General features: G+C 40.5%; 3 protein-coding genes and 1 long non-coding RNA gene across 34 annotated transcripts; 2 read left to right on the forward strand and 2 right to left on the reverse strand.

Moving 5' to 3' along the window:
- Positions 1-5,154: 5,154 nt before the first annotated feature.
- On the reverse strand, positions 5,155-76,163 carry GTF2I (general transcription factor IIi). 25 transcript variants are annotated; one of them, XM_087972962.1, is made up of 35 exons: positions 70,592-70,636; positions 67,397-67,439; positions 61,963-62,069; positions 59,756-59,894; positions 58,576-58,710; positions 56,019-56,202; positions 55,350-55,378; positions 53,002-53,047; positions 52,544-52,587; positions 50,964-51,029; positions 46,471-46,527; positions 45,780-45,836; positions 41,779-41,841; positions 39,002-39,103; positions 36,204-36,269; positions 32,578-32,761; positions 28,550-28,608; positions 27,536-27,607; positions 26,493-26,676; positions 25,753-25,811; positions 24,720-24,791; positions 23,679-23,862; positions 22,821-22,879; positions 21,698-21,784; positions 20,731-20,829; positions 20,008-20,073; positions 17,542-17,725; positions 15,991-16,049; positions 14,455-14,565; positions 11,793-11,873; positions 9,724-9,907; positions 7,912-7,940; positions 7,239-7,307; positions 6,832-6,876; positions 5,155-6,414 (listed from the first exon to the last, which is right to left on the reverse strand). In XM_087972962.1, the coding sequence occupies exons 1-35, from the start codon at positions 70,619-70,621 to the stop codon at positions 6,356-6,358; spliced, it is 3,114 nt and encodes a 1,037-aa protein (XP_087829088.1). In that variant the 5' UTR covers positions 70,622-70,636; the 3' UTR covers positions 5,155-6,355. The 25 variants fall into 25 exon arrangements, with proteins under 25 accessions (XP_087829088.1, XP_087828963.1, XP_087829017.1 ...); XM_087972837.1 differs by having other exon boundaries at positions 21,698-21,799; XM_087972891.1 differs by having other exon boundaries at positions 46,471-46,530.
- A 6,285-nt stretch (positions 76,164-82,448) lies between these two features.
- On the reverse strand, positions 82,449-232,014 carry GTF2IRD1 (GTF2I repeat domain containing 1). 7 transcript variants are annotated; one of them, XM_087943291.1, is made up of 29 exons: positions 231,800-231,976; positions 224,199-224,256; positions 223,766-223,896; positions 168,843-168,971; positions 161,643-161,784; positions 156,840-156,986; positions 154,846-155,029; positions 149,225-149,535; positions 144,172-144,261; positions 140,131-140,214; positions 137,684-137,867; positions 136,179-136,204; positions 133,956-134,076; positions 132,473-132,510; positions 130,743-130,823; positions 125,674-125,727; positions 118,312-118,377; positions 116,818-117,001; positions 115,614-115,672; positions 113,897-113,956; positions 112,381-112,464; positions 110,875-111,058; positions 107,896-107,924; positions 104,303-104,350; positions 93,410-93,487; positions 91,752-91,944; positions 89,238-89,275; positions 86,455-86,594; positions 82,458-82,732 (listed from the first exon to the last, which is right to left on the reverse strand). In XM_087943291.1, exons 1-29 carry the CDS (start codon positions 231,959-231,961, stop codon positions 82,664-82,666), a joined length of 3,174 nt encoding a protein of 1,057 aa, XP_087799417.1. In that variant the 5' UTR covers positions 231,962-231,976; the 3' UTR covers positions 82,458-82,663. The 7 variants fall into 7 exon arrangements, with proteins under 7 accessions (XP_087799474.1, XP_087799590.1, XP_087799704.1 ...); XM_087943348.1 differs by lacking the exon at positions 104,303-104,350 and having other exon boundaries at positions 82,449-82,732; XM_087943410.1 differs by lacking the exons at positions 223,766-223,896; positions 224,199-224,256.
- On the forward strand, positions 169,608-214,637 carry LOC113415103 (uncharacterized). The gene is made up of 3 exons (XM_087954651.1): positions 169,608-169,687; positions 207,305-207,978; positions 214,549-214,637. The coding sequence occupies exons 1-3, from the start codon at positions 169,608-169,610 to the stop codon at positions 214,635-214,637; spliced, it is 843 nt and encodes a 280-aa protein (XP_087810777.1).
- A 2,432-nt stretch (positions 232,015-234,446) lies between the features above and the next one.
- Positions 234,447-238,607, forward strand: LOC113415122 (uncharacterized). Its single transcript, XR_015745371.1, has 3 exons — positions 234,447-234,642; positions 236,514-236,578; positions 238,451-238,607. It is a non-coding gene; the product is annotated as an uncharacterized LOC113415122 (long non-coding RNA).
- The last annotated feature ends 12,724 nt before the right edge of the window (positions 238,608-251,331 follow it).

A 251,331-nucleotide genomic window follows, 5' to 3' on the forward strand; every position in this document is an offset into this window, starting at 1 on the left:
AAGTGGTATATAAGTCTAAGTGCTATTGTTATTTAAATCGTAACATTTCTTCAAGCTTTCGTGAACCCTCTGTGACATCGTGGGGCCCCCAGAGGCCCTCAGACCATAGGCTGAGAACCACTAGTCTAGAGTTTTTTTTTATCTATGGGAATAATCTGTTATGGTTCATAATTTAATTAATCGCACATATAGTGTGTTTTTTAAAATAATTCACTGCTCTACTGTTTTGATACACATTTTATATGTTGTTTCTGTGAATGGTATATGCTGCATTTTGCTATGCCATATGAAATAAAATACTTTTTTCTCTTTCTTACTGAAACCATTTATCAGAAACACTATATAGTATAGATAAATTCTAGGTAAAACATTTTACGTCAATTTAAATGTCCCTGTTGTGATTGATTGGGTAATGGGTTTTGTGAATCATAACTGGAGAACAATAACTTTTGCCCATTTTTGGGTAATTTACTCAGGTTTAGCAAGCACTGTGTAAAGTGCTGACCTCATTCTACCTTCTACTACAGCCTCAAACTCTACATGAGTTTTAAGATCAATTTCCTAGCATAAGCCCTGTATATTAAGATCACATGAATTATTGGTATCACTTCATACAGGACTGGTAAGACCGCACTTGGAATACTGCGTCCAGTTTTTGGTCACCAAGATTCAAAAAAGATGTGGAGATTCTAGAAAAAGTGCAGAGAAGAGCAACAAAGATGATTAGGGGACTGGAGATTAAAACCAAAATGGGTTGAAGGAACTTGGAATGTCTCATCTTAATGAAGAGAAGGTCTAGGGTTGATATGATAGTAGTATTCCAATATTTGAGGGGCTTTCACAGAGAAGGGGTTGACCTATTCTCAAAGCACCTGAGAGCAGGACAAGAAGTAACAGATGGAAGATTATCAGAGAGGTCCAATTTATGATCAAAGAGAAATTTCCTAACAGTGAGAACAACTAATCAGTTGAATGACTTGTCTCCAGAAGTTGTGGGTGCTCCAACACTGGAGGATTTTAGGAAGAGATTGAACAACCGTTTGTCTGAAATGTAGGGTTTCCTGCTTGAGCAGGGGCTTGGACTAGAAGACTGCCAGTGTTTATTTGTTTATTTATTGATTTATTTAGATTTGTCAATCGCTTACAAGATAATAGGTATAAGTATATACATAGTTATGAATACATGAATTGGGTACATATAAGAAAAATAAAAGAAACAATAGGATGGGATGGTAGGCACATTGGTGCTATAGACCTCTTAGAAAAGGGGTGAGGTCAATAGTAGACAGTCTAAGGTTTTGGGGGTAACTCTGTTAGTGTCACACTTCTGTTTGTCTACTTTTCTCGTACTTGGGTTCTACACATTCCCAAACACACAAGCCGGTGGACAGGATTCCACAAAACATCTCATGCCTACGTGCCTGCAGAAGTTCTGCTTCTGGTGACCTAGGTGTGGTTATTGTAACAGGATGGAATAAATTATTGCACCACAACTGAGACACTATTGTTGCATAAGGTTTTGCGGATTGCTTGCTTTGAAACAAGCTTCTGTGAAAATGGTTGAGTAAAGTAACCTTTCTTCAGGAGATGAGACTGACCTTGGTGAGACACAAGAAGTCAAAAAGTGATGGCTGCAGCGTCTTCCTTATTGATCTGCATCAGTGGTGGGATTCAAACGTTTTTACTACTGGTTCTGTGGGCGTGGCTTGGTGGGCGTGGCAGGGGAAGGATACTGTAAAATCCCCATTCCCTCCCCACCCCACTAACCTGCTTTCCAGCTCCATTCTCCTGTGCAGGGCAACAAAAGAAGACCCAGCCGATCAGCTGCGACTCGGGAGGCAGATGGGGGTGGGGCCAGTCAGAGGTGGGATTTGCCAGTTCTCTGAACTACTTAAAATTTCCGCTACCGGTAATCCAGAACTGGTCAGAACCTGCTGAATACCTCCTCTGCTCTGCAAGTTGCCAAATCAAGCTGCTGTCACTATTCCTCACTTACAGGCAACACAAAGGTGTGTTCTGCTTTGATTTCTTGCAGCTGAAACAACCTGGACCGAGTGTTAATTCAGACTTAACATCTGATAATTTTGTTTTTATAAACAAGACAGATTGCATGAAGAAGCACTATCTTTCCTTAGAAAACCACATATTCTCACGTCAAGGTGACAAAACATTCCTTCTGCTTCCTGACATGCAGAGATTGCGATATGGTGTATTTAGCTTAAATATTAATGGACAATTATTAATGTATATTAGTATATATTTAATACCAATTTTCTTTTAGATTTTAACTTGGTGTGCCTGTTTGGCCTGTGTATGTAACATCTAGAACACATTTCTTCAGCCTGTCAGCTAATACTGTAGTGACAATCTTATAATCTACATTCAACAAGGAAATTGGTCTATATGAGAACAATTGTACTATATGAGATTCTCATAGGACTAGACAGCAAGAATATCAGATCAAAGTTTTTTGTTGTTGTTGTTAGTTGCGAAGTTGTGTCCGACCCATCGCGACCCCATGGACGTTCCTCCAGGGCTTCCTGTCCTCTACCATCTTCTGGAGTCCATTTAAGCTCACGCCTACTGCTTCAGTGACTCCATCTAGCCACCTCATTCTTTGTCGTCCCCTTCTTCTATTCCCCTCAATCTTTCCCAGCCTTGAGTCCTTCCTTCTCATTAGGCAGCCAAAGTATGAGAGTTTCAGCTTTCTTTTTCTCACTCTTGCTTCTGAATAGCCTTCAGGTCTTTCCAAAATCTTCTATTGTGACTCCCACCAACACCTGGCTTTAAGAGTGAAACTGAGAAAAGGAAAAACATTTTAGCGCAGCCACTTCCCCTTCTTGGTATAATTTTGGAAAGTGGCGGCTAACAAAACTTTAAATCTTTTTACCTTTTTGTGCTTCATTATTTTTTATTAGACACACAAAGGGAAAAAAAAAAAGCAGCTCTGACCACAAACGACAAACATGCAAAGATGTGACTTGCCAAATGCATGTGAGGAAATTCTAGGCTTAATTAACATACAGCCTCTCAAGAGGCCAGGTGTGAAACCAGAAAAGATCTTATTTTGGCTCCATTAAAGAGGAAAAAGTCAGAATGAAATGCTTGAGGAAAGAAAATGCTCGCCAGCCTGGAGAATAAGAAAAGCAGCCATGTTGCTGTACACTTTTAGCTATGGGAAGTCCTTGACTTAGAGTCATTGTTTGGTGAGCAAAGTTACAACAGCTCTGAACAAAGTGATTTATGACCAGTTCCTTGCACTTACGCCCACTGAAGCATCCCTATAATCATATGATCAATATGGGGTGCTTGGTAACTGGCATATATTTACAATGATTGCAGCATCCCAAGATCCTGTGATTGCCATTTCCAACCTTCCCAGCCGACTCCTGGGGGAAGCCAGATTTGCTTAATGATTGCAGAATTCATTTAACAACTGCAGGGATTTGTTTTAACTGTGACAAAGGGGTTATAAAATTAGATACTACTCATTGAATTGCTTGGCAATGGAAATTATGCTCCCCAATTGTGGTTGTAAGTCGAGGATTACCTATATAACAAATGCTCCACAATTGCAAAGAATGAACTGAAAAAAGCAATGTGCTATATAGCAGGGGTCTCCAACCGTGGCAACTTTAAGACTTGTGGACTTCAACTCCCAGAATTCTGCAGCCAGCAAAGCTGCAGTTGAAGTCCCTGCTATACAGCATCAGCCATCAGGATTAGGAAGCGAGTGGTCTGTTGTGATCCCAGCCGTCTGAATATCACAGGGCTCCTTCCATGAAGAAGTTTCAAAAGTCTTTGAAAATCTGTTCTCCCCTGAGTTGTGGTAGGGTGGAGGGTAAGCCCTCAGGTGCATTTGTTGTTGTTATATTGTACACTTTTTCTGAACGTATATGGTTCTTTTTCTCCAATTAATGGGGATTTGTCCTTAGTTTTTAAAATGTAAAAGGGTGATCTCAAGTCAGAGATCCTCTAAATTTTAACGAAGTGATACAGTTATACCAAAGTTCATTAATCACAACATGCTGATCCCAATGAGTGTGTTTGGGTAAGAATAGGAGAGAAACAAAAACAGTATTTGTTGTGGGACGGTTTTAATAGATCGCCTGGAAGAGTGGAAGATACGGATGAGGTCTTTCTCGTTTTCAAAGAGGCGCGTGATACTGACAATGGGAGATTTCAATTACCCCTGGATTTGCAGGAAATCTGACTCAGGCAGGAGTCAAATAACTAACAGTTTTCTGCCCTTTCCTGCCATAACTTCAGAGCCTCGGTGGTGCAGTGGTTAAGAGTGCAGTATTGCAGGCTACTTTTGCTGATCACCGGCCGCCAGCAGTTTGGCAGTTCGGATCTCACCAGGTTCAAGGTTAACTCAACCTTCCATCTGAGGTTGGTAAAATGAGGACCCAGGTTGTTGGGGGCCATATGCTGACTCTGTAAACCACTTAGAGAGGGCTGTGAAGCACTGTGAAGAGGTATATAAGTAACTGCTACTGCTATTGTTATTGGTCAGAAGATGGAAGAAACATAACGCGAGCAACCATCTCCGACTCAGTCCTATTGAGACCCAATGTCTGTGGGTGTTGCCCAGATACGGGTGTATTCCATCTTTGACCTTGTATGTAATAATAGTACAATGATGTGTGCAATTTGGGTTAGGGTTAGGGTTTTCTCGTGCTTGATGAGCAGGTAGCAGCTGTGGCTTTTGTACAGCTTCCTGTAAGTCTAATGAATCAATTGTGCAACTTCCAAGATCAGAAGCCTTCAGTCAGTCATGCCTTGGTCACCTTGTGGCTAGATCACTGCAATATTGCAGAATTTTCAGGGTAGGAAAGTTTGCCATGTCTCTTGCCACCTGTGTTGGCTAAAGAAGAATCGGTGCTGGCTGAAGAGGGGCTTGAAAAGGTTATTGGATTGGATTGGGTGGCTGTTGAAATCATGAGACCTGATGAAACCTGTTCCTACTACTGTACAAAAGCCACAGGACTTCCTTCCTTGGGGTGAATCTGTGGGACGGAGGGCAGGACAGGTCACAACCACTGGCCTTATTATCCCTGTAAGAAGCCCAGCCTCAAGCTTCCCGACATATTATGATATGGATTCCCACCATCATACTCTTTGTACGTTCAAACGAAATCGCAGCTCAGGAAATCAGTTTTTATTTATTTATTAAAAACATATGAGTTGAGAGATATAGGAAAAAATTATTTCAAATATACAGATACTATTATCCAATTAGCCATTAAAGGAGAAAGAGATATTAAAATCAGACAAATTTCAACTCCCCCCACCTAGTTTAAATTAATCTGAACTATGGTGGACATCCTTCTTCAAGGAAAAAAAAAAAAGGCAAAATGCATCTAGGGGCTTATTCACCTAGGAGGCAGATTTATTTATTTGCTAATCCCTGCTGATTTTTATGAGCAAAAGCAAAAAAGTAACCATCATGAGCTCTTCTCAATTAGGCCTGGGATTTAAAATGTTTTGTAACAAGTCCCAGGACCTTTGACCCAAGTAGAGATTTCTGTCTAGGAAGAAAGAAAGGGAGGAATGGGGTAGGTTAGGACAGGACATCCCAGAAGTGCTTTTCAAAAGGCAACTGGACTTTGTCTTTTCATTGAAAACGTTTCATTTCTCACCCAAGAAGCTTTTTCAGATGAGAAGCAAAACGTTTTCAAAGAAAACCCAGTTGCCTTTTGAAAAGCACCTCTGGGGCAGCCATGACCTGGATGATTGAGAGTCTCCATAGACTTCAGGACAGGACAGAAAGAAGGTACTTCTCTCATACAATTATATTACACAGGCCAGAGTCATCCCCACAAACTCTTCTCAAGCCTTGATGTTTTTGCTTTTGATTGGAGATTGAGGAGGAAAAAACAAAATGGCAGAGACTGAAGTTAAATAAACTGCTACTAGAAGCCCTATGAAAATAATGGCTATTTTTGCATACTGTACATATTTCATTCACTTTAACTTGGTTCCTGTTAGGTATCTTAAGCCCTCCAGACAGGGACTGCAACACCCATCAGCCCCAGCCAGCAAAGCCAATGGGCAGAGACGATGTCATCCAAAACATACAGAGGGCATTGGGGTGTGGAAGATTGCTCTAAAGTTTCAGGAGGACTAGCAAGTGGCCCAAGGACAAAAGGAGCACAACTTAAAGACGATAAGAGGGACTCCGCCAAGTTAAGTGATCTACATAGTTACAGGACCAATATAAATGGAAGTCAGATCATAGATTCTGCATTCACAGCAACAGTGGGGAGTCCATCTCCTACCTAGAAAAGTATCTGAATACCACCCACCACTCTGCTTTGTGTATGACTGTCCTTTACCCTAATGCAAGTCAGGTCTACCACGTTGGATCTGGCTCCTGCTTTATTTGAGTGTGTTCTTCAGTCTGTACTGAGTCTGTGGAGACAAAGAATATTTGGCTGCTTTTAGACAACACGAAGGACATTGAAGAACAAGAGATACAGAGATCTTATATCTGTCCAAAGATTAACAAAACAGATGGGCTGCTAAGTTTCCCTGATGCTCATACTGTTATCGTAATAAACTCCAAAAAAGTAGTTTAAAAAAAGAAAGAAAAGCAACGAATGGGATATGATTCACAAAACCCACTGAACCTAAGACACATTGCAATTTAAGAATAGGATACCACCCAACCCACGTATGATTATATGGTCACTGATTCATAATTAGAAAAGCTAGCAAGATTCTTTACAAAGGGTGTAAAAGTGATTTAACTTTATTTTTAGCTTCATGGACATGACACACTTATCCAAATAGCAAGTGTTTTCTTCTCATTAGATCACAGATCCTTACCTTCCTCCACAGATACTTGTACTATTTGGTCTGCTTCAACTGGCTCTAGAAGAAAATACATGCAGATATTTGTATTAATTCTATACTGGTAGCCAACTTTTATCAACCTGCTTTGTCAATGACTGTAGCCTTTGAATGACTGTTTCCACTCTATACAGAAGTCTTTAAAGCCTTTTTTTTTTTTTTGGAGAAGAACATCTAAAACTACATCATTCTACTTCTACCACAATGCTGCAATGGAGGGTTGGGCCATCTCCTCCAAACATAAATAAAAATTAGAATGCATTGTATTAACATAACATAATAATACAATTATTAGCACATGAAACTTGAAACGTGATGAGCACAAGCTTCCTTGGAAATCCTGCTGGTAATTACTGAGCCATGAACATAATTGTAACATTTACCTTGTATCACCTGTTCAGGAGCTGGCACAGTGACTGCTGGGACTTCTGCTTCTGCCTTTTCAGTAATTTCTAGAACAAACAGGACCAGAATCAAACTTTTAATCAAGCAATGCTCCTCAGAAGTACCTGAGGGTCATTCATAGAGATATAGTATTTTATTCAGTTTCAGTGTGCAAACTGTTAAAATGTTTTGGCAGTTCAGATAAGAAAAAACACCAGAACAATGTTGCTGTCTGTATAAAATCTGAGCTTATTAAAATCACTTCCCTTTTCTGCAATAACATTTTGGGGTATATTTGAACCACCTACAATTTAGAAGCCTGTTTGCAGAGGATTAGAGATTTTACTAAAATAAAATAATATGTAGGGTTGAACTGTGGATGCTGATGCAGCCAAACCAAAATGACAATCAACTACAGGTAAAGAATTGTTGAGAAATTTATCCTTCAGCATATTGCTGAATGGCTATGTGACGTACTGTATTGTATCTGGGCAATGATGGATTATTTTTAAAATGGGTAAGCCAGCAGGAAAAAAACCTCTAAACTCACTGTAGAAATGACAGGAATGCATAGTTGTTTCTACACTGCCCAGAGCAGTGTACAACAATGAGATGAGTTAATGCAATTAATAAAATGTTTATAAAGATTTATTTTGTTAATGAAATACTCACGGTTGTTCATTACAAGTCCAGGGAATGGTCTGTTGGAAAAACAATGCAACATTTCAATTCTCAGAAATAAATTTTTTAATCCAAATTTCCACTGATGACTTCCAAGAAACATTTTAAGTGTTTGATTTTAGAACCAATATAAACCCACTTAATCTTCAAAAACCGTGCAATTTTCTTCTTGTGTTACTTTAATGCAGGCTTCCTCAACCTGATACCCTCCAAATGTGTCTGACTGTAACTTCTTTCATTCCCAGCCACCAATCACAGTGTGGAATAGTGGTTAGTGTGTTGGATTAGGAATGTGGAGACCCAGGTTCATATCTCTACTCCGGCATAAAATACCCTGGGTGACTTTTAGCCTAACATACCTTACAGGGTTGTTGCAAGTATAAAATTGAAGGGGGATAATGTAGACAGCCTTGAGCTCCTGGAGGAAAGGCGGAATATAAATGCAACAAATAGTTGAATTAATGGAATCTAGAAACTTCAACTGTGCTCTACCAATACTGTAAGTCCTAAACCATTCAGCAAGTCCAATAAGAAATATTCAACATAAAAAATACACAGCCCTATCTTCACGCCCAGTTCAAACTAGTAATAATTTCCTGTTTTATTGAATTGTTTAATTCTTTCAGTTTTGCATGTTCTTTTCAACACCTAATACCATACCTATATTTATCCCCCTCCCCCTTTTTTTTTACCATACTTGAATTCCAGAACTTGGCTAACTCCATCCTTGATTGCAAGCATTCCAAAAATTCTATTTCTGTCTCTACCCAGGGCAAACCTCAAGGACAACACTTATCTCTGATACTGAAAATATCTCCTCAAATCAGTTCTCCTTTGTCTTAAGTGGGGATGAGAGAAGAAGCTGTCAGCCAAACCCTTCTTCAAGATGGATTATACAAAGCCTGATAGCTATAAAGCATTCTAACCATTGTACCAAAGAAGAGTTGATCTTCCCATTCTGCACTACTTAAAGTGGTTAGAAATTATAGACCATCCTCAATTTATGACCACAATTGGGATTGGGATTTCTACTGCTAAACAAGGCAGTTTTTAATGTGCCCAACTTTATGATCTTTTTGCCACGGTTGCTAAGCTAAACACTGTACTTGTTAAATGAATCATATGGTCATCAAGAGAATCTGGTTCACACACACACACACACACACACACACACACCCCACACGCACTGACTTGCTTGTCAGAAGCCTTCTGGGAAGGTCAAAAATGGCTGTAGGTTGTAATCCTGGGACACTGCACTTGTCCTAAATACGTGCCAAGCCTCTGAATTTTGATCAGGTCTCTGTAGGGATGCTGCAACAGTCATAAGTGTAAGTCACTTTTATCAGTGCCGTTATAACCTCAAATGGTCACTCAATTAATGGTTGTAAGTCAAGGACCACCTGTACAGCCTAAGAATGTGAAGAGATGTCTACAGGTCAGAGGCAGAAACAGAATTGTTCGTCTCCAGGCCAAGCCTCAATTTAGAGAACTTCCCTCCTGATCTTTCAAAATTCCTTAGAACTGTTTGACTGTGATCCGTTCCCTAGGTCAATTGCCAATGCTGTCACCACATCTTCTTTTAAGAGTTCTGCAGAAGGCTGGGCTGCTGAGGACAACAGAGGCTAGAAGACGACAAGATGGGCTCTCTTAAGACCCTGCCTGCCACTGGGAAGACTGCTGGCTTTTCCCAGCCCTGAGCATGCTGTGGGCCCAGTCCAACATCCTGATCTACAACAGCTTCTTTCAACATACAATTAAAATACGTAGGTTACACTAAATACTATACTGCTGAAAGTCACATACCTAATAACAGTAAATTTAATAAACTCCGCGGAATCCAGAATCTTCCTCATGGAACTGATTTCAAGATAGCTGGGAGCTTTAAAAGATACACCAGGGGGCATTCCATCCACCACCACACAGCCAGGGTTGACAGTGATTTTTCGGTATGGGACTTTCACAGGGTATCCCATACCAATGGCTTCCCCTACAGAAGAGGAAAGGGAGCTTATCAAAGATGGCGAGTGAACGGTTCTGGGTTCAGAGATACATATTCCTTGGGAAAAAGATGATGAAAATGCACGAGGAACAAACAACCTATTTGGAATATAACTGCATAGTACTTATGAGAAAGAATAGTATTGTGAGAAAAAACTTCAAATGACTATTTTTTTTACATATAACAAGGAACCAAATATTTAATTACATGTTGATTTGTTCATTCAAGGTAGTAATAGTAATAGTGTGGCGTTAAGAAAACCTCAAATGACCTATTCATAATTTAAAAAAAATTAAATCCTGATAAGATCTATCATGCACACATCAATTTTATCATAATAATCAAATAGATGTAGTCAAATAGATGGTTGATGTTTTTGAACTTCACGACTAGGAAATGAAAGCAATAACTTCTGCCTATTATTTGCTTCTCAGCAATTATTATTTTTGTTTAGAGGAACAGTTGCTTTTAAAAATGTAGTTATCAAAGCTTACCATTATGAAAGATCAAAATCTCAAAATGCACACTTTGTGTCAAACAACGCTGTATCTTACACTGAAGGATTTTCTTCTCCTGTGCCAGATATGACTGTCAGATGGAGGTCCTGCTCTGTTTGGTATGGCCAATGGCTGCTAGGGAAACAGTTCCCTATCTTTAGCATATCCTCTCCAAAGTGCTTTTTACCTGGTGCTTTTTTCTTAATCCCAGGTCTATTCCTTTTTATTCCCTAAAGCCTTTAATCTTCATTTTCTATTTGTGTTGTGATAATATTTCTGCTGGAGATGTGTGGCTGTTTTCTCTGTTATTCTATGCAGCCTGGGATAGGATAGGATTTCTTTTAAAAACTTAGCTACATTCTTAAAATTATTTTGATACTAGTGCTTCAGCTTTACTTTTGATTTCAAAAGTGTTAAAAGTAACCAAGTTAATAATAGAAAAAATTGGGATGGGGAAATCATTGCAAAAGAGAGCAAGAACCCTGAGCTGCCACAGTAGCAGCAGGTGCTTCCTGGTGGGTAGCTCTGACTCTGGAGGTAGGATTCATTGTAGTGGGGAGTCATGAGCAAGTGGGGTTTAAATGGTTGGGCCTTGAACTAGAAGGCAGCTGGCTGTGAGCACCAGTTTTGTGAGGGGAAGGGAAGAAAGTGTGACCCTGTTCTAAGTAAATTCTCCTTTTAAACCATGTGTTTGCTCTTACTTATTCTAACATTAAGTTAAAAACTTAGTGCTAGAATTTCTCATGTAGCAGCTCATTTTACCACTGCATACAGTTCCTCATAGATGCATCAAGCAATCCTGAATGCCTCTCATTCTAGTCAATGTTTCATCTGTAGTTTCATTGTCATCCTCCATTTTATCAGTAAATGTCTATAGAGATTCTCAGTCATCCAGGTCATGGTTGTCCCAAAGGTGCTTTTCCAAGAGGCACTGGGACTTTCTGGGTTTTTTTTTGAAGATGTTTTGCTTCTCATCCAAGAAGCTGAAGAAGCTTCTTGGACGAGAAGTAAAGTATCTTCAAAGAAAAAACCAGAAAGTCCCAGTGCCTCTTGGAAAAGCACCTTTGGGACATTTCCTCAGTAGTTTCAAGCACAGACCCACCTGCCATTTTGTGCAGTGATTCTGATAAGAAATACACCTGATCCCACATAAATCCGCCTAACCCACTCTAAAACCAATTGCTACTATAACTAGGACATGGATCCACAGCTGCTTAAAACAAAACACAAGAATTAAATTCTTGTTTGTTTATAGATCTCCCCTTTGTTTGAACTTCAAAAATGGTGAAGATTGTTTTCTGTTTCAGCGAAACGATGGATTCAAAGGCCGAGAAGACAATTGTTTTGACTTTCTGAAGAGGAAACGCACAAATTACCAAATTTTCGACTGAAGAGATCATTCACTTGCTCTCTCAGCTGCCGGGCCTTCTCTACTTTGGAAGTTCTCTCATCATCATCTGCAAAATGTAAAGACGCAATTACTGTATTTATTTGTATGGTTGTTTTTTTAAATGACTTTTAAAGATTTAAGACAACCTAATGATCAGTTTAAGGGGAACTATTTGGGGTTGTTCTATCTCCTGGAAGTGGATGGTGCTTTAATCCTGGCCCAGCTGATTTGTTCTTTGGGGCTTGAAGAAATATAGAGAAGGAAGACCAGAAGCACAGAACATATCCTCTTCACTGCTCAACTATGCTACATTACTAAGGTAGTGACTGATTTCTTGCTCATGGCTGCTGGTTTGTAGGCCCTTAAAAAGATATCCCAAAAGAAACAAGGGAAAAATTAATTATGGAGATTATACGTGTCTTTAAGGAAGTATGATATTTAATTGAAAAGAAATGTTAAAGATGTTAAGATTTTAATGATTATTAATGATAGAACTGAATTGGAATGGAATCAGGGTTTATAATTACATATATTTATAATCCTTTTTTTAAAAAGAATATAGTGTGTATTATAAGAATGTACCAAGCAGAATTCGATTGGAAGTTATGTATTATATTGAAAGTCATAACCTTATATTGAAGTTTAAATAAGAGTTGAATGGATGTAATTAAAAGATATAAAGGTGTCATACTCCAATTAGTAACTACAGGAGAAAATTTGTTTAATGAGAAAAGATAATATGAAATTGAAACAGAACAGACAAAAGTATAAATATAATGATTTGAATTGAGATGAGATAATCAAAATAAAATTGAGAAAAATAAAAGAGGGGAAAAACTATATAGAAAATGTAGAATAGTATAAGATATGGAATAGAACACAAAAAGGAGCATGAAATTGAGTTTTGTGTCTGTATAAAGAAGTTCAACCCGGGACCATGCTATTTTCAAAAAAGATGTTTTACTTGTATTTTGTATGTGTGAAAACCCAAATAAAACTTTATTAAAAAAAAAAAAAGATATCCCAAAAGGAATTCATTTTTTGTTTGATTATTTCATATGACTGGATTCCAAATCAATTCCTGAAGATATTGCAACTGAGTAAATCTTTAGCTGCAGACAACAGCAAACTGTGGATAAGTAAAATGAGAAGAAAAGCTTTGGAATTTCTATTAGTTACATAGGAAGAGAGGAGGCGGAATTCTTGAGCCCAAGGCAATTCTTGTACAGGCATAACTGCTAAATTCTGGTTTAGAGAACAGTAACTTGTAATCCCCCAAGAATCCCCAAGCTTTGCAAAGATCCAGTTGGAAAGCACTGAAAATTACTGACAGATGCCTTGCAGTTTTGCAATGGAAATCAGAGCAAACAGGTAAGCTTAAGTCTTAAGTGTCCTTATAACAATGAAAACACAAAGATGCCCTCAAACGAAACATCTCAACTTTAATTTCCAACCAATCCCTGACATACATATACCAACACCCAAAACAAAAAATAAAAATAATTTGTCCCTCTCCTAAAGTTTGCCTGCAGACAGAGTGTTCCAATGAACATTGAACCGGGCATCTAAACAGGAGCGGTTATTTCTCTCCCAGTTTCCTACATCAATTGTTCGCCTTTTGCACCCAGCAAGACGAAAAATAGAAGCACACCACTCCAGTTCCCCACACCAGCCTTTCACCTTTTGCATCCAGCTGCGCCAAAGCAGAAGTGGATCCCTGGCTGTGCTGTCACCTTTTTGGACCCAGATTCTGCCACAAATGTTTCCTATGAGAGGCAGCTCTCTAACCCAGCACAGCTTTAGACACGTGTAGGGAACATTTGCTGGGAGAACGTGGGCTCGAAAAGGAGTCAGCAAAGGTAATGTAAACCTTTGTAACCCGGCACAGCTTTAGTCACACATATAGGAAATGTTTGTAGATGAAGGTGGGTCTGAAAAGGAAACAGTGGGTAGTGAACCACTTCTGCTTTGGCTGCAGCCAGCTCCAAAAGGTAAAAGATTAATGTGGGGGACAGGAAGAGAAGACAGCTGAGTGAGTGAATGAATGCTTGCTGGGGCAGGCTCAGGACTGAACAAAATGCTTACTGGTTGCTTGCCAGTGGGGGATTGGGACAATAAGGCAATTGGGTGAATGAATGCTTGCTGGCACTTGCTGGGGAATGGCAAGTGTGTTTCTGGGATTGCTTGCCCTCCCACAAGTCAGGATGCAGGCAACCAAAAGGGCATAGACTCTGTGTGTGGGGGGGTGTCTTTTTTTTGGGGGGGGGGGGGATAAGCAGCTGGGGAGTTGGTGCATCAAATTTTAATCACATGCCCATGGGGGCATTGCAATGGCTGTAATTTCGGCCATCTGTTGTAAGTCCATTTTTTTTTAGTACCAATGTAAAAAAGGAGACCCAAGTTAAACTGTTGCTAGTAGCTGATTCTGTTGAGTGCCCATTGGGTAGAACCTTTATTCATCGTTAGCCTAAAGCACACGAGTCTATTTTATGTCCAAAGGAAAATAATGTTCTAAATACTATTAATTGCCCTTACCTCTTTTTTTAAAAGTGTTGGTGCTTTTGAGTTAGAACAAAAATGTAAAATGAATTTAAAAAGTGTTACTCAACAGCTTTAAATACCTCTGTTATAGGAAGTGGACAGAGTACCTGGTATTGTCACCTGAATGATGTTAAGGTCTTCTACTCCAGCAGCTGTGTTCACCACTGGATCAGGCACACTTACAGCATTTATCACAGTATTACATAAGCTGGTTCTTCCTTAGAAAAGATGCAGAGGTAAAATGTTAGCTCGAAACCTCTCAAATAAACGCTATTCTCATTTTTAATAATGAAACTGCACAGTGAAAAGAATAAACCAGAGAACGACTGACTACGCAAGAGTTAGATTGCACAGATGAAAGATGACAGCTGTAACTAGAACTAGATTAAAACTTGTTTCCTACTACAAAAGGGTGAAAGTGCTGCAGAGATCTGCACTTTTTGATTGTTAAAAGCACTAGAACGGAAATACAGACCAGCATACAGATTGACAGCTGGAGATCTGGATAAATAATTAATGAAGCAAAATGTCAGTAAACCACAGCTGATGTTGAAACTATTCCCCTGCAGCTGCAGATCCATTTTGGATCAAGAATCTAACTGAAATGTTACTAGTTGGCTCAGATATGCAGTGCCCACTCCCAGTTTTCATGCTGATCTACTGAAATTTTGCAGAGAGAACACCACGGTACACAGGAAACGGAGATATTACTTAATGGATGCGGAGATCAGTATCAAATCTGGGGGCCTCTCACATGATATAGAAGTAGTCCTCACTTAACCATCATTCATTTGATGACCATTCAAAATTACAGAAGTGCTGAACTGCTGTAGTTCAGCAGTGCTGAACAAATGGTAGTGATGTCCCAAAGTCACATAATCAAAACTCAAGTGCTTGGCATCCCACTTGTATTTACAAATGGAGGGGCACTTCCTCTAGTCTATACTGTGCCATCTCTATGGTCTTGGGCTCTGGTGGACCTGCTACCTTCCAGCTGACCGTTGCCATCTTCTTCCTTCCATTGCTAATAAGGCATGTCCAGCTGGACTCTTCAAGAGGCAGCTCCTGGCCATGCCAAGCCTTCTTCCCAAGACCATGTGCAAGCTTGTCCAAATCACATGCAGTCTCTCAAAGCTTCATGAGAAAGCTACATACGATTTGGACAAGACCACGGGGCCTTGGGAAGAAGGCTGGATATAGGCAGCAGCTACCTCGGCAGAGATGGAGGGAGACAGGTGGGGGTGGGGGGGTGGAGTTGAAGGCAGTCCCTTACTTTACCAAGAGTCATGGCTGGGAGAGACCAAACCGGGAGAGGCTTAGATTGGGGCGATTGCTTGCCTTGGTTAATGATGACAATAGGGACTGCTGGATTGTTCTTACCAAGTGATGTGGTCACCTAATATCATGCTCTGACCAATCGCTTAGCAACAGAAATTCTGGTTCCAATTACCATTCTAACTCATGCACCACCTGGGATTGGAAATAAGATTGGCCCAAAGTCTCTAACAAATTCTAGGGACTCTTCCAAAAACTGTAGATTTATCTGTATCACTCTTTAAGAACACCCAGTTCCTGAGAAGAAACAACATAGCTGTGAATTTTTGATGCAAAAGAATTACTGCCAAAGCAGAAGTGAAACTCACTTTGAGGACATGGAATAGCAGTAGCATTTTCTTTAATTGCTGCCTCAAACATTTCTGGCCTGCCAAGAAACACAGTTAAGATTTGGCATAAGAAAATAAAGAAATAAAATCAACAAGCAAGGGCAAAGAAATTACAAGCAGCTCAATGTAAGTGTCACAAGAGTGGAATATTAAATTTGATCACAGGGTAGCAAGGATAATTATTGCCTCATTCCCATTTCCTTTTAAACCCTGTCCCATTCGTTGAAGCTCAGAAATGTCAGGTAACCCTTGAGCCAAAGACTAAAGCAAAACACAGGGAATATTTCAACTGCTCTATGGGCATCCTAAACAGAGACTTTCATTGTAATTTCACCCAAATGCTATGCATAGAGGCGTTTTTTGTGGTGTTTCAAAAACAGAGATTGAATTCTAATTATATTATAGCAAGAAGTAACCAGAAAGGGGTTATTCCTCTCTCTCTCTCTCAAAAAAAGGGGGGAGAATGACATGCTGAAGAAATAAAGACAGATTAGACAAAAAAAATTTCATGTCATCTAGTGTTCTCCAATGTGAAGCCCATCATCAGAGTTGGGACTCCCCCAACTGAAACCCTACAGACAATTGTATTGTGGATTGGAATCCAACACATTTGGGATTACCAGGATGTGGAGGAATGCACAAAGCCAATGTTTTTATTTAATTTTAATGAAACTAAGAGTATCCCCTGGAGCCAGACCATTTCTGAATTCAGAAACAAATGAAAATTGCATGATTCCATAAAGAAGGGAGAGATGGAATTATTATTATTATTTGCTTACTTCCCTTTGCATTAAAGCACAAAAGCCAAATGAATAATATCCAGGAAAACAATTGGCAGGGACTACTCAAAGATCCTAACTCCAGGCCTGGAAAAAGAGTCCCATGGGAGTTCCAGAAGATCTAACTGGTTGCAAGAATGGCCAAAGAGACTGGTTCTAGTCACCATCACCATCCAACAAGATTACAGTATCAGTAACGTGACACTCAATTTGCAGCCTGCTGTCAATTTACTATCCTCCCTTTTTAAAACCCTCAAATCCCTTAATTCAGAGTAGAGTCAGAGAGACTGGTTGGAGCCGAGCATTTACTAGTCGGACGCCCTTCCTGACACCACATAGAGTTCATAGCAGATAGTTTTTTTGTGTTTCTTAGGAAAGAAATGTGTCTGCTACCTAAAACTGAACTCTCAACCTTCTGAGTAGGAGGCAAGCATGCCACTCAGTCAATTTACTATATTGCTAATTATATACAGCATGTATTAACCGGAGAAAAATAATTAATAATTAATTAAATAATCAACTATTTCTAATAAAAAATAAGGAAGTAAATGTTCACATACTTGTAAAATTGAATTTCTTCGAGGAGTATAATTCAATATTACTTGATTATTTGGACAGTTCTGCTCTCTTAGGAAGGCCTAAGGTTCAATCCTTCATATATTAAAATACAACTTTTAAGAAATCCTGTAACTGACTTATCTGAATCCCATCTTTATTTAACTTTTATAGAAAGGCCACTCATCTGGCTTACTTTTTAATGATAAATTTTATCTTAGCTTTGTTTCGGAGGATTTTTTCCAATCTTGGAATGCCAAAAGTGGATGGGCGACGGAATGGCACTCCCTCAGGAAGGCCTTCAACGTAAAAATCTTCAGGATAAGATTCAAAAAGCGCAAAAGGAACTTTAACAGGTTCTGTCAGTCCAAGAGCTTCCCCTAGAATAGAATAATATGTGTGAGTGATTTGTTTTTCATTTAATAGGGTTTTCACATCTGTTTGGTAGGTTTGAGTCAAAATGGGTGAATTAAGGAATGTTTCATCAAGCAATTTCAGAATTATTTCAACTAAGAGCAGAATAATAATGCTCGAATTAAAGATATGATTCATCCACCACAAAGTACCGTATTTGCCGGCGTATAAGACGACTTTTTGCCCTGAAAAACATGCCTCCAAGTGGGGGTCGTCTTATACGCCGGGAGGACTTCGACTCCCACTTCGAGCTTGAGTTGCAGCCGGGAGGGAGGCTGGGGGAGCGGTGTGTGTGTGTGTGTGTGTGTGGCGGGTGTCACTCGCCACGCGCTCTGCGCAACCTTCCCCCTCTTCCTTCCTTAGCAGTGTGGGGAGGAGAGGATTCGAAGATCCTCACGTGCGGCGTACTTTTCTTTTTCTTTTTTTCTTTTGCACGCAGGTTTTGCATGCGGGCGGCTGTAGGTTAAGGATGGGGAGCCCCGGGTGGGTTATCAGGTTTTACGGTGCTTCCAACATGTGCGAACGGTGGGAGAGCGGAGAAGAGAGCGGCGAGCACCCCGCTGTGTGAAATCCTGCTGTCAAAGCAACACTGGGGGAGGCAGGGTATAAATTTACCAGGTTAATGTAGCAATGGTGATTAATGCCCAGAACATTGTTTGCGGGTATTGGGGTGTGTGTGTGTGTGTGGTGGTGGTGAGGAGAGGTTGTCCTTTGAATGCGGAAAAGTAGGTGTGACCTTGTGTAGGAAAATAAAGAGATCCTTTTAGCGTGTTTGGCTTCTTTGCCTCCCTCGTTCGTTTTGACGTGGAGATAATGGCCTTCGGGCGGGAGGAAGAAAACGGTAGCTGGATCATTTCAAATTTCACTTACTCTCCTGCCTCACTTCAATATGTCTGAGCGACTCCAGATACTGGAAGACTTTTTGAATGAAAGTGTTACCTCCATTTTTTTTTTTTAAAGAGGGCCACTTGGGGAAAAAAAAAGATTCTAAGGAATTCCTTGTTTCTTGATTAAAGAGAAGGCATTGAATATACTGTTCCTTGGCAGCCTTTTCAGTGTCCGGGTTTTTGGTGTGTGTGTGTGTGTGTGAGAGAGAGAGAGAGAGAGAGAGATCAGCTGTATTGAGAAGAGAACGTTTCCTGTGTTCTCATTTTATTTACAACATATTTTACGCTTAATGGTAAGCAATGAAAAATATTTTAAAACTCATTTCTAAACTCCATAGCTATTTGCATATTCTTGGTTCAAAATTGGATTAGCTCATTTCAAAATTGTCCAAAGCAGAAAAGTGCATCAAAAAAAAAAAAAGTGCAAAAGTGGAAGGTGTGTGGAAGAGGGGTAGTCTTATACGGCTAGTATATAACAAACTCTATATTTTGAGTGGAAATGTTGGGGGGTCGTCTTATACGCCCAGTCGTCTTATACACCGGCAAATACGGTATTTCTATGCCAAACTCAAGGTAGGCACATTGCACACAGGCAAAATATATTTACTTTTTAAAACTTCAGCTATTATTTTGAAATAAGACAATTTGCAGCAATAGGCATTCTTGGAATCAAAATGTCTTTTTTTAATTTCAGAAGATTGGTAATATTATTCTGTTATTAAGGAATTAAATATTCTTTATGGATTATAGTCAGTGGACTCTTATATTACACTAAAGTCAGGAAGTTTTAAAGTGCTGTAACACAAACTGTTGTAGAGTTTCTGCATATATGCTGCAGTGTATGGGCTCTGTTTCAAGACTGAGCCATCTAAGTATGTTTTGGTCTGTTGTCCCTTTTTTTCTGAACATTTTTGGTTTTTTTTCTTCTATTTATTTAAGCATATAATTTTTTTATAACAGTAATGTTTTAAGTAGTAAATGTAAGTGGAAAGAAATGATTTGCGGATATTATCTAATGAGAATTCTTATCTGCAATGTGAAGTGACATAGCCAAATACAGATTTAATTCTTTGAGAATCAGGCTGCAGAATTATGAATGCATATAACCATTGTGTGGTTAGACTCGATGGAATAAGAGACAGAGCATTCTTAGCAATAGAGAACTCCTTCCATAAGGAATATTTGGGGCGTGTTCAATTTTGTTTTCTACATCATTAAGTCCATTTTATTCAGGCAAACATTTCAGAAAATGGGAATTCAATTGCTTACCTAGTTGATGCTTTACTGAATTTAATTATTTTCCTAATAAAATTTTCTAAAATGCTAAGCATATTATATTTAATGAGATAAAAAGCACTTACCACATTTTTCATTAAAAAGATTTTCAACTTTCTGTTTCAAATCAGTAATCTTGGCATTCCAGGCCTCTGTCAAAATATAATGGAAATTATTTTATTCCTGTGATGGCGAATCTATGGCACGTGTGCCAGAGGTGGCACACAGAGCACTCTTTGTGGACACGCGCACTGTTGCCAGTTGGTCTTCTGGTTTCCGGCATGCATGCGCCAGCTGGTTTTCAGGTTTCTGGCGCTCCAGCACACGCAAAGACCAGCTGGCTAGGTGGGCATGTGCACCGGCCAGCTGATTTTCAGCTTCCAGCACTCTGGCACGCGTGCATGCGCACACGTTCCAGTTTGACCACTTCGTGGCGAAAAGGTTCGCCATCACTATTCAATCCTATTATATTTTTGTTTTCCTCATTACTCAGTTGGATTTCTTCAGAACAAGTTTCTGACAGATTTCAGAACACATAATATGCAATAAAATTACACTGCTTATTAGTGTTGTTCTCTCACTGATTTAACATTTTGGCTACAAACCTTGAAATGTCAAAGGTTTTTTACTATCGAGAAACAACCAACATCGGATTTACTGAGCAGCAAACTAGAATGGATAGCTGAAGATATATAGAATGTATTAATGCAAAAACTATAGACATGTAAATATCCCATCTTCTAATTACTAATTCTAATAAAATTAAGAAGCTTAATTTAACGTAAAAGAAAATTTCCTTATGAACTTACCAAAAGAAAACTCTCTTCCTCTTGGCTTAAAGCCTGTATTGGATCCATTAGTTTGAGGATTAGTTCTAACATCTGAGGTTGATACCCTATTAGCAGGACCTATACGGTATATAGGAACATAACAAATACATTCCATTTTAGAAGTAGCTTTAAGTTTCAATTTCATATGAAATTGAAATCCTGAATATGCAGTCAAAATTTCCAGTGTGTTTCTAAAAGCCTAGTCTGCATAACATACCTTCATCTGAGAATGTAAAAGATACATCACAAGAGGCAATCTACCTTAAATTATTCTCACAGTGGTTGCAATTAAATAATAAGACACATATTTAAAAAGCAAAAACAGCTATTTAAGTAACTCCTTTTAAGGCTGCAATGCCCCATCAACTGCAAGCTAATTACATGATAGGAAAAGAAAATACCTGTTTTGGTTCCTTAACCTTTTTTAAGGCTTTCTCCAAAGCTCACTGCCCAAGAATCCAGAAATACAATTCCCAATTTAAAAATATTTCAGTAAGCCACTATTCCAATATACATATGGGAAATTAAGAACTATATAAGAAAACTCTCTTGGTATGGTAAGATTCAGCAAGATTTGGAAACTGCTCTCCAAGAGAAGGCAAAACATGTCAATCTTCTAGCAAACTTTTGGTTTTCAAAATTTACAGTAACGAACACGCATTCTATGAATTCTGAGCCTCCGTTGAAACAAAGTTATTTGTTTTAAGCAGTGATATTCAGAATGTTTGATTGTTAAAATGTGAAGTTTCACAATTGAAATGGATCATTTTAAATTCTCCAAGATCATCACAGAACACTGGTTCCAAGAATGATTTTTTTTTTCAAAGTTTCAACAAAATACCCAGGCAATTTTGAGCTGTGTTCTGATAAAAATTTCCAAGTGGACTTATTTCCTACATAATCCCAAAGTTATCCCTAAGGGGAAATAATTGGGTGAATTCCATACCTTCATCTACAGTAACTTCAATCTCTGGAACTTTAGAGTTGCTTACAGGACTTCGTGTAGAGTTTGAGCTGCTGGGACTCTGAGATCCTACAGAGACATTTACTATTTGTATACATTAAAAACCATTAATTATTGCATGATTTAGGCAGTTATACATGAAAACTTTAACATCATTAATAAAATATGAATATATTACATTTCTGCCAACAGATTTAATAGGTGGAGAAATATTCCTCTGTTTGACTGTATGGCTTTTTGACTAAATGGCTTTTGTCCTTTCTAACGAAGTTGCATTGTTGCATTTTATGATGACCTAGATAAGGGGCACATGGGGAGATATAGCAGTGAGATAAATGGAAGCAAAGCATTACTCAAGGGGGCCTTAAATAAAATGAAGATTCTTTAAGTCTACTGGAAAAAAAGAAGTAACTTGTTTTTTATTTCTAACCAATTATTTTTTGCCACTATTATTTTGATGAAACAAAACATTCTTTCCTAACCAAGCTAAAACTCCCATCTGTTATACTAACTATCTATCTAAAACCTGATAAGCTTTTGTATTCAGGTTGTTTTCTTGATCATAGGAAAAAACGGTGTGGGTTGGCCCCTTACATTTTCCAGAATGGCCCCGTGGGCCGGATCAGACCACATCGCGGGCAAGATGCGGCCCGCAGGCCTTTTGTTTGACACCCCTGTACTAGAACAAGAGGGACACACTTTGGAAAACATTTCTTCCATGGAGCTTCCCTCAATGGATGCATCTCAGTTAACCAGCATCCCAAACCCACAGAAAGAAATGGTACTATTACAAAACAGTGGGGTTCTTGATGATCTCCAAACTTGGTTGTTTTCGTGCAAATGTTTCATTGCCAAATTAAATAACATCATCAAATCAATGCTAACCCAAAATCTGAATTTAAATAGGAAACTATGTAGGAAAGAAAATGTGATTCAATAGCCACCACAAATTTCAGCAGTACTGCTTTCAAAAGTTCAACATATGATGCAATATATTAAGACAATGAAAACCTCTTTTTTTTTAATTTATTTTTCAAACGCATGTATCCTTCTTTCAACACCAGATTTTTCCATTTTGTAGTATTACAGCTTCTTAGTCACTTACCTGAAGTGTTCACTTTACAAGCCAATTCTGGAGGCAAGTATGAGGTAACAAGCTCTGGCCTACAAATCAGACAGTTTATTTTTACTAAAGCATTCTCACAAACACTCAAGTTATATAAGGTATCTTTCTATGGCACTGCAAACTCGCCGCATCATTTGATGTTTCGCATCATTTTTCCCATTTGCGGAGCTGAGGGGGTGTGTGTGGCCTGCACATGATTGCATCTGGTCTGTGGGCTGTCAGTTTGACACCCCTGGTCTATGGGGTTACTGTAGTGAATTATGTTTGGGGAGATTTTGCAGGGAAAATGGATTCTAGAAGGAAGTGATCTCTTTTGTTAGGATTAAGAAGCAATTTGTCAATACTTCGTAAGCATCACCTACTGTACCCATTTTAAATAGCAGAAATGTACACAGTGCCACCGCAGAGCCAGAGCTAAATAACTGAGCCAGATAATTGAGAATTTGTCTAATTCTATTTGTTGAAATTAGAACATAACCATTACTCCTCTTGATCCTATTATGATTGTATTATGTCCTTCAATCTTATTCACACATTTGAAATGAATAATTGATAATAATAAAAGTGTTTTTGGTATCTATTGTGGTAATGGGAAAGCTTTCTAAAGATTATCCGCACCTCATTCAAAATGCAAGTTTTAATGTGCCCAACTGTCTTAGCTTCGAAGATTCAGCAAACCATTTAAAAATCGTATTAACTACCTCTATTGATACATGGGCTAAGATCACAATTAAACAGATGTCTTGTTAAATTAAGAAACCTACCAGAGACAGCACAATAAAAATGAAATCCAAGAAATAATACAAATAACAAGCTCATTAAAAAGTACCCACGTACTTCTTTACAATGAATTTAATTTTTCCACTGCCCCGCACAATTCTTTCCAGGCGTGGGATTCCAAACCAGGTTGGGCTTCGAAAGGGGATCCCTTCAGGCAAACCTTCTACATATAGATGGTCAGGATTTGACTCAAAGACAGGATAAGGAACTTTCACTGCTTCACTGAGACCCAGAGCTTGTGCTGCAAAGGAGGCAAGAATTTGATTTGGATCAAACTCATATAGAAATGGCATTCAAAGATAAAACTCACCCACCAGATATTTACTCAATCTTTCTAAGACTACTTAATTAAGTTCAGGTTTTGTTTGTTATTGTATTGGTAATACCATTCCAAGTATACAAAATCTTGAAAACACTAAACTTTCCTTTAGTCAAATGAAAGGACCTTTTAAAAACTTTGTTGAACCTCTCAATAAAAAAAAAAAAACATTTTCTGGTCAGTCATCCTTTAAAAACAGTGAATTGGAGTGATAATTCCAATCCCAAGAGTATCTTTTCAGAATTCTTACACAGACATTAATCCAATATAAATTTCATTTTAGCATAGCAAGACAACTAAATTCTGAATCTCCTCCTCTGCTAGCAAGACTAATTTCCTTGCCACTGCCTCAGAGAGAGTAAGAAAGGCAGGCATAAAGACATAGTTCTCCAGCATTTATACTGCTCTATTTGTATCTCCCTGAATAAATACAATTATTTGCTGTCTTTTCCCACTTTTTTCATGTGAAAATCAGATCAAGCTATGCAAAAGTCTACTGGGATTAATAGTGATCTACATCCAAAAATAGATCAAAGCAAGGCATCACAATTGTTCCAGAGATACAGTAATGTGCAATACTCTTTATATACTATATTTCTTACTAAATAATCTGTTAACATTCATAGAAGTTCTAGAAACTTTGGCATGTACAGTTTCACTCACGCCCAAAGCAATTAATCAGAATGCAAGAATTATGAATACAGTTTATACGGTAGTTTATTCTGCATGTTTACGTGAAACATCAGTACTACCTAGCAAACAAATAACGCTTCACCTACCAAATTTCATATTAAATATTTCTTCTACTTGTTTCCTCAATTTTGTGATTCTGACATTCCAATCTTCTTTGACTGGAATGAAAATAAAAACAAAAAATACAGATTGCACCTTAATAAGATACAATGATATTTAATAGATGTACATTCTATTTCCATCAAACCTTAATTACAAAAAAGTAGCTGTCATTTACTGATTATTAGATTTTACTGTCTCATAAATATTATTTTCCCATCTATAATTATCTTATCATTATAATGATCAGGCAGTCATTCAAATCAGATTTGAAGTACTATAATTTATAGTCAATTTTTAGATGATGTTGTTGTTGCAGAGAACAAAAAGCAATAAGTGTGCTTGAAAATTCAGGCAAAGGTCTACGTTATGTTAGACCCAATCATTCCTTGGCATGCCATCTAATTAATCCTACATATACAGCAATATATCTGGATTGATTTAACTTTATCAGGAGTTCTCAAATTCTATCAAAAATAATGAATAGCCTGTCTTAGAATCTGCATTAGACCTTCTCTTTTTAAGTTGAAGAGTAAAATGAGAGCAACTGTCACTTCAGCCCATAAGAGGTTACTAACTGAATTTATTCTTGGTTTCATTTTTCTTCCCACCATGATAAATGTGCCAACAGATTCAGAAACCAGTTAGTAACATTGCTTCAAATTACAAGAACAAAGAGCCAGAGGTGAAGAAGCTATGGTAGAGGAGGGGAATCCATGGCTCGCTAGATCTCACTTATAATTAAGTCAAAGTAGCCCCCCATGACGAATGATGAGGAATACTGGGAATTGTAACATTTGGAAGATTGCAAACATTATATGGTAAGCACTATGAAACCCTTTTCTTTCAAATCACAGTAGGTAAGTAAAAACAAAGGAGAATATCAAGCTATCTCAGAAAGAAAAGAAATGAAGTTCCATACTTTATCTTTAAATATAAAATGGGAAGAGAAACAAGAAAGGGACCTCTACCTGAAGTGGGAAAAGGTGTTCTTATCATCTTAAGAAACACTTATCTTACCTGGCATGTTTGTTCTTGGCTGAGTAACTTCTGTGGAACTGATTGTGAGTAGTTCTGGCCTAGAATTTAAAATATAGATAATGATTCTATGGTCCTTATCCTTCAAATATTTAGGGTCTCTTTTCTGAATTATACATTATGAAAATTATTTTAAAACTACTCTATTAGGTTGTAGCAGCTCAAAATGCAAAATAGGACAGTGTCTACTCATTAATTTGAAATGCATTTAAAACATATAAACCCCATTTGTTTTACTCATCGTTAAGACTACACAAAAAATGTTTTATAATTTTACAATGTTACAATCCATAGACTGATTTTCAACGGGTGTCCCCAACTTTCACACAAGGGATGCACATGTATTTAGCAGAAAGTCAACAAGATAGGGGTTCTCTTTTAGCTCTGAAATATGCTGTCATTTTTATCTTGTTAGGCAACACCTACATAAAATTTTATTTTCTAAAAACATTTCTGGGATGTACATAAGACCTATAAGCTTGGTTGGAATAAAGGTTAGTTCTGATGCTTGTATATATTTTGGAAACCATTATTTAAACAGCATAACACAGAAAAAAAAAGCCTTGAGAATGGCATCATTCATTGTAATTTTAACACATACAATAAATCCCTTGCAATTATTTTATTCCCTTAATATATATTATATTGCTTAAACTTGGATTGTTTTTTTATCTTGCAAATGTAATAAGAACATATTGAAATGCACAGGTAATTGGTCTTACTTTTTTATTACAAACTTTATCCTATTCCCCACTTGAAGAATTTTCTCCAGCCGAGGGATTCCATACCAAGAGGGACTCCGAAATGGAATATTCTCTGGTAAACCTTCCACATACAGATCAGTGGGATGCGCTTCAAATTTCTGGTAAGGTACGGCCTTTGGTTCAGTGCTTCCCAAGGCCTCAGCTATTAAAAAACATAGCAACACAAAGCACTCAGATTCCATGCAAGAACAAGATCTAAACTACAAATGTCCTGATTTATAAAATAGCATCTCAGAAACAGGTTAAACTTATACAGTGGTACCTTAGTACTTATCTTTAATTGGTTCAGAGAGGCAACAAGTACTAAAAAGGACAAGTACCAAACAAACTATGTGATTTACCATGTAACCGTTTGTTTCGGCCAGGAAGGATTTCCTATTTGTCCCTTTTCCTATGTCAGCGACCTTCCCAGCATGGCTGACTTCTTCTCTGCTGTCTGCCTTTGTCACCTGCTTCCTTTTGCAGCGACCTTCCCAGCATGGCCTATTTCCTGTCCACCCTCTGCAGCTGTCCCCCACTTCCTTTTGCAGTGAATTGAGTACTAAATAAGCAATGAGTACTGGGACGACATTTTTGGGTCAAAATGCGTCGAGTATCAAATTTGACAAGTTTTAAAGCAATCGGATACTGAGGTACCACTGTACTTGATGCTAATTTTTTTACACCCCTTCTCTTATAAAAATGATCTTTCCTTTCTTCTTACAAGGCAGAATTTTCATAGTAAAGTAATACATTAATTTATTATTTTTAATAATTAATTGATCTATAATTATAATTAGATTTAGAGATCACCTGATTCAAAGACTCTGATTCAAAGACTCTGGATGCTTTATAGTACACAAAATCAAGTAGATGGAATAGCTGTCCACCTCTTTCAGAAATAATTATAAGAGACTAGCATCCCAGTACAGAAAGAAGAGTCTTGCCCAAACTGGTAGAATTTTTTTCAAGTATTATAAAGAGGTTACCAACGCACATGAATTGCTACCAAGTGTACTTACCAAATTTTCTGCAGAATAACTGATCTACCATTTTCCTTAGTTTTGTAATTCTGGCATACCATTCTTCTTTCACTATAATCAATGGTGAAAACAAAGATTTTACTAAAATAGTTAACATTCCAAAGGCAACTCTCAGAAAATTCCATTTCACTTTGCCAGCCTTTCCATCTTGAAGGATGAATCATTTTGGTAGAGGAAAAGGCCAGATGAAGATGCTTTTGATAAGTGAATTTGTAAGTAATAGCTATCAAGGATAGTGCAACTATAATAAGGGACAAAACAATGAATAAGGGCAGATATTGCAGCTTTTCTAAGTGCCAGAGAGATAGCTAGTCATGTGACAAGTACCAAAAAGGGTAAGTAGGGCAAAAGGACAACCAGAAAATAGACCTCTGATCTCAGAGTACCTATTACAGTCTAAATATCTAATTCAGCAGGAAACAAGTCAATTTACATTTCAGCTCGTTTAATATTTACACCATATTGGTAGCATAGATATCCACAATGTACATGGAGATATTAATATCGGTATGTATGTACATGTGAGAAAAAAAGAGAATGCATACACACACTGCAAACTTGGCATATGTACAAAGGGTGGAGCACGTGTCATGGTATCATGATACAAGTTGTCATTTTTGCAGCACTGGGTTAGGAAGAGATGCCCATGACTGATAGAAACACAGCCTTAAACTTATTCAGACTATTGATCCAAGTACTCCATTTTTTTAGTTGGTACAATTTCAGTTTCACTACTTGCAAATGCTAGAAATAAAACGATACTGTGTGCAATAATTCATTTATGCTTATTTATGAAAAGGTCTCTAAAAACAGGATATAGATCTTTCAAAGCAATGAAATTAATTTGGGCTGATTTTTGGTGGGCAGAGTCAATCCACTAGAAATAAGTCAGATTGTATAACTGTTTCTGCTCAGCTAAGCATAGTTAAATAATATAATTGTTAATAGATAATCTACATCAAATGTAGCCACAACTGAGGTGCACACACTTACCTCCTGTAACTGGTTTGTCTAATGGTAAATCTTCTCGTGTTGAATTTAGCAGCTCATGCCTGCAAACATTCAAACAAAGTATGTATTTCAGCAATCAACATTCCACTTTGATTGCTAACTTTAGCCCATAGTAAACACATTGTTTGTTATATACCTCACCTCATTTCCACAGAGAAATTAAACAAGAACATGTTTTATAATGTGAGAAGACCAAATTATAGCAGACATTTATAAACCTAAATTAAAAACACCATCATTCAACAGGAAAATACACTATGCAGGAATGTGATAAGCCAAGTTTGTCTTGAGAAGATGGTACACTGAACTTACCATAAAAGTTAATTTTCTAAGCAGAGAGAGGGTATCTGGTAGTGGGCATCTTCTCCCACACATCTTGGAGGCAGGGCTTAGATTTCTTCTAATCCTACTTTCCAGTGGGAAAGGATAAGCTATTTCCCAGTTTCAGAATAAGCCAGAAAAAGACGCAAAGATAAAATACTTGAGAAAATTAGGAATACAGAGGCAGATATAGATTGAGGGGTGGAGGCTGAAACTTTTCTGCCGTAATTATTAGGTGCGAGCTGGAGGCCTTGTCTCTGCTACAAACTACAGGCTTTCACAGTAAATACAAGGACTGTTTGCCTACAAAGGCAGGGCATCCAATAGAACGGTGGTTTTCAGTATGTAGCAGGAGTGCTTTATGTTTACTTTCAATTTCAACACATAAAGCAGTGGTCCCCAACCTTTGCAGCTTGACGGTCCAGCTGAGCGGGGGAAGAGAGGTACTGGGCCACGGGAGTAGTAGGCCAGCATGCACACACGCAGCTCAACTTGTGCAAACAGTGGGTCCTAGTTTGACTACTACATGTTTGGAGGTATTTCCACTATCTTTATTCTTTAGGGTCCCAAGACTAGTGCCACCAGAAAGGTATCCAGTAAAGGAATGGACTTGAAAACTTAATAGCATGGCAGGAGTGCCACTTACTCCCCCAGAGACCTTCCACTCCAATTTTAAGAGTTTATTAAATATCTCAGGAAATAGAAAACACATGATGGGGATGCAAGCCATCAGGAACCCCTCTGCTATCAGTGGGTTCACAAGAATATCTCCAGCAGGGGTGTCAAACTCGCAACGACACGTTGTCGTCATGTGATGTGTCACAACTTTTCCTACCTTTGCTAAACTGAGGGTGGGCATGGCCAGTGCACGACGCATCTGGCCCACACGTCTGACACCCCGATCTACAAGAACAGAGAGCTGTTTTCTACAGGCAAGACTCCTGCAGACTTTCCTGAATACTTGTAGAAAATTTGCTTTCAAAAAATCCTGATGGACTCAGGGACTGGCTTTAAGTTCTCCTTCTTACCTAGGGACAATTCTTCCTCCTCTTCTCTATATGACTGAGTCAGATGCCAAAAAATGTAAGCTAGAACTCTCTCTCTCTCTCTCTCTGGTGCTTGCCCTTTCTAATGAGAATCTAATGAGGACAAATCTGAGGAAAAGAAGGACTCAGGGATGGGCAATGCTTTCTGCATCTTCCTCTTTGTGCCTTCCCTGCAGACAAGAGTTCCCTCCTTCTTCCTGGGGTGGGTAGATTCATTCCAGTGAAATCATGCCTGGTTGGAAATCTCAATCCCATATTCTGGAGCCCCAGATGTAATATAAGATGCATAGAACCTGCAGAGAGGGATAGTGCCTGGCAGAGCCATTGAAAATGGTCCAATAATGGAGGGGAAGAGGGGCCTTGGGGTGTTGAGTATCCAGGACCCCATCTTCCACCCCATGTAGCATCTGGGTGAACAAACTCTAAAGAGAACCAATGACAACTCCACTGGCAGTTGTAAGCAACACGTGGCTTGGTAACTGTAATACTGGTCATGTTGGTCATGACCAATACTGGTCATGCCACATTACTGAAGGTAATGTGGCAATGGGTTGAAGGGCAATCCCTTCTTTGGCTGCATCATCAGAGAAATTTCTCTACTGTCCATGGATAGGAATTTCCATTTGTGAGTTATTAAGTCATGAGAGCCAACTAGGCTTTTTAAACAAAGAAAAATAGAGAGGAAAGTAAAGGGGGAAAAAAGAAATGATTATCTAGAACAATATATCTCAACCTCAACAACTTTTAAAATGTGTAGGCTTCAACTCCCCAAATTCCCCAGACAGAATGTCCATTTATTTTAAAGTTGCTGAGGTTTAGAAACACTGGTCTATGTTAACATGTGGTTAGCTGTCAGAACCCTTGTATAGATCTATTCCCCAAAGCAAGGCAAGGCTAGAACTGGGGAAGGGAGCTATTCCCCTCCCATAGGAAGAAGGATTAAGAGAAACCTATGCCCTGCCTCTAGGATGAGTGGAAGCAGATACTCACTATCGGGTGCCCTGGCTCCACTGTTGCAAAATGGTCAAAATTCCTCACTGACAAACAAAGATGCAAATAGTTTTAGGAATCCTTTAATAAGCTCAGCATAATTCGATATTATCGATAGTGACATTAAATGGATGTTAAGAACCATCAACAACTCAAACGCACAGTTATGGAATTTTGAAACTTAAAATATTCCAGCATAATCAGCAGGTATAGTTGAGCCAAAATCACATGCACACAAGCTCCTTTCTCTGAAAGTTTACTGTTCAAAGTGGTTGTGTTAAGAATCATGTTAAATGTGCTTGTACTTATGCTCATTTTGTGCATAGGACCTCCTCCATCATTCAAATCCTCCTTTCGATTTCCAAATTGCACAACCAGTTCCCCCTGGTTATCTACCAGCCCGCCCCCCACCCCTTCAGGATCAAACCTAATTTTTCTAGATTTCTTAAAAGCAAATTTCATTTTTCTGTCTGTCTTTGATTTAAAGGTAAAGATTAACAACATGATCTATAATTAAACTGTTCAAGCATGAGACAGCTGTTTTTGGATGTGTGCCTCAAGTAAAATATATGTTTCAGATGTTTTGGTTTGTGTACAAATTTGTTTCTAATCAGAAGAGGGCATGGGAGGTAGAAGGGAGGGGGAACTTATAGACTTGATTGATGGTTTGATGGTTGAGGAAAGGGAAGAAATGGCTGAAGCACATCACTCCCTCTCCCCTCTCAGCAGCTCCCAGTATAGTGTATCCCATCAGCCTACCTATGCCCTGATCTTCCCAGTGCCTATGCCTCTTCTCCCTCCCTTCAATCATTTCCAGTGTTCAGTGTGGAATATTTCAGAGATTGCTCTCCTCAGTTTTCTCAACATCTATCTTCCCTTTCCATGAATAGCTATGGAGTTTCTCAGTCATCCACATCATGGTTGTCTCACAGGTGCTTTTTCAACAGGCAACTGGACTTTCTGGTTTTCCTTTGAAGACATTTTGCTTCTCATCCAAGAAGCTTCTTCAGCTAAGAAGAAGCTTCTTGGATGAGAAGCGAAACATTTTTGGATGGCCATGAATAGTGACTGCATTCTGGAATATGAGATGGTGTTGTGGAGAGGGTTGGGTGATGTTGCCATGAGTCACCAGTGGCAACTGAAGGAGGGGAAAGTACTGGGAAGACTGAGGATCAGGCTAGCAGTGTATGTTGCACTGATGCATACATGGGGACAGCAAAAGGGATGGAGGAAAGAGAAGACTCTAGGATGAAGGGGGAACAGGCTTGAAGGATAGGACATGTCAGCACTTGCTGAGAAAAAGGGAAGAGAAAGAGGAATACATAAGCAGCTTCCTCTATTGCCCTTTCCAATTATGTTTTATCCAAAATTTAGAATCATTAAAACGTTGTGGGTATGGTGTTTGCCAAATGGTAACTAGAATGGTTTCCCAGAACTGGTAGAAAGTAGGGATTTGTTCCAAGATTAAAACAGAACTTTTTTTAAAATTTTGTGTACCTTCCTGTTTATAGGTAAATTTTAGTGCGCGGTTGACTCAATTCCAGTTCTTGTAGAAGGGGAAGAGAAATGGAGATCATCCCAACTCAGCAATTCTTTTGGGGAAAAAGAAAAGGCTGATGTATTTGTCCACAAAATTAAATCCAACTTACTTACTTCTTAATCACAAATCGGATCCGTTCCCTTGCCAGTAAAATCCGTTCAAGACGTGGGATCCCATAAGTGGAGGGTCTACGAAAAGGAATTCCTTCTGGTAATCCTTCCACATACAGATCTTCAACATGAGATTGGAAGAGTGGATACGGGATAGATACAGGCCCTTTTGCATTAATAGCTTCAGCTTTAATGTAAACAAGGAAAAATTATATTACAGTTTAAATAAAGAATACCCAACTATTTGCTCCCAAAGGATGCTGAATGTAACCAACGTAACAATATGTTTCAATGGAGCCTACTTTAAATAAAAGGAGGGACCCCCAAGGTTCCAGACCTGAAACCGATGCCAAGCAGCATCAATTATCAATAGTAATTTTAATTAACAATATATTAGCACCCTGGTTTTGAGCTCTAACACATACAACATAGTCAAACTATGATTCAGAATTAACTAATTTTATTTTTTCTAATCTTTAACATTGTAATCTCTCAGTGCAAGTCCTCTATAGATATAAGTATAATCATAAATCTGGATTGCTGGTGCAGCTATTCCATCAAGCTATAAATGGTACAGATCCAGATCAATTCATATTTTATTTTCTGATTCATTTTACAGATGGTCAGAAATATCACATTAGTTCACACAGATAGCAAACCTCAACTATAAATCTATGCCATGTCCATATTAACCCAGAAGTTTTTACTTGCTATTCACAAATATGTTCTGTAGGCCTGCAGTTCACACCTACAAAAGGATGCTTTCATCTAGAGTCAGGATGTAAAAATGTAATAGGACCATCTTACGTCTCCCTCTTTCTGTATTCTCATCATTTCTCAGGGGGAAAGGAGGTGGGAGCAAATAACCCATTGAACAGAGCAACACCTGCATTTGGCAGGAAGTAAAAAGAGAGAAGAAAGAAGGAGTTTCAGTTCTTATTCTTAAGGTGACTCAAAATAAAGAGAGCTTTGTCTCCCAATCTTCTGCATAGGGAAGGGAAGACACTGTACTACAGTTCACTTCAGAATCCTCAATATCTAACGGATTCTGCCAATGCATAGAGATTGGACTGATTCAAAAATTAAGGAAGAATTGTAGATTCAAAATTAATAGGACAAGTAATTTGTGATTTCAGGGTCCTCTAAAATTTCAAGAATCTTTGAATTGTGCAGTGGCTTATCACTGCTAGAAAACTGACTTTTAATGTTTTTAATCTCGCAATTGTTCTCTTTTATCAAAAAAGAAATCAGCCTCATACTATGATCTCAGCTACCCCAAAGTAAAATAATAACAGAATAGCAAAATATTTGCCAGTCCTAAATACTGTAAAGTCTTCTAGGATTTGAGGAATGTGGCACATCTGGTCCATTGTACTACAGTCTGAAATAGTATCTGTGAGCCAGGAAATGTTGCTGAACTATGTGATATGCAGATTGGGGAGATAGGTTAGGAGTAAATAAGGTCTACCCAAAGGAAAAGATGTCTATACAGCCAATATAAAAACATCCTAATTTTATACATTTTTCACATCCCCTTCCTTTACCTCTAGACTCCACTTTTTAAATGTTAGGCAGCTACATAGGAGTATACAAAACCTGCACATCAACACCTTCAAAATGTCAGATACACTTGGCTCTGAGTGGAAACTCACCAGGGACTTTCTATTTTGTTAATTTATTGTTTTGTTATTTTTCCTTGTTTTGTTTTTACTTTAAGGTAAAGGTGGTGTTTGTTTTGTGGTGTTGGCTGGAGTACTGAAAGACTGGAGCTGGCATTCTGCTTTAGGAGTGGCAGCTTGACAAAACTGCTCCTACATGACCTCTTTCTGACAGAAGATCTTGGTTTATATTAAGGGTCTTCAGGAGATGATGTGGCAGAAATTACACCTGGAGCACCAGTAAGCTAAAAGTGAACTTGACTGAGCACAAAAGCTCATGCTTCAATCTACAACGTAATAATAAGTGCCATTTATACTTAAATTTGCCAAAATCTACGTCTCTTCCTAAGGTGGGATGTGGAAGAACTTGTTTTATTATCTGGGATTCATTCCAGCTGGTAGATTTGGATGAAGTGGAAAAGAGCTTGGAATACTTGCCCTTCCTGGCTCTTTTGAGCAGTTAGCACATATTTGTTGGTAATCAATTTCAGAAAGCTGGCAGAACCTTTTTGATACCAGGGGTTGTCTCAATGTATTTAAGTAGGGATTGCATATCCCGTTCGGAAGATGCCTTCCTTGGATCCAGCAACCTTGGATAATTATTTTCCAAGAAAAAAGCACTCTGGCTCCAGCAGTAAAATATCTTAGACAAAAGTCCTTTTGCCTTTTTTTTCAGCCTTAATCTGATACTTGGTAGATTTTTTACTTATACTATTATAACTAAAAAACAGAAAATTTTGAAAAAGTGTGCAAAACAAAAAAATGTAAGAGAAATAAAAGTATGAACAGAATTGAGCTGCAGTAGAATATGAAAACTTTTTGAGAAGCCTAAATTGAGTCAAGTGGGAAACAGAATTGAAGGAAGAGATTAAGAGTATCATCATTAACACTAGCTTTGCTTATCATGAGATTCCTGCCTTCCAAGCAGTGCAGGAGATTAATTCATATATAGATGCCTTTTCAAACCGCACAGGAGAAAAATAAATTGCCACAAAATATACAATATTAATACTCTTTTTATTTTGTGCAGGTCCCAGGGTACAGCTTTTCTTGGCAGTGTATTTAAATTCCATGCAGAAGATTTGCATTCTTAGGAAGCCAAGTCTAAAAAAAACTTCTAACAGCAGGCCCTTCAGTAAAGCAGAAAATACTAAAACCCATTGCAATCTGCAGAACCAATCAGTTATAAACACCCTTTGGCACTGGCAGCTCTTGGACAATGGCAGCACAAGACTCTATGGCAGGGGTCCCCAAACCTGCAACTTTAAGACTTGTGGACTTCAACTATGCTGGCTGGAGAATTCTGGGAGTTGAAACAGGGGTGGGATTCTACCAGTTTGCACCTATTCGCTAGAACCAGTTGTTAACATTCTAAGCAGTTTGGAGAACTAGTTGTTAGAAGAAATTACTGGCCTAATCCTGTAAGGAAGGCAGGAAGAAAACATTCTGGTGTTGCTTACAGAAACTGCCTCTCCGTTAACCCTTATTACATTCTCGGCAGGACTAGACTTCCTGTCTCAGGAACTTCTCTGGAGTTTTTCCCCCCTCCTTTGCTGGTACTTTGTTTGTGTGGAGTGACCATTCAAAGTTACAATGGCATTGAAAAAGTGACTTATAACCTTTTTTCACACTTACGACTGTTGCAGCATCCCCACAGTCACGAGAGGCCAGGCGAGGAGATGCGTGCCTCGATGTGATATTGAGTTGGCCACGCCCAGCCAATAACATGACCACCAAGCCATGTCCACCCAGTCACATGACCACCAAGCCATGCCCACCACCTAAGCCATGCCCACAGAACCGGTTGTTAAAAACTTTGAATCCCACCCCTGAGTTGAAGTTCACAAGTCTTAAAGTTGCCAAGTTTGGAGACCTCTGCTCTATGGCATAAAGAAATCAAACTTTTTAAAAGTTATTAGAAGTACTCAAATATAACTGGATAACTGGGGAATGGGGGAGGAAGACACATACCATATTTTCTTTCAAATAATTCTTCAACTTGCTTTCTCAAGTCTGTAATTCGGGCATTCCATTTCTCTGAAAGGAAAAAAGCACATGTTAGCCATAGAGGATATATGAAACCTTTTAACTTATTTCATTCTAAGTATTAATTCTATCTAATGCTAATGTGTGAATACAGAAAGTAAAGCCTGCAATAAATAAATAAATAAACCTATATCCATTTATCCATCCATCTCCCAGACAATCAGTTTTTTAAAAACAAAAATTATTTCTCTTTAGCAAGTGAGTCAGTAGCCTATTTCCATTAAAGTTAAGGAGACCTAAATTATGGAAGTATTTACATACAAAACTTGTATTTTGAATGTTAAGACACAAATAAAATTCTAACTTGGTTTAGAATCAATCCATCTCCATATCAGGATTAAGGCATTTCATTATATAATAAAGATGAAACAAGCCCAAGACCACTTAGCTTAACTCCACACTACCGATCACATTAAAGCATTCTATAAAAGGCTAGCTTACTGGTTTATATATGTCAAATCACTACCTCCTTGTCCTTCTTCTACCATACTTTTCAATATTTAAATTCAAAGAAGCCTGATGAAGAGCTTGATTACATCTATCATAACATCTACTCTCACATGAACATTTTGAATCTTCAAAATATATGTCTAGGCAATACATTTAGTTCTACAAAATATATACTTTTCCTCCATGGCCAGTATGACTGTCTTGGATTTTACATGTGAGAGAACTTCAAGGTATTTCAGTCGTTCTTGTAGGATTTAATTTATCTTCATTTCTTCTTTGTCTTATCAAGAGTTCTTCAAAGCCTTAACAAGCTTTTTTTGTAAATCCAATAGGAAAGAATTATCCAGATCACTTTTTTGGTTACTCATTTGTATTTCCTTTTTAAATTTTAAAGTTTCAGCCAGTTTCTTTTGTAGATCCAGTGAAGCATCTTTTTCTAATTCATTCTCTTTGCCTATCTGATATTGTGACTACTATTTTTGGATTCCATTCTTCAAAAATCTTCTGAGGTGTTTTTGTTGTCTCAAGGTTTTGCATCATCTTGCAGACATGTACATGTAGTCCTCAACATACAACCATTCAGTCACATTTGCAACCTTCCCTCCCAGTTTTCCTAGAAAGTCAATGGGGAAGCCAGCAGAGAAGATTAAACATTGCTGGCATAAGACTCCCACACCCCCTGACTTATATGCCTGTAACTTGTGCACCACTACATACCTTCCCTGATCAGTACACTCACCACCCCCACAAACTCTCCCCAGCCCACACAGTGCCTCTCACACACACTCTCTCATATCTGCATAGCACCCTCACTCCCTTACAAACATGGCATCTCTCACACATATTTTGCCCAACCCTCCATTGCACATCCTGCCTGCATTGCACCTCGGGTGCCCCCTCCCTGACAATCATACCTGCTCCCTCTCCGTGGGCGTGATCTCTTGGCATTGGCTCTGCTTTCATGGAGCCTTCTTCAGTTCACCTTACCTTCCCCAGAACTCTGGCATTCCCATTTTTCTAAGCATATTCCACAGCTTTGTATGATTGACAAGTAAGGATCCTTCTATAAACAATGCACATGTTCACTTCTTTTTGCTATTCTTTGGCTTTCTGAATAATCCAGTATGTATCAGCAATGTCTCATGTTCCTCTGTCTTTTCCAAATCCATACTGAATATTTGGTACCACTTTTTCTATATCTAATTCCTAAATAATTATAGATATACTCTGACTTTCTAGGGAAAGTCTGACTTTGCTCTCTCCTGACCCATTCCAAACTCTGCTGTCTTTTTCCTCTCCCTCCTAACTCTGGTTTTACCACCCAGCTTGGTTTATCATTGCCTTCTCTTGTGTACTTTGAAACTATCCCTTTACCATTGTCACTAAGTCATATTTCACCTCTAGCATCTTCCTATATCAAAACTGCACAATACACGTGCCTGCTTGCTTTAGCTGGAGAATTGAGATGACATTTATGCCTTGTGTGACTCTGCTTATACAAGTAGTCCTCGACTTACAAGTTCGCTTAGTAACCGTTCAAAGTTACAACAGCACTGAAAAAAGTAACTTATAACTTTTTTTCACTTACGACCTTTCCAGCATCTCCGTGCTCATGTGATCTAAGTTAAGAAGCTTGGCAACTGGTTCATATTTATGACTGTTGCTGTGTCCCAAGATCACGTGATCATCTTTTGCAACCTGCTTACAGGCAAAGTCAATGGGGAAGCCAGATTCACTAACAACCGGGTTACTAACTTATCAACTGCAGTGATTCCCTTAACAGGCAAGAAAGGATGTAAAATGGGGCAAAATTCACTTAACAAATGTCCCACTTGACAGAAATTTTGGGCTCAATTGTGGTCCAAAGTCAAGAACTACCTGTATTATAGTCATCCCTTTGGGGTAGACCAGAACAGGAACCACATTCAACAGGAAAAGCAGAAATCTATTGAGATAGACTATAATACAATCTTGCAAATCCTATTGTACTTCTCCTCCCTTTCCTCTTATACCTCAGTGAAACAAGAATAAGGAACGTGACAGCCTCATCTCTTATTAATATTATCTTACTTGCCAGAACTTCTTAACATATATACCCTTGGCATATGCTCGTACCTTTATTTGCTCACCTCTCCCAGGCATACCATTCTGCCACAATGATCTAGCAAAATAGGTTTTGTGAAAGACAGTCTTAATTAGCCTTGTTTGAACTTTCCCAGTGAATGGGTCTAAACTAGAACTGCTTCAAAAAGATAATTTAATCTAAAACTTACCAAAATTGAACTCTCTAGCTTTTCTTCTCCCCACAGTGGAAGTATCATTAACTGGTTCTATGCTCTTTGTCTTCTTATGTGGTGGTAAATAGTCATCATCATCTTCAGAGAGACAAACATATGCATCACAGCTGTTACTTGACATTATCACATTGTCTTTAAAAATCATGACAAATAATCTGCTGTTGAACTATTCCAAAATAAGGATTCGCTTTCCTATTTGATACTCAAATTATGTCAGTAGGGTTAGAATTTGCACCCTGGCTTTTCCCATCTTAGTTTCAACACGGCCCTATCCTACCCCATTCTGTTTGGAGTTCCAACCAAATATAAAGATTCTACATTAGATTAAATGACTTGAAAATAAAAATATCACAAAGTTATTGGATATAAATCTCTCTCAGAATATCAAATAAATATATTCTTAGATGGTGGGACAAGAGATACCGTATATTTTGGACTATAAGAAACTCCAAAGTATAAGACGCACCTAGTTTTTGGGGAGGAAAAAAAGAAAAAAAATCTGCCTCTGCCTCCCAGCAATTTGCCCCCTTGCAGCAAACAGTAAACAGCCCGGTCAGCTTCAGCACAGCCTGATTAAGCAAAAAGCAGATGATTGTCAGCCTTCTGATGATCAGCTGTTTCAGGCTGCAGGGATCGCCATTGCCTATTGCCACTTCTGCGAGCCCCATTTTCCGCCCATTCCAGGCAGTAGGGATCGGAACGGGCAGAAAATGGGGTGTACAGAGGCCAAAAGCCTGGTCAGCTTCAGCACAGCCTGATTGAGCACAAGCAGCTGATTGTCAGTTGGAATTGCTTCCTGACAATCAGCTGTTTCAGGCTGCGGGAATCGCCATCGCCTATTGCCACCTCCGTGTGCCCCATTTTTGGCCTCCGCATACTGTTTTCTGCCTCTGCACGCCCCATTTTCTGTCTGTTCCAGGCAGCAGAGATCGGAACGGCCAGAAAATGGGGTGCGCGGAGGACAAAAACAGGATGTGGAGGCCGAAAATGAGGCACGCGGAAGTGGCAATAGGCAATGGCAATCTCTGCAGCTGGAAACAGCTGATCATCAGGAGGCAATTCCAACTGACAATCAGCTGCTTTTTCTTAATCAGGCTGTGCTGAAGCTGACCAGGCTGTTTGCTGTAAGGAGGCAAATTGCTGGGAGGCAGAGGCTGAAGGGTGGGGGCTGGCAGGTGGGCGGGGCTTCAGCAACATTCGCTATATAAGACGCACAATTTGGTTGTAATTCCAGCAATAAATGAATAAACACTAAATAAATTAACAGGAATAGATGTGTAAAATGTTACTAGTGCTCTAATAAATGTGAATAAGCTTGCATTTTAAACAGAGAGAAACCAATGTCTGCCAAAACATTAAGAAAGAAAAACTTATTTTTGATAAGAAGTATGTTAAACTATATATTCAAGGATGCAATTATCAACTAAAAAGTTATGAGGCAAGAGAAAAGAAGATGTCTGATGCAAACATACACATGCATAAACAGGAATGTCCCTTTTAGTTTTGTTTCCACCCTTCCCCCCCCAATAACCTACATTAGCCTGCCAGGTTAATCCAACAGCTGCTCAAAGTAAAATAAACAGATGTTCCAGTGTGAGTCCGTTGTTAGCAAATAGAGACTAGCATTCTTGAACACTTTTTGAAAAATTAATAGACTGACATTTGCCAGTACTAGAAATGAAACAGAGAGAGATGAAGAAAAAATGCATTGTAACTATGTTCTGAGATTATATTTCTATGTCACACCCTTCAAATTCATGACAAAGTAAGTAAAATAATACAATTTAACACTGAAAGGACTTACTCTTATTAACTTTATTTACAAAATCTGACACTACATTACAGAACATGGTGCTTTTATTTTTCAAGCAGGAAAAGCTATCAATATTATACTTTTCTTCACATGCAGAAATAACTTATTTTCCTATTTCTCATCAAAGAATATCCAAATAACTAGGCATGAACAAGTCATACATCATCTAAACAGTCTTATCAGAATTCAACCAACCTTGTTTACTAAATTCACAGTTCTTAGCACAATAGTTACTAGTGTGGAACTGCAAAATCTGAACGCCCTTTCAGTTCTTCAACTTCTTTCATCTCACTTTTCTTTCTTTTATGAGATTCGTGTAGTTTTTGAAATAGCAATTTATTACAGGCAATAGGTGGGTGGAGAGGAGATAAGTGCAGGAAGAAACAGATTTAAGATGATTTTACTTAAGGTAGATTACCAGACCTTAACATTAGGCGGTCAACTTCACAAGGTATTTTCTACTTCTCAAATCTACCATTTGAATTTCTCAAGTGAACACTTTGTTTAATCTGCCTCAAATCTTACAAAACTTCAGCAAGACCAAAATGATGTGGGGAGATTACAGACAAACAGGTCTTTTGGTTTTACTAGATTACCAAATGAATGGATCTTTCTTGAATACTCTGGAGAACTTCCATAGCTTTAATCATTGCCCAATGAAACATCCTCAACTGAAACAGAACCTGCTTCCTTCTGGTAAGCAGTAATATCAAATTGAATATCCCCCCCCCCTTTTTTTTTTTGCATTTTTGACATCAACTGCTCTAAAAAACATGATTCAAATTCTGCATTTACAAAAGACTAGCTTGCCCAACACAAGTTATCTTATGGAATGGGAAGGGTTTGGGAGGAAGGATAGAAGTGATGTACACAATGCCACATGACTGAGATTCTTCTGAAACAAGTGAGCAAAATAAAATTAGTTGAGAAAATGGCCAACCTTCAATGGTCACTTCCACTTCAGGATCCTCACTTGTTTCAGAAGTGGCATGCTGAGAAGAATCTGAAAAAAGCAGAACAAAAAAACCAAATCTGAACGGCGCAGACACACTGTAAGACTGATTTTACTCGACAGGGGCACGTCAACATATATCTTGTACACTATGGATAAAACAGACCCATAACATATAAGCCAAAATAGTTTATCACAAGCTTTAAAATCTATGAAATGAAAATAGAAACATGTGGATGTTTAAGTAACAAGATTAATAGCTTTTTTCTAGATTCACTTGAATCTTTGCTGTCAAACATTTTCAAAATGATGAATATAGGAAATACACAAATTCTCACACGAGACAATTACCATGATGCAAACAAATGAGAATGATTGTAGTAATATTTCTAAAAATGTATGTTAACACAACTGTTATCTAAAGATTAGAACTGTAACTGCAAGTAGTATTTTCTCCAGTTCATTTGTATTCTACAGCTGTCCAAACCTACTGAGTGGTTCACCTTTTTTCCCCACGTTGAAGTCATCAATTATCAGCAGAAACATTTTATATAATGGAAGTATCATAAAGCACTGATACAGCATTGTATGTCAACATGAGACATTCTGAAAAGACACTGTTCTTATTTTCTTTCCTATTCCCAGTGCCAAGGTCAGAATACATATCAAATCCAAATGAACAGCTCTTTCTAACAGTCAAAAGACTCAGAGAAGAGGGTTATAACAAGGATAATGGACTCCACTACTTCCATTATTAAATTGATTTGTTTCCACTCAGCTCTTCAAGGCAGACCAGGTGGAGAAACAAGCATGTATCAATAACACAGCAAGAAATTCCAGCATTTCTTGACCTAGTCTGCTTCAAAGAGCTAATATTTCCAAACTACAATTGCTGAATCCATGCACTGGACCAGTTTTTCAATAATTATAGTTTCATCACTGTCATGTGATCATCCTTTGCTATCCTCCCAGGTAGTTTTCAACAAAGACAGATTCGCTTAATAACAGTGAAATTTGCTTAATCATCACAATAAAAAAAAATCATAAAATCAGGCCCATGACTCAGTTAATGATCACCTTGCTTAGCAATGTACGTTCCAGTTCCAACTGTGGTCTTAAGTTGAGGACCACCTGCATATAACGTTAAAGCGTCCATTTAGGAAATGTAAATTGCAATATATATGAAAAAAGGGTAGAAAATAAAATTCATGTCCGAGTCAACCAGAAGTTAGGTACTAAATTATTATGGTAATATCTTCAAACAGAATTGTTTCCATCATTTTAGTCATTTATTTTAAATATCTAAAATAAGGGAAAAATTAATTCAAACACATGTTTAACCATGCTCTTTGTCCTTTGGCAGAAATGAAAAAATATCAAAATTGTAGTGCAAAAAAACCTGCTCTTTAGAAAGAGGTTACATATAATTTGTTAGATTATTCTCTGAAGGAGATTTCTAACAATAGAATTTAATACTTTTATACTGTCTTTAGTCAGTTAGAAATATGCATATAGAAATGTAACAATTGTGTTAATGAAAATCTGGGTGAGCAAAGCAAGCTAAATTCCAGGCATATAAGCATGAAAATACATTTTGAATTAGGTAACTCACTCAGTTTATCAATTTAATATAATATCTAGGATTAGCCCATGTGAGTAGGAAGACTACTTAGTAAAGGGTTATGCAATTCTCAAGGCTGTATTAGAGGATGACTTTTTTTCATTGTCATAGCAAACCAAACCTTACTAAACCATATAAATGCATAATGTTCTAGTAAGTCACTAGTTTTAAGGAAACAGAAAGCAGCATATAAATAACAGTTGCATGGTAGACGGTAGAAGTATTTGAATTCAGCTTTCCATTCCAATTTAGGAATTGCTGAACCTTAGTTAATGCTTTAAGGTTGTATGGTCCTTATCAAGTCTTCTTTTGAAGTTAAGACTTCCCATTCTTGCCTACCAGCAAGGCATGTCAGGAAACATGTTGTGCAGGATTTCCACTTTGGGAATACATGTCGCAATGTCAGACAATATAAATATATATATTGACATAATAGTGAACAACAGTTTAGACATGGCAATAAAACATAATTGGCATTCTCTTTTATATAGCCACACAATCTAGAACAAGTTTTTCCAATTTTAAACTCAACAACTTGAGAGCCATGGTGGCACAGTGGTTAGAATGCAAAATTGCAGACTACTCTGCCCACTGCCAGCAGTACGATTCTCACCAGCTCAAGGTTGACTCAGGCTTCCATCCTTCTGAGTTCAGTAAAATGAGGACCCAGATTGTTGGGGACAATATGCTGACTCTGTAAACCACTTAGAGAGGGCTGTAAAGCACTGAAGCGGTATAAAATTCTACATGCTATTTCTATTAGACATGTTGAACCAAGCCAACATTACAGAACAAAGGTTGAAATTCATCCCTTTCAAATAACCATAGTGTAGATTAATCAGTACAGATAATAGATCTATCTCTGTTTAATGAAAAACAAAAACAAACTTCTCAATTCCTCTTTTATCTGAATCAAAGAAAGAAGGGACAGCAAGTGATCCATTTTAAAAATGAAGCATGTTCGAAACAGATTCAAAATTTTACATTGACAAAGAAGTGATCTACACAGCATAAAAGGTGACCAACAAAAGAAGACATAGAAAAGATTCTATGTCCAAACAATAATATGCCATTTTACACTGTACAGAACTGAGGATCCTTTAACACCCTATACATATCCACAAAGGCTTTCGAAGAAATTTCTTTTAAGCTACTTCCACTGTTAACTTAAGGTCTACTATTTTTAATACAAATGTTGATTGTTAGCCTTTTACACCCGCTGAATTTTCCTCTTTAGATTCTAATAAAAAAAAAATTCAATTTTTCAGAATCACTCCATCAAAATAAGCAACACGACCCTAAAGGAACAGGGAAGTCTCCTTCAACGTTTAAAATAAATACATTAATATATATAAATACTGGCTTGTTCAGTAACGTAACCTTGGGGTCAGTCCAAAACAGTTTTATTTTCAGATTCTATGTTACAATGCACAAAAAAAGCTCAGGAACCAGAGTAATTTGACAATATGATCTTAAAATTTGAACAGGGAGTTAAACCTAATGACACACTATTGCTAAATTAATGTTTCATAAAACTGTTCGCCAGTATGTTGATTCAAAAATAGTTCCATAATAGAATTGTTCCTATGAACTACAATTTGTAAGCCTACCAATTCAGCTTTTATTAAACAAGAATCCTTAATATTATGGCACTGAAATCAACTGAAAAGTTAATATATACTTTGGCAAGCACCAGTCACATTCTCTGTAGTAACAGCAGCAATCCCGTTTCAGAAATAAGCTCTTTAAATTTGAAAGAGATAATCTGTTCAATAAAATTCATATTAGCAAGATCATACAACTAAATAACTTCTTATACTTTTCTTCACATCCCATTGCACCAAATCTTGCACTGCTAGTTTTAAATATTGAAATAATTGAAATAGGCAGCAAGACAGATCTATCATAAAATTTAATTATAATTGTAAATTACAAACACATATATTTCATTGCCACCTTTAAAAAAAAATCACACATGCTGCCTTCATACATTCAAGATCTGTTATGTAGCAGCACTATTGCCCACTCAGTAGGAAAAGGATAAATAAAATCCACCAAACTTGATGGAAAAGACAAATTGGATGGAGGAAATCAACTATCAACTCTTTCCAAATATTGGTAACTTTTATACTTTACTAGAAGATGGAAGAAGGGAGAAAGGGAAAGGAGATTATATTGAAAATATTTCTCAATAGTTTTCCACAATAAACATGCAGGATCACAATTCAAGGGGAGAAAAATAAATACACAACCATGTGGAATATGAAAAAAGAATGCAAGACACAGACACAATGGATGTTTGCACTGTGCTCTTTTAATTTTTTAAATACCTTAACAGTTTATTTTTTAAAATTTACATATATCTAACCTTCTACTGGCAATTCCACATCTGTTCCTTCACTGCAATCGGAACCCTGGTTGCTCCCTTTAGACAAATATAAACATACCATCATAAAAAAGTGAAGGATGAAATTTCAGAATTAGTTTCTTAAATAGGCTGAGTTTTATGGCACATTGGCACCCAGCCTCCATCAGGATCACTGCAAACAGAAATCTATGGGAAAAGTCAATCCAAAACAAAAATCCAAAAGTACAGTATTTAGGTAATTGATAATTTGGAAGAGTTCTCTTCGCATAATCCAGATAGCATAGATTTTAAAAAGTACTGGGGAATGGATGACAGCAAGTAGCTGGGAAAATATACACATTTTCCCATTATATTCAACAGATTTCCTTTGTATTACTGAATTGCTAACCCTTCTAATTTGCCAATATAAAGGGTTAGAAAATATGGAAAACAGAAAAGTGTGCAAAAAGGTATCTTTATTCCCCACAAATGGAAAAAGGAGGAATACAGCAGCTGTAAACAGAAACAAAGTTTCTGAATGACTCCAAAATAGAAAAGTAATGAGGGCAAGAAATCACTGGTCAATGTAATTCAGGCCATGGATCTGAAATCAAATTTAGACGAACAGTGTTCCTGGCAAGCAGGACATGATACTGTGGCATTAATGTTGTGAGAAATAGTACCATGATAATGAACAAGTGAATTGCTATACCTGTATAAGACTTTGCCATGGCGATTTTCTCATCAATCGCCGAAGTTTCTGAAGGACCTGCTTTGTAAATAAAGACAGCCATAAAAAAATCACTAAGATTTTTCCATTTCCATTATGAGAGCATGCTGAGCTGAATCAAGCAATTACAGAGCAAAGAATTCTTATAACGGGGAGAGGTGTTGAACAATAGTTAAAACCGCTATTAATGCTTAGAATGAACAAGTTCCAAATGCATCTACAGCCTTCTCCCTCTGTCATTTGTATAAAACACATACCACCCCATGTGTTTTGTGATGTACTTTCAAATTCCAATGAATTGCACGGTTTAACATGAGAAGTCGTGAGTTTTGTGTAATCCAGAAGGTTCCAGATTTTCCTTTGAACAATCCATAGGTAGATGAGCCACTTTCTATATGGATTACTGCAGCACTCTCTAAATGGGGCTCTCTGGAATACAGATGGCAGCTTCATTGGTCCAGAAGGCAGTAGTGCACCAAGATTCACCCATGTAACCCCACTGCTGAGCAAGCTGCATTGGCTTCCAGTAGTCATTCAAGTTGTTGGTTATCAACTATTAAAGCTCAATAAAGCAGAGGTTGTTTTGTGGAACCGCCTGTCTCCAGTAACTTCTACCCATCCCACCAGATCTTGCTCAGGTCACCTCAATGAAACAATGCAATCCTGTTCGATCCAGGAGATACACTTTCCTTATCATGGCGTCCACTCTAAAGAACAACCTTACTTCTGAGATCCGAATGGCTCTGATTCTGCTGGCCTTCCAGAGGGCTATGAAAACCTGGCGAAATCTTAGACATTAGGACCGAGTTATTGGCAGAAGCTGAAGCACATTTGGGAATCCCAGTTTTTTTTTTTGAGATATTTCAGCTTATATCTATTATATTTGCTATTAATTATATTTTTCATTCAGTCTTATTTTGTTTATTACTACCCAGAATGATTTGTCTCAGATGAGTGGCCATATACATTTTCTAAATAGATGAGAGGATTATGGTGGGCATTTATGGGAAATACTTGTATTCAGCATCTTTTATGTGATACGGAAATATCATTAAGAATTACAGCAGTGTGAAAATTCCAAGAGTCATTTACCTCTGGATCCTAGAATGACAGCAAATCATATCACACTCCATACCATATCAGCACCATAAAGATAAACAATAATTTAAAGCTGCCTATTCATTCAACTAACGAAATTTTGCACATAATTTCTGAAAGTCAACCAATAGCATATGGTCAGTACAAGCTGTGATGAAATATAAAGGCAGGAACATTCTCCAGTGTCATCAAGACAGTAATCAAGATGGAGTACAGTCTTCTGGCTATACAGTTGGGACCATTTATTAGTGATTCATATACTTGTATAGTGTCCATTTCTCCAAGGTGACCTCTTAAATCCAAATTCAAGGCATTTTAGGAACAGTAATGAATTTTCAATCAGGTATGCTTGCCCGCGAAGGGTTTCTTTATGATGTTTTTCAAACAAATAGGTGGAAGTTATTCTACAATGTTATCTTGGGAAAAAAAAATCATGAAATTTTGGGAATTTAAGGTCACATTGAGTTGAAGTCTCACGAGATTCATACCATAAGATTTTGCTTAAAATTTATGGTTCCATGGAAACCGTCTAAGAGTTCTTCAGAAACCCCCCACTCTGTAGGCACTATGATGATCCTTGAAAAAATTCAGTTACATATTAAGAAATTGCTTTCAAATGCCTGACTTGCATATCTTCTTCTATAATCCTAACAGCTACTTTTTAAAGTCAATAGGCTGTGTATGTCTAAGTTCAATCAGGTGTTCAATCCATTGATTAAATGGAGCCATACAGTTAGTTATCTTTCCAACGCTGCAATATTTGTATAAATAAGTATAATGAAATATGGGACCTATTCCTACGGAATACAGTAAGTTAAAAAGATATGGTATAAATGTACAGAAATATATACATACTTCAGTGGGATTTACATTAGACAAATATGCATTAGACAAAATATATTGAAATTGTAATTATTTTATATACCGTATTTGCCGGCGTATAAGATGACTTTTTGCCCGAAAAACATGCCTCCAAGTGGGGGTCGTCTTATACGCCGGTATATCCACTGCCGGCTTTCGGATGCTTGTTGGACGCAGCGAAGGCGCCTCTGGCTTCCTGGATCCCCTGCGCGCTTCCGCTTCATCCCGCCGCCTCGCTCCGCCCGAGGCTGCAGCCTTACTGCTCTTCCCACGGCCCCTGGCACTCTGCCCTGCCGCTGCAGCCCGGGGATTTCTGGAGGGCGTTCCGGTGGTGGGGGGTCGTCTTATACGCCGGGTCGTCTTATACGCGGCAAATACGGTATATTTTTCTTTGTCATATTTTTTCACTTTTTTGTTAAACACTTTTAACTTTTATGTTTTTTTCTCTTTGACAATGTATAATATCACCATCACTACTATTTTTGTTTTGCTCAATAAAAGCAATACAATTTTTTTATGAAATAAAATATAATAAAGTCAAAATAAAGTCTACACAAAGGAACCACACCCCTATATATATATATCACTTGCCCTTGCTAAAAGATTATGACTGAATTTCACTACCGCCTCTGTTATAACTGAAGGCTTCAAGGGCATACTATAGAAAGGATATTGGGGAACGGAGCAATGTGGTATTATCCTCAAGATATGAAAGAAGGTATCTGTAAGCAAAGCAGGTTTTTAACGTTGTTATTTTTTGGCCGCATAAACGAAGTCTGATATGGTTCTGTAAAGAATATCCATGCTTTAACACTTCATCCTATACCGTTTCTGTTGTCAGCTCATACACACTATTTTCAGGATTCTGGTGCAAACCAACCTGGTGATGTTTTGCAATGCCAGCACTAGGCGACGGGTCAGAATTGGACAGTTGTCCAGTTAGCATTCACCATCCTAAATGTTTGTCTCCTTGCAGAGCATCTTGCTCAGAATGGGTCTTTTTTTAAAAAAAAGGGGGGGGGGGCAGTACAAACCAGTAAAAATCTTATCTGGGTCAGGAGAAGGAAAGAAGGAGAAAGAAGAAATACCTCGACAAAAGATACTGAACATGACTAGCTTTTCATTAAAATTGCCTCCTGGAAGAAAATGTAAATTATGGAAGGAACAAATGAAACTACATTTTTTATAATATAAAACCCTTATCTTCCATTGTAAAGTTTAGTGTGACATAAAAAAGGACTCTAAGGTGGTCTCCCACCAAAGTATCAATCAGATTTAGACCTGCTTACCTTTCTAAAGGTTACTCAATTCTGTGCTTTTATTTTAAACCCTAGCCCCAGGAAACTACATTAGGCTGGGATCATTCAACAATTACTTATTTCTTGAATTTATATGCTATCCATTTCTCCAGTAGGGCAAGTTAAATGATGCTGTCCTTTGAAATGATTTTCAGAATAATTGGTATACAGCTACTGCGAAAGCCCCATTACAAATTTACACATTTCATTAGTCCTTAATTGTATGCCAAAGTAAACAATGTCAACTAAACCATGCTAATCCCACGTATGTACAGCTTGCAATCAGGATGCCACTTCCAAATGAATATTCCAAGAGGGCAAAAACAATTTGAATACACTTAAGTTTAATAAATAATTGCCGTGGGTTGTCTGCTTTATTTTGTATTATCATCCCCGCAATTTTTAAGCAAAGTGCTTATTTCACCAGGACAGGTAAGGTGGAGGATCTTCTGCTGTCTAGCTCGACATTGGAAGTGTCTTCTTGGTACCAACTCTTGTGCTTTGGAACATTCTTCCTCCTGAACTTTGATAAGCTACTATCCATCTAGCTTTCTAGAAAGCCTTGAAAAGCTGGCTCTTATGTCAAGCATTGCGACAGAGCCTCATAAAGTTATTATTGATATATGTATGGGGTATTGTTTTGGTAGGAATTGGCAGTTTTTATGACTTTTCCTGTTTGTAAGCAGACCAAAGTTATGGTCCATAACAAGGATGTCTTTGTGGCTTTTAAATAAATAAAGTACACAAGTCCACATAATTTTTGATAGCTATCATTAATAAGAATCAATAAGGTGTTGAGATATATAAAACTTTCATATGGCATTGCCACCTATCCTTCCATTCTTCCCTCCAATACGACACATTTGTAATACTTGGTATTTGGCAGCAAATTTGACTATCAATAGAATAATTATACTTAACTTTTAAGTTATGTAATTTATTTAAAACATCCACAAATACCTCTCAATTTTTAAGAAATGGGGGAGGAGAGCACAGACAACAGTGCATAGGGAACAAATGCGGCATATAAATGAGCAGGAAGCAGGCAAAGATCACCTAAACCAAAAACAAGTTCTGCTTCAAATACTATATGATTATACAGGATCCAAAACATTATGGTGTTTTCCAACTACTTGTCCTTCATTCCATTTTTCTGCCTGCATAATTTACCATTCAAGATTTTAGACTGTATAAAAGAAGGTTCACATTCACTGTTACCTGGAATATTAAACTGATAATATTCAGGGTCTTCTGATTCTTCTTTAACTGTTACCATCTCAAGTCCTGAAATAGAAACAATATTTCCTTTACATGAGTAATAGGAATCTAAATCAATGCTCACCCTTTGCTGTTTCATATGCATCAAGAAAATCAACACATTCTGAGTTAACTGCCAATTAATATGTTAAAGCCCAAGTTATGTAACAAATTGATACTCAGCAATGTCAATATTATAAAATAGCTGATTATGTGCCATTGAAGTCAGTGCTGACTCTTAGCAACCACATAGATACTCTCCATGACCTGTCTCTAACTTGGTCTTCAAGTTTTCCAACAGTGCACTAATCACCATTATAATTCAATTCATCTACCTTGCCAGAAAATTGTATGTTTTTCTTCTTCTTGACAATTATCAGATCAAATCCCATCCAGCTTATCACTCCATTTCCAAAATCAACCAAAAACAAAATATGTACATATTTATTTCAGTCCAAGTAAGAAGCATGGATAGAAACAATCTGTAAAATACCTACTTCACATTTGCCATATTTCTCCAGCAAGTGTTGCTGCAGATAAACCACATGTATCTAAGGATTGGATAATATAAATCACCAGTTATGAGTATCAAAAATTATACAGACCAATGAAACCTGAAGATTTTTCTAAGTTGAAACAATGAACAACAGCTAGTACTATAGTCCTTCCATATTGCAATGGGAAAGAATTATTAGTTACTGTATCAGATATTATAAAACATTTTTGTTCTTCACTAAATTTTCCTGTTACTGCATGTCTTATGAATGAATATTACCATTTAAATAATGTTTGTTGGCCTGTAGTGCAATAAAAGACTCCAAGATTTGAAAAGGAACTTATATTTTTATATTCTTATTTTTACATTCAAATGCTTTATTTTTACTAAAGCTTTTAAATTTTTAAGAAATTTACACCCAAAATAAAGATCCAAAAAGTGTGTACTATTTCTGAAAAGGTGTGTAGCCAGTCAATTACCCAATTCATAGTTGGAAAACAGACATTTGCATGGGGGCGGGTTAAAAAATCACATTTGCAAATAAGTATTTTAGCAATGGCCATAATTTTTATGGATGCGCTTACCTCAAATGACAGTGGCAACGAAATGCAGGAAACAGCCTCAATTTCCCATGTGTAAATATTTCTTATAATTATTATTAAAGGTTAGGACCAAGCCTTGTATTAAAGTAAATTCCTAGCAAAGAGGTATTTTCAAGATCCACTAATTACAATGTAAATCATGCACCCTGGCTACGCCATGAAGCTTATTAGTAGAAGTTTAGAAATGACTACAAAAAATTATTGGCTGCTTCATATTAAAAATGCATATATTTTTGAGAAACTCAAATAAAACATGTATATTAGGAAAATATATCTGGCAATACATTTGAGGGAGATATTGAAAAAAAGCTTCATGGAATTTTGATAGGACAGATACTTGAATTTCTTATGGACACAGATTAATGTCAATTCACACACTGCTATGAACAATATCCTTGTGTGTTCAAGGAATTAGTATTTTCAAAAGAAACAGAAATGCGTACCAGAATCTTCATTGGGCTCAGTCTTCACCTGAATGGAAGGGCAACTAGACAAACAGAGAATAGACAATTCTTGGTGAGTATTATATACCATATGAATTTATTTTGTCATTTGATTAAACTAAATGAGCACTCACTAGGCGAACTGGCTCTCCAGGATGCTGAAAGAAATATTCCTTCCAGACTTCCTATGCTTAGAAGGCTTTGAAAGGGCCTTAAAATAGCTACAGCAAACTTTTAGACAAGTGCATCTGTTGTGCAACTTGATCCAAATTCCTCATTAGATGATGAACGCCAGTTGTAGGTGTTCTGGCACTAAACTCAATCCCTAATTTTAAACCACAAAATTAAAATTAAGACAAATGCTGAATATTGTCACCTCACGCTTTGCCACTGGAAAAAATACTATTGAACTGTTTGTAGAGAACTTGTAGACAAAAAAGGGATAAAATGATTTATACCTTACACCTGGAGATGTCATCATGTGTGATGAATCTGAAAGATGGCCTGAAAAAAAAATGAAAAAAGAATCTAATAACACACACACAAACAAACTGAATACAGTAGATATGAAAATGTAAAATAATAGTTGCAGAAAACTATTATTTTCCTCTGTTATATAATTGTATAGAACTTTTACAGTTCCATTTAGCATCAGTAACCCTTATGTTAAAAAATATCTGGATTATCCATTTTTATCTCTCTGTAAATTCATTCAGAACTTTTATTTTATTTTATATTTATCTATTTATTTATTTTGATTTGTCAATCGCTTACAAGATAAAAGGTATAAGTATATACATAGTTATGAATACATGAAATGGGTACATGTAAGAAAAATAAAAGAAACAATAGGACAGGGATGGTAGACATGTTGGTGCGCTTATGCACGCCCCCTACAGACCTCTTAGGAAAGGGGTGAGGTCAATAGTAGACAGTCTAAGGTTAAAGTTTTGGGGGTTTGGGGAAGAAACCACAAAGTCAGGTAGAGTATTCCAGACATTGACCACTCTGTTGCTGAAGTCGTATTTCCTGCAATCATTGGTGCGGTTAATCTTGAGTTTGTATCTATTGTGTGCTCTTGTGTTAAGGTTGAAGCTGAAGTATTCATTGACAGGTAAGTCATTGCAATGTATGATTTTATATACTATACTTAGATCAGACTGAAGATGGCGTAATTCAAGGTTTTCTAGGTCTAGAATTTCAAGTCTGGTGGCATAAGGTATTCTACAACAAGTAGAGGAGTGGAGAACTCTTCTTGTGAAATATTTCTGGACTTTCTCAACTGTGCTATCAGATATGTAATGTGGATTACAGACTGATGAGCTGTATTCGAGTATTGGTCTAGCAAATGTTCTGTATGCTCTAGTTAGTAGTGTGATATATTACCAGAGAAAAAGCTACATAGGATTAGGTTAACAACTCTTAATGCCTTTTTGGCTATGTAGTTAACAGTGGGCTCTAGCACTTAGATCATTAGAAATGAGTAGTCCTAGGTCCTTTACAGAGGTTGGATCATCAACAAGGTCTTGACTGTTCAGCTTGTATTTTATTTTCTGATATTTTTTTTGCCAATATGTAAGACAGAGCATTTATTTGTTGAGATTTGAAGTTGCCATTTGTTTGTCCATTCTGATACATAGTCAAGATTTTTTTGAAGGGTAGCAGTATTGTCTGTGGTATTGAACAGCTTTACATCATCAGCGAAGAGAACGCAGTTGCTCTTAATGTGATCACAGAGGTCATTTATGTAGAATATGAAGAGAGTTGGTCCTAGAACACTGCCTTGGGGGACACCACTATTGACAGGTACAGAATTTGATAGGACACTCCCAATTTTGACCATTTGTTGTCTGTTTGACAGGAATGCTTCTATCCAGTTTGTCAGGAGAATTTTGTAACTCCCCCCACATTCTAATGGTGTCATGGCAATGTTGTTCAAGGCTCTATAGCAGCAGTGGCTAACCTTTTTGGCACCAAGTGCTGAAATGGGAGTGCGCGCGTACATGTGCTGGAAACCAGAAGAGCAGCTCCCCGATGCGCACGCTCAGGAGCAGCAGAAACCAGAAGCTTAGCTTCCTGGCACACATATGCGTGCCGGCCACCTGGTCTTCCAGTTTCTAACGCATATGCATGTGCAAAGACCAGCTGGCCAGCATGTGCGTGTGCTTCGGGGAGCTGCTCTTCCTGTTTCCGGCGCTCCCGCACATGTGCAACCAGTTGATTGGCACGCATGTACACGCTGGAACCCAAAAAAAGCAACGGGAAACAGCTGTTATGCCTGAAGAGATGGATCTGCCACTTCCGACACATGTGGCATAGGTTCGCCATCCCGGCTCTTTGTCTTCCAAATTATCATTACTGACAATTCTGGTAGCATATATTTTTTCAATATAAATAAACAGCTGCAAAATCTTAAGAGATGTGTTGCAACATGTAGGAGATGTACAAAAAGCACCTTTTAAAATATGTCATTTGCAGGGTCCAGAGCTACTTCAAAAGTGATATATTCTTTATTGGCCAAGGGTGATTGGACACCCAAGGAATTTGTCTCCGGTGCATATATATAAATGTATATACAGATGTATATATAGATGGCATTGGGAATAAATTCAGGCATGAGATGTCTGGGGGATGGAGTAACCAACAAAATTATTCTGGCCCACAAAAGGCTGAAAAAATTAGAACTTTCAGTATTGTACACTTTTTTTCAGGTATCAACTTATGTTAAAAAAAAAACACTACAGAAATATAATTGGTACTGTATAGAAAATGATTTTTTTAAAATTTAGATCAAATCAAGACTTACCTAAATGTTTCTTTGGCTCAAGGAAAGGCCTACATAAAGAAAGAATAAATTCTATTATTCTACAAGATCTATTTATAAATATGATAATGGCGTTAAGAGGGTTCAGATCATGTCTTCAACATTTTCTCCATATTTCCTACAACTATCTATAATGTTACAAGGTCCATTTTGGACCATAAAAGGACGTTAAAGGAATGGTGGAAATAGTATCATAAACAAACATATCTGATTCACAGCTGAATGGTATCATTTCTCACAGTTTTAGAAAGGAAATTTCCATACTATTACAAATTAATTTAAAGCTTTATAAGAGGAATCTTGGCAATTCTTACTAAAATGTTCCTCTTTTCCAATGCCAGAACAATTGATTTCTTGGAAGTTTCTAATTGCTATTGAATTATCTGAAGAGAAAAAAATATGTATCTGTCTTCTTCATATAAGTATCCAATCTGTTCCCAAACTTGGTCTTTTGATATGTTCTTCCTGGTAAGGGTTGCTCTCCAGGAATCTGCATAGGTTTACATGGAAGTCTGTTTCTACATGGGAACTGCTGTCCTGCTAGAAAGTTAAATGGTTTTAATAACCCATATTTACACTTTATTATACAAAGTGATTTAAGAATATTTTGCTGCAAGCTCAAAGTATCTCAGAAAATGAAATTGTTTGTACCTTTTGATGACAAATGAAATCCCAGATTTGTTTTCCAAAATCCACTTCAGTGTTGTGGCATCATAGCTGGAAGGATGCTTAAAAGCAAGTCCTTCTGGAAGACCATGTACTATCAAAGCAGATGGATCCCTCTGAATCTTATCATATGGCACAGGAACTACTGTTGATTTTCCTAAAGCTTTACCTAGATAGGAAAAAATCAATTTGTACCAATGAGGCAACACTTCTATTCCTAAAACAACAAAACAATGGCAAACGTGTCTTTTTCTTTGATGAGTGAACTGGTTTTGAAATAAAAATCAGCCAATAATTCTGTCACCTCTTTCTCCTCCATCTTCGCTGAGTCTTCGCACTGCCCGAACTTTAGGTCGGTACTGTGGCTCAGCACCCCAGACAGCCCCCCTTCGGGTGTTGGTAACTATTTAGAGATTCGGGTTAATGTCAGGGTTCCAGAAAAACCCAACTCCAATTAAAAACTCAAGAGACAGGCATTTTCTCGAAGTTCCTTTTATTAGAGTAGGTATACTGACACATCTGGGAAAACCCAAATCTGAGAGTCCCTGGTTTTCCCTTAGTAATTCAAAAGTCCAAAACCAACCCCTGCACCCATAGGTCCAATCATCATCCACCCCAGCTAGAGACATCCCTTCAACCACTCCTCCTTCAGGTGCAGGAATAACATGACCTTGACTGAAGAGAAGAATGCTATTATGTCTAATTACCAATACTCTACAATTCCCCCCTCCTACTTTCCCAGCCACAGGAATGTGGCAGCGCTGACATGCCTTCTCTGTGGCATCTCCCACATTATGCAACTCTCTCCTCAAAGGTGCATATAGCTTCTATGTGATTAATAGTCCATAAACATTCCAAGGCTTTGTTATTTGTGAGCTCTTACCCTTAGTTATCCTTTGTGGAATTTATCCTCCATATTTGATTCTGTGGGGTTTAGTTATAAATTTGTAATTTCGTGAATGAGGCCGACGAAGATTGTAAGTCAATCAGTCAATCCTAAAAACAGGGTTTTTTAGGAGGGAATACCAGTTGGGGACATGGTGGCTCAGTGGCTAAGACACTGAGGTAGTCGATCAGAAGGTCGACAGTTCGGCGGTTCAAATCCCTAGCACCGCGTAACAGAGTCAGCTCCCTTACTTGTCCCAGCTTCTGCCAACCTAGCAGTTCGAATGCACAGAAAAATAGGGACCACTTTGGTGGGAAGGTGATCCGTGCACCTTTGGCGTTTAGTCATGCCAGCCACATGACCACGGAGCCGTCTTCAGACAGCACTGGGTCTTCAGCTTAGAAACACCACTCCCTAGAGCCGAAAACAACTAGCACATATGTGCGGGGGAACCTTTACCTTACTAGTTTAATCTGTGTGTAGACAGATTAGCACAGTTTCTCTGCAGGAACTCAGCATATGTGCATATATTACCTACATGTATGGCTCTAACCAAGGATACTGTGTAAGGTTTTGGGGAGGAAGTTTCTGATTTTTTCTCAAATTGCATCTTTGTGTTTTTATGAGTAGGTGGGAGATTTTGAATGGAGCAGTCAAATTCAGTTTTTTTCATCACATCAAATTTGGTCTTGTTCTTTTCATAGAGTTAACCTGCTGAAATCAAGGCAGAGACCGAGATTTTTTAATCTACCGTATTATCGGCGTATAACACGCACTTTTTCCCCCTGAAAATAGGGGGCAAATGATGTATGCGTGTTATACGCCCGATATATGTTAAGAAGCCTTCGGTGAATGCTGCTGGGATCGGGGATCAAGGACACAAATGAAAGAAGGGGAGGGAGGAAGCAACGAAGCCTGTCCTTCTCTCTGGGTCAGCTCTCTCAGTCGCTCTCTCGCTCCTCCACCAGCACAGGAAGAAACTGCTTCAAAGAAGCGGGGGGGCTTTCCTGTCGCCGCAGCTTCCCTGAGCGCCCGTTTCTCCCCACCCCACCCCGTCCGCCCGCCCGCCCGCCCGCAGTGCTCCGTTCTGCCTGCCTGCCTGCCTTCGTTAATGGTTGAATCGGAACAGCTTCGGCTGAGTAAAAGAGGCGAATAGTTATTATTCTCAGCCAAGCTGCTCCCAAACAACCAGAAACTAAGGCAGGCAGGCAGAATTTTTTTAATTTTTTTCCTGAAATTTCCCTCTTAAAATGAAGATGCGTGTTATACGCCTGTGTCGTGTTATACGCCGATAAATACGGTAAGTTCTTTCCAACATTGTGCTGATTTGGAAAGAATAAAAAGCATGCTCAAGAACTAATTCATTATGATATTAGTTACAATGAGGTTAACTTTAAGTACAATGTATATTTTATTTATATAGGAATTCTGTATAGTTCTTGAAAGGAATAAAGCAGGCTATATATACCTAGTTAATTAAGTCCAATCCCATGAAACAGACACACATTCATTATTGAATTAGAATTCAAATCATGCATTCTATCTTGATGGTTTAACTGCCTTCCTCAAATCAAAATCAACTGCATTTAAATCTAGAATGAGAAACATCACAGTCCTGCTTTGAAAAACAATTTGCATTTAAAATTAAATATCTACCATAGCAAATACAGAAATAATCCTCCACAGACTTCTTGAGAGCTTCCATTTCCACAATATCCACAGTCAACCTGTTATCAAGAGATGATGATTTTGTCTTCTGCAATTCTACAGCTTTTGCCTCTTCGTTAATACCTAGGAAGAAATTATGAAATCTGGCACTGTCCATAAACTACTAATTTAAATTACGAGTCTATCCATATATTAAGACCTTTTTCACATTTCTTGTGTTCACACCATCTTGCCACAATTATAGCAATAGCATTTAGACTTATACTGCTCCATAGTGCTTTATAGTCCTCTCTAGGTGGTTTACAGAGTCTTTTATCAACCTCAGAGGGATGGAAGGCTGAGTTAATCTTGAGCTGGTCATGATCGAACTCCTGGCAGAGATTGGACTGCCATTTATCAGAAATGGTATAGGGTCTCCCGCTTGGGCGGGAGGCTGGACTAGATGACCTACAAGGTCCCTTCCAACTCTGATTTTCTGTTAGCTGTTATCAGTGGGAATGCAGAGGTAGCCTGCAATATTGCATTCTAACCACTGGCACTACCATGGCTCTATAAAAATAAATCATATAAAATAAATTTTCTTACACAACCAGCATTGTTGAATTAGATTTCTAGGAATAACAGTTGTTTGGGAAAAAGGCATTATTTGGACACACTACTTGCATTATGGGTTTGATAACGCTTTGATGAACTTCTGTAAATTATTATTACATATGTAATGTATGACTAATTTTTAATATATAATTGTCAGAAGTTTTAGGGGGTTCATTTTTTATAGAAAATATGAGATACCAATATTCTGTTTCAGAAAATCTACGAACTGGACATTTTCCCAGTGTCCTTAATAATCCATAATCTAAGCATGTCAATTATTTCCTACCATTCCTCATTGGTCCTCTCAATACTGAGCACCATAGTTTGTGATTATATTGCACTACTTTCTGTTGGGGGGGAAGTATAATGCTATCAAATGCATAGTCTGTTCTCTTCTGCTACAGAAAATGGGCACAGAAGTTGCATGAAAGTTCTCAAAATAGCCCATCTTATTTATTTACACTATTACTAGACATAAAAGGAATGTTACATGAGCAAAAATATTGATGTGCAGATTCTAATGAACGGACTTTAAGTAAGTTAAGAAGTCTGTGAACTTCTCATTCAGACTTACAGTACTTCACAAAATCCTTCTGAAAATCTTTTCTCGTATTGACGAAGGCTCTTCCTCTCTCAGTGCCCACCACAAACACATCTGTTTCATACACAGCAATGCAGGCAACCTCTGCCTTAGACTTGGCAAGTTCTTTGCACTATGGAAATAAAAGGTCGCCATTTAGAACTGTAATAGCAAGACCTAAAAGAAAATGTATTATACTCTCTTTTAATAATTTTTTTCCTGGCATTGCTGTATTTTTTAAAACCACGGCTACAGCCTGTTCTGCAAAGAGAACTTTTTCACCAAAAAACCCTTGCACAAACTGAGACCTATGCAAACAACATGAAAGTGTTCCAGCAATAAAAGAATGTGACAACTTATCTACAGTATTGCTTAGGTGCTAGATCAGATTTACACAGTATTTCTCTTTATTTACTTTTACTGGTTTCTTAATATCAACAATATAGTAAAAGATAATAGAATTGCATAATTAATATTTATTTATTTACCATATTTATATGCCCACTCATCTCACAAAAATGTGACTCTGGGCAGCATATAACAGTGAAAAATAACCCGTTTTACTGAAATAATGTTATAGGCATTAACAATGACAGTTCTTAAACTGAAATTTGAAAATGAAATTTAGCCACTTCCAATTATGACGAATTGGAAATGCAATTAGAAATCCAAGTACAATTTCTAAGGGCTTTCATATAATCAATGGTGCAAACATTTTATAAAATTTGGGATCTATTCTATCAATGGTTAGACAATAAAATATAGTAATGGAATATGTAGACTTTTAGAAAATACTAAATATATAAAGATGTATTCTTTTCTTATTATATCTACAAAATGATTCTAGGATAGATTTGGGATGATAATATGAACTGTCATAAAACAAATTAAGTAAAATATGATTATTTCGTAAAGCATGAATGAATTAAAGTATAGTCAAATGATTGATTAATAATGATATTAATGTATTTAATAATTGATTAAAAATACGAGATTATATACAATGTAATTGTAATTGAAGACTACGAAATGGAAGCACAAAACAATTTGTAAACCAACCGGCACATTGTATGTATATATATGGAAGATGGCCTGATGTTTTTATGTTTTGTTCGTTTACGTTTGTTTTAAAAACCAATAAAAAAATTTTTTTTAAATGGTGCAGACTGATAATCTACAAACCAAATGAGGAGCCTAATCACCTGCCATTATCTCTAGCAAAGACACATGAGACACAATGGGAAACATTCTGGAAGAACCAAAGTCCTTTCCAAACTTTAGACTGGCCGTGTTTGACTACCACTGGTCACATGAAGGTCCTGATAAGAACTGATTGTTCATATTCACATGCCTATATTGGAAAAACAACATGACTCAAAGTAGAGGCACTAAGTAAGCCACACAAATTTTTTATTTTCACTGCCAAATTTGAGAGATTATGAATGGGACTAGTAAAAGCATGTAAGAAGCGACTATCATTCAAGATGTCAAGGATGAGAAGGGAAACATTTTTCTTTTGTTTCTTGTAGCTGAGAATTATTTACTTTCAAACCACATCCAGCTGGAATGAAAAAAGTTCTATACAGGAAAAACCAAATACTGTTGCTTTCTATATTGAGTCAAATGAGTAACTCTATTTTTCCTTCCACAGAAAATCCTCAACTTACCACAATTGAGCCCAAAATTTCTGTTGTTAAGTGAGAAATTTCTTAAATGAATTTTGCCCCATTTTTCTTGCCCCATTTGTTAAATGAACACAATTGTTAAATTAGTAACACAGTTGTTAAGTGATTCTGGCTTTCCTATTGACTTTGCTTGTCGCGAAAGGGGATCTCATGACCCAGGGACACTGCAACTGCCATAAATATGAACCAGTTGTCAAGTATCTGAATGTAAATTACATGACCATGGGGTTGCTGCAATGATCATAATTGTGAAAAATGGTCATAAGTCACTTTTTTCAGTGCCATTATAACTTCGAACAGTCACTAAATGAATTGTTGTAAGTTGAGGACTACCTGTACTATACTCAGATGCAATGTTAGAAAACAATGGTCTATACTGTCAAATATTCCTAGTCTGGTTTGCAAATGAACTGATGATTAAAACGAAACAGACAAACATATATATACTGTAAAAGTCCTGGAGATATAAGCCATGTGGGAAAAGTCACAGTAGAGCGGATTCATATTGTATCTTACCATTGACTCAAGGGCTGACATGAGAAAGGTAACCACCATTCTGCTTTCAGATGAGTCCTCATCGTGGCTGGATGCTGCTGCTGCTATTGCTGCTTGAGCCATTTTTGCTACAGAGAAGAAAAAACTGTACTTGAGTCAAAATTTTACCTGAATAGAAGGAATTTACCCTCCTATAAGATAAAGAAAATCACACACACACAAATATGAGAACAATTAAAGCTCCCCCCTCCCCCCCATTTTATCGTCTTTTGTTGTTCTCCCATCTTCTTTTTCTATCTAAGACTATGGGTCTTTCTGAAGGAAAGCCTGGCTGAAAGCAACCATTGAACAGCCAGTGATTTTGTGGTCAAGAAAAAATCCACTAAGAAATTAGATTTGTTAGAAATTCATGTTACACTCATTCCTTATTTATCAACCAAGGTTCATTCCAAACATTAGGCCTTTAAAGCAAAATGGCAGCTAAGTGAATATCATGATAGCCTAGGCATGACCGCAACTGAGCTCACAACTTTTCTTCAGTGTTCCACGATCAATATTTTTTACACTTCATGAAACACTTTTAACATATCATACAGTCATTTCAATTCTTTCATTCTAACCATTTTTGCCATAAAAAATACACTGTAGTAATAATTACCTTTCAGTCTTTACACGTGATTATGACAATTTAAAAGTTGTATCTTTTAAACTTTGTTTTAATACTGTATGCATTATTTTTAACAAGAAGCCTAAATAAAAAACAACAAAGGTTAAATGGAAACTCAGTGTTTGAAAAGTTGGTTTATTATGTAAGTACAAAATTAGGCATAATAATTTACAATTATAGTATCAGCAAACATCAAATTATCCATAAATTATATTTTTCTTTGTTCTTGGAAAAATTAGATACACTGGTATAATGGCTGATGGCCGAGGATTGGGTCTTCTATACCTGTGGATGGGGAAAGTGATGGAAAGAAAAGTGAAGTTGAGGAACAGTAACTTTCTTAAAGAATCCATTAAGCTTGGTTGGTACTTTTTTTCTTTATATATGTCATGTTTACACTTTTGAGATTTCATACATTTCCCAATGTACCTTTCCAAAACATTGTAAACTTAGACCCATATCTTTCAAAAATCCTGGAGCACCGGGGAACTACCAGAGGACTGGAAAAGAGCTGATGTGGTTCCCATCTTCAAAAAAGGGGGGAAAAAAACAGACCCAGGAAACTATAGACCAATCAGCCTAACATCAATACCTGGGAAGATACTGGAAAAGATAATAAAAAAACAGATCTGCCAACATCTAGAAACAAATAAAGTAATAACTAGCAGTCAGCACGGGTTTGTTAAAAACAGATCATGCCAAACCAATCTTATTTCATTATTCAACACAGTGACTAAATTAGACCAGCAAAATACTGTGGACATAATATATTTAGACTCTTTGTGTATATAGGCCCACCCTGCCATTTTCTTCCAGTATAATTCAGTTTCACCCATATAGTACATCTGTCCAGGAAAATAATTCCCTATGTTATCATCAAGATTATCCAAAAAATATTTGACAGCTTCTTCATCAGTGCTTGCAGCTTTACCTCGTGTGAGAGTTGCGGTAATTAAAATCTTCACTGAAACCACATAAACCAACCATGGTTGGTGTTGAGGTATTCCCCGTTAGGAGGAGGAGTGCACTCAGGGAAACGTAGTGAGAGTGGTGTTGAATAACACACAACCAGCATACAGATACACTGAATAGTAAAATGTAGATTTTACTTCCAGTAAATGGATAAACCAAGTCCAACAAACAGTCCAAAATCATACAAGGTTAAAGCAGGTAGTATTCAATACAATCAGTCCAGGGATAATCCAAAAACGAAGTCCAGTATCATAAATAAAGTTCAGTAAACGGAGTTTGCTAACAGTTGCAAGACTCACAGCAATTTCAGCAGAACGACGATCAGACAAAAGGCAATAGGGAAATGCAAGAAGAGCAAACCAGGTTTCTGGCTCCATCTTATGGCTGTCGGAGGAACCTCAGCCAATCACAATTACAGCATTCTCTAAAGATACAACAGTATTAAATAACTATCCTGGTTTATATATTGCCAACCGAACTGTTAGGTGACTATCATTCCTAACAGCTGGCAATGAATGTTTTGGTGCACTCGCCTGCTCATTTCTGTGTGTTTTAGCCTGAAAAATAAGATGGTCAATCAGCATCCTCTTTTGTATCTGATCTTCGATCTAAAATATAATGAGTTTTTCTGTTTTGTGAATGAAGCCTTCTCATTGTTTTTATAACTTCTTTCATTCCTAGAGATTCTTTTATCATTTCTCTGATCCTTTTCTTATCTTTCAATAGTGGGGTGGTGAAATGGGCTATGCCTTCTTCTTGTGCTATAGTATTCACCTTCTTCCTGGAATCATAAGCTTTGATGATCTTCATCTTAAAATTGAAACGGATAGCTTTGTTTTGCTTCCTGCTATTTCCGTCAGTTGACCTGAGATTCTTTCTCTTTGAAGACATCTTGGTACAGAGTATAAATGTGCATAAACAAATAAATAAGCAAATCAAACACAAAGTAAGTTCGCTACTTTTAACAGGCCACCAAAACCAAGAATATAATGTTCACACTATGATTCAGCATCCTTGCTATATAGTTACATTGAAGTGTAGATTTAAAACACAAACAACCCATTCATGATTATTGCACTGTGGGCTGGGTTTTTGTTTTTTTTGAAGATTGTGATTACTGTATTGTCCTACTCCAGTAAAGACACACTCTTGACTTGGCATCAAGTCAAGTGGACTGTGTTGACGGCATCAACACTGTCCACCTTTTTCTGCAGAATGCTCGTATAGTGGATATTATTCCGTTTTTTACAAATACGTATCTAGTATTACTAAACCAATTCCCCATTCTTCCCTCTCTTTTTGTCCTCTCTTCTTTTGTTTTAGATAAGAGCCAATGTGGTATAGCAGTTAAGGTGTTAGACTAAGATTTGAGAGACCTATGCTCCATCAATCATAAAAATTCACTGGGTAACTTTGGACCAGTCACTCTCTCCGATCAGAGAACTGCTGCTCTGGGGATAAAATGAAAGGTCGTCTCCACATAAATCACCCTGAATGCTTGGAGAAAAGTTAGGGTATCATTCTAGTAAGTACAGATAGTCCTTGACTTATGTCTTAGTAGTAACTTAGTAACTGCTCAAAATTTCAACTGATGACCTGCATTCAATATTTTGACAGCCAGCCTTCAGAGTCACTATTTTGACCATCTTGCATTTATGGCCATTTGTGGCATCCCGTGGTCCCACGATCACAATTTATTACCGTATTTGCCGGCATATAAGACAACTTTTTGCCCTGAAAAACATGCCTCCAAGTGGGGGGGTCGTCTTATAAGCCGGCAAATACGGTATATCCACTGCCGGCTTTCGGATGCTTGTGGGACGCAGCGAAGGCGCCTCTGGCTTCCCGGATCCCCAGCGTCGCTTCCGCCAAGAGCCTCCCCACGTCTCTGAATCAGGTTCGAATCCCGCTCGCCTCGCTCCACCCAAGGCTGCAGCGACTGGGGGGAGCGAGAGCGTGGGTTGCTCCTGTCACCCCAGGCAGGGCCATGTGAAGGCTGCCTGCCTTCCTGCTCCTCCCATGGCCCCTGGCACTCCGCCCTGCCACTGCAGCCCCGGGGATTTCTGGAGGGCGTTTCCGGTGACCCCGCCGGGATCGTTTGGCTGACCTAGCGGACGCGTTGCAAGAGGACTCTGTTGCGGGAAAGCCCGAGGGACTCCGCCGGGAAGGGCCAGGGTTCTGGAGTAACGCCTGCCTACTCCGAGACACGCTCCTTTAGACAGTCCATCTAAGAGAGTTCAAACATCCTTCACTCCCAACACAGAATAACATACACACTGTGTAAATATTGGATGATTAGTTACCGTATTTGCCGCGTATAAGATGACTTTTTGCCCTGAAAAACATGCCTCCAAGTGGGGTCGCTTATATGCCCAGTCGGCGTACCGCAATACGGTATTTTTACTACCGTGTTTCTCAATAATAAGACCGGTCTTATTTTTGAGCCCAAAAATGGCTAGGCCACGGGGTGATAATTCTCCCCTTGCATCTTCGGGCGGGCAGGCAAGTGGGGATGTTGACCTCGGGTTGGTGGAGCACTCGTATCAGGGTCAACGCAGGCAGCACCATATCCGGTGTGCAACAAAAGTACTTCCTAATGGCAAGCCCCACCATTCCCCCATTTCGCATGTTTTAAATAGGCCTTAATTTGGGGGAGGGGCTTCATTTCATTTCATGTCTATAAAACATGCTGGGACTTCCTATTGGGGAGGCCGTATTTTTGGAGAAACAGGGTAGAAACTGGTATTTACTTCAGGTTTCCAGCAAAAACCACCCATTGTGGACAATAGATTTGTTTAATGATCATAGATTTGCATAACAAACATGGTGATTTACTTAACAGCTGGTACCAAAAAAAATCATAAAATCGTATCGATCACATGATGGTCTGTTTAATTACTGGCATGATTTATGACTGTAATTTAGGCTCGATTACTGTCATAAGTCGAGGACTACCAGTAAACAAAATTAGTATTTGCACAATACTTTGGATTCAATTCAAAATACTTCAGAACATGAAGCAGGACAATGTCACACCTGTCTGTGATTCATTAATGCACTCATGTTATTTTCCTGGAAAAAATAAGAGTTGGTTTTAACAAGCTGCAGATAGGTACTGCATTACCACCCTGTTACATTCTAAATCACTCTTCCGGATTAAATCCAAAGTGCTATATACTCTTTGTTATCATGCTCAAAGCAGTAACATTGATGGTATTATCTATTTCTTTCTATAAGATTCTAAGATTCATAATCACGAAAGATTTTAAGACTGTACCAATAAAAAGCAGATTTGCCATCTTTCATCCACAAATGCACATCAATATATATTGATATCCCCATCCATATATCATTTTGAGAAATACTCCTTATAGGCTGTTGGTCTGAGCTCCAAGCTTGGTAATTTGGTTGCAAATGTTTCATCACCATTCGAGGAGACATCATCAGTGCACTTTGAATTGTGCTTGTCTGTCTGAGCACTGGACTTTAAATACCTTTTTATGTGATGCAAATTAGCGTGGATGTTGGTTGCAACACCCACACTAATTTGCATCACCTAAAAAGGTATTTAAAGGCCAGTGCTCACACAGCTCAGCACTATTCAAAGCAAGCACAATTCAAAGCAAGCACAATTCAAAGCGGACTGACGATATCTCTTCGAATGGTGACAAAACGTTTGCAATCAAATTGTCAAGCTTGGAGCTTAGACCAACAGCTTATAAGGAGTATTAACATTCTAAGCTATTAACATTCAAATACATTTCAAACACTCCTTATTTTCAAAAGCTAATAAAAGTTCAATTTGTATGTTCATACCTATTCTCTGCATTATAAGAATTCTGCACAAATAAAATGGAACCTGAAATAACAAAAAAGAGATGTATCTGAAAAGTGGTATTTTCTATACAAGGCAAGTTTGAACAGTATTGTTCTATGACTTTTCTAGATTGTGGGGAGGGGTTAGTTCTGGGTCCCCCAAAGTGATCAATATCAATTACCAAGGGTTGATGAAACTATCCAAGGAGTTGATAATATTATTCATAGTGCTTTTTGCTTAAGGCAGCATTTATGGAATTATTTTCATATAATATAGGTAACCCTCCACTTTCAACCACAATTGGAATCAGAATTTCAGTCATTAAGAAATGTAGTCATTAAACAAATCATTACAAGACTAGACCCAATTTTACTACCATTTCTATCAGAGTTGTTAAATGAATCTGGCTTCCCCAAATGAAGGCTTCCCTTTGTCATATACCAGCTGGGAAAATCATAAATCCCCATCACATGACCACAAGATTCTGCAAGACGCTAAATCAGGCTTGTCCAACCCGCGGCCCACGGGCCGCATGCGGCCCAGGTTGCCTCGTAATGCGGCCCAACGCCCACCCCAACCTTCATGAAAGATCCAGCGAGGAGGAGGAGAGGCAGGCGCGAGGCGGGGCGAGGCGAGCAACAGAAAAGGCGGGCAGCCGCAGCCCAAAAGTCCCGCCCCACCACCTCCTGCTGTTGCCGCCGCCGCCGCTGCTGCATTTGCAGGAGAGGTAGGCGCGAGGCGGGGCGAGGCGAGCAACAGAAAAGGCGGGCAACCGCAGCCCAAAAGTCCCGCCCCGCCACCTCCTGCTGTTGCCGCCGCCGCCGCTTCTGCTGCCCCGTCGCCGCTGCTGCTTCTGCCCCGCCACCGCTGCCGGAGGAGAGGAGAGGCGTGAGGCGGGCAAGCTTTCTTCCCCCTCCCCCACAACCCGCAAAATTTGGCCGGAAAATAAAAATAAATAATTTGCAGGAGAGGTAGGCGCGAGGCGGGCGAGCTTTCTTCCCCCCTTCCCCCCACCCCAAAATTTGGCTGGAAAATTATAAAATAAAAATAAATAATTTTTAATTAATAATTAATAATAAATAATAATTTTATTTTATTAATTTAATTTAATTTAATTAATTATTTAATTTAATTATGTGCGGCCCAAACCAAATTTTCATCTTCTAATGTGGCCCAGGGAAGGTGAAAGGTTGGACACCCTGCGCTAAATGTAAGCCAGTTTCCAAGTACCCTAACTGTGCTCATATGTTTGTAGGGATGGTTGTAACTTCAAGGATGGATCATAAGTCACTTTTTCCAAAGTTGTCTTAACTTCAAACCATTTAACAAAGAGTCATTAGTCAAGGAGTAGCTGAAAATATTTGGAGTCAATAAACAATTTGAATACTGGTGAAATGAAAGTTTGGGGACCACTGGGCTAGGCAATGTAATTCTTAATGTGAAGTTTTATGAGCGCCAGACCATACAAATAGCCTAATAGTATATATTGCTGCAAAAATCAGAATCTTGTCATCCTGTTAGCCTAATACAAACGTTTGAAAACTAATTTGCCTCCCTATTTTATTGCATTTACTTCTTAATCTCATGCATTATTACTCAGATATCTTACTTAATTTAATTGTCTTTACTAACAAAACCTATGGCTAGGACTGCAGCCTCTAAATATAATGAATTTGTTTCTAAGTAAATATGCTTATGATTGCTCTTTTAATGCTAAGCATCTCTAACATTACATGAAAAATCTTTCCAATTGGGACAATTATAAATACAGTGAAATATATGCATACATAATTCTATTTCCCACTTTTGTGGTTTGATTTTAAATAATTGTACATACTGTATTTGAAGGCTTCAATATTGACAAAGGGTGTTTCAAAAACAGGCAACATGGGCATTTAGAGGAAAAAGACTTACTAAATAGTTCAGACATCATCAATACGAGGTAGAGTTTATGGTTTCAATGAGGATTACACAGCCCCATGTTCAAGTTCCTATTTGATTTAAGAATAGACAGGCTATTTGGGGGAGTGGGAATGGAGACCCAGAATGTGTGCTGCCTTGAGCTCTCAGAGGAAAAATGTGATATAAATGTAATCTAACAATACTAATTCACAATACTATGTATTAGGTCCAATAATAGCAGTCTATCCTCAATCCAAAACACTTAAGTAAACAGAAGGTAAAATCAGTCTTTCCCAAGCACTCAACTGAATAACGTAAAACATGCTCCTCTAAGAAAACTCTAAAAGAGAATTGAAGAATCTAATTAGAATCTCATGTAAGGACTTAGTAACTAATGCCCTTAGGACCTTGAAACTTCAGGCATATTTTTGCCAAGACTGGCACGAAAAGTAACATTATTAAGGCTAGAAATGTAATTTGCTCTACCACATTTGCATAGGGAGGGACCCCTATGAAGACTAATCCATTTAATCTCAATTAGCCTTTAAACATGTTTAAAGAACAATACTAAAATACATTTAAAATAAAAAGTGTTACATATTAAAGTGATTTTTTTAAAAATCAGGCAATTAAAATTTTAATGGTGCCTGAAAAATGTTAGGGTGAGTGACATATTAAAATATCTGTTAAAGTTCTTTCAGGTGACAATTTTTCACGTACCCTTTAAACATTCCTTTATTAAAATGGTGACATATTAAAATATCTGTTACAATTCTTCTGTGTGACAAATTTTCATGTACTTTTTAAACATTCCTTTATCAAAATACATGATGCAAATGCAACAAATAAAAACCCTATATAACAAAACATACGTATTTTTATTAGATGGAGATATGGGCAGCTCTCACCCTGATGGTATTCTAGAAGGCCTTAAAGATCTGTCTGTTCTACCAATGTCTCAGGGTAGGGTGGATGGAACCCCTTTGTTAGATATGTTTTTCACATGCTACATATGTTTGGATATTAGTCCGGATTGCCAACTTATTTTTATTAGTGCCTTTCTATTTATTTTGTTCTATTTGTGTTATTTTTATATTGTGATCCACCCAAAGCTGTTTTGGATTTGGCCAGCACCGTATGTTGAATTAAATGCATAACATAAATAGAACACATAGTCTTGAATACACCTTTCCAAGACTATGAAAAATGTCTTATCTTTCATCCCAAGTAAAATAGCATTCAGTTGAAAAGTATGCAACATACCTTGGTGAAAAGAAACATATTTTGCATACCTCATTCAAGAATTTTGTGTGTGCATTCATGTCTGTTTGTGTGTGCCTTTGAATCAGTCTTTGACTGCCGAAGACTGCCTGGACCAGGGGTCTCCAACCGTGGCAACTTTAAGACTTGTGGACTTCAGGTCTCCAACCTTGGCAACTTTAAGACTTGTGGACTTCAACTCCCAGAATTCCTCAGCCAGCTTTAAAGTTGCCAAGGTTGGAGACCCCTGGCCTTGACTACTCACTGCAGTTTTCTTGGCAAGATTTTTCAGAAGTAGTTTGCCTCCTTCTAAGGGCTGCACAAATGAGTCGCCCAAGTCACCCAACTAGCTTTGTGCCTAAGGCAGAACTAAAACTCACAATCTTAGCCTGATAACTTAAGCACAATACTAAATTGGCTTTCAGCCCAAGGATTTGAGGCACACCAATATTTAAATAGAGTTTGTAGCATGAATAAATTTCTCAGGTTTAAAGGAAAAAGATAAAAAGCAAGATGTCCAGAAACTAAAAAGAATCCTGAGGATAAACAGAAAACCTCAAAACTTATCTGATCTTCTAATAGCAAAATCTATGCTCCATTCCAGAAGAACAGAAAACGATTTGGAATGCCCCTTCTCTGTTTGGATTTAGAGCACTGAAGCATTTAAATAACATGTATTAAAGTATCAAGGGCTACATCAAAGTAGTACAAAAAGAAAAAAATGAGAATAAAACCCAATTAGTCAAGTGCATTCTTCAGAAGAGTTTTTTCCTTAAAAAAAGAACCTGCTCTAATTAAGACTATATGTATTCCCTAACATCACAAAAATAAGTGTTTGTTCAAAGCATACTGCTTTAATTGATGTCAGATGGGTGGGAGGGGATCATGAGAAAATTCAAAGTTTTATCTTCAACCAGATAGGGAGGGGAAAGGGAGAAAAAGAAAGAGAAGAACCACGGATCAGAACAAAAACAAATTAGTACTGCTCATCCCTTGTACTTCTGGCAAGGTAAAAGTGGAAGATCAGTTGTGTTTAAAGTAAGTCATTTCCCATTAAAAGCATTAATTTGGAGAAGCACAAAGTCAAACACCACCAGCAGTAATACTCCTTTATCTGCAGAACTGAGGTTTGGAGAAAAATGAAAGGGAAATGAGGGAAGTGTGATTAGCTCTAAATTTTCAGCATGAAAAGATCAAGATCATACACAAGCAAGAAGCAGCAACTGGACTTCTGACGAGAAATGCAAAATGGTGCCAGCAGAAAACAGAAGTTACCATGGAAGCAGGAATGAAAATTTAGACAGTAAGACATTATGTATTTAGACATAAACTGACATAGATTGTGGTGGGGTAGCAAAGGTTTCATTCAGAGGCTTTTCCTAAATAAAGCAATAAAAGGAAAAGATATACAGGTAATCCTCAACTTACAACCACAATTGAGCCCAGAAGTTATATTGCTAAGTGAGAAATTTCTTAAGTGAGTTTTGCCACATTTTACACTTTTTCTTGCCACATTTGTTAAGTGAATTACTGCAGTTCTTAAATTAGTAACACAATTTAAGTGAATCTGGTTCACCATTGACTTTGCTTGACAGGTTGCAAAAGATGATCACATGACCCTGGGACACTGCAACCGTCAGAAATGTGAATCAGTTGTCAAGTATCCAAATGTAAATCATGTGATCATGGGAGTGCTGCAATGGTCATAAGTGTGAAAAATGATCATGTCACTTTTTTCAATGGCATTGCAACTTCGAACGGTCACTAAGTGAACTATTATAAGTCAAGGACTACCTGTACCATGATTCATTAAAACATTTGAGGACTGGAGGAATGCTGGGTGGAGAGGCCCATTCTGATATTATATAATTTCTAATCAAATGCACAGCCAAGGAGGAAAAAAGTTCCAAACACCATAAAAAGGAAAGAGAAACAAATTGGGAATAGGTTAAGGGCAACACAAAGCTATTTAGAGAATTGGGAATAATCTATGTGGAAAATGAAACTTATTTCTGAATGATTATTTATAGACTGTTATGTATATAATCAAGCAATGTCTACAGAACTATGCTTGTATTTATTTACATTAGCACTTTCTGCCAATAAGCTGACAATTTTTTAAAGAATTGACTTCTAGGAACTGAATAAAAGGAGAATCATGTTATTTATCTCTTTGCATTCTATATATATAGGGGGAAAAGCTTTCCATAGTAAGAAAAACAACGTAAAGGGAAGACAGTAGAAAAAAGAGAATATGGACAACTGAGAGGGGATATAAATTATTCCTATTTAATTATTTATTTGGTTTTCTGCTTTCTGAACTACACGACCAAAGAAGCTTATAAGAGCCCAGTTATAATTCATTCATATCCAAAATTGGTAATTTTTGTTTAAATACACTAAAACTCTTACATTTAAAAACCAAGTTGAATACAAAAATTGAATGGGTCACCTCTACTTTTGAGAAAGGAAACAAGATGGGAAACAGGCTTTCATTTGGCCACTAAATAAAATAAGTGCATGAAGAAGAGACACAAATACACAGGGAAATAAATGTTGCAGATTTGTTCTTTTCCTCTTGTCTTGTGAAAAAAAAATATGTGGAAGACATTCATATTCAAATATTGTCTTTTCAGTCAGTTAAAAAAATAGTAAAGGACCACTAAACAACCATTCTGGTAAATGGTTAGCAATACCTCCCTATTTTATCTAAAATAAAAATGCTTCATTGGTCCTTTCTCAAAATAAGTCTAAGGTGGCTGAAGGCTTCTTTGGACAAGGGAAGAAGAGTTTGAAGAAAACTCATTTAAAATGTGTCCCCTTTTTCTCCTGTCTCTATGGCAAAAAGGCCAAGGTTTCAATGTTGCTGATGATAATAAAAATAGTATAATACTAAGAGAGAGCCCCTCACCCAAATTGGTCACAAAAATTCTGCTACAATAAGAAAAGTGGACAGGGAGATAAAAGGAATGAGAAAAAGCACTCTTTTCCACTTCACATCAAGATTTTTCTTCCCAAATGCTCAAGATACATCTCTTTTCCCATATAGAAAGAGTTCAGTCTAGTGGTTAAGGCATCAGGCTAGAAACCAGGAGATTGTTGAGTTCTAGTCCCACCTTAGCCATGAAAGCTGACTGCGTAAACATTGGGCCACTCACTCTCTCTCAGCCAAACTCACTTCACAGGATTGTTGTGGGGAAAATAGAAGGAGAGAGTACTGTGTATATATGCTGCCTTGAGTTATTTATAAACATAATAGAGGTGGAATATAAATAAAAATAAATAAATAAGTTTACCCCTTATTAACAGGAACTTAGAATTTTTCCAGCACCTGTTCTTCAGAGGATCCTTTGTTGATTTTCCAGAGGGAACCTCAATAGTTACAATAGTCCTAATTGTGCTTGCTTGCTTCCAATAAGATAGCTACACTTTGATGCAAATGCAATATTATCAATTACAATCACTGGGCCATTGGGGGAGCTCTTCCCTCAATTTTTCTGACAGTTTACCTTAACTCCTTTCCAAAGGGACAGTTTCTGAATAAAACATATTAATTATCAGCACTAATACAAATAATTTATCTTTACCTCTATCCCCAACTTTTCAGAAAGAAAAGCTTACTGCTACTGTTTGAAATCCTTGCATGTTTTATGCTATTTTTTCCAGAAAGGACAGGAGTTGAAACTTTTATGCTTAAATGTTTTCAAAACATTCCCCTTCCTGAACAACAAGCAGCAACAATGGGGAAAAAAAGTTAATTTAATTAATTTACTTAATCCCCGCTCTTTAGGCAGAAAGATTCTTAAGAGTAGCTGACAGGATTAAAAGGCATATAATAAAAAAAATTCATAATCCGGTTTTTATAAAGTCGTAACTGAGAAGGAAAATCGTATAAAAAACATTATATGCTCTACCATAATAATATCCCAGACTTTGAAAATGAATCTGCTCAATGGAAAATATAGCTAGTAAGAAGTATGAGGGAAACATTAAGTCTGTAATATTTTTTTTAACGCGCTTACTATCTTTTTAGTGGAAAAAAGGAGAAATGGATTACATTTCTGAGAAGGAATTTACCATTCCGCACTCTCTCAAAAGCGATCAAATGAACATGGGAGAAGGGTTGAGAGGGCCAACAAAACACCGACAGTCACCGCGGTGGGGAGTCATGAAAATCCTCAGATCGCCTCTTTTTTAAGCAAAGAAAAATCGGCATGAAAAGCAGCAAGGACGACACTCGTTTCCCAAGAAGGGGCTTTGGGGGTTGGGGGAAAGGAAGGAGTAATAGTTTAAAATAAAATTTAAAAAGTGGAGCAAACCTTTCCACACTGAAACGGGCAGAAGTGTGAGAGGGGAACGATAATGAGGATGATAGCGGATCATTAGCAGAAATGAATTAAAATGAATTGCCCCCCCGGAGCCCGTTGTGAGGTAAAAGAGCCAATTAAGTTCCTCGCATGCGCCTCACCCCCCGTCAACCGCGCGAGGGAGGGGCCCTTTCGTGTCCCCCCTCTTCACGCGCCTACGGAAAAACGTTTGAGGAAGTTCCCCTTCGCACCCCACCCCCACTGCTTGTACCCCCATGTGGGGGTGAGGAGGGGGGGAGCGTGAGGAGAAAGAAGCTGCTCGTTCCCTGAGCCTTCCCCTCCCCGAACTCTTCCCCTCCCCCACTCACTCGTCGCTCCGGAGTCGCGGGGGGAGGAGGAGGGGGAGTAGCCCGTCCCCGTCCCTCCGCGCTTCCACTTTCACGAAAAACAATGCAGGCCGCTCGGCTGAGGCTCCCGGGGCTGGCCGACTCTGCTCTCCCGCGCTCGGCTTGCTTCTTCGCCTCTTCGATCCTCAAGTCTCGGGCGTCGCGCAGGCCTCAGCTCAACGGCTCACCCTGAACCCAGAACCGAGCAGAAGGTGGGGGGAGGGGGAAGGAGGCTGAATAGGGCGAGGGTGGTCTTTTTTTTTTTTTTCTCCACTAACTCGCCTCTGCGCATGCGTCTTCTCCGCGGGGTTACTTCGGGCAACGTAGTTCTGCCCGAGCCCCTCCAAGCGGCTGGGAGGGAAAAAGAGGACTACCACTCCCAGAAAGCCCCGCGCGCGGGCCGTCCTTGGAAAAGGCTACGCTGGCCTCTTTTCTTTAGGACCAGAGAGTCAATGAGGAGTGGGAGGGTGGGAAAAACATGGCTGTGCATAGCTTGAAGCGGCTACAAGGTGGGTGGGGGAGGAGCTGGCCGGGGAAAGACCACTGTAGTCCAGGCAGCCGAGTGGACCTGCTAAGGCCTTTGCAGCTCCTTCCCACGGGAAGAGCGCCCTGCAGGGAGAAAAGGAGCGGAGATGGGGTTGCAGCCCCCCCCACCACCACACACACCTGGGGCGTTTTAAAAACCTTTGCGGGATGGCCAACGAATGAACACACACACCACACACACACACCCTTTGCACACCTGGTTTGTGATGTGAAGGACCTGGCAGGCGAGCGCGCGTACAGAGAGAACGTACGTGTCCCACCCGTTTCTCGCTGCACAATGAGGGAATCTTGCTGCAGAGGCCGGAGATTTGGCAAGGGAGAGGAAGGCCTCAGAAAGGAGGTCTTTCCTTTCATGTCCTCCATGGATTCTGAGGACGGGCAGGATCACCTTTTCCCGTCGCTGTTTAGCGTTGCTGTTTAATAAAAACGACAAGGGCCGCTACAGTAGTGTTTTGCCCCATCTCTGGCTATCGTCGACTTAGGGAAAAATGAAAATAAACCCAAGCATATTTAAAACAAAAACAAAACACTGCCCAAGTACAGTATTTTTCTCTCAAGGTCATTGGGACTGGACGCAATTTAGACCTTTATTTAGTTTTGGGATATGATCATTTTGCCTTACACTAAAAGACGTCGCCCGTTGAAAATGTTATGACTGCAGTTCTATGCTTTTTAGAACATTTATTTCCAAATATAACTTAGATAAATACATAATATTTAGTGTTCTATTTAAAACAAGATGTATGTTGATTTTAAAAACAAGACGGCAGATTGCATGCTGTTAACTGCTTCATATTAAAAATAGTGTTAGTAATGAAGCAATTGTTTCAAGTGTAACTCCACCCTAATAATATACTGTAGTGTGATAGTATTGATTTCAACAATGTACAATTACTATGTGTGTTTCTGTAATAATTATCATTTATAATAAAGCTTGTATCCCTTATACTTAATATTTACAATTAGTAATTTTTTTGTTAACAATAAATCAATTGTATTCTGATTTACCCAAATCTTCAGTACCAATCTGCTGACTGAATTTGCCTTTTAATTTCATGCTGGGGTTGACCTAAGCTCAGCAACCTTGTAAAAATTAAAAGTATATTAGACTGGGAAATCAGAACTGTTACCGAGACAGCTGACTTCATTCTATCTGGTCTGTCACAACTTGTCATCTTTTATCTTTTATTTGTTTTATTGTCATTTATTTTTTAAAATAACTCAAGGTGGCAAAATATGTATGTACTATTTCCTCCTATTTTTCCCACGACAAGCTGGGAGGTGGATTGGGCTGAAAGAGGGTCACGGGCACAAAGTTCACCAAGCCAACATTCATTTCTTTGATTGCTATGAGTTGCCCAGAAGTCACCATACTAGTTTAATACATTATTATGATTGGTCACACAATTAGCCAGATGTTTAGACTGTGCTTAGCATTTTATCCACCTATTCAGTCCTTCCCAAAGACCTGGGTTAGGCAGATGTTTGATGGTGTAGGATATAAACTGTTGAAAGTAAAGCTGCCTTTGAGTGATGGTGATTTTGTAAATGCTGATGGTGTTCAAGTGGTGCTCCAGTTGTTTTGAGATTGAACCCAAGGCATCTATTGCTATTGGTATTACCTTTGCTTTCTTTTGCCACAATTGTTCTATTTCTACTTGCAGGTTTTTGAATTTTGTTGTCTTCTCCAGTTCTTCCTCTTCTATTCTGCTGTCCCCAGTGCAGCTTGTCTAACAGTGCTTACACACGTGGAACCCCCAGAACTGTATTCTGAACCAATTGTACCTTCTAAATACTTTTCAAGGATAATCCCATATAGAGCGTGTTGCAATAATCCAAGTGGGAGATGACCAGGACGTGAGTGACTGAGCACATGGCCTCACATGGCCTCACAATGCAGAAAAGGGTACAATTGGCGCACTACGTGAAGTTGTGCAAAGGCTCTCCTAGCCACAATTGCCAAATTAGTTTCAGAAACAAGAATGGTAAGCAAGAAAAGGGTTTCGCATAGAAATAGTTTTTGGACCTATATCAACAGCCATATCTACGTTGAGCATCCTACCATGATTATAGTCATGGTCATGGACACTTAAGGTCATGGTATATTATTTTTTAGGAAATGACATTTTGATCCTTTTTTCTCTTGCTAAATTGGTGCTATGGAGCAATCTAGATCTCAGAATTAATTTAAAGAAAACTATACACACCATTAACATCATCTACTGATATACCAGTTTAGACCATATAGTCTCAGCCACAATCTTCACATATTTTTACATTCACACCCCCAGTACAACCCTGGATATAGCTCAGTTCCCTTTTAGCAAAACTGCAATAGGTACTGCTTTCCTATAGTCCCCTGTGTCCAGAAAGTCAGAGCTGATCCAGTGCAGGAAAAATGGATTTTTATTTTGCTCTGCATTATGGCTTGCCTGGAGAAAACTCCAGCGCTTCAAATATGTTCAGCTACTTGCACCCTGTGTATTAACTGCAGTCAATAAATTAAACTCTGTGGGCATCTTTTTTTGTAATGGAATTATTTGACTTGCTGCAAAGGTTGGAATCTATTGACATGTCAATGTGAGCTTAGCAAACTTTTACTGTTGACAGCAAGGCTTGGTAATCTGTTGTCCTCCTGTGGTTTTGGATAGTGCTATATTGCATATCCCGGATTTAGAGTCTTGCCTGATGCCATTTGTCGTGTAACTTCATTGTAAATCAGTGCTTTCTTTTGCCATTTTAAGAGGTTGGGAGTTGAAATCCACATATCTTAAAATAGTGAAGGTTGGGAAACACCGATTTACAATGTAGCTAATCATAACATACTGTTTGGCTCTTCTTGAAATGAGCTGATTGGTTCAAAACTCTTGTTTAGCCAAAACACCTTTCAAAATTGTTGACATTCTGTGACAGAATTTTAAGTATGTACAGTAACAAAATTGTGAATCAAGATTTAGTTCTCAGAATTCTTCATAAGGTTGAGAGTTAACTGAAACCATTCGTGATTTCAAAATGGTCACCATTACAGTCCAGAGTTCCTGGGTGGGGGAATGGAATAATACCAATTGAACTATCACAATTATAAAGACCATTTGGGAACTTCTGTCAGGATTCCAGAATGTAGCCTCCCTGCTTTGCTTAGCCAGGGTATCCAACCTTGGCAACTTTTTAAGATTTGTGGACTTTCAACTTCCAGAATTCAACAGTTGGCATGCCTGGTCTTAAAAGTTGCCAAAATTGGACACCCTAGGCTTAGACTGAGAAAGCCCTGCAGAAAATCATAAAGATTGTCTGCTGTTCTGTGTGACATTTGTATTACTGATAGTCTTCAATGTTCACTCATTCAGCAACCATTTGAAGTTACAATGGTGGTGAAAAATGGTCTTTCAACCAGTCCTTGAACTTTTGACTATTTCAGAGACCCCCTGGGTGAAACCAGCCTTAACAGCAGTAACTGTGAGAGGCATTTTGGAGTCTTAGTGGACAACCAATTAAATATGAGCCAGCAATGTACAGCAGCAGCCAAAAAAGCCAATGCAATCCTAAGTTGTATTAACAGAAGGATACAATCAAGATCAAGTGAGGTACTAATACCACTCTATAAAGCCTTGGTAAGGCCACACCTAGAATACTGCATCCAGTTTTGGTCGCCACACTATAAAAAGATATTGAGACTCTAGAAAAAGTGCAGAAAAGAGCAACCAGGATGATTAGGGGACTGGAGACTCAAACATATGAAGAACGGTTGCAGGAACTGGGCTTGGCTAGTCTAGTGAAGAGAAGAACCAGGGGAGACATGATAGCAGTCTTCCAATATTTGAGAGGCTGCCACAGAGAGGAAGGGCCTATTTTCCAAGGCACCCAAAGGCCAGACAAGGAATAATGGATGGAAGCTGAACAAGGAGAGATTCAACCTAGAAATAAGGAGAAACTTTCTGACAGTGAGAACAATCAAACCATGGAACAGTTTGCCCTCAGAAGTTGTGGGAGTTTCATCACTGGAAGCTTTCAAGAGGAAACTGGACTGCCATTTGTCAGAAATGGTGTAGGGTCTCCTGCCTGAGCAGGGGATTAGACTAGATGACCTACATGGTCCCTCCCAACTGTTAATATGATAAAAATTCAAACTAATCCTCCTCCCAGAGGCCCCCATAGCTGCTTTTCTTTGTCTTCCTCTGTTTCCCCTCCGCTGGGCTTGCCAACCCAGCCACACCTATGGGAAAACCCCACGGCTTTGGGGCTTTTTGCTGCACAACAGGTCTGGGGCTGCCTGCATCCCTGCAAGCTCTCCCTCACCAGCAGCAACTGCCCCCAGCCCTGCCACACTTTGCCCTCCAATGCACACTTTCACAAACACCTTCAGGCCTGCTGCATTCACACCATGCCTTGCCAGTCTCTCGTGTACCTCTCTCCTGACAGCAGCCACGTTCCTGCCTGCTAGCCTCCTTGCAAGCCACCTGGGACTTGGAACTTCCTGCCAGCTTCCACTGACTTTGTGTCACCCCCCCCCCCCCACCTTCAGAGTCAGGATGGGCAGAGCAGGGGGAGAGGTAGAACAAGGGAGAGGCGGTTCAGAGAAAGACCAAGGCCCATCCCCTCATCATCCTAGGGCACACAGGGAAAAACGGAGAAGAGAGCAACATGGGTTGTGTAGCTTACGAGGGAGGAAAGGGCCCTGATTCCCTTCACAAGGCACACTTGGGGATGGAGTTTAAAGGAGAGGCAGATGGGAAGGGCAGTTGTCGGGAACAATTGCTGAGTTTATCTAATGTTGGCTGCTGTTTTCATAGTTCCTGGCATCCTCCCAACTGGTTTGATGTGCTGCCATGTTACTTCACTTCTGGAACTCCATTGCCCTGCCGGATTTCTTACCTTATTTTGCTTTGTTGGATTTATAATTTAAAGTTTTCTGTTTACAACATTTACAACATGGAATATCTGCAGCCAAAGGCTGCTGCAGGTTCATGGGAGAGTTGTTTTCTCCAGACCAGAAGGTAACCGGAACATTGGGGACAAAGTTGGAGTTAAAAAAGGGACCCATACTTATTCTCTGGCTAAGTTGCCTTTGTGCCACGTCCCGGGTCATCATACTTTGCTTGTTAGAAGCCAGTAAAAAGTTGCGAAGGAGTCCTCACTTTTATCATTAGCAATGGAACTGCTGTGACTGTGGTTGTAAAATGATGGGGTAACATGTTACACTTTATAAATTTATCATTTAGTGAAGGACATTCCAGTTCCAATTAAGGTCACTACCTGTACCTGTTTAATTTGGATTTCCTTTTATGGACCACACCATTTTGCTTTAAAGAAATAAAGGAGAATTACAAAGAAGTTAAATGGGCTGCCTTCATATAACTTGCTCAACTCCCTTTTCTAGGTTCACACAATACGTTTAGTTATAACTGAACAGGGCTGGGTTGATAGTGAGTTTAAACAAATATAGCTTTAACAAACTGCCCAGTGTTCCCTAATCACTGCAGAGGTCTGCTAATCCATAATAACAATAGACACCCAATGATGTGATACACTGTTAAGGAGTTACCTGTTTTCTTAACGCACATGTAGTTTCTGACTGACTGGTTTTCTTCCTAGTATTCCTTCCAGTAATATCAATAAAGGAGACATTTGGACAGCTAAAGCAGAGGACAGCAGCACTGAGCTGATTTGGGGGGGGGAACTAAGCAGGATTGGATATATTTAATCCTTGGAGGGCAGCTCACTAAAAAAACTCCAAGGCTTTTGGCCTAGACTGGAAAGTAAAGAACATCCCTTGGAAGAAGACAATGGAAATCTGTTCTGAACTATTGCCAAGAAAACGTAAATGTCCCAGAAGACAAATTCAAGAGTATATGTTTATCTGTCTGTTGCCTCTAGGCAAGATGGGAGCCGTGTAAGTTAAATAAATAAGTAAATAAAATAAAATCTTGTTGTTGTCTAACCAAACTGAGAGCCAAAACTTTGTTGATATAATGTCGACTATACAGAATTCTATAAGTAGATTCAAATCTTCCAGAATCATTTGATATTACCATGGTTAGCAATGGGACAAAGGCCCAGTGAGGAAGTGGCAAGAGGCCGAGACAGAGAAGGAAAAGAGAGGGTATTGGTCATATATAGGCTAGATAAGTGTTTGTAAACATTGGCAACTTTCAGATGCGTGGACTTCAACTCCCAGAATTCCATAGCACACCCTGCTGGCTAGGGAATTCTGGGAGTTGAAGTCCACACATCTGAAAGTTGCCAAGGTTTACAAACTGGGCTGAACTAAGGGGGAGACAGTTTCCCCACTTGGTATTGTTTTTCAGGAATATAAAAACAAAGAGAGGCATTATGCCTCCAATATGTTGGATGCACCTATTTATTATTTTAAAAACTCCTTCAATATCCAAAAAAGAGCCTACATTTTCAACCCCGCCTCACCAGTGGCCTTGCTGCCTTTGGATATGCTTTTCCCCTGAATAAGGTTCACAGTCACAACACCTTCTTTATCCGGGACAGTTGTACCAAAAAGTTGGTTGGATAAGCATTGATATATCAACAATTTGGCTGGATAAACATTGTTTCTTTGTTCTTAGCAAATAACCAATGTATATTTTGATCTTGAACTCTTGACTCTTACGTGTGTTGAAATATGCAACCGTGATGAGGAATAACTTTTAAAACAATTTTTTTTTCAGAGCAAGGCAACACTTCCTTTCTTTTTTTATTCAAAAAGGCCCTGGTGGCAGGAATATAGTGTAAAAATCATTGGAAAAACTAAAAGGCATTGTTACATATTGGAATATACACTTTGTACAAAAAAAAAAATACACATCACGAGCAGTTCTTTCTTTTTGTTTGAGGTTCATCTGCAGAAGGTGATGTCTCAATAATTCATAGGTCCTGGGATCTGAACATTGAGACCCCCATAGTCCAACATGTACATCGGCCATTGCTGCAGGGAAAAGCAAGAAGAAAAAGGCATTACAAACAGCCTATCCATAGGAAGAAATGTAAACAATTCAACATGGAGCAACTTCTGCTTTGAGCGAAGACTCTGCACATAGCTACATCTAAGGAAGCCTTGGTTGTTACCGGTCACTTAAAGCAGGGGTCGCCAACCTTTTGGACCTCAGGGACCACCAAACTCAGGGATGGTTTCTTTAATTTTTACACTGTTTTTTGTAACCCTGAGTGGTGTTTTTACCTGTCTTCATCACCAGGGAGAAATATCTAACTTGTTCTATTTGGAACTCATCAAATATAAGTAGGCATTGATCCTACCGTAGGTCATGTACACCTGTAGAACTATATCCACCTCACCAGTTTCAGATGTGTTCTAAATCCAGCTGTGTTTTGCTTTCTGCTCTAAATACTGGAATTCTACTATTCATACATTTCTTAATGTAAGTATGTGCATTTAAAGTTTTGATGCTGAGCTGCTTTGCAGAATTTTCCACAGGGAGGTGGTCAAAAAAAGGCAAGTTAGAAACTGTATAAAGTTAGTCCTTGACTTACAACCGTTCATTTAGTGACCGTTCGAAGTTAAAATAGCACTGAAAAAAGTGACTTATGACCCTTTTTCACAATTGCAACCTTTCCAGCATCCTCATAATCATGTGATCAAAATTCAACTACTTGGCAATTGGTACAGCTTTATAACGGTTGCAGTACCCCGGCGTCATGCGATCATCTTTTGCGACGTTCTGGCAAGCAAAGTCAGTGGGGAAGCCAGATTCACTTAACAACCAGGTTACTAACTTGGTTAGTACAGTGACTGCAGTGATTCATTCAACAAATGTGGCACGAAAAGTCGTAAAATGGGGCAAAACTCACTTAACAGTGGAGAACCTCCATAGACACTCACTTAACAAATTTTCCCCTTAGCAACATAAATTCTGGGCTCAATTGTGGTTATAAGTCGAGGACGACCTATATAAAAAAAATGAGCTGGGCATTGGCTGCAATCATGGTTGCCGTCTTGGCTTTTTATGAGCCTCGGTGGCGCAGTGGTTAGAGTGCAGTGTTGCAGGCAACTTATGCTCACTGCCGGCTGCCTGCAATTTGGCAGTTCGAATCTCACCAGGCTCAAGGTTGACTCAGCCTTCCGTCCTTCTGAGGTTGGTAAACTGAGGACCCAGATTGTTGGGGGGCAAGAGGCTGACTCTATAAACCACTTAGAGGGCTGTGAAGCACTGTGAAGCGGTATATAAGTCTAAGTGCTATTGCTAAGTGCTATTATTACCTTCCCCACAAACACCTCTCTGTTCCTTTGCCTTGTAAGCAAAGCAGAAATATAAAGTTCTCCTCTCCTCTCCTCCAGAGATGTAGGATTCTTCTCCTCCTCTGCCATGGCTCCCTTTCTTTGCCGCCTCTCACGAGGGGGAATCCCCATCCTGACCTTTTCACTTGCTGGACAACACCGCTGCCTTTGCCTGACAGCCAGAACTGGCAGTGCTGCTGTTCTCCAACATGCAGAGAGGTAAAAACAAGGATTGCTGCGATAAGAGGCAGCAGAAGCTACTATAGGGATATTTGTTTTGTAGACTATACCTTCTGCAAGGTCAGCCGTCCTACTGGAGCCACACACCCCAAAAGAAAACACTAACTGGTAGGAACAGCTCTGCCTTCTGATTACAGATTAACAGAATTGGAAGGGACTTTGTAGGCAGGGGTGGGATGCTGCCAGGATAACAACCGTTTTGGTGATTGTGCACTGTGCGTATGCGTGGCGCGCACTGCGCGCATGTGAACAGCGATGCAAAAATCCTTACCTGCTATGTTACTTCCGAGGAGTAACACAGCTCAGGAGCAGCAACACGCTCTTTTGTGCTGATCAGCTGAGACGATAAAAGTCAGTACAGCAGGTGCCTTGGAAAATAGCTTGACCCCTTCCTCTCTGTGGCAGCCCCTCAAATACTGGAACTCTGCTATCTTGTCTCCCCTGGTCCTTCTCTTCACTAGACCAGCCATGCCCAGTGCCTGTAACCGTTCCTCGTATGTTTTAGTCTCCAGTCCCCTAATCATCCTGGTTGCTCTTCTTTGTACTTTTTCTAGTCTCTCAACACCTTTTTTATAGTATGGTGATCAAAACTGGACGCAGTACTTAGGTGTGGTCTCACTAAGGCTTTATAGAGTGGTTCTAGTACCTCACTTGATCTTGACTGAATCCCTCCGTTAATGCAGCTTAGGATTGCATTGACTTTTTTGGCTGCTACTGCACACTGCTGGCTCATGTTTAGCTGGTTGTCCACTAGGACTCCAAGATCCCTCTCACAGTCACTGCTATTAAGCCTGGTTTCACCCGGTGTATATGTGTACTTTTGTTTTTTCTTGCCTAGGTGTAAGACTTTACTTCTCTGGTAGCCAAAGAAGATACAACCACAGAGGCCCTCACCTTGGGCCTCTCAGAATATGCTTTTCAAACTAGCACTCACTTGGATTGAAGTCTACATCCACACCAGCACCTGCTCACAGGGGATATCTGAATATTGGACAAGAAGGGGAGGGAGCTAGGTGTACCTATTTTAGTTGGATGACTAACTAACTCTCCCCGTGCAATAGCAAACAGCCGAGAAGACAGTAGGAGGGAACTTAACCTCAGTTTGCCCTCGGGTTTTGTTCCTCTTAATAACAAAATCAGATCAGCTCAAAAGAAATTCATCTCTAGCCAGGGACCTCCTCTATGATGGAGGACATCGTTCCACAAGCAATGTCCAAGTAAGAAGAAGCAGCCAGTCTGGTCAGCTTTTCTGTGTGAAATGGAGATGGATGTTCTCCTGTCTCTCTTTGCATCAGCTTTTGTTCTCGACCTTATTGTATTTTAGCTGTTTCCTATTGTGTACTTCGACATAGCTCTGAAGGATATAACCTCTTTTCATAAGAATCCTGTATGCCAGGAAGTTAGTGTCTCAGGAAAATATTTGCCCTTAACTTCTTACTGGGGTGCTAGTTTTCTTCATGCAGGAGGTAGTGTGTTATCAGAAAAATCTCTCAGAAATGGAAGGCAAATATATGTGTCCCAGGATCAAGTTGCCGGACCCAATCTGGGTTGGTCACTGGCATCAGAGGTTTAAACTTCTGAGATTTTGGACTCATGCTAGAGGCCATCCTCAGGGAACTTCTCTCTCACCAGAAGATCCCTGAGGATGGGCTCCAACATGAGCCCGAAAACTCGGAAGACTAAACCTCTGGTCCCCGTTGTCTGACCCAGATGGGATCCTGCAGACGAATCCCTGCCTGAAATCTGAAATCATATAGTTTAGACCAGGGGTATCCAACTCAAAGGGTCTGGCCTGAGGGACTGCCCTGGAAACAGCGGAGGACTGGCCTGCAGTGCCTCTGCCAGCAAAAAGGAAGCTTGGGAAGGTCATGCACAGCCCTCCCAAGCTCTGTTTTCTCTGGCAAAGGGTTGCAGGAGGCCATCGCAGCCGAAAACAGAGCTCGGGAGCCCATTTTTGCTGGCAGAGCGCTTGGGCCGCAACAGGTGCCCCCAACACGAGTTATATTGAGCTGGACACACCCCCAGCCATGCCCTCCCGCCCCCCCCCCAGGTCAAACACAACCCTGACGTGGCCCTCAATGAAATGGAGTTTGACACGCCTGGTTTAGACAATATACAGTAATTCCGGCACAGACCTTCCTCCCTCAAAACTAAGCTGCAGGGATTATATTTACCACAAGTGAGATCTGATTGGTTGATGAGGTGGACTCTAGATTTGACGAGGAGGAGGAGGACGACGAGGACGAGGAGGAAGAGACAGAATTCCCTTCTGAGATCCTCTTCCGCTTCCGTTTAGGAACGATGCTGTTGTTTTCTAGAGGCATTCAAAGGAGAACAAGAGTTTTAACTGGGATGATTCTTCTTCTTCGCCTCTAACACCTTCTCCATCGATGTAATGGACAAGCCTCCAGAACGTTAGTTATGGAAAAGTGGCTAGAGCAGGAATTAAGAATCCCTCTCCTCTATTTCAAACCATACATTCCTCAGAGCAGAGACACAGTACCTAGATGAGGCTACCGTGCTTTCTGGATACATGGAATTGCAAAATTCATAAGTCATTTGGCTCAGGAAGGATGAAAGCTGAATGGTAAGTTGGAGACGGTCATCTGGCATTTTGGCTTCTACCACATAATGACTGGAGGTGTCTCAGACATCCCAGCCCCATATGCTAATTGTCCCCAGGATGATGCTAGGCATCGCCCACTCCCATAATATTTGGTTTGGTCGGAGGGCGCTTCAACAGGTGGTTCCTCAGTCGGAGTGACTGGACCATACCAGGTTTGGTATGTCCCATTCTTGGACTCTCAAAGCAGCGTTGATGAGAATGGGCATTGGTATAATTACCTGAGAATGCCCTTTCTATCTACGCTGCAAGCAAGTCCAGCCCCACCCTATATGTCTGGTTATGATGGTTGGGGGTGTGTGTGTGAAATTAATTTCTTGTTTATCTTCCAGAGACACATTACGTCTGTCAAGTATCCTCGCCTAAAAGATGGGCGGGCCAGCCAGAGGCTGGCTTTTTATAGTGTCAGACTCAGCTCTATAATGTCAGAAGGAGGAGCTTAACCCTGTGGGCTCATGGGAGTTGTAGTCCAATGCTTCTGAAAGCAAGAGGATGGGGAATACTGCCAAGTAGCTGCCCCGAGAGGACGTTTTTTCTGGAGCAGGGAGTTGTGGCTGCCTGGTTTGTTTCTTTGTGGCTTGCCATATTGCTAGAAGCTCAGCACAATTGCCTCAGTTATGGATTGTGCAAATCTAGAAAATGGATTTGGTCAATAACCAAGTTAAGTAGCTTGGCTGAACTGAATTGTCAATGACCTACTACCTTCTCTCTGGCTGAGTTCATATAACGCACTTAACTTGGTTACTGGCTTAATCTGCTTTTGCATAATATATTAGACCAGGGGTCTCCAACCTTGGCAACTTTAAGGCTTGTGGACTTCAACTCCCAGAATTCCTCAGCCAGCAGAGCTTTGCTGGCTGAGGAATTCTGGGAGCTGAAGTCCACAAGCCTTAAAGTTGCCAAGGTTGGAGACCCCTGCATTAGACCATGAATTACCTGGGGTTCTGCAAAAACATAACTCGCCAAAAAGAAAAAAGAAACCTAACCAAGGTTGAAGCTAACTAAGCTTAGCAAATTTTGCAACCGCAACTGCTGTCTAATTCAATCTTTCTGCAAAGATCCACAAAAGGAAGGACGTGTTTCTCTTGGATACAAGCCAGTAATTTAATCAGAATTATTCCCAAGCAGATGGTGTACATTGGAGTAGCATTTTGTCCAGATTTCCAGAAAACGGTCCTCTATCTAAGGGGCTGTCAAAGTCAAGCCAGCTATAAAGGTAACATTTAAGTTGAAAGCAAAAGAAACAGGAAAAAAAGCAGACATCCACAGGGAAGTCAATTATTTCCTGCTAGACACATCCATACTGTATACAAATCAGGGTCTACTTGTATTCAGTTTTGTTTAGACCAAAATGGACTTTATCCTATAAATCCTTACATTTACTATGCCTCCCCACTGAGGCTAAAATAGCGTTAGGAACAGGAAAAATTAGGAGGAGCTTTCCTCAAACCAGCGACGGGTAGGACTTGTTCGCTGGACCGGCACGTCCACAGACCGGTGGTTGGGGACCCCTGCTGTATACAAATCAGGGTCTACTTGTATTCAGTTTTGTTTAGACCAAAATGGACTTTATCCTAGCAAACTCATACATCTACTAAGCCTCCCACTGAGGCTAAAATAGCGTTAGGAATGGGAAAATTAGGAGGAGCTTTCTCAAAGAGGAAAGAGTTAAACATTCATTCTTGTCTTAACACCCCTCCCCCCAGCTTTCCTTCCAAATTAAGCAATTTATGAACAATAATTCAAATCCAAAATGTTTCCATTCCTAAGCGTTATCTGCCTTAGACATTAATTAGACATTAATGCAGAACAACTGTATATCATTTCAGGAGTATAGTGAAAATGCTATAAACACAATATATGCCCATTAAAAATGGATTAAATCTCATGGGAGTTCACACAATTAGAATGCAAAGATCATTCAAGATGTGGCTTATCTTTCCATCTTTTTTGTCCCCTGTTTCTTTTTCTTAAAAAATCAAGAGACAGTGGGCATCAAGTCATGGTATTATGGGTGCCTTATGAACATGCAAGCCTTACATAATTTGCCCTCATTTTAAGCAGATACTACTATTTTAGAGATGCTGCAGAAATGAAATCAGTTATTTTCACTCCCTTAGCCCCGTCCAGGGTACTGGAGCGGCTTCCTTCTACGAATAACCTCCAGGTCTTTAAATATCTCATTGAAAGCTTCCTGAAATGTGGACCAATCTTGGATAGTTTAAAAAAGAACCCAAAGCTCCTTATGTATGGTTATGAACTGGGGGACAAATTCTCTTTAAAAATAAATATCTTTTTTTTTTAAAAATCTCCTATGTTTATTTTTCACCTTACCTGGTGGTTTGGCCTCAGGACCTACGTCTGCAAACGGCCTGCATGGAAAAAAGAAAGATATGAATGAGATGGCATTTAGAAATTAAGGTTGATACAATTCTTAAAAATATCTCCACCTGTTACGGGCTAACACTAAAGTTCCAGATGACAAATAGGAATGCCTGGAGGTTTGGAAGTTTGTATGAAACATTTTCCTAAATCAGGGTTAGTCTAATGATTATTAGCTCTAGGCTTAATTTCATTCAGTTCCAGCATTGATTTCAGAAAAAAAAATTTTTTTGCCAGAGAATTAGTTCAGATCTTTGTTAGATTTGCGCCCATCCTTTTTGTCGACTGGTTAGGACACAGAGGAGGGAGCCAAGAAGAGAAACAAAAGGATACCATAGAGAAAAGGGCTTCCCCTACCTACAGGTAGTCCTCAATCTATGACCATTTGTTTAACAACTATTCAAAATTATGACAATGCTGAAAAAAGTCTATCACAGCACCTCCATTATGATCAGAATTCAAGTGCTTGGCAACCAGCATCTCTTTATGATAGATGCCATGTCCTGGGTTTACATCATCACCATTTACAATTTTCCCAGGAGGCTTCTGACAAGCAAAGTCAATGCAGGAAGCCAGATTTATTTAATGACCATGTGATTCTCTTAATGGCCACATCCATAAAACCAGGATGATTTGCTTAATGATTCCTTAGCTCAGTGACAAAAGTCCCAGCCACAATTGTGGTTTATAAATTGAGAACTACTAATAGCCTGACTCAAGTTCGTTCATTGATAACTTAGCCCCATCTACCATGTGGCTGCAAAAAATATACCTCTTGTCCAAAAAAGTTGGCTGAATGTCTACTACTAAAAAAACAAAACAAACCCAATGATTCTAAAAATGTCATGCATTTGAAATTAAGCTAGGTTAAGAAAATACAATTAGTGTACTGCATCCCAAACTAATAAATCATACTACAGCTTAACACCTTAATGTGGTAATGTCTGGGTTTTCTACCGGTTAGTCAAATCTAGTATGTTGTGCAAATCTAACCATTAAATATCCAGAAAGAGCAGGCTGACAGCAGAATCTATGACCTGCAGAGGAGATGGGTTCAAGCATTGATGAGACAAAGATACGTCACTGAGCTTGCTTGTTTTCCTGCAGATGTTTTATTACCTAAACTAGGTAACATCATCAGTGCTAGGACAGTTTGGGTAATAAAACATCTGCAAGAAAATAACCAAGCTGAGAGTACCAAGGACCCCTCATGTCAACCCTGAGCTACAAATATTCTCTTTTAAAGATATGTCAGGGACATTTTATTGTTGCATTAAGCAGAAGGTGGATGGGGGGTGGGCAGAATGGTTCCTTCCAACTCAAGGATTCTGTGTGTGAGACACTATTTAGGTAGCTTGGCTCAGCCGAGAGAGTTCTAACATTGGTAATATGCGGATGGTTCTGGATTCAGATCACAATATTGAAACTGAAAAGAGCTTTAAAGGAGCAGGTAATGGAAACAGAACTTGTTCTGATCTCGGCGTCCCCAAAAAGCACTAAGCAGACTTTTTGTTCCGGCAAAATCCCTTTTATTAAACGAAGGTGGATTTTTTGCATTCACATTCAGCCAAAGGCCTGGCAAACAGGCTTTCAAGGGTCTAATTAGGAGCATAGACTTTATTTAGCCTGGAGAGCTGCCAAGTAAATATTTTCAAATGCAGTGCTGACAAGGAAGGGCTCGGCACAGAGTCTGTGAGCTGCACAAACAGATCTTCACACCGCTGCAACGAACAAATTGTTTCCTGCAAAAGCCCCCCTCCCCCTTTGCTCCTCTTTTAATCCCTGTGGGAGGGGCCGTTCACCGTTCACCTGTGGCCTTACTCCCACGTCGACCCTTAGTTCGTAATTGTTTTTTTCTTTTGGCAGCTCTGTGCATGCGCAGGCTGGGAACTGGCTCCAGCTGCTCCCCCGCCTCACTGTTGTCCGACTCTGAAGGAAGTTGATGACTGCCAGCCTGCCCTGGCCCCGTCTCTGCCTCTGACGCGGAGCCCTCGCCTGAGACTTCCTCAGCCTCCAGGACTGGCCCATGTTCCTCCCCAACCACCTCGCTGTCCCGACCCTGCTGCCAGCTCCACTAGCCGCCATCGAGCCACAACAGGCCTCAGTTCAATCTCTGAAGAATGAATTGCCAAGCATAGTAGCTCTGTACTATGCTACTCAGGTTAGATAGATAAATGGTCTGCTGGTACAATGGCAGATTTAAATATTAAATTTCTTACTTTTGCTAATGTAACCTTTGGCAAATATTTTGGCACAGCAATCTCATAACTCTCTTTGGTGGGATTCCAGAAACTGCTATCTTGGAAGGTTCTGATTTGGGGGGGAGGTTGATCCAATGAATTGTGTAATTACATATTAATGCCAGCAGATGGCACTGTGGCTTTACAGATGGATTAAAACAGCATAGAAATAATTGCAATAAGTAAATATATAAAATTAAAAGGAAGGCTGGGAACGGAATCGTACTGGAGCTGGCTAGTAATTGCCATCCGGATCCGGTCACGTGCTTTCAGAATCTTCTCTAGCCGATGGATGTCGTAAGTATTGGGATTCCGAAACGGGATATCATCCGGCAAACCGGTCACTTCGATGGCATCAGGTGTGTCTCTGATCAGTTTGTAGGGTACCAGAACAGGCCGGTTCAGGCCTAAAGCTTCCCCTGAAACGAAAACAAAGAATTCCACTATCCCATCACAAAACAGAGGAAGCCCACCTTGTTTCTCAATCTTATTCGTAAATGTCTGTGGAGATTCTCAGTCATCCACAGTTGTCCCAAAGATGCTTTTTTGAAGAGGCAAATGACTTTCTGGCTTTTTCTTTTTCTTTGAAGACATTTTGCTTCTCAGCCAAGAAGTTTCTTCAGCTCTGAAGAAGCTTCTTGGATGAGAAGCGAAATGTCTTCAAAGGAAAAAGAAAAAGCCAGAAAGACCAGTAACTTTGAACGGTCACTAAACAAATGGTTTTAAGTCGAGAACTATCTGTACGCTGAACCCTAAACTAACAGAATAGGCTGGGTTTCCACAAAGTTTCAGATAACCATTGCCCAAGTGTAGGAATATTAAAGTTAAATTGATGGTGCCAAAGCATCCACTAGATTTTTAACTGAGCTGGTTAAGCACATTGTCAAAATATGGGATTTGAGAAGTTTCTCCCCCTCCCCACCTCCCACTAAAATAGGTCACAGAATTTCAACAAGAATTGTGTTGGAAGGAATGAAAGATTTACATCTATCTTCTCCCCAGGAGTATTTATAGAACACAACAAACCACGAACAAACCAAATGCTGTTCTTTACAGGTAGTCCTCATTTAATGACTGCTGTGTTTGAAGCTTGAAGCTACAACTGGTTGAACAAAACCCAACATTGCAGCCAATCCTCGCTTTTGCAGCCTTTGCGCTGTTGCAATGGTCATGCAATCCACTTCCAACCAGCAGAATGAATGGAGAATGTGGAAGTGGACTTGCAAGTCGGGGCCACGTGATGTCTCGCTTAACAACCGTGATTTGTTTTATAGAGGAAATTGGAAGTGATGTGGTAGGTCCAGTGTGCTTTTGCGACTTTTCGCTTAGCAGCTGTAGCATTTAGTGACACAGTTGCTTGTCCTAATTATGGTTGGTAAATGAGGACTTCATGTGTATGATTTGCACTCTGACTATCAATCATAGAGTTCAAGGCAATATTAATAGCTTTCGTCTTCAGAAGCTTTTGCATTAGGTTAGAACTAAGGACAAATTTCCTGACAGTTAGAACAATTAATCAGTGGAACAACTTGCCTCGAAGAAGTTGTAAATACTCCAACACTGGAAGTTTTTAAAAAGATGTTGAATAACCATTTGTCTGAAGTGGTGTAGGGTTTCCTACCTAAGCAGGGGGTTGGTCTAGAAGACCTCCAAGTTCCCTTCCAACTCTGTTATTCTATTCTGTTCTAAGTCTCAGAAGAGCCCTGTGGAACACATGAAGCTGAGACATAGTGACTAGCCAGCCACGATGGGGATCAAGGAACGAGAAATTCAGATTGAGAGATCTGCTTCTTGGCCTCTGAACCCTGGACCCAGAATTTCCAGCTGTGGAACCAACCCCTACAAGATGGTCAAGTCCTACGCACTCAAAATAGAGCAACCCACCGTATTTTTCATTGAACAGCTCTTTCACTTGCTCTCGGAGAATCACCTTCTCGCCCAACCGGTTTGCATCATCCTCATCTGCCAAGGAAGAAAAGGCCACGTGTTTAGTAGCTCTTTCTCATTGAGTATTCTGAGAGAACCAGCTAGTGGTATAGCAGAGAAGATGTTGGATCAAGAGTGGGGAAGTCCAAGTCTATTTTCACTCACTGAAAATTCACTGAATAAATTTGGGTCAGTCCTTCTTCCTCAGCCCTTTCTATCCTACAGGGTACTGAAGGTGAAAAATTGGGGGAATATGCATTGCCCTTTTGTTCTCTAAGTATCCTCTGGGATGAAGACAATTATACAAAACAGGTATTGCAGGAGGATTTGGGGGCATTCCTACGTTTCATTTTCTTAAATTTGAATTTAAACATAAATTTACGAACACATACTGCAGTTTGTGGGTGTTTCCTGCCTTAAAACAGCAAGGAAACCCACCTTTGATTTTCAGCAAGGCTGGTTTGAAGGTGCTCCTGGAGCTGTAGGTAGCCTTGGGTCTTGGACTGCCATGGATGGATGAGAAGATCCTTCTCCAATCTGTGTCCTGAGCCTTTAGGATTCAGAACTCTCAGGCAGCATGTTAATTATGGATTTTGGGACATGCAGTGTAGCCCCTTATGGAGGGCATTGCAGATAAAATATCTGGTCAATGAATATGGAATCAACAAAACCATCTTCCTGACATTTATGGCAGGGGTCTGCCAAACTCAGGCATGATATTCCGCTCTGAAAAAAAAATCGGGCCGGCCAAAAGAGACCCCCGCCGCGCGCCCGGGGAGCGCCCGCTGCTTTCCCTCGCCAGGGCCGGGCGGTGGCGTGTTGCACGGAGGCTGGTCTGTGGCTGGCCCAGCTCCCTTTCCTGCCGCTCAGCGGCCTCGCTCGCACCGCCCGGGCTCCGCTCAGGTATCCGGCTGGGGCTGTCAGGAGTTGCTACCGCCGGCGCAGCTCCAGTCCCGCGTTGCCTCGGGAAGGAAAGGCAAAACCAGGAGCCGCTGCTGCCGTTGCAAGCGCCGCCGCGGCTCTTCCTTTTGCCTTTCCTTCCTGAGGCAACGCGGGACTGAGCCGCGCGGAGCTGCGCCAGCAACTCCTGACTCGGGGCCTCCGAGGGGAGGGGAAGGAGGAGAAGAAGGGGTGGGGGGAAAGGGGTGGGGGGATTCCCAAAAAAATCGGAATTCCGATTTTAATCGGAAGAATATCATGCCTGCAAACTATAGGGGGTGGTGCTCATCTCTGTTCCAAGGCCACAGAGCCAGAGCTGTCTGAAGACATTGCTGCAGTCATGTGGCCAGCATCATATCACGGAGCACGGTTACCTTCCCACCAAAGTGGTACCTATTTATCTACTCGCTTTTGCATGCTTTCGAACTGCTAGTTTGGTAGAAGCTGGAGCGAGGATGAGAGTGACTCACCCCATTGAGTGGCGCTTGGGTCTCAAACCTGAGCTGCCGGCTTTCCAGCCAAAAAGCCCAGTGTCTTAACCAATGAACCACCGTGTCGCCCGCTTTAGGCCAGAAGGATGTAATTTAAGTTCCAGAGAAGCAACAGTTTCAAAGGCCTTGAATGCAGCATCCAGACTTCCCATTGTGGACACCAGGTTGTTATTTAACGGGATAGAAGGGGGGAAATCATTCCAAACATGGCTGGAGAATGATCATATTAAATCAGGGGTGTCCAACCTTGGCAACTTTAAGCCTGGAGGACTTCAACTCCCAGAATGCCCCAGCCAGCAAAGCTGGCTGGGGCATTCTGGGAGTTGAAGTCCTCCAGGCTTAAAGTTGCCAAGGTTGGACACCCCTGTATTAAATCAATTGAATAAATGGAAGGAAAACAGGCAGCTTTTCCCAGAGTCCTGGGTACTCAGAGCCAGCATACCACTGTCAAAGACCAAGCATTCTACACTCCCTGTTCAGATAGAAAAGAATATTTGTAGCTCGAGGTTGAACTGTGGAATCCTTGGTGCTCTCTGAGCTTGGTTGTTTTCATTACCAAACTAGGCAACACCATCAATGCTACCTGCTAGCACGGATAACGTTACCTAGTTTGGTAATAAAACATCTGCAAGAAAACCACCAAGCTCACATACACACTGCCCCCAAGAGATTACCTTCTACCTTAAGACAAAGATGTCCAGTTCCTATGGGAAATCTTAGATCAGGGCTCCACATATTAACATCCTTATCTGTGGGTGATGAACGTATTATCATAACACCCCACAACTGGAGGGAAAACCAAGTAAAACCAAGAAGGTTCGGGGCCCGTTTTGGGTACCAAAAAAATGTTCCCCCTTGAACATTTTTTCCCTTAACCTGCAAAAAAACAAGTGAAGATGGCCAGGATAAAATCTGAATTGCATTTACTTTTTCCATTTAAGCTTATTTAAATGGGATTCTTATTCAATTCTAATGAATCATCAACTTAATTAAGAACAATTAATATGATTACTCCCAGTGTATTTAACACATTTCCTCTTCTGCTTTATTAAAAATTAAAATTCAGTGGCAACTTTCAGGCCACTTTCTGGGGATTACATCACAGAATCCCTTACAGAAGGGCTACATTCTCTGATCCTGACTCCACTGCCCAACCAAATCTTTTACTCAGTATGGAAAATCCATAGCTGGGGCATTTCCAGAAGTCCGTTTTCTCCTTGACGTCCTCCAGAAAACAATAGCCCACCACCTCTTTAGATCACTGGCTGTATTGCTGCAGTGCTCAAAAGACATGTAACTTCAGACATTTCTCTGTAGTCCAGTTGAAATGTTACCTGCTATTGTTAGTCCTCAACTTACAACCGTTCATTTAGTGACCGTTCAAAACCCTAACGGCACTGAAAAAAAGTGACTTATGACTGTTTTTCACACTTAACCCACCGTTGTAGCGCCCCATGGTCAGGGGATCAAAATTAGGATGTTTGGCAACTGGCATGTATTTATGATGGCTGCAATGTCCCAGGGTCACGTGGTCACACATTTTGCGACCTTCTGACAAACAAAGGCAATGGGGAAGCCAGATTTACATGGAGTAGCAACCAGATTACTAACTTAACAACTGCAGTGATTCTCTTAACCACTGTGGCAAGAGATGTCATAAATTGGGGCAACATTCACTTAACAACTGTCTTGATTAGCGGTGGAAATTTGGGGCTCAATTATGATCATAAGTAGAAGAGCAACCATTAGGGGATGGATTAGGGGACTGGAGACTAAAACATATGAAGAACGGTTACAGGAACTGGGCTTGGCTAGTCTGGTGAAGAGAAGGACCAGGGGAGACATGATAGAGGTCTTCCAATGTTTAAGGGGCTGCCACAGAGAAGAAGGGGTCAAGCTATTTTCCAAGGCACCCGAAGGCCAGACAAGGAGTAATGGATGGAAAATGACCAAGGAGAGGTTCAACCTAGAAATAAGGAGAAACTTTCTAACAGTGAGAACAATCAACCAATGGAACAGAAGTTGCCCTCGGAAGTTGTGGGAGCTTCATCACTTGAGACTTTCAAGAAGAGATTGGACTGTCCTTAGTCAGAAATGGTGTAGGGCAGGGGTCCCCAACCACCGGGCCCGGACGGTACCGTCCGTGGAACATTTTCTACCGGGCCGCCCGGTTTGCTGGGCGCCGCCATCTTGTTCCGATGAGAAAGTGCTTCCGGGTGAGCTTTTCCGGTTGGAAGCGGCGTTTGGGTCCTGAAGAAATCCTCGCGCCTTAGTTTCATCGAAGGGGGGCGGCTTCAAACGAAACTAAGGCGCGAGGATTCTTTCAGCACCCAAGGCAAGGCGAGCCGAGCGACCGTCCTGAAGCCGTCCGAAGCCCATCGACAAAGGTACAAAGGAGTTGAAGGTGGCGGGAGAAGCGGGAGACGGCTGGCTGGCGTGTCGCTCGGCTCGCCTTGTCTTGTCATGCGTGCTGATGCCAGTACCGGCCGCGGATCATTTTGTGATGCCGGTACCGGGCCGTGGCACAAAAAGGTTGGGGGCCACTGGTGTAGGATCTCCTGCTTGGGCAGGGGGTTGGACTAGATGACCTATAAGATCCCTTCCAACTCTGATTATCTGTTAGATCTGTTAGACTCCCTGTATAACTTAAGGTCCTGGAATCCAGTCTTGTGACTCAGGCAGCAGCGAAAAAGTGTTTGCTCTTGCTTTTCATTTCTTTCCAGTGTGTTATCCTAGAAGGAAGGGAACTGATAAAAGGGCTCGAATGCATGCTGCAAACAGCACAGATTAACTCCTGGTCACCCAGCAATGATGGCGACTATTTAAATATAATTAGGCAAAAAAAGCTCTGCTTGTATCCTATCAAAGTAATGCCCCAGATTCAGGCACATCTTTTCCTCATCCAGTTCTGCCCACCCAGCCATTCTATGAGCAGTTTAAAAAAAAATGCTTATATTTCTTTCGAGGTGATGAGAGATGTCAGTTAGCATCTCTCCTTTCTGTTCTCCCAAAATAAGCGCATCAAGAGGAGGTAGTTTTGATCTGAGCCACAGTGTTAAACAAAGGGAATACTGAAGCTCTTTTCTACCCTGCTTTTCCCATATAAATTTTTTTTGTGTATTCCAGGATGCAAAGAAAGAAAGAAAAATAGCACATGCGCTTGTATTATTCCCACAACAAAGAAACCAACACCTCTAAGTTACGGATCTTCTTAGAATAGAATGAATGAGCTGGAAGGGACCTTGGAGGTCTTCTAGTCCAGCCCCCTACTCAAGCAGGAAAACCTATACTATTTCAGATAAGTGACTGTCTAGACCAGGGGTGTCCAACCTTGGCAACTTTAAGACTTGTGGACTTCAACTCCCAGAATTCCTCAGCCAGCTGGCTGAGGAATTCTGGGAGTTGAAGTCCACAAGTCTTAAAGTTGCCAAGGTTGGACACCCCTGGTCTAGACTCTTCTTAAAAACCTCCAGTGACGTTCTTCTTGCCCAAGGAGAGATTCAACAGCCCTTTTTCCCAGTTCCACCATCACATTACAAACTAAATCCTTAAACTCCCCCTCATTTTATCTTTGCAACAACTGAGTAACCAGCCCAAAATGATCAGGAAAGCTCTGGTCTTAGTCTAATACTTTAACTGTAATAACATTCTCTCTAAGGTTCAAGCAGAAGATTTTTCCAACGCGGCTTGAAAACGCCAGGGATTAAAACCTGTTTTAGAAGCAATTCTAAATTTAGAAACGATTCTAAAATGAAGAGGGGTGCCAATATTCAGGCAGAGCTTTTGAAAGTATAAAAATATACATCTGTTTGGAATGAAGTAATGGAAAGTATCTTAAGGAAATAGGTTAAAGAACAACCAAACATTTAGTTTTTAAAATGTGGCTGTTTTAGGGAGGGTGACAATGCATAATAGTATTTTTTATTACTGTCACAGACCAGTGTTAGAAATAAGAATAAAAATAGAAGGAGGAGGAGGAGGAGGAGGAGGAGGAGGAGGAGGAGGAGGAGGAGGAGGAGAAGAAGAAGAAGAAGAAGAAGAAGAAGAAGAAGAAGAAGAAGAAGAAGAAGAAGAAGAAGAAGAAGAAGAAGAAGAAGAGGAGGAAGAAGAAGAAGAAGAAGAAGAAGAAGAAGAAGAAGAAGAAGAAGAAGAAGAAGAAGAAGAAGAAGAAGAAGAAGAAGAAGAAGAAGAAGAAGAAGAAGAAGAAGAAGAAGAAGAAGAAGAAGAAGAATTGGTGGGACCATAAAATAGAGAAAAATCATAGAAAATAAAGAAGCTCAAGTTCTCTGGGACTTCAATAATGAAAAAAGACAAGATACTCTATTACCATTCATGCTGGGTTATCAATGGGCACTAAAAATCTGCCTAATTTTGCAGACAATATAACAAAATTTAGCTACATTCAAGCAGATTACATCGGGGTGTCAAATTTATGGCCCACAGTCAGATGTGTCATGTGCTTGGCCACGCCCACCCCCATTTTAGCAAAGGGGGGGAAAGTTGTGATACATCACATATTGTGGGTCTGTGAGTCTTTGTAGAAGGTACAGTAGAGTAGGATGTAAGCAGGATGACAATGCAGATGGAGTACAAGGACAACCTGTTGTTGCTTGGGGACCATGATGGGTCAAGAGTGGGATTCAACTTGATGTAAAAATGGGACACTCTCTGTGGCAAGGAAGTGTTCCTGCACTGAAATGGGATAGTCTATAGCAGGGGTGTCTGGGAGTTGAAGTCCACAAGTCTTAAAGTTGCCAAGGTTGGACACCCCTGGTCTATAGGGAGGATGTGGGGATTTAAATGAAGGAGGGCCTCAAACCAGAATGGCACAATAATAAAAACCAACGTGGATGGGAAAACAATCAGACTGGATTTGAGCAGGGGAGGAGGGCTTCTCAGAGGGTCCAAATGTCAAGATAGCCATCATGACCATGTGATTGGAACCCCGGGCCCATTTAAAGAGAAGTTTTGATCATATGATTATGGCCACCACCCTGACTCTTTGGACTTCTCCCCTTGTGGACACATTTGGATCAGTGGAGTTTAAACAACAAAGCTTTTATTTTCTCTTAACCCACTATTTCTTCCATCAAAATCTCCACACCTTACCTATTCACCAAACCCTGACTGTTCATGCGTGGAATTAATAATGTTTTCAAGAGAAATGAATGTAGAGGAAAATGCTTATGGCAAAAATGTCAGCCTCATTAATGCAGTGTGAGGCTCTCCACAGTTGCTTTTAAATGACCAATAAATAAATAGACAACATTAGAAATACTGATTGGATTCATCACAACATTCTCTTGTCTTGCCTACTTTGGCCTTTGGGCAAAGCTTTTGAGAAGTTCAGAAGATGAGCACCTGTTGGTCCTTTCCATGGAACACGCATCAAAGCTACCATAGGGACTTGATCTGTCTAGCTTTCAAGGGCTGGATAAGTTGTAGGAATGGCTATGAGAAAGGCAGTGTCAACCAAAGGACCATAAATCAACACCTTCCTTTCCTCACTCAGCCCTACTTGGTTCATACTCGTTTTGGCAAAGGGTAGGTGGTAGCAGACAAAGAGAATGCCAGATAAAAATCTAAAACTGGGAATATTACTAAATTTCATACGCTCAGGCCAGTTACAAACAATGAACCATCAATGTCAACTAACTGTTTTTTCCAGTGGGACCGATCTTTCAGGGCAACCTGATCTACTCAATTATAGGATGGAGCATACTGCTTCCTTTATTTCTTGGTTGGTAAACATAAATTCAACACATCAATGTCAATGTAGCCAAAATTGAAAATATTCCAAGTACATAAATATTACTTATGGATTCTTGCAAGGATATGATTTCTAAGCTCATCACAATTGACCATCATATACAATGGGATGTAGAACATAGAATAACAGGGATGGAAAGGACCTTGGAAGTCTTCTCATGCAATCCCGTGTCAAGCGGGAGACTCTATACCATTTCAGACAAATGGTTCATTCTCTTCTTGAAAACCTTCAGTGTTGGAGCACCCACAACTTCTGGAGACAAACCACTGATTAATTGTTCCCACTGTCAGGAAATTTCTCCTCAGTTGTTAAGTTGGATCTCTCTTTAATGATCTTCCACTTGTTACTTCTTGTCCAGCCCTCAGGTGCTTTGGACAGTAGGTTAACACCTTATTCTCTGTGACAGCTTCTCAGATATTGGAAGAGTGCTGTCATGTCACCCCAAGTCCTTCTCTTGAGTGTACGAGCATTCTGCTTTAATGTGATACTGCTCCTAACCAACCAGCCAGTCATCCCTTCTTCCAGGGTACGTCATTTCGTTCCTGCCCAGTTTTCTACACCTATTCTGCAGCAACAAGCGATCCATCCTTTCATGGCCATGTTTTCTGACATTCCTCCTTCTTTGTCTCACTTCCAAACATCAAGCTGCAGGGAAGGAGCAAATAACTCTTCCCTGAGGTCTAAATTGAACTTCTGCATGAAATTAGCCTAAGGGCTGCCCAGAGCCCCAGCCAGATATTGCCAGCTTCTGCATGATATCATTTCTCTTTGTTCTGGCCTGTCAGGGCTTGATAAATGGAGATTCTTGTGTGTTGTCCTTACTAATTAGTGCATTGCGACAAAGAAGAGGGAGGAGAGAGAAATAATTGATGGTTGCCGCCTCTAAAAGATCCTGGAGCACCAATCACCCAATTGAGTATGTTTTTTTTTTTTTGTTGTTGTTGTTGCTTTGTAATTTTTCAGGTTGCGCTCAAGGCTTTGGAGATATGTCAGCGTAGGTGCCCAGAAAGACTTTACTTGTTCGTTTTCTGTATTTGATTCTGTATTTCATCTTGCAGCACCAAGGTGAAACAATGGAGCCCAGGAAGCTTTGTGGCCACGAAACAGAAAAAGAAAAGAGGCCAGCCAGGTTGCTTTGGTCTTAGCCCACCCTTCTCCAACTGGTGCTCTCCAAAGATTCTCAAAATCATCAGCCAATTCTCGGAATTGTAGATCCAGTTATAGGAAAGAGAGTTGGAAAGATGGTTTTGCCCTTATTTAATCAACCACCTTATTTCTCCCTGCTAAAGTAATTGTGGGAATCCTCTACTTATGACTAATTGCTTAGTGACCGTTCAAAGCTACAATGGGGGCTACTAACGCCTTGGATCTAAGGTTCTGACAGTTATCTGAGAGGATTCCCACAATTACTTTAGCAGGGAGAAATAAGGTGGTTGATTAAATAAGGGCAAAACCATCTTTCCAACTCTCTTTCCTATAACTGGATCTACAATTCCGAGAATTGGCTGATGATTTTGAGAATCTTTGGAGAGCACCAGTTGGAGAAGGGTGGGCTAAGACCGAAGCAACCTGGCTGGCCTCTTTTCTTTTCTTTTTCTCCCCGTGATCGCCAGTCACCTCCAGTCCAAATTTTCAGCTGTTTGCAAAGTCCTGTAGTTGCTTAACCACATTTTACAAGTGTTTTGCCAAACAGCAATATTTACTTCTGGTTTTCAGCAAAACTGACCCATAGTGAACCGTTGGCTTGTTCAATGGCCACAGTGTTCACTTGACCACTGTAAAAAAAGTTTATAAAATCAGATCAGTTACATGGGTGTCCAGATTTACGATCACCCTACGTATGACCATGATGGGCAGGATCCATAGCAGTCGTAAATCAAGGACTACCTGAGGTATAAAGGATAGTAGGGCTCAGAGATGTCTACAGGGAGGGGTAAACAAAAGTCAAGATGGCAGCCACAACCCTACAACCGAAGCCCCACTCTTTTTGCAGGCTCTTCAATCATGTGTTATGGCTACCATTCTGGGTTGGACTCTCCTTCTCCCTTTCATCATGGGGGAGGTAGGGAAGATGGCAAGAAGTGGAGCATAAAATGCAGAACTGACTTCAGTGTCCCTGAAATCCTTAACCAAAAGGAGGGCTTTCCCACAGAAAAGAGAGCAAACATCAAACTTAATTCCTTACAGTAAAAAATATGCATGAAGAAAGTTACCAACCAGAGCTATTACAGAGGTTGTGAAAAACATCAACGTGGCAGCTATGACTGCACAATAGAACTCCTGCCTTTTGTACTACACATATATTAAAAAGGAGAAAGGCTTTGATTTTGCCGTCACAGCCAATATCTTGACTTTTTCCACTCCTTCACCGGCAGACGCTCCTGCTACCAAAGCAACTTACCAAAGATTCACTCTTTGGTCATTGTACCAAATGATAGAGATCCCAGCAGGTGCTGCTTCCCTTCCTGGGAGTGTTGCAAATAAAGGATAAATATTTTTGCCCCGTGATATTGATCAGTGATCATCACGTCTCATGCTGTTGCATTTACTCACATCTACCATACTGTTTTTTTCTAAAGCAGAAGTGTCCAACCATGGTAACTTCAAGAGTTGTGGACTTCAAATCCCACAATTTACCAACTATCCATGCTGGCTCAAGAATTCTGGGAGTTGAAGTTCACAAATCGTAAAAGGGCCATAGTTCTCCACCCTTGTTCTAAAGGATACCAAGCTGGAGAAATATTGAGGGTAGGCTGACACCAGAGTAAAAATGTGATTTAAATCTCTTTGGTTTTATTTTAAAGATTCAAAGCCATCGAAGAAGGGAAGTCAAGATGCGGCCTAATCAGGACTGGGTTACACAGTGGTAGGAAAACAATTTTTAAAGGGCTTTTCACCCTATAGCAGTGGCCCCCAACCTTTTTTTGTGCCACGGCCCGGTACTGGCATCACAAAATGATCCGCGGCCCGGTACCGGCATCAGCACGCATGGCAAGGCGAGCTGAGCGACCGGCCAGCCAGCTGTCCCCCGCTTCTCCCGCCACCTTCAACTCCTCCTTTGTACCTTTGTCGATGGGCTTCAGGACAGCTTGGGACGGTCACTCGTCTCGCCTTGCCTTGGGTGCTGAAAGAATCCTCGCACCTTAGTTTTGTTCGAAGCCGCCCCCTTCGATGAAACTAAAAGGCGCGGATTCCTTCAGGACCCCAACGCCGCTTTCCAACCGGAAAAGCTCACCGGAAGCACTTTCTCATCAAAACAAGATGGCGGCGCCCAGCAAACCGGCGGCCCGGTAGAAAATATTCCACAGACCGGTACCAGTCCGGGCCCGGTGGTTGGGGAACCCTGCCCTATAGTACCCCCAATCTTTCTCAGCCTACCAATCATTCTCCCTCCAGCATTGGCTTCAAAGCTGACTTAAAGAATGAGGAAAGAGGATGTGCATAGCTAAACGTCTGTGAAACCTTCCTGAATATTCTGAATTATTGCATATTTTTGCCAGACCTTTTTTCTGGACCTCACAGATACATAAAGGGAGTCTGGAATATACAAATAATGTCAAATGGACCCCCAATAATTATATCATCATAGCAACAATATAACACAATGTCGGGTCTGCTACCATCTATTAGTGCCTCATCTAAGCAACATACCGTTCAGAGTGGTGTAAGCTTTTTCCAAGGTGGATATCCATCTAGGGGCTACGTTGTACATCAAGGAAAGAAAAGAGAGAAGGGGCAATGAGTGAGTAGGGTTTTGCACTTTGTGCAGGCAAAAAAAAGTAGAAAATCAATGTGCAATGTTGTGGCTAACGTGCACACATACACACACACAGATTCTGAAAAATTCTGGGATTGGGTCTAAACTACAAAGTTGAAGAGAAACTCAGCTTAAAGCAGTTAAAGATTGATATGGCAGAGGCACAATGCACCCCCCAGCTTCTTTGATGCTACTGTGGTCTTGGGCTAAATGAAATTTTCTAAAGAACTGGGGACTATCTTGGATACAGAATGCCCTGGTATCTGTCTTTAAAGTGGGACCCTCATCTAGCACCCTGTTTATGCCACAGCATCCAGATTGCACTCTTGGGGGAGACAGGATAGCAGTCTTCCAATATTTGAGGGGCTGCCACAGGGAGGAAGGGGTCAAGCTATTTTCTAAAGCACCTGTAGGCCAGACAAGGAATAATGGATGGAAACTGAACAAGGAGAGATTCAACCTGGAAATAAGGAGAAACTTTCTGACAGTGAGAACAATCAACCAATGGAACAGAAGTTGCCCTCGGAAGTTGTGGGAGCGTCATCACTTGAGACTTTCAAGAAGAGATTGGACTGCCATTTGTCAGAAATGGTGTAGGGTCTCCAGCTTGGGCGGGGGGGTTGGACTAGATGACTTACAACAGGGGTCCCCAACCACCGGTCCGCGGACCGGTACTGGTCCGTGGAACAAGTCCTACCGGGCCGCTGGTTTGCTGGGCGCCGCCATCTTTTTTTGATGAAAAAGTTCTTCCGGTGAGCTTTTCCGGGTAGAAAGCTCACCGGAAGCACTTTTTCATCAAAAGAGATGCGCATGCGCTTCGGTGAGCTTTTCTGGGTAGAAAGCCATTTCTACCTGGAAAAGCTCACGAAGCTGGCGCCATCTTTTTGATGAAAAGTGCTTCCGGTGAGGTAACCGGAAGCACTTTTTCATCAAAAGATGGCGGCGCCCAGCTAATGCCGGTACCGGGCCGCGCTATAAAAAAGATTGGGGATACCGGGCCGCGGCGTAAAAAAGGTTGGGGATCACTGACTTACAAGGTCCCTTCCAACTCTGATTATCTGTTAAATCTGTTAAATACAATCCAAAATGGCCAAATTATGAAGACTCACCTAGCAAAGAACTTATATCCCCATCCTTAACATATCCACAAAACACCAAAATTTTTGGCCACACCTTTTCTCAATTTAGAACATCACCAGATGGCTTCCTCCAGCATTTCGGAAAAACAAGAAACTGAGTTGTGCTCTCCCCCACCTACCCATTCCCACTTTAGAACTTCCCAAATCAAGTATAGTTAGTCAAAACAAGTAATACACTGCTTAATGGATCAATGGTCTTGACAGGATCTAGAGCAACTTTCAGTAGATTTAGGAAAGAGCTGGAAGGGACAGGGTGAGGGAATAAGGGAAGGGAAGGGAAGGGAAGGGAAGGGAAGGGAAGGGAAGGGAAGGGAAGGGAAGGGAAGGGAAGGGAAGGAAAGGAAAGGAAAGGAAAGGAAAGGAAAGGAAAGGAAAGGAAAGGAAAGGAAAGGAAAGGAAAGGAAAGGAAAGGAAAGGAAAGGAAAGGAAAGGAAAGGAAAGGAAAGGAGAAAGGGGAGGGGAAGGGAAGTAGAAGTATGACTTTCTCATGGAAATCTATTGTTCTAAAAGCTCTTTAGGCTTGCTTCATTGTGAACAATGACATGATATTAATGGGTGTATGCAATGCATGCTGTAGGTGTATATGTAACTGAGGATTTTTTATGCTTTTTGCATAAACCAAGGGTCTGATTTGCACATCACAGAGCCAATGTCTCAGTTCGCATTATGCTAGCTCCCAAAATAACCAACCCCATTATTGTTTCACATCATCCTATGATGTATTCCAGATCACTATGGCACTATTCCCTTTTTAAATTCTTCATATCCTTTTCTGCAGTAGCAGTAACCAGACAGAGCTTACAAATGGAAGAGGAAGGACCCTGCCTGAACTTCCTGCAAAACTCTGTTAACAAGACAAAGAGTTTCCTTACTTAAAGAGCTTTACTTTACAGCAGAGATGGGGAACTATGGCCCTTTTATGACTTGTGGGCTTCAATTCCCAGAATTCTGATGGATGGCTCAGGAATTCTGGGAGTTGAAGCCTGTCACAAGTCATAAAAGGGCCATAATTCCCCATCTCTGCTTTACCGTATTCTTTAACAATCCCAACAAGCTGCGTCATTACAAAGAACGACCACAATTGAAACCAAAATTTTCTGTTGCTAAGTGGGACATTTATTAAGCGAGTTTTGCCCCGTTTATGACCTTCCTTGCCACTTCTGTTAAGGGAGTCACTACAGTTGTTACGTTACTAACACGTCTGTTAAGTGAATCTGGCTTCCTCCTTGACTTTTGGGCTGTCAGGAGGTTGCAAAAGGGGATCACATGACCCCAGGGCACTGCAGCTGTCATAAATAAGAGGCAGTTGCCAATCATCTGAATTTTGATCACGTGACCATGGGGATGTTGCAATTGCAAGTGTGAAAAGCAGTCGTAAGTCACTTTTTTCCAGTGTTCTTGTAGCTTCAGTGACTAAATGCACTGTTGTAAGTCGAGGACTATCTGTATTAAAGTTAAGGTTATCATGCTATACCCTGGTTTGGAGGGAGTCACATCAGCATGTCTGATCACCCTATGCACATCAGGTCATTCAGCAGGCAGCCTTAAAACGAACATCCATGGAGCTACAGAGCCTCAATGGAAATGTATAGTAATTACACAATTGAGTGTTGTGTTTAAACAAGAAATAAAGTCGCAGTGACATTCATTTCTATCCCTTGCTCTCTGATTCTAGAGCAAGGTTCCACAGACTGGCAATCTTGTCCTGCTATACGATAGCCCAATCAACCTAGGGAGGCACGGCTGTCTTAATCAAACCTACCATGAATAACTTCTGGTAACTCTTTTATCATGAGGGACTAATGATATGCAATATAGTGATAAGTAGCCTAGGACAGGGGTCCCCAACCACCGGTCCGTGGACGTGTACCGTCCGCGGAACAACTCCTACTGGGCAAGCGGCTTGCTGGGCGCCGCCATCTTTTTCATGAAAAAGTGCTTCCGGTGAGCTTTTCCGGGTAGAAAGCTCACCGGAAGCACGTTTCATCAAAAAGATGGCGGTGTTGCTTCGATGAGCTTTTCCGGGTAGAAAGCCATTTCTACCCAGAAAAGCTCACCGAAGCGCTTGAGCGCTGCCATCTTTTTGATGAAAACGTGCTTCCGGTGAGGTCACCGGAAGCACTTTTTCATCAAAAAGATGGCGGTGCCAGCTGATGCCGTACCGGGCGCGGCGCCAGCTGATGCCGGTGCCGGGCCATGGCGTCAAAAGGTTGGGGATCACTGGCCTAGGATACAAAGACACCTCTTGCAGTAAAACCACATTTCCTCCATACATCGTGCCCTGTTAAATTACCAAAGGATGGCAAAACACACCTAGCATTTCATTGTTAGGACATTAAAGCACTTACCAGGTTTAGGGATGAGTCCTTGGAAAGGCCTGAAAAAGAAAAAGAAAAAACCATAGTGTTGATTATGAAACAGAAGTAGGCTTTAAATTAGCCTTTGCGGCAAATTTCGGGTCTCAAAAAAATTGTGGACAGCACTACCATCCACCCCAAAAAGATTGACACACAAAATAGAGAATCTGGTTGTAGCAGAAATGCAGGCAGAGTAGGCACCTCAAACTCGCAGCCCGTGGTCCGGATGAATCACGTGCTGGCCCTGCCCCCGCCCAGTTTAGCAAAGAGGAAAAAAGTCCCGAAATGTCATGTGACACCGCCGTGATGACGCGAGTTTGACACCCCTGCAATAAGGTTATGTATACTGTATCCCTCAATAAAACAGGGGTACCCTATTATAGCATCTATTAGAAGCCACGATGACATCCTGACATCATCATGCAAACGATGCCAATGATTTTGCATTATTTTGTATATCATGATATCGTTGACATAACTCACCTTTCCTTATTAAGCCTATATACACACACTTCATCTCTTGGACTGATTTATCAAGTTGGGTAAGTGAATGTTGCATGTAAGATGGCTTGCCTTCAGAAGTTGTGGCTGCTCCATCACTGGAGGTTTTCAAAAAGAGATTGGACAACCATTTGTCTCAATTGGTATAGGTTCTCCTGCTTGAGCAGGGGGTTGGACTAGAAGACCTCCAAGATCCCCTGCAACTCTGTTATTCTGCTAAGATAATACTTTCCTTTCAGAAAGATTTTTTAGAGCTATTTTGCTACCACTGAAAACAAGTTGTCTCAGTTTTGTTTTGCCGTTGTTTTTCCTTGAAGTGTCCATTTTGGATATAATTCCCTCCTCTATGCTAAATCTAATTTTCTTTCATGCAAATTACCAAGCAGGAACCCATCATTTCATATCCCAGGATATAACATATTTAATAGCATGTTTAAAAATCAAACATCAATATTTTCAGTAAAATAAGATCTAGGACAGTGGTGGCTAACCTTTTTGGGCTCCTGTGCCAAAAATTGGGAGCGCGTGCACGCTTGCGTGCCAGCACCCAGAAGGCAATGTGCAGAGCCCCCCCATACCCCTGAGCATGTGTGTGCTATTTCTCCCCCCCTCCTTTACCTGCACTACATCTTCCAGCTGATTTTAGGCCCGTTTGAGGCCTTTTTCAGCTTGCCAGAAACTTTTTTTTTTTTGTCCTGACAAAACGGGCCCATTTTTCAGCCTGCAAAGCCTGCAGAGGCTTCCCTCAAGCCTCTGGCAGGCCGAAAAAGGCCTGAAAATCAGCTGGGAGTTGCGTGCATGCGTAGTCAAGTAAGTTTGCCTGGGGCTCACGTGCCTGCACAAATGGCTCTGCATGCCACCTGTGGCATGCATGCCATAGGTTTGCCATCACAGATCTAGGATAACAAGCAATAATAGGAAAGAAACGGTGTATACGCCATCTAAGCATGGGATAGTACAAATCAGCTAACATCTCACCCTAAGCCATTTTAATATATGGTTTTTAAGTAATGCACCATGTCCAGATTGACACATAATGCCAAGTCACAAGTTAAGATTTTTAAACCACAAAAGTTGGAAGCCAAGCCAAAAGTAAGGAAACCATATTAAGGCTCTAGAAAATGTTTGAATATACAGCTGAAAATTGGAACCTTATGCAAATCATTGAGAATTTTGTAGGAAGAAGATCCAATTAAGACATCTAATGCCTATGAACCAAGAGACCAGAAAGTCACAGAGGATCAGAAAACAGAGCTAAGTTTAACTAATCAGTCTGACTTCTGCAATACTACACTGATGCGTTTCTCAGTTTCTCTTTTGGTTTTACATATCACATTTAACCAGGCCAATTACAAATCAAGCAGGTGGACTTTACAATGTGCAGTTTTGTTAGCATCTAGATTTGTACTTGCAAGTCTTAGCAAGTTGTATAGATAGCATAAACCTATCCTGCTTGCTTATAGTTCATTCTACTTTGCGATCTCAAAAGAGTAAATTTAGTAACTACTGTAGATTAAGTGAATTGTACAAATGCAACCACCAGATGGCTGCTGAGATCATGCAACGGGCTTATAACATATTTTACCCGCACTGAATGCCATTTCATGCTAATCTAGTGAGCTGGCAGACCAAAAATAAGACGACTTAGTGGAGATCCTTAAATTTCTGGGATTCTCTCACCAAAAAAAGACATCGGATGGTATTGGGCTATCTTTTTGAATATTGTTGTTGTGTTATTCCCAGGCCTCATTGGTTCCCATGTTTTTATTCAAACCACTCATAAATAAATTCAGCTTTCTGGTATTTTTAGGTGGTCATTTTAAGGTTTTATTAACTGATTTTATCAACTGATTTCAGTGTTTAACTATTTTTAGTTTACATTTTTAACCATCAGAAGCAAAGCTTCCACGTAATAGACTAACTGAGTGGAGGGGATGTCCATTTTTCTCCACTGTTAAATGAGAGAGTACATCAATCATGGTAGATGTCAGCAAGCAAACAATGCAAATTATTCTCATCATTTATGTAATGTGTGTAATAGCGTACTTAGGTAAATAATACCTCACTGCATACTGCCTGCAATTATGCAAATGATGTAAATTCAGGAAAATTATGTATCCATAGTCTATTGAGCCAGTCCATATTTATCCAAAAGGTACATAATTCCAAAAGAAAGGCTATCTTGACTTTAAGACATCTCTCAAGAGAAAATGAGACTAGAAAATCATATTTTATTCCAATATCTATATGCCATACTTATTGTATTCTCAAGGATTATATCACAATATTTTTTTAAAAATAAATTTTCTGGAGGAATGGGGAAAACTAGCTGTCTATTCAAATATAAAATTTGACAGGCCTCCACTTTGAGAAAAATTCTTCTGCTATAAAACATAGGTGATAAAACAGACTAACACGCCTACAGGTACCCACTGCTGCAACCTGATGCGTATTCCTAAAGAGACTTACCTTGTAACTGTGAATTTGATCTTGTCTGCCACGGCTAATATCCTCTCCAGATTCTGAGAGCCGAATGTGCAAGGTTTCCGGAATGGGATTCCTGGTGGCAACCCTTCTATGATCACTGAACCTGGATTGCTTTTGATACGCTTGTATGGCACTTGGACTGGGTATTTGATACCCAAAGCCTCACCTGAAAGGAAGATAGCATGAGGAAGGTGTTAAATCTTTCGCCAACCCCTTATTTTGTTCTTGTTCAGCTTTGAAGAACACTAAGCCGGCTTGGAAAAGGCAAGAGATACTCATTTGGTCCAAAGGTGAGTGCAAGTGTGTCTGACTTTCAAATCTCCCATGTCAAATGGAAAACCAGAAGAATGTAGCTATTGAAATATCTATTTTTCTTCATTTCATCATGCGGTTCCTATAAAAAGTGCTTGTTAAAGGAAAGTGCCGAAATACAGGAGTGTGTTTACAGTTTGTTTACTGAAGAGAAACGATGATGGCAAGGACCACTCCCCCAAAGACCGTATGCTTTTATGTATGCATTAAGAAAAAAATCAATCAAAAGTTCATGCAGATGCTTGTCTGTAAGTTTGCAAACTAAGGACCACTGTCACACACACACATACAACATAGATAACACTCTGCCCTGTCCTGCAAGGTTCTCCTACCAACTAGGCCTAATACCAAACTCCCTAGCAATAGGCTCTGTCAAGGTGCATATGCATAGGCATATTATCTGAACTCCAGCTGTACAAGTGAAAAGGATCTGTGTCTCCTATTTTCATTTTTTGAACTTTTCTGTAGAGCTGGACTTAGTCCCTTACCCCTGAAATAAACCATATCCTCCTTTGGGGCCTTAACAGGGTGGATTATATATCCTTTCAAATTACAATTCCTCATTTTGCAGGCAAACCATAGTTAACCCAAACTGCCAACCATGATTTGCTCAAAGCAGGAAATGTCTGTTGGAGACCGCAGAAAGCTTGGCTCTCATTTATCACACCCATGTTGGAAGAACTAATTAAGGCTTGGTCAATGGCCATTTTCCCAGAGAATCTAAAGTTGGATGATTTTATGGCTACGGACATGAGCAGGAAATGCACTGAATTGTTCTAAAAATTGGCCAGAAGAACAGAGACACATTTAAGAATGACTCAATTCAAATTGACTCAATTCTCTTAAGGCATGTACAGTTTCTTTTTAAAATGTCTATATTTTAATCCAATCTATATTTTTTGCAGGCATCTGAACATTAAGCAAGACCGTAAAACACCATCTCTACCTAATCTCCATAGGTATGGATCTTTTAAGAGAAGAAGTCTCGGTAGCCACATCTCCTGGGTGGTATAATTAGTTTTTCCTTATAAAGGCTTGGACTGGATGATCCTTGGTGTCTCTTCCAAGTCTGCAATTCTAAGATGCTATCATTCTATGACTGCTAACAGCCAGTCATTTTCTCAGATTAATGACTCCTCTTTCTCCCTGCCAGTGGATTTATGGAAAAACACTTACCATACTTCTTGTTGAACAGATCTTGAACCTGTTCCCTGAGTGTATTTGCAATGTCTATCCTTGACAGCCGAGTATCATAATTTTCTGTAAAGAAAGATGGAAACCATAATAGAATCTGTCCTACTAAATGACAGGTTTTGTCAAACACAAGGAAGATCTAAATACAAATTAGAATGCACTGGACTCTCCAAAGACTATGCTTGAAAGGCTGGACATCAGATTTTCTGTGTTGGGTGATTTTAACTTTGTAATCTTTTAAAAATAAAAATAACATTGGGGAGGAGGAATACAAAAAATGCCTATTTCAGCTTTAATGTAGCCACAGAAAAATCTTTTAAACGTAAAATCCGCATAATTGGACTTCAAATGTTAGAAGTGAAGATGATTCTTGGATGAGAAGTGAGACTTTTCAAAGAAAAAAACAGGAATATACAGTTGCATTTTGGGAAAACATATTTGAGATAACCATGACCTGGATGATTGGAATCTCCATAGACAACTGTACTGCAAAGTAATGAAAAGTTTTAAAATAGTTATTCATACATGTTTATTTTCATTTATTAGAAAAAATGAAATCCCTGAGCACCAGATAAACTAAAGTTTAAACCAAGCAAACTAGGTCTTCCCTGCCAAGTAGAATTGGGATTAATTAAAACCCACCATTTGAATGCTTACAAAGGGACAGGAAACTATGCTTTGCTCCATTGGAGATGTGAGCAGGGAATAATTTTTTTCTCCTTTTTTTCCTTCTTATTTTTGAGGTTAAAAAGTGCCATGCCAAGACCTTTCTCTTTCAGCAAACACTTTTTTCAACTTTAAATGTTTTTGATAGTTTCCTGCTGACTTTTTGTTGTTCTAAGATTATATTTGCAATGTGCCCAAGAGTTTTGCCACTTGAGTGGCATAGAAAGCCATATCATTAAAATGAACAGGGAAGACTTTTGGCAATTAGGTAAAGATGTTAATGTAATAAATATGAAAATAGGTCTAGTTCTCCCTGAGATGGCAACTATATATTTAAATATCGCAGTCCATAACAGATGGGAGCTCAGACAAAAGAAAATCCCCTCATGCAAAATAATTACATCCCCAAGTATAGATTAGCATGTGAAAAGTACAGCTAGACTAGAGAAATACTGTCCTTCCTCAGACAACTAAGTTTTCCATTTACAGATTGGTTTATTCTTTTCTTTGAATGGAGTCATATTCAGTCAAGGGACCTTTATTTGAAACATAAAAGAAATATAATACAATCTGTCTCATGCTAAATTTTGTACACAAAGCACATCATCTTCAGCAACAAGGCAACAGCTGCACATTTCTACAAACTTTTTGGAAGAATGGCAAATTCTGATTGGCAATCCAGTGGGAATGCCTTAAAGAGACAACAGCGCTGACATGCAGAAAACTATCCTGCAAGTTACACGATTAATTGAAATCATAATGTCCCCAAGGGGAGAGGGTGTCAAAAAAGTCAAAATGACAGCCACAAATCCTATCTCATCCCCATTCTCACCTTGAAATCCTGGTCTTTTTATAGGTTCCTCAATAGGCTCAATGGAGACTCTATCATTGGCTGCCAACACAAAGAAAAGCTGTTTAGATTTGTTTTCATTTCTTTTATTTTCCATCTTGAAGTTTAGGTATTATCCATATGGCACCTGCATGCAGTAGGGTACCCATGATACCTCCAGACTGTGTCCAACACTGATTATGTTTTCAAACCCTAGAAAGGGTTGAAAACTTTACAAGATCGCCAGATTTCAATGCTGGCTTAAAATTTTAGATAAGAACAGGGTCATTTTGTCTGGATTCACAGAGAATGTCAAAAATTTCATGAGGTTTTAGGGGGCTCACCTGAGATTATAATCTTTTCACTTGAATTTACACCAGGGTGAGGGGTGAGGTTGCCAGATTCTTGCAACATTTGGCAGTGGTGGGATTCAAATAATTTAACAACTGGTTCTCTGCCCTAATGACTGGCTGGGTGGGTGTGACCATGGTGGGCATTGGTGTGACAGGCAACACTCAGTCTCCTGTACCCCCCTGGGAGGAAAAATGGGCCACCACCTCATTTTGGGCCTAGTAGGCCTCCCTACAGCCTCTTGGAAGCCAAAATGGGCCACGGGGAGAGGCCATGCCACACACCCCACACCTTGTTTTGGGCCTACTGGGCCTCCCTGCACTTGCCTGGGAGCCAAAACGGGGCATGTGGGGAGTCCTGGAAAGGGTGGGGCAGGGAGAGGCTAGCCAGCAATTTATCAACCAATTCAGATAAAGTGGTACAAACCAGTTGAATCTCACCATTGATACTTTGGCAATTTGAGGATTGATTATGTGCCATCAAGTCATTATTGACTCTCAGCGACTGCAGATTTTCTCCATCGGCAATTTGAGGCACTCTTGAGAAGTTTTATGATAACCTTTTATTCTATCTACATATCTACTTAGCTACCCACGTGATATACAAGGCTACAAAGGCTGCCCATTTGTGCTGAACGCTTCTCCGAGATCTATATATTTTTAAAGCAGAAAATGATGTTAGAGAGCTAGTTTGGCCTAGTGGTGAAGACACCAGCTAGAAAGCATGAGACAAGTGTGGCCTTAGCCATGAAAGTCAGCTGGGTGACCCTCCCTCAAGTCACTCTTTCTTAGCCCAACCCACCTCACAAGTTGTTGTTGTGGGGGAAATAGGAGAAAGGTTTGTTGGCTATGTTTACTACCTTGAGTTATTTGTAAAAATAATAATGGTGGGATACAAATAAATCAATTAAAAATAAATATTAAATGTTCGTCAATGTCTGGATTAAACCCGTTTATTTCTTTTTTGCTTTGGATTTGGTTTTTAAAAAAATCAACACAGCCTTGTCGGTGGCTGTAATTCTTTGGCATATCAAAGCTTTAAGGTAGTGATAATAGTCAGCATTTCTTGCTCTTGTTTTCTTTTGTTACCTCTTTAGTAATTAGGATTCAAAGGTGAAAAGATACTTTGGTCCATGCAGAGCACACTCCATGGTGCTAATATACATGCCATGTATTATATATCATGCATATATATATAACCACATGGGTTCCAATGCCAATCTAGGCTAATATGTCATGCTTATGAGGAAAAGGATTCTAATGAGCAAAAAACGTAAGCCATAGTAAATTTGCCCATTTTTCAGTTGACAAGATTCTCTTGATTTCTTCAAAGACAATAATCAACCACTAGGAATTCCATGCACCCTTACCTATTGCTCCTGAGCTATCTGAGGTCATTTCTTTCATTCCTTCTGTAAGAAGTTCTGGCCTGAAAGACATTATCAGAGAAATACTGTATTAAGGTCACTGGTTTTGCACTGGCTAGTAGCAGCAGCAGCTTTCTGGGTTTACAGACAAAGAATATTTCTTAGTTCTACCTGGGCATTTAAGGAATAGAAGCTGGACCTTCTGAAAAAAAAACTTTGCTATTTTGCCTTCCTATTAAAAGCCTTATTCCATCAGATGATTGCCTCTATTGGCTTGTCACTGTCTCTAGCAGAATGGAGCCTTCCTTTTTTTTAGACCAAGAACTGTATAGATTGTAACCCAAAAGGTCATTAAATAATGCACAAGCAGCTAAATTTAATTCATCTTTAAATCTAATCCAAATTAAATGCAACCAATTAAACAGGCTGAATGGAATTATTTTCATAAATTTTATCGCTTTTTTGCCTTTTGTCTCATTGAAAATTAATATTTGGAAGAAATTTTAAAAGTACGCTCTATCAGGTATATCTAAAAGATCTCATGGAGACAAAATTCTGCAATCAGAAACAGGAAAGATTAAAAGATTAAGATTTTACTTAGGGAGAAAAACACTGAATAATCTCAAGGATCAGACTTAGAAACAACTGCTAGATTTTTTTCCTGTTGCAGATTTTTCAGGCAGTGCACAGCAGGCATATTCATGCTATTATGAACTCTGGCAAGCATAATATACTTTCAGAAACTACGGTATAGATTTGAAGCTTCAGGATTTGGGAGCTGGCAGAAATACCTTCCTGCCCAAAGTCTAAAATATATATTGCCTTATACTAAATCAAAATGCAAAACTTTCTGGTTTATAGTTATTTCCACATCTAAAACAGAAAATTCTGCTTGAAAATTGTTGGACATGAGAATCCAACAATAAAACTACAGTAATAATGGACAGTAAGCAGCAAATAATTTGGAAATATCTATATCAACAAGTTCTTGCCATTGTAGAGTCTATTTTATTCTGTCTCTCAAATAAAGTCAAAGCTATTAGATTTTTAAAAGATCACAGTGAATTATTAACTTCCAGCAAGTATGTCTGGGGGGTAGTAGATGCATGACGACCATGATATGCTGTCATTCTGCAAACAAACAAACAAAAGGGAGTTACATAAGACAAAGAGGAAAAAAAAACAATTCTGACAACATTCACCTTACCTCTTGATAACAAACCGAATTCTGCTGCTTGCCTGAAGAATCTTCTTTAGCTTTGCAATCCCAAAACAGTTGGGCCGCCTGAGTAGGATGCCATCGGGCAAGCCCACCACAAAAAGGTCCTCTGGGTACATCAAGAATTTGGAATACGGGACTTTGACAGGCTCAGAAATTCCTATGGCTTTCGCTGCGGAGGCAAGCATGTCACTTCAGAGAGGAACATTGCCATGGTCGCCATTAAAGAAAAGTCATGCTGGAACTGGGGAAGGAATCTGCTTTGGACTGAACTGCTTTTCCCTATCAGGAAAGAACTTGCTCAATGGATGATGAGGAAACTACATCCTCCACTCCCATCTTCCACTCAAAATCTGACCTCCTAACTGAGCAAACATGGCTGTCTCTCGGTTTGGGGCATCCCACTCTGCTAGCCATGCTCGCTGTGGTGACTAGGGATACTGGCAATATAATTTAGCAACATCAGCTCCATCTGCAGATACAGACTATGAAAGGAGTCCAGTGAATTTCATAGCAATTTCATAGGAACTGGTGGTTGCCGATTCCAGTTTCCTTGAGACAATTTCATAGACCCTGCTTGCAATGATCTATCCAGAGGGCCATTAAAATCAGAGCACACGAAGGCGGGGGTGGGGGGTGTTCAGATTTTGTGCCTAACCCCTATGCTTTTTGTATCTTGGTGAAATGTTTGTGGAGAGGAATATACATGAAAACCGTCATAAGGAAAAGGGAGTAGATTTTTGTTCTCCCTAGCAACTGAGGGTAAGAAAACAACCTATGGGTGAAAACTTTACAAGAGAATTAAGGAGGAATTTCCTGAGTAGGAGAGCCATTAAGCAATGGAACAGACTACACCCAGGAGTTGTGGGTTCTCACAAAAAGACTGAGCAGCCTTTTGTCTGGGATGGTATTCAGCAGGTTCTGACCAGTTCTGGAGAATTGGTAGCGGAAATTTTGAGTAGTTCGAAGAACCGGCAAATTCCATCTCTGACTTTTACAGTATCCTTCCCCTGCCACGCCCACCAAGCCACGCCCACAGAACCAGTAGTAAAAAAATTTGAATCTCACCACTGGATGGTGTGAGAATTCCTGCAAAGGGCAAGAGGTTGGTCTAGATTCAATGTTTCTCAACATTGCAAGTTTAAGAGGTATGGATTAGGCTAGGCTGGGAAATTCTGGGAGTTGAAGGCCATACAAATGCTGGCCTAAAAGACTTCTAAGATGATGATTCTAAAAAAAGAATTCCGTAGTCTTTTTAATGTGTCCTCGGATTGGGAGGGAGCCATTAACTCTATTGAGTCCAATCCCCTCATGCAATGCAGGATGAGATAATCAATTAACTATCCTTTGCTGTCTAGTAAAGGAAAAACTTTCTAGCAATAAAGGCAGCAACAAGAATTTCAAAATGACAGGTAATTGAACTCAGCATTGGGGGGGGGGGGACTCTTATCTTGAAGAAAAAAAAAGAGTGAAATATCTCACCATATCTTGCGTTAAATAAAATTTCTACTTGTTTCCTCAAGTGACTTAAAACGTCACTGACACCATCTGGAAGACAAAAATAACAAAATGCAGCGACTGCAAGAAAAGAAACACTCCCACAGAGGATGAACGTATATACGCCACCATATATAGGGCAGCTCATAAATAATGCATGTTTAGTAACACTGGAAGAAAACAGAAGATCAAAGCAGCAGAAAATCCCCAACAGTCAAACCAAGAAATTTTAAAAGGTCTGGAAAAGAGAGAAAGGAGACAGAGGGCTGCTTTAAAATGTGCCTTTCTGCATTCCTACATGAAATTAACAAATAGGCAGGCATCAGTTGGACCAATATATTGACTGGAATTAATTATTTGCTGATTTTGCACTTTTCAGAACGCTGAGGCAAAGTGCTCAGTTGCTCAATTCTATATTAGCATACCATTAAATGCTCTATTTCCCAGAAAGAAAAAGTATTTTAGACACCACCCCTCCCAAAAGGGCCCCTTCATGGATTATTAGTTCATAGTAATCAAGGGGTTTTTGTATTCAAATGACTCTATGAGCTGCAGTGTTGAGAGTACTGTAGTGTAAATTCCCTGAAGAGTCATCCATTACTGGAGGCTCATAGACAGGAAATTGGATGAAATAGGACCCACTGGAGAATGAAATGGCAACCCACTCCATTATTCTGGTAGAAAACCCCCAAATGGACATTAAAAATCAGGATATGGTCAATGTGATACTAGAATCTACCCATCAGGGTAGAAGGTATTCAACAAATTACTGTGGAACAATAGAGGGCAACCTCCACCCTCATGGTACTCTCACAAAGTGGCTAGCTGATGTGATCATGGGCATAACCAAAGTTAATTCTGGAAAGATAAATATACACCACTGGTGTGTGGAATGTCAGGAGCCATAAACCAAAATAAACTTGAAGTAGAAATGTCGAGGCTGAATATAGACATTCCAGGAATCAGCAAACTGAAATGGCCTGGAATGTATCACATCTTATCATAGGAACATCGGATCTTCTTCTGCGGGCAAGAAAACCATTGAAGACATGGAGTAGCTATCATTATTAATAAAAGAATGTCAAAATCATGCTTGGCTATGCACCTCGATATGATAGAACGATATCAATTTGTTTCTAAGGCAAGCCAAATAAGATTATGGTTATCCAATTTCACAATTCAAAGGGGATAGAAAGGGAATTGTTATGAGTGTTGAAGTAATTCCCCGTTAGGAGAATGAGCGCATACAGGGAGACGTATTTGAGAGGAGTGTTTGAATAATACACACAGAGCACACAGATACACTGTACAGTAAATGTAGGTTTTTACTTCCAGAAAGGTTTAAGCAAAGTCCAAAATAAGCAATCCAAAAGTCATTCACAGGTAAAATCAGTCAGTTTTCATCCAGGGATAATCCAAATATCAAATTCCAGTGTCAAAAACAGTTCAGTATCAGACTTACATTAAATCCAGTAATATCAGTCAATTAGAAGAAATGGAGCAACGGCAATACTTTCCAACAGAAGAAAACAGAGATACACTCACACACTCTTCTGAGACTCAGACTAAACAAACCAGGTTTCTGGCTCCATCTTATGGCCGTTTGAGAAATCACACCTAATTACAGTTTTGCGTTTTCTTAAAGTTACAGTTTTAAAATGTTTATCCTGGTTTATATATTTCTAACCCAAATAGCTGTTAGGTGACTCATATTCCTAACATTCTCCCCTTTTGGGTAAGATAATATATATAACCTTACATTCTAAGTCCATAATCTTCACAGCTAGCCTTATGCTTTATAGAACCTTGGGCCTTTGTAAAATGATCTGCTATATTGTTTTCTGACATACAGTATTCTAGCTTAATCATCTTACTTTGCACACATTGTCTCACATTTAAATATTTTAAATCTGTGTGTTTCGTTCTTGTTTTAACAGCAATATTTGAAGCCATCTGTATTGCTGATTGGTTATCTTCGTAAACAACAATAGGATCTGTTACATCAGTTCCCATATCAGTCAATAATTGTTTATACAAAACTAAATCTGTACATAATAAAGACAAAGATGAGAATTCAGCCTCCATTGTTGACAAACTTAGATGTTTCTGTCTAATAGATCTCCATCCAATCAATGCTTTTCCCAATAATACAGCAGTACCCGATGTAGATTTTCATGTATTTATGTCTGTAGCAAAACTTGCATCAGCATATGCAGTCAAATTCAGTTCATCTTTTGGCTCCAGATACAATGCATAATGCATTGTTTGTTTCAGATATCTTAACACACGTTTAGCAGCTTGCCAGTGCCTTTCAGTTGGCTCAGCGTTAAATCTCGCTAATTGATTAACACAGTATGCAATATCTGGCCTTGACCAATTACTGAGATAAGATAAACTACCTATCAAGGACTGATAAATGTTCTTATCAAAAACAGGACTTTGAACATCACTATGGCTAAACTCCTGGCTCATTGGTATTTTAGCCGGTTTACAAAGTTCCATTTTATAATTTTTTAGTAATTGGTTAATTTTATTTGCCTGTGAGATCTTGTATCCTCCCCTAGTTCTATCTATCTTTAAACCAAGATATTGTTTGATTTCTCCTAACTGTTTTATCTTAAATTTATTTTCCAATAGTGAAATTATCTCAGTAGCTTCTCGTTCAGTTTTGGTGATTAATGCTATGTCATCAGTAAATAATAACAATAATGACACTATACCATTACTTTCCTTTTTAAACAAACATGGATCAGCCATGCCAGCTACAAAGCCTATCTTAGTTAATTCTTTAACTATAAATTGGTTCCACTCATATCCTGCTTGCTTCAAACCATAAAGACTCTTTTTCAATTTCCAGCAATCATTATTATCAGTATTATCATTTTTGAGACCTAAAGGTTTCTTTAAATATATAGTGTGTTGCAATGGTGCATGCAGATATGCCGTCTCTACATCCAAATGATTTACAATGTATTTCTCTTTAGCTGCCCACACTAATGCTGCCCTTAATGTAGTAGCCTTCGGACTAGGTGCAAACACCTCATCATAGTCATTTGCTGTCTGATTGAACCCTTGTGCTACTAACCTGGCTTTATGGGTAACAGTCCCATCTACACCTGTCTTTAGCTTATATATCCATTTACATCCTATGGCATATTTACCTGGTGGTAACTTAACATTTTCGTATACCTCCAGTCTTTTTAATGATTCCAGTTCCTTATCCATTGCTTTATGCCAAGCAGCCTGATCCTTAGCAGGATACATTTTCAGTTCACTATAATTACTTGGAACTGTATTCACATGGCATACAACACTAGCCTGATATCTATCAGGTGGTTGTGTTACACGGGTTGAACGTCTTGATAATACAGGGCTTACTGGTGGACTTTCCTGTGCCACCTGCTCCTGTTCTTCTATTTCTTCCTGTGCCTGTTCTCCTACTTCCTCCTGTGCTTCTCCTTTAATGGCTATTTGTTGTTTACTGATATCATCTTTAGGGACTATTTGGGTGTCAGTAATAATATCATTGCTGGATTCCTGTTCCAGTTTATCCCACCCAACATGCTCAAATTTTTTTGCATTAGCACTACAATAAACATGAGCTGTGCCTCGATCCCAAAATCTAAATGATCTATGGTTGGCCTCATAACCCACAAAAAATAACTTCTTAGCTCTATGTTGCCCTTTCAGTCTTACTTCTGAGGGAATATGCACCCATGCTGGAGCTCCAAATGTGTGTAGGTAACTTAAATTTGGCTTTCTGCCATGCCGAGTGAATGGCAATTCTCCAGTTGTTGTATTTACTACATTGTTTAAAACATGGTTACTACACATTATGGCTTCACCCCACAGTGTTTCAGGTAAACCTGAATCAGATAACATAGTGCGAGCCATGGCTTGTAATGTTTGCCCTCTTCGTTCTATAAACGAGTTATGTTGTGGTCTGTAAGGTGCAGAACGTTTATGCTCAACACCAGCCAATTTTAGCATAGTTTGGAATCTTTTGTTAACAAACTCAGTCCCATTATCAATGACTAAAGTAATTACTTTACTTTTCATTTTTCTCTCAGCAAACCTTAGCCAGTTAAAGAAATGTTGGAATGTTTCTGTTTTGTTTTTCATAAGATAGCAAAAACCATATCGTGAGTAATGGTCCATAATACTCAAAATATAACAGGCACCTCCTAAACTTGGTTTCTTAGGACCAATTATGTCAGCAAAAACATCCTCTAAAGGTTCTTTGGTCTTAAACCCATTTAGTCTGTTTGCTGGAGTAACCTTACTCTTTTCTTGACTACAAGCATTACAGTGTAAATACTTGCTACAGGGTTTCAATTTTACTCCCTCTGACAATTCAACAGTTTGTTTGAGCATTTTGAAATTAATGTGCCCTAGACGTCTATGTAGTAAATGTATACATTCATCATGTGGCTTAACATTGTTATAAACTGAGTTAGCCATCTTCAACTGGTCATCATGTATCACATATAAATCATTTTTAAAATAGCAGTAACACTTTTATCCTCTTTCTCTATTATACAGTTATCTCCCCTAAAGGTTATTACATAACCAAGATTAAGTGAAGCCCTTACTGATAACAAATTAAATTTCATTTTAGGTACATATAACATAGTTAAATGTTTGTTTATACAAGAACAATATGCAGTACCTTCACCTGATGCTTTAATCTTCCATCCATTAGCCAGTGATACATGTTGTGTACTCGTGGACATCTTTACAAACCCGTTTCTATCCTTAGTAATGCATTGTGATGCTCCACTATCAACAACCCACAAATCATGGTTTACAGTTGAATTGCTAGACATAGCTAAACTAACATTCTTTTTGGCCTTCTGGTGTTTGCCAGTATTCTGTTGTTTTCCCTTCTTACAGAATTTGGCTATATATCCTCTAGCCCCACAAGAAAAACATTTCCTAACATTATAGGCAGTTGAAGATAAATCCTCTTCTTGTGGTTGTTCCTTCCTCAGTTAGTCCCTATCCAGCCGTCTTCTTGCTTCTTCTAACAATCTTCCAGTTATATCAGTCCATGTCAGTTTATCTCTGGGCAGTACTTCCAATGAAGAAAGAATGATGTAAACTTGATGCAGCTCTGAAAATATCAGTTCTTTTTCATGTTGCTCTTGAAAAGTTCTTTTCATGAAGTTTAAATGAGCTAACATATCTCCACCTTTCAGAAGATGTGCTCTAAACAGTTTACGTGTAAGATGTATGTGTGCACCTACACTGTCACGAACATAAATCCTCTTCAAATTCTCCCAACACTTAGTAGCAGACTCTTCTCCATGAATATGGACTAGTTGCTGGTCATTCAGTGTTAGTCCAATTATACAAAGAGCTCATTTGTTGTTCTGGTTAAAGTCAGCAAGCTTCTTGGCATCATCCTCATTAGCTGGATCCCAAGCATTTACATCCGGTGAGTCTTGAACTACATTCCATAAACCTTCTTTACGCAGAAGTAGACTGCACTTCATAGACCAGGAAACATAGTTTGTTCCATCCAACCGGGTTATCAGTGATAGTCATGTTGAAGTGACTTGTGCCATCTTTACCAGGATAGTAAACCACAATTAAACAGTAAACAGCTCTCTGTATACAGTACTGTGCATTCACACTAACTCTCATTTATCTGAGCCTTGTATGGTCTGGGCCCATAACCAGTGTTGAGGTAATTCCCCGTTAGGAGAATGAGCGCATACAGGGAGACGTATTTGAGAGGAGTGTTTGAATAATACACACAGAGCACACAGATACACTGTACAGTAAATGTAGGTTTTTACTTCCAGAAAGGTTTAAGCAAAGTCCAAAATAAGCAATCCAAAAGTCATTCACAGGTAAAATCAGTCAGTTTTCATCCAGGGATAATCCAAATATCAAATTCCAGTGTCAAAAACAGTTCAGTATCAGACTTACATTAAATCCAGTAATATCAGTCAATTAGAAGAAATGGAGCAACGGCAATACTTTCCAACAGAAGGAAACAGAGATACACTCACACTCTCTTCTGAGACTCAGACTAAACAAACCAGGTTTCTGGCTCCATCTTATGGCCGTTTGAGAAACCACACCTAATTACAGTTTTGCATTTTCTTAAAGTTACAGTTTTAAAATGTTTATCCTGGTTTATATATTTCTAACCCAAATAGCTGTTAGGTGACTCATATTCCTAACAATGAGGAGTTAAAAAAGAGATGTCATAGTAATTAAAGGAGCCTGGAATGTTAAAGATGGAAGCAAAATAGTCTTCGACTTGCAACAGTTCATTTAGTGACTGTTCGAAGTTACAACGGCACTGAAAAAAGTGACATGATCATTTTTCACACTTACAACCATTGCCACATCCCCATGGTCACATGATCGAAATGTGAACACTTAGCAACTGAAATGTACTTATGACAGTTGCAGCATCCCAGGAGTCAGCTGCGACCTTCTGACAAGTAAAGTCAGTGGGAAAGTCAGATTTACTTAACAATCTTGTTACTAACTTAACAACTATGATGATTCACTTAACTGTGACAAGAGAGGCCATAAAATGGGGCAAAACTCATTTAACAATTGTCTCACTTAGCAACAGAAATTTTAAGCTCGATTGTGGTCGTAAGTCGAGGATTACCTGTAACTTCTGGAATAATGAGAAAAATGGCCTCAGTTTACAAAATAGAGCCCAATGCAATATTTACAGTAAATTCAATGTTATCATAAATAACGTCTTTCTTCAACATAAAAAATGTCCCTGCATGTGAATATTATTGAATGGAGAACACTGAAATCAAATGGACTATATAAATTGCAAACAAAGTTGCAGAAGCTCCCTTCACCAAGCAAAACCAGGACTTGATTCTGGTTTAGATCACCAACTCCTCCTTAAAAAAAATCACAATAAAAGAAAATAGCAGAGCCCTTTGCAGTTATTTACACCTCATGTTAAATTTTGTGTCTTCGGAATAATCTCCTTTAAAATACATCCCCCACCCATTCACAGGTAATTAAGGGAAATATATAAAATAATATTTTGAGAAGAATTTAGGGGGGGGAAACTAAACCAAAGAAAAATATATACAAGGAGAGATTTTTGGCTATCGGCTGCTGAAGATTGGGTAGTATGAATTTGGAGAGTTTTAAAGCTCAGAAGACTTATTTATTAAATGTACATGCTGCCCATCTCATTAATAAAGTGACTTGCCGTTCTCCAGCCGTATAAAGAAAGCAGGATTTTTTTAAAAAGACAAATCCATTCCTCCTTTCATATTAAATACTGGAGGCACAAAAGAAATCCACTGAAAGTGCAGGTTATTTTGGTATTTAAAAAAACCAGACAAAACTCACCTTTTCCTTCCATTTGCTTCTCGTCCTGCTGCAAATCAATGCTGGGCCCTTTATCTGAAAATCAGAGAAGGCTGATATTGAGCAGAACACAGACCCATAATTGGGAGTAGGTGTTTTTTGAGAGAGAGTACTGTTACATTATAGTGTGGAACTTTAGATGGTTATCAATAAGGCTCTTTGCTTTCTCCTGCTACATTCACATAGGCTGATGACTTTTAAAGAAGCAGGCAGTCTCAGCTGTGGGGGGCTTTAATTGCCCCAAATCAGTGAGACCAATGCCTCAAAACATGTTCTTTCCAGAAAGTTTCTGCCTTACTAAGAACATTCTTCTTCATAGAGTGAATAGCGTAATTCCCAATGCATCAGATTATTTTTCCTTCTAATTATTTTTTTAAAAAAATTATAGCTGCAGATATTGCAATATATAACACTTTATACATAGCACTAATAGGATGTGCTAATTCCCAAGTCTTACACAAGGCTCTTCAAAGACTCCCTACTGTAACATTATTCTGGGCCTAAACATCTAAGTGCACCATTCTGAGAGCATTTATCCATTGGATCACTGTGGTCATATTTCTGCAACAAGATAAATGACATTTAAGGGAAAGAGCCTTTTCAGTGGCAGCATCCATTTGTGCTTTCTCTTGTGTGGTGCTAAAACGTATGTTTTCCTGGCATCCAAGGACATTTTCATATTAGATTTTATACAGTTTTTTTTAAACAGGGAAAACAGGAGAAGAGATAGGCCAAAAACAAAACAAATCTATTCAGAAAGAGTGAAGAGAGAACGCCACTCCAACCCAGTTTCACATCAATTTTGGCAGTGTGGCTTTTATCACATGAATTCAAAATTCAATATATGAATAGCTTTGAGAATGTCTGCCTCAAGAAAGGAGGACACAAATTCACCTAACCAAAAAATAAAAAATAAATAAAACTGAAAGTGGCTTTATCTTTGACTAGGAAAATGGTTGTTCTTTTCATCTAAGCTCACAGATGTTTCTAGCCTATCTTTTGTTTTAATTTATCTACAGCCAAATCCCAGAATCCCAAATTGTTAACATTTGAGGGAGACCTAGAAATCAACTACACTAATGGAACCTGCTGCTTAAGGGTTTTTTTTACAATCTAGCATGCAGGAATGGGAGTTTCCCAAGGAGATATTAACTGAAATGCAATTTCAGATGAAAATAATTGTTTGTTTCGCGGTTGGACAGATTTTGCCCCTAGCAAACTCTCTTACAGGTAGGCCTTGACTTACAATCATTTACCAACCATTGAAAGTTACAACAGCAGTAAAAAACAAAGTGATTTACAGTTGGTTCCCATAGTTGCTCAAACCTACTTTAATCAAAAGTTATAGCATTTAACGATAACGATTTTAGCATTGCTGGAATATGCTGTGCTCCTCTGACAAAGGAAACCAATTGCATTGCTGCCAGTATTATTTGTATATTGAGAGCTACATAATTGTTATGTGCCCTGCATTTGGTGGAGCTATGAAAAACAATGCTCATGTGTGCACAGTATAGTACAAAACCTGACTAGGACTATACTTTAGCCAGATGTTGCAAAATAAAAAACATGATCAAAAATTGAGCATCCATCTCTGACACTTGCCTGGTTATTTGCCAGATTATATTTTGTGTTAACTCCAACAACTTGTTATATAAATGCTTGTCATAAAGCATACTTTAATCTGATAGACTAGTACTTGGCAAGCAAGTAGTTAGACTGGCCTTTTTTATACATAGCGACCATAACAGCAACCCCGTCAATATTTTGGCATATGTATGATGAGTATCAGTGAACAGGGAATATAACAAAGCCATTCACTACCCTTTAACCATACTATGTAGAATTTCAGAAGTAATAAAATCACCGTCTACAACTTTACTCGCCCTTCCCACTGGCCCAAACTGTGAGCAATTCGTTTATAGCTTTAGATTCACTTCAAGTGGATCTTCTTGTTAGTATGGTGCCCTTTGTGAGCACAGTGCCCTAAAATGATCTTAATAAAGGAGAATATTTGTAGCTCAGGGTTGAAATGAAGGGTCCTTGTACAGCACTGATGAAGTTACCTAGTCTGAGTAATGAAATGTCTGCAAGAAAACAACCAAGCTCAGAAAGTACCAAGGACTCCCCTAAAGTGATCTTCTCACACTGCAATGAAAGTATGAAAGGAGACTAGAGATGAGGAGAAATTATTAAGCACTAAGATAAGGCCAGATTCCTAGCTTAGAATGTCACTATGAGCTGTTGCCAGGAGATCCTAGAAAATTCTCTTTTCTTCATTTGGAGGTGTCTGTCTATACTGTTTTTTCAGCAAATTTCTGGATAGAATGCAAAGCTGGATCTATTTTGAATTGCCTAACTAATTCTTTCCTAACTTCTTCTCATTCAGAATCAAACCAAGGCTGCTCAAGTCTTGCTCACAGCTTTTGCTTTCTTATCTGACCCCAGGGATGGTTGAGATTGTTAAATAGAATGGTATAAATATAGTGATACAATTTTGTAAGGTGCTATTTCCAGGCCTACCCTTAGCTGCCGTAGAAAATATCTGCAAAGCTATCTCAGGAAAGAGTAATTCACTTGTTATCTCTTCTCACTGCCTAGCCTAGGCTGGTTCCTCATTTACAGTGGGATTTAAGTCTCAGAAGAAATTATCAAATGCTTTAATTACTAGAATACCGTGAGAATGATCACTTCAGGTCAGCAAAGCTCACTTAACCAGGCTTAACCAGCCTAGCAACAGAAATCTCGGGCTCAATTATGGTCATAAGTCAAGGACTGCCTGTAAATGTTTTGTAATAAACACAGCCCTTTTATGGCCCTGTTTTGTCCTTTGATGACTGAGTGAGTAAAGGCAAAGAACTATTTGAATCAGGAGGATGCTGATAGAAATTGGCAAAAAGGACTCTTCCCATCTGACTCCATCCTTGCATTGAAGTCACCATAAACCAGGGGTCCCCAAACTTGGCAACTTTAAGACTTGTGGACTTCAATTCTCAGAATTCTCCAGCCAGCTATGCTGGAGTCCAAAAGCCTTAAAGTTGCCAAGTTTAGAGACCTCTGCCATAAACCTTCCTTTATCACAAGGCAGATGGCCTTTCGCTCTTCCTATGATAGGCTATGTAGAAAACGTCCTTTCAGACTGAAAGACGCAATACTAATTAAATAATAGAAAAAGCAATTATGGCCCTAAGCCAAATCTCATAACTGCCTGGCAGCATTACAAGGATCAACAAAAAACAACACCAAAAGGATATGTGAGAATTCAAACACTAGCATGCTCTTTCATGTTATTTTGATTCATCCCCCAGCTTTACATTTTGGATCAAATGAATTTCTTTCTTTCTTTCATCCGAGTCCCTGAAAATGCTACGACCCAATTGCAAGCTGAATCTTCTGATGACAAGAAGCCTTCCCATGTAGCAGCAAGCCAAAGCGTTACACTTGGTGATTATCACTGCTTCTCTGAGCACAATTCCTCTATCATGCAAACTCTTCAGAGACATCATTTATTCGGGATGACAAGTGGCAACTTGTGGCAAAGAGTGGCAAGCAATTGGCGGTGACCCCAGAGGGCATGATCTGTTAATGAGACGGAGGAGACGTGGCAATCAAGTGCCAGCTTTTAAATAGGTGGGTGATTCAGCTCTGGCCCAAGGGACCAAATCACTTGAGGCAGCAGCTCACATTTAAAACGTGTAGCATCGTTGGTATTCAGATTATTGCCGGGAAAGGAAGAATTCCAGAAGGTTCACATGTTGCTTGGAAGGTGCCTCTTAGCCCTCCAAGAAAGAAAGGTATTCCATTCCAAACAAGATGCTTAAATGGAGGTGCTTAGTTATTTATTAGGTGCTTAGTTAGTTATTTTAGATTTTTTTAACCCACCTTTTTATTATTTTTATAAATAATGTAAGGGGACAAAGATATCTGTTCTGACCCAAACCTCAAATCAAACGAATGCAAAACATAGATAAAACCAAAACCTTTTTAATGAGTCTCTGTAAATTCTGTTCATTCACAGCAAAGCACTATTAAAACTAATTGTCCCAGATAAGAGCAAGCCCTGTCAAGGTTGTGCAAAGCTGCCAAGGACCACAAGATTAAGTGCAAGGAAATATTCAAAGCCAAAAGTCTCAGAAAACAAACCAGGATAGATCGAAATTCCATGAGAACTTGAAGTGCAAGAACTTCTTTGCTTCCTGTAAAGAATCCCACCTCTGAGGGCTAGCTTTTATCCCTTAAGGGAGGGGCTATCACCCTGCAGCCCTACTTCCGAGTCGAACGTGCTGCTGCAGCTGCTCTTTCCTTCAAGCAGCCCTGCGCGCACACGCACTGGGCACAGGCTCCTCGGGGTCCTCTGCATCACTGCTGCCAGACTCCACAAGCTCCGAAGGCAGCACCCCACTCTCTGAAAGTCCTGGCCCCATCCCTGCATCACACGCAGGCCCCTTATCTGAGTCCTCACTCTCCAAGACCTCAGCTGTCCACACCTGCTGCTGGTGAACCACAACAATATCTAATACGCCTTCCTCCTTCTATTTTCCCCACAACAACCCTGTGAAGTGGGTTGGGCGGAGAGAGAGTGACTGGCCTAAGGTCACCCAGCTGGGTTTCAAGCCTAAAGTGGGACTAGAACTCAGAATCTCCTGGTGATTGATCCAAAGTCACTCATGCCTAAGAGAACAGTCTTCTGATGTCTAGCCTAGTGATTAACCTTAGACCAAACTAGCTTATCTGGTTTGGTCTGGGCCAGTAATTACACATCGACCAGTGTACCAAAGCAGGGCCCCTCAATACCAAGTCACCTGTCAGGACTTGAAGAGGCAGTCACAATAAAAGAGACCAATTTTCTGAAATCTTGCCAAAATCCAGCCATCTTGTTTTTGAGAGAATGGTAAAATTTCACAAAAATCCTCCTGGCCTAGATTTTTTGAGGCCTCAACCTGACAACCTCCAGATATTTGTGTGTAGCAACATTGAACAGAAATCAGGTTGGAGAAGTCTGAAAAGATGCCGAGAAGGCCTTGGGAACCCTCTGTGTGAAATGTACTGACCTGGAACAGTGATCTGAATTATGTCCACCTCGTCTGGTTCTATTTTGATGCGTTTAATCCCTCCCAGTTCCCCTGAGGTACCTATCAAGGAAAGTAGAAGAACAGTGAGAATTTGGAACAGGAGAAAGAGAGAGAGGGTGGGAAGAGAGATGCTTAGATAAATAAGACCATAAAATCTGTAACAAGAAATGATTGTTTATCATCTTTTTCTCCCTTTGTTTACTATTGTGATACTTAAAGCAGTATCATCAATTAAAAATACTGAGTTGGGCCATTTATTCTTCACTCTCAGTCTCCCTTATTTATTTGTAACTTTGTATACCTTCTTATTTTTAAAACACCTAAAATAGTTTATAATAAAGACTAAAGATCTCAGACGGGAACGTTTCCAAGTCCATTTTGGAGATGCCAAGCATATTTATTTATTAAATAAATTTATATAGCATTGCATCTACTGAAGGGAACTCTGGTACATATGCTCTGCAACTGAGTTAACGCCTCTTCTGTACAAAAGTAAGTAAGTAAGATTCTAATTCTCATGGTATTGAACAAAGGATGTATATAAACAGGAATGCAGAAGCTGCCTTTCATAGGTTTAGGATCATGGCAATTTATAAAACCTGCCTGTAGTTCCTATTAGGAACCTTACTTATTTCTTCCTGAACATATACAAATTGAATCTGGAACCCCAACCCATATATCAAGTTCAAGAAAGGCAAGGGTATATATCAAGGGTAGGGCAAGAAGATCCTCTAAGCTCAAACTTTTGAAGAATTCTTCTCCATAATAGTCGTGAGGATCAGAATCTTTGTTCTAGGCCAGGGGTGGGCAACCACGGCCCGCGGGCCACATCCGGCCCGTTGGTCTGTCCAATCCGGCCCGCCCTGAAAAAAAAGCTGCAAAACAGTGCGGAGCGCTCTCGGGGTAGGAAAGAAAGAAGAACTTTGCAAAGGCCTCGGCTGGGAGTTCAAATCACCTCGAGTGTGACCTCTGGAAGGTGAGTCCCTGCCGATCCCCTTTTTTTTCCGGGCTTCCAGGCTTAAACTTTGCAAAGGCAAAGTTTGCAGGCGGGAGCGTTCTTCCGGCCGAGGAGTGGGAAGGGTTCCCGCCCGGCAGGTGGGCGGGCTGCTTGAGCGGGCTGCTTGGAGCCACCAAAGCTAGGCCGCTGCTGGTGGAGCCTGCCCTGCCTTGGTGTCCCGCTTCCCGGCTCGGGCGGTCCTGCTCGGGCAGCACTTTAAAAGCCTGCTCCCAGCACCCGAGCAACTTCCCAGCAACTTGCGGCTTCCTTTTTCCTGGCGGGCGCCGCGCCTGGCCCAGAGCCACGGCGGAGGGGAAACCCGGAGGAGGGGAGGGGAGGGGGAAGGGGGCACCCAAAAATCTTGCTGACCCGCCCGCTGTCAAATAAAGCACCGCAGGCCCCGTTTAGGCAATGCAACATTTGGCATTTTTAAAGAGAATCTTAATTTTATCTTATTGGTTATCTACTCCCTTAATGGACTTAATACGTATATTAAGGAACATACGTTTATAGACATATGATTTGTGAGCTCGGCAGCTATATAAATTGGGACTCATAAATAAATAGATAACAGTACATCATTCATGACATTAAATCATGAAAACTACAGCAACTGTACATAATTAATTCAATATTATATTCAAATGCAGACGGTTTCTACTATCTTGTTCTTACCATTACTTGAACAAAGCAGAGATTGCTGGTGATTTACCTGGTTCACAGTCTCCAGAGATGAGGCATTTCTCAGACCTAGCAAATGAAAGCAGGATCAAGCAGGTTTTGTGGTTACAGATGGTCCTCAATTTACAACCATTCATTTAGTGACCGTTTGAAGTTACAATGGCACCGAGAAAGTAACGTACTATGACCATTTTCCACATTTACAACCGTTGCAGCAACCCCATGGTCACGTGATGCTTGGCAGCTGGTTCATATTTATGACGGTTGCAACATCCTGGGGTAAAGTGATCCCCTTTTGCGACCTTCCGACAAGCAAAGTCAATCGGGAAGCCAGATTCACTTAACAACCGGGTTACTAATTTAACAACTACAGGGGTTCACTTAACAATTGTGGCAACAAAGGTTGTAAACTGAGACAAAACTCACTTAATATCTCACTTAGCAACATAAATTTTGGGGTCAATTTTGGTCATAAGTCGAGGATGTGGTTCGGTTCAATGTGTTGCATTTTTTTTATATTCTACATTCTTCTAAGTATCATTTGGGTCTGGAATCTGTCAGTCAAATAAGATATTCAAGGCTGAAGGATGGGATCATTTGTATAAATAAGACCATCCTATTTCTATCAACCCTTTAATCCTTCCCTTCACATCCTTCTCAAAAGAATAAAGTCTTCTAAAACAGAAGAATACTTCCTGTGCTAAAGTGCAATGAATCTTTGGCTATATTACTATAGCACCTTGTCTTTATGCTTAGCAAGCTGAAATATGAAATTGATTTATTTTATGAGAGATCAATAGAACTGACAAGGCAATAAATGTATATAAATATCCCTGTTCAGTGGTTATGGAATTATGTCTTTCTCTTAACTTAATCATATAACAGGGCCACTGTATCAACAAAACAGCTTTCTGGGAAAAAAGTTAGATTGAAATTTAAGTAATACGGATGAACATCTAGTGTAATTCTTTTCTTGATTTTAACTAGAACAAGGCTGCCAAAACTAAGTTGACAATATGACCATTAGATGGCAGCAAAGAGGAGATGGTTATATTTGCTGTCATCTAATGATTGTCTGGGAAAACAACCTGAACATTAAAAAAAAAAACACCAAGAGGGCAACAGTATCACCTACAAAGGTTTATCTAAGAAACACAGATATAGGACAACAAAGAAAGAACACATTTAATCAAATAAAAAGTATTTGTGGCTTTTCAGTTCATGCTTTTAATGAAGTCACTGGAATCCCAATGATTTTTCATATAATGGCTTGATATATTTCTCAACAGTATAATCAAGGTATGAAACTCTTGTCCCAAAATATCATGACGGCTGCTGAACTATTTGGTTTAAAAAGTAATGTAATCATGGAAGAATTGTATAAATATGTATCAGCTATATTAACTAAACTATAACCTCCATGTTCAGAGGCAGTATTATCAGCTACATATCCCAGCAATGATACACCATGGTCTTCATGGCCCATCATTTAAACAAGATAAAAATGAGCTTACCTGTGATTAGCTTGAGAAGTCCCTGCTAAATCAAGAAATGCCATTCTGTGTGGTTCAGGGGAGACTTCCCCAGAGGGGCTTGATGGCTCAATCTTGGTTGCATCTTTGGTAAATTTATTTCCTGGTGGTGCGGATTGGGCAGCATGGGGAGAGAAAAAGAAAGATATTTTGCTGCTGCCCAATTTTGGAGGAAGAACTGTATGGCCTAAAACAGTGGTCCACAAGCTTTATGGCTTGGTAGCCTGGTGGGGCGGAGGGGGGGGAGGAGAGAGGAACCACCCTGTGCCGACCCACCACGCGCACAAGTCAAGCTGTGCGCACACGTGGGGGCCAGCCAGCCACTTATGTGGCCCAGTTCCAAATGAGCCAAGGCCCTGGTAGTGGGCTGCGGTATAGGGTTGGAGACCCCTGGTCTAAAACACATATCAAGGCACTAGCCCTTAGAGAGTTTGGCCTCTTGGGCATCCATCAGCAATATAAAGAATGGAAGTGGATGGATGGTCATATAGCAACAGCACTTAGATTTATATACCATTTCACAACGCTCTACAGCCCTGTCTAAGCAGTTTACAGAGTCGCATATTGCCCCCAAACAATCTGACTCCTCATTTTACCCACTTCAGAAGGATGGAAGGTTGAGTCAACATTGAGCCTGGTGAAATTCGAACTGCCAAATTTCAGGCAGCCGGCAGCCTGCAGAAGTAGCTTGCAGTACTGCATTCTAATCACAGCGCCACCACGGCTCTTAATATATCAGAAATGTATTCATGGAGGCTGCTCTGAACAAGGGATTACTAAAGTAGCTTCCAATTCTACAGTTCTATGACCCAGCAGATTATTCCAAAGAAATGCCATTACCCTTAATAACTTCTTAAAACCAATATTCAGCATTAGAAGATGTAAAGGACCACACTGGAGTCCAATTGCTCTATGGGAAAACTACGTGATCGCTATGTCAACAATGACTTGATGGCACATAATTAATCAATCAGTGCTAATGTCACAGCATAATCTCATCTCTTTCAATTTGCCATTTGTGGAAGATGCTTTGATAGAGCTTATAATGGAAACTGTTCCATAGGCCTTTGGGAGAGAAATTTGGGCATCTACTTCTCACTGAAAGAAAAAGCCCCAAATCCTTTCCAATGGATTTGAAAAGCTTATCATACTCTGGGGAGGCTCTGAAAATTCCATTTACTTTACAGAATTGCTTTGCAGAGCAGAAGAATCATATCTAGTATTTGGGTCAGAAGATAGAGACGTTAAGATCTCTCACCTGTTCTGCACTAGTTTATTCCTAGCAGAATATCATCAAATATTGTTACAATTTTGAGTCAAAACAAGTCTTGAGTTCATTTACAACTTTGAGTTTTCCCTTAGATGACCAAGTTTGGAAGATGTCACATTCATTCCTGACTGAAGATTTCCCTCTTTCAACCTAACCCAGAGGCAACTTTAAGACTTGTGGACAAACTTCCAGAATTTTCCAGCCAACACAGCACAGCTGGCTGTAGAATTCTGGGAGTTGAAGTCCACAACACTTAAAAGTTGCCAAGATTGGGGACCCCTGACCTAACCAATAACACCAACCTAGTCTGAGAAGACCTCTTTTCTACTGTGATCCCATGATGTTGGCACCAACTCATTCCCAGTCTAGACATGAGTCACTTTTAGGTGTTCCAGTGTTAAAAACTGTATTTTTTTTAGTCTACCACCACTGAAGGGAAATCTCTAGGTATGCAAAATCTGTTCTTCTCTGTCACCTGTTCCCTTGGAGGGAAATCAGGTGACTGGTCATGACTGGGAACAGAGACAATGAAGGCAAGATAGGGATTAACAATTCCTTCCAATTCGTTCATCTCAATATTGTTTTCTTTCAATTCAACCGTGGGTGGACAGCATTACATCTAAGCAATCAATTGTGAAAAACTGTGAATAATTTTATTATCCGTTTTTAATTACTAAATGAGACAGATTCAGGCCTTGGGTTATAAAGCTGACAGGTACAGTTAATAAGTTTAACACAAGCTTCTCCAGTCTAGTGTCATGTGCTACAACACAAACTAAACAGCAAATCACATTTCAGTATCATAGGAACAATTCCCTACTCTAGTACAGATAGTAATAGTAATATATCTTTCTGAAATTCAGAGAAGGAAATAGCTTCAAAGTGTCTAGCTGCATTCTATTTGACAGGATCTTTGGGGAAAATGTCTGACATACCTGTAAATATTCTTTCATCAAACATCCTGTAAAGGAAGGAGAAATAATTCAGGTGCCAAGAAGGGGAAAAATAACAATAAAAAGCATCCATCTGAAATTGATAGGGGGATAAACATTACCTCCCTCCAATCGGAGGTTCATGTCACAAGCTTACCAGAATGACATAGACATTTTTATTCCTTCTCACATGGAAAGAGAGCTAAACTTCTTGATGGTTATTTAGAAAGTGATTTTTAAAATTTATCATGCCAATAGATCACTAAGATGCTGAATCCCGTTGCTGAATGTGGTACAACAAATTGAGCATGTTTTTCTACCATAATAAAAATTTGTATTGCCTTTTTGGGTGACCGCTGATAAATTCTGAAATGTGCCTCAAGAAAATAAAATTGTAGAGATAGCAATAGCACTTAGACTTATATACCACTTTACAGTGCTTTACTGCCCTCTCTAAGTGATTTTTACACAGTCAGCATATTGCCCCCAACAATCTGAGTCCTCATTTTACCCACCTCAGAAGGATGGAAGGCTGAGTCAACCTTGACCCTGGTGAGATTTGAACTGCCAAATTGCAGGCAGCCAGCAGTCAGCAGTAGCCTGCAGGACTGCACTCTAACCATTGAGCAACTGTGGCTCATGCTAGATTTATTTACAAAGCCTTATTTACACTGGAATCAGAAGTGTGTGTGTGTGTGTGCGCGCGTGCACGCGTGTGCGTATGTATGTGTGTGTGTGTGTGTATGTGTGTAAAAAATACAAATGGATAGAGATAACTGTTGTGGCCCTCTGGCAGCTAGCAGAGCTGGCAGCAGAGTCGAACAGTGAGAAGGTTGGGGAGGAACATGGGCCAGTCCTGGAGGCTGAGGAAGGCTCGGGTAAGGGCTCTGCGTCAGAGGCAGAGACGGGGCCAGGGCAGGCTGGCAGTCATCAGCTGCCTTCAGAGTTGGACAACAGTGAAGTGGGACAGCAGCTGGAGCCGGTTCCCAGCCTGCGCATGCACAGAGCTGCCAAAAGAAAAAGAACAATTACGAACTAAGGGTTGATGTGGCGTGGCCTTAAGGCCACAGGTGAATGGTCCCTCCCACAGGGATTAAAAGAAAAGCAAAAGGGGAGGGGGTTTTTGGCAGGAAACAGTTTGTTCTTTGCAGCAGTGTGAAGATCTGTCTATGCAGCACAGAGACTCTGTGCCAAGCCCTTCCTTGTCAGCACTGCATTTGAAAATATTTACTTGGCAGCTCTCCAGGCTAGATAAAGTCTAATTAGTCCCTTGAAAGCCTGTTTGCCAGGCTTTTGGCTGAATGTGAATGCAAGAAATTCACCTTCATTTAATAAAAGGGGTTTTGCTAGAACAAAAAGTCTGCTTAGTGCTTTTTGGGGAAGCCAAGGTCAGAACAATAACACCCTTTTGTGACCTATCCAGGGATGCCCCCTGATTAGAATGGGAGGTCCCAAACTTCCCAGTTCATTCCAGCATCCACTGATGAGATGCTGAAGCAGTGAAGTACCTTTTGATCACAAAGTGGATATTATGCCTTTCTTCCAAGATCCGCTTGAGTTTGGGGACCCCATAGGTACAGGGCCTCTTGAAGGGGATTTTGTCCGGAATTCCAATGATTTCTACTGCTTCTGGATCACAGGCAATTTTCCGGTACGGGACAGGGACCATGTGATCCAGCCCCAAGGCTTCAGCTGAACATGGTAGAACATAGAATCTTTAATATAAGAACAGGCAGAAGAATAAGAACATAAGACAAACCCCACTGGATTAGACCAAAGGCCTCTACAATCCAGTTTTCCGTGTCACAAAATTGACCCCTCTGTTTCTCTGGAATGCCCTCAAATTGGACATCCACTTGTCCATATTCCCCAGAGGCTAAAACTGAGAGATATGTTGGCTGTGTGCACTCAACATGGTTCAGTTGAAAACATAAGCATCTATACTTGCTTATTTTTTAATCTTGGTTAGTTCTTTATGGCTTAATGTACTGTAGAAATCCACTGCTTAATTTAATGATTCAATGATTTGGATATGCCCAGAAAATGAGATAATTCAGATCAAGTATGTTATGCAAACCCAATCACTGACTGTCTTCAAACACTGTTTAAGCTATGATTGAATTATTTACTGAATAAACCACAGCAGATTTACATATCATGATAAGCTAAAAGCAATTATTAACAAACTAGAATGGCGAGGTTTACAAACCACGTTCCTCCTAAGCCAAACTACACTGTAGCTTAGTTCTTGTGTATTCCTCAGCTCTGCCTTTGATATCTAAAGTAATATACACTTTTAACTGCAGAGGCAGCTGTTGTCCATATTGAGGTGAGCCCAGTTTCCTTAACTATGGATCCTGGGATCACAACAACCCAGGATTACGGGTATTTGTGCAACGTATTAGATCATGATGATGATGGCAATGATTATTATCATGATATATTGGCCCCTTTGAAACCATTCAACATAAAAAAGACTCCAAACAAATCAGAATCCCAGTAAACCAAGATTTTTTAAAAATAGTATCATTCATGCAGAATGGAGTTGTATAGAATCCACAGTCTGCATGTGATTAAAGAATACCCATTTTTCATTTCCAGCCCAATCTGTCAGAAATTGTGAAATTGTCCAACAGGAAATTGCTGTTGAGAGCAGCAAACTCTTGTTAATTTAGATGCAAAACAACATGGACGTGTCAAATAAGCCTTTAACTTTAACTCCTCCAAAATTGCCCATGTGGTCATTGGCTCCCCCACCACATAAACTGCATAAATATTGCCTACTTTGGCTAGAGTATTTCAGAGATCAAGTGATATATCAGAACATTCCAAATTCAAATCACATTCCCATCTTAGGCCTATCCCAGTTTCTTACGCTCAGCAATCCAATTTTAAATGTGGGCATAACTGTACTGAGCTATGTACAAGTCAACGCTTGAGCCTTTATTGAAAATGAATGCTTTTATTGCTGTGTATACAGTACACTTTGTACAAAAAAACATGAATCATTTGTGCTATCCCAAAGCAACTCTTCCTGTTTATCTTTTAATGTTTAACCCAGCACAAATCTTTAAAAATCAAAATACCAGAGGAAAAAAGTAAAAGGGGAGGAAGGAAAAAGGATGGAAGGAAGAAGTAGAGGGGGAATGGGAAAAAGGGAGAAAGGGGGTGAAAGGAGAGGAGGAGGAGGAGAGCTAAGAGACAGAGAAATGTTTACAAAAAATTCACATAATTCAGAAGGTAACCGTGAAGATCATCATGATGGATGGTGCCATCTTAGTGGCAGAAAGAACATCATAGCAATTAGTGTCTTTCCTAAAACTGGCAAGTTACAGACTCAAAAACCCAATTTACCACAAGCTACTTTCACAGGGTGTGGAGTAAAACAAGAATTGCCGGGGTATTTTCAAAGGAGCAACTATCATCATGGTAAAGTTATTTATAGAAGACCAAGCATTGCTTGTTATATTCACATAACAGGGATCCTGTGGTCTCCTGTTTTCGGTTGGAAGCCAATTCCCATCAGCCCCTCCCAGCATTGATTCAGGAGCAGGAATTGGAGTGGCAATCCAACAACATCTGGACAGCCACTGGTTTTCTGCCACAGATATAACTGCTTCCCTCATAAATGACATCCTTGCTGTTTCGGCTTCCAAAGGGTTTGTCACTGAGAAAAGCCAATTTAGACATTGATAAAAGTTGACTTTTCAAATGGAGCCCTCTTCCCCCTGAACTTCCTTAAAAGCTATAGTACACCCACTCCCACCCCCCAAAAAACACCTTACCAAGAAGGAATTAAGGAAGGGACAAGCCATCTCTTGCAATAACAGCAAATAGAAGTTTCATTTAAAAAAGCTTGGGGTCAAGAGAAAAAAATATGCCTTTAAATTGCTCTGTAATTATATTCAAGCCACAAGCACCACAGATGATAAACAGAAATTTCACACCCACTCACCATATCGACTGTTAAACAGAATTTGCACACATTCCCTCAGGGTGTTGATATCTTCGGTTTCTTTTATAAAATTGTCCCATTTATCTAGGAAAACAAAAGAAGATTTGGTGCTCCAGAGAAAGAAATCTGCTCTCTGTGAAACAAGGTTTGCCTTCCTACCCCATTGCCAGGGGCATTTTTCCCCCACTGGTTATCCCAGATAGGAACCCTTACTACATATAGTTTCCAAAATCATCACAAAGCAAGGCAGATGCAACAACCATCATCCAAAATCATAGGTCTTGATTATCAGTCCGGATACATTTAGTCTGCTGTAGTTTGTTTGTTCGTTTGTTGTTGTTTTTTGCATTCATACAGATGTCTCCACTGGTGACTGCTTCAAGGGTAAAAAGATTTAATCTTTAAATTTAATTTCCAGTAACTTCAGGAGGAGCTCCAAGTGCTTTCTTAAACAGCAATACAGAAGTGATCCCAGGGTAGAATACAGCCCTGGGATTTTCTGGGGGTCTTCCATCCAAATAATAACAAAATCCAAGCAGGTTAGTCAGATACTGCTACCTCCTGTATGCATCATTTTTTTGCAAGTGAATTTTACTTTTTTTTAATTTATGCAGGTCACACCCAAGCAGTGGGAGGTCTGTGATGGAAAAATGGGCACTGAGATAATATTAAAGCCATCTGCCCAGGGGAAAGAATTCATACAGAGTAATGAGTCCTTGAAGTTTGATCAGAAGTATGAAATCCACCTAAACCAGGGGTGTCAAACTCAATTTCACTGAGGGCCGCATCAGGGTTGTGTTTGACCTGGGAGGGCGGCAGGAGGCAGGGCCAGCTTGACGTCACTCGTGTGATCAAATGCCAATTTTGCTAGTAGTTTGTTTTGCTAGCATTCAGCCAGTGAAAACAGAGCTTGTGCACGGCCCTCCCAAGCTCTGTTTTCACTGGCAGAGGCACCGCGGGCCGGTCTTTTGCTGTTTCCAGGGTGGCCCCGCAGGCCAGATCTAAGTACCCCATGGGCCTTGAGTTTGACACCCCTGACCTAAACTGTAGTTGATCACTGACCTAAATATTTCTCCACTCCTCTACTCGTTGCAGAATACCTTATGTCACCAGACTTGAAATTCTAGACCTAGAAAACCTAGAATTATGCACCTTCGGTCCGATCTAAGTATGGTATATAAAATCATACATTGCAATGTCCTACCAGTCAATGAATACTTCAGCTTCAACCATAACAAAACAAGAGCAAATAATAGATACAAACTCAAGGTTAACTGCACCAAACTTGATTGCAGGAAATACGACTTCAGCAACAGAGTGGTCAATGTCTGGAATACTCTACCTGACTCTGTGGTTTTTTTCCCCAAACCCCAAAAACTTTAACCTTAGACTGTCTACTACTGACCTCACCCCTTTCCTAAGAGGTCTGTAGGGGGCGTGCATAAGCGCACCAACGTGCCTACCGTCCCTGTCCTACTTTTATTTTTTATTTTTCTTATATGTATCCATGTATTCATAACCATGTTTTTACTTATACCTATTATCTTGTAAGCAATTGACAAACCAATTAAATAAATAAAAAAAATTCTCAGTTCAGTTCTTTCTCCTCTATCATAAAAGGAAAAAATCACTTTCTCAGCAGCTTGTATGGAGATAATTTGAAGGGATGAGTTGCAGGGGCTGGGCCTATTCCATTTCTGTTTCTGCAAAACCATGGTCAAGTGATTTGACATTCTGTTGCCTCACACTTCTGCAGGAGGTGGGACTGACAGTGGTCCATCTGCTTGTCCTCCAAAATAAGATTTGCCTAGCTACTCTGATGTTTGTGCAGCCTACTTCCTTGACCGATCGACTTTGTTTTAGTCCCTGTCTTTTTATTCAAGTGAGTATTCTGGGTGGCCTAGGCACATACTTTTTTTTTTTTTTTTTTAAAGTTTCTGGCAAATTCAACTGAATGTATTTGCATTATACAAATATTTACATTCCACATTTAGACTTGGCATCTATAGAAAAGAATATAGAGATGTATGTTATAAAAATATATCATCACTTTAAAATGTGCTTTAAAAGCTAATGAGAAACTATCTCGATCGAGTCAGAAAAAAGGAAAAGAAGCCAATGAGAAAAGGGTAAGATACTGGAATGCTGTCAATTTTGAGTGGAAAATATATCATGTTTTAAGTATAATAGGGAAATGAGTGGAACATACATGTTTAGCTCAAATAATCTGCCAGATTGATCTCCCTGCTATCTCTAGTGTAGAAGTAGGAAAATGTCTGGTCTGAAAGCTTGGAAAACCATTGCTAATCAGTGCAAACAATATTGCTCTTGGTCAGGGGTCTCCAACCTTGGCAACTTTAAGACTTGTGGACTTCAACTTCCAGAATTCCTCAGTCAGGGGCAAGAGGTTGGCCTAGATTCAATATTTCTCAACATTGTCAAGTTTAAGAAGTATGGATTAGGCTAGCCTGGGGAATTCTGGGAGTTGAAAGTCCACAAGTCTTAAAGTTGGCAAGGTTGGAGACCCTTGCTCTGGGTACACCACAGGGAAATTATGGTAGGAGTTCAGCCAGTGTTGAGCAACTTTGGGGTAGAATTAAAGTGCAGATAGGAAGCTGTGTCTATGGAGATTCTCAGTCATCCAGGTCATGGTGCTTTTCCAAGAGGCAACTGGACTTTCTGTTTTTTTCTTTGAAGACGTTTTGCTTCTCATCCAAGAAGAAGAGCTCATCCACGAAGCGAAACATCTTCAAAGAAAAACCAGAAAGTTCAGTTGTCTCTTGAAAACGCACCTACTCCTTCTATTACCAGCTTTAAAAGCCTCCCCAAAGGAGAATCAGGGCAAAAGAATTGGCCCCACCCCTTTTTGTGACCCCCATCACTATTCCAAGTGACATGATCTGTGAATTGCCAGATAGGAGTGGTAAAACCTGGGGGTGGAGTCAAAAGAGGAATCAGCCTAGAATCTCTACGTAGCCACAAGCAATCCCCTTGAATTCCATTGACCCTAATCTAACTTCTGGCAAGTGCTAACCTTAGTTGAGAATATTCCTGTGCATGAATAGCAATAAATCAGATTAATTGGACCTTCCCATGTGGACCCGCTCTTTCACACCTGACAGGAGACCCTCAACCCAATGGTCTTGCATTAGATGTGAAGAAAAGGAAGTCTCGTACCAGCTAATGTACATTAAAGGATACAATAAAATAAAGAATAATTGCAAAGGCTTCCAAGCTTATTTGCAGCAGGCTTGAGAAACCCCAGAGCTCCTATCACTTAAAGCAGGCAATTCTGATGACCTTAAATCAATTCCCTAGATGCCAATAGGTACAGGTAGTCCTCAATTTACAACCATTCGTTTAGTGAATGTTCAAAGTCACAACAGCACTGAAAAATATGACTTATCACCAGCCACCACAAAATCCTCAGTCACATGATCAAAATTTAGGCCCGTGGCAACCGGCATGTTTTTGACGAGAGGCAGGATCTCAGGATCATGTGATCGCCATATGCAACCTTCCCAGTGAGCTTCTGACAAGTAAAGCCAATATGGTTTCATTTAACAACCATGTGATTCACTTACCAACCACAGAGATTCGCTTAACAACCCTGACAGAAAAGGTAATAAAGTCAGCAGCGACCACCCTCAACAACCGCCTTGCTTAGCAACAGAAATTCTGCTCCCAATAGTGCTCATAAGTTGAGGACTACTTTTAGTTAGTAAGTAGTACACCACTTCCCTGAAGGACTGTTTCCATTGTCAAACCGCTATTGTTATAATGTTTTTTAGCACTCATCCAAACTTCGTCTTTCTATCATTTAAACCCGTTATTTCGCACATTTATCTGTAATCCCAGACCTAAGATCAACCACTTATGCCTTTTATTTTCCTTCCACCCATTATTTAGTGTCATTTTTTTTCTAACACTTTTTTTTTTTTTTTGCCACAGAGGTCCTACATGAAAGAACTCTATAATCTGAATTCACACTCACCTGTAAAAATTTGATGCAGTTTCTAGGACGAGAGAATGCAGCCTTACCTGATTTGTCATGGACTATGGAGAAAAGGATGCGTTTGGAGGAATGGACATTTTGGATGAGTGGACCACCGGGGAGGATAGATTTCTGTCCTGGACACAAAAAAGAAAGGAAAGCAACATGAGATTGAGGGAGGGGAGGATGAGAGAAAAATCAGAAGAAGAAAAATGAGCTAAGGAAGAGGATTCTGGAATATTCTACGAAGAAGCTACACCGATTAAGAAAAAGCAAAGTAAATGCTACAGCTCACCAACAACCAAGTAATTATTCATCTTGAACTATATGCACTTCACTTTAATCATTTAAGCATGTGTAAAGATCAGTTGTGACAATTTTGCTCACAATTCAAATGTGGCATCACTTCATAGCATCCTCAAGCAGTTTCTTGAGCATCCCTGTAACAGGCAATACTTTCAACTGTATTGTACAGGTAATACTCATTTAGTGACCACAGTTGGGACTGGCAACTCTTGTCATTAAGCAAAGTGGTCGCTAAATTAAACTGTAATTGGGCTTATGATCTTATTTCAGTTTCCCCCTGCTGTACAGACCTGGGAAGGCTGTAAATACAAGCATTGTTCACACAGTTACTTTTCCCTCACCATCGTAACTGCAATTGGTTGCTGTACAAGGCAGTTTGCTAAACAAGGGCTATCTGTAGTTCGACTTAAAACATGCTCTGCATGGAGAGCGATGGTACATGTGGTTAGGATGCTGGGCTGACAATCGGCAGTCTCTCATTCGAGACCCGGTTGCTGTCACGTGATGTGGTGAGCTTCTGTCACTCGCTCCAGCTGTTTCCGGCCCAGCAGTTTGAAAGTGGGCAACCACAAGTAGATAGGTGGGTACCATTTCAGTGGGCAACTTAACAGGGACATGAAAGGAGCCCCCAACTGGATGTCCCTTAGGCAATGATGTCACCGGCTGATCGTTTCATCAAGGAAGCGCCTTGGTGCTTCTGACACAGAAATAAAACAATACTGTACAGAAGTTTTTCTCAACCTTGGCCACTTTAAAATCTGTGGACTTCAACCCCCAGAATTCTCAGTGAGATTTGAAGCCCACAAATCATAAAGTTGCTAAGATTCAGAAGGCAAAGGTAAAGGTTCCCTTGGCACATATGTGCTAGTCATTTCTAGGGGGGGGTGCTCATCTCCATTACAAAACCAAAGAGCCAGCGCTGTCTGAAGATGTAGATATCTCCGTGGTCATATGGCTGGGAGAAGCTGGGAGAAGTAACGGGAGCTCACTCTGTTACATGGTGCTAGGGATTCGAACCGTCAAACTGCCGACCTTTCTGATCGACAAGCTCAGCATCTTAGCCACTGAGCCACCGCGTCCCTAAGATTCAGAAACACTGTTCTAAATCCTAAATAATAGTTTATGCCAGTGAGCCTGGTCCATGGTCCTGGCTTGTTTCTAAGCTTGATGCAGAGAGGGTCAACCATTTCATAAAGAGGGGCCACAGCTGAAATTGGGGAGGTGGGGAAGCTTTGGTGTCAGATTACTTTAAATTATGATATTTGTGAATTTCATGTCTCAGAGTGTTCGTTTAGTGACAGTTCGAAGTTACAACGGCACTGAAAAAAGTGAGGTGACCATTTTTCTCACGACCATGATGATCACGTAATCAAAATTCAGACACTTGACAACTGACTCGTATTTATGATGGTTGCAATGTCCCGAGGTTGTGCGATTGTCTTTTGCAATCTTCTGATAAGGGAACACTCGTAACCCGGGGATTACCTGAAATTCATGGGTAAGGACTAGTTAACAAAAGCTACAATTTTATTTAAAAATTAGTAGAGGTTTCTTCTGTTTTGAAATAATGCTTATACCTGCTTACATGACTTTCATCGCCAAAACCGCTTGAGTAACGTTAGCTGTAACAGAACACGAAAACTTGTCTTTATGTTAATTGTTAAGTGGTTGAAAATGAAAACAAAATGTATGACTAAATGGGCAGTTCTCTCCATGGAGGCACGTAAAAAATGGAATTTCTGAAGCACCTGCACTGGGGCTGCCACTTTTCAATAAACGATCTTGACTTTGGGGCAAGCCGTGAGGTGGTAAAGGTTGCGGATACTACTGAGTTATTCAGAGTGACAGCGAAGAGGTCTACGAGGATCTCTTCAGATTGAGTGAATGGCCAACCAAATGTCAAATGTAATTCAATTTAAGTAAATGTGAAGTGATTCTCACTTTCCTTAGGAGAAGAGGCTAGCGCATGTGGGACTCTACCGAGAAAAAAAAAGGTGAGTGTGATTGAAATGTATAAAATCATGAATGGCCTGGAGAAAATGGAGGGAGAAGTTTTTTTCCTCCTCTCTCAAAATACCAGGACATATTCAATGAAGCTAACTAAAAGATTTAAAACAGAACAAAAATTCTCTTTTTTACCTAAAGCAACCTCTTTTTCACCTAATGCATAATTAACTCGAGGAATGATTTGTCCCCAGACATATTTATTTAAATAGCTTTAAAAGGGGATCCAATAAATTCATGGAGGATGGGTCAATTGGTCATGAAGACTCAATGTTACATTCAGATTAGGGGCAGCATGTTTCAAGGGGAAGAACAATGGAAGAAGAGCATGTATGTCCCTGTCTCCTCTTGTTTGGACCTTTGAGACATCTGATAGTGAGAAGCAATATGCTAGACTTAGCCCAATCCAATTAGCGACAATTCACAGTTACGACAGTGATGAAAAATTATATTTTATGGTCAACATTTACAAGCATTTACAATCTTCATGGGTCTGTAAAGCGAAGGAATGACAAAGGAAGATTATAAGCACAGTTGCGCATTCACTTACTGACTGCTTCATTTAATGAATGAGTTTCAGGTCCCAATTATGGTCACTAAATGTACTAGAATGGATCTTAGTTGGGATCTGTCCTGTGTTTTGATTGGACCTTGGCTTTCTCCTGCTAGAACCCAAACTGTCTGCAAAAACCAGGAGCAATGTAAATAGTCCTCGACTTACAACCACAAGTGAGCCCAAAATTTATGTTGGTAAGTGAGACAGTTGTTAAGTGACTTTTGCCCCGTTTTACAACCTTTCTTGCCACAGTTGTTAAGGGAATCATTGCAGTTAAGTTATTAGCGAAGTTGTAAAGTGAATCTGGCTTTCCCATTGACTTTGCTTGTCAGAAGGTCGCAAAAAGGTGGTCACACAACCTCGGGACACTGCAACCGTCATAAATACATGCCAGTTGCCAAGCGTCCGAATTTTGATCACGTGACATGAGGATGTTGCAATAGTTGTGTGAAAAATGTTTGTAAGTCACTTTTTCAATGTCGTTGTAACTTTGAACAGTCACTAAATGAACTATTGTAAGTCGAGGACTCCCTGCACATATTTGAGAACTCTGGGAGGACTGAAATAGTGATGCTACAAAAGTTACACTTCTAGAATGTGCAACGCCTATTCACCTGAGGGCAGCATCAGGCCCATGCGGCATTACTGACCGCAACTTTCCCAAAATAGGACCGTCCAGGGCCCATCTGGGGAAGGGCACTCATGAGATTTCAAGGTTGAAACGGATGCCTTAAGTATGAGCAAGGCCCCTTGCCTTTTATGAACTACCTCCAAACCCCACAATTTTAGCTCCCCCCTCCCCTCTCTCTGGAAAGGCTCTGGGAGACCACAAAAGGAATGGCTGATAAGATACACGTTGCCTAGATACTGACTCTACAGTATGCAAAATCCCGCTTTACTCTTTCATAATGTCTGGAAATGCAAGTTATTTTCATGATCACCTTCAGCTCAGAATGAAAATGTCTATTTTCAACTCCAACAGCACTAATGTTTGGGTCAACTACCTTGATGGTGTGGGGGGAGGAAGGAAATTGTTGTCCATTATAAAACTTAATATATTTTGTGAGACAGAAAACAAGATCGGTTTTCTTTCAAGAATGCCCTGAGAACATTTGTAAGTAAAAAGATAATTCAAAATTGAATCAAGACATCATTCTTTAATGTAAAAGGGGGCATTCCATCCTTTCTCTAAAATAAGCATCCTTAATAAACTATAGGTAGTCCTCAACTTACTACCAACTTGAGCCCAAAATGACGGTATGTTGCTAAGTGAGAAATTTTTTAAGTGAGTTTTGCCCCATTTTATGACTTTTCCGGCCACATTTGTTAAGTGAACTACTGCAGTTATTAAGTTAGTAACCCGGTTGTTGAGTGGATCTGGCTTCCCCATTGACTTTGCTTGTCAGAAGATCCCAAAAGGGGATCACATGATTCCTGGACATTGCAACCGTCATTAATACAAGCCAGTTGCTAAGTGTCCGAATTTTCAATGCCGTGGTAACTTTGGTCACTAAATGAACTGTTGTTAAGTCAAGGACTACTTTGTACTTACCTGATCCTAGAACATGAAGGAGAAGCCTATCCTTGACTCCTCTGTCCTTCCTTGGCTAGTACCACAATATAAAAACCCAACTACAGGTAGTCCTCGACTTACAGCAGTTCGCAATTGAAGTCACAACGTCCCTGAAAAAAGTGACTTATGACCATTTTTCACATTTACGACTGTTGCAGCATCCCCATGGTCAGATGGTTCACATGTGGATGTTGGACAAATGACTCCCATTTATGATGGTTGCAATGTCCCAGGGTCCCATGGTCCCCTTTTGAGACCTTCTGACAAGCAAAGTCAATAGGGGAAACCAGATTCACTTAACAACCGTGTTAATAATTTAACAACTGCAGTGATTCATTTAACGACTGTGGCAATAAAAGTCATAAAATGGGGCAAAACTCACTGAACAACATAAATTTTGGGCTCAATTGTGGTCTAAAGTTGGGGACTACCTGTAATATCTGAACCACGTCCAGCCTCCAGGTATCACACCTGGCTGACCAAATACTACTGTCCCTTCCTACCGAAGGATGGCCCTGTCAAAACCGCCATCAGTTAATCCAGTCAAAGCCATCATTACACAATTCCTATTCCTGCCCTATTTCATTCCAAGGCTACACCAACACCTTTGCACCAGCTTTGGGGCAGCCATTGCTGGGTCAGCAAACATGAAGGCCATTACCACAGCAGTCACCGAACTCCTGTGGCGAAGGCACCTTCGCTTCTCCTGATGGACGGGGCCTCAGCATGTCGCCGACTGCATTCATCCCGTGCCGACTGGCTGAACCTTCCTGCTTTATCTCCATGGCAACCTGCGTGGGCAGCGACACGCCATATAGGAAACCGCTGGTGGTGATCCCAGGAAGAGGGTCTTGATTGGCCTGCTTAATGCGCACATTATTAAGGCCCGGTTGTCGGCTCCCCTTGGAGATGAGAGCAGCAGAGTTCATCTCAACAGAAGAGTTGGGTTCCCTGATAGAGTCCTCGGGGGGCCTAAGAAAAGGAGGAAACTGCACATAACTTCATGTTTATCCTAAGTTGGTAGAATGAACTATTTAATACAACAAAGAGGATCAAAATATGCTGAAAATTCAGAGACAGGTTGTTGAACATCAGCCAATTGCTAAAGACGTATAATAAAACTGATTTCATGTCCTGTTTATGAACTTCCGATAAGTATTTTGTTGGCCACTCTAAGATAGCAATATCCTGGTCTGGGTGGAGTTTTGGCTTAATCTAGCTGAACTCTTCTTATGTTCTTAAAGAAGCAGACCTCCAAACTATCTCTCTCACCCACAGTCTGGACTAGCAACACTCTCTCTGTATTATGTATGTATGTATGTATGTATGTATGTATGTATGTATGTATGTATGTATGTATGTACCGTGTTTCTCACATAATAAGGCCGGGCCTTATTTTTGACCCGAAAACCGGCTAGGCCGTCTTTTCAGGGTGACTTAATTTCCCCCTTGCATCCTCGGGTGGGTGGGCGGCGACAGCTTGGATGTTCGGGAGACCTTCCGCCACCGTTAATTTCCCTTCTCCCTTGCTGCCGTAGCGTTACAGCAACGCCGCGGCGTTTGGCGCAGCCACGTGCAGCCAGTCAGGGCTCCTCCCTGCAACCGGAGCCCTGAGGAGACACTTGGCTTCAGGCTCTCCTGTGGCCGCCTTCCCTTTGCCTTCAAAGGTAAAGTGAATTATTTTAAAACCTCCGCTCATCCCATCAGGGCCGCGCCGGAGCCGTGAGAGCTGAGCAGAGCCGGAAAGCGAGCCACGGGTGTTTCCTGGTTCTGCCCAGCCTGTACGGCTCTGCCGCAGCCCTGGCGGGATGAGCGGAGGTTTTTAAATAATTCACTTTACCTGAAGGCAAAGGGAACCCTGAGCGCCCAAGCCAATATACCAACAACAAAGGCAAATCCTCAAGGTGGGCTGGAGGGAGGTGGCTACGTGCCCCCGGGCTGCTTCAATGCAAGGTCCTGACTTGCAGCATCCTGCCATTGCCGCCGCATCCTTTTCGCCGCCGCCTCCCTCTCCGACTGCGAAACTCGTGTGCTTCGCCAAACGCTCCGAGCAAGCGAGCTCTTTCATACATAGAGAGAGGAAAGACGCCGGCGTGCTCCGAGAGGCTGGCTCTTTTCTCTAGCCGAGGCCGTTGGAGCTGCCACCGCCGTTTGGAGCTGCCTCTGCCGTTTGGAGCCGCCACCGTTTGGAGTGCCGTTGGAGCTGCTGCCGCCGTTTGGAGCTGCCTCTGCCGTTTGGAGCTGCCTCTGCCATTTGGAGCCGCCGCCGCCGTTTGAAGCTGCCGCTTCGCGTTGGAGCACTGCCGCTGTTTGGAGCACCACCGCCACTCCAAACACGGCGGCAGCTGCAAACACGAGCGGCAGCTCCAACGTGACGGCAGCACTCCAAGCGGCGACGGCGGCTCAAGCGGCAGAGGCAGCTCCAAACACGGAAGCGGAGCCGCTGCCGCCGTTTGGAGCTGCCGCCGCCGTTTGGAGTGCCGCCGTCACGCGTTTGGAGCTGCCGCTTCTGCGTTTGCAGCACTGCCGCTGTTTGGAGCACTACCGCCACTCCAAACACGGCGGCAGCTCCAAACACGGGCGGCAGCTCCAACGTGACGGCGGCACCCACTCAACGGCGGCGGCGGCTCCGCTTCCGTGTTTGGAGCTGCCTCTGCTGTTTGGAGCCGCCGCCGCCGTTTGAGTGCCGCCGTCACATTTGGAGCTGCTGCTTCTGCGTTTGGAGCACTGCCGCTGTTTGGAGCACCACCGCCACTCCAAACACGGCGGCAGCTCCAAACACGGAGCGGCAGCTCCAAGCGTGACGGCGGCACTCCAAACGCGACGGCGGCTCAAGCGGCGGCGGCAGCTCCGCTTCCGTGTTTGGAGCTGCCTCTGCCGTTTGGAGCCGCCGCCGCCGTTTGGAGTGCCGCCGTCACATTTGGAGCTGCCGCTTCAGTGTTTGGAGCTGCCGCCGTGTTTGGAGTGGCGGTGGTGCTCCAAACACCGGCAGTGCTCCAAAGCGCGAAGCGGCAGCTTCAAACGGCAGTGGCGGCTCCAAGCGGCAGAGGTAGCTCCAAAGGCGGCAGCAGCTCCAACGGCACTCCAAACGGTGGTGGCAGCTCCAATGGCACTCCAAATGGCAAGTCCCCCACCCTTCCCCTATTTTGCATGTTTTAAACTAGGCCTAAATTTGGGGGAGGGCTTAATTGATTTTATGCCTAGAAAACATGCTGGGTCTTCCTATTGGTGGAGGCCGTATTGTTGGAGAAACACGGTATGTACGGTGTTCAGCTTTGTTCGGGTATTTTCCCACGTCATTATAGTTGTGCTTTTAAAGTTGTAGCGACTTTTCGGCAGAATCTCATCTGCCATCATCAGGCTTCTGTATTATTGTGTAATACACACACACACACACACACACATATACATACACATCATATCTGTATCTCTGTGTGTGTTTGTGTGTGTGTATATCATCATGATCTTTTAATGACCCCATAATCCCCTGCAGGGTAGAGTCTGGGCAACTGAATGGAGCTGAGTGTTTACTGGCCGGATGCCCTTCCTGTCGCCAATGCGGAGTTATATTCAGCAGACCCTAACCCTAACCCACACACTATATATATTTATTAATATTATACAGGGAGTGTGTTGCTAGTCCAGACTGTGAGTTAGAGAGATAGTTTGGAGGTCTGCTTCTTTAAGAACATAAGATATATATTTATACACACACACACATGCACACACATGTGTTTATGTGCGTGTGTGTGTGTGTGTGTGTGTGTGTGTGGAGGGAGAGAGAGAGAGAGAGAGAGAGAAAGCGTGCATATATACATATACATATCTCAAATTACAATTTCAATGTCTAAAATATATTAATGAAGGAAGACAGAGAAAGTATTGAAAATTAAACTATAAATGACAGACCAAGAGAATGATTTGGAAAAAGGCGCTTTGCTGGATACACAAAAGAAACTAGCTGGATTGGCATCTTTCAACCCATTTACTTTCTCACCTTATTTCCTGGTGCAAAGAAAACAAGAAGTGACTGATAGCAAATGAAATTACTAAGGAATATTATAATGATGAACAGCAAAAAAAAAAAAAGGAAGAAAGGGAGTGAAGATAGAAAAAAAAAGGCATTATATTTCCTTCTTCTAAATAGCACTTGAACCAGAAATCTCAATCCAGCTGCTCACTAGGCAAAGTTCCATCCTAAATAGGAAGTATTTATAGCCCTTCTGTCAAGCTTTTCATCAGCCATGGCTATAAATCTCAGTTCTCCAGATACTTAACTCCTTATTCCGACTTGCTTTCCTCAGCAGAGGCTCATGGCTATGACTCGGCAAGATTAGTTTATTGTTGACAGGAATGAAGACAGGAGATTTGCCTACTGCAATACGCAGAGGTCAAAGCCTATATATAGGCCTAAACTCCAGGGTTTAAATTGTATACTTTTTTTCTCCCATATTTCCAAGACAATGGATACCTGGATGCTCTGCTGATGGCTTTGAAAAGCAGCTAATCTATGCTGACATATTGGCTCTCTCTAGCCTGGAACTGCTGATTCCTACTTCATCAGCATGTTTCCAGATCCCTTCCCAAGCCAGGGTTAGCCAATGACTGGCCTCAATTACTCAAGAATGCTCAATACCTTTTGTCAGTGTATACCTAATTCTAGTCCAACAACTGGAAGCAGGTAGAAGCACTTTTGCAGCCCCGAGATAAAACATCCTTCTCCTCAGTGGTGGGATTCAAATTTTTTTACTACCAGTTCTGTGTTTGTGGGCTTGGTGGGCGTCGCATGGCTTGGTGGGTGTGGTTTGGTGGGTGTGGCAGGGGAAAGATACTGCAAAATTTCCATTCCCTCCCCACTCCTGGGGGAAGGTTACCACCGGTTCTCCGAACTACTCAAAATTTCCACTACCGGTTCTCCAGAACTGGTCAGAACCTGCTGAATACCACTTCTGCTTCTCCTACTGACTCACTGCCTGTGCACACACAACATATTATAGTTTATGTTGCTCTCAGACCATAATAAGTATTTGATTTAATTATATAGATTATTCCATAAGCCCAATTTTCTGGATTCACATGAACATCCTGAATAGTCATTGGCTGTTTTCATACAACACTAAGACAGGCTAGGATTTGTTGAGCTAGAGTCCTGAACTGCATGTAATGGTAAGTAATATGAAAACTACATCGTGGTTTAGCATTATTTGTGAAAAGAGCCACTAGCTACACTTTCATATCATGACTAATGATATTAAAAGGCATAACCAGTTCCCATCCCTTTGCCTCCAGCAGAGCCATAATACAGAAATTCCCTAAGTACTCTGAAGTGAACAAGATCCAGAGCCAACAAATCAAAGAGGTCCTTCCTCTTGGAGATCCATGGTACTAATTAAATCCATGGAAACTAGAGTTATCATGATAAGGAACTAATGGAAATAATCACCCCTCAGATCACATCTCAGCTGCTTGAAAACAAAAGTCAGATGTAACATTGCAGTTTAGGCAAGTTGTCTGACATGGATTTGAACCATAGATAAACAAAAGCCAGAAATTCTAATCCTATCTCAAAGGTGCTTTTTCCTTCAACAGGGAAATGGACTTTGAAAACTTTTTGCTTCTCATCCAAAAAAAACCTCCTTCATCTCCGACTGGATGGTGATGAATGGAAGGATTTATAGTCCTTGCAGACAGTCAGCCATTTGCATTCTTTTAGAGAGTCATTAAGGCCACCTGGAGGTTTATCTGTGTCATCAGGTTCACTACTCACTAAAAGAATGCAAATGACCAATTGTCTGCAGGAGTATAAATCCTTCCATTCCCCACCATCTAGCCAGAGCTGAAGAAGCTTTTTGGATGAAAAGGGAAACGTCTTCAAAGAAAAACCAGAAAGTCCAGTTGCCTCTTGAAAAAAAACACCTTTGGGACAACTATGACTTGAATGACTGAGAATCTATATCGATATTCTAATCCTATCCTTACAATTGCACCAAAACAGGGGGAAAGGGATGATGATGGTGATGATTATGTTATCCATTCAATCGTGTCCAACTTTTAGCAATTCTAGGGTCCAGGTCTCTCCACATCTTTCAATCTTGCACTACTTCTTTTGAGTTTTTCTATGCTCTGGTTTGTGATGGTAACCCTTGATTTCGGTCATTGCAAGCCAATATTTTTTTACCCCTCTATCATGGATTAGTACAATCAACATGATCTGCAAGACACTGACCAAATACGAGGGAATAAAAAAGAAAAAAAAAAGCTTCCAAAACACCTCATTCTTACCTTTTTATCCTGAAGCGCATGTTGTGGCTGTGCTCTAATATGGCCATCAGGGACTTTGCATCATATTCAATGGGTTTCCTGAATGTGAGTCCATCGGGTAACCCAACCACCGTTAACCAGCCAGGCTCTTTCAAGAACTTCTCATATGGCAGTGGAACCACACTGCTCTTCCCCAAGGCCTCACCTGGACAATGTGGAAGAACAATACACTCTGAAAGAAATCTAAACAAGAGCTGGCCACAAGGCATCCCTTTGTTCTGTCTCTTTGTCACATTGTGCTGTTGCCATGAAAGAGTATTTGGGCTGCGCTACCCAAAAGGCAGTCCATCATATGTTTGTAACAGCCTTCCCCAACTTCAGGGGTCTCCAGATGCATTCATTTTGAATCCCAGAATCTCCTAGCCAGCACTGTCATTGCTAAGAATTCTGGGATTTGAAGTTTACATATCTGGACGACACCCAAGTTAGGAAAAGCTGCTTTATAATGCTCTCCATTCCTCTGGACCATAAGAAAGGCTGAGCGCCAAAGAATGGAGGCCTTTGAACGATGGTGCTAGAGAAGACTCCTGCGAGCCCCTTGGACTGCAAGGCAATCAAACCGGTCAGTTCTAGAGGAGATCAACCCTGACTGCTCTTTAGAAGGCCAGATCCTGAAGATGAAACTCAAATACTTTGGCCACCTAATGAGAAGGAAGGACTCACTGAAGAAGAGCCTAATGCTGGGAAAGATCGAGGGCAATAGAAGAAGGGGATGACAGAGAATGAGGTGGCTGGATGGAGTCACTTGAAGCAGTAGGCATGAGCTAAAATGGACTCCAGAAGATGGTAGAGGATAGGAAGGCCCGGAGGAACGTTGTCCATGGGGTTGCAATGGGGCGGACACGACTTCGCAACTAACAACAATTCCTCTGGATTAGTGTTTCTTGGTAGCTGGAGAATTCTTGGAATTAAAATCCACATGTCTTAAAGTTGGTGAGGTTGAGAAACACTGCTCTAGATTTAGGAATATATTCTCTGCAGCAAGACTTAGGCAGAGGTGCTAGTGGCAGGTAAATGGCTTGTGTGGCAACCAAAAGTTGGCACCAACCAGATTTATCCTCCAAGTGGGGACATGTATACAGTAAAAATGGCATTGTCTACCTACAAAGAGAGAGATAGCAGAAATTTGGGGGGACTAAGTTTTGCAGAAGAAAGAATTATAACCCTCATCATTTCTAAAAACAGGGTACAACATGCAATAAATGTTTACAATTAGTGGGGTGGGCAACGGAGAAAGGAAATGAAAAACAATCAAATAGATCATTCAGAAAATAACTTATTTATTTATTTAGTTGCTTGTTTGTTTGTTTATGGGATTTATAAGGCCGCCTAATGCAAATAATGTGACTCTGGATGGTGTGCAGCATGCTTGGATAGCTGGCATACCGCTTAAAACTACTCAACTGCAAAACTACTAACAATAAAAAAGATAATTGGAATAAGAGTAGTAGCAGTGATAATAATAATGATGAAGCTATTACAGGGCACTAAGATCTCAAAATGGGAACATTCGTAGCTGTCTCACTTTCTATACCAGCTTTCCTAACTTGTGGTCTTCAGGTGAATACAAAAAGTAACACTCCGGACTCTCAGGTAGCAGGTTTAACTTCTAGCCAACTAAGTATACCCAACAGTAGGGATATCTAGATTTGTAGTCAACTATATCCAGAGATTTGGATGTTTCCCATCCTTCCACAAAGCCTCTTGACTTGGGCCTGGTTCATTCACTCTTTGGATAAAGGTTAAGATGTCATCACAGTGTCTTAAATGGATTACTTTCCTAAGAGGAAACAGCCACTATCTGCCAGCTTAATGGCTTGCTAGTTCTCCCATCTGTTAAATCCAACCCTTTAGATCTTCCATCCTCCCAGCCATACAAGTAGGGAACTGGCCAAAAGGTCCCTCAAGCCGCTTGGCAAACCCAAGTCCCAAGGGAAATCAAGGCTATTCCTTACTATAAAGCACATCAAAGACTTCTTCTACCATCTTCCTGAGGAGATAAACATCTGATCCCTGATCTGGGGAGATCCGAGGAATTGTCCGACCAAAATCTTTTGCCTTCTTCTGGCCGTCCAGGTCATGTTCTTTGCTCTGCTGGACTCCTGCAGGCAGGGAGGAAGCAGGACACACAGAGAGAAAAGATGGTAAACTATATTGGCATGACATTTACAGTATGTGTCGCCAATTCTTACACTGATTCTCTTGCCTCTGTTTGAAGCAGCTGCAGTCACCTATCTTTCTCAAACCTATATCAGGAGTGTCAAACTCAAGGCCCAGGAGCCAGATCCGGCCTGCGGGGTGCTTAGATCTGGCCCGTGGGGCCACCCTGGAGATAGCGAAGGACCAGCCTGTGGTGACTCTGCCAGCAAAAACAGAGCTCGGGAGGGCCACATGCTCCATTTTCTCTGGCAGAGGGTTGCAAGAGGCCGTCCCAGCCGAAAACTGAGCTCAGGAGCCCGTTTTCACTAGCAGAGCACTCAGGCTACCACAGGAGCTCCCGACACAAGTGACGTCAAGCTGGCCACGCCCATCCCAGCCATGCCCCTCTGTCGTCGTCCCCGCCCCCCGAAGTCAAACACAACCTTGATGCAGCCCTCAATGAAATCGAGTTTGACACTCCTGCTTTAAGGGGAGAACATGGGAGAAAACCAACATATAAATCAATTGGTAGGCAGATTCCAAAGAATGAAAAGATGGCGGTGGGATTGTGGATAGGCTTGGTGGTGATGCCACAGGGTATCATCCAATGTCATAGAACAGAGGTCTCCAAACTTGGCAAGTTTAAGACTTGTGGACTTCAACTCCACAAGTCTTAAACTTCAGCATAGCTAGCTGGAGAATTTTGGGAGTTGAAGTCCACAAGTCTTAAAGTTGCCAAGTTTGAAGACCCCTGCCATAGAGTATCAAATAGGGGATTCTGCGTTTTGCACATATCCATCATAAATAACAGCTCTGCCCTAAAACTGAAGAATTGACTAATAATAACACAGCATTTCCTGATTTTCTGCTCACTCATGAACCTGGAAAAGCCCTGAAAGGCTGTATTTAGACCCCAAACTTGCTTCATCAATCATGGGAAAACCATGCATCTTTGGAGTCAGAGATCTGTATATTGGTGGATCCATGCAGAGAGTACATACACTTTATTGAAATACATTGTCTTTCTCCATTGTCATAGCACTGATCATCAATAGTATCATGATAGTATATTTTGAATTTATCTAAGATTAAACAGGTCACAATGGTACACTAATAATTACATAAATTATTATGCAAATAATTATTAAAGGTATTAAATAAATTGCACATGAAAAACATAATTAAATATAAAACCTACTTTTTCATGATGACATGGGAACTTTATTTAAAAAAAAAAAACAATCTGTAACAATTTGTCTAGCTGTGTGATTTATTGTCAATGATTCTCAACTTCTTTTTATTTTAAAACCACTAGTCTTATGGTCTATAAAGGGGAGAAAGATACCATCTATTATTACACCAACTACTCCAGGCATTATTCCGAATTATATCTCTCATGGTTTTAATTTAGAAACTCAGACTATAATTTATGTTATTTATTTGTTCATTCCTCCATTCATTCATTTATTGGAGAGTCTTTTAAGAATATCATGGATAACCAAGAAAACAAATGATGACACAGAAGAAATCAATCCAGTGATGTTACTCAATGCACAAATTACCAAGATGAAATTATCATTATCTTATGACACATTATGCAAAGACATGGTTCTATTGTTGTCTATAGTACTGTCTACATGGCTGCAAAGAGTCAACAGTGACATGATGACACATAATCATTACCAATATTTCTTTACCACTTTATTTCTCGAAGACCCATAATTCCTATGCTGTCTCATCAAACAATTCCAGCTGACATACAGACAGAAGAACATAAATCTACTAGGAACAATCCAGTAACATCCCCAATCAAGTATCAGTTAAGTGAACCAATTAATTACATCTTAAATTAATAACAAGACTCTTGTTACAAACAGGACAACACATTCACTGAATGGCCTCGAAGTCTAATTTTTATGAGGCCAAGGAATGCAAAGGCTATTCTAGCTATTTACATCTACTAAAGGAACAAATGTGATTAAGTAGAGATATAAATGAGAAGCAATAGTAACAATATCAGACAGATGACAGCCATTAAAGCATTTAAATTATAACTGTTTCTTCACAACACTTACTGTTAAACATTGCCTCTGTTACTGACAGCAATGTCAGGATAAGATAATTGAAACCACTTAACATCCAGGATCTACCTCAGCTTCCCCAACCAGCTGTCCTCCAAATGTTTTCTATTGGAAAACAACACACTTCATCCTAATAAACAAGATACTTGGAGGTGTCTTGTAATTATTGTGTAGCTTAATCTTTCTGAATGCCAAGTTGGGAAAGAGTCTCTTTTAGTCTGTAATACTGGGAGCCTAAGGGACATGGTGGCTCAGTGGCTAAGACACTGAGCTTGTCGATCAGAAAGTTCCGGAGTTCGAATCCCTAGCACCACATAACAGAGTGAGCTCCCATTACTTGTCCCAGCTTCTGCCAACCTAACAGTTCAAAAGCATGTAAAAAAATGCAAGTAGAAAAATAGGGACCACTATGGTGGTGGGAAGGTAACAGTGTTTCATGTGCTTTCGGCATTTAGTCATGCCGGCCACATGACCATGGAGTCATCTTCGGACAACGCTGGCTCTTCAGCTTTGTAATGGAGATGAGCACCGCCCCCTACAGCTGGAAATGACTAGCATGTATGTGCGAGAGGAATCTTTACTTTTACCTTTACTGGGAGCCTAAAGTGGATAAAAAAACAAAGCAGCAGAAAAAAATTCAATGTGTCCCAACAAGAAGAAAAAAAAGTCCAACATCTTTGGAAATGCTCCCAAATATATAAGACTATGGACAAAATGTATAGGTGAAGCACACTCAGCTTCACCTCAGATAATCCAGCCATTGTTGATCTTGAAGGCCAAGCAAGACTGACATTTGCATGCAGTTCCACCAAAGAGGTTAAAAAGCAGATGTCCTGCCTTTCAGCCTGTGTCATGCTTGATACAGGTCAGCATCGTCTGTCACATTCAAAACCTCTTGTTTATAATGAACATCTGTGGGATTTTTTATTGCTTTCCATTGCCTGTGTATTCTGTAGGATCTCAGAAGTTGCTGCTAAATTGGACAAGGAAATTCATGCAGGCTTCTACTTCAGATCTTTGACTTTAAAGGTTTGAAGAGTGCTAATTCTGACTTGCAGGTATATGATGGAGGAAGGTATACTCCTAATTTCCTCTCTCCTACTCACAGTCGAGGGCTGGGTTCACATGCATGAGTTCCCACAAGGAGCAAGTGATAACATGTGCACATGACAACATGGCAGCTTGCACTGAATGCCTTGTCCATTCACTGAGAAAAGCCATGATGTGATTTGTGGGAATTTGACACAGGCCCATCTACTTTCTCTACGCTGGTGCCTCCAGTTTTCAGTCAGAAAAATTCTGCTGGATGGGATCAATGAATGCAGTAATCCAACCCCATTAGGCTGAATAGCTGATTTGCACAATATACTTAACCAAGTCAGTTAAAAGCCTTGCGTAATATGCTACATTAAGTCAGCTCCAGTTCTTTTCATGGCACAGCATGTTGTGCAACCCCCAAATGGTGTTTAGATAACACACTTAGTCAAAACAGGTAAAAGCCAAGGAGTCACTGTCTGTCTATTACTCTATTATTTCTTTACAGGTTTCTATATGGCTGCAATCAAAATATGCTTCAAGATGGTTACACATTCTATTTAGGAAACTAAGGATAGAAAGCAAAAAGTCTAAAACACTAAAAACAATATCATCCAAAAGACAGCTCTAGACCTATATCTTATTTAGGGTATAATAAATAAATAATCAATACGCCAAGGTTGATTAATGTTAACCTTGGCTTCTATTTTTGTGACATACTATTATTGGTTAGTTAATAGCTCAATAATCCAGAAAATGGGTTAACTGAGTCACAAAGTGTAGCATATTGAGCCAGGGAATCAGGCAACAGCGTGTTTTTTTTTTTAAAAAAGTGAAAAACAAATCAGAGCCCCTAAACCAGGAGTGTCAAACTCACATCGTCACAGGATATATCATGACTTTTTTCTCTTCTCTAAACCATGAGTGGGCGTAGCTAATGTGTGACACACCCAGCCCGCAGGCCGTGAGTTTGACACCCCTGCCCTAAACCCAATTCTTTCTACCTCAAAGATAGACCAAAAGAAGCTACTAACTCTTGTAATACAATTCTGGGTGATTTGCAGTTTATAAGAAGGGTTGTAACACCCAGTTGTTAATAATGGCAACAATTAAAAGCATTCTGTCTACCAACCCAGATAAACACACATAGAGAACACTCCCCAAACAAAGAAAAGGAGGAAAATATTTTTGAGAACACGGCCAAAATACTATTGCTGAAAAAATAAATTCCTGAGCCAAGATAGCTGAGCAACCTGTTTTTAATACTGCTATTCTCATTCACCTCAAGATCCAGTTGACACATCAAACTAATTAATAAAAAATAAAACTCGGACATATAGCCACCCCTGACCACGTAGATCCAGGTTTAAGTGGACAACCATCAGACAAGTAAATGACAGACAGCAATTAAGCAGTTAATCCTAACCTGCATCAGATGCTGGCATTAAATTTGGCACACAGTTACATAATTGCTGGTTTTACCAAGGCAACTCGAATACTTACTGCAGAACTTTTTGAAATCTGCCTGGACCTCCTTCCTCGTGTTCATGAACAGCCTCCCCTTTTCTGTCCCAACTACAAAAGTATTTTCATCGTGGACAGCAACACAGGCAACTTCCGTGTTGAGTTTAGAAAGGGCTGAGCACTGGGGAAGGAGAAGGAAAATGGAAGAGTTGTTATTTCAATTTATTTTTAGAATGAGGAGAAGGAGAGGGAAAGAGAAGAAAAGAGACCTTGGAGGCAGGGCAGGTTCAGCAGGTTCTGACTAGTTCTGGAGAACAGGTAGCAGACATTTTGAGTAGTTCAGAGAACCGGTAAATACTACCTCTGATTGGAGATTTTACAGTATCCTTCCCTTGCCATGCCCACCAAGCCACGCCCACAGAACCGGCAGTAAAATAATTTGAATCCCACCACTGCTTGGAGGTCTTCTAGTCGAGCCCCCTGCTAAAGTAGGAGACCGTATACCATTTCAGATAAGTGCCTGTCCAGTCTCTTCTTTAAAAAACCCAGTCTACAACTTTTGAAGGCAAACTATTCCACTGGTTAATTGTCCTCACGGTTAGGAAGTTTCTCCTTAATTCCAGGTTGCTTCTCCCTTTGATCAGTTTCCAACCATTGTTTCTTGTCTTGCTTTCTGGTGCTTTGGAGAATAATTTGACACACACACACACACACCCTTCTTTGTGGCAGCCACTCTAATATTGGAATACTGCTATCATGTCAGTATTTTTCCAGTGTCATTGTGCCAGCATATTTGAAATGGATTTGAAAGCTGTTATGCATGCCAGTCCTTTATATTCCACTATGTATCCCATTGGGCTACTGGAATATGTGGGGCAGAAGACTGCATTTACTTGAAAACACAGCAGTCACATTCATTTCTAGAGTTGGCCATGGGGGGGATGCGTAAGAGCTCCACTGTTTGCTACTCTGTGTATTTAAATTCAAGGTTCTAATGCTTGCAGTATTTTATGCATTAGCCTTCCCACTTTTTAAAAGCTGATAGCAAGAAATCTTTAATGGTATCATTCTGTTATGAATAAATTAGCTAAATATCAGAACTAATTTCTTACATGCACTTTTAATAGAAGCCATTAAGAACATTCTTTTATATAGGTGCTGTATAACCCTTTCAATGTTAGCTTTTTTATGATTTAAACAATTTAGGCTTGCTTTTGAGGGCAGATTGATGTCTCTAAATGTCATAGGGCAATAGTTCTCAATCTGTGGTCTGTGAACCCCTGGGAGGCCACAATATCATCACAGGGTTCCATGAAAGCTTGAAAAAAATGTTATTATTTAAATCTTGAGTTAAGTCTTGGTGGTCCTTGGCCATGGTCCGTGGCCACAAAAGATATTTAAAGGGGGGTCTGTCGTGAAGAAAAGGTTGAGAACCAATGTCATAGAGCAGAGGTCTTCAAACTTGACAGCTTTAAGACTTGTGGACTTCCAGAATTCCTCCTCCAGTCACGTTAGCTCAGGAATTCTGGGAGCTGACGTCCACAAATCTTAAACTTGCCAAGTTTGAAGACCCTTGTCATTGAGCATTCTCAACCCATGCCATGAGAATACCATTTTGTAACCTCTAGCTTTAAGTGCACTTGCAAACCACAACAGTTTCTGCCACAGATATTGCAGTTAATTTGATGTCCAAATTAACAAAACTAAATTGTCCACTGCTCTGCCTCTGCAGTCCTCTGCATCAGAAACCACAGAAGTTAATGGCTGAAATAGAAGCAGACAAATTGGTTAAAAAGCATTATTTGCTGAAGCAGTTGGAAACACTTTGCTTGAGTTCTAAATTATGGTGCCATAAAACCTAGTTTGATGCAATCTCTAAAATGAGGAAGTTGAATCACATATCAAGCTAAGCCATAATGTTGTTTTGGTTTGGCTTAACGTGCATTTAAATTTAATGACTGTGACTAATATAATGGTTCTAATGCACAAAAAAGCTGGATAATTATGATTCATTCAGTAAATCATGGTTAGGTCTTAGCACAACATGTGAACCCAACCACTGGCTCTGTGAAGACCACTTTAAATATATTTATTTGATCTTCTCAACAAAATTTGAGCCATGTCTCAAATTCAACACTGTTGTAATGATCACAATATGTTTAATTGTTTAATTAGAAGACTGTGAGGGGCTAAAGGGGAAAAAAATTAAACCACATTAATCCAAAGATTTATTTAGTTTAGAATTAAGATTTTCAGACAAGGAGCTTTTTCAGTCACAGCAGAAGATGCTGAAAATTGACCCTAGGCCATTTGTGTAAATTCTTGTAACTGAACTACAATCGTTTCTCTAAGGAGTCTTGTAAAGCTGCCTAATCTAGAGACAATACAGTTTACATAACAGTTTGAAACTGGACTAGAATCAGAAGAGCCCAAAGATAGGCAGGTTAGCAAACATCTCAGAAGACAGTTCCTGTATCAAGATTCAGGAACAACTTGACAAGCAGGAACTCTAAGCAAAAATCAGCAGGAGGAATGTCAATAGAGATTAAGTCTTAACTCAAAATATGAGTATCATTCTGGGAGAGAATCATAATAAGCATTAGCACACCTGAAAAGCATCTGGATGTCTTACTGGATCATTACTTAACATGAACCAACAATGTGATGAAATTGCAAAGAAAGCAAATGCTATCCTAGATACTCTATCAAGGGTGTAAAGCAAGGGTCTTCAAACTTGGCAAGTTTAAGACTTGTTGTGAACTTCAACTCCCAGAATTCCTGAGCTAATATGACTGGAGGTGGAATTCTGGGGGTTGAAGTCCACAAGTCTTAAAGCTGTCAAGTTTGAAGACCCCTGGTATAAAGTCAAGATTTTAAAAAGTCATTATTCCTCTATTTGCTGCATTGGACAGACCACATCGATCAATGTTGTGTCCCATTTGGAAGGATACCAAAAACCTGGAAATGTGTGCAGAGCAAAGAAACCAGGATGATAACGAGACTGGGCAAACAATTGGAGGCAATGGAGGTGTTCAACCGGGAGAAAAGAAGAATGTGAGAAGAGAACGGCAGTCCTCTTCAAGTATCTGAAGGTCCGTAGAACACAAGGCAGAACAATCCAGAAGGCAGGACAACAAAGTACTGTATAGGCTTAACTGTAAGGAAGTACATTTGAACATCAGGAGAGAAAAAATCCTGAATAAAAGCTCTTTAACAGCAGAACAGACTATTTCAGAAAGTGATGTATTCTCTTTCATTGTTTAAACAAAGGGCTGGCTGGCTGGCATTTGTCTGACATGATGTATAGTAATAATGGATTCTTGCACTGAATAAAGGCTTGGACTAGATGATCTCTAAGGAACCTTCCAAGCTTCATACTCTATCACTCTAAGTTGTCCATACTCGGCCATGGATTTTGAGTTTACAGTAGGACCAATTTGAGCTTGGAAGGCTCTGAATCAGAATCTGACAGTTTAATTTACCTCACAGAGATCGTATGAGGATAATGAAATGAGGATGCAAAGGACCATGAATAATATTTTGGAAGAAAGGCAGTACAGGTAGAGCACTGCACACCAGAACAACTAGACACAAGAACAATTTTTTCCCGAATGCCATCACTCTGCTAAACAAATAATTCCCTCAATACTGTCCAACTATTTATAAAGTCTGCACTACTATTACTGTTAATCTTCTCATCACTCCTTCTCACCCATCCCCACCCACTTGTGACTGTATGACTGTAACTTTGTCGCTTGTATCCTTATGATTTATACTGACTGTTTCCTAGTATGATTTGATTGCTTATTGTACCCTATGACTATTATTAAGTGTTGTACCTTATGGTTCTTGATGAATGTATCTTTTCTTTTTTGTATACTGAGAGTATTTACACCAAGACAAATTCCTTGTGTGTCCAACCACACATGGCCAATAAAGAATTCTATTCTATTCTCAAATTAGGATTGTTTGAAGTTGTGACTTACCTGAAAAAGGGGACTTCTGACCCAGATCCAAAGTTCTAACAATCCCACCCCTCCCCTGCCATGGTCATGTGACTGCACTTCAAGAACTCAGCAGCATGGTCACCTTTTATGGCTGTTTATAATATCCTGTGGTCTTATGACTTGTATTTTTAAAACATTTTTTTACAAAAAAGGGCAACTACTTCCAGCTTTCGGCAAAACTGCGCCCATCGTGAACTATCAGTTTGCTTAATGACTGTGGCATTCCTTTTACAATTGTGACATTTGCTTAACAACCACTGCAAAAAAGTCAAAGCATGATCAACCCATTTTATAACTTATGACTGTAATGGGCAGGCTCCATTATGGTCTTAATTCAATGACTACCTGTATATTAAAATAATTGAATTGAATTGAATTCTTTATTGTCACTGTACGTATATACACATTATATACATACAACGAAATTCAAATAACACCCAGAGACCAGACTCAACATGCACACACACATGACAATCCCCAAACACCTCCCCACGCACCATTAATAAGCGAAAGAATTTACAATCTGAATATCACACTTTCTGAATGCAATCAACTTTATAAAATACAGGTGGGAAGGTGTCGATTCCAAGGACAATTAACTAGCATAATACAAGTATTAGAGACATGATGGTGCAGCGGTGGAATGAAGTATTGCAGGCTGACTCTGCCCACTGCCAGCAGTTCACTTCTGACCAGTTCAAGGTTGACTCAGCCTTCCAAGATCAGTAAAATGAGGAACCAGATTGTTGGGGGCAATATGGTGACTCTGTAAACTACTTAAACAGGGCTGTAAAGCACTGTGAAGCAGTATAGTCTAAGTGCCATTGCTTTTAATATTAATTGTTATTATGTTAACTATTATATATTATATAGCTAAGCACAGAATTGTCTCCTACTGTCCATGGGTTTAGGAGACGCTAACAACAGAGTCATACCATTCAAGTCAGTTCCAAACAACTCCAAATGTTCAATCTAGACATATTCTTCTGGATTAGGCTTAATTTCAGTACTTTTTTTTAACTTTAGTAGGTTGCAAATTTATGCATACATACTTCCTATCTCCCTCCTAATCTCTTCCACATTAAAGATTAGTTTTAAAGACTGTGCCAGGTATGTATCTTATTCAACCGGGGGTGGGGTTAACTTATATAACATTTCTACAGGGATTAAAAAAGAAACAAGAAAATAGGGGTTGGGAAATTACGATTTAAAAGAAAACGAAAATTATTCTTTTGTATCATAGAAAATAAAACTTTTGTCATTTGGGGTGGGGATAGGATTAAGCAAACAGCACAGTTGATAAAATAAGGATATCTGAAACATTATATGCCGACATGAAGGTTAACAGAAACCACAATATGTGTTTTTAAGGATTGATTTCAAAGGTCTTTTAGCTACGGATACAAGCCATTTCCTCTTCAGACTCAAGCCCTTGGAGCAATTTCTCTGCAACAGCCACCTAAAGTGACACAAGATCTTTGTTTCCTCCATAAATCTGTGGCCACATTTTGAAACAAAGCTACAGAGTCTTTGTTGACTTGTGTAAAAATTTTTGGCTCCAGCCAAATTGATTTGATTAGCCTTTCTCTTTTTTTTGGCAGCTGTAATATTTGCAAACATGCTGTGACATCACAGAAAGAGCAGGAAGTGGACATTTGTTCAAATCATGTAAAAATGAAGACTGATGAATAGGATCAATTCCAAAGGTTGAATGGAAAAAGGAGGGGGTTCACCTGAGACTCATTGGTAGCATTTACACAAAAAAATTAAGTCCAGTTAAAGATATAATTATTGCATTTTTAGCTTAACTCTGTAGAACTGTATGTTGTGTGAACCCAGACTTTTTTGGTTTTCTTATGCTTCAGTGTACTACGGAAATCAGAAAAAAGGTTAATTCAATAATTAAGTTCCCTCTGTTGTGGGAACACAGAATTATGAGATTCCTACACAGAGGCTGGGCTCCTATTACAGACTAAAATAGGGTTGAATAGTTGTAATGCAGAATCTTGAGGGAACCCAGTCTCTTCACAGGTTGTGTGACTAGGTCTTCATACTAAATCAATGTAAGCTTTCTTTGGGTGCTATTGCTTTAATGTGACATTTTGTCTCATTAAGCTAAGTTTACTGAGTTGAGTTTTGCTAATCTGATCTGGGGTTCAATTATGTAGGCAAAGGTGGAGAAAAATCCATAGGTTGTGTGGAGTTGGAACCACATTAGGAGTACAAAGCTATTTAGGGTACAAACAAGATTGTGAAATGGTGAAAAGGCAACTGCAAGCTTCTTCTGCTGCAGCCAGCTGCCTGCAAGGTTGACTCAGCCTTCCATCCTTCTGAGGTGGGTAAAATGAGGACCCGGATTGTTGGGGGCAAAATGCTGACTCTGTAAACCGCTTAGAGTAAAGCACTATAAAGCGGTACATAAGTCTAAGTGCTATTGCTATTAAAAAATGGATCCAAAAAGAATAAATATCACATCTCCCTCAGCTCTAAAACCACCTAGGCCCCACAGACAATCTTTAAAAATAAAATAGGAAGGGAACTTGGAAATACGTCCCTGTGCCCAAAAAAGGAGATAGAAGTTAGCTGGGCTGGTAGAGAGAAAATACTTGGAGTGGTGAGGAAACCAAGCTTGTTCACTCAAGCTTCTCTAGAGCTTCAAGACCGGCCTTCCAAAAACCTTTGTTAATGAACTTTTTAAGTAAATTGGTATATTACTGAAGATGGATTCACTGTGAGCTATTTTATCTAATTCTTTTTAATACAGCTTTTGTTTTGATTACTTTTTTGAGTACACTGCTCTGGACTCATCCTCAAGGAAGATGATGACAGTAATTATAATATGATATATCACATAGTAAATGGATGGTTTTTGATCTGCCCCACTCCTCAAAGCAAACGTTTTGCAAAGAGGTAATCTATTTATCCCCAACTATAAAAAATATACATGATTTCAAAATGAATTAACCTTGGTGCCACATACAATTAATTTGTATTTTGGCTTATATCTGGCCTTTTCTCTAGGATCTCAAGCTGGCCTACATGAGTTGACCTCAAATACCTCAGTAAATTCCTTTGGATGAAAATAAATGTGATCTTGGATCTTCCAAGACTTAGCCCAAAGTCTTAACCACAACACAACATTGGCTACTTAGTAACAGAGGTATCTTGGCTCTCAACAACATCCAATGAAAATATAAGTTTCTTGCAAACATACAACTTGCCCAAAACTTACCATAGAGTCTAAGGCTGATACTAAGCTGGTGATAACTTCATCTTTTTGAGAGAACACCAAGTGCCATTGGTCCGGTCTGCAGTTGTTAAGAAGCCCATCGGAAAACTTCCCCAGCAGTGCCATGATTGCCTGAAATCAACAAGAACCAACTGAAGATTAGATGAGTCTTGTGTTGCCTGGACATAGAAAACCACAATAGAACAACCAGATAGTCTCCAAATGTCATACACTGCCCTGTTCTAGAGCTCAATTCAATTCAAGTGTTATGGTACTTGCTGGAATTCACAGGTGAAAATATGTTCCTCCACCCAATCTACCCCCAGTCTTGACTCTGCCCAAAAGCATTCTCCAAAACTGCTACCAGATTACAATTGTTAAAATGTGCTACAAGAACTTTATTAAATACTTAATTGAACGTAGTAATTATAACAGCTGGGTTTCATTAATTTAAAATAAATGTACTTTTAACTTGAAATTTCATTTTCGCTTGGTGACTTCTTATAATATAGCCTACCTGTGTCAGCTACTCGAACATTACAAAGGGAGTGGGCTTGGGGGGGGAATTGCATAGCACTATTCTACAGAGAGAAAGGTAAGGAGATGTGGTTGATAAAGATTATTACAGTACTTCTCTCACCTTCGCTAAGAGGATAAACAAACTGCACCTACCACCATGCTACAATAATGAAGAATTAATACAAGGACCTCCTGGATGATGAGTCTTTGCAAATCCCCAGTAGAACCAATCCTTGATGCCATGGTATCATGGCCTGCAATGAAGACAGGGGACTTCTCCCCGAGATGCAGATATACAACTATCACACGGAGCAGAAAACCCATAGTAGGTAAAGTCACACTTACTTCAGAATTTCAAATTGTTTTGCAATGATTACTCTGCTTGAATTCAATTGTTCCTCTTCTTCCTCCTCCACCACCAACCCATTGCCATTCTCCTACAACTATCTCCTGGCCCCCAAACCGACTTCCTGTTGCACAAGATTTTTCCTCATAAGCAAGAACATGTACTAAAAAAAGAAAAATAAACAACTCCTCGTTGCTTCCAATGGGCCTTCTTCAATCAAGTTCTCGCACAAGTCACACCACTACAGACTACTGGGGAGAGCCTATGGTAAAACAGTCCCTCTTGTTGCAAAGTAGGGCAGAGTTCCTAAAAGTAATGGAACTCTGAGACTGGAAAAGAGGAAGAGGGGAAAACAAACAATCAGGAATCTACAAATGAATCTAGCAGTTGGCTGCAAATGTTTGCTTTCATTCTAATGAGATGATCTCATCTTCTTCTTAAGTCATGACCTTCTGAAAAACTAAGAAAGGTGGAACTGGGTGAAGGGCAGCAGTTCCTGGAGATCATTCCAGATGTCCTTCTAACAAGGGTGATCTTGTTACAATACGGTGCTAGAAAAATGGCAGGGCAGTCATGGTGAAGTTGAAGGCATTAGCTTCAGCTTAGGCCCTAGGATAGGATAGGATGGGACCCAGTGGTGCATTTCAAATATTTTTACCACCGGTTCGGTGGGCGTGGCTTGGTGGGCGCACTTTGCACATGCATATGTGCAAAACACGCACTTTGCACAGGTGCAGAGGCTTTCTGACTCATCTCCTGCAATCCTGCACTCTCCCTGTCGCTTTAGCAGCTGCCACACAGCAATCTGCTGTGCCGCGCAAAGCAGCTGCGCTTCAAAAACAAGGAATAAAGGTTAGTATGGGAGCCTGGGCAGGCGGGTGGGCTCAACAGCAGATCATCAGTGAGAACTGGTTCAGTCTCCGTGGCTCATCGGCGCTACCGCCTCAGCAGAACTGGGCCGAACCGGTAGAATACCACCACTGGATGGGACAAGATAGGATAGGTTAGAGGGTAGGAATAAGAATAGGATAGAATATAATACTTTACTGGCCAAGTGTGATTGGACACACAAGGAATTTGTCTCCAGTGCATAAACTCTCACTGCACATACAAACAACAAAATAATATAATCATAAGATACCAATAGAAGGTGGTAGAAAAGATGAAAAGGATAATAGTAATACAGCCATGAGCTACTGATACAGTTTTACAGAGACTCTGTCATCTGTACCTCTATAACTGGCTCTGCAACCAAACAAGACAGACACAGATTTCAACAGATAATTAGGACTGCAGAAAAAACAATTGCTACCAACCTGCATTCCAACGAGGACCTGTATACTGCAAGAGTCAAAAAGAGGGATGTGAAAATATCTACAGACCTCCTCACATCCTGGACATAAATTGTTTCAACTTCTACCTTCAAAACAACATTACAGGGCATTGCACACCAGAACAACTAGACACAAGGATAGTTTACTCCCCCCCACCCCCATGCCATGACTCTGCTAAACAACTAATTCCCACAACACCATCAAACTATTTACTAAGATTGTATTACAATTATTTTTCTCATCCTTCCTATTACCTATCTCCTTTCTACTTATAAATATAACCTTGTTGTTTGTATCTTTACTATTTATATTGTTTTATTTAGTTTCCTAGTATGATTTTGATTGCTTATTTAGTATCCTATGACTATCACTAAGTGTTGTATCTTATGATTCATGATGAATGTATTTATGACAACTATATGATCACGATTTATCACTTATATCTGAGAGCTTATGCACCGAGACAAATTCTTTGTGTGTCCAGTCACACTTGGCCAATAAAGAATTCAATTCAACTCTACTCTACTCTACTCTATTCTAAATATCCTTAGACATAAGACACTACTGTGGTAATTAAATGTTCAGCAGTGTGATGGCCTGAGGGAAAAAGCTGTCTTTGAGTTTAGTTGTTTTGGCATGAAGAAAAGAAAAAAAATGCATCCTCTCTCAAAAGGAATAAAAGGAACAACTTTGCCTAAAATTTCTATATACTAGGTTTATATGTCCAGAGACATATATATAACTCCTTCTGCAGCAACTTTAGCCAGCCATCAGTACCTAATTAACAACTAAAAGTTTCACACAATCAGGAACCATATAAATACAACCCGTAGGACAGCCCAGTGCACATAATCTGCAGAGAGAGGTTTCCTGATGATGGGTTCCAGCACCAGCCAAAAGCTTGGAAGAATAAATTTTTGATCCTGGTGACCAACTCATATTGGATCCTACAACGTTATCTTGGGACATGTATATTTTCCTTCATTTGCATAACTACCTCTATTTAAGTAGAAATATAATCCATTTTATAAAGTTGGAAAAGCAATAACTAAATGAGCTGAGTACATGCTCAACTGGATATCCAGAATAGGAATATGTGAATTAACAAATGCTATTATCCTGTCATATGAATTTTAACGTTGAAATCAGACTTGTGCTGCACTGCCTTACAAGGAATACAAATGCAATCCAATGTTAAGAACAGTGACATCACATTGACTATTGAGTGATGTCATAATCAAAACACTGACCTTCCTTCTGGAAGAAGGTCCAAATGAAATCCAACGGACACCTACTGCAACCTTCAATCCTCGGCATACTACATTTTTACCCACAAATAATTATTTAAATGAGGTCAAGGGAAGATAATTCATAGTATGGTGTGCAGGGATAAAATTCCATTTTTTCCGCTACTGGCTCTGTGGGCATGGCTGTGGGCGTGGCTTGGTATAATAGTAATAGCAACCGGGGCAATTTGTTAATGATTCAAATCGTCCCTACCACCTCTCTCGAGGTGAGCCGAGGTGGTTGAATTTCACCCCTGTTGGTGTGGGAAGAAATATCCATCTGGTTCAGTTCCAAGCCGGGAGAAAGACACTGGAAACACAGAGGCTGATTGGAAAAGGTTTAATGATGAAGCAGAACCATATGGGTTCTGGGCAGCTGACCACATGGAGTTGAGAGTGGGGTGGTTTTATACCTTCTCTTGGGCTTTGCACTTGAGCTTCCTGTTCCTGTACAAGAACATGTATTCTATTGGCTGTTGTCAGACTCCCATGGCCATGTAGGGGTTATGTAGGGGTCATAGCTGGCTCTATAGGCAAAGTACAAATCCTAGGTGTTTGTCTGAGCTAAGTTTGGTTGAAGTTTCTGAGGGTGATGCAATGACTGAAAATACCCATAAGAGATTGTGCAATGTAGTGAGCTCTGTGTCTTTTGCTAAAAGTGGGTTAATCCTATTATGTCCTGAAGGATAATCCCATCATCCTGGGGCTGAAGGTCTTTTGTTTTGTAGATAGGCTGGCCCAGTCTTCCTTAATGGGCACAATAGGGAGGCGGAGCTATTAAGACTGAGCCTGCTTCCTGCCTCTTAAAAAACATGTTTCTCCATTTCTCATTTAGGGAAATATAATATTCTGCCTTTTTAATATTTCTCAAAATATTTCATTCTTCTAAGAGAGGGGTGGGTGCTAACTTTCTACAATGGTCTCTCTTCTCTATTTCCATAAATCCAGTTCCACATACCCTTGAGAAGTATTAGGCCTATAAGTATCATTAAGTAATCTCTTTCCCTGTCATTCTTAATATAAAATAGCATTTTGCCCATGATGGATATACTCTTCGTCATTGTTGTTTTCAAGGAGAAGAATCTTCACTCGGCCTTCCTCTAACTCTTTGGTTAGTCCTTCCCTCTAGGCCCAAATAACCCACCAGGGTTACTTATATTATTTTAGGAAAAGTAGGACATGGAAGGCTGAATGAAAGGCAACTGAATGAAAGGTGTGATATATGTAGATCTAATAAATAATACAAAGGCTTTACTTACTTTATAGTACCGGTATTTATAAACAGCCTGACCACTGCCCCTCTAAGCAGTGTACAAAGAATGCAAGCTATTAAATCCAGAAACAGAAATGAAAACTTAAAGGAACAACCAACCAAGCAAATCAATAAAATCAATAAAATATAGAGTTATTCATATACCCAGTGCTCATTAGCCTATTACAGTGGAGGAATCCTGTTGTTTAGGTTTTATTTTCTTCTACCAGTATATCTTTCCTCCCTCTTCTTTTTCTGCAGACATCCTCCTCCTTCTGATTTTGTTTGGTTACATAAATAATGCCTTTGGCAGCCTGAACATCAGAACTAGAGAGAGTGCTAAATTGCCATTCCATAAAATCCTATTTGAAGGCCATCTTGTGATGGACTCCATTAATAAAAGGGAAGGTTGGCAGGATTTGGTCCAATCTAATTCTATCTGCAGCCAGACTGAAGAAAGAAACAGTTTTTTAAAAAAGGTTTGGGAAGGAGAGGGCAAAGAGGGAGAAGGAGTCTCTAACGAAGCAAGATTGTTAAACCCAGGATGCCTCTCTACAGAATAAAAATGAAGCAAGCTCAGTAAACTCAATTTGTTTGCCAGACTACCATGGTGTCAAGGATTGCTTTAAGTATTCAGAGGGAGGGAAGGAGGGAGGGAGGGATCCAATATCCTTCCCAATTATGTGATGGAGAAAAAGAAGCTCTTTTTTTGCCAAGAGAAAGAAAAAGATTTGATTGATCTTGCTGGGAAACTTAAGACAATTTTTGCTGAGCAAACCATATGATTGCCCCCAACCACATTTAAACATACAATCACTTGAACTATATCTACCGATTTTGATGGCAGGTATACTAAGCTGGTGGGACTGGCAACTTCTTGTGGGTAGGGACAGATTTTTTTTCAAACGTTTTTTCCCATCTACCAAGGGTGAAGGAAGTAATAAAATAAATTCGTAAAAAATTTTCAATTGTAGGGCTCAGAGGAAGACTAGTTTTAAATCTGTCAGATACTTAATACCAAAATTTTACATTTCCCATCGGTAGCTTACCAATGAATTTTGAAGCTGCAAACTTAGAGATTTGCTGCAGAACCCAAAATGGGGATAAAGAATCATGCAGTCCACAAAGTGCAAATTACTCTTTTTTTTTTTTAATTTTATTGGTTTTTAAAAACAAATATAAACAAACAAAACATAAAAACATCAAGCTATCTTCCTTAGGTGTATATACAGTGTGCTGGTTGGTTTACAAATTGTTTTGTGCTTCCATTTCGTAGTCTTCAATTACAATTACATTACATATAATCTCATATTGTCAATCAAAAATTAAATACCTTAGTATCATTATTAATCAATCATTTGACTATACTTTTATTCATTCATGTTTTACAAGATAACCATAATTTACTTAATTTATTTTATAACAGTTCATATTATCATCCCAAATCTATCCAACAATAATAACATGAATCGCCAATTCACATTATCAAATGCCTTCTGTGCATCTAGAAATATCAGAGCCATTTGTTTTTCAGGATGTGCCTCGTAGTATTCCGAGGTGTCCAAGATTACTCTCATATTGTCTTTAATTTGTCTCTTTGGCAGAAATCCATTTTGATCAGGATGGATAAAATTATTTAAATATTTTTTAAGTCTTTCTGCCAATATTGAAGCAAAGATTTTGTAATCTGCATTTAGTAGAGAAATGGGTCTATAGTTCTTAATTTGTAATGCGTCGGCCTCCTCTTTAGGAATAAGTGTAATATAGGCTTCTGACCATGATTTAGGTATCTTCTTCTTTAACATAACTTCATTCACAACTTTTAGCAATGGAAGATTTAACGATTCTTGTAATGTTTTATAAAATTCTGCCGGAAGTCCATCTGGGCCTGGTGCCTTTCCATTATTTTGCTTCTTGAGTGCTTCAGTTAACTCCATCATCGTTATGTTGCTTTCTAACATTTTTTCAGTCTCTTTAGGTATCTGAGGTAAATTAGCATTCTGTAAGTACTGCTTGACTCTTTCTTCATCGATATTCTCTTGCATATATAATTTCCCATAGAAGTCTCGAATGATTTCCTTCTTCTCTTTGCTACCATAGCAAACTTGGCCTTGGTCATCTATTAATTGCAATATTTTCCTTGATTCTTTCTCCTTTCTCAATTTGTATGCTAACCATCTACCTGACAAATTACTCTTTTAAGACTGAGAAAGGAGGGGGGTTGAACCCATTACCACTAACAGCTACACTTAGACACAAACTTTTACAGAAGGACAAAGCTCAATCCAGATCAAGGCCTGGACAAAAGTAATGAATTAGAACTCCTTTTTCTGTCTATGGAGATTCTCAATTATCCAGGTCATGGTTGTCCAAAAAGTGCTGTTCAAAAGGCAACTGGATTTTCCTGGTTTCTCCTTTTTCTCTTTTTTCAATCCTGATCCACACAAACTGGGACTCTTACACAGAGTTTGGGCTCAACTGCCCATCTTAATTCTATCTTGAGTCTCTCTACTTGTGCACAAATTTGCACAGGGCTTGTTTTGTTTTGTTTTTTGTATAATTAAGCAAAACTAAAAATCCTTCAACTTTTAAACTGCAGAGTTAATTACTGAAATATATAAAGCCCTGAACAGTACAGAAATAGTCTAGGATAGCTGGGTCATGAAGTCAAGTTATCTTCCCATTTTTCCAAAAACACCGACAAAGCAATAGCACTTAGATTTATGTGTTGGTTCATAATACTTTACAGTCATCCCTAAGCGGTTTCTAGAGTCACCTATTGCCCCCCACAATCTGGGTCCTCATTTTACCAATCTTGGAAGGATGGAAGGCTGAGTCAACCTTGAATTGGTCAGGATCGAACTCCTGGCAGTCGGAAGAATTAGCCTGCAATGCTGCATTCTAACCACTGCGCCACCACAGCTCATCAGTGTCAATGGAACTGGCAGCTGAATTTTGTGATCACTACACAGCATCCTTTGCTATATCCAAGGGCAAGCTATCTTGTAAGCACAGGACAAATGGACCTCTCTCTCTTCTAATGCAGTCTCTTTGCTATCCCATCTGCCACTGCCTCATCATTTCTAATATTAGACCAAAAGCAATATGTAAGGTTGAAAGTTTGTACTGTACTTCCTTTTATCCCTGATTTCCTGAGGAATATGGAATAGCAAGGAGGACAATTTTCTAGATGTTTTGGATGCCAAGAGGGGGTAAAACTCTCACAAAGACCCAACTTGGAAATGTAATCTAGACATCTCCCTGCTTCTCTTGTAAAGCAAATGAAAGCAGAATAATGAATATGACTCAGTATGATATAAAACACAGGGGCACAGAGCACAATTTGGCCTTATGATTCTATTCAAAGGATGTGGAGGAAAAACTGAAAGTTTGGCAGCCCCTTCGTTTGCCTCGTCACTGCTGAGCCACAGAACATCAGTTACTCTCCCTGATACAGCTTTAAAAACATTCCTCCCTTTTCTGCCCAAAGATTTGTATCAGTTTTTCTACACTCATTCAATTTTAGTTAAAAAATAAAATTATGCATTCTTAAAAAAAAAAAGTCAACCCACATACTGTATCTTAACTATAGGTGGAATTTAAATCTTAAATTACTGATCAGGTTACAATTGTAATAAATAAAAAGTAAGGCTTCTGATCATATGCAAGTGAAAGGGTCCTTCTCTTAGCACTTAGACATATACCACTTTACAGTGCTTTACAGCCCTCTCTAAGCAGTTTAGAGACTCAGCCTATTGCCCCCAACAATCTGGGTCCTCGTTTTACCCACCTCGGAAGGATGGAAGGCTGAGTCAACTTTGAGCCTGGTGAAATTCAATCTGCCGAATTTCAGGCAGCTGGCAGTTAGTAGAAGTAACCTGCAGTACTGCATTCTAACCACTGCACCACCGTGGCTTAATCCTTCTTATATGCAAGTGCTTTTTTCAGAAGCTTATGGTATTTATTTATTTTATTTCAAATTTCTAGGCTGCCCAACTCCAACAACTCTGTGTGGCCTAACATATAAAAACAACTCTTTTTTAAAAAATCAAATAAAGACTCCCAAAGACAACTGGACTTTTCCTGCATCTATGGAGATAAAAAACAAAGGCTCCCCAATCATTTACCCCCATTTTTTTCTTTTTTTTAAAGCAGGGGTGGTCAACCTTTTTATACCTACCACCCACTTTTGTATCTCTGTTAGTAGTAAAATTTTCTCTAACTGCCCACCAGTTCCACAGTAATGGTGATTTATAAAGTAGGGGACAAAACCCCTACCACCCACCATGAAAGCTGGAACACCCACTAGTGGGTGGTAGGGACCAGGTTGACTACCACTGTTTTAAAGGGTAGTAAGGAAGAGGCCATGTGAATCTCCAGAGGGATGTTATTCACCTCTAGAAGGCAGGTGCTGTAACAGAGTCCCACCTTCTGGATTCTGCTAAACGACAATGGTTAATTAACAATCAATTTCGTTGTATATATGTACAATGACAATAAAGGTTGTTGTTGTTGTTGTTGTTGTTGTTGTTGTAATTCTTCTTCTTATTGTTGTTCTTTTGTTGTTATTGTATTATTATTATTATTATTATTATTATTATTATTATTATTATTAGTAGTAGTAGTAGTATTATTATTATTATTACCATGTTCTCCAACAATACGGCCTCCACCAATAGGAAGGCCCAGCATGATTTCTAGGCATGAGATGAAATTAAGCTCCGCCCCCAAAATTTAGGCCTATTTAAACCATGCGTTTCCCCACCATTTCTCACACCGTTTGTTAGAACTACATGAGGTGAAGAGAAATGGGGGAGAAGGGTGGGGGGGATGGGGAGAAAACTTGCCTTTAGGAGTGCCCTGCAGGTAGCCTAGGCTAGAATACCCCAATAGCCGATAGAAGCTCCCTGAAGGCAGAGTCCCCAGCCACTTCGGGGCGTGTCATGACTGCCTGTGTCTCCTCGCCTTTAGGCAGTCTCTTTCGGGCGATGGAAGGTCCCCAAGTGCAGTCACCAGCCACTTTGATCGGCCGGTAGAAGCAGCCTCATGGCGAGGGGAGTGTGTGTGTGCTTGCCCGAGGCCGCTTCTACTAGCCGGTCGAAGTGGCTGGTGACTCCCCTTGGGGAGCTTCCATCGCCCGAAGAGATTGCTAATGGAGGACACGGGCAGCCATGCCACGCCCGGCGGCTGGGGACTCTGCCTTCAAGGGAGCTTTCAGCGGCCGATAGAAGCAGCCTCGCAGTGAGGGAGTGTGTGTGTGCACTCACCCGAGGCCGCTTCTATCAGCCGGTCGAAGTGGCTGGTGACTCCACTTGGGGAGCTTCCATTGCCCGAAAGAGATTGCCTAATGTCGAGGGGACACGGGCAGCCATGCCACACCCCGAAGCGGCTGGGGACTCTGCCTTCAAGGGAGCTTTCGTCAGCTGATAGAAGCGGCCTCGTGGCGAGGGGAGTGCATATGGGCCGCTCTAGGTGGGGGAGGAAATTAAGTCACCCCCGAAAAGACGGCCTAGCCCTTTTTTCAGGGGTCAAAAAAAAATAAGGCCTGCCCTTATTTTGTGAGAAACACGGTATTATTATTATTTAACAGGATCAAGGAACATCCAACACTGCCAGGTCTTACATCATGAGAGATGGGCAGTCCTTCAAATAACCGACCCTCAGCTCTATAGGGAGAGACAGTTTGGTGTAGTAATTAAAGCAAAAGGCTAGAAACCGGTAGACTGTGAACTTCAGTCTTCAACTTAGGCACAAAGCCAGCGGGGTGACTTCAAGCCAGTCACTCCTTCTCGGCTCTAACAAGAAAGCAAGGGAAAACCACTTCTGAAAATCTTGCCAAGAAAACTGCAGGGACTTGTCCAAACTGACTTGAAGGTGCAAAAAGAAATGGCTATGGTGAGGTTCAAGTGTGACAACTAGAACCTTGAACTGCACCCAGAAGTTAACTGGTAACCAATATAGTTCACAGAACGTAGGGAAACTCTGGTTTTTCAGTAGTTCCCTCCCTCAACTGTATAAAGTTTCCCCCAGTTTGCTTTGTCTCTTCTGTGCTTGGCATTTAAGATGCATGCCAATATTTTACTTCTCTTAAAAGAGCTTCGAGACTTTTCTAGGAGGAAGGAGGGATCGGGAACCTACATGCAACCAGGAACCAGACCTGCCACGCGCACCCAAAATGGATTGCAAAATCATCGACTTTTCAGCAACACATTAGGGTTGGGCTGTTTAGGCTGTTTAACAGTTGAAGCTGTCAGTACAGCTATTTTCAAACTTTCAACCTCTCTAAAATCCGCCCCACCCCCAGACAGGGCCTAAAATTTTTGACTTTCTCCTGGTGAAACCACTGCATCACACTTGATCTGTTCCACATAGCCTGGATCGAAAACAAAATTGCCGCCAACACCTGGTGACATTCCAAGCAGTCCCATCTCTTGCCACATAGTGCAATTTTTGCAGGAGCATTTCTGCAACTTCTAATACTCCTTGTGCACCATTGGCCTCTTCTTTTCCTTCCATCCACCCTGGCCAGTATTACCATCTTTTTCATAGATACATCAGCCTTCAGCTCAAAAGGGTTATCATTTTTGTTTCATGATCTTTGCTTCTAGGAGTCATTCTGAGCTCTTCTCCTCTAGTATTGAATGGCTGTCCAAGGACTGAGAAGAAGCTTTCTCCAGCACCACAATACTTTTTTAAAAAATCTACTCCTTATTTATTTAAAAACAAATGTTTAATTCATGATTTTTTTTCTACTAACTCACTTTGTTTGTCACTTTATTAATACAATCAACTAGAACCTGTGATAAAAGTTTGCAACATAGCCCGATGATCTCATCAGCCATTGTTTTCTTCTATTACATTTCTCCCGTTTTCTGCACTATTCTCCAAACCCATGCCAAATGGGTTAACATTATTAAGCACCAATTGTTTTGTTTGGCTCTTTTGGTTCCCTCTATAATTTTTTTCCCTTTTGGATTTTTCAGGACTTCTGCACATTTTGAGATTTCCCCAATCCTGTTGATATCTGCTTCCTGTGCATAGAGGGCTGTCTGGGTTTAGAAATGGCATCATGCTCAATCATCAACAACCAAATATATTATTCTATTTAAATACAGTACAGGTAGTCCTCGACTTACAACAGTTCACTCAGTGACCATTTGAAGTTACGACAGGACTGAAAAAAAAGTATCCATGATCATTTTTCACACTTATGACTGTTGCAGCATCCCCATGGTCACATGATTTACATTTGGATGCTTGACAACTGATTCACACTTATGACAGTTGCAGTGTCACCTTCTGACCAGCAAAGTCAATGGGGAAACCAGATTCACTTAACAACCGTGTCACTACTTTAACAATTGCAGTGGTTCACTTAAGAAATGTGGCAAGAAAAGTCGTACAATGGGGCAAGACTCATTTAACAAATTTCTCACTTAACAACATAAATTTTGGGCTAAGTTGTGATCGTACGTTGAGGACTACCTGTGTAGGAAGGACCTAGATAAGTTTCATTTTTTAAGGCAGAATATAACTTTGTGCTACGTACCCAATTTCTGCAATAAATTCTTTTGCAAAATAATATTTCTTATTATAGACACTAATTGACAGTGAAAAAATACAGCAGACGCTCCTGGTGTCGTGTCTTTACAGAACAGGGGTGTCAAACTCAAGGCCCACGGGGTGCTTAGATCTGGCCTGCGGACCTGCTCTGAAAACAGCAAAGGACCAGCCCGTGGTGCCTCTGCTAGTTAAAATGGAGCTTGGAAGGGTCACATGCATCTTCCCTGAGCTCCATTTTCTCTGGCAGAGGGTTGCAGGAGGCCGTCATGGCTGAGAATGGAGCCCAGGTGGGCTGTACACGGCCTCACTGCGTTCTGTTTTCACTGGCAGAGGGTTGCAGGAGGCCGTCACAGACAAAAACAGAGCCTCGATGAGTGACGTTGAGCTGGCCATGCCCTCCCCCCGCCCCTCCCGAGTCCAAACACAACCTGATGTGGCCCTCAATGAAATAGAATTTGACACCCCTGTTCTAGAACAATAACTAACTGAGAGTTGATCTTTTAATTACAGTGGAATTTAATTGAAAATGCAAATGATCTGCAAGCTCTAGTAATGAAACTCAAGGAGCACAATGGGAAAACATGGGGCCACAATTAAATGTAAAGAAGACCCAATTAATAACAATAGTACAGCAACAAGCCTTAGAATTCAGAATAAAGATATTGAAGTGGTGGATCTCTTCTGCCTTTTAGACCAATTATCAACAGTAAAGGAATCGCAATTAAGAACTTATTTATTTCTAGCATTTCTAGATTTGCAATTGAAGCATTGCAATGAAGGCCTTGGAAAAGATAAGTCAGATGCTGTGATATGTGTGTGTGTGTGTGTGTGTGTGTGTGTGTGTGTATACACAATACAGATGAACACAATACAGAAGCCTGATGATGGCAGGTGAGATTCTGCCGAAACATTGCTACAACTTTAAAAGCACAACTATAATGATGTGGGAAAATACCCGAACAAAGCTGAATACCATACATGTAAGTACCCGTGAAAACTTAAGAAAACATATATATCTATATATCTATATATCTATATATCTATATATCTCTATATCTATATCTATATCTATATCTATATCTATATCTATATCTATCTATCTATCTATCTATCTATCTATCTATCTGTCTGTCTGTCTATCTATCTACACACACAACTATCAGAATCACAAGCAGCTAATGTTTTTCCCTGTGGCTCTGTACAGAAATGAAAGTCGGTCTTTTAAGAAGCATCATTTTTAAAAAATGATTGATATTTTTGAATTTTGGTGTGGGAGCAGACTCCTAAGAATATCAGAGATAAACAAGAAACAAATAAATGGATCACAGAACAAATCAACCAAGAGTCTCATTCGAGGCACAAGTGGCTATGCTTGAATCCTCCACCTTTGGAAACACTGACCCTCTGGAAAAGTCTGTAAATGCTGGGAAAGGTGGAAGAGAAGAGAAGAGAAGAGAAGAGAAGAGAAGAGAAGAGAAGAGAAGAGAAGAGAAGAGAAGAGAAGAGAAGAGAAGAGAAGAGAGGATGGTTTTCCTGGAGAATATCTATTTACGTAATTGCTAAGAGTTGATACTATCTTGATACCACATGTTTTTCAATTGTACACCCATCGTCTATAATCAAGTCCATCCACCTGAATTGCTGGTCATCCTCTTCTCTTTCCTTCTACCTATCCAGCATTATACCGTGTTTCCCCGAAAATATGACCTACCCCCAAAATAAGTCCTAGCTTGATTGATGCACCCAATATAGGCCCTACCCCCCAAATAAGTCCTAATTAAGACCCCACCCACCCCAGGGTGCACAGGTAAAAATTAAGCAAGGGTGAGGATGGGGAGGTGGAGCTGCCCTACTACTTACCCTCAGAGAGTTGCAGCCAGGCCTCGCACACCCCGACACCTGCCTTGTTGGCCCATTTCTTCTGCAGCTGGCAAGGCTTTCCTGAAGGTCTCTGCAGCCAATAACCAAGCTCTGGATCGATCTGGAGCTCTGTTATTGGCTGCAGAAGCCTTCAGGAAAGCCTTACCAGCCTTGCTTGGCCACAGAAGAAGTTCCTGAAGACCTCTGACAGCGAAAAGGCAGCTGGGGACGAGGTGCGCAAGTGAGATGAGTCAGTGGACAATATTCCCCCGAAAATAAGACCTGGTGCCTTTTTTGATGGCAAAAAATAATAATAAGACAGGGTCTTATTTTCAGGGAAACATGGGTAGAAGAGCTAGGTCTTTGCATAATAAACTGGAAGAAGGATGTGAACTTTTTCCATGTCAAGGACTGTGCTTGGACTCTACGTAGCTTGCAAATGGCTGTACTCCAAAGAGTAGTATCAAATAAAGCTAAACGTTTCCCTCACATTGATCTCCACTCATGTGCCCCTGCATGGATTCATCTATGGTAGCTCTCTTGGGAACAATATGGAAGCAATTTGCTTTTGCTGCCTTCTGGGTGTTTTTCACTTCATTTCACTTAGGAGCTCTGGAATTTCATGCTGGTCACTAACTACTGACATATCAAGAAGTCCTGCCTAACTTTTTCAAGGTTAGCCAAGAGTAGCTAAGTGCTGCCCACACTAAAATTCATTCCAATTACTTTTACACTTAACAGTATATTAACATGAAATACTTTAATGAATATGCTTCCTTTTCCGGGCCTGTATTTCATAATTTTCCCCAATCTATTATAGAAAAGCTTAGGCTCAATATCATTATCTCAAGTGAAAAGGTTCTCAGAAAGGCTAAGAAGGACCTCTCCACACACAAAGAGCTTTTTAGTCACCAGAGCAGAGAAGGTTGGAAGAAAAAGGAGCCATCAGAAGCATTTTGGTGCAAGAGGAGATGGTAGAAGGATGTCAAACTTGCCCCATCCTAATTCTATGTATTATAGTGGTTGAGACTACAGGTCGACCTCATAATTGTTCATAACTGAGACCGAAATTATGGTTGTAAATCATGGAGCTCATTCAGTGGGACACCAACCTTACAGCCTTTTTTGTAGGGTTGTTAAGTGAATCCCATGGTTGTGAAACGATTGCTGTGATCATTAACATTGTAGCCAATATAGGCATTTTATTTTTTTTGCTGGAAACTGGAAGTGACCACCAATTTCCAGCAAAAAAAAACAAAAAACTGTTGTAAATATGTCACATGAGTACAGGACACTGCAAACAACTGTAAATGCGGGCTAGTTGCCAAGCCCCCCAAAATGTGATCATGTGACCACAGGGTGGTGGGTGATGTTTGACACTGCATTGTAAGCAGCTCTGGGAAAGTCCCTTGTAACTTTGAACAGTTCCTAAGCAACCGGTTATAAAATGAGGACTATCTGCAATAGGAAATCGCAAATCCTGAGCCAGGATTATCCAACAGAGATGGAAATGACTCTGCCTATGTTTCAAATGCAGCTCTTTCATTTTTCAACCAGGTAAAGCAGCCAGAGACGGAGCTGCCACATCCTACAATACCAGCCTTCACTATCTTAGTAGGTACATGACTCTGGTCTCATGAAGATGACTTCACAAGGGTACATTTGCTGGATTCTTAAATTTCCCAGCCAATTTATAGCAGGTTGGGGGTTGGTCCTTTCTTTTGTAATTGAAAACAAAACAAGACATTTTGGAGTGGAAGAGTGCAAATGATGAGATGACCATGATTTAGCCGTTGGAGGCAGATATCCGGCAGCAGGCAAAGAGGGTGGGGGAGAGAGAAAGAGAGGAAGCATCTGGAAATGGAATTGAGGAAATGGGGTGGACTTGTGGCACGACAGGCAGAGAACTTGTCTATCTTGGAGAGAGAAAAGCTTTATTTGCAAAGACTCCAAAAACAATTTCAACTGAATTATTTTATTTTATTTTATTTTTTAAATAGCAAAGTTCTAGTCTTCCTGGTTCTAGTCTTCCTGGGCTTCCAAGCCTGTGGAGACTATCAAATGAATTCTGAAACTATGATACAGGACCAGCAATTAGTTCCAAAAACTGGAGAAGGGTGAAAACAGGGATTTTATTTTACAACTTTGCCTCTACTACGTGCAAAGCTTACGGTCATATTAATGCTAAGCCGCTAAAGTTGCTTTGACTGCTTTAAATTTCCTTCAAATGGCATTAAATTTGACAAGGCTCTCTGTCTGTATTTTAAACCTGGAGTCTCTCAAAAACCATCTCTTGCAAACACAATCAAGTTTCTAATCTCAGGTTGCTAGAAGAAACAAATAAAAACAAACCCTTGAACTCCAATTTGAACCGATAGCTGAACTTTTGCAAAGCTCCTGTTACTGTTTGGCAGCCGTGCATGTGAAAAAGATCTAGGCTGCTTTGTTTCTCAGGAGCTGAACTGAAGACAGCAGTCTAGCTGGGCTGTTTAAAAAGCTAGTGTGATCTCCAACTGAATCAACAATAACACCAAGTCTGTTAACAACTCCCACCCCTCCATTCTACCCTGGTGGGAACTGCAGAGTACTGTTCAATTCATTTTAAGAACACTGTGGATTATAGATTGTATTCAGGAAAGAGCAACCATCATAATGAAGGGGGCTGGACACCAGGCCCTCTTTTGAATGGTTAAAAGAGTTGGGGTTGCCAAGCATCCGAATTTTGATCACATGATCACGGGGATGCTGCAAAAATCCTAGCTGTGAAAAACAGTCATTAGTCACATTTTTCGACGCTGCTGTAACTTTGAACAGTCACTAAACGAACTGTTGTAAATTGAGGACTATCTTTATTGGCTTGGGCAATAATTGGCATGTTCAAATACATTCAGAAGATTCCACAGCCAGTTGATCTCCAGGTGCAATTCAAGGTTCTGGCTATCACCTTAAGACACTTGGTAATCTGGAGGATCACCTTGTCCTATAGATATCTGCCCATTCAACCAGATCAAACAGGATCAATCTCTTCCAGGTCCTAACCCAACAGATTGCTACCCAACAGAGCCTTGGGAATGGGCATTTTCACTGCTCTAACTCTTTGGAATTCCCTCCCAACAAAGTCTTACTTAATACTAACATTAGAATAACAGAATTAGAAGGGACCTTGGAGGTCTTCTAGTCCAACCCTCTGCTTAGGCAGGAAACCCTACATCACTTCAGACAAATGGTTGTCCAAACTCTTCTTAACAACTTCCAGTGTTGGAGCATTCACAACTTCTGGAGGCAAGTTGTTCCACTGATTAATTGTTCTCACTGTCAGAATATTTCTCCTTAGTTATAAGTTGCTTCTCTCCTTGATTAGTTTCCACTTGCCTACATTTCTCTTTAGCGCCAGTCTTGCACAGGAGGAGGGTGTGTTATAACTAAAGGTAAGGTTTTTGGAAGCATAACATTTGCATCTTTTATTTTTAATCCTCTTTTGATATGTGTTTGGACATTATCATTTTATTTTATCTGAACACTGTTAGCTTCCCAGCGCTTTTGGGAAGCAGACAGACTGAATTAATGAAGTGTAGCCTAAAAAGATTGCATTAAGGGGGAATATAAAAACTGTCACGCAGAGTTTAAGGCATATTGCTTATCTGCGGATCTAATGGGATGGGCTCCAACAGTGCATGGAAAGTGCAGAGAAACAAATTTCTCCTCCAAATTAGAGAAATATCCAAACAGTAAGATTTATTATTAATTTATTTATTATTTATTAAGTAAGATTTATTTATTATTAATTTATTCAATGGAATAAACCACCTTGCAGGCTGGTGGATTCGTATTTGCTGGAACAATACAAATAGCAATAGCATTTAGACTTATATACTGTTCCATGGTGCTTTACAGCATTCTCTGGATGGCTTACAATGTCAGCATATTGTCCCCAACAGTCTGGATCCTCATTTTACTGATCTTGGAAGGATGGAAGGCTAAGTCAACCTTGAGCCCCATCAGAATAAAATTTTGGACTGTGGGCAGAGTTTGCCTGCAATATTGCATTCTAACCATTGTACCAATAGAAGACAAACAGTGAAATTGCCAAGGATAGCACTGTTCCCATTCAGATAGTCCTTGACTTATGACCACAACTGCGACCAGAATGTATGTTGCAAAGCAAGAGGATTGTTAAGTAAGTTGTTAAGTGAACTGCCGTTGTTAAGTGAACCAAGTGTTCATTAAGCGAATCTGGCTCCCCGCATTGACTTTGCTTGTCAGAAATCAGCAGAGAAATTTGCAAGTGGCGATCACATAACCCTGAGCCCCCTGCAACCATGCCAATTGCCAAGTGCCCGAATTTTGATCATGTGACCGTGAAGATCCTGCAACAGGCATTAAATATGAAGAGTAGTGGTAAGTAACTTTTTTCAGTGCCATTATAAGTTTGAATGGTCACCAAATAAACGGTTGTAAGTCAAGGGCTACCTGTATTGAGGAGCAGGCTGGACAAGGAGACCACCTGAAGCCCTGTCCAATTCAGTTATTCATGTCAAAGACCAATAACAAGAGGTAAAAAGCTGTGCTGGCGCAGTGGTTAGAATGCAGTACTGCAGGCTAATTCACTGCTCACTGCCACAAGTTCGATCCTGACTAGCTCAAGGTTGACTCAACCTTCGGTAAAATGAGAACCCAGATTGTTGGGGGCAATCTAATGAACTGTTGTTGACTCTGTAAACTGCTTAGACAGGGGTATAAAGCACTGTGAAGCCGGTATATAAGTCCAAGTGCTATTGCTATCTCTGTGCTACTATCTCTGATCCAGCAAAGCCATAATTGTTCATCTTAATTAGCAATAATATAATCTGTTCAAGACCCAGTAAAATTCCAAAACAAAACCAGGCTCTACTCTGTGCTCAGTGAACTGCTTTCAATATAAAATCATTTGCCACCTGAATATTCAGAAATATTTTCCCTTGGTAATCATGCTTCCATGATCCTTTAATTTTTTCCCCCTCTACCTCTCCCCCCATTGGTTGCTCCTGACAACAGTTCCTCATCTTCTCATGGATAAAGATGGCCATAGATCCATAGGAAACAAACAGTGTGCCTCAGTTTTTCCAATACTTAGCAAGGATGTTATTATTACTCTAAACCACTCTTCCGTCCTGTTGAGCAACAAAAATTCCAATAAATCCAGCTTGGGCCTATTAACTCAGGGTAGTCATATATTGCTTATAAGGCAGAGGTACTTTTAGGATTTCCCCTGACACATATAACTTTTTAATAAAACTTCTACAGATGAATTTTAATGTTAAACAACTTTATTGTGCAGCTCATTTGTTTGTCTTCAAGAGGAAAAACATACATACATTCAAACATATGCATGTAAGAGTCGTTTGCCAATGTTTGTGCGAGCGTTTTGAAATTCCCTGAAGTACAACATCTAACAGAATCTAAAAAATTCTGTTTCTAAGATCTGCAGTGAAATTCAGGATTCTAACTTTCACTTTACAAAATAAAACACTGAAAAACAGTGAGTGGCTAGAGCAGGGGTGTCAAACTCGATTTCACTGAGGGAAGCATCAGAGTTGTGTTTGACCTTGGGGGCTGGGTTAGGCATGGCCAGTTCGACATTGCTTGTGGGGGGCACCTGTGGTGGCCTGAGGGCAGCGAAAACGGGCTCCCGAGCTCTGTTTTCAGCTGCAACAGCCTCCTGCAACCCTCCGCCAGTGAAAAGGGAGCTCGGGAGGGCCCTCCTGAGCTCCATTTTCACTGGCAGAGGCACTGCGGGCTGGTCCTTTGATGTTTCCAGGGCAGCCCTGCAGGCCAGATCTAAGTACCCCGCAGGCTGGATCCGACCCCCAGGCCTTAAGTTTGATACCCCTGGGCTAGAGGCAACATTACAGAAAATAGAGTATTGGAAAGGCATTTTCAATACCTTTCAATCTGTGCCCCTTGCTCATACAGATCTGCTTTTTGTTGAAAAACTTCTCGTTTTGCAACTCCCTCCTCAGAAAAACCATTTCCCAAATTCAGTGGCTAGCTACCATGGATGCACTGCAAGCTATAATTGCTCCATCACATCAAATTCACTGGCCTTCTCTGGCTTGTTAAGGTCCAGATGTGTTGGAAAACAACCAGCCAGCTTCCCAGATAATACACTGAATACATCTGCAGACCATTAGGTTGCAGAAAGCTGATATATAGAGAACACTGCAGGTAAAAACATAAAAGGGGTCTAAAATAAAGGAATTCTTAGGCTTAACACTCTCAATCCCAAAATACTCTGTTGGCTACAAACACCTCTTATCTCAAAAGAGCCCATAATGTGCTTCAGTAGCTTTTCTCTTAACAGGATTCTGAATTCTGCTTTTCTTCTTTTTTCCAATTGATTTTGGGATCTTCTAACACTACCTTGGCAACTAAATCAGTGGATACTGGCTAACTTGATTTTCTGCTAAAAAAAAAAAAAAAGGAAACAGAAAAGAAAAGACTCTCTTTCATGTGCTAGCTAGAGTTTTTCTGTCTCCCTTCAAAACTGAAGACCTTTTTACATTAATTCAAAGCAGCTCTTAGGCTATCTTAACTTCCATTTCTGCAGGAAATAAATAATTGCTCCCATATGCCCGGTAAAAAGCAGCAGAGCCAAATAAGCCATGAGAGAGGATCTGTCAGGTGAAGGAAAATGCTGTGATTCTGCAGCATTTTAAGTAAAGGCATATTTGAAAATAAAGTCTTTATCCAAGGGCGGGGAAGTGGAGAGGGGAGAGAAGGGAAGGGAATGGCAACTTTGACAAAATGCTGAGTAAAAAAAAAAAGCCCAAAATCTCGTAGCAACTCTGGCCAAAATGGAAAGTCTTATTATAAAAATAATTTAAAAATAGTGTTTGAAGTACTGCCAAGAAGCAATTAAAGATTAATCTCTCCTCCTACTCACGCACAGCATTCGCACACAAACACACACAGATACACTGCTCCAGCCTCAAAGTCAAGCAACAAAGCTCGTATTGATTTGCAACAGGGCAAGATCTGACCTTTACTGGAGATTTTGCTAAGCAACAGAGGGGAGTTAGCCAGAGACCAAGCACAGACATCGACACACACACCCATCCTTTCACAAAGACCCATTGGGGAACGATTATCTAATTGACTCTTAGTCAATGGCAGAGGCTTTGCATGGCTCAAACCAAGTGTGACTGTGTTTGCAGAATACACTTAACCAAGTTGGTTAAAGGCCTAACAATTGTATGTGTTGTGTACATTGTATGGAAAGCCTGACTGGTTTTAATATTGGTTGGTTTGCTTTGGGGGCTTTACGTGCAAGCTTACTCCACTTGATAGGTTTATAAGAAGACGTGAAATTGATGGGGATTTTTTCCCTCTTTCGGTAAATGTTCTTAGGATGTAGCTGTAGGCAGAGGTTAGAACAGTACTGGCAATCTGGAAGCTGGGAAATGGGAAACCAGGAGTTTGGGAAGCACTCAATAGCGTGCCAAAAAGGTTCCAATGAGTTCCCAACCCAAACCTAGATACCTCCTGTCCAAGGTGACTCAGTAGCCAGGTTGGCCTAGCATAGCATCAGACATGCCTTCCTGAACGAGGATCACAATAAAGAACATACATCATATTCCTTGTTTTTTTCCTAGCACTTCTCTTCAGACCGTGACTATAAGATCACTTGAAACATCTGGAAGCGCCCAGGGGTAGGTTTTTTTTTTTTAACAACTAGTTCTATGGGTGTGGCCAGGTGGGCGTGGCCAGGTGACCAGGTAGGCTTGGTCTCTCTTTTTTTTGCTGCACTTCCCCCCGCCCCGTTGGGGGCGGGCTGTTTTTGCTCCCAGAAGGCTTACCTGAGGCCCAGGAAGGCAAAAAATGGAGCCTGGTGGGGGCATGCAGCTTCCCCCCCCCCCACTCCGTTATTGGGCCTTTTGGGCTTCAGTGAGGCCTCCTGGGGAGGCGTTTTTGCTCCCAGGAAGGCAAAAAATAGCGCAGCGCCCCCCCCCCCCGCACCCCTTTTTGCCTCCTGGGCCTCAGGGAAGCCTCCTGGGTGAAGCAGTAAGACAGCGAGGGGGATCCCGGCACAGCTGATCAGGGGGAAAAAAGAAATACCTTATGGAGTGACTGGGCAGGGAGAATGCAGTCAGCGATGTCGTGCATGTGCAATAAGGACTGACTGGGTGGGGAGGGGAGGGGCTGGCAGAGAGAGGCAGGCCAGCCAGGGGCATGATTTGTCGGTTCTCCGAATTGCGCAAAATCATAACAACCAGTTCTATAGAACCGGTCTGAACCGGTAGAATCCCACCCCTGGAAGAACCTCTAGACGCAAGAATTAAGATAATTAACGTGAGAAAGGGAAGAGTGAACACTTCAATTCAGCTGATAGTTCTGTTTTACGTGGAAAGGTTTTATTCCTTAAAAAGAGGGGAAGCACAACCATCTTTCACAGTGACAGACAGAGGTAGCCCATTCATAATAGAGCAATAATTCCAATGAGCTAGAAATCAATATGTTCTAAATTATCATCATTCAGACTCTACCAAGAATGAATGAGAGCACCTATTTCGCAGCAGAGAGGGCAGAATTGAAATTGCTTGTGAAACTGGTGGCAGTTTTTGTTGTCATTGTTTTTACTGTTGCATTAAACCTACTGAAAACTGAGCATACCTATTTTATGCCTTAGTTCAGTGGTTCTCAACCTCTGGTCCATGGACCCCTTTGGGGGAGGCCACTATATCATCACAGGGGGTCCATGAAAGGCTTATGATTTAAATCTTGAGTTAAGTCTTGGGAGTGGGGGCCATGGCCATGGTCCGCGGCCACAAAAAATATATTTAAAAGGGTGCCTATAGTGAAAAAAAGATTGAGAACTACTGCCTTACTCTATTAAAATCAAACCAACACTACCCTATCTGAAACCACTCAAAATTACAATTTTGGGCAAAATACTGGTAGCCTGATCCTGGCACTTGGACATTAGAATGTATAAGAATGAAAGAAGAGGTTTCTGGATCAAGCAAAGACCCATAAAAATCAGTGTTCTTTTTTTTAACAGACAGATCTACCAGAAACTCAAACAGCATCCTAATTAGCATTCTCTGCTGGTAGAGCAGCATATACCTGTGATGACTAGGAAGCATCAATAGTCTTAATTCCCCCATCAGTCTCCTAATCTTATTTCCCAGTGGCAAGACCTGGAAATTTACCGCAATTTGGACCCAGGAAAGTAAACTAAGCAGTAATAGAGATCAAGTATTTAATTTTTTTTATCTCAAATAGAAATACAGCAGCCCATGAGAAAGTCACACACAGAGTTGCTCTTGAAGATGTGGACTGGAAAACAGGTAGCCCTCAATTTACAACCACAATTGAGCCCAAAATGTATGTTGCTAAGTGAGACAGTTATTAAGTGAGTTTTGCTCCATTTTATGACCTTTCTTGCCACGATTGTTAAGTAAATCACTGCAGTTGTTAAACTAGTAATATGATTGTTAATTGAATCTGATTTCCCAATTGGCTTGGCTTGTCAAAAGGTTGCAAATGGTGATCACGTGACCCCAAGACCGTCCTAAATACCAGCCAGTTGCCAAGCACCTGAATTTTGATCATGTGACCATGGGGATGCTGCAACAGTTTTAAGTGCAAAAAATGGTCATGTTGCTTTTTGCAAAGCCACTGTAACTTCAAAGGGTCATTAAACGAACTGTTGTAAGTCAAGGACTACCTCCATAAATCAAGCAAGCAAGAAAGCAAATGAATAAATGTTTAAAAATTCTTGTTGGTCATCTAAACCAGGGGTCTCCAACCTTGGCCACTTTAAGACTTGTGGACTTCAACTCCCAGAATTCCTCAGCCAGCAAAGCTTTGCTAGCTGAGGCTTTGCTGGCTGAGGAATTCTGGGAGTTGAAGTCCACAAGTCTTAAAGTGGCCAAGGTTGGAGACCCCTGATCTAAACACATCTAAACATAGGTACCTATTTTAAAGGTCAATGATGTCTTTTTCCCAGCTTTTGGAAAGGTTTCATTAAACAAATAGTCAGGGTAGGAAATATCTAAAATTTCAATCGTTATTTGTTTTCCACTGCATTTTCAGAAAGAGGAATTATAACTTTCCCATGGCAAAGGATATTCTAAACTGGCCTCTTCAGGCAGAGAAGATGCATTCTCAACCATTAATATCCTCTGGCTCTCCATTCCTTTCCCCTTTTGCATAATATGCATTAAACCATGAGCCTGCAGGGAGCAACTTCCTTATCAGTGCAATGCATATAAAACATTAGATCTGTTATAGGTGCCACATAATAATAAGAAATGCAAAACCAGAAGCCTGTGTCAGGAGAGAGCTTACATATTGAATTAGAGAGTACAAGAGGAAAAGAGGAGGGAGAAGCAAAAGGAAAAAAAACTGTGGGGGAGGGAATAAGTGTTGTCTTCATTTCTGGAAAACTAGGATTCACTGAAGCTTCCATCTGAAAAAGGACAGAATTCCATCTGGGAAGGATGGAAGTGTTTGAGATAAAAAAAACATGTTCCCTCATGTAGCGGCAAAGTATCACCATAGCACACTTAGTCACGATGTATTTAAACATGGATCATTAATTAAATTACAGATCTCCTCAGTCATGCCTCACTGAAGATAGACAAAGGCCTACCTGATCAATCTGCCCCAAGGAACTGATGGATTCTATGTGGATTTACAGAAAGCTTGGGGCTTTTTTCCCTGAGATTCTGGTTCGCAATTCGCTCATTGAACCTTGGAATAATAAGCATGAGACAGGAGCCTTGGACCAGATCACATCCATGTAGACTTTCTCTGGCTGCAGATTCCATAGAGTACCTTGGTTTACCAAGGAGCTCAAAGAGATGAAGCAACACAAGAGATACCTAGAGTGCCAATGGAGGAAGAAAAGAGCGAGGCAGACAGAGCACAGGCAACAGGCCTGTATTAGGATTTATCATATGCCAATAAGAGCAGCAAAGCAAGCCTACTTCTCTGCTTATCGCATCCACATTTCAGGTGATTAAGTCCTTCCTGGTTAGGAGGGAACAGGGGAACTTGTGTAAGGAATAGTCTCAGCATCTATTAGACATAAGTTGCTGGGAATATTGTTTTGATATTGCTGGGATGTCCCAATAAAGCATGAAAACAAACACAAAAAAACCTCATCTGGCTCTCAACAGAACTTTCATATCTCTCGTCCATTTCTTCAAATATCTAACTCCGCATGATTCCAAAGTTTGTACACTTCATTTCTTAAAAGATGAGCCATTCCCTTCATTATGAGTGACTTTGAAAGTTGCGTCTTGATTGGCACGGAATTTAACAGCCTCTCAAGGGAACCCAGAAGGCAATCTCTATGATTAGCAAAGGTGTGGGGGCAAAAAGGGAGGGGGCTGGTTCAGGTTGATAAGTTGGCACGGTTCACTAATGCATCCTGCTAATTTTAGTCTTCTAAAACTGCTGGTTCTGTGAAATGCTGCGAGAATCCTTCTTTGCCATTTAAGCACATGAAGTTTCTACTCTGTTCTTACGGAAGAATGACCATGACACCCAATTGTGCAATCCATGGCTACTTCCAAACCTGGGTTGCAGGTTTCCATTTGAAATCTAGCATCTAGGGGGAAAAAATGCAAATAGGCTTTATTTTATAGACTTCATATTTTGCTAAAAAAAACACCACAGAACTAGGGGTTTCAATCAAGAAGAAACAAGATTGTGCTGGGGTCTGTCAACATCCTTTTGCCATAAGGCATTTTAATATAGTCACCATATTTTAAATTACTCTGTAAAATGTTACATTAGTCTGTGAAAGTGGTTATTTTTTAAAGAAACAACTTTTTATTCAGTTTTTTTGTCCCAATACTCCAGGGCAGAGGATATCTTCGACTTACAGCCATTCATTTAGTGACCTTCAACAGCATTGAAAAAAAGTTACAACAGCATTGAAAAAAAGTGACTTATGACTGTTTTCCACACTTAGGACCGTTGGCAGCATCCCCATGTCACGTGATTTAATATTTGGATGCTTGGCAACGGGCTCATATTGATGACAATTGCAGGGTCCTGGGGTCATGTGATCACCTTTTGTGACCTTCTGACAAGCAAAGTAAAGGGGGAAGCCATGTTACAACCGTGTTACTAACTTAACAACTGCAGTGATTCACTTAACTGTGGCAAGTAAAGGTTGTAAAATACGGCAAACTTCACTTAACTATCTTACTTAGTAATGGAAATTTTGGGTTCAATTGTGGTTGTAAGTCAAGGGCTACTAAAAGTCTATTGTTCCTCACACTTGGTTATTCTTTCATGATGAGAAAGATGAGACTATGAGAAATGAGTAAAGGATGTGACTAGTAAGGAGATTTTGGGTTCAATTGTGGTTGTAAGTCAAGGGCTACTAAAAGTCTATTGTTCCTCACACTTGGTTATTCTTTCATGATGAGAAAGGTGAGACTATGAGAAATGAGTAAAGGGTGTGACTGGGGTTTTAAATCTGATTTTCCTAGCCAACAATGCATTTCATTTCACTTCTTGTCCTTTTAATTACATTTTATATTACGAATATATGAAAATGCCTCATAGTTGGACTGTTGATCCATCAAGTTCAATAGTCTCCTAATAAAGCCATGCTGTTTTATCATTGTATACACATTTGTTAATATAAAATGCAGTAACACAATGCAATAACGCACATAAAACACACAGCTAAGCTGATCTCATCTAGTCTAATAATATTTACACAGCTCACAATTCTGCACAGTTCCGCTATTTTGTTGTTGTTGCTGTTGTTGTTATCCTTGCCTAGAGATATTTGGAATTGAATGCAGAACCTTTTAAGCATAGGTCCTTCCAAGCTATAGTCATTTTTATGGGGATTTTTCCACAGATCTGATTCCAGGATTCCTCTCAATCTTTGAGAAAATTATATCTCTGAATCAGGTTTAGACAATCTGTAGTATGGAACCTAATTTCATTAGTGTTCTTCAAAAAAACAAGTTGGCATTTCCAACTTTTTCCTAAAGTAACCTGTCAGCAAAAAGGATGGAGGGAGGAAAACAGGATAGAAGACACACAGAAAGGAAATTACCATCCACCTCTAATTTTGGCCCTGTCCACTAAGAATCAGACTCTGGACTGGTTATCTCCAATAAATGGTTCCCAGAGAAGTCAGACTTGGTGCATGGTGTCCATTAGGTTGGGTGTGAAAAAAGGCTAGATGGTGGTTGCAGAAGCCAGATCAAAGCGTCACCATCTTACATTTTTAAGGCTGGCTGGGGAATTTTGGGAGTTGAAGTCCAAAAATCTTAAAGTTATCAAGAGTGGACACCGCTGCCCTAAAACCATAACACAGCATTCCTACAAATTCCACAAGGGCAACCTGAAATTAATGGTCCAAAGGCAGTGAATGGAGCCAAGTTAAAAATTAAATGTGGTTGCTTCAGTTACACTTAAATATAATTAAAATAAATTGCCATTAATATGAGTATTTGTTTATTTGTTTCCTTCTTGTGCCACATCCAAAATTTCTGGAGGTCTCAGGAAGTCACATTTAAGGTTCCTAAAAGTTCAAGTGAATAACAGACAAGCCACTTCATTTATTGCTTCCCTATGTCCTTCACAGAAGGCAGGCTCTCTTCCAAGGAAGGGAAACTCTCACCATGGAGCCCAAAAAGGATGAGCTCAGCTGAATAGAGGTTTTTTTAAAAAAAAAAAATCTTGCAACTCAATTTTGTGGGCACTTTTACAACTCTGGATTAAGGAGGAGTAAGTGCTCAGAAAAATCCAATATTTCAAGCTACTGTAAGTGAGTGCAGGTAGGATAGAAATGTCCTTGTAGAAATGCATAGCGTGCATACACCACTATAGATAATATGCATCATCATCAAAGAATCACAAAGCCAGAAGGAGACATTTGGGCCATCAATTCTAATGCTGTGGCCCAGTATGAGTACAGGTAATCCTGTACCAATGACCATTGCAGCATCACCACAATCACGTGATCAAAATTTGGGCATTTGGCAACCAGGCATGTATTTATGAGGTCATGTGATTGCCACTTGCGTCCTTCTCAGCCAACTTCTGATCAGCAAAGTCAGTGATGGAAGATAGATTTCCTTAATGACCATACATTTCGCTTAACAACTGCAATGTTGGTTAACATTCATAGCAAAAAAGGTTGTAATATCAACTCACTTAAGAACAATCTTGCTTAGTAATGGAAATTCTGGTCCCAATTGTGGTCATACCTGTATACAAATTAAAACATCTGAGGCAGCTAGTTCTCGATCCTCCACTTGAATTTATCCAATTAAAGGAAGCCCACACCAATTTTGGGGATAAGTAATTCCACTGTCCGAGTGCTCATACTACAGTTGTCCAGAAAACCAGAGAAGAAATTGTTTCATGTCTAGAAAAAAAAATCGCTGTGACTGACAAATTGTTTTAGATCAGCTATACTTTTGAGAGAACCAAAAGCCAGGACTGCACTAGCTGGATTTGGCTGCACTGGATTTTGGATAAAATTAACCCAGGTGGAATAAATTGGGCAGGTTTGGTCCATGTCACCCTTTTTTTCCTGCATAGTTGCTCATAGCATGGCATTCTGCAACGACCTCCCTGTTCATAGCCTTTCCAGTACCTTCCTTTCTCCAGCCATCTTGGTGTTTTTTCCCTATTTTCTCCCCTTGGATCAGTTCTCCCAGATCAAAGCAGCCCCATGTCATTCTAGGCTCAGTTTTAAACAGTCCAAACATATTACAGTATGCTAGACTGTAGATTCCATGCTGCCTGGGAATTCTGGGAGCTGTAGTTCAATTCATGTGGAAAGCCTCAGACTCTGGAAAGCTGGATTAGAGTTAAGTGGACAACTGGATTAGAATTAAGCTTAAACTCAGAGGAACAAACTCATGACCCAGGTCAGCCTCTGAGTCCATGGGTGAATTCAAGGGCATATCTGTTTTAGGATAGCCTTCCTCCCTGCTTAAAATAGTGAAGGCAAACAGAGATGGGACAAAACCATTCAGAGGATTTAAATAAAGATGGAGACAGTATAGTTAAGTAGGATAAATGCCAGCAAATGTTCATTGCTAATGTTATGTTAAGGCTAGAGCACTAAACCAGGATAAGTTTGAAAAGCTCACTAGGTAATGTTTGGCCAATCATAGCTTCTCAGCCAAACCTACTTCACAGGGGTGTTATAAAGATAAATTGAGGGGAACAATTGTACTACTAGAAGAAGCTGAATAATAAATACAATAAATATATAATACACCATAAGATAATATTTGATAACTCAACTCTCTGCAGAATCAATTAACCATGGTTCTACAACAATCCAGAATCGGAACAAACACAACCCCCCTGCTCTGGAGTTACACAATCCCGCAACCAAAATCCAGGTGACCTTCTGGGATTAGCTCTGTCCTATCTATAATCTCTTTAACCCAGCTGGATTGATAAACCTGTTCCCAAAACACACAGTGATCATCCTTCTCCATTGCTTTCCACTGAAGTTCAAGACGAGTAAGAGAGGGAGGCAGACAGAGCAAAAGGATTTCAAAACCAAATAGTAAAATCAAATAAATAAAAAATAACAAAATCAAGCCATAAAATCAAAAAAATAAAAGTAAATAGTAAAATCAAAGAAATAAAAAAATCAAAGAATAAAATCCAATAAATAATAAAATAATAAAATCAAATAAATAATAACACAAAAATTAAAATTAAAAAAAAATTACCAAAAAGGCTGGGGAAAGGGCCTATTTTGCAAAAAGAATTGCTGAAAAAGGCATGGTCACTGGTAAAGAGAAAACTGAAACCAACTGAGCCGAGAAGATCAAAACTACTACATCATTACTGATTATTATTATTGATTATTATTATTGATTATTATTATTATTATTATTATTATTATTATTATTATTATTATTATTATTATTATTATTATTATTATTATTATTATTATTGATGACGATGATAATGGATTTGCTAACAATTTCATAAATGAGACTCTGGCCAAGATGCCTCTCAGCCTCTGGCCCATTCAAGTTTCTGCCACCCTAAAGGTGGGCCAGCTCTTATTCCAGCACTACAAATATCCTTCTCTACCTCATTTTGTAAAACTCAACCACACGCATGTGGAGACAGAGCGATACATGTACACGGCTGCCATTTGATTCAGCTCCTGTTTGCGTGACCAGGGTAAAAAAACACCAAATCTTAATTCCAGGCCCCATGGTGCCTATGGCAACTGGCATCCGTCGCCTTGGAAACTAATCTCGTGGTATTTGAACAATGTAACAAGGGCCTTTAATCTCTCAAACACTGTAAATCTTTATTCTCACCCAGCTTGGCGGGAACCCAGAGAGGAATATAAAAAGCCTGTTGTTTTGTACCTGGTCAGGGAGCTTGCCTTAACTATGATTTTATGTGTGTGCTTGGGAATCGAAAAGAGAGGCTCGTCTAACAAGTAAATTATTAGCCGTATTTCAAGGGATCCAGAATTCGTTTCTTGAAGGAAAAATTAAACAGCTCTTTCCATTTTGGCCTCCCATCCTTCTACCATCACTCCTAAAAAAATAAAATGAAATCTCTTTTGCACATTCATCTTACATTTCCACCAAAATATTAATGGTGCTGCACAGGCTTCTGCCCTCACAACAACCCTGCAAGGTAGCTATGGCCCAGACACAGGTCTGTTCCAAATCACTGAGTGGGTGGAACTTGGGTTCAAACTGGATCTTGCATATTTATTTATGGATTTATTTATTGCTTTGATCCCACTTTTATAATTTTGTAAGCAACTCAAAACAGCAGACATATCTAATTTTCCCCACAACAACCACCCTATGAGGTTCCTAAAGCTGGGTTCACACAAGACGCTAGACTGACAGCACTAAAACTTGGCACTGCAAAGACAAAGGGAAATAAATGGATTAATCCAATGAACTATGATGAAGCAGTCATTGGCTAGCAAGGACATTTTGGAAATATGCTGTGTTCCTTTTAAAATAGCAATTGTTAAACCAGAAATAGGCTCCATAGGAAGGCAAGCTAAAATGAGCAGATTGAGGCTATAAGAAAAGCTGTGGCTTAAGAAAAGCTGCTATAACCTTCTTATTTTAATCTATCTATCTATCTATCTATCTATCTATCTATCTATCTATCCATCCATCCATCCATCCATCCATCCATCTTCTGCCTTTATCATTTTTACAAATAACTCAAGGCACCAAACATATCCAATACAGCTTCCTCCTACTATTTACCTCATAACAACAACAACCCTGTGAGGTGAGTTGGGCTGAGAGTGACTGGCCCAAAGTCACCTCACAACTGGCTTTCATGGCTAACGTGGGACTAGATCTCATGGTCTCCCACTTTCTAGCCAAGTGCCTTAATCACTAGACCATTTATTAAAAACTGCAACAATAATATTGAAAGCAATGTGTATGCTTTCACACAATTTCATAGACTTCAAGAGTACCTTACAGGTAATCCTCAAATTACGACCAGTTGCTTTGTGGCCACTCAAAGTTACATCGGAAACTCCCCCCCCCAAGTTATTTTCAAACTGATTCCAAAGTTCCAACAGCTGCCCCCCCACTCATATGACCAGATTTGGCCATTGGGCAACTGCAATTTAGGCAGCATTCTGATGGTGATATAATAAAGATAATGCTTCTTTCAAACACAAGTTTTTACAGGGCCCTATACTATATTTACTAAGTTTTGAGAGAAAGTAGTGTACTATATAAATATGACCCTGAGACAAATGCTAAAAATTTCAAAGGTTGATGTTCTCTTGAATTAAATACTTATTACATGGAATTTGACAACTTGACAATGGATTCTCTGTGCCCTTACTAGGACCAAAAGACTAATACTACAGCATTGGAAACATAAATATATGGCCCCATTTACTCAGTAGAGTAATACCTGATGACCTATGAACTGATTGCCTGCAAACATAAAGTTTGTATGGACAAGTACAATGAAATATGGAATTAATGCATAAAAAATATAGTAGGTTAAAATACAATGATAGTTACAGGTGAAACTCGAAAAATTAGAATATTGTGCAAAAGTTCATTGATTTCAGTAATGCAACTTAAAAGGTGAAACTAATATATGAGATAGACTCATTACTTGCAAAGCAAGATAGTTCAAGCCATGATTTGTCATAATTGAGATGATTATGGCTTACAGCTCATGAAAACCCCAAATCCACAATCTCAGAAAATTCGAATATTGTGAAAAGGTTCAATATTCTAGGCTCAAAGTGTCAGCTAATTAAGCCATAACACCTGCAAAGGGTTCCTGAGCCTTTAAATGGTCTCTCAGTCTGGTTCAGTAGGAAGCACAATCATGGGAAATACTGCTAACCTGACAGTTGTGCAGGAAACCATCATTGACACCCTCCATAAGGAAGGAAAGCCTCAAAAGGTAATTGCAAATGAAGTTGGATGTTCCCAAAGTGCTGTATCAAAGCACATTAATAGAAAGTTATGTGGAAGGGAAAAGTGTGGAAGAAAAAGGTGCACAAGCAGCAGGGATGACCGCAGCCTGGAGAGGAAAAGGCCATTCAAAAGTGTTGGGGACTTTCACAAGGAGTGGACTGAGGCTGGAGTCAGTGCATCAAGAGCCACCACACACAGACGGATCCTGGACATGGGCTTCAAATGTCGTATTCCTCTTGTCAAGCCGCTCTTGAACAACAAACAACGTCAAAAACTTCTTACCTACCTACCTTACCTAAAGAAGACCAGAACTGGTCTGTTGCTCAGTGGTCCAAAGTCCTCTTTTCTGATGAGAGCAACTTTTGCATCTCATTTGGAAACCAAAACCCAGAGTCTGGAGGAACAATGGAGAGGCACACACTGCAAGATGCTTGAAGTCCAGTGTGTTAGTGTTTGGGGATTAACCCCTAGCAGAATATTGCAGCAGTAGTCAAGCCAGGAAGGGCCCCAGAGTATACACACACTGAACACAAACACTGTTTGTAGTTTAAATAGTTTTTAATCCAATTAGAGTTTAAAGCATTGTCATTCAGTCCATTAAGTCATTCACAGTATTTCCATCCAGTAAGACTCACTATTATAGTCCAAGTTAAGAGTCCTTGCAATATCTTTATCAGCCGATAAAGATATCTTCTCCTCCTCCGGTGCCTCTCTCCAGAGGAACAAACGCTGGATATTCAGCAAGAAGTTCAAACAGTAGAACAGTAGAATTACGCAGTAAATCAGCAAAACAGTAGCAAACAAGAACAGTTCAGTCACAGGCACTCACAATCAGTAATCACAGTTAGTCGCAGTAACACACAGTTAGTCGCAGTAACACACAGTTAGTCGCAGTAAGCTTTCCAGCTTCTAATGCTTCCTTATATTGTAACTTCTAACCGCACCCTTAATCGGCTAATTGCCTGCAGCATTGTGCTTAAAGTGATAAGCACTTAAACCATGATATCTAAGTTTTATATATTTATTCACTCAAACCATATTTGGTATCAATGTTATACCTAACACAGTGTGAAGTTTCCACAGTCTGTGTTGATTTGGGGAGCCATGTCATCTGCTGGTGTTGGTCCACTGTGTTTCCTTAAGTCCAGGGTCAACGCAGCCGTCTACCAGGAGATTTTGGAGCACTTCATGCTTCCTTCCGCAGATGAGCTTGGCACCTGCCCACTGCCAAAAGCATCAAAACCTGGTTCAATGACCGTGGGATTACTGTGCTTGATTGGCCAGCAAACTCGCCTGACTTGAACCCCATAGAGAATCTATGGGGCATTGCCAAGAGAAAGATGAGAGACATGAGACCGAACAATGCAGAAGAGCTGAAGGCCGCTATTGAAGCATCCTGGTCTTCCATAACACCTCAGCAGTGCCACAGGCTGATAGCTTCCATGCCACATCACATTGAGGCAGTAATTGCTGCAAAAGGGGCCCAAACCAAGTCCTGAGTACATATGCATGCTTATATTTTTCAGAGGTCCGATATTGTTCTATGTACAATCCTTGTTTTATTGATTGCATGTAATATTCTAATTTTCTGAGATTGTGGATTTGGGGTTTTCATGAGCTGTAAGCCATAATCATCTCAATTATGACAAATCATGGCTTGAACTATCTTGCTTTGCATGCAATCTATCTCATATATTGGTTTCACCTTTTAAGTTGCATTACTGAAATAAACGAACTTTTGCACAATATTCTAATTTTTTGAGTTTCACCTGTATATTACAAATACACACACACTTGAATAATATTTATATTAGATAAATATACAGCATATAGAATTGTAACAGTTGACTGTTATAATGATATATTATACTTTGTTTCTTTTTCCACTCTTTTTAAAAGGACTTTTTATGCAGTGTTGTTTTTTCTTGAGAATGTATGTATTTGCATCATAATTTTGTTTGTGGTTTTTTTCTGTTACTATTTAATTTAAAATAAAAATAGTAATAAAAATCATTTTGGCTTCAGGCAAGATGAAAAAACACATGAATAATGAGTGTTTTTAGATTGCCAATTACATAGAAAAAATAATAATTTGCCTGTTGTTTTGCCTTTAATGATGTGGGCAAATATCAGAAACCAAACTGTTCACAGCATAGAAATAAGCAGTAGAGTAGTATCTGGGTTTTAAGGAGCTTTTCCAAGCACAGATTCAGCTGGCATTTCAGAGCTTTTTGACAACTCAAAAAGTTGTCTAGGGAAGCCTTGAGCTCTAAGGGGTTTGAACTCAGATAAATAGGAGAGCCAGTTTGGTGTAATGGTTAAGGCAAACCAAAATATAAACCAGGAGACTGGGAGTTCTAGTTCTGCCTGAGGCACAAAGTAGCTGGGTAACCTTGGGACACTGTTTCTCAATCCTAGGAAGCAGGCAATGGCAAACCACTTTCGAAAAGCTTTGCCAGGGAAACAGCAGGAGTCAAAAATTGATTCAAAGACCTACATACATACACACACACACACACACACACACACGAACGGTGGTTCTGAACATATATTTCCTGCAAAAATCACAACTAGAAACAAAATGTGGTCTAGACTCCTCTTTTCCTATTTCTCCAATTCAAGTTCAAGCCAAAAGTTGTACAGAGATTTTTCTTAATTAACAGCCCCAAATTAAGAAACACTGTTTTAGAATACCAGCGATTAAACAAACAAAAAAAAACAATTGGGGGGGGGGCAGGAGAGTTGAAGATACAACCCATGCATATGACAAAGGGACAGTTTAAACACCTGTCATTTGCAGAAAACAAGTAGGTAAGTGTCTCATACACAAAAGGATTGGAGTGGGGGAGAAAACTGTGAAAAAGAAAATTTCAGTTAGGCCAGGCAGGTCCTGAAGGGCTAAGTGGATAGGCACATAGTGATGGTCATCTGGGAAAATCTGTAAATGGAAATACAATCCATCTGTAGGACACTAGATTAGCTCAGTACCAAACATGGGCGCCCATCAAAGAAAGGAAAGAGGGAAAGTGACATCACACAATGCCATCACACAAAGGATGCGGATTATGCGTGACGCAATTGACACAAGCTACATACAGGTAGACCTGGACATATGATCATAGTCCATTACAGTCATAAGTCGTAATGGCTGTAAGGCTTGTTGATTTTGCAATCTTTTTGGCAGCACTCATGATGTAAACATAGTGCTTGCTTGTAAAGCAAACACTGCAGTCATTATGTGGTTTGCTATTGGCACAGTTTTGCCAAAAACCAAATAGCCAGTTTTTGGCAAAATCATCATAAAAAGTGGTCAAATGACCGTAGGACACTATAAACAGCTGCAAATGCAAAGAGCAAAGAGCAACTAAGATGATCAAGGGCCTGGAGGCAAAAACATATGAAGAACGGTTGCAAGAATTGGGTAAGGCCACTCTCCACTGAGCCGAAGGGAGAATCCAGGCTGGGTAGTCTCTAGTCTCCTAGCTCTGCAGACTGAGTTGAAAAACTGAGGACACACCCCCTGGTAACGGTCCCCAGTTCTTCACTCGGCCTCAGTGTGTTCAGGCCTCCCTTTAAGGGCTCTGAATAGTTAGGATTGTAGAAGAATATTCACCCCCTGGATTAAGCTTTTTTTCGCAGAGAGGCTTAGATCAGGTTTGACAGCTAGCCGGTTTGCTGGTTTAGCACTTTCATTTTTTCGCACCTTTTTTTCTGTTCGCGGTTTTTGCTTGTTATTTTAATTTTTGACTTTCCTTGCTGGTGGACTGGTTTTTTTTTGTTTTGTTTCCTGTCAAAACTGGAGTGGAGGTGACCCAGAGAGCCGGTGTGGCCCGGGCTGGGGTGGGAGCCGGCGTCTTATTGAACTCGCCTCCTCCCGATCCACTTTCCCTTGCCCTGGACGAGTCGCAGCTGCCGCTAAGCGCTTCTGTCCCTTTCCGGCGGCAGCAGCCATTTATTTCATTCGGGGGCAATCTTGCAGTTCGTCTCCAGGATTGTCCCTTGTGGGGGGGTTCTGGCCATCGGGATTAAATCCCGACCCCCTCATCCAGTCCCCAGAGCACCGTGACAGCTGCGAGATGCTTAAGTCTGCCTGACAGTTGCGGTGCAGCCAACGCCAGGCTCGCAAGCCTCTGCCCTGTCAGGGCTTGCTGCAATTCAAAGAGGCAGCCATTTTTTTTCTCCTTGACTCGGCTTTTAAATTGCGGAGCTGGGCTGAGCTCACCACTTTGGGTCGCACTAGCCTCCTGAAGTGGTGGACAGCTACTGTGGCTGTAGCTGACAGCTTAGGCTGAATATTTTTATTTTATTTTATTTTATTTTATTTTTATTCTTACTCCTTTCTCCCTTTCTCTACCCCTGTCAAGTGACAGTTATTTTTGGCGGGCTCAAAGATGGCCGCCAAGGGAGCTGATCAAGAATTGTCAGTTCCTCAGCAGGGTAGAGAGAAGGCTGTAAAGGGATCCCCTAAGCCCAGGTCTGCTGGTCTGGAGGCAGCAGCTAGGATTAGAGCCAGGGCTCTAGCCCCTAAGAGATCCTCTAGGGCTGAGGATAGACAGGCCAGGCATAGACAAAAGGCCATAGACAAACAGTTTGACAGGGCAGTGAGAGATTCCAGGATGGCTGAATACAGAGCCACCCCTCAAACTTTGCCTCCTCAAGATGACAGGAAGCCAGACCAACTTGCAGATAGGCAGTCAGACCAACTGGTATATAGGCAGTATATGACGGCCTGGTCTCCTGGGGGCTCAAGTACCCACGATTTGCAGGGTAACCTCCAAATCAGGGCTGAGATCTCTCACAATTTTTCTGAGCCGCCTCAGGGGATCTTGATGGCACCACCTGCAGACCAAGTCTCCAGTGGAGCCAGACCTGTGCCTGCAGCCACCTTTACACCTACAGCAGCTGGCTTATGGCTGGGGGAGACCCAGATGCAAGAAATGCCATCCTTCTTGAGACCCTGGATATCCCAGACAATAAGACAGGAATTGCAGGCAGAGGTCAACCAGCTGCGCCAGCTGTCTTATTTGGAAACTAGCAGGAGTCCTGCAGGGGCAGGGGCAGGCTTCTGCTGAACAGCCGGTCCACTTCAGAGAGCGCTCAGCCTCCCCTTCAGAAAGCAGCCAAATTTATGGCTCCGAGAGGGACCTCCTTCCAGAAAGGGATTTTTCAGATGAGGAGTTGGAGGTAGCAGGTCCCCCCTCCTTTAAGGGCCTTTTCCAGCCGGCTCTTTTCAAGACTCTGCTGGTTAAGGCCAAGAACATGGCTCATCTCAAAAAGGACACGGTCACTCAGGACCTTCCCACTGAGGGAGAGGATCAGGAGGATTTCCTGTTCACTGAGAAAGCATCTTGTGGTGGATGCTGTACCTGTGCCCCAGATGTTTCTCAACCTGATCAAAAAGCAGTGGGAGTCCCCTGGGATGTACACTCGCCCCAGTGGGTCTGAGTCTATCTTATTTAATGTGGACAAAGACCTTTTGGACATTATGGAAGTGCCAAAGGTAGATGGTCCAGTGGTAGAGGTAGATCTCTAATGCAGGAAGCGACTCAATTGTGCAGGTGGGTGGAGAGAAACCTGTTGTCCCTATGAGCAGAACATATCTCAGGAGTATCCAATGTGCAGGCAGACTGGTTGAGCAGGGCCATAGTCGACCAGTCAGAATGGCGACTGCATCCCAGTCTATTCCAGGAGATGACGGAACGCTTCGGCCGCCCGATTCTGGATCTCTTTGCATCACCAGAGAACACGCAACTCCCGAGGTTCTTTGCTCAATTCCCTGCCCGAGGAGCAGAAGGGGTCAACGCTCTCCGGTGCAGGTGGCCCCAGGGACTATTGTATGCCTTCCCCCCGTTCCCCTGATTCCAGGGGCAATCAGGAAAGTACTGATAGTAAAGGCGGAAGTTCTGTTGGTAGCATCTTACTGGCCCAGGCGTCCTTGGTTCGCCGACCTGATGGGCCTGTCAGTTGCCAGACCCTGGAGAATTCCCCTACACAAGATCTACCTCAGCCAGGGCCCAATCGAGCACCCAGATCCAGCCTAGTTTCGGTTGACCGCCTGGCGCTTGAGCGGGGAATCCTGAAACGGGAGAAGTTTTCCACAAAGGTCATTCAGACCATCCAGGCAGCCAGAAGACCTTCCATGACCAGGATATATAAGGCAACGTGGAAGATTTTCTGCAGTTGGTGCACTGGTCACCAATTGGAACCCTCTGGAGTTTCTGTTGCAAAGGTATTAGAGTTCCTGCAGGACGGGTTGGATAAAGGTCTCGTCCCCAATACCTTGAAGAGACAGGTGGCTGCCTTGACCTTGGTGATTTCGGTCAAGGGCTCTACTTCTCTGTCCCAACATCCTAGGGTGAAAGCTTTCCTTAGGGGGGCCACGAATCTGAGGCCACCAGTGGTCCACCGCTACCCCACCTGGGATTTGCCCAAGGTCCTGCAGGCACTAACTTCTCCCCCCTTTGAACCCTTACGTGAAGTCTGCCTTCGCCTTCTCACGTGCAAGGTGGTATTCTTAGTGGCCATTACCTCGGCCAGGCGTATTTCGGAGTTGGCGGCCTTATCCATCAGGAAGGATCTGTGTGTATTCCATGCAGACAGGGTGGTTCTGCGGTTGGACCCTACCTTCCTGCCCAAGGTGAACTCCTTATTCCATCTTTCCTAGGAGTTGATTTTGCCTAATTTCTGCCCTGAGCCTACCCATGCACTAGAGAAAAAAAATGGCACACCTTGGACATTAGGAGGGCCCTCCGTATTTACATTAAAAGAACGTCTTCTTTTAGGAGGACGGAAGCCTTGTTTGTTTCCTTTCAGCCGTCAACTTTAGGTCGCAGGGTGACACCTTCCACAGTAGGTCGCTGGCTCAGAGCCTGCATTGCAGGGGCCTATGAGTTACAGAACCTTCCTGTGCCCAGGAGGATCACAGCGCACTCAACCAGAATTGCAGCAACCACCACAGCCTGGGCAATGCAGGCATCGATTCTGGACATTTGTAGAGCTGCAACCTGGTCATCGGTGACCCCATTCATAAGACATTACAAAATTGACTCCTTTGCCTCAGCGGAGGCATCCTTTGGAAGACGAGTCCTCCAGGGTGTGCATGTAGAGGTGGGGACTTCCGACCAATCCAGCTCCCACCCATAGGACAGCCTTCAGCCAGCTCTGGTATGTCCCAGCCTGGATTCTCCCTTCGGCTCAGTGGAGAAGGGGCGTTGGTCCTACCTGAACGCTTCTTCTCGGGGAGCCGAAGGGAGAATCCAGTCCCACCCTGTATTCTGTCTGGTCGGAATAGGGAGGAAATATCCCTTTTTTTCGGCAGTATCAATGAACTGTCTGTTTGAAGACAAGGAGCAGCTGAATTCACTTCAACGTCGTTCAGAACTGGGGACCGTTACCCGGGGGTGTGTCCTCAGTTTTTCAATTCGGTCTGCAGAGCTGGGAGACTAGAGACTACCCGGCCTGGTTTCTCCCTTCAGCTCCCCGAGAAGAAGCGTTCAGGTAGGACCAATGCCCCATCTAGAGAAAAGAAAGACTAGTGGTAACATTATAGCAGTATTCCAGTATTTGAGAGGCTGCCACAAAGAAGAGGGAGTCAACTTATTTTCCAAAGCACAGAAGGCAAGGCAAGAACAACGGATGGAAACTAATCAAAGAGAGAAGCAATTCAGAACTAAGGAGAAACTTCCTAACAGTGGCACGACTTGCCTCCAGAAGTTGTCACTGCTCCAACACTGGAGTTTTTTAAGAAGAGACTGGACAGCCACTTGTCTGAAATGGTATTGGGTGACTGTGGTAGGGCCGGACTTTTGAAACAATGGTTTTGGTGTTGGGTTGTAAGTCTCCTTTTGGGGGTCCATTGTATCTTTGAACTGTTGTTAAACAAAAGTTATAAGTCAGAGATTGCCTGTAATTTGTATCACTTGCAAACTTTTGACCCACTGTAAGCTATTGTTCTGGACACCCATGATAACAACATCTAATCTCCTCCCATACTTTTTGAAAGATTGGCCAACAACAGAAAAGGTAGAGTGAAATCTAAAGAAAAAGTATGCAATTTAGATATCCTGCTGACTAAGTAAAAGAAGAAAGTTCAACATTTATTTAATGATCCTAGACCAAAATATAAATATATAGCATCAACAGCTTGTGAAATAAAATATTAAAAACAAATGAAGCTAAAAACTTCGAATATAGGATATTGTAGTAAAATATGATTATGACCAGTTTCTTTATTGTGATCATGAATTGTCAGTATCTTGCCACTTTTTTGACATTTTTGAAGATTTATCAGCTAAGAAAAAGGATACGTTCTCTTGCAAAGTACATTAATTGTAATGTACATTTGATATAATCAGAAAGTGTAATATTAATTCAGAGCACCATGTAGAGTTCAACGGAAAACTCAGCAGAATGTGAGATGTTGATTCTATGCAAGGACAGATTTGCTCCTGGAGAAGAGGTTTCTATGCTCTTGTAAACATTCCATCAACACCCCATTATGTGCCTTCAAACAATCAGAGACATGACAATAGAGGATGACAAAATCATGGTCTCATTTTATGTCACAGCTCTTTTCATGTTGATTGATTTGTAATTAGCCAAAGAATCTATGACCACATTGCTCCACAGCACACCTGTTTACCAAATACACAAAGTCTGAAACACCCAGGATTATGGATCTCATAAACCTCTGCCTAACCACATACTTCAAATCTGATGGACAAACTTATCAACAAATTAAAGGTACATATATGGGATCACCACTTTCAGGACTTATTATAGAAGCAATGGCATTTCCATAAATATAACCCACAATATGAATCAGATACATAGATGATACCTTCAATATAATAAGAAGGACCATTTAGAGAACCTACAAAACCATCAACAACATCTTTAAAGGAATCCAGTTTACTACAGAAGAAGAAAGCAACAACTCACTACCCTTTCTGGACATCCTGATCAGCAAAGAGCATGATGGCAAACTAGAAACACAAATGTACCAAAAAACCACCCACACCAACTAAGTGCTCCACTATCAAAGCAATAGCCCAATGTTTTGCAAGAGAAGCTAGGTAAGAACTTTATTTAGACCAGTACAAACTCACTATAGCAACCAGCAGTGCATCTATACATTATCTTCCAACAAAATGGATATCTACGCAATTTTATTAAAAAGTGCCTGATCACTCAACCCAATATAACTCAACCAAAACAAGCTGTAAAAAATAATACTGCCGTATACCAAGAACATCTCAGAAACCAACAACTACATGAAATCAGTGTAGCACACAAGCTAACGAAAGCATGCCAAATAAACCAAAAGACCCAGCAACCCCAGAAGAAAAAAACAGGAATCATCTAGAACATACAGTATAATTAATAATTGAAACAGCCACTAAGTAGGATAAACAGGCACAAGACTGGCAAAATGCATCCATGAACACCAAGTAGCAGTCAGAAGACATGATGAAAACTCTTTAATTTCACAACCTGTGGACAGACTTAACCATAATTTCAACTGGGAAACTGTGACCATCCTAGACCAAGCCAAGTCCAAATTGCTAGGGAATTTCTAGAAGCCTGGCATGCTGACAAGTTAGCCATCGATAAACAGATAGACATAAACAATATCTACAGACCATGCAAAAGAGACAACCAACAAGCCAAAAGGGGGAACAAAAAGAACAAAACACCCCCCCACCAGTAATCAGCACCCAAATGACCATAGATTAATTCTAAGATTAACCTCAGACCAACAATCAAGAAGAAAATAATATCTCAAGGAATTGCCAAACTGACAGCAAACCCCACTCCTCACTAGCACTCATGATGCTGCCTAATGAAACATCTGAAGAAAACAACCAAACTCAGAGAGACACCAAGGACCCCTCTTTTCAACTCTGAGCTACAAATATTCTCCTTTATTGGTAGTCATGTTCATAGATAGCAGCGCTGCATAAAAAACAAGAAAAGATCCTGGACCAGTTAAATGAAATTTCAATTGGTTAGCATGCTGTGTGAACTAGGTCAATTTGCTTTGTTTGGGGAGAGCTCATAATATTGTGTGGATATGACAATGGGGTTTTGTTAACTCTGGTTCGGTCATTTTGCTTAGCCTAGTGTTCATTGACCAGATGCTGCTCCAAAGTTCACAAAGAGGACACGACTGTGGTTGCTCAGGTTCCTTCTCAATAGTTCAAAGGGATATTCTTCTGAAGATTTATTCCAGGATATCAAAAGAGAAGCCAGAGGGGAAAAAATGATGCCACAAATCACTCACTCATATACATTTTAAAGCTAACATTTGGGACAATCCAGGTAGAAAACAAAATTAGCTTCTGATTAATTAATTAGCTTCTTTTGCAAAAAAGAGCAGAAATCATGGTGAAAACACCAAGGAAAAGGTCGAGATTAAAAGTTATTTATTCATTTATTCAATTAATATGCTGCCCATCTCACTGTCATAGCAACCCTATGCCATAGCTCTGTCTCTACCCCCAAACTGTAAGATGTTCACAACAAGTACATGGGCAACCTAGCAAAATGCCAATTTTCTGTTAATATTAAATGTATTCATAGAAGCCTCTGCAAAAGAGTATAGATGTCAGCTCCTATTTTTATTCGAATCTGACTTTCTTTTATCATAGTTAGGCAACTGTATATAATCACACACAAACACACGAAATAAAATATTTTCTCTATGGCAGTGTTGCTTAAACTTTTTTCGCCAGGATCCCTTTCCACTTTTAAAATTTACAGAGTTGCCCCAAAGAGATTTTATTTGTATGGGTAATATTTATTAACTTTATTGTATTAAAAATTAAAACTGATGCATTCAAACTTCACTGCTGCTACCTCTTCTCACAATTGTTTTATGGGATTATTATTTGTATTGTTTAATATTGTATTATTTTTCAACATAGGCTGACCAATAATTGTGATTTCACATGTTGACAAACACTGCTCTGTAATAAATACTGTCAACAAGATTCTTCAGTATGAATGTCAATGCTATTTTTAGCTATGACACATACATTTCCTCTATACGTGAATGAATGAATGAATGAATGAATGAGTGATGGAAAAGACTTTTTCCTGAATATATTCAATGGAGCTTAGACAGATATCTTCAACAATCATTTTAAGTGAATTTTTATATTGCACTGGCCGTTGGATTTACTGTCCCAAGTGGCCCATTTCAAGGGGATCACATGGAATGGCCAGATAAAAGGTAAGTACCAACGCCCTTTCTCCCATGAGCTGTTCAGAGCATCCAGAAGTGGGACATACCAAAGCTTGGCCTGTCCTTAGGGAGGGACTCCGTCTGGATCGAAATCCACTCCTAAACTCTGTGGACCCTCTGCAGGACTCTTCTGCCAAATGAAGCGTCCGCTGAGGCATAAACAACAATTTTATAATTTCTGACAAAGGGTGATGGTGAAGCCCAAGTTGCCGCTCTGCAAATTTCATCTATGGAAGCCCGTGTGGCCCATGCTGCTGATGTTGCCGCACTCCTTGTTGAGTGGGCTGTAATGCCCTTAGGAACTGAGATGGACTGGTATTCGTAACTTTTAGCTATGGTGGCTCTCAACCATCTACCAATGGTCGTCGACGACACCTTGTGTCCTAAAGTGGATAGGTTGAAGGATAGGAATAGAGCCTCAGATTTTCGAAATGCCGCCGTGCGGTCTAGATAGATGCTTAATGCCCTTCGAACGTCAAGTCAATGCCATTGATGCTCCAGTCTATGAGATGGTTTTGGACAAAAATTTGGAAGCACCAACTCCTGCGCTCTGTGGAAGACTGAATTTACTTTAGGGGTGAACGATGGATGCAATCTGAGAACCACTCTGTCCGCATGAAACACGCACAGGTCCTTTCTCATCGACAATGCTGCCAATTCAGAAATCCTCCTTGCTGATGTGATCGCAATTAAGAAGACCACCTTATATGTCAGGAATTTGAGACTAGCGGTTCTTAAAGGCTCGAACGGGCCAGTTGTAAGTGAGGTTAACACCTTGTTGAGCTCCCAAGTGGGATAGCGGTGAGTTACAGGAGGTCATAAGTTTGCAGCACCCTTAAGAAAGCTGCGGACATGTGGATGGTGCGCTATGGAAAAGGGGTAGAAAACTGCGTAACACCAGATGAACTGCTCGCAGCTCCAACAGGTTGATGCTTTGTGATTGTTCGGAAATAGTCCAAATTCCCTGTGCATTGTGGGATTGGAAGTGAGCTCCCCATCCTACCAGGCTGGCATTGGTTGTGATCGTTGCCCTGCAAGGTTCCTTGAAAGGACACCCCTTGTTTATCGTGTTTTCTGACCACCAGTGGAGCGATCGGAGAACATTGTGCGGTACCTTTATCCGGATGTTGGAAGTGGCTCTTCCGGATCGCTGGAAAGGTAGCAGGAACCATTGCAGATCTCTAGAATGGAATCGAGCCCAAGGCACAATGGAAATACAAGAAATCAGTTTCCCTAACAGTTGAGACAGAACTGCCAGGAAAACTGCCAGGTAACAGTGTTTTATGCGCCTTCAGCGTTTAGTCATGCCGGCCACATGACCACGGAGACGTCTTCAGACAGTGCTGGCTCTTCAGCTTTGTAACAGAGATGAGCACCGCCCCCTAGAGCTGGAAACGACTAGCACGTATGTGTGAGGGGAACCTTTACCTTTACCTAACGGTCATAAATGTGGCCTGATTGCCAAGCACCTGCTATTTGGTCACATAACCACAGGAAAAGGGCTGTCGGAATTTCAGAACTGGATCATAAGCAACCCAAAGAGGTCTGTCATAACTTCAGTTGCTAAGCAACTGGCCATAAGCCAAGGACTACCTGTATTGGGTGACTGCCAGATGACCGACAGAACAAAGGAACAGAATTATAATATGTTGCTCTATATTTTATATCAGGGGTGTCAAATTCGATTTCATTGAGGGCTTAATCAGGGTTGTGTTTGACCTCAGGGGTCAGGGTGGGCATGGCCAGCAAGGGCGTGGCCGCTCAACATCATTCATGTCAGGGGCGCCTAAGGTGGCCAGAGAGCTCTTCCAGCAAAAACTGGCTCCATTTTTGGCTGCGACAGTCTCCTGCAACTTTCTGCCAGGGAAAACGTGCGCGCCCCTCCCGAGCTCAGTTTTCACTGGCAGAGGCACCGTGGGCCAGATCATTGCTGTTCGCAAGGCAGCCCCATAGGCCAGATCTAACCACCCTGCTGGCCGGATCCAGCCCGAGGGCCTTGAGTTTGTTCTATATAGTGTATTGCTCTATATTTGCTATATTCTGATACATGAAACATTATAAAACACAGTAGCAGCTGAAAGCAGTATATTCTGAAGCAATTAGCACTAATGTATAATTTTGTATTTAGGAAGCCAGTTCTAGTTCATCAGTTCAATTTCATGACGGGCGATGATTAATCATAACTGTACAGAAAAGGAGCTGTATTAATTCTGCCATAATGAGCAAAACCCATTTTAACATTCCCTCTCTATGGCTGTTTCAATATCATTCCAATTTTGCACCATATCTGCCTTCGTCACACCCATAAACTATGAATTAGTTGAGATTCCCAAGAAAAAGATCTGAAGGGGAAGGAAAAGGAATTTAGGATGATTGCTTTCATGTTTTCCAAAACAAATGGAAAGGCAATATCCAAAACAATGACAATCTTTCTGCATAAAAAATAGACCTAATTGAGTTATACACTTGCAAATGTAGAAAGCATTGCTGCAATTGAAAAATAAAAGTGATACGTTTCACCATCAGAATGCCAGCCCAACCAGGAAACTAAAACCAAGGTAGGTATTAATGTTTCCTTTATTGTACAGTTACAGTAACAATAACAAAATCTTGCAAGTCTGACAGTACTTCCCCCTCCCAGGCCTTTAAGTTCCACAGAACAAGAGGCTAAGTTCTGAGATGCTTTCTCCAGCCCCTTTCCTGGTTTGGATTCAGATTTCTCTTATCAGACCATTACATAGGCTGCAGCTCTTCCTTCTGTCTTCCAAGGCTATTTTCACAGCCCATTACAATGGGCAATGAAACTGTATAGCACAGTTCCCCAATCTTTCTAGCTTTGTGGACTGGTGGAGGTGGTGAGACGGAATGGTTCCAGGTGAGTAGCCAGCAAGCACATGTGCACCTGCCATTCTCATGCAGATGGCGCACATACTCGCCTGCTGTTCGTGCAAATGAGGATGTGTGCATGCCCTCACCCGCCACCTCCGTGACCCGGTTCCAAACAGTTCATGGCCAAGTAGTGGGCTGCAGCCCTGGGATTGGGGACCCCTGCTGTACAGAACAGAGGCATCCATTGTACAATTAAATGACAAGAGTAGCATTGCTCTTAAAGTAGCATCAGAGCCGTGGTGGCGCAGTGGTTAGAATGCAGTACCGCAGGCTACTTCTGCTGATTGCCGGCTGCCTGCAACTTGGCAGTTCGAAATCTCACCAGGCTGAAGGTTGATTCAGCCTTCCAGCCTTCCAAGGATGGTAAAATGAGGACCCAGATTGTTGGGGGCAATAGGCTGACTCCATAAACTGCTTAGAGAGGGCTGTAAAGTACTGTGAAGTGGTATATAAGTCTAAGGGCTAGTGCTATTGCATCATCATGTCTTCAGTACAGACATCATCACATCATGTATATGTGCAAAATGGATGGAACTTCATTGCAGTTGTGTGTGTGTGTGTGTGTGTGTGCACGCGCACCTTCAAGTCAGTGTTGATTCCAGCAACTGCCTGGACAAGTGCTTGCAGTTTTCTTGGCATGATTTTTCAGAAATGGCTTGCCATTGCCTCATTCCTAAGGCTGACAGAAAGGGACTGGCACAAACTCACCCATCTGGCATTATGCCTCAGGTGGGACTAGAACTCACGGCCTCCCAGTTTCAAACCTGGCGCCTCAACCACCACACCAGGCTGGGTCTCACTGCAGCAGTACAACCCTGCTTTCATCATTTTGATAAAGTCTCTGATCCTGCAGAGCCCTCTCTCCCTAAATGTTAGAAGGCATCTTATCTCCACACTCAGCCTTCTTTTCTCACGGCTTCCTGTGTTTAAATTGGACTCGGACCAGACAGCCATTCAAATGGAGTATTCTCTGTAAAAGACACATGACAACCCCTAGAGAGTTTTAAGCCAAGTATAAAACAGCTTTTTCGGTGTTTTATATTTTCCAATACCAGTTTTCCAAAACCAGTTTGGACGAACCTCTTGTTCCGACAATCAGCTGGCTCTGAACTGGATCGCTCCGACGAACTTGTGGGCCCACCCACTTGCCCCTGCTCTTTTCTGTACTTTATGTCTTTTTGTTAGAGCACAGCTGATTGGTGCAGCAGAGCTGTTTGCTGCGCCTCAGTTGTTTTCTTCAGCTGCAGTTGAAGGTATTAGCTTTTTAAAATGCAGAGGATGTGCGCAGAGTGCGCATTTGATGTACTCTCTCTCTCTCTCACCGAACCGGTTGTTGAATCACACCTCTGAGTACAACTTAGATTATCTCCAGCAAGCCTGGCCACTAGTTGACCCTCTTAAATGGAGATGATGGAGAACGTAATAAAACTTTCCCGGAGAAACACTACGTTGGGGAGGATTGCCCTAAACGTTTGACCCGTCTGTTGATTTGGCGAGATCAAGCAAACATCCGCATTTAGGAGGGGGCAGAAAGGAGATAATCACATGCCAGCTTTGTAGGGAGGAATGGGCCACCTCTATAGAACAACCTTCCCCTAGAGAAAGCATTTAGAACAACTGTGGAATAATCAAATGAAGATCATTCATTAAGGCACTTTGCCTCTTGTCAATCAACCAACAAGAAATGACACAGCCTATATATTCAAATTTTAGCAAGCAACATTGCTGGAAGAGAATGCTGAACCAGAGAACAAGGAAACATGTTGAAAGCATTTATAAACAACCCCGTTAATTACAGAGGAGGAAGGAGATGGCCTTGAGGAGGAGATTCAACAGCCTTTATATACGCATAAGTTTAACGCAGATAGAAGAAAAGGTGAAGAAAAAAACTGGCCTTCCTTGATTCTCTTTAGTGTAAGTGGAGGGAGAGAAAAAATCTCTATCGAATTTACAAAATTCTGTTATACCTTTTAACAACAGAGTTACAGGAGTTTGTGAGATGTTTGTTTCCTGGCCTGACCTACCTGGAATTACACCTGTTGTTTGAACTGTATTTCCCTAACATACTATAGGCAGGTATTTGCATAATATACTAAGCTTGATAATGGGCTGTTTCTTTGAGGCTTAACGTATTCTGCAAACACAATCCATCTGGTAAGCTTATGGTTCACATTGTACAGCTAGTCTTCGACTTACACCCGATTCATTCAGTTAACTTTTCAAAGTTACAAATGACTTATGGCCATTTTTCACACATAATGACAATTACAGCATCTCCTATGGTCACGTTATTAACATTCGGATGCTTCATAGTTATGACGGTTGCAGTGTCCCAAGAAGATGTGATCCCGTTTTTTGCAACCTTCTGACAAGCAAAGTCAGTGGGGAAGCCAGATTCACTTAACAACTGGGTTATTAACTTAACAACAGCAATGATTCACTTAACAACAGTGGCAAGAAAAACATAAAATGAAACAAAACGCACTTAACAAAGGTGTCACTTGACAACATAAATTTTGGGCTTAATTATGGTCGTAAGTCAAGGACTACGTGTACCCTGTGAACCCCCAGAATTAGCTATTTCAGTAAACCAGGCTAAAGGTGTTGTATGAATGCTGCCGTTGACTGCCAGCCACAGCCCAGGTTTTCAAACATAGATTTCTTCCAACTGCCTCTGACAGTAGAAAGAAAGGTGAAAAGTTCTTACAACCTTATGCTTTAACCAAGGAAAACCGAGTCCACATCCTTACTCAGCCTTAAAACTGGCTTAATGTAATTGGGCTATGGTCCCTCGCAGCACATGTCCTATCTCACTGGCTTTGCAGTGGGGGGGGGATTCTAAAAAGGATGCAATTTCTGCAGATGAAGAGAACCTTAAGGCCAAGCTTGAGAGAGGTCAAGCTTGAGAGAGTCATCCAAGATCATGGAAGCAAGGACTACCAGGTTTCAATAAGAAATGTGAAATGCTAATTTGGGATAAACAAAAATTCAAGCAATCAACCACAACAGAGCTGGAAGGGACCTTGGAGGTCCTCTAGTCCAACCCCCTGCTCAAGCAGGAGACCCTATACAATTTGAGACAAATGGCTGTCCAATCTCTTCTTAAAAACCTCCAGTGATGAAGCACTTAACAAGGCAAGGTGTTCCACTGGTTGAATGTTCTCACTGTTCGGAAGTTTCTCCTTAATTCCAGGTTGCTTCTCTCCTTGATTAGTTTCCATCCACTTTTTCTTGTCTTGACTTCTGGTGGTTTGGAAAAATAAGTTGACCCTCCTCTTCTTTGTGGCAGCCCCTCAGATGCTGGAATATTGTTATCATATCACCCCTAGTCCTTCTTTTCTCTAGACACGATAGCAGTCTTGAAAGATGATTTTTCCACCCTCATTTAAACAGTGAGTTATAAGGAAGACTCTCTTGGAAGATTTGAAAGGGTCTTCCAGGATTTCTTTAGAATTGTGCTTAAGCTTTCATTTGTGAGATAAGCTTCCAACTGACTCAACTGATCTGTCATGATTACCTCAGGGGTGTCAAACTCAAGGCCTGTGGGAGGCTTGGGGGGGGCACCACGGGGCCCATTTTTGGCCAGCAGAGTGCTTCTGGAGGCTGGGGAAGCAAAAAATGGGCTGTGCAGGGTCCTCCTGGAGCCTCCACACAGCCTGTTTTTGGCTGTCAGAGTGCTGCTAGAGGCTGGAGAGGCCAAAAACAGGCCGCATGCAGGCCTCCCGGGGTGTCCGCATGGCCCATTTTTGGCTGGCAGAGTGCTGCTGGAAGCCAGGGAGTACTGTGGAAAGAAAGAAGGGAAAAGGCACATCTTGAGCCTATGTCAAATGCCCACCATGGCTACGGCCGTTATGGCCACTCCCACCATGACCACACCCATCCCTGGCCACCACCACCCCGGCCACACATCAGAGATTGAGTTGCTTGCAGAATCATAGATTCACTCACAGATCTACCGTTCTGCAATCTGCTGCCTGAGTCTGCACTGAAAAATAGACGCTTCAGTCCTAAGGAAGGTTCGGCTCTGCTCTCAGGCCACTTCTCCCCCACCCCCCAATCCCCTGAATACCACCTCTGACTGGGCCTTAGGGAAGCCTCCTGGGTGAAGGCAAAGCAGTACAACAGCGATTTAGATTAGCTAGAAAGCAGAAATCCGGCAGGAGAGGGGAAGGGGCCAGTCAGTGGCGCAATTTGCCGGTTCTCTGAACTGCACAGAATCGTAACAACCGGTTCTATAGAACTGGCCCAAACTGGTAGAATCCCACCCCTGACCCCCAGTGAAATCAAGTTTGACACCCCTGATTTACATCTACAGGTAGTCCCTGACTTACAACAGTTGGTTTAGCGACTATTTGGATTTACAACGGCACTGAAAAAAATGACACTTGCAGCATCCCCACAGTCATGTGATCAAAGTTCAGATGCTTGGCAATTGTCTCATATTTCTGATGGTTGCAGTGTCCTGAGGTTTGTAAGTAACCTTCAAGCAAGCAAAGTTAATGCGGAAGTCAGATTCACTTAACAATGATGTTACTAACTTAACAGCTGCAGTGATTCATTGAATAAGAAAGGTTGTACAATTGGGCAAAATTCACTTAACAACTGCCTTGCTTAGCAACAGAAATCCTGGGCTCAATTGTGGTCATAAGTCGAGGAATACCTGTATCCTTTTCATTTCTTTTCTAGCCTGCTCATAACCTCACCTTTCCAGCCCCAGTCCAACACTTGCCAATCATTACATTATGAAAAAAGGAGTCAAATTATAGCAATTGTGCATGTTTATCAAGTTTACACAATATTGTTGAGAAGCGTAGCAGACTATCTTGAAAACGATGCATTGACTACTGCATGCACATGTTTCTCAAGAATAAGTCATCATCAGGATAAATATTTTTTTATTAACACTCTTAGTAGAATGTGGGAATGCCATAAACATAATATATCTTGCTCTAAGAAAGTATCTCTTTACATTTTGATTAATAAGTGAAGTATGATCATTAGATAGATTTATTGTTCATGTAACAAATACGTAAGTATGCTTAAAAAGTACATTTCAGTCCTGAGTAAATAACTATCAAGTAAATAAATGAATAAATACTTTTTATCAATTAGTCTTCATCAATGCAGTTAGCAAGTGGGATGCTACAATGTTCCATGCCAGTCATCACTTAATAAAGAAATGAAGAGAATACTTATAAAATATAAAAAATGATATAACTCTGGGGAGATTGTTAGTTCTTTAAAAGTCAGAAATAAAAGTCAAAATTATCTTTACTACTTTGAGAAAAGGGCTGAAAATTAAACAGAAAAGTTATTAACATAGGAAATAGAAATTAAATATGCAGTATTAAGTGAGAGGTATCTGGGTTGGCAATAATATCTATGTAACATACCATACAATTGTCAAGGACTATGCATTGCTATGGTGGACAGGGATGCATTTGTCTGCAATTCTTTAAACAAAATATAGCCTTTTCTGGGGAAGAAAGGCAGCTGTATAATCCCAGGGAGCTGCATAATCCCAGAAAAAAATGCAGCTGCCTTAAAGAATTGCGAACAGGTGCAGCATTCCTTTCTCTGGCTCTCCAAAATATTTTATTTTTTTGCATTTAAATCCAAAATGCAGTGGTACCACTCAAGAGGGCAAGTAAGAATACACAATCAAGAAATGTTATTTGAAATAGGTACTTTGTAAACTTATTTGTGGCAAGTCTTCCCAGCCACTGTTTTGCAAAAGCATTCACAACAATATCCATCAGAATCCAAATATAGGGTTCCAACTTTAGGTGACATTTATGGCTGCTTATTTTGTTTTTACTACTAGTAAAGAAATGAGTGATAAATTGTCATTTTTATAATTATTCCTGAAGTGGAAGAAACAATGATATAAAAGGCTTCAAATTCAATTGAATATATTATTACAATTAAGCCAAAAATGCAATTCCAGTAAATTAGAATTTGCTCACAGAAATTCCCAGATTAACCCATGACATCTCCAGCAAGTGATAGGAAAGCTCTTTTTCCATCTAAGGCCCAGGAGAAACAGTAGTGGGTTAAATAGACTATAAGCAGAGGTGGTATTCAGCAGGTTCTGACCAGTTCTGGAGAACCGGTAGCGGAAATTTTGAGTAGTTCAGAGGACTAGCAAATCCCACCTCTGACTGCCCCCCCCCCCAAACTATTCTCTGCCTCCCGAGTCCCAGCTGATCGGCTGGGTCTTCTTTTGTTGCTCTGCACAGGAGAAGGGAGCTGGAAAGCAGGTTAGTGGGGTGGGGAGGGAATGGGGATTTTGCAGTATCCTTCCCCTGCCCAACACCCCATGCCCACCAAGCCACACCACACCTCGCCCACCAAGCCACACTCACAAAACCGGTAGTAATTTTTTTTTAATCCCACCACTGACTATAAGTATAAAGGTAAAAAATGGTACATGCAGTGTTAACTTCATTTTAGATGTCAAAAGGGTTTTGTGGCTCCCGGTGTTTTCTTTTCTGTGGGAAACAGGTCCAAATGGCTCTTTGAGTGTTTAAGGTTGCAGATCCCTGCTCTGGTTTGTGTGTGTGTGTGTGTGTGTGTGTGTGTGTGTGTGTGTGTGTGTGGTAAAAGGCAGCACTGATCACTGATCATAACAGCACAAGAACAAGCACTAAGCACCATATCCATAGAAGCAGGGATTTACCACACTAGATAGAACCCAAGAGGTAGATCAATGTCTCTCAGATGAAAGATGTATGGACTAACTCTCAGAATTCCCAGCTAGCCATCAAGGAGTTTCCACAGAAGATTGTGGAGAATAATAGAGCTAAGAATCTGTGAGAGTTCCAGATCCAGAAGGACAGGCAGGCATTAGATAATCAACCAGACATTGTAGTAGTAGACAAATTAATAGACAAAGACCAGGAGAGCTCGGCGAGGGCAAGGCTCCCCTCGATGTGAGTGATGTCGAGTTGGCCACCTCCAGCCAGCCACATGACCACTCAGCCATCCCCACCCGGCTGGTCATTCGGGCAGAGAACAGTTGCTAAATTATTTGAATCCCATCACTGAGTCCTCATCAGCTATATTTCTGAAACTTAAAGTCCATTTGTAGTGATCCAAAAAGAGACCTGGAAGCCCTCAGCGAGTATTAACAAGGGACTCCACGTCTTCCAACAAAGATGCCTTCACCCAATCCTAAAGATTCACTATTTTGATCAATGAAGAAGGGCTCCAAAAGATTTTCTCCTGCAAATTACATAACATTGTCGCACACAAAAGGTCAAATACTCCATAGAGGGAGAACAACCGAATTCCCAACATGGCAATGAGATGAACACACATACACACAACCGATGTCCAAACGACCAAGAGGAAACCCTTGAAATACATGGTGAAGTACGTTCACAGACAACTTAAAAATTTTAAACATCACATGGGAAGATGTTGAAGTCCTCGCCCCAAACCAAAAATACTAGAGATCCCTTGGTGACTGATATGCTATATACTAACATGGTAGGATCTAATGCTAGTGTTAATAACTCTCTTTCTCAGTCTAACTGAGCCTCAGTGGCACAGTGGTTAGAGTGCAGTACTGCAAAGCTTCTTCTGCTGCAGCCAGCTGCCTGCAATTTGGCAGATTGAATCTTACCAGGCTCAAGGTTGACTCAGCCTTCCATCCTTCCCAGGTGGGTAAAATGAGGGCCCAAATTGTTGGGGGCAATATGCTGACTCTGTACCACTTAGAGAGGCCTGGAAAAGCATTATAAAACGGTATATAAGTCTAAGTGCTATTGCTATTGCTAACCTATCTTAAAGGCTTGTTGTTTTTGTGGGGAAAAGTTAGGAGAAGGAAATATTAGGTATGCCATATTGCTCCTGAAAAATAAAGAGGATATGAAACTAATAATGCAATCCACCTAAACAACGAATAAATATCTAATGTCCCAAGAATATGTCCATGTCCTAGAATCATCAGAGGTCGAAAACAACAAAAGAGATCTTATCTCCTATTTCAACATACAAACTTCCCTCTGAATCTTTAGTTTTCCTCAACATGGGCCTCTCCACTTTTATAGGGGCTGAAATCTTACTAAGATAAAAAAAAGTTTGGGAGATGTAGTCTTAATATCTATGGAGACCACCAAGTTGTGGAAATTATTGATTGATATTTATTCACTGGTACATTTAAAAAGAGAGTTGAGTTCTAGCCCCACCTTGTGCATAAACCCAGCTGGGTGACCTTGGGCCAGTCTTTTCTTTCCACCCTCGGAAGGAAGCCATGCCAAACCACTTCTGAAAAAACCACTTCTGCCAAGAAAATTGCAGGAACTAGTCCAGGCAGTCCCTTGAGAATTTGACATGATTGAATGGAAGAAAAAAGAATGAAGTATTTACAGTCTATTCACTAAACATAGGATTTCAAAAGTTAAACACCAGGTTAGATTTTCCAATAGGTGATCAAGGTTCACACATACAGGCTTGCAGGTCTAGGGGAACAACCGGTCCCATGATTACCTCATGTGACCTTCTGACAAGCAAAGTCAATGGCGAAGCCAGATTCACTTAACAATCAGGATACTAACATAACTGCAGTGATTTGCTTAACAACTATGGCAAGAAAGGTCGTAAAAAGGGGGCAAAACTCACTTAACAACAGCAACAGAAATCTTGGGCTGAAATTGTGGTGGTCATAAGTCAAGGATACCTGTAAACAATCAGAAGGGAAGGCCTTGGTAAAGGATTCTAATGTAATCAAGCCACAGTGAAGTGGTTCTTTTTAAAGGCAGCATATGTAGATACACACAAAAAGATGCCAGCCATGTCTTTCCTTCAGAACCCTAATAAAAATAATTCAACAAGCTTCCCCTTTTTCCTGCTTTTGAAGAAATTATTTTGATCATCATTTGATTCTTTAAGATATTTTAATCACTGCTTCTATCTTAGTTTGCTGCTTTTTTCCCTCTCTGATGGTTCTATAACACAACTGTACCCTTTTAATTTGTATCTGATTTGAGGTTGAATTTTATATTAGTCATGCTTTATTTCATTTGGAATGTAAGATGTTCAGGAAGATTTCCAAGGCGGAGCAGAACTAAACTGATAAACAGAGAAACAAATAATATTGCTTTGTGTTTGGGGTAAATTCTTCCAAAAGAAAACAAATAAGAGATTCCATAAATGTTTCTTCTCTTTCTCCATCAAATAAACTTGCTGGCCAAGACTTCTTTATTCCTTGATTTAGTTTCACTTGGTTTCTTTCCATCTCTGATTTTAACATCTGTTGTTTTGGTTTACTTGGCCCACAGTAAGTTTAACCGGAAGGACAAGATATCAACTCTTTTCAAAGTATAAAATAGAACAAAAGTCATAACCTGTACAGTACTCACCCAGGGCAAAAGGCAGCTGAAGATTTAGTATATCACCTGCCTTCTTGGGCTATTAAATCAACAGCCAGCTGTTGTCCACTGACTGAAACCCAAGTCCATGTTCTCTCTGGCAAAAGATTTTTCTTCTTCATGAAAAAAGATTTAATTCTCCTAGGTGGCATTATCAAAAGACTTCAACCACAGCTCCCCTGCATAGCATTCAACATATGCCATTTAATGACAGCCACTGTTTAAGACACATTCTGTGCTTCCCTGTCCTCTAAGATTCAGTTTCGAGAAACCAGAGACCATCAGGCCTCCTATCAGTTTGCACTAATCAAATTTTATCAAGCCAGAGACAGTTGCAGCCTGCTTAAATGAGTGTTATTGCCATTCTAGACTGTGAGCTGCAAAAATCCCTTTGTATCTATTGTAATCCCTTTGTTATCACTATTACTTCAGCATTTGTTTGCTTCAATTTACCCCAATTTGCTACTTCCCAGATGTCCTGCAATTTGCAGAATTCCTAACCATCGCTGTCTAGGAATCTGGGAAACGTTATTCTAAATATTGGAAGGTTGGTTTATATTTTCATTGTGATTGGACTAATGGTCTTAACCAATTACAAGGGTTACTATCCCTATACTCTACTCCATTCCCAACCTCCATACAATTTCCCAATTTTTCCACCAGTACTAGATGATTCTCATTATGTCTTTTTACCTTCTGAGTATAAAAATCTACCCTTTGATTCTTGGATTTACTTTTAGACTCTTGGATATAAGAATCCATACCCTTGGATTATGGCTGTAGCATTATTATCCTTCTCATCTTCTCTATTGCCTCCTCTTATCAGTATCATTATTATGATTATTGTAACAATGCAATGATATATCATTCTTATGATATATTATTGCATTGCATGTATACTGAGAGTTTCTGCACCAGAGTCAAATTCATTGTATGTCTAATCACACTTGGCCAAATAAAGTATTCTAATCTATTGGAGAATGTACCTTAAGTACATATCTTATACTTATGCACAAGTAGTCCTCAACTTAAACCATTTTGTTTAGCAACCACTCAAAGTTACAGCAGCACTGTTTTGTGACTTATGACCCGTCCTTGCACTTATGACCGTGACAGTAGCCCTATCATCACATGATCAAATTCAAGGGCTTGGCAACCGATACGTACTTACAATAGATGTAGTAACCCAGAGTCATGTGATTGCCATTTCTATCTTTTCCAATTGATTTCCAACAAGCAGCATCAACGGGAGAAGCCTGATTCATTTAACAACTGCAGTGATTTGCTTAACAACCATAGCAAAAAAAGGTAGTAATATTCGGCCTGGCTCACTTAACCACTGCCTAAGATAAATAAATGGTGGTCCCAACTGTGGTTATAAATTGAGGATTACTACAGTCATACTAGAGATATAGAGATCCAGAAAGCTGTTTCTGTGTATAATCTATAGAAACAAGTTTTGATTTATACATCAGATTTCTTCCTGAATATTTTCCTGCACTTTGGACACCGTGTTTTACCTCAATATAATCCCCTTTACGGAGATGATACATTTGGGGGGTTAAGTTAGACTTCTTACCTATTGTGTATTTCTTGGTTGATCATGGTTGAAAAGAGACTGGATTTATACAGAATAATAGTTGGAAGGGACCTCAGAAGTCTTTTAGTCCAACCCAGCAGGAGATCCTATTCCATTCTAGACAAATGGCTATCCAGTCTCTTCTTGAAAGCCTCCAGTGATGGAGCACCCGCAACTTCCGAAGGCAAGCTGTTGCACTGGTTAATTGTTCTCACTGTCAGGAAATTTCTTCTTAGTTCTAGGTTGCTTCTCTCCTTGATTATTTTCCATCCATTGTTTTGTTGTTGTCCCTTCAGGTGTTTTGGAAAATAGGTTGACCCCCTCTTCTTTATGGCAGCCCCTCAAATACTGGAATACTGCTATCATGTACCCCCTAGTCCTTTTTTCTCTAGACTGGTCATACCCAATTCCTGCAACCATTTTCACATGTTTTAATCACCAGGCCCTTAATCATCTTTGTTGCTCTTCTCTGTACTCTTTCCAATGTCTCAACATCTTTTCTATAATGTGATGACAACATTTGGATGCAGTATTTCAGGTGTGGTCCTACTAAGGTTTTAAAAAGCGGTACTAATCCTTCACATGACCTTGACTCTGTTTATTTGTTTAATCAAAAAGGGATTTTGATTAGGTTTGGGGGCCATGGAACAAAAATTCCTGAAACATTTCTCCAAGAGAATCCTGTAAGGGAGGGGAAAATTGATAATGCTGCTGAATGCTCTGCTATAAACCTGCCTTTCAGTCATATGACCAGAGTGGAATACATAGGTAGTCCTCCATGTATAACCATAATTGGACCAGCATTTCCACTGCTAATCATGACAGTTATAAGTGTCTTGTGAATCATGCCCAATTTTTGATCTTTTTTTTGCTATTCGTTTTGCGATTAAACGAATCTGGCTTCATCCATTGTCTTTGTTTGTCAGCTGGGAAGGTCAATCTTATGATCTAGAGCAGGGGTCTTCAAACTTGACAGCTTTAAGACTTGGGGACTTCAACTCCCAGAATTCCTCCTCTAGTCATGTAAGTTCAGGAATTCTGGGAGTTGAAGTCCATAAGTCTTAAACTTGCCAAGTTTGAAGACCCTTGATCTAGAGACATTGTAAATACATGCCAGTAGTTAAGCACCCAAATTTTGATCATGTGACTCTGAGGATGCTTTGACAGTCATAAGTGCGAAGACCAGTTGTAAGTCACTTTTCTTAGTACCGTCGTAAGTTTGAATGGGCATAAGTCAAGGACTTCCTGTATCTTTCTGATTAATTAACTAGATTGCCTTTCCACATCAGATTCACGGATCCAAGTCAGATTCATGTGGATCTGCCATCTAATTGGACACGTGTTAGAGGTGGCCTAAACTTATACTTTTAGAAAGTTAGTAATATTCACTGATTTAATTTCTAGAGAATCTCTGGAGAAAGCACTGAAAGGACAGCTATAATCAAGGAGAGAAATGGCTTTTTGGTTGAGGGCCATATTTAATCTTTGAGTAATTTATGGGGTGCTACACCAGAAATAAGGAGCCAGATTTTTTTTTTTAAAGAGAGGGTATCAGAAACATTACACATGATTTAACAAACGATTTAACAAATTACTAATTAAACTTAATACTACTGCTGATGCTTGGAAGATCTATAGGAACCATCCCAAGACTTTTAGAAACTATATGCAGCTCCAGATTGGATTCCACTGTTATAATAATACACTGTTTATGAAAAAGTGAACAAGAAAAAAGCAGAGCACTTGCGAAATGCAAAACGGAGATTCTAATTCACCAGAGGGACCAAAAAAGGTGTAACAATAAGCAGAGACTCTTGAACCTTGATCTGTCTGATGAAAATTTGCTGCATTTTGTCCTATTGCCACTGCCCTCTGCCCTTGTTGAGATGCCAATGCATAGCCTTATTGGGTACACAAATTAGTACCTAGTGGCCAAGTAGATGACAGAAACTTCATATAATGGCAACAGATTACTCAGAGGGTTAAGGTTAATGGACATACACACAGAGATAGATGACTGCCAGAGTCTCTGTTATTAAGCGGAATTAGGGAAAATGCAACACAAAAATTGCACAACTTTTGGAAAGGAAAACTTTTTTCTGTATCAATTCTCCCAAATCTTCAGCCGGTGCTTTCACAGCATGCTGCTCCACTATAATAGAGATGCCCCTAAATATTTATTGCCCTAAACAATAAAACACAGCATTGGAGATCTCACCAGCCTCTGGGATGTTGGTGACAAGCAGAGAAATCCACCATGGTAAATCAACTTCTTAATCTCTTATGGCCTTAAGTGTCAAGTTTCTACAAGTGACACACTCCCCTGAGCAATTAAACTGTCTCTTAGTATTCCATGATGCTGCAGCCAATCAGGTAGCCTGTATTTGTTCCATTGATTTATATAACAGAATTTTACTGATTGATTACTACTGTAGCAAACTTGAAGGAAGTAGCTTTACCCCATGGACCAATTAAAAGATAATACAGCGCCTCAGTCATATCTCAGCTGTAAAATGGACACAGGCCGATCTCCCAGGTGACTTTGCTATTGAATGTGTATAGTTGCATTATATAATCTGCTAGCTGTAACTTATAGAGAGTATTAATACTTTCTCGGTGCTTTCTGATCTCTCAATGCTACCATGGCTCCAGCTTTTATTCTTACCTATATTCAGTGTTCTTTTTTTCAATGAATCCGTAAATCTCCTTACCAATTCCCCTCAATTTCAAACATAAAAAGCTGCCTAGTCAGATTGTTTCCACATATAACCCAATGCTGACTATAGCAATAAGCACTTAGACTTATATACCACTTTACAGCCCTTTCTAAGTGGTTTTGAGAGTCCACATACTGCCACCAACAATCTGGGTCCTCATTTTACCTACCTTGGAAGGATGAATGGCTGAGACAACTTTCAGCCAGTGAGGATCGAACCCCTGGCAGTCAGTGGGATTAACCTGCAATACTGCATTCCAGCCACAGTGCCACCATGGCTCTTTACTTGGCTTGCTCCTGTAGTTTAATCAAATAATTAAACTGAATGGAGAATGTGCCAGGGCATGCAACAGCAAAGAAGGCCCAACAGGAATCCTTTCCGTGCACCATATTTCCTGTCAAATGTCATTTTTCAGCAGGGATTCAGGCCATGCCAAAGTAGTGTTTCCAATCCCCACTGCAGAATGCCCCTACCTACCTGCCCCACCAAAGGGCATACTGGTTGGATCTCTCTGGGTCTGGTTAGTGGCTTTGCTGGTAAGAAAAAAAAAAAGAGGAAGTGGCTCACCAGTTAAACACTTGTTTCTATTTTTAAATAAGACTCTGTGTGCTGCCTTGGTTCCTCTCCCTCCTTTCCTTTCTCTCCTCCCCCTCCCCACCTTTCTCCTGCAGCCTTTGCTTGCTCATGGATAAATCTATTTAGAGTCTACTTTGTTTCCTTACTGGTTTATTTAGCTACAGCCATGGATAACAAAAGGATGAAAATTGCAACTGTTTGTGTTAAAGGTTCATTTGCACCATAGACTATTCATGGCTATATCTGTCTTATGTCTATGGTTTTAATGCATATACAAAAATAGCAGCTATTAGCATCTAATAGAAAATAATCACATCCACCATATTAAAAGTGCTGTTCAGGAAGCACTTTTCTTACAGAGTTCAAATTCCACTGATACAGCACTTCATACTGAATGTATATCGAAGGCTAAATGCTAAAAAGAAATCTTTCTTCATCCAATGTACAGCCACACAAGCAAATCAACCAACTTTATTTTTCAATGTTGTGTCCAGTATAGAAACAAGGCTGGACTCTCAAAACTGTACAGACTAAATAAAGTCTCTGAGCATATGCAAACCTATTTCTCCCAGCCACAGATCTAGTCACAAACAGGCCCTACAAGATTTTCACTTTCAAGGTTAGATGTTATCGAGATATCATCTTGACACCTGGTTATAGAACATTTGAGCCCACGTTTCAATCGAAAGGCGCACGAAAGAAAGCATTCGTCTTTCTTTTAGACTTCAGGCACAATTTGAAGTTGTCTGGCATGTTAAAATAGAACGTCCCTAATTATAAACAAATGTAACAGCGCATCAACATGGATAAAAATCATACTCAACCCACACATTTATTTGTTTAGGAAATGTCAGTGCTGTTTGGAAATGGATGCTTCCTGAAATTCAAAAAACAAAAAGAAAATACATTCACCCTAAAAAAAAAAAAATCAAAAAAAAATCAATGGGTTAAGCTTTTACAAGAGAACCATCCATGTTTAGACAGATGGGAAGCAAAAGGCAACCAGGTGTGCTGAAGTGGGAGAACCAAAAAGAAAGTGGTTTCAAAGCATCGTGGAGACGGTAAGAAAAGGGGAAATTTCAGTTATCAACTTACTTTCCTTCTTTTTGGCTTTTTCACTCTGACCTCATTCGCCAACCGCAGCAGAAAAGGAGAAGGTGGGGGTCCCCTTTCCCACACACACCTCTCAGCATCTACCGCAAGCAACGATTTGTGCAACTCAGCCTGGAAAGAAGCCCTCCCCCCGCAAATACACACACACACACACACACACACACACACACAGACAGAGACCCACAAACACAGCAAGAAAATACCGCCGGAGAAAATGACAAGTCAGAGACACCGGTAACATTGAGAGAGAAATCTCCGGGGATCGAAGGCGAGGAAACGATCCCCTTCGATCCCGGGTCACCTCTCGGAGAACAGATTCCGCCGCCCTCCCCCCTTCTTTTCCAGGCCTCTCCCCCACCCCACAACTTCTTTCATTGAAAATAATCCCATGTCAGCCTCTCTCTCCCCTCCCTCCCTCCCCAAAGGCTGGCCGAGCGGTCGCACCATCAAGGAGAACGGGAGGAAAGCAAAGGGGAGGAAAATGCAAAGCGGCTGTCGTCGATCACGCGAATAATAATCCCCATCATATTTTGTATAAATAATAATAATAATAAAATAATAATTATAATTATAATAACAACAACAACAACAATGCAGATTATTGGGGAGATTAGAGGGATGGAGGAAAGCGGAGCTGGAGGATTGAAAAGTTTTTTGTTTTTTTTTCCTTACCGCAAGGGATCAGCCTCTCCCCGGCTCCTCCCGCCCGGATTGCAGGGTTGAAGAATTAATCTGTAAAGACGAGAAGGAAGGAAGGAAGGAGAGCGAGAGAGAGAGAGAGAGAGGAGGAGGAGGAGGAGGAGGAAGAGGAGAATGGGAGATTGGCGAGCGGGGGGGCGGGGGGGGGGAGGGCTGGGCGATTCTCACCCGGGCTGCCTCCGGGAGGGGAGGACGGATGCAAAAGGGAGGAGGGGGTCCTGGGCCAGGCAGAGGCCCCCCATGCAGCCAGCCCCTGCTCCCGGGGGTTGCAGACAAGGCGAAGGGGAGGGGGCCTCTTTGTTCTGTAATCCCAGTAAGATTGCAAGCCATTCGCCCCGGCTCTAATCCCAGCCCAGCTCAAGAGCCGCCTCCATTGGCTGTCATTTACATACAGGATTAAGAGGCAGGCTGGCGGGTAGGTTGGCGAGGGGGGGGAAAGCGGAGGAGAGGCAGAGATCGCAGGAGGTTTCGCGGGTTTCGCGGGCTTCCCTTCGGATTCTTTCCCCCCGCGCGAAGCCGGAGCGAACCGGGGTTGGTGGGTGGGGGGAGAAGGGAGAAGGGAGAGAAAGCGGGAAGATCTGAGGGAGCGACGAAGAGCGAATTATAGAGGAAGTTGGCAGGATAATCGCTTGGGGTTGCAGAGTGGCCACGGGTAGTCCTTGATTTGCGGCCGTCATCGAGACCGAAATTTCTGCTGAGGCCTTGGCCAAGCGAGCTTTGCTCCCCTTTACGACCTTTCTTGCCACATCGGTGAAGACAATGAATCACAGCCCTTGTTAAGTTAGTAACAGGGTGAAGTTGGCTTCCCCCCCACCCCTGTTGACTTGGCTTGTCAGGACGTTGCAAAAAAGGGGGATGGAAATGACCTTGGGGCACCGCCACTGTCATAAATGTGAGTCAGTTGCCAAGTTTGATCGTATGACCATCGGGATGCCGCAACAGTCATAACAGTGAAAAATGGTCATAAGTCACTTTTTTCAGGGACGTCGTAACTTTGAACGGTCACTAAATAAATGGTCGTAAATCGAGGACTACCTGTATTTTTCACCTTAATCTAAAGGTGGGCTGTTAATCGAGTTCAACAGAGCTGGTAGGTTGGGTAAGGGGAGGGCAAGGCAAAGAGCAGCAGGGAGGGAGGAAACGACTTTACAGATGGAAAAAGATTTCACTCATCTCAGCATCTCCAGGTTTTTTAAAAAAAAATCATTTCTGGATTACCTTTCCAATCCACCAAATAACTAAAATATATTCCTTTCCTTAAAGGTTCTTGGAGGAGAAAAAAAAGACTGATAATAAAGAAATAGATCTGCAGAACTAGTAGTAGTAAAGCCATTGAGAGTCCTCCGGGCTCCCTAGACCGCAAGTCTGACTCACATGGGAGTATATCATCCGTGGCAGATGAAAAAAGGAGATCCAGTTTTGGTTGCCACCGTAAAGAAAAAAAGAGGTTGAGACTCTAGAAAGAGTGCCGAGAAGAGCAACAAAGATGATTAGGGGGCTGGAGGCTAAAACGTGTAAAGAATGGTTGCAGGAATTGGATATGTCTAGTCTAATGAAAAGAAGGACTAGGGGTGACATGATAGCAGAGTTCCAACATCTCAGGGGCTGCCCCAAAGAAGAGGGTGTCAAGCTGTTCTCCAAAGCACCTGAAGAAGCAATGGGTGGAAACTAATCAAGGATAGAAGTAACCTAGAACTAAGGAGAAATTTCCTGGTAGCTAGAACAATTAATCAGTGGAACAACTAGCCTCCAGAAGTTGTGAATGCTCCAACACTGGAGATTTTTAAGAAGAGATTGGACAACTATTTGTCTGAAATGGTATAGGTTCTCCTGCATGAGCAGGGCGTTGGACTAGAAGACCTTTAAGGTCCCTTCCATCTCTGTTATTCAGATCTTCACCCAAAGTCCATGAAATTGTCACTCCACCTTCTACTTCTTGCAGGGATCTTGTCTGAAGCACCCAGAACCCAGGTGGTCTTCAGCAGGTTCTGACCAGTTCTGGAGAACCGGGAGCGGAAATTTTGAGCAGTTCGGAGATTCGGCAAATACCACCTCTGACTGGCCCCGCCCCCATCTATTCTCTGCCTCCCGAGTCCCAGCTGATCAGCTGGGTCTTCCTTTGTTGCCCTGCACAGGAGAATGGAGCTGGAAAGCAGGTTAGTGGAGTGGGGAGGGGATGGAGATTTTGCAGTATCCTTCCCCTGCCACACCCACCAAGCAACGGCCACCAAGCAATGCCACACCCACAGAACCAGTAGTAAAAAATTTTGAATCCCACCACTGGTCATGTGTGGACTTCAACTTCAGCATCGCTGGAATTCGGGGAGTTGAAGGCCACACATCTTCAAGTTGCCAAGATTGACCTATACCATTTTATGCTAGGACTGGGGGGAAATGGCAATATCTTCCCAAAAATGCAAGTGCTCCTGTTGTGCTTTATCTATCCACCAATATAGAATTATCTTCTTAATGAAATATCCAATTCTATTCGATTTCTTCATTGACTGTGTGATACATCAGCTTCTAAGATATGTTAACCCTTAGTTGATTCCATTCTTTCTTCCATCTGCATAGTATATCCTGTGCCAACGGCTGCCACATAACTTAAACCGTCAAAGTGCCACTGTGGTTGGCAAGGTGTTCATCAAACACTTCAACCTTTTTTCCCTCAAATGCATCTTATTTCATGAAAGTCATGAAAGCTTCTGACTTTTAATAAAATTTGTTAATCGGAAGAAGTGCTATCAACTCCTGATTCTTGGCTACTGTACAGCTCTTCTGTAATATCTTGACTTGTAGGGTGTTAGTGGTTGAATAGTTCAGTTTTTATTTTATCAGCCCAAAGCGCTTTGTCCCAAACATTCCAGACTTATCAAATTTTTTGTTTTGCATTCCTTAGACTTTAATGATAAGCTGGAGAAAACATTTCCTTCTGTTAACTCTCCCATGAAGTTCCCTGTTATGGAAGCAATACTGTGGTGCTGATCTGTGGATAATTACTCCAGCGTGAGGTAAATTTTTTAGAACATTATTTAACCAGTTTTCAACCACTGTGGGGACAGTTCTAACAGAGGGTTTCTTGGTGTTCAAACTAATGCCTGATTTTCAGTGAAGCTGAAAAGAAGGTTGGCTATTTTATATGATAGTCCAAAACCAAATCTCCAGATCAATCGTGAAGTGAATGCTTGTACATTCAAGAGAAGGACTAAGGGTAACATGATAGCTTCTTTTCATATCTAAGAGGCTATCCCAGAGAATAAGGTGTCAACCTATTCTCCAAAGCACTTGAGGGCAGGACAAGAAGCAACGGATGGAAGACCATTGAAGAGAGATCCAACCTAAAACTAAGGAGAAATTTCCTAACAGTGAGAACAATTAACCAGTGGAACAGAAGTTGCCTTCAGAAGTTGTGGGTGCTCCATCACTGGAGGCTTTCAAGAAAAGATTGGGCACCCATTTGTCTGAAATGGTATAGGGTCTCCTGTTTGAGCAGGGGTTTGGAGTCAGTGGTGGGATTCAAATAATTTAACAACCGGTTCTCTGCCCTGATGATCGGCTGGGTGGGCATGGCCAGGGGTGTGTGACAGGCAGCACTCGGCTTCCTGCACCCCCTGGGAGCAAAAATGGGCGGCAGAGGGGCTGTGCCACACCCACCCGCGGCCTGTTTTGGGCCTAGTAAGCCTCCCTGCACTTACCTAGGAGCCAAAATGGGGTGAGTGGGAACTTTTTGGAAGGGGAAGGGAGGGGAGGCACCAGCCAGAGGTGGTATTTGCCAGTTCTCCAAACCAGTCAAAATTTCCACTACCAGTACGCCAGAACTGGTCTGAACCAGCTAAATACCACCTCTGGTTGGAGTAGTAGACCTCTAAGATCCTTTCCAACTCTGACATTCTATGTTCTATGTTGTTTACGGGAGAAAAAAGAGAAAGACTTGAATATTATTGAAAATATGTGAGTCAATCTCAAATGTGTGTATGCAGAGACCTACGAATATTTCTGAGCTAGAAGAGTTCTGGAAGGAAGAGAAGGGGAAAAAAATCCCTGCCTCTAAGCAGGCTACAGAAAATATATGGACCTTGTCCTTTCTGCTGAAGGAAGTGTTATGGAAGTATTGACCGAAACACTGTCTAAATTTTCTTGCTGTATTGTTTTCTTGTTTTGAAACTGTAAACAACTTCACATAAATGCTAATGCGGGCATGCAGTTTTGCAAAAAGACCATTGTGTTTAATTTTGTCCCATGTAGAGGCTAGGTCAACCACTGATCATTTTGGGATTTATTGAAACGTACAATTTGATATCCACTTTTGCACACAACTGTACAAAAAAAAAAAGGTGGGGGAGGAAGTGGGACAGGTTTTAAAGCAAGATGACAGACCAGCAGCCCAGATCTACAGAAATATCAAGTCAGCAGAAAGCCCCAAAGAAACTGGTGTTAATGAAACACGCATAAGCAAACAATAAGAAAAAATTGTCCTTTAGTTATGGTTTTCTTAAGCCAAAGAAAGCTGCTCAGTGGAGATTATAAAATGGTAATTAGCTCAGTTGTCTCCAAGAAAAATGTATGTTCCACCAGGGAATTGTGAAGAGAAGAATGAAAGAGCAAGAATTAAACCCTGAGAATGATAGGATCATGATCAGGGAATTTATCTGAATTACTTTATACCTTCAAAGTCAGGTTATTGGTATTCCAGATTACTAGACTAAGTACAATATAGTAATGATATGGCTGAAACCTGTAAACGCTGATATATCTAAATGGAACAAAATTTGCAGAGAGTGGACCAAATTTCTGCTAGAATTTACATCAATTGCCTAATGATATATTAGGCAGATGACATAATTAATTCTATTTTTCTGTTTATTTATTTGCATATTTATAGACCACCCCAATCAACTAGGATTCCAGGCAACAAATAACATAACTGCTCTACACATAGTTAAAACCGTTAGTCCAAATAAAAATTAAATATACAAGGAACTCCTGGACAAACCCAGAAACAGATACTATGTAAACCTAAAACTACAGGTATTCCTTGACCTATAACCACAATTGAGCCCAACATTTTTGTTGCTAAACAAGACAATTGTTAAGTGAATTTTGCCCCATTTTAGCACATTTCTTGTCACAGCTGTTAAGTGAATCACTGCAATTGTTAAATTAATAACACAGTTGTTGAATTAATCTGCCTTTCCCATTGACTTTGCTTGTCAGATGGCCTCAAATGGTGATCATGTGACTCTGGGACACTGCAACCGTCATAAATATGAGTCAGTTGCCAGGCATCTGAATTTTGATCATATGACCATGGGGATGCTGCAACTGTGATAAATGGTCATAAATCACTTTTTTAGTGCCATTGTATCACTAAATGCACTGTTGTAAATCTGTGCTTGTATTGGAACGGTTATAGTAATACAACCAGAGGTGGTATTCAGCAGGTTCTGACCAGTTCTGGAGAACTGGTAGCAGAAATTTTGTGTAGTTTGGAGAACCAGCAAATATCACCTCTGACTGGCCCCACCCCCATCTATTCTCTGCCTCCTGAGTCCCAGCTGATCGGCTGGGTCTTCTTTTGTTGCCCTGCACAGGAGAACGGAGCTGGAAAGCAGGTTAGTGGGATGGGGAGGGAATGGGGATTTTGCAGTATCCTTCCCTTGCCACGCCCACCAAACCACGCCTACAGAACTGGTAATAAATTTTTTAAATCCCACCGCTGAATAGAACCATGAAAGTCCAAATGTACTTCCCTTCCTGTCTCTTTATGTCCATGTGAAAAGCAGGTGACTGTCTATTTTCATAAACCACTTTATGATCATGACTTGTTTATCTGATTCTTGTTTTGTTAATAGATCTTCCTCTATACCAGCAGTTCTCGAAGTGTGATCTCAGGATCCCTGAATATCCCCGAGACCATTTCAAGGGATGCGCAATGTCAAATAAATAGAATTTAAACATTTCTTGCTTTTAATTTCTAATACAATAAATATGGACATATCCCACGTAAACCAGAGCTCCTTGTGGCCCTCCATCATTTTTAAGAATGTAAAGGGGTCTTGAGACAAAAATGTTTGAAAAAATTGCTCTATATACACAAGGAAGTAAACGTCCGTTTGAGGGGGGCGGGTCAGTTCATTGGTCAGAGTTTACTGGATACAGTTCAAAATCCTGGCTTGATATTTTGGGGGTTGTGTGGAAAAACTGTTCTTGCTCTTCCTACTTACTGATGCTCCGATCTCTTGAGTGGGAATGGATCAACACAATACTGAGACAATCACCCGGTCCTTAATGTCAGAATGGGGCAATTCTCCACAACTGCTTTGACCTGGCTACTTCATTGCCATGCCCCACTACCGCCTCAGCTCACCCGCTGTGACCATTCCTCCCCTGCTACTCCTTCCCCTTTGCTCCTCCTTCCCACCACTTCTCCCCCTCTGATCCTTCCCTTGCCAAATTGCCCCGGCTCATTTGCTGTGCAGGACAATTACCTGTGCATCCCGACGGCCAATCATTGCACCGAGGAGTGGGTCTCTCTCTTCCCATTGGATGCGAGGCACAGAGAATGTACCAGGTGGGATGGGCCGCGACCTCGGGTGCCGGGTGTTTTCAAAAGGCTGGGCACTGAAAGGTGGGGGACCCAGTAGTTGTATAACCCCCTTAAAGAGGTGAAGGAATAGCTTTCAGGCTTCGGAGGGTTGATTTCAATACAGTTTGAGGACGCAAGATTGAGGAAAAATGGATAAATAATAACCTCAAGATATCATTCCTTCTTTTGGATAAAAGTCATTGAGAACATGTTCATGGTTTGATACTCCCTAGATTGGGCTACTAGCGGGAAATGCAATTAAAAACACGAGATTGAAACCAGGAAGTAATTTCGTGCTTACTTAAGCAAAGGATTACAGCGAGCAGGATGGGAAAGAAATTTTGCCTTGTCACCACAACACCTTCAACGAAACAGCTGAGCGTGACCACGACCAAGGTCAGCCTAATCATTGATTTTTCAGTTGGGTCTTAGGTTGAATTTACAAGTGGATGTTTCCTTTGTTCTCTTTCTCTTCCCCGCCACATCTCGGTAGAGATAAAAGCTGAACAACATTGTTGGCAGTGTTTGAACTAGGAGACCATTGGGATCCCCAAACTTGGCAACTTTAAGACTTGTGGACTTCAACTCCCCGAATGCTGGCTGGAGAATTGTGGAAGTTCAAATCCACAAGTCTTAAAAGTTGCCAAGTTTGGAGACGTCTTATTTACAAAGCTTTCTAGGTTCCTTGGCAGCCTTATGAATTGATATACTTGTCTAAAGAGCAAATAAATCATTAGATTAAGTGACAGTGTCAACATTCGATGGGTTGTAATATTTATTTTCACGAAATCAAGATGAGATTGTGATCGTTCGGAAAAGATCAAGGGAAATGAGACGCTGGCTGTTTTCTGTGTGTTTACAGCGAGCATACTTAGTTTGCTATGCATTATTGAATATATCCCTGAGAAAATCCCAAGCGGTAGTCCTCAACTTACAACTGTTTGTTTGGTCTTTAACGATGCTGAAAAAAGTGACTTACGGCTGGTCCTCGCACTTACAACCATCGCCGCAGCATCCCCATGGTCAGGTCATCAAAATGTTCGCACTTGACAACTGGAATGTATTTAGAAGAGTTGCAGCATCCCGTGGTCATGTGATCACCATTCCCGGTGACTTCTGACAAGCAAAGTCAATGGTGGAAGCTGGATTCGCTTAATGGCCACATGATTCACTTAACGACTGCAGTGATTCACTGAACAACTATGGCAAAAAAAAAGATCATAAAATTGGGCAGAATTCACTTAAGAACTGCTTTGCTTAACAATGGAAATTCTGGTCCCAATTGTAGTCGCAAGTTGAGGACTACCTATTTAGGCATTTTACTTCGGGCCTCAAAAATGTCATCTTCATTCGACCTTTGTGAGGTTCAATTATCCTATTTTGCACCTGAATTCCAAACCTGAAAAAGGGATAAGGCCACCGTTTCGCACTGTCCCAGTGATGTCATGGGCCACATCCCCAAGTCCTTCAGGCCAAATCACATTACAAAAAAGATTTTGAGACTTTGGAAGAAGTGCAGAAAAGAGCAACTCAGACAATTAAAGGCCTGGTGGCTAAAGCATTAAGAACGGTTGCAGGAACTGGGCATGTCTAGTTTAATGAAGAGAAGGACCAGGGGAGACATGATAGCAGTCTTCCAATATTTGAGGGGCTGCCACAGAGAGGAAGGGGTCAAGCTATTTTCTAAGGCACCTGAAGGCCAGACAAGGGAATAATGGATGGAAACTGAACAAGGAGAGATTCAACCTGGAAATAAGGAGAAACTTTCTGACAGTGAGAACAATCAACCAATGGAACAGAAGTTGCCCTCGGAAGTTGTGGGAGCACCATCAGTTGAGACTTTCAAGAAGAGACTGGACTGCCCTTTGTCAGAAATGGTGTAGGGGTCTCTCCTGCTTGAACAGGGGGGTGCACTAGAAGACCACCAAGGTACTTTCCAGCTCTGTTCTGATTTAAATCGGTATGGATCAAAGAAAGTGCAGCTCCAGGCAAAAGAAAAGGTGGCCATGTGTTTTAGAGGCATCAATCTTGTACATAAAATCAATTCCAGTTCTGCCAGAATGAGCAGAATGTGGCCTTGGCTAAGCATCTTTCCTTTCCTCTGTTCAACTTGTCTGTGAAATAGGATGACTACACAGCTTGCCTTGAGCAAGTTAGTCACTATCTGGTATTCCATATTTGCGTTGCTTATGAGAGTTATACTTACAGGTACTCCTCAATGGAGTCTGCATCTTATTATTATGACTTCAGATGCCAGCTCACCACAGATTGCTGCCCACTGCCCACTTTTGGCAGGATTTTGACAACCAAATAGAGGCAGGAAAAAAAAAAAATATCCAGAGAATCACTAGATGGCAAGAAAGAAAATTTCTTTATCGAGAGGGCTTCTGCAGTTTCACAGTTCAAAGAGGCTTTGGGAAAGCCATTACAGAAAAGATCTGCTGAGCATCTTTGTCCATGTGTACAGGTAGTCTTTGCCTAACAACTGGCCGTTCAAAGTTATGACGGATCCCACCCAAAGCTACTTACAATCCAGTTCTAAAGTTCCAATAGCTGCACAATCCCCCTTGGTCACATGGCCGCATTTTGGGCGTTTGGCAATCGGCTCACTGTCACCTTCAAATCAAACCTGCAGAACCTGCACCAGAGGGTGCTGGGGACGTACAATTTGGTGCCCTTTCATGCTAACCCCACCCTGAAAGTCAGGAGCTGTTTGTTAACTCTTGTTGTTGCCCACCAGCAGCCAGTAGTGCTGGCAGCAGATTCGGACAGTGAGGAGGTTGGGGAGGAACATGGGCCAGTCCTGGAGTCTGGGGAAGGCTCTAATGAGTGCTCTGTGTCAGAGGCAGGGATGGGGCCAGGGCCATCATCAGCTGCCTTCAGAGTCGGAGATCAGTAGGGCAGAAGAACAGCTGGAGCCTGTTCCCGATATACACATGTGCAGAGCTGCCAGGAGAAGGGAACAGTTAAGGAACAAGGGTCGACTTGGAAGTAAAGACACAGGTGGACGGTGAATGGCCCCTCCCATAGGGAATAAATAGGAGTGAAACGAGAGTGGTATTTGCAAGAGACAATTAGTTCATTTAATTAGTGTGAAGATTTGTTTGTGACTCACAGAGACTCCTTGCCAAGTATTTTCTTGTACAGTGTTGCGCTTGGAAGCTATCAGCTTGGCAATTCTCCAAACCTGATAAGGTCTATGGTAGCAATTCACCCTTGAAAGACAGTTTACCGGGACTTTGCTGGATGTGAATGATGGGAATTCACATTAGCCTAATAAAAAGGGTTTTTGTCAGGACAAGAGTCTTGTTTCATGATTTTGTGAAGCCTAGGTGAGAACATCTCTCAGCCAGGGGTCCACCTGTAGGTTGGCTCTGAGTTTCTGGGTCAGTTCTCCATTGGGCTTGGTCAACCTCTCTTGGGCCTCAGAGTGACTTGTGCTGCCTTTTGAGGGAGCGGGATGATGGAGTTGACCACTTCTTCGTGATTGCTTTTGTATTGTGGCATTCAGGACAAGGTGTCTGCTAGGAAGTTCCTCCCCCCTGGAATGTACTTCAAAGTGAAATCAAATTGGTTAAAGTATTCGCAAGAGCTTTCTAGGGTTCGCAAACTTTTACCGTCAGTTCCTCCCTTCATTCACCAAGATAGCCCTGCCAATCACCGAGCTGCTAAAGACAGGAAAAGGGGGAACCAAGCCATGGCCCAGCCAACTACTAGGATGGACCATTTTATTATTCCTCAGTTCTACAGCTGATCACAGTTTTCCATGATGGTATCACTATGATTTATGACATTTTTTGCTGATTTATGGCAAAAAACACCCATATGAATTTGTAACAGTAGCATTCACTTAATGATCCCAAAATTCACTTAACAACTGATACAAAAGAATCATAATAGGTGCCTTGGCTTATGACAGTCATGACTTATGACAAAAATTCCAGACCCCATTACAGTTCATAAGTTGAGGATAAGCTATATGTCAAAATAGAGTAGAAGGGAAACTAACAAAACTTTTGTCTTACATGAGATTTGGAAAATGTTTTGGGAAGGTATCCCCAAATTCCAGAAGTTGTTCTCAATTTTAGCAACTTTTAAGATGTGTGGACTTCAAACTCCCATAATCCACCAGCCAACAGATTCTGCTAATTGAAATCCACACATTGTAAAGTTGAACAGGTTGAGAAATAATGCTCTAGAAAACTAGAAATTTATCTAGATGCTAACTTGTTATGTTATTTGCATCATATATATTTTTATGCTTGATTGTAAGTAATCCCAGGAAATTTTTTTCTAAAGAAAATTTGGAAGCTTTAGTATAGGGAAATTCAGGTATAAACATGGAGACCTGGGCTGAAATATACAGGAAATGTCCCATTTTTGTCCCTGTATGCTCGATTTACAACCAATTGTTTAATAATAGATCAAAGTTATGATAGCCTCATAAAAAGTGGTTTACAACCCCTCCTCAAAGATCATACCACTCCTATAGTTATGTGGTCGCAATTCAAGGACTTGACAACTGGTTCACACTTATGATGGCTGCGGCATCTTGTAGTCACATTATCATGATTTTTATTTTATTTATTTATTGTTTCTCAAACATGTACAAAAAAGCAGATATAGGTATAAACATAAACGTAAACAACGGAAGTAAGTACAGATAAATAGGGACAGTAAAACAGGGACGGTAGGCATGCTGGTGCGCTTATGCACCCTTTAAGGACCTCTTAGGAATGGGGTGAGGTCAACGGTAAACAGTTTGAGGTTGCAGCTGTGAGGGGTTGAGGCTGTAACGAGTCAGGTAGAGCATTCCAGGCATTGACCACTCTGTTGCTGAAGTCATTTTCTGCAATTGAGTTTGAAGCGGTTTGTTTACCTTGAGTTTGTATCGGTTGTTTGCCTGTGTATGATTGTGATTGAAGCTGAAGAAGTTGTTGACAGGCAAGATGTTATAGCAGACAATTTTGTGTACTATGCTTAGATCGGATTGCAGGCGGTGCAGTTCCCAGCCGGTTTCCAACAAGGAAAGGCAATTGCGGATTTACTTAATCACCGTGTGATTCACCTAAGAACAGTGGTAAAAATGGTCATAAAATCTGATTTTGTCACATAATGACTCGCTTAAAGATCACATTATTTGATTGAAATTCTGGTCCCAATTGTAGTCAGACGTCAAGGTATACCTATACAGCTTTCCCATCTCCCAGAATTGGTATAAATATAAGGATAAAAGAGAAAGGGGGGGGACTTGTCAGTAATGCTCCCATTCCCTCATGGAAAGGCAGGTGATGAAATCAGAGTTGGAATCAGGGATCTCACTTTTTAACAGATTCTCCTTCAAAGTAGGCAATTAATTTATCTGGAAACATCAGATACCTCTAGCTTCCATTAGGGTTTGTTTTCCTTCTTTTTCTCTTTCTTCTTCCTGCCACCCCCCAAGCCCTCAGTTCTAGTTCATGCTATATATATATTTTTGTCACAGCTCCCCTGGCTATTTGTAATCCTGATGCCTTATTGAGATTCACAGGCACACTTCAATTCCTTCATCCTTTGCATAATTCTTTTTAATTAATACTTCAAAAGGTTTAAATGCAAGAGCTGTATAATTCCTCCAGCAAATTTTGACAGAATCTCATGTATTCTTAAGCTTTCCTTTTGCTTCACCTAAGACCTAAAGCTTCGTTAATATGCTTTTAAAGGCAGAAACCCTGAAGAGAATGCGGTAGATGGTGCATTGCCAAGATTTCTCCTGCGTAGAATCAAAGGGTTGGAAAGGTCTCATGGATTATGAGGTGCAGCTTTCCCCTCTCTGCAAAGCCATCATCATCATCATCATCATCATCCAGTGTAAAAGCATCCTTCAAAAAGGTTTTTGTATAAGGTCCTACCTTGGACTGGCACTACTTTACTAGCCCCTTGGTCAAAACCACAACAGCAATTTTAAAAGAAAGAATTTCTGTTAGCATACTTTTCTTAACATATGCATGACAAAGAACAAATCAGGTATCCGGTTTATAGTAGTGTAGCCAACAAGGGTGTGAGGATAGTAATAACCCACCTCTTTTGTTGTTCCAATGTTCTGTTCCAATGTTAGCTGTGCACTCTCAAGGGCAGCAGCAGACTTGTTTAGCTTGCTGCCATTCATAGACAAATTATTTTAATCAATGGGTGACTGGCACAGTTTGGGCCGTTGTTGAGGTAATGGGTGGGCTGAAGTAATGGCCAAAGGAAGAGGGCCCCAAGAAGGCTCCTGATCAGGGTCCTGTCCAGCCTTGTGGTGCTTCTTTGAACAAATGGAGACACAGGTTCTACTTTAAGACTTCCTGCAAATGAGGGCTTCCCGATTTATACCCAGTAACTGCTCTTCCTGTTAAAATATTTCTTCCAAAGTTCAGTTGACTCCTCCCTCTTGATATTTGCCCCTGACTTGGTCCTTCAAATCTTCCAATGGCCATCCAATGCCACACCTGGAATACTGCATCCAGTTTTGGACACCACACTATAAAAAAGATGTTGGGACTCTAGAAAAAGTGCAGAGAAGAGCAACAAAGATGATGAGCGGGATGGAAATTAAAACATATGAAGAACAGTTGCCAAAACTGGGCATGGCTAGTCTAGTGAATAGAAGGACTAGGGGTGACATGATAGCAGTGTTCCAATATTTGAGGGGCTGCCATGAAGAACAGGGGGTCACCCTATTCTCCAAAGCACCTGAGGGCAGGACAAGAAGCAATGGGTGGAAACTAATCAAGGAGAGAAGCAACCTAGAACTAAGGAGAAATTTCCTGACAGAACAATTAACCAGTGGAACAATTTGCCTCCTGAAATTGTTCCATCACTGGAAGATTTTAAGAAGAGATTGGACAGTCATTTGTCTGGGATGGTATAAAGTCTTCTGCTCGAGCAAGGGTTGGACTAGAAGACCTCCAAGGTCCCTTTCTACTCTACATTGCTGCTGATTGTCCTGTTCTATTTCTTTCCATGTTTCCTAGCAGTGAAGCCTTATCCAGAGAGATGGATGCTTGCAGAATGTGTCCAAAGTAGGATACTTTCCATCTGCTTGTTTATGCCTCTTCTTATATTTAATTTGTCCCTTTTTTTTCATTGTGTTTCTTGAAATTTATTACTGGAGCTTGCAGATCCTTTTGCGTTTTGGGATATCAAAGTAGTTTAATTGGCGTAGTTTTTGAGGATTATTGAGGATTATTATTATTGATAGTTATTGAGGATTCTTCCTCCAGTTTAACACCATGCTCATTTTCTTCCAATACAATTTCCCCTTAATATACATTCAGCATTTAAGTTGAGTAAATAAGAGGAGAGTCTCGTTTGCCAGCCTGGAGCTAGTCTGTTTTGTTGTGTTCTGCCTGTATTGTGGCTTCCTGACTTGTATATGGGTTTCTTGGAGAACAATGAGATGTTCTGGCATTCCCATTTTCCTGAGCGCAATCTACAACTTGACATGATCAACACAATTGAAGGCCTTTCTATAATCAATGAATGTAATTATGATAATCATACTTGATTATAGAAAATTATAGAGCTATAGCTATAGCCAGTAGTTGACCCGTTTTGCCTACCGTTCTGGCAGATGGGTCCATGGGACAGCATGTATTTCCTGGACAATGCATGATTTTGTAATGCCAAAATAGTAATTTTAACCCACTTATTGTGATCATGCATTATCAGAACCACCAGTAAGGATTTTTAACTGAGTTAGCTGCTGATCTGGTTAAATGTATTATGAAAACTCAACCTTTCCTTTTCTGGATGTGAGTCCTCTTGCTCTTCAGAAGTGATATTATCTTTTGAGTTGGAACAAATTGCTTGATTTGTAGATAAATAAATTGGGTGGATGATTTGATTAAATTTCCCCAGGAGAGAAAAACACCACATAGGAAGAGATCTCTCTTGAGATAATGTGTTTTAGGATTTAAGGGCTATCTGGGAATCTTCACACAAGTCATTCACAAGCCTTTCCCTAGACCACAGCTAGAATAGAATAGAATAGAATAGAATAGAATAGAATAGAATAGAATAGAATAGAATAGAATAGAATAGAATAGAATAGAATAGAATAGAATAGAAATCTGGAAGGGATCTTGGAGGCCGTCTAGCCCAACCCCCTGCTTAGGTAGGAAAATCTACACCATTTCATACAAATGGTTGTCCAGTCTCTTCTTCAAAACTTCCATTGTTGGAACATTTACAACTTCTGGAGGCAAGTTGTTCCACTCATTAATTGTTCTAACTGTCAGGAAATTTCTAAGTTGCTTCTCTCCTTGATTAGTTTCCACCCATTGCTTCTTCTGGCTCTCAGGTGCTTTGGAGAGTAGATTGACTCCTCTTCTTTGTGGCAACCTCTCTAGATGGGGTTTGACTAAGACATACATAGTTATTTTCCTTTGTACAGCTTGACCTGTTTGTGTCATCCAAAATCGCATTAGCCTTTTCGTAATTACCTCCTTGGTGATATAGATTTATTATTATGCTGTGGTAATTGGCTGTACATTATGAACCTATATTTTCAACTATCTAATTTGGACTTGGGCCAAGAGGAGTACTGTTCTTTTAACTGAAAGTGTGCAGTCAATCTTCTCTGCAGTATTCAAAAAGTCTTTGAGAAACCATTTCTTACCAAGGTGCTTTTTCAAGGGACAAACTGGACTTTCTGGTTTTTCTTTTTAAGGAGTTTCACTTCTCATCCAAGAAACTTCTTCGGTTCTGATTAGATGGTGGGGAATAGAAGGACCTGACCATCCTATCAGCGCTGAAGAAGCTTCTTGGATGAGAAGCAGAACGTTTTCAAAAGGAAAAAAACAAGAAACTCCAGTTGTCTCCTGAAAAAGCACCTTGGGGACAACCATGACCTGGATGATTGAGAATTACTCCATAGACATTTCTTACAAATGTTTTTTTTTCCAGCATGCATTATTGGTAAAACTTTTGTTGATTTTCCAATATAGATATCCTCAACTTACAACCACAACTGAGCCCCAAACTGTTGTGTTAAGTGAGTCATTCCCCATCTTATGACCTTTTTGTCATGGTTATTAAGTGAATCAGTACAGTTAAGTGAATCATGTGGTTGTTAAGGAATCTGGCTTCTCCTATGGACTCTGCTTGTCAGTAGAATCTCCAATAGAAGATTACTTGTGTTTTATTTGTTTTACTAATCTACATGAAGAAATGTTAAAATATAATAGCAATAGCACTTACTTATATACCGCTTTATAGTGCTTTTCAGCCCTCTCTAAGGTTTACAGAGTCAGTCTATTGCCCCCAACAATTTGGGTCCTCGTTTTACCCACCTCGGAAGGATGGAAGGCTGAGTCAACCTTGAGCCTGGTGAGATTTGAACTGCCAAATTACAGTAGGAGTAGCTTGCAGTACTGCACTCTAACTACTGTGCCACCTAGGCTCCTTTTTTTATAATGCTAATCCATGTATGATATGCCACATGCTAAATAAATAAATAAGGTTACAAATGTCAATCCCAGGGCCCTGAGATTTATGCTACCTTCATAAATATATGCCAATTGCCAAGCACTCAAAGCATGATTACATACATGACCATGGGTGTGCTGCAATGATTGTAAGTGTGAAAAATAGTCATGTCACTTTTCTCAGTGCTATTGTAATTTTGAATGGTTACTAAACAAATGGATGTAAATCAAGGAGTACCTGTACTAAGAAGTGTAAACACTGATGGGATTATATTTTTATGTATTAAGTTTTTTCTGTTTGACTTGTGGAAGAGACTAAGATTATTATATATTTTAAGTGAAAACATCCACTTAAACATCACCTGCATTGAGGAGGGCTTGGAAAAATGCCCCCAAATGCCCTGAAGCATTTCCCACCATCTGAAATTTGAGGTGTGTCCTATTGAAAACCAATGGGAAAAATCAATATAGAGGGAATCCTCGGTAGACAATTAAGACCAGGATTTCTATTGCTATGCAAAGTGAGTTGTGCCCGGTTTTTCCCTTTTTTTGCCATGGTTGTTAAGCAAATCACTAGAACTAAGTAAATCACATAGTTCAGGGGTGTCAAACTCATGTCATCATGGTGGCCTCACGTGACATTTCCCCCTTTGCTAAACCAGGTGTGGGCGTGGCCAGCATGTGACACATCTGTGGGTTGCGAGTTTGACAACCCTGACACAGTTAAATGACTCCAGCTTTTCCCATTGGCTGTTTGTCAGAAACCACCTGGGAAGGTTGCAAATGGTGATCACATGACCCTGGAATTAGTGGTGGGATTCAGCCGGTTCACACCAGTTCAGGAGAACTGGTTGTTAAATCACCCACTCACCTCCCTGCTATCAAAGTGGATCCTGGGCATTGTGTTGTGCTGCAATGGAGAAATGGCAACAAAGCGGCCAGCATGAGGGGAGGAAAAAGCCACTTTCCCTCTTTCTTCTCCCTGCTCCTCTTTTCCTCATACCTGTCACTCTATTTCCTGTTTCTGCATTGCAGCGCAAGGCCCAGGATCCACTTTGGTGGTAGCAGGATAATTTAACAACTGGTTCACTCAGGGTCAGGTTGGCCATCGCAGGAGGCTCATCCCGCATGTGCAGCGAAGCTGGAAGGTGGGGAAGGGCCACACCTCCCACAACAGCCAACCTGACCCTGGGAGAACCGGTTATTAAATTATTTGAATCCCACCACTGCCCGGAATACCGCAACCCTCATTAATAAATGCTAATTGCCAAGTGCTCATATTTTGATCATGTGACTGAGGGGATGCTGTGATCATGATAAATGTGGGGACTGATCATAAGTCACTTTTTTCAGTGCCATTGTCATGTCACTAAATGAATGATTGTAAGCCGAGGACTATCTGCATATATAACCTTCTATTATTGGAAGGTCCTTACTGCTTCCATGAATAAATAGACACTTTCCAGCTTGACAGAAAGAACAATCAACCATAGGATACCAGCTTTTGATAAGCAATTGTAAGTGGAAATTGGATAGTTCTGACTTATGTCCACTTGTGCTGTCTTAAAAATTGGGGCCTCACAAGATGTTCCAGAACGAATGTAATAATTCAGGCTAACGGGATCCAACTGTATTTAGATAAGGCATCTATGCCATCTAGTGTTAGATTTTAAAAGTACCAGCAATGACCAACTTCATATTCTCTGGTTTGAATTTTAAATCCCTGTTTTGACCCAAGCTTCATCAAACTTAATAAAACACAAACTGAATTTAAAAGTAACACCTTTTTTAATGCGACGCTGGGAATTATGCATTCCCAGCCAAAACTCATTATACACAGTTCCTCCAGATAAGAGCACGCTTTTCAGTGCTGTTGAATGCTGCCAAGAAACAGAAGTCCAATATAGGCTAACATAAACCAACCCAAAAACCTAGAAAAAAACTGACCAGAGTAGAGCTTCACAAGGGATTCGGAGAATTACTAAAATGCTTTGCTTCCTGCAAAGCTCTTCGTCATTGAGGACTGACGTTTATCCCTTATGGAAGGGGCAATCATCTCCCAGCCCTGCTCCTGAGTTGCCCCTTCTGCTTCAACTGCTCTTGCCTTCTAGCAGCTCTGCACATACGCACACTGGGAACAGGCTCCCTGGAGTCCTCTGCTTTGCTGCTGCCAGACTCCGAAAGCTCCGAAGACAGCACCCCACTCTCAGATGGTCCTGGCCCCATCCCTGCATCGGATGCAGGACCCTTGTCCAAGTCCTCTCCAGATTCCCTGACTGGTTCCCTTTCGTCCTCACTGTCCGATACCTCTGCCGTCCGCACTGGCTGCCAGCGAACCACAACAATTCCATCCAATTGCTCCGCCATAGACAGGACCAATTTTGAGTTGTACCTGAGACACTTGGAGGACATCAGCTTCCCTCTTGGAAACATACTTTGGAACAGCATCCATGCAAGGAATTTTGGGGGCCCTTGCAGGACTTCAATAATTAATATTACAATAAAGAATGCAGAATGGGGAGGTCTACTCTAACTTTGGCAGGTCTTCTATTCTGTCACCAGTTATAGGTAGTCCATGACTTGCAATCACAATTGGGACCAGAATTTGATAAGTGAGTTGTGCCTGATTTTATGACCTTTTTTGCCATGGTTAAGCAGGTAACTTTAGTTAAGTGAGTCTTGTGGCCATTAAGCTTGCCCAATTCACTTTGCCTGTCAGAAAGTAGTTGGGAATTTTGCAAATCAAATTCATGTCATCACATGAACTGGGACACTGCAACTACTGTAAATACATACCAGTTGCTGAGCACCTAACTTTTGGGATACTGCAATGGTTTTAAGCACAAGAACTGGTTGTAAATCACTTTTTCAGTGGTGTCGTAACTATAGTTTTGTATATCGCACAATCTCAGAAACACTAGATTAACCAGTATGTTGTGATGGCACAGTGGTTAGAATGCAGTATTGCAGGCTAATTCTGCCGACTGCCAGCAATTAATCCCTGACCAGCTCCAAGGTTAAGTCAGCCCCGTAAGGTTGGTAAAATAAAGACCCAGATTGTTGGGGTCAATATGCTGATTCTGTATACCACCTAGAAAGGGCTATAAAGAATGGTGAAGCAGTATATAAGTCTAAGGGCTATGTCGTGTAGTTTCAACTTCACTGTGTCTCTGGATTGTTGTGAGGATAAATAGAGAGAAAAGGCAAGTAAGCAGTAACACGTGAGGCTTGGAAGCAAGTCCTCTTTTCTACGATGAAAATACAGCATTAACGGAGTGTGACCATATGTTCTCTATTTCAGAAATCTGTCCTTTGTTTTTCAAAAACTCACTGTCCTTTATTTTTATCATTAACTTTTACCATACTGATAGCCACTTAATGCAATTTTTCAATTCATGTGGAAACTATGGAAACTGAATTGTTTTTTTAAAATAAATTTACATGTACTGTTTGGTTTTAGGTATTTTTATTAGAATATGCATTTTGGTAAAGTTTTTCTTCATTTTGTTCTTGATTTCCCTTTGTAAAGCAAAGTCGTAATTTTTTTTTTATTATGAACTGCTTTCAGATTTGTTTCTTTTTCAGGTTTGTACTTTATATCCTCCCCACCACCACCATATATTAATGAAAGTTGAAAGATAAAAGATTAGAAACCAGGAGGCTGT

Source organism: Notechis scutatus, chromosome 1 (genome assembly GCF_049901735.1).
Source record: "Notechis scutatus isolate UNSWTSFEM ecotype Mainland chromosome 1, rNotScu1.2, whole genome shotgun sequence".
In the NCBI taxonomy this organism is placed as follows: domain Eukaryota; kingdom Metazoa; phylum Chordata; class Lepidosauria; order Squamata; family Elapidae; genus Notechis; species Notechis scutatus.

Coding starts and splice junctions, on each gene's coding strand:
- GTF2I (XM_087972780.1), bottom strand. CDS start 70,621: ATGAATGCACACACAAAATTCTTGAATGAG. Junction 7,308..7,911: donor TGGACTTGTAATGAACAACC/GTGAGTATTTCA, acceptor TGTTTGTTCTAG/AAATTACTGAAAAGGCAGAA. Junction 6,415..6,831: donor ACAAGTATCTGTGGAGGAAG/GTAAGGATCTGT, acceptor TTGTCTCCACAG/ACTCAGTACAGACTGAAGAA.
- LOC113415103 (XM_087954651.1), top strand. CDS start 169,608: ATGGCCTGCAATGAAGACAGGGGACTTCTCCCCGAGATGCAGATATAC. Junction 169,688..207,304: donor GAGCAGAAAACCCATAGTAG/GTAAAGTCACAC, acceptor CCCTGATTCCAG/GGGCAATCAGGAAAGTACTG. Junction 207,979..214,548: donor GGCCATTACCTCGGCCAGGC/GTATTTCGGAGT, acceptor ACTTTCTGCCAG/GGAAAACGTGCGCGCCCCTC.
- GTF2IRD1 (XM_087943291.1), bottom strand. CDS start 231,961: ATGGCTTGCAATCTTACTGGGATTACAGAACAAAGAGGCCCCCTCCCC. Junction 113,957..115,613: donor AGATAGCTCAGGAGCAATAG/GTAAGGGTGCAT, acceptor TTGTGTTGGCAG/CCAATGATAGAGTCTCCATT. Junction 111,059..112,380: donor TCTGTTCAACAAGAAGTATG/GTAAGTGTTTTT, acceptor TCTTCCTTTCAG/GTGAGGCTTTGGGTATCAAA.